General features: G+C 49.4%; 8 protein-coding genes and 2 long non-coding RNA genes across 47 annotated transcripts in view; 6 read left to right on the plus strand and 4 right to left on the minus strand.

The window, feature by feature from the left end:
• Positions 1–10,789: 10,789 nt before the first annotated feature.
• Dmc1 (DNA meiotic recombinase 1) lies at positions 10,790–48,613 on the plus strand. Of its 2 annotated transcripts, none has more exons than XM_087213876.1 (14): positions 10,790–11,009; positions 12,694–12,777; positions 13,415–13,459; positions 14,963–15,109; positions 17,162–17,244; positions 24,119–24,171; positions 25,480–25,521; positions 26,636–26,708; positions 31,660–31,751; positions 32,291–32,364; positions 32,490–32,604; positions 33,021–33,081; positions 41,527–41,643; positions 47,550–48,612. In XM_087213876.1, exons 2-14 carry the CDS (start codon positions 12,727–12,729, stop codon positions 47,617–47,619), a joined length of 1,023 nt encoding a protein of 340 aa, XP_087070002.1. In that variant the 5' UTR covers positions 10,790–11,009; positions 12,694–12,726; the 3' UTR covers positions 47,620–48,612. The 2 variants fall into 2 exon arrangements, with proteins under 2 accessions (XP_087070002.1, XP_087070003.1); XM_087213877.1 differs by having other exon boundaries at positions 10,998–11,174; positions 47,550–48,613.
• LOC110349382 (uncharacterized) lies at positions 35,360–53,287 on the minus strand. Its single transcript, XR_002395290.2, has 5 exons — positions 53,029–53,287; positions 45,604–45,655; positions 42,956–43,149; positions 37,053–37,218; positions 35,360–35,649 (listed from the first exon to the last, which is right to left on the minus strand). It is a non-coding gene; the product is annotated as an uncharacterized LOC110349382 (long non-coding RNA).
• An 11,422-nt stretch (positions 53,288–64,709) lies between these two features.
• Ddx17 (DEAD-box helicase 17) lies at positions 64,710–83,144 on the plus strand. 2 transcript variants are annotated; one of them, XM_004845605.4, is made up of 13 exons: positions 64,710–65,095; positions 69,015–69,165; positions 70,037–70,136; positions 71,174–71,307; positions 71,562–71,627; positions 72,874–73,015; positions 73,366–73,526; positions 73,608–73,780; positions 74,058–74,168; positions 74,544–74,605; positions 75,208–75,267; positions 79,083–79,325; positions 80,141–83,144. In XM_004845605.4, the coding sequence occupies exons 1-13, from the start codon at positions 65,046–65,048 to the stop codon at positions 80,644–80,646; spliced, it is 1,959 nt and encodes a 652-aa protein (XP_004845662.1). In that variant the 5' UTR covers positions 64,710–65,045; the 3' UTR covers positions 80,647–83,144. The 2 variants fall into 2 exon arrangements, with proteins under 2 accessions (XP_004845662.1, XP_004845663.1); XM_004845606.4 differs by having other exon boundaries at positions 64,711–65,095; positions 79,083–79,319.
• Positions 83,145–83,146: 2 nt separating this feature from the next.
• On the minus strand, positions 83,147–91,586 carry Kdelr3 (KDEL endoplasmic reticulum protein retention receptor 3). The gene is made up of 5 exons (XM_004845604.4): positions 91,348–91,586; positions 86,985–87,085; positions 85,963–86,121; positions 84,909–85,161; positions 83,147–83,981 (listed from the first exon to the last, which is right to left on the minus strand). Exons 1-5 carry the CDS (start codon positions 91,436–91,438, stop codon positions 83,941–83,943), a joined length of 645 nt encoding a protein of 214 aa, XP_004845661.2. The 5' UTR covers positions 91,439–91,586; the 3' UTR covers positions 83,147–83,940.
• A 487-nt stretch (positions 91,587–92,073) lies between these two features.
• On the minus strand, positions 92,074–103,034 carry LOC147827470 (uncharacterized). Its single transcript, XR_015452294.1, has 4 exons — positions 101,664–103,034; positions 101,283–101,350; positions 95,542–99,448; positions 92,074–92,172 (listed from the first exon to the last, which is right to left on the minus strand). It is a non-coding gene; the product is annotated as an uncharacterized LOC147827470 (long non-coding RNA).
• Positions 96,179–121,911, plus strand: Kcnj4 (potassium inwardly rectifying channel subfamily J member 4). 4 transcript variants are annotated; one of them, XM_087213882.1, is made up of 3 exons: positions 101,078–101,228; positions 118,987–119,203; positions 119,825–121,911. In XM_087213882.1, the coding sequence occupies exon 3, from the start codon at positions 119,863–119,865 to the stop codon at positions 121,195–121,197; it is 1,335 nt and encodes a 444-aa protein (XP_087070008.1). In that variant the 5' UTR covers positions 101,078–101,228; positions 118,987–119,203; positions 119,825–119,862; the 3' UTR covers positions 121,198–121,911. The 4 variants fall into 4 exon arrangements, with proteins under 4 accessions (XP_004845664.1, XP_004845665.1, XP_087070008.1 ...); XM_013072462.3 differs by having other exon boundaries at positions 119,008–119,203; XM_004845607.2 differs by lacking the exons at positions 101,078–101,228; positions 118,987–119,203 and adding an exon at positions 96,179–96,353.
• A 17,929-nt stretch (positions 121,912–139,840) lies between these two features.
• Positions 139,841–171,099, plus strand: Csnk1e (casein kinase 1 epsilon). 7 transcript variants are annotated; one of them, XM_021258995.2, is made up of 12 exons: positions 139,841–139,940; positions 152,111–152,198; positions 160,927–161,037; positions 161,185–161,333; positions 162,699–162,927; positions 163,608–163,778; positions 164,248–164,396; positions 167,216–167,276; positions 168,031–168,223; positions 168,339–168,478; positions 169,004–169,068; positions 169,915–171,099. In XM_021258995.2, the coding sequence occupies exons 2-11, from the start codon at positions 152,123–152,125 to the stop codon at positions 169,018–169,020; spliced, it is 1,296 nt and encodes a 431-aa protein (XP_021114654.2). In that variant the 5' UTR covers positions 139,841–139,940; positions 152,111–152,122; the 3' UTR covers positions 169,021–169,068; positions 169,915–171,099. The 7 variants fall into 7 exon arrangements, with proteins under 7 accessions (XP_021114654.2, XP_087070016.1, XP_004845670.1 ...); XM_013072565.3 differs by lacking the exon at positions 139,841–139,940 and adding an exon at positions 148,705–148,923; XM_087213890.1 differs by lacking the exon at positions 167,216–167,276 and having other exon boundaries at positions 139,843–139,940.
• Positions 171,100–183,157: 12,058 nt separating this feature from the next.
• On the plus strand, positions 183,158–232,090 carry Tmem184b (transmembrane protein 184B). 9 transcript variants are annotated; one of them, XM_004845615.3, is made up of 11 exons: positions 184,623–184,714; positions 189,781–189,977; positions 212,157–212,402; positions 213,659–213,824; positions 222,598–222,688; positions 223,145–223,220; positions 225,914–226,005; positions 226,730–226,899; positions 227,341–227,535; positions 229,130–229,150; positions 229,863–232,090. In XM_004845615.3, the coding sequence occupies exons 2-11, from the start codon at positions 189,975–189,977 to the stop codon at positions 230,102–230,104; spliced, it is 1,302 nt and encodes a 433-aa protein (XP_004845672.1). In that variant the 5' UTR covers positions 184,623–184,714; positions 189,781–189,974; the 3' UTR covers positions 230,105–232,090. The 9 variants fall into 9 exon arrangements, with proteins under 9 accessions (XP_087070011.1, XP_087070012.1, XP_087070010.1 ...); XM_087213885.1 differs by lacking the exons at positions 184,623–184,714; positions 189,781–189,977 and adding an exon at positions 183,158–183,223 and having other exon boundaries at positions 226,730–227,053; XM_087213883.1 differs by lacking the exons at positions 184,623–184,714; positions 189,781–189,977 and adding an exon at positions 183,203–183,223.
• A 1,293-nt stretch (positions 232,091–233,383) lies between these two features.
• On the minus strand, positions 233,384–243,709 carry Maff (MAF bZIP transcription factor F). 10 transcript variants are annotated; one of them, XM_087213893.1, is made up of 4 exons: positions 243,041–243,709; positions 241,112–241,120; positions 235,514–235,571; positions 233,384–235,095 (listed from the first exon to the last, which is right to left on the minus strand). In XM_087213893.1, exons 1-4 carry the CDS (start codon positions 243,283–243,285, stop codon positions 234,655–234,657), a joined length of 753 nt encoding a protein of 250 aa, XP_087070019.1. In that variant the 5' UTR covers positions 243,286–243,709; the 3' UTR covers positions 233,384–234,654. The 10 variants fall into 10 exon arrangements, with proteins under 10 accessions (XP_087070019.1, XP_021114665.1, XP_004845675.1 ...); XM_021259006.2 differs by lacking the exons at positions 241,112–241,120; positions 243,041–243,709 and adding exons at positions 235,349–235,439; positions 242,347–243,034 and having other exon boundaries at positions 235,514–235,579; XM_004845618.4 differs by lacking the exon at positions 241,112–241,120 and having other exon boundaries at positions 235,514–235,579; positions 243,041–243,220.
• An 11,144-nt stretch (positions 243,710–254,853) lies between these two features.
• Positions 254,854–280,470, plus strand: part of Pla2g6 (phospholipase A2 group VI) — a 49,034-nt gene continuing 23,417 nt past the window's right edge. For 3 of the 10 annotated variants that reach the window (XM_087213894.1, XM_087213899.1, XM_087213898.1), the window contains exons 1-9: positions 254,855–254,937; positions 264,977–265,010; positions 265,110–265,363; positions 273,958–274,173; positions 275,014–275,197; positions 277,694–277,804; positions 278,086–278,273; positions 278,690–278,786; positions 279,604–279,786. In XM_087213894.1, the coding sequence (XP_087070020.1) occupies positions 265,155–265,363; positions 273,958–274,173; positions 275,014–275,197; positions 277,694–277,804; positions 278,086–278,273; positions 278,690–278,786; positions 279,604–279,786 (1,188 nt within the window). In that variant the 5' untranslated portion in view covers positions 254,855–254,937; positions 264,977–265,010; positions 265,110–265,154. Of the gene's footprint in view, positions 254,938–259,835; positions 261,539–264,976; positions 265,011–265,109; positions 265,364–273,957; positions 274,232–275,013; positions 275,198–277,693; positions 277,805–278,085; positions 278,274–278,689; positions 278,787–279,603; positions 279,787–280,470 lie in introns of those variants that run through there. The other 7 variants (XM_004845619.4, XM_013072562.3, XM_087213902.1 and 4 more) reach the window with 5 other exon arrangements.

Here is a 280,470-nt window from a genome sequence, read left to right on the forward strand (position 1 = left end):
GTCACAGTTGTCACTGGTGCTACAAAGTATACTTTTCTCCTGAAATCAGGGCACGGTTAGCACCTGCCAGGTATGAGGCACCAAGTGGTGTAGATAATCAGAGCATCCCTGGCCTTTCCTTTGCTGCCCCAGCTACTGAACACTGTACCTGGGGTTCGTCTGAGGATCCACACTATCTCCTCTTTCTGGACCATTTGCTTCTTGCTGCTTCTGTACCTGTAAATTCCTCCCACCCTATTCCTCCTTCAGAACCTGCTTAGACATCTTGGCCTCTAGGAAGTCTTCCCTGATATAACAGCAAGCTTGGTGCAAGTGTTCTCCAGTAGCCTTTCACGCACCACCATTATGGGTTGGTTGGTTTGTTTGCTTTGAGATTGTCTTGCTGTGTATTCCAGGCTGGCCTTGAACTCATGGCCATTCTCTTGCCAAGGCCTCCGTGTGCTAGGATTACAGGCATGTGCCCCCACACCAGTTTAGTGCACCCATTATGGTAGCAGTTATGATTGTGGGTCACAAGCACCAGTTTACCCAGCCACTGCTACAATTAGCCCCACCCAAAGGAGGACCCCAGGCTCTTTGAGCCCAGGAGAAACTGCACTGCAGTGTCCAGGATGATCCTTGTACAGCTGGGGTCTAGGATCACCCCTGCACAGACCCCTTCCAGAAACCACCCAGGACTCATAACCATAGGCCTCTTGGGAAGTTAAAAGTGAAAAGATTCATCTCTGCTTTTTGCAAGTATTAGGAGGGAAAATTACAGGGCTTAGGCTGGGCTTATGGGCTCAGCGTGGGGAACACTGGTGAAGGACTGAGAGCCTGGCCTGTCACTGAGCTTCAGACTACTCGTGTGGAAATGACAGTGATAATAGCTCTACCTTCTGGGTCTTTGCTTTAACCTGCAGAAAGCCCTCAGAACAGTGTCTGACACCTGGCAAGGTTGTTGTCATCGTCACTAGATGCCCCCAAATGCGTGCCCCCTGGCCTCTCCCCTTTGACTCTGAAAGCTGCTTTCTGCTCAAGGAACTTGCTCTGCAGCAGAACCACTTGCAGGTCCAGGAATAAGTTTCTGCCTTTCTCACCTGCAGACAAACCCTCACTGAGCTTCCCACCTCAGTTGAAGGCCCTCTACCCTTCTGGAAAGCAGCTCCAATGCCACAGCTTGCATGGCTGAAGGGTTCACGGAGTGAGAAACAATGGTGGGAGATTAAGAAAGACAGACAAAGGGCTGGGGATTTAGCTCAGTGGTGCCACTGCCTGCCTGGCAGGCACAAGGTCCTGAGTTTGATCCCCTGTACCAAAAAGATGTCCTCTTGTTGCCTGTTCTCCTTCCTCGAGGCCCTGCCTCATTTACAGGAGGGAGTGAACCAGAGGCATGTTCCATTCCACGCAGGGCCCTGCCTCATCCGCAAGGAGAGGCAAGTTAGGTCTGGCCATAGCGATCTATATCACAGGGTTCCCAGCACCCCAACATGAGCTTTGCTTGGTTCCCAGGGGCCTGTTGATCCCTGTTACCTATCCTGCCTGCACTGATTACTATTCTATCTCCGGCTCCCACTGGCCTCTGGCTGTGGGAGGTCAGCTGTCTGGTTTTGTTTTGTTTTTTTGAAACAAGGCCTCTTTATGTAGTTCAGACTGGCCTTGAACTCACTGTGTAGCACAGGTGAGGTCTGCTATCTTTATCTCCGCGTTCAGTAAGATAATCAGAGCACTGAGCAGGCTATCATAAATGTTGGTAGAGCCAGGCATGGTGGCACACACTCGTAATCCCAGCACTTCGGAGGCTGAGGGAGGAATTGTTGTGAGTTGGAGGCCAGCCTGGACTACATAGTGAGTTCAAGTCCAGCCAGATCTACATAATGAGTTCTGGTCTCAAAAACACAATGGAAAAAATGTTGGTGTAACAACTAACAGTCATGATCATGCCCTCTGGCTGCCATGTAGGGAGGTTGTAAGTTTTTCTAATTTGGGTGTAAGTCTGAATCAATGAGAAAGTCCAAAATATACTGTATATGTTATTTATATTATATATAAACATATAATAATATACATAAAATATTCGTATGCAACATGTTGGATAAAACATATTTACACATATAATAATTATTTTGGACTTTCTAGTCTATTATCTATATTAAATTATATATTATGGACTATATTATATATTAATGTATATCAAACATTTATTTATAAAAGTTTAAGCTAAGCCAGAAATGCATCTGTGCCTAGATATTTGTACTCTATTTCTTTAAGTCCTGTTCCAAGTAACATGTTCCTTTAAAAATTATATGCAAAACCCAATGAGAAATGTAATTGTGTTGTATACCTACAATGTACCAATAAAAGAATTTAATACAAAAAAATTATATCCAAATTAAAATATTTACTATTTAATTTCTGTGTGTAAAGTTAAGATATAAAATGGAAAGCTTTGTTTATTTAATTACTGTTAAGCACCAATGGGGAGCAATGCCACAGCCCATCAGGTGCTGTTGTGCTCATTGCTGTTTCTGTATAAGTCGTGTCTGCACTCTGACATTTAACTAGAAGTTACATGGAGTTTGAATTTTTCTTTTTTTTGGTACCAGGGATTGAACTCGGGTCTTTGCTCTTGAGGGGCAGGCGGTGGCACCACTGAGCTAAATCCCCGGCCCCTAAATTTGAATTTTTCTTAGAACACCAAAATAAGTGAGTGGAAATTAGTATTATGTGAGCAAAACCAGTATCTAGCAACCTAGCTATGGGGCATTGGGTAAGGTTAAAAATAAAATATTTCTGAAATTAAAAAGGTATAACGCCAGGCATGGTGGTGTACGCCTGTAATCCCAGCACTCTGAGAGGCTGAGGCAGGAGAATCACAAGCTCAAGCCCAGCCTGGGCAATTTAGCAGCTTGGTGAGATCCTGTCTCAAAATAAAAAATAAAAACAAGGGGCTGGGGATTTAGCTCAGTGGTTCCGCCCCCTGCCTTGCAAGCGCAAGGACCTGAGTTCAATCCCAGGTACCAAAAAAGTAAATAAATAAATAAAATAAAAAATAAAAACTGGCTGGGGATGTAGCTCAGTGAAAAGGCCCTGGGTTGAATCCCCAGTACTGGGGAAGGGGAGAGCGTGAAAAATAAATGCAGACAAAAACTGAAGGGAGTCACAAATGTTAATCATGTCACTTGGGTTAGAATGACCTGGTGATGGGCTTCCTCTCCCAAGGACTGCAGCTTTCCATGGCACAGACTTGCCTTGGTCACCTTTCCGTCTGTGAGCTTACCAGAGACCACACTACTTTTCCTTCCATTCACTTTTCCCAGTTCTGTTTATTGTAGTTCTTTGTATAATTCTTTGCAGAAAGTGTTTTCTCTGCTGGGCCCTAGCCTCTCTGAGAGCCATGAAATAACTAACTCCTTATTTTCCTAGGCACAGAAATTGATACAACCAAACATTTGGATGACCCTTCAAATTTGATCAAGATCCTGAGGCCAGCGTGGTGGTACACGCCTGTGATCCCAGCACTTTGGGAGGCTAAGGCAGGAGGGTCACTATGAGTGTGAGGCTGGTCTGGGCTACATAGTGAGTTCAAGGCCAGTCTGGGTTACATAGTGAGTTCAGGGCTAGCCTGAACTACATAGGGAGATCCTGTCTCAAAAAACAAAACAAAACAAAAACTTGCTGAAGATCCACAAGCATTGCATGAGTTATTACATGTCTAGAAATCTACTCAAAGAAAAGTAATTCTTTTTTTAAAGCAAAACATAAGAAAAGTAATTCTAAATAGGAAATAAACTATGTAAAAAGTTGCTTATGTTAATTTGTAATGTGTGATAATAAATAAATAAATAAGTTAATAATAATATAGACATTCTATGAAATATTGTACAGCTCTTTAAAGCTATGTTTTAGCAGCTACAGAGCTAGTTAAAGCTGCTATCTGCCCATCTTGTCCAACCCAGCCATGTCTGTGAGCGAGCCCAGGCTCATTGTGACTGTTGCAGAGTGGCCCGTAGCAGGGGACTTCCAGTATATTGGGCTGAATGGGATTGTCCCTTCCCACAGAGTGCTAAGCAGGAGAGGTGAGGAGGGGTGAGGGAGCCATGCTGCTGAATTCTGTTGGCATTCCCCCCCTTATGTAAAATGGGATGTCTGGGGGGTGGAGCAACCCCTGGTTAGAGTTGGTTATAAGATATACCTGGAGGAGAAGCAGTTGTCCCATTCAATTATTTGAGCAAACAGCTACTGTAAATAACTTGTTTTGTCTTTTGTCAAATAAAGTTGTTTTGTTTTTATTTAAAAAAATAAATAAAGCTATGTTTAAGAAGTCACAGGAAAATGATTATAAGTAAAAAAGTAGGGATTATTATGAACTTACATACACGTACAAAATATAACTTGATTTTTAATTTTTGTTAATCAATGCTTTAAATAAATATTTATGGTTTTGGTTTTGGTTTTTTGGTTTGCAAATTTATGAATGATTTTCTTTCTTCTTTTGTTTTTTTTGAAAAATGTAACTCTGTAGGAAGCGCCTTTAGGTTAATACAAATGCATACACACATATCACAGAATAATTAGTACCTTTGAGAATATCTCCCTGCCTGAGGCAATGAGCAAAATTTTTGTAATTTTTATATAAATTAGACAAATAAGAAAAAAGTGCAAAATAAGATGAATGGAACAAGAATACTGAGGGAAAGAAAGAGACTTAGAGTTAGAGAATGTAAGAGGTTTTACTGGTCATCTTTCATTCTCTAAATGAGCACTGAGTTTCAGCTAAGTACCCTTCCTAAGTCAGTACTTGTTCCCTCTTACTACCTGTCTAACCAACCACTTGTGGGTCTCAGACTAACTGCCATGTCCCCAGTTATGGTTTATTTCTATGTCCCCCAAGAGAGATCCTACTCAGGGCTTTTGGAAGGTGATTGGATTACGGGGCTGATAGCTGACTTACTTTAGGAGACCAGGTCTGGTCACCAGAGTAGAGGCACTGGGGGCATGCCTAGAAGAGTTTGTCCCCCTCTCCAGCTCCTCCTTTTGCTCTCTGCCTCCTGTCCGCCATGCTGGGAGCAGCTTTTCCCTTCTGCAATACCTTTCTGACTCTTAGCCAGCGTATTACAGACTGAAACATGAGCCAAAATAAATCTCTCCTTCCTTCAGTTGTCGGTGTTGGGTGTTTTGTCCCAGCAAGGTGAGAAGTAACTAAGACATCCGCTACCCACCAAAACTAGATAAGGTGGCTCTGCCATGTGTTCCCATAGCACTGTATTTATTTATTTTGAGTTTTTTTGAGACAGGGTCTGTAGTTTAGGCTGGCCTTGAAGTCACTATGTAGCCCAGGCTATCCTTGAACTCATGTCCTGCCTCATCGTCCCCAGTGCTGAGATACAGGCATGCACCACACCTGGGTCTGATTTATTTTTGCAATTAAAGGATAATAAGTAAGACCTTAAGATAAAGATTTAGTCAACTCTTTAAAAATCAATCATTTTAAACTTTCTTCATGTAGCCAGGAGAGCAGCCACTCAGAGGCATAGGGCTTAGCATAAGCAACAGTACATTATTGTTGTTTTCCTTCTTTGGTGCTAGGGATCAAACCAGAGTCTCAGGCATGCAGGATTTCACTATGTAGTTCAGGCTGGTCTTCAACTCACTGTGTAGACCCGGCTGGCCTCGAACTTCTGATAGTCTTTCTGTCTCAGCCTCCTGAGTGCTAAGATTACACCATACCTTGTGTCAAGTTTCTTATTCTTAAAGGGACATGATTTGAAGCGGAGTGAAATTCATTGAATGTGGTTCTTTGTAACCTTGTGAAGTACTGATTTCACTGCATGAGACAGGGCCATGAAGCAAAGAGGAAATGAGAAAAACATTTTTTCAAATGGATTTGGACCAAGAAGTAATGCCTGCCTTCAGGAGACCTGGGGATGGCTGTGGGGTATGACTTCTGCCTATACTCAAAGCCTGGGTATCTGACGGCATCTGAGGACACTTAAAGTTACAACTCCATTCTCAGGGACATGTAAATAGTGAGCCACAGTTATCTAAGAACGACTTAACATACTTAACCACTCATGCACAGCATGGCCAAGGTCATGGAGCAGGTGTTTTGTCTCTCCATGTCTTAATAAACTGGTAAGACACTGTAACTCCTGTGAACTAGAGAACACTGTAACCTTTCGTGTGCTGTGATGCTGAAGGAATAAAGACACACAGCTCTTGAGCTCTGGAGCTGCAGCTCCAGCTCTGCTCTGCTCTGACGCTGCCCTGATGCTGATAAATGTCTCATCTCTTTGTTGTTCTTTACTGGGGAATTAATTAACTCACTCATGAAACAAAGGACTATATGGACTAAACAGATCCCTCTCCAGGTGCCTCCAGGGGAGGCTCGGCCCTGCCTTGGCTCACAATGGCCCAACATTTCTTGTTGGATGTTTGGTGGAAAATATTTCACAGTGGTGAAAGATCTCAGAGGGGAATGAACCTGGTGAGCCCCAGTTTCCCTGGACCAGATCGAGAATTAGAGCAAGAGCAGCACCTCTGGCTCCCCCAGGCTACTGAGATCCCGGGAGCAGCAGTGAGCATCCTGCTGAGGCTCCCGGGAGCTCAGCCCTGGAACAGTAACTGGTGCAAAGTAGGAGCTCAATAAATATCTGCTGCATTATTGTTGGAAAAGAACTTTTGCTTTAGGTAGAATTACTAAGGGCTGCATAGAACACAGTGTCATGCAGAAGACTGTATCCTGGGGTTAGACCAACCTCATTTTCAGCATGACAAGGAGTGATTCACCTAGCAGAGAAAGAAAACATTTTTTTCATGAAGAAAGATCATGAGAGCAGATCCAGGTTAACAGCTAGAATGTCTCCATTTGAAACTAGCATTTGAGCCTGGTGTGGTGGTACACACCTGTAATCCCAGCATTCCAGAGGCTGAGGCAGGAGAATCACTGTGAGTACTAGGCCAGCCTGGGCTACATAGTGAGTCCAAGGCCAGCCTGAACTACTTTTAGGTGAGACCCTGCCTTAAAAAAAAAAAAAAGAAAGTAAAGAAAAGAAAAAAGGAACTACCCCATGAAGAATTTAATTTTTTAAAAGAATTTCCCCCTTGGATTATGGGGAAATTTACTTTTGGTAAACAATTTAAAATTCAAGCATACTCATAAAGTCATCCTGAACATATTTAGCCAAAGATTTCACATCTAACCCATTCTGGTCCTTTTGGATGGTAGATACACTTGTTTGGAAGTAGTAATTTGAATATGTAAGCCAGTTTCCTAGAGGCAAATGTGAAAGTTCAGAATTTAAGACTGAGATATTGCCAGTTAGGAATAATCTGTATGTTTGTATTCCAAGTGATCATATTGGTGAAGAGAATTTGTTACATTTGAGGAAGAACATCAGTCTCATTATTCCCAATTAAAATATATAGTTCTCTAATTGACTTTCATTTTAGTTGAAAGATATACGATAATTTTACAAAATTATGGAATCTTTCTGAGAACTTGAAAGTGAGTATAAATTAAATTAGACTTCAAAAAAGTAGTTTAAGTGCTTTGAAAGGTTAACTGGTCAGGTCAGGCCATAAGAGAAATTCAAATATACTAAATTAATAGTATTCAATTTTTTGATATAATTTAATTCATTGTAAATGGGACCATTTGTTTAAAGGAGTGTGGTCTATTGAATTTGAGTTGGTGAAAAAAAAAATCAAAGTTCCTCTTAACAGTAATTCTTAAAATACATTAGCCAGACATGGTGGAACATCCCTGTAATCCCTGTTACTCTGGAGGCTGAAGTCAGAGGCCAGCCCAGGGAACCTAGTGAGACCTTTCTAAAAGCAAATTTTAAAAGAGGGGAGGGCCCCATGGTAGAGTGCTTGCCTGGCATATGTGAGGTCCTGGGCTCAATCCCCAGTAATGCAATTTTTAAAAAGTATTAGATTTATAAATACAATATTATTACTGAAGACTTAAGGGACAATAAATTTAAAGTATGTTATTACTTTTAAATTGAGCATGTTTTTCTTTTGCTGTACCGAGAATTGAATCCAGGGGTGCTGTAGGGAACCCAGAGAAGGCTAACAGAATGTCATTACAGAATATCTTAGCACTTAGAATATCTTCCCCATACCCTAATTCCTCACAGGGTGATATAATAAAGGACAACTGTTTACCTGTGCATGCAACAGGGTTTGTATCACAGAAAATAACTCCCAAAAGAGGAGATTTGGAGTTTAAACAGGGCACCTGGTATATCTGTTTCTTCTCCCCTCTGGAGAGAAAGAAGGGGGATGAGAACAGGACCTTTTCTCTTATTCTCTAATGTAAACAAATCATCTCCTGGGAGGAGAGTTTTATAACCCTGGAATATAAACAAAGGAGAAGGAAAGTTGTTCTATTACTTGTAGAATGTGAGCAAATGGCTCCACGGAAGATATGTTTCTAAATCTCTCTCCAGAACAATTCTCTATCTCTGACTACCAAAATATATATGTTATTCAGTCATAAAGCCCACAGTATGTAAAAAGAGAAAACTATTTACAGAGAATTAATTATCATTCAACAGGGAAAAAGACTAAGATTATACCCTTATGATAGCACTAACTATAATCAGCTAAGAAGTTATCTACAGTCCTCACTAGGGTTGGTATCTTGTTATTGAATTCCTAGCACCCGACACATAGTGCCTGGCATAGTGGGGAATTAATACAGGTTTTCGGAATGAATCAAATATGTTTAAGGGAAGATCCACACAGTGAAATGCTTTTTTGTCTGGATGAGCCTTCCTTCTCTAATTTCCTACCAAAGCATTTCTTAAATTTGAGCTCTTGAAATTCCAAGAATATATATCCACAGGCAATGGTGTGAGGAAGCCCAACTATACAGATAGGAATCTTGTGGCTGTCTCTGGTTATAAGGTGGCTGTCCACAGAGGGGCAGTACAGTGTAATGGTTTAAAATGCGGGTCTTGCTAGTAATCCCACTGCCCATGTTCTTATTTCTTACAATAAAAAAATTGACACAAAATTTCAGAATTTGATAGGGAAATTGTGGACTTCCTGAAGGATTTTTTTTAAATGGGCAAGCTACACAAAAGTTCAACCTTAGTCAACTTTAGTTGACACAAAAGTTCCTGCTTGCTTGCCATTTTCTTCCATATAGGAGAATATAATTTGCCATGCAGGATTTAAAAAAATAAAAAAATGTATATTCTATTTAGCAGCCTTTTATGGGTTCTAAATTTTCTTTAAAAGATTTTTCTTGTAATTCAATCAGATTTTTTATTATGAAATAATAAATTGTCTCATGTTTTCTTCTAGTGCTTTTATTATTACATTGTTCAGATTTAATTTTTGACCCATCTGGAATTTATTTTGATACAAGGTGTGAAATATGATTCCAATTTTATTTTTCTCCTAGATGGCTACCTAGTCATATGAAATGTCACCTTCATTGCATTCAGAATTTTTATATGCTACAAAGGACTAATACTTTTTGCTCTACTTTGACTGGGAAGATCTTTATATGCATTTTTTAACTCTCCCAGTTAAAAAGTTGTTGTTTTAAAACATTTAAAAAGTTGTATCTACCCTTCAGTATGATATCCCAACAAGATTTTGTCTTCACTTCATGAATTTGTCATTACAGTACCAAGCTCGTTTCAGTTTCTTTAAAGTGTACTGCATACAGCGTTCAAATATTATGAACATTTCTCTCTCCCAGCTGTCACTACACCAAACTACATATGCTAGATTTTCCTAAATCATCTCGCTGTGCTCTTTGCCGCTCTGCACACTGTCGATGTCTTTATCTAACAAGTTGCTCAAAAGTTACTATAATTACTTCAGGTGAGGACTCAGAGTGAAAGCCTAGCGTCCCCATTCTGTTCCTTGCCAAATGGGCATTACCTTCCATTTAACAAGAAGGACAGGCTGTGTTTCTGGGAAATAACAGATTTTGGAGAGCTATGACAGTTATTATTTTTTGACCCTGTAATCCACCTGGAAGGGGGGAGGGAGCAGTCCTACAAGATGCCAGCTGCGATTGTGGAAAGTTTTTGCTATTTATTCCATCAAAATGATTCAGAAGGAAAAGGCTTACCCTGTACTAGGTCTTGAACCCAAAGAACTGTTTGCACGGATGTTCAGCCAAGATGCGTCGCAGCCTCCACCTCAACAGATGCTCTTTGAAAACATTTCACGGCTCTCAGCAGTCAGTCCCACTGAAGGGGAGGGGGAGGCCGCCAGAGACAGCTCTGTTGGCAAAGGCGGGCCTAAAATTCCTATTTAGGAGTAGAACCAAAATATGTTTGGCTTCTGTTGTCTAAAACCTCAAGTGAGGACCAAAAAAAAAATTTTTTTTACTCTCCCTCTTGAATGGGCGGGCCTTTGGTGTCTCAATCACAGACAAGAGACAGCAAATGGGAAGAAAGTCACCGAGAACAGAGGAAATCAGGAATACGGAGGTAGGAAGCCAGACATGGAAAGCCTGGAGTGGGGGGGGGGGGATGCTGGGGGGTCGGCATATTGGATCTCTTAACCTTGACTAGGGTAAGTATCTTCAAGGTCAGCTCTAGTCCGGGTCAGCCGCCTCCGCTCAGTACCTCCGAGCTCCGCCTCAGAGTCCTCTCCCTGACATCAGTACCTCCCTCAGCTCACGGGCGCCCTAGCGCTCTTCGATTCTAGACCCCAGTCCTCAGCATCCTTCTTCCTTAGCGCCCCTCGTTCCTCCCCCTGCCACGCCTTCGGACCCGCCCACCGCGGACCCGCGCGCCCCGCCTCGCGGTCCTCACCCCGCCCACTTGAGAGGCGCGCGCCGGATCGGCTCTCTTTAGCGCCAAACCCGTCGGTCCGCGACGCGGGGGTAGCCGGCCTCGGCGTTCCGGCCAGAGTTAGAATCCTGAGGACCTAAAAGCTCTCGCGGGGAGTGGGGGGGGGGGTGTGGGAGAAGGGACGTAAGGGGCTTACCTTGAAAATCTTGGGAAGAGTTGGGTTCCAGGGAAGGCACAAAGGGAGCAGGTGAAGAACCTGAGGTGAGACAGGCGTGGAGACCATGCGCTCCATTTTGCCGCTTTCGCGGTGGTCGTCGCCTGCCCGGGCTGGGGACTTCGTGCGTTCCGCCCCCTCCCCCGCCGGAATCTCGGAATCTTGAGGGGTTTCCGGCCTCGTTGAAATGAACTGGGACCTCAGTGTTGAAGGTCTCCGCATTGCACTCGGGGTCGGTTGGGGTGGGCGGGTGCGGCTGGCCTCGGGGCCTGAGCGACAGAAGCGCGGAAGGCCGCTCACAGGGTCTCCTCGCTTGCCCCGACTCTGCTTCCTTAGTACCTGTTCCTCTGGACTGGCTCCAACCCCTGACTTTAGTATTAAATGAGAAAATGGAATTGACCGAGAAGAATGATTGTGTGGGCCACATTTTATTATAATGAATGTGGTTTCCTGAGATTTAAAAATTTTTTTTCTACAATGTTAAAGACTCTTTAACTGCCTACCAGCCCTAATCTTATATTTTGGGTATCCACCATTTTTTTTTTCTTTTTTTTTTGTACTGGGGATCGAACTCGGGTTCTTGGGCTTGTGAGGCAGGCGGCAGAACCACTGAGCTAAATCCCGGCCCAAAGAATGGATTTTTTATTTATTTATTTATTTTTGGTACCGGGGATCAAACTCGGGTCCTTGAGCTTGCAAGGCAGGCAGCGGAGCCACTGAGCTAAATCCCCAGCCCTCCACCATATTTTTACAAAAGCATGAAACTAGTAAATATATGGAACAAAGTATAACTACTGTTTAATGAAACAAAGATATTGCCATGTTACCAGAGCACCCATTCACAATCAGCAAGCAGGAAAGCATTTGTCATATGTGAGAAAAATAAAATCTATTTATTGAGGGTGAACTAAGTTTCAGATGCCCTGCAGGATACAGGAAGAATAACACAGTGCCAGGATTCTTAGGGTGTTAAACAAACATAATGGCAATTTTTTTTTTAATTCTTTTATTGGTACATTTTAGGTATACAATACGTTTACATTTATCATTGGGTGCTTGTACCTGTGCATGATGTATCTTAGTTCTTATTTTTCCCCCATTACCTGTGCGCCCTTCATTCCCTCTACTCTTCCCTATTTACATAGACTTCGTTTCCATTTTTTTTTTCTTTTATCATAATTTTTTCCTTTCCCTTCTTCCCTTTCCCCTTCCCCTCCCACCACTACTACACCTTTGGACCTTTTCCTATTTCAAATTATCAATTATTCATTTTAATCATTTTAATCCTCATTTACACTTTCAGTTTCTCACACTAGAGAAACTGCTCAGTATTTACACGTGTGTGTCCTATTTATTTCACTTAAGAGTATGGCCTCAATATGCATCCACATAATGGCAATATTTAATAGCAATGGGTAATTCTAAGTAACATTACAATGAAAGAAAGATATTATAGTCATGATTAACTGCAATAGGATATCAGAAGATGATAAAAGTGAGGGAAGAGAAGAAACTAAACAAACTTCCCAGCCTCCCACTCTACACACACACACACACACACACACACACACATGTCACAAACCCAGCAGAGAGATGGATCAGCCCAATCTTTTTCAACAGTGTTCCTCTTATTGTCCTCTGGTCTTTGGTGACTTTGAAATGAGGCCTCTAGGCAAAAAAGTTTTACTATATGAAGGATGACTGCTTCTTAAATATTTCTTATTTTCCCAGAATTGGTTATTTTTCTACTGCTCCCCTTTCAGTATGAAGGAGGATCAAGTTGTGCAGGAAGAATCAGGATTCCAAGATGAAGAGGTAAGACTAGAATGTTGAAAGATATGTAGACATTCAGTCATTCCATAAAAATCAAGTTCCTTGTCTGTTAACTATTATTTTTAGAAGCTGGAAGTAGAAATAAGGCATAATTTACAGATATGTAACAATTTCTTTGGCAAGGGATGCTAAGATTAGCTACATAGCAAGTGCTATAAAAATTTTTTGGAGGGCTTCATGAATGCTAGCCAAGGACTCCAGCACTGAGCTACACCCAGGCCTGGTAGAAAAGTATTTTAATAACATAACTGGTATGGCTATATTGGTACCTATGCACACTAGTACTGAACAATAGCTTGGTGTTGTGCAGATCAAGATTTGGAGGGTAGGAAAATTAAGAAAACATTTTAAATAGTTCAAGTGTTGTTCTACTGTTTTGGATAAAGGTTTTAAAGATTTAAGGAACCCAAGGGAAAGATAATTGGCTTCCCAGACCTTTGAATGTTGGTGCTTCTTATATGTAACAATGTGAAGAAAAAAAAAATTGCTCCCACCTCAGTCTGCCTAGAGAGGTAGAGTTTGAGGGATGACTTGTAGTACTGAATTAACTCTTTAAATATAATGCAACATTTGAATATGAAGAAACAAAAACTGCATTTTTCTGTTTCATCTCCTTTAGGAATCTCTGTTTCAAGACATTGACCTATTACAGAAACATGGAATTGTAAGTAGTTTTTCAATATGTGCTAAGTTGTTCAATTCCCAAGTTTCTCAGTATCAGCCTTCCTCAAACCTAGATAATTCTTTGTTTGGGGGCCTGTCATGAGCATTGTAGGGTGGTTAACAATATCCTTGGTGTTCCAGAAAAACCTTGTCCCATTGTGTGAGATTTGGCTCCACTGGGGCCTGAGACTGAAGAAAAGAAGCAGACACGTTCAGGATTGCACAGAGCACAAACTGTTGGGGAACTTGCTGATCAAAGTGTGGTCCTGGTGGCAGCAAAACCAAGTGGATCCCCTCAGTTTGGGTCAGAGGGAGGGTCATATATACTGGTTAGGACAAAAGAGACTTCAAGGCAGAATATACCTGCTTTATCATTCATTAATTCATTAATTTATTCATTTAGAGACAGAGTGTTGCTATGTAGTCCAGGCTGGCCTCAAACTCATGGCGATCCTCCTACCTCAGCCTCCCAAATTCTGGGATTACAGGTGTGCACTACCACACCTGGCTATACCTGCTTTATCTTACCCTAATACCAAAGAGTCAGCACATTGTGTGCTCCATGGGTAAAGCTCCACATAACATTGTAATGGTGTGTTCTACTTACAGTCTTCAGGGACACTATGCAGGAAAAATATTACTATTACTCTAGGACAGTATATGACTCAAGATGGCTGTAGTCATGTCAAGCTGTATTCATGCAACTGGCTTCTACTCATTTGTTATATGCGAGTAGCACCCTTCCAGCTGAGACAATAAAAAATGTCTCCAGACACTGTCAAATGTACCTGGGGTTAAATTTGTCCCTGATAAGAACCACCGATCTATTGGAGTTGTTTGGTGCTACCTATGATCTCATTCCCCATCTTCTTATCTCTCTAGATCTACTGTCTTCATTAACATAAAATCAGTTATATTTGTTGGTAGCTACAGCAAAGGATGGCAGAAATTCAGACTTAAATAACAAACTACATGGATTTCAATTGCAACCATTGATAGTAAGACTCCTCTGACATCTTTTGAAGCCCTCATAAACTCTACTGGCTTTAGAAAATAGAAGCAAGAGAAAAATCCCAGTCTTTTGGTGATTAGTTCCTTGGATCTTCCGGGGCAGAAGAATAAAAACAGTTTTAAAATTTTAGAACTACTGGTAATGAAGTTCTGTATGTAGAAGGAAGAAGCTGAACTGAGGGGGTGGATGTGTGATAAATGTGTTAACTTTTCCACCAACCAACTTTTCTGATGAATTCCTTGTTACACTGCCACGGTCTCACTAACATTCTTGGGAAATCAGGGCACAGCCAGAACATTTGGCAACCTGCTGGGTATGTTCTACGCAGATATTTCCAGAACATTTGGCTCCATGGTGGGTGGGTTCCACCTGGTTGTTTGTATAAAATTGGCATCATGATGAATGGAGATGGACAGGAAAGCACATGACATAGAATGGGAGCCTTTCAGGATGGCATTTTATCAATCTGCTGTGCCCATTCTTGTATTACAGAACATGGCCGACATTAAGAAACTGAAGTCAGTAGGAATCTGTACCATCAAAGGGATACAGATGACAACAAGAAGAGCCCTATGCAATGTCAAAGGGCTCTCAGAAGCCAAAGTGGACAAGATTAAAGAGGCAGCCAACAAACTTATTGTAAGCAGAATCTATTCTTTGCTGTTTTAGTTTAGAAGGGCTTCTATGAGTTTCCATAGCCTTTCTCATTATGAACATTAGAAACTATTGTGGAAACTCTGTTCTTATAGATCACGATATATTGTACTCCTCTTAACTTTTTATCACTTCAGCTTCAAAGTAACCACAATCAGCTTTTGGAAGATTGAGGTAGGCGTTAAGAGACCTAGAAGAAAGCTGGGGATTTAGCTCAGTGGTTCCGCCATGTGCCTCAAAAGCGCAAGGTCCCAAGTTTGATCCCTGGTACGAAAAAAAAAGAGAGAGAGAGACCTGGAAGACTAATTAAAGTACTTATTTGTTTTACTAAAATTTTTATTTTTATTTCCTTTTATATTACTCCATCTAGCTTTCTGTTTCTTTGCCTTTTCTTCTGTTTGTTTGTTTTACCTTCCTCCTCCTTATTTTTGTCTTATGCCCTCCAATATACCTATGGTTGCTGTAAAAGCACTTGGTATCAAATAAGTTGTTCTCTCCTGGAAGAAGCCAATTGATGAGGAGCATTGGGTTAGAAAAAGGCTAGCCAGGTTGGTTCCACATGTGTGCAGTTGACATAGATACGACTTCAAATTTGTTCACTGAGGCACTTGAGTGAAAGTAACCCCTAACTGGGCCTACAAACAGCAGCCCATGCAGCTGTCAGGCTGCTAGGCAGAAGCATATGTGCTTTAGATCCAAGCTTTTAGGGACTCTAGAGATATCAGCTCTGGAAATAGCAATGTAAAGAAAAGGGTCACCAAGTCCCCCTGTTTGCAGATCAGGCCTCTTCACTTCTCCATTTGTATGTGTAGGTCTCATTCCCAGTGAGTCTGGAAGCTCTTTTTACCTTTAGTTTCCTTCTTCAGAAGTGGCTGGAGAGTGTGGCAAGTGGCAGTGTGGTCCTGAACTCGGAGAGGATCTAGCTGAAATACTCTGACCTCAGTCCAGTTGCTTTAGCTTATATGTGGGTCAAGTCTGCAACTGCCAGGCTGACCAAGGAAGTCCTGGAGCACAACCCAGGGCTTGGGAGACTGCTTTGTTTTATCTCCTAGGCATTATCATTTTCTTTTGGAAAGTACATCTTTTTTTTTTTTTAACCAGGGATCGAACTCAGGACCTTATGCTTGTGAGGCAGGCAGTGGAACCAGAGCTAAATCCCAAGCACAGCTTATTATTATTATTATTTTATTTATTTTTTTTTTGGCATTGGGGATTGAACTCAGGTCCTTGCACTTGCGCAGCAGGCGGTGAAACCACTGAGCTAAATCCCCAGCCCTGCACATCTTATTATTAAAGAAAAGACTTCTCTTTTTTTTTACAAGCACCCTTTACTGCACTCAAGAGTCTTACCCTCTCTTAGCTATAGTTGGGCCTGAGCTTGCTCCTTCTTCTCCCAAGTTCTACAAAGTTTGAGAACCACTGTCATAATATGAAACAACAAAGAGGAAAACACATTCAACTATATCAGGATCCATTTGAATTCATTTTGTCACTGCATCAGCTGTAGCTTATTAATTCACCAAATAAAGAATATATCAGTCATGTGAAAATTTGCCACATGAATAATGAAAACTGAAATTTCTGTGCTCCTTAAAACTTCTACAGCTGGAAAATAATGATGCTGTTGAATGGAATCAACTGAAATATGTGCCATAAATAATATATTTCATTTAATCTTCTCGGCTACCCTATAAAAGAAACACTATTATAATCCCCATTTAACCCAAAAGAGGAAACTGAAGTATAGCAAGATTTAGTAGTTTACTCCACATCATACAATTAACAATTATTAGAGGTACAATTTGAACTTACGTAATGTGACTCCGGAGTCTCAGTTTTTTAACCATCATCTGGAACTGCCTTCAAAGACAAAGGTGCTCACTTCGGCAGCACATATACTAAAAAAAAAAAGACAAAGGTACTGTAGCTTATGCTAAATGATGACTTTGATAATGGAGAATATAGTTTTTGGCAGCACTTGAAATTCCAATTATCATAGTATCCCCCTTTTGAACATGTCCTTTTATCTTTCTGTAGGAACCAGGATTCTTGACTGCTTTTGAATACAGTGAAAAGAGGAAGATGGTTTTTCATATCACCACTGGGAGCCAGGAATTTGAGTGTGTATCTCACATTTTTTTTTAATAACCACTCAGCACAATTTTGGAATCCCGTATATTCCTTTATCTGGTTGTTATTTCTACTATAATAGGTAGAAATAGCACCTTCTTTAGAAATAGTTTGTGTTTTTTTTTCCCTGTAAAATGCAAACTGAAGCAGATTCCATACTGCTTGCAGAAACTGGATTAAATTTCTTCCAAGAAATTCTAACCCAAAATATGTGATTTCTGAATTAGCCTGTATTAACCTACAAACTATTTTTTTTTTTTTTGAGAAAGGGTCTCGCTATGTGGCTCAGGCTGGCCTTGAGCTCACTATGTACCCCAAGCTGACCTCAAACTCGCAGCAATCCTCCTGCCTCAGCCTCCTGAGTGCTGGGATTATAGGGATGTGCCACCACACTTGGCTCTACAAACTATTTTTAAAAATCAGTTTAACTTTTCATTTCTTTTCTTTCTCCAGTAATGAAGAAATTTTTATTTTCCCTTTTGGCTTTACTTTAAAATCAGTTGTTAGACTGAATATTTTAGAAGAAATAATCCACTACTAGTTTTGTTCTTCAGCAAGGACAGGTTTTATTTATTTACTCGCTTATGATTCCTGAAACATCCTCTTCCCCATGGAAATTAAACAGAATGCATTTTTCCCCCTTACTAGGCAGGATTAGTCTCTAAGTTAGAATGATGGCCAAGAAATATTAGAACAAAAGCCGTATTTTCTCAGAAAAAAGGATTTCATTCACTTCTCAGCTTTTTGGCTAAGATCAAGTGAAAAAAGGATTTCATAGTCATATATGCCTTCCATTTGGATTTCTAATGGGCAGGTCAGTCTTCATAGGTCCAAAATGAAACCTGATCTTTCCCCCAAGTCTGCTTCTCTTGGAGGTCCCTCGTGTCAGAACTTTTTCCTGATCTTCAGACATAAAACCCTGATGTCATCCTTAGCACCTTTCCTCCACCCCACCTTTCCTCCACCCCACCTTTATTCTAATCCATTAACAAATCCTACCTGATCTACCTTCAAACTATATTTAATCAGAGCAAACCACCCAGTTTTTTAAGAAATAAATTACAATGCCAAACTCTGCAGGGGAAAATAAAGGATGGAGTCAGGGAGAAGACCTATAGATTCAAAGAGATTTAAAAGATGTCAATTATACATGATGCCCTAGGTCCAACCCCCAATTCTGAAAAAAAAAAAAGAAAGAAAATCACAATGAATGGATTTTATGTGGATCTTGATTCAAAAACACTGTTAAAAAAAGCTGGCATGGTGGCTAATACCTGTAGATACAGCCACTTGGGAGGCTCATGCAGGAGATGAGAGAGTTGAAAAATTAAACATTTACTGGTTGATATTAAGGAATGACTGATTTTTAGGTGTAAGAGTGTAAGAGTAGTGATATTGTACTAAAAATGAGAACCCTTGTCTTTTGGAGCTATATACTGAAATTTTAGGAGTAAATATGTTGTCATATACTTAAAATAATAAGAAAAGGGAGAGAGGTGGTTAGGGTGGTTAGAAGTTAATATGAAAAGATTGATCCTGTGTTGATAGTTGATAATTGTTTAAGCTAAAAGATAGGTATGATGGCTCATTTTACTTTTTTTTTTTTTTGGTACCGGGGATTGAACTCCAGTCCTTGAGCTTGCTAGGCAGGTGGCAAAACTACTGAGCTAAATCCCCAGCCCATCATTTTACTTTTTGACTATTTTTATTTTGATATTTTCCATAGTAAATTTACAAATTATATATATGTATGTCTTTTTTTCTGAGGCAGAGTCTTAATATGTAGCCCAGGCTGTCCTCAAATTCACCATCCCCCTCCTTCAGCATCCCCACTGCTGGGATTACAGGCGTGTGTTACCACATTTGGAAATATATATTCTTGGGTAGATATGCGTGCATCTACAGAGAGTGGAAATATCAATTCAATCATATCTTACCACCTCTACTATTATTTCCTCACTGGTTCTAAACACAACCTGTTTATATCTCTCCTGGAGAGATATAGCTTCTAGCTAACCTCTTTATAACTCTTTATAACCTCTTTATAACTTCTATCTAACCTCTTTCCTCCAAACCTGGTGCTACTGTTTATGCTTTACACAAGAGCCCATATGATCCTCTTAAACATCACTTAGAATATGACACTCCTCTGCTCAAAACACCCTCATGACTCCCCGTGTCATTCACAACAAAAGTCAGTCTTCTCCAATGTCTAATCTCCTCTTTTACTCTGTGCACGTTTACTATGTACCTGCCACACTGGCCTCTTTGCCCAGTTAGAGACACTCCTGTCCTGCATCAGGGCCTTTGCAATTGGTGTTCCTTCTGCCTAGAATACTCTGTCCTTGCATAGCTCCATATCTTGTCATCTCTTACAGGCCTTTGCTAAAATGTCCACCTCTCAAGAAGGATTTCTTTGATCACTTTATTTGAAAATGTAAACTCCCCACCTTCAAACTCCAATCTTATCTTTATTCATAGCCTTTAATAACATCTGACACACCGCATTTTGTGTGTGTGTGTGTGTGTGTGTGTTGCTGTGGATTGAACCCAGGGCTTTGTGCATACCAGGCAAGTCCCCTAACAGTGAGATATACATCCAGCCCTTTATTTATTTATGTTTATTTTCAGATCTTCTACTAGAATGTTAGCTCCCTTAGGTAAAGGATTTCTGTCTCTTTTGTTCTTTGCTTTATCCCAAAAAGATAAAGTGGTGCTCGCTCAATAAATATTTGTTGAGGGCCCGGGATTTATCTCACTGGTTCCGCTGCCTGCCTCGCAAGTGCAAGGAACTGAGTTTGATCCCAGGTACCAAAAAATAAATAAATAAATAAATAAATAAATAAATATTTGTTGAATGACTAAATGAATAAACATATACTGAATACAATAGATTTGGGGAGGACAGTATACTATGTTTTGGGAGAGTCACAATATACACTGGCCTAGTAAGGTTCTGTAAAATTCTGCAGTAAGAAAAAAAAAAAATCTGCTGAACCCAGTATTTCCCCAAACATTTTTTTTTTTTTTGGTACTGGTGATTGAACTCAGGACCTTGCACTTGCAAGGCAGGCAGCGGAACCACTGAGCTAAATCACTGGCCCTCCCCAAACTCTTTAAATCACAGAACTTTTTTTTTTTGCCATGGAAAATCCTACCCCAGAGCAAATTGGTCAAAATCAAGCTGGTCAACAAAATATTTGATTCCAACATTTGATATTCATTTGATAACTTATGGTACCTTAAGAAGCTTTGGGCTAGAAAATTTATTACTGTCATTGTTGAGATTTCTGGTGTACTTGATGTTTGCTTTTGGGCACAAAAAAAGTAAGGAGCTAGGTTTTTAAAAATTAATAACTGATTTATTAAAATGTTATTCATTTTTCCTTAGGCTTTAAGTCCATTTATAAATCTAGCAAAATTTAAGAGGGACTTTATAATACAGTTAACTAAATTCCCTTAAGCATTCTAAATTATACATTTAGTGTGTATTGTTATCTTATCAACATAAAAAGAAACTGTCTTGAGTTTCTCTCTGTTTCAGGTGCTCCAGAATAAATGAATTTATTTGGGAATAACAGAATTGCGTTTCAGGATATACTCAATATGGCCACAGACATATCCAGGGGGCTGGGGATAAAGGGAAATCTTTTATAGATAAAGAAGATAGGAAGTCTGTGTTGAAACCAGAGATTATAGGGGTCTTTTTTTTCGTTGTTTTTTTTTGGTACCAGGGATTGAACTTGGGACCTTACGCTTGCGAGGCAGGCACCGGAACCACTGAGCTAAATCCCCAGCCCCTGTAGGGGTCTTTTTTAGGAGCAATGTGACTTATTGGCTGAGACAGCCATTGCTAGGCATGTGTCTTTGTTCAAACACCTTATCTGGAATATTGCAATCTTGAGAACTCCTTGCAGTAGGTCATATTACTTTCTAGTTTATGTGAAGGATCATCTGTTGATAGTCTTATTACAGGCATGTATGTGCAAAGGGTTTTTTTCATGGACTCCCCTGGCTCCATTATGTAAGAGTTTGACATAAGTGACTCCATTTTGATACTGGAAACTTTCAAAATTTCCTTTAAAACCTCTATTTGTCTTTTTTTTTTAAGACAGGGTCTCCCTATGTAGACTGGCCTTGAACTATGTGGCCCACACTGGGCTCGAACTGACAGCAAATCTCCTGCCTCAGCCTCCCAAATGCTGGGATTACAGATGTGCACTACCACACCTGGCATTTTTGTCTATTAACACTCAAATGTTTACAGTTATCTAAATATCTTCTGTAAATCTAATAAACTTAAAAGTATAGTGATGGGGCCAGGGATTTAGCTCAGTGGTGCCACGCCTGCCTCACAAGCGCAAGGTCCTGAGTTCAATCCCTGGTACCAAAAAAAAAAAAATATATAGTGAGATTTAGGCACTCATAAATGTTCAGTTACTGTTGATAAATTTAGTTATCAATATAAAAATGACAGATCTTACTGAGTATGGTGGTGCACACTTATAATCCCAGCTACTTGGGAAATGCCCCTGAGTTTGAAAAAAATATAAATATAAATATATACATTTTGTGTATATTTCATATAAATATATGATTTAATCATCCAGAGGTTATTTTGTTATGATAAAGAGGCCAAGTACTCTTACACTTTAAATAATTTCAAATGTCAAGTATACACAGATTATTACCAGATTTACTGTGATATTATAATCTGGGTTTGATTTGTATCACCATTTTTAAATCGCTCTAGATTTGAAAACATTATTTCTATATCTAATTGTAAATTTTCCTGAGTTTTACAAAGGAGACTATATTATCCCAAGTAATTTTTTGGTACCCTTAGAGGCGAATTTGCGGGTTACCTTTTCCAGATTATTGACATTACATATCAGACATGAATTTTGTCTGATATTTCCCAGAGCTATTGCCTTTCAGGGTAAATTTTCTCAAGATGGGAAGGGACAAGTAAAGCTCTCTGTCTTTTTTTTAATGTTTGTTGTTGTTTACTTTGGATACTGATGCTAAACTTCCAACTTCCATAATTAAAAAAGCAATTTTATGCCTTCCTTATTTATTTCTAGGACAAGTGGAGGATAACATTTTTCCTTTCTTACGGGATTGTCTTGACATTTCTGAAAAATAACATTTTTACACTTCAAGGGAAACCAAAGTCAAGTCAAGCCCACATGTTGGGCTTGCTCCCTCGGCTGGGCAGGCAACAGCCCTATGGGAGCAGCAGGCCAGGCTGAGGGCTCCAGGCCCTCAGGCACAGGCAGAAGGCAGCCCCTCTTCCCGCTGCCCACAGCTGCCACTCAAGGCCAGGGTGGCTGCTTTCCTGGTGAGCCACAACTGTCATCTAGCCAGTGCCGCTGCCTCCCACGCAAACAAACCCCTAAAATGTCCAGGGCCAGGACTGGCTACTGAATGTGAGGATACTTGGCTGCTTCAGCCATCGCACCAGGAGGCCCGCGCCACCTCTCTTGGCAGGCAGCAGGCTCTTCTGCAGGAACTGGCTGGACCACTGGGGTGTGTTGGTCTCATCCTTTAGGGGTGTCTCTTGGTCTTCCTCTTTTTGGGTGACTTTGTGGCCACCCACTGCATCATCTTTTGGCTGCTGCCACTTACCTTGGGCTCTTTTTTGACCACCAAGTGGAGGGGAGTCAGACACTCAGGGGTGTTGTTCCTCGAGTTGTCGACCACTAAATCTCTCTTTAATAGTTGGTTAGCCTATTAGAGTCTCCAAGGGCCTGACCTCCAGATGGGCTGATCTCTCAGCTCAAGTTTTTTAGATTCAAGTTAGCAGGACAGTATCAAGATTTTTCCTTCTTCATTGTAGTCTCCAGGCTTCATTAAGTTTGTGGGTAACTTCCAACTTTTCTTCAATTTACATTTAAATGGCTCTCTTAAACTATGTAAATGTAAATCAACTGGATCATCTTATCTCTATCTCTGTCCAAAAAAGACATGCTAATAGATGTTTTTAAAGCCCTCCTAAGGTGTTTTTTTTTTTTTTGTACCAGGGATCGAACTCGGGACCTTGCACTTGGGAGGCAGGCAGCGGAACCACTGCTCCTAAGATTTTTAAAGTGCTCCTACTGGGTCTTAGCACAGTTAACATAATATTTATTACATTTAATGAATAAAAGATCATAACTTAAATTTAGTTCTTTTCATATCAAGAACATTAAATGCACTAAAACACTGGGTTAGCAATTAAATGTATGCTGTCAAAACCTAGCAGTTATTCTCCTAACTGTAACATCTTTGAACATTGTCAGTTCTGATATGTTATCCATAAAATTTTATTTTTGTGAGATAAACTAAACATGGTGATGATCACTGGATTCTTCTGACATCTCTTTCATATTTTTCAGTATATTAAAAATTTAATATTCAATCGACTCTTAGAAACATTATTCTTGCACAATTTGAAACACCCAATAACAACTATGACCACTTGGCTGAGGGGATAGCTCAGTGGTAGAGCACTTCCCCAGCACGTACAAGGCTCTGGTTCAACCCCCAGCACTACAAAACAACAAAAAACCCAAGACCATGTATTCTAATTCCAATTCAGTTCAGAATAATAGTGAACAGAAGGTCTTACTAACACCTGCACTGTTGATACCCAGAAGTAAAAAGACCAGAGCTTCTTAATTGCTTTACTGATCTACCTGCTCATACACAGGAGAACCTATGATCTGAACAGGGTGAGTGTCAATTGTTCAGCTAAGAATTCCTGTTCATATTGTAGAGATAGATTGATAAATAGATGATAGGTTGCTAATTTTATGAATTTTTTCTCATTTCTTGATATCTCTATTTCTATCCCTGTTACTAATGCTTTCTTTCTATTTCCAGTAAGTTGCTAGGAGGTGGAATTGAAAGCATGGCAATCACAGAAGCTTTTGGAGGTAGGTAGAACCTTAATATTTTGTTATATGAAATTTTATACACACGTATAGTTAAATAATGAACAAATAAGTTCCTATTTTGAAAGTTATGATGAAATCTCAATTATGTCATGCAGAATCATTCTGGTATGCAGTGAAAATAAATAATAACTACAGATGGGTCATACTGACATTTTTATCTTTGTATCTGTGATTACTATAGAAGGGAATAAAGGTGTCTTATTCCTCCAAAAGGTAACTGAATAATGAGGTTGATCTTATGTCTAAGCAATGCAAATTCCATGGATACAGAGATGAGATTCTCTCTTTACTGATTATAGCCTCTATATTTTTTACCAATTCATGTACAGATATATATCTATATATAGATATATATAGATATATATAGATGTATATATATATTTTTTTGGTACCAGACTCAGGGGCTTGCACTTGCCAGGGAAGTGCTGTGCTGCTGAGCTACACTGCCCCGCCCTGCCATTTTTTTCTTGTTTTGCATGTATAGCTATATTATGCACCACATCTAACAATTTTGTATTTGAAGTCCTCGGGAACTAAATGTTTTATTGTTTCTGTTGACTTGGGGATTTAAATCTGGATTTCATCTTTTTATTTATGTGTGGCTTTGGGGGTCAGGGAACTAAATGTTTTATTGTTTCTATTGACTTGGGGATTTAAATCTGGATTTCATCTTTTTATTTATGTGTGGCTTTGGGGATCAAACCCAGGGCCTCACATATGCTGGCAAGTACTGCAGCACTGAGCTATACTCCTAGCTCTGGAGTGTGGTGTAGAGCTTCATTATTTCTGTTGACTCAGTCCTAGTGACTTACTTTGTTTCATTAATTTTTTTATATTTGTGAGCTTATTGCTTAATTTTAATCTATGAGAGTACAGTGGACCTAACTGGTAAGTAGAGAAGTTTTTCTATAGAAGGAATTTGCCTCTGGTAACAAGGCAGTGCCACCAATTTGAGATTACTTCAGCTCCCCCTTGAGGATCTCAGTTCAGTGGTGGATCCCTAGGCTTTCTTTCCTGTGGTGAGGATCCTTAATTTTCATTTATATGAGTGTTTCTAGGGAAAACTTGCTTAAATTTTTATCTAAAAGACAGATCTGTGCAAGAATACCTTATTTTTATTATTGGTATCAATATATACAGAATCTATCTGTAGATCTACAAGAGCCACTTTAAGGGTGAGATTTGACAGTTGGAAAAGAAATAGTAATATTCTGAGGTCATGTTTTATTTTTATAAAAATATCTAAAAAGTATGCATTTTTAAAATTACCTTTTCTGTATTTCACAGAATTTCGTACGGGGAAAACTCAGCTCTCCCATACCCTCTGTGGTAAGGACACATGACAACAACATAGTAATAACAGTGATCATAGCTTTCACTTACCATCTATGTACTCTGTGCCTGACATTTTACATAATCTCATGTAATCTCAACAAATTTAGAAGGAAGCACAAAACTCAAGAGAGGTTAAGTAACCCGTCCATGGTCGCACAGATTCAAGAGCTGGTCTTTGAATGAGTGGTGTTTGAGGTGCTGTTTGTTGTATGTACTACATGATGAACACTGAATGAAAACAAGGAGAAGGTAAGTGGGTGTGTGAGTGTTGGCAGGAGAGGTGTCCACCATCTCAGTTTTTCTTATTCCATCTGTTCTGTCTTTTTTTTACAAGAATGACACATCTATTGAGGCCTAGAATCCTTTACTTTCCATGAAGTAAGGTAGACCCTAAGAGAGACTTAAAAACAAATTTTTCTAAAACAAACTAAGCAAAGATAGCTCCTTTTTCACAAGGACACTACTTTGCATTTGTTTGACTTAAGTAGAAGGAACATGCCAATGTGCTTTAGAAGAGGGTTCTGGAATCAGGATGCCTGACTCCACTCTTCTTTCCCCTTTAGCTGTGTGACCTTGGGGAAGTTGCTTTACCTCTAATTTGTTTCATCTGTAAAAAGAAACAATGAATGTGCCAAATCTTAGGGTGGTTTTGGAAAGCAAAGTAATGCAGATATCTGGTTTGAAGTACAGTACTAACTACTACCACATAAAAACATAAAAAATAAATGCACTTAAATAACCTACATTATTTAAAGGTAACTTAAATGAGTTATATAGCACAAATTATATTTGTGATTTTTTTCTTATAAAAGACAATTAGTAATATTTAAATTCTACTTCCATTTTTGGAGGGAGAATTAACTTCTGTGAATATCTCCCATTGAGAGAGATACTGAAATTCTTTGTTGAATTACTACTGTCTTGGCAAAATATTTACTATTTCACCACTGGTTAATAAGATTAAACTGCAGCATGCTGTTTAGAAATTAAAGGATCATTATGCTTTGCTACATGTACTAAAGAGTTGGAACCAGCGTAAATTCAATGTTGATTTATATATTCCTTTGTACACAGTTCACTCACTCTTATTTTTTTCATTGCTTCCTAGTAACAGCTCAACTTCCAGGAGCAGGTGGCTACTCAGGAGGAAAGATTATCTTCATTGATACAGAAAATACGTTGTAACCTTTTTATTTGTTTTTCTTTTTTTTTGGTACCGGGGATCGAACTCCCGTCCTTGCGCTTGCGCAACAGGCGGTAAAACAACTGAGCAAAATCCCCGGCCAAGAGTTTGCTTAAAATACATCATTTTTGTGGTAACTCCATAAAACAGCAATAATGAGAAAAGGCAAGGGGGAAAATAATTACTGGTCAAATTCTCAAATCACATTTTACTTAATGTTTTACTTCCCATGGGTTTGGTGTAAAACTGACAAAACAAATACACAAGAGGAAATTATACCTTTTTGTTTTGTTTGTTTGTTTGTTTGTTTGTGACAAGGTTTTGCTCTGTAGTCCAAGTTGGCTTGAATTCATTGTGTAGCCAAGGGTGACCTCAAACACAGGATTCTCCTGCCTCAGCCTCCCAAGTGCTGGGATTTCAGGCATACACCACCATGCTCAGCTCTTATTCATTTTTAGTATTCCTGCTTCTCCAAAGATTTTGCTTTTGTAATAGAAAGAAGATTATTGACTCAGACTCATGGTCTCAAATAAAGGGAAAATTATGAAGAGAGCAAAAGCACAGAAAGAAAAGGGAAGAGGCTGTTGGATCACAGGAAGAAATGTGGTTTGATTGAAGTCAAGGTATTCCAGAATACAAGGCTAGAAAGGTGATTTAAGTCTTAGCTATGAAGGGCTTTGACATGAGAGTGGGTGTTAGTGGATGGTGTTGCAATATTGTAGGCAAGTAATGAGAACTTGATCTTGGTTGGAAGCAGCAAGAATAAAAAGAAAAAGACAAGAAATATTAGGAAAATTGATAGGACTTAGTGACTATATTTGTAGATAAACGAATGAGAGGTTTGAGAAACCACTGTCAGGGTTTTTGCATAGATACTAGGAGAATAATGATGGTAATGATAGAATTGGGAACATCATGCTTCAGAGAAAAGCAGGGTTTCCTTTTTGTATGTTGAATGTGAGACCCAGGAGACTATAAAGATGACAGTTGGAAATGTTGGACTCAGCTTGAGAAAAGGGTAGGGGCAGAGATATGGATGAATTAAGCACAGGAGAAAGAGCTTAAAAGAGAGAAGAGAACTGACAGCATAACTGTGAGATGTGCTATATTTAAGAAGAGGAACTTACACAGACAAAAGAAGTAGGAGGAAATCTGGTTGTGGAAGCCAACCTAAAGGAAAAGTTCTTTGGGTGGGGGTTTTTTAAAAATAACCTTAATTCTTATGAAGTTAAAATGTGTGTTACAGAAAACAAAAACACAAGAACCAAAGAAAAGGCATTTTCCATCAAATGCAGCTTAGTTGGTGTGTCCTTTTAGATCCTTTGTGTATATATACAATATGCTAAAGGAGAGTTTTTAGGAGAAAAGAATAGTTGGTAATGTTCCACTGAGAGAACTTTGGAAGGTGTAGACTGAGAAACATCACTGAAATTAGAAATTAGGTATTCAAGGGCCAGGGATTTAGCTCAGTGGCACTGTGCCTGCCTCGCAAGCGCAAGGTCCTGAGTTCAATCCCTGGTACCAAAAAAAAAAAAGAAAGAAAAAGAAATTAGATATTCAAGGGAACATTTGCAGTAGGTAAAGTGATGGAAGGTTTTTCTTTTTTGCAAACATACAGTAAGAGAGTAAAGCATTGTAGAATTGGCCAGGGGATGAAAGAAAAAACACCTGTACAAGTTTGTAAAGCCATTCACAATGAAGTCCCAGCTTCTCTAGGCTTATTTCTCACTGTTGTTACTACTAGAGGAAAAGAGATAAATATATTCTAAAATAATCTCATTGCCCTAAGTATAGTCTTATTAAAATTTGAAAACATCATATATCAGCAGTTAAATTAATTTTCATTTTCTTTATACATTAAAAAATCTTCTTTCCTGTATTTTTGTTTTGCCAGAGTACCTACTTAAGAACTTCTTTCAGAAAAGTAATTCAGATTGAATGGGCCTGGTGGCATCTACCTGTAATATAGCATTCTGAGAATTTGAGACAGGATGATCCCAAGTTCAATACCAGCCTGACCCTATCTCGAAAAAATTTTTACATACCCAGCCTGGGGATGTAGCTCAGTATGAAGACCCTGAGTTCAGTACTGAGAGAGGGGTGGAGGGAGATATGAGATATCCAGGCAGTAAAACTTTAAACCCTGATATGTCTGAAAATGCCTTTATTTCTCTCCATTCTTGAATGCTAATTTGGCTAGTCCTAGAGAAATTTGCATGGTGTTTCTATCCTGTTGGGTTTTTGTTCCTTTTATCCCCCTCTTGCAGCCTTTCTGAATTATACATATCATTTAAACCTCTCATTTCTAATTTTCTGTTTTTTGAGGCAGGGTCTCCCTTTGTAGTTCAGGCTGGCCCTGAACTCACTATGTAGCCCAGATTGTCCTCAAACTCGTAGCAATCCTCCTGCCTCAGCCTCCTGAAGGCTGGGATTACAAACATGCGCCACGATGCCCAGCTCTCCAATTTTCTCTTAATTACCCAATTCAGAAAAACTTTTCCTTCTTGATCTATTATAGAAATTACTCTCTAAAATATTCATCAGAAGCCAGGCTCAGTGGCCATAATCCTAGCACTGAGGGATGCTGAGGTAGGAGAATCATAAATTCCAGTCCTGTTGGGCAACTTAGTTACTGTACTTAGCAAGATCCTGTCTCAAAATTTAAAAATGGGCTGGGGATGTAGCTCAGTGGGAGAGTGCCCCTAGATTTGATCCCCAATACTGAAAAAACAAACAACAACAGCAAAACTCATGTAAAAGAAAACCAAAAAACTATTTGCAGGAGACCATTGGGAAGTGCAAGGCATGAGTAGACTCTGAATGAGGCTTGTGACTGTGGCAGGAGGTTGGAACATGTAGAGCTTTTAGCAAGAGGGACTTGAATGGAATTAAGCCACCTTCAGAAAGAGTTAAAGATGATCCTCAGAGAGAGGAATTGTTCTTGCAGTTTAATAGCCAATGTTTGGGAAATTTGGATTTTATCAAGAAAGAAAAAGAAAAAGGAAGCTAAGTTACATGCAAAATGCTGGAACTGTGACAAGGGCCACAGTGAAATGTTCTCATTCTTTTCAATATCTCTCACATATATACTTATGTCTTTTCATATTTCTTTTTTTTTTTTTCACCTTTCAACTAACAGCCTTTATTCTTGGGCCCACAGTCATGCCTTCCTAAAAGCACAGGGTCATAAATCAACTTTGATCATTTAACCAAAGTTTCTGAAAAAGAACCACTGGGAAATAACATCGATTTCACAGACATCAAGTAGGTCCTCAGCTACCATTCCAAATCTTTGTCCTGCTGCCATCTGGGTCAAGTGACCGAAGGGCAGTCTCTTCGTATTTATCTTATGTGTTTATATTTTGTCTCTTTATGTTTTAAGTTTGTCCAGGGAATAGATAGTCTTATTACTCTTTATATCCTCCACAGAGTTTTGCACTGGTAATTGGGTAATATGGTAATTAGTACCACATGGTAATCAGTTAGTAAATATTTACAGATTTGAACTTTCCTTCAGTGTAAATCCAACTTCCACACTCCTGCTCACATAGTATCTAGGTTTTGTAGAAACTGACATGGTGAAAACATTTTTATTACTTCTTCTGATTCTTATTTTCTTTAACTTGTCCACCAAAGCACCTTCAATAGAAATGGAAAATTTTAGTGGCTACCACTGAAGCTCGAAACACAAAAACATATATAGTGTATTAAGACATACATGGCTGGAAAACAAATGTGAAATGTACCACAGATATACATTTATATTTTGTCATTTCACTTTGGGCATACTGTTAGGATCATCAAAAACCTAATAAACCGGGCATGGTGGCACACACCTGTAATCCCAGCACTCAGGAGACTGGGGCAGGAGGATCGCCATGAGTTCAAGGCCACCCTGGGCTACATAAGTGAGTTCAAGGCCAGCCTAAACTACACAGCAAGACCTTGTCTCAAAAACATAAAACAAAAAAGAAAAACAAAAAAACCCACCTAAGAATAAAATATTTACTATTTTGTAGTTCATAGATACTAGTCATTATTAGCATATTTTAAAGTATCTTTGCAGATATACAGAATTTGCCTCCTTATGAATTTACTAATTTCAGACAGCTGATAACTCCTTTAGAAGAGGGTTGGTTTAAAACCATATTTAAGCCAAAAACCGTGGGCTGATCATTTCCTTCTGGACCCTCAAGGTTACTTTTTTCACGTTTTGGTTCACCTTTTTGTTGGCAACACATGATTAATTGTATAGTATTTAACTGTTTCTTTTCTTTTGTTTGTTTTGAGATAGGGACTCTCTATGTAGTTCAGGCTAGCCTTGAACTCACTGTGTAGCCCAGACTAGCCTCAAACTCGAAGCAATCCTGCCTCAGCCTCCCAAGTGCTGAGTTTACAGGCATGTGCCACCATGTCTGGCTCTTTACTGTTTCATTTTTAATAGATGAAGAGTATGAAGAGTGAACTCATTTTGAAGTGACCTGAATTATAATTCAGTGATATTATCTTTCTAGACTAGATCTATTTTTATAGAACTGTGAACAAGATTCACAAACCTTAGCTTCTACTTTTTTTTTCTACTTTTTTCTTTTAACTATTTTATTTCATAATCCTGAATCATTTGCATAATATGATTGTCAATGTCCTCTTCTATAAAATGTAATACAGATCATATCAACTGGCTTCTAAGGTTATTTTAAAGATTTGATAATTTAATATTTAAATTCATTACTCTGACCATTTCTATGACCCTAAGGTAAACTGAAGCACTTACAAAAAATAAAATCTGGTACAAACTTTAAGTGATTACTGTCATCTTTCAGAGTACCTTTGCAGATACAGTTTTGCCTCACTGTTACTTTGTATACTTAAGGTATTACATTTTGTAGTTATTATGTAAACTTTTTTTGGAATGGATGTATTGGATCCTTAATCTTGGCACTTTCCAGCCGTCCAGATCGCCTTCGGGACATTGCTGATCGTTTCAATGTGGACCATGATGCAGTACTGGACAATGTACTTTATGCACGTGCATATACTAGTAAGAGCTCCAAGCAAATGGATGCTTCAGCAGCACTGATTTACTCTGACTGATACAATACTTTCAACTGTTTTTTTTTTTTTCATTTTATTTCGCTTCTCTCCAAATTAGTCCACAAATTTTATCATTTGTTAAATCCTTAGATGCCAAAATACTATACTCTCAAATTATTTTGTCTTTGAAATGCTGAGTAACATTCTTCTCTGTGTGTGTGTGTGTGTGTGTGTGTGTGTGTGTGTGTGTGTGTGTGTAGTGTGTGGTGCTGGAGATTAGACCCAGGGCCCCATGCACACTAGTCGCGTGCTTTACCACTGAGCTACACCCCCACTACCCAGCACAGCATTCTTTATGGGTAGCAGGCATTTCCTGTGTATGCTTGGCATGAGGCAGAAGGTGCAGTCATGTTTATGTAGTAAAGCCATGAAAAATTAAGAGAGCCCTTCAAGGACTCCCTTTCCCCTGACTCCCAAGGAAATGAATGATCTTAGCCTTTGCTTATGTTGGCTTTCATAACATTTCCTCATTGTATTTCCCACAAGGTGAACATCAGATGGAGCTACTTGATTATGTAGCAGCAAAGTTCCATGAAGAAGCTGGTATCTTCAAGCTGCTGGTACAGGTTTTTAAATACAGCCCATTTAAGAGCTACTTAGTAGATTATTCTATTGATTTCTATTTAAATGGACTTCTTCCTTCCATTTCCAAATGCATCTTTATTTTTACATTAATCCTGTGCAGATCATTGATTCAATAATGGCGCTTTTCCGAGTGGATTTCAGTGGTCGTGGGGAGTTGGCTGAACGGCAACAAAAACTGGCCCAGATGTTGTCAAGACTCCAAAAAATCTCAGAAGGTATTTTTGGTTTTTTTGGTACCAGGGATCAAACTCAGGACCTCATGCTTGCAAGGCAAGTGGTGGAACCACTGAGCTAAATCCCTGGCCCAGAAGGTAGATTTTTTAAATGACACTATCAGAACAGCATCTGTGACTATGTTTGGGTTGCAGAGAAGCTTACAATAATGTCAGAAGGTAATGGTTTTTAAAGTTACCTTCATGGGAATACAACTCTTTTTTAAAAAAATAAAAATAGATTCTGTCCTAAATAATAATGATAATAACTTTTAATAAATTAATTTGTTATCAAAAAATAGGAATATGATCTTGTTTGTAAAATCATGTTATAATATTCCTAAATTCTGAAATCTAAACAATGAATGTTTATATTTTTATTGCCCATATCTTAATTTCTTAATTTTATTTCTTGACAGAATATAATGTGGCTGTTTTTGTGACCAATCAAATGACTGCTGATCCAGGAGCAACTATGACGTAAGCCCCAATATTTGCCTTTTCACAGAGGTTAATCTTTATTTCACAGAGGTTATTATCAACAGGGTTAGAGTGTAGAATAAAATAATTTCAAAATAATCAGCCTTGCTGGGGGCATATCTGTATTACAAATCACTATTGCACAGAGCGTATGACTTCATAATTGCAAGTATCACACATTTGTTATCCAGAATCTATTTTTCTGTAGTTCTTTGTAGAATAAAGCAGTAGTTTAATCCTTTTCAGCAGTACTGTGGGCTATACTTTGCTCTGAGACTCATAAGATATTGGAGGACAGTGAGAAAAATCCCCTTGGAAAATAAAAATTTATATTCTAGATACACAAGTGGTTTCTATTGCACTGATAAGCAGTAGCTTGAAAACAAAAAAGCAGATTTTCTACAGTTTATTCGTGTGATAGCCTTAAAAGAGGTACTAGAGAGAAATCTCCTGCTGAGAGAAACAATTTCAGTCTACATGAGGCATATTCAGAATTTGCTGCAGTATGTATGCACACACTAGAACTATTGACGACTCTATTTAAAAAGTGATAGGAAATATAAAGACAAGGAAAACTAAGATAGGGTATTAAAAACAGAAAATTCAAGGAGACTTTAGTTGTCACCATCCAAAATTTTGAGCATTGTGAGTCTGAATAAGCAATCAAAATAACCCTGAGCTAACGCTGCTTTTTAAAACATTTTTAAAAGTAACTTTTTACTTAGAAAAAATTTTAATCAGAGAAAAGCTGCAAGATTAGGACAATGAATACACATATATCATTTACTTAGATTTATCAGTGAACATATTATCACATTTACTCTTGTGTGTATCTATAAAATCTTTTTGTTTATCCATACACACACATACTATATATATGTATACATGCACACACATATATTATTGTTTATGTGAGCTGTTTGGGAGTTACTTTTTCCCCTAACCACTGAGAATTATTTCCAGTTACCATGACACTTTTACCTCTTAATAGTTCAGCATATCTCTTCTAAGAACAAGAATAGTCTCCTGCATAACCACAATATGATTGTCACGTTCAGGGAATTTAACATTGGCATAATATGTAGTGTTATCTAATCTGCAGTTCTATCCATGTGTCTCCAGTTGTCCCCAAAAGGTCCTTTATAGTTGTTGGGATTTTTTAATTTTGCTCTCTATTTAGGAGTGATTGAGGAGTATGCATTGCATATAATTGTTGTATCTCTTTAGTCTCCTTTAATCAGAACATTCCTGAACCTTTGTTAGAGTTTTATGACACTGACATTTTAAAGAACAAGCCAGCTATTTTACAATGTCCCTCAATCTCAATTTGGAATCAATGTTTTTCTCATTATTTGAAACTTTTTCTTTTTCTTTTTCTTTTTGGGACAGATGATCTTCTTGCCTCGGTCTCCCTAGTCCTAGGATTTCAGGGATGTGCCATGACACCCACCTCACTATTTGAAATCTTAAACATTTTTGACAGAAAAACTACATAAATGATATTATGGTCTCTTTATATCATGTCAGGAGGCACATGATTGCAGTTTGTCCCATTATTAAGATAACTATGGTCATGTGATTAAGATACTATTCATGAAAAAAAGATAGTATTCATGAAATTTCATTGTAGAAGACACAAAAATTCCTTTGGGAAATTAGTAATTTGTGGGGTGATACTTTGAGACTATGAATACCTTGTTCTGCAGTAAGCTTTCACCATTAATTTCAGTATCCATTGAAGATTCTTACCTAAATCAATTATTGCTCTGAGGTTGCAACACAAAGTGACATTAAAAGCAAGACATACCATCATGTGGTGGCAGATTAAATGAGTCACAGAGATATGTATTAGAAGACATTTGACACACTAATGTAAATTCTATAAATCGTGCTGAAATGAATGTGCCTCTCTTTAGGCATTTTCTAAACTTGCCCTCACAGTATTGCTGTATCTTCTGCAGTATTTTCTACTTCATTATAAAAGATCCCAATGTGAAAATGTTAACTACATAAATGGCATTTAAAATGTTAAAAAGATTGAGGAGGACCACCAAGGCTGTAGCTCAGTGATATATGCTTAGCATGCTCTGTGTGCCAAGTCCTGGGTTCAGTCCCCAGCACCAAAAAAAAAGATTGAGGAGGAGAAAATCAATCATATCAATCATTTATTAATTCAACAAATACTTATTACAAACCTACTATGTCACTGGGTGGCCATACCTGTAATCCCAGCACTGGGGAGGCTGAGGCAAGAGAATGGCCATGAATTCAAGGCCAGCCTGGACCACATAGTGAGTCTCAACCAAACAGAACAAAACAAAACCCTACTATGTAACAAGATTCTGGAAATTCACTAGTGAACAAGAGATAAGAACCCTTGCCTCCATAAAGAAAAGTAAATGGTGTCCATTTAACTCAACATTTTATTTTTTTACACAGAAAAAATTTTAAGTCAAGGTATGTTGCACATATTAGTGTAGTCCTTGAGTGCTGAAGGTAGTCTTCGGTCTTGTGGGGTGTCTTTCATACACAGGACATGAAGTACTTCACAAAAAGAATAATTTTAAACTGAAGAGAAATGAAAGATTTTTAAGGCTCACTTTAAAAAGAGAAAATGACTCATTGGCTCAGAGGGAGGAAGTGGGTTGCATTAAAATAAAACAGTACAAGTTAAAGAGCAATGTTCTCTCTTCAGGTGTTGGGAGAGAACATTGATGAGGCCAAAACTGTCACTCTGGAGTTAGAAGGCAAGGAAATCAGTGAAAATTAGGTCAGATAGGGGTTCTTTTTTCTTATATTTGTAGAAAGTTTCAAAGAGTAAAATCATTTAAAATTAACTCCCATAAGACAATGAAGAAAAATGGAGAGGAGGGCAGGGGATTTTAGCTCAGTGGTGCCGCCACCTGCCCTGCAAGCACAAGGACCTGAGTTCAATCCCTGGTACCAAAAAAAAAAAAAAATGGAGAGGTGACAGAAAGGAAATAATTGAAGAGGGTGTCAGAAAGGGGAGGAGATGTGTAATGAAGAGAGCTAAGGAGAAAGCCAGAGACATGACAAAGGGTAGTGTTTGGTGCCTGAGTCTGCTGTGAAACTTCTGCTCCACCTAGCCAAGTTGTAAGGAAACGAGGTTCACTATAATTAGTATGTTCTAAAGTATATTAAATTATAACAGTACAGATTGAATACATGTCTTCATGTAAAGCACAGAAATTACCACATCTAAATGAAAAAAATTCAGGACAGTTTTAAACTGAAGGATTTCAAGTGCTACTAGAAAACCTCCCATAAAGAAAATATCTTTGTTTCTCAGTATTGAGGAACTCCAAGCTGCAGCTCGCCTGGGGCCTGTCAGAGAAATATCACTATAATTGGTACGAGTCCCCAAGTACACTGACAATAATTGAGGCTTATATCCCATGCATTATACTTGATGGCACATTGTATTAAAAAGGAACAAAATTATAGAGGCGAGGAGCTGCAGTACCATACAGCAGAACAGCAGCTCCTAGATGAGCCTTACAGAGACAGATTTTAGAACTGGAATGATCCAGCTGAAGAAGGCCTGGAGATAACAAGTCAAAGTAGCAGACTGGGAAGCTGCACACCAAGAGCACCAAATAAGACATTATGTTGTCACCTTCTTCCTTGCATATGTTTTTCTAAAACAAAATTCATCTTAGAATATTTGCAGTCTTATAAATGTATGGTAGGATGTCACCTGCTGATTCACCATCATTAGCATGAATTAAAATGTCATATGGGGGCTGGGGATTTAGCTCAGTGGTTCCACCACCTGCCTCACAAGCACAAGGACCCGAGTTCGATCCCCGGTACCAAAAAAAGAACATGTCATATGTGTAGAGAAAAAATATTAAACTGGGGTCAATATGGGACCCTGTTCAAGGCATCTAACTATTTAAACTTTGGTCTCGCCTCCCCCAAATTAAGAGACAACTCCATTGATTACTTACCATGTTCCAGGTGCTGTCATGCATTATCTTATACAATTCTCAAATGGCCCTGATGTAACTCAGCCTCCTTGGGCTTCTCTGTACTTTCTATGAAGCCAATCTCAGTATACAGATGCATCACTTCCCACCCCAGCTCCAAAAACCCCAGAATTCCATCTTCAAAACACTGAAAAAAAAAACATAGATTTTTTTTCTCATATTTTGGGAGCAGACAGAAGGGAAGTATCACTTAACAAAACTTCTTCTTTTTTTTTTGGTACCAGGGATTGAACTCGGGTCCTTGTGCTTGTGAGGCAGGTGGTGGAACCACTGAGCTAAATCCCCGGCCCAACAAAACTTCTTAAACATATTCTTTTTAAAAAAAACCATCTCTTCTCTCACCTAAAAATTCTTCTTTCTTAGCAGTGCTCCTTTCTCCCCACATTTCCCTAGTCCTAAGGCCTCCTCCTCATTCTTGGGTTAGTTTATTCAGTCTTTCTCTCCTCATTGGACCCCTTCTCAAAAATCCCATCTGTAGTCAAAGGCACCAGGAATGCCTGCTGTCCCTCTGGCTTGGCCTAGCCTGTGCCTAGCCTGTGCCCCTCAGGACCCTGACCGAAAGTTGAGGTAGGTATTATAAGTATTCCTGATTTATAAAGGTGGGAATGAAGGCTCAGAGTACTTACTGGTTGCCCAATCATACAATTCAAAAACAAAGAAAGCCAGGACTTGAACCTAGGTAGCTTTGACTTCAAAGTTGATGCTCTTTTATTCTCCTTGTGCTATCCTCCCATCTCACCTCATCCTATAACCTTATACCTTATAACCCCAGCATTCTAATTTGAAATTAGGAACCCGGGCTGTGCTGGTCCCTACCTTTGATGATATAATATGCCACTCTGTTTAACCAGAGTAGGAAAAATGATTAATCTCTTTTAGTACCTCTTTACTCCTAATACCTACCCCACCCCCATCTCCTCCTCCTCCTCACTGTACTCCCCAGTCTCCTGAGGAAGGAGGAATGGAGAGAAGAAAACATTTAAAAAGGGAAAATAAGAGAATAGGCTAACAGAGGGATGTGGGTGGCTTTCTGATGCTGTTTTAACTCGGTCAGAAATAGAAGTAAATTAAAGCCCTCTAAAAGAATGTGGAGTGCTATTATACCTTCTTGTATTTCACCTCAAGACTTAGCGAAGTCTTTGAGAATAGTCGGAAAGTTTGAAGACCAAGAAAAGAAAACTTGAATAAAAGTTTTTTGGTCTACATGTCATTGAAAGAGTGGCTGTTTAAACTAAAGCACTTAGTTTAATAATGATAGTTACCATCTATTGAAGAGCTCTTACGTGCCAAGATTTTGATGAAAGTAAAGCTAATGTATATAAGTGACCAGATATGGATCCTGACACATAGTAGGCTCCCAATGAGTTGTATTAAGTATATCTTGATTCCTCACAACATCCCTAAAAGGTGAGGTCTCTTTATTCCCATTTTACTCCAAAACAACAACAACAAAAAACAACTGGAGGGGGACGGGGATTTAGCTCAGTGGTTTCACCGCTTGCTGAGCAAGCGAAAGGACCCGAGTTCGATCCCCGGTACCAAAAAAAACCAAACAAACAACTGGAGTTCATAAAAGTAAGTAGCCCAGGACCAGGGATTTAGCTCAGTGGTTCCACTGTCTGCCTCACAGATGCAAAGTCCTGAGGTCAATCCTGGGTACCTAAAAAAAAAAAAAAAAGTAAGTAACCCACAGTCAATAGATAATAAGTGTTTGAGTCAGGATTAAGAAAGCAGATAAATAATAATTGTAGTCACTGGGCTAATGCTTTACTTGAATTATTTCATCTTATTCTCACAACCATCCTATCAGGTAGAGTTGTAATTCCCCATTTAAAATGAAGAATGTTGGGGCCTGGGATTTAGCTCAGTGGCTTCGCACCGCCTGCTACATAAGCGCAAGGACCCGAGTTCGATCCCCAGTACCAAAAAATAAAAAATTTAAAAAATTTAAAAATAAAAAAAATAAAATGAAGAATGTTAAAACAACCCACCAGTCAGAAATTGAACTCAAGTCTAGGTCTAAAGCTCATGCACCACAGTACATCTGGCTGGCATGCTGTCCCCTGGAAAGTGCAGGCATATTTCCATTACTCTAATGAAATGACCACAACTGAGGGTCTCGCCTCAAAGGCAGAGTTTTGATTTGGCCAGCCTACTGAAAACCAGTCCATGTCTTAGAGACAGAATTACAGTAATCAAGTTCACAAGGATGCATAAAAGACCAGAGGGCCAGTCTATTGATAAGGAAAAAAATGTAACCACATTTGGATTCATATTACCCATAAGCACAGTCTCTCCCTGTAAGTAGACCTCTACCAGGATCCAAATTTTAAACTATAACTAAGTATGGAATCTAAACAAAGGGAAATAATTAAATGACTTAAAATAATTTCTGCCACGTAGTGAGGACTCAGTAAATCTTAGTTACTACTATTAGTATTATTTATGTACATAGGTTTATATGTATGCATATGTGCATTTTGCTGGAGGAGAGTCTATCTTTTATTAAATTATCAAAATGTTAAGGCCCTGCAAGGAACATTAAGAGCCATATTAAAATTCTACACAGATTCCTGAGCACTTTGATGGAATAAACAAAATATGAATTAGCTTGAAATTCTCTCAGCCTAAGGCTATGTGCTATGTCACTATTCTGATTAAATATAACCTCTTAGTTTATGAGTCACTGTTGATAACTTTTTTGATCCTATAATGTCTTTCCCACATGTTTTCTTAGCCTTTTTGCAAATTCTATCATTTATTTGTCCATATAGTTCATCTCCTTTTAAATATAACATTCTTCTTTTTTTTGTACTGGGGATCGAACTCAGGACCTTGCACTTTTGAGGCAGGCACAATGCCACTGAGCTAAATCCCCAGCCTTGAAGATAACATTCTTGACCTTCAGGCTCTTCACCCAAAGCAATCAGTGACAAGCATGGGATATCACATTGGTAACAGCAAACCATGACATTCAGGAGAATCACTGGGAAGTATTGAGAGACACCCTGTGACAGGCAGTAACACAGCTGCTAGAACTTCTCTCTGTCCCTTTAATGAACCCTGAATGTCCTTTCTTATCTCTTCTCGAAGAAATTTCTAACTGGTCTCAATTTTATTTGTACTTAATTTCTGTGAAGGCACTCATCTTTCTGCAATCCAATATTCTCCTTAAAATTTTTGTAGATTCCATGTTTTAATCTCAGGAAACATGTTTGAACACTAACTGTATGACTGGTTGCTACAGTACTAAATTCAGTGTCATCCACTCTTAAGGAGCTTAGTGATGGGGAATAGGAGATGGATTGAGGAGGACTATAAGACTATAAGGGGGTGAGTGAGTAATGGTACCAAAGGCAGAACATGAAAAGTACATTTGAAAAGCATAAATCATTGTTTGCAGGCTCAGAGTTCACAGCCCCATTGCAAAGACCATCAGGGCTTCAAGCAGCCTATTGCTACAGGACGTAATGTCCTTTTAACACCCACAATAGAGTGACCTTGAAAGTTCAGAGCCACTCTGTTAAAGAGTGACATTGATCTGTGGACATTATTGAGACAACTTACCTCTCTAGCTATTTTATCCAACTTAGGTGGCTTTATTGCTTCATATACCTTCAATTGCCCAATAAAGTGACCCACCCTTCTTGTTTGTCTTGCTATGTGGTTCAGGCTGGCCTTGAGCTCACTATGTAGCCCAAGATGGGCTCAAACTTGGGGCAATCCTGCTGCTTCAATTTACAAAGATCTGGGATTACAAGTGTGCCCATCATGCCTGGCTTCCATCGGCTTTTCACTTACATAGCATCAAGAAGAATGGCTGGGTTTCTTATTCATTAGACTAAAATAGTACCTAACGCATAATAGACCATTAAAAATATTTCTGGTGAATGAATGAATTTTCTGTATTTTGTAAAGAAGAACATTTTTGGGCCGGAGATTTAGCTCAGTGCTTCTGCCACCTGCCTTGCAAGCACAAGGTCCTGAGTTCAATCCCGGGTACCAAAAAAAAGAAAACATTTTTTAACTCCAAGCATTATCCTGAGACAGCACATGATGTTTTCTTTGTGGTTTTCAATAATAATTTCTGTTTTTAAAGTCAAATAAAACATTCACTATTTATCATAAGAATCTTAGAAGGGCCTAGGATTTAGCTCAGTGGTTCCGCCGCCTGCCTTGCAAGCGCAAGGTCCCGAGTTTGATCCCCGGTACCAAAAAAAAAAGAATCTTAGAAGTCTAAACTAAGTGGCAGTGGGATATACAGTAGCTCCAAGCCCTGGCCCCACTCCAGAGCTCATGAAAAAGCCTCTACTTGCTCAGAATACACACCTACTCCAAGCCCTGCCATCCTCTACCGAAATTTTGCCTTGTCATTACTAATCTTGCCATATATAGTCTGTATCATGGACCCTGAAAAGGTGTTTTATTAATTCAGCTTTCAGGCAGACCCCAAAAAACCCATTGGGGGACACATTCTGGCTCATGCTTCAACAACAAGAATAAGCTTGCGAAAGGGAAGAGGAGAACTGAGAATTGCCAAGATTTATGACAGGTAAATATTTTCTTATTCTTCACCACATACTCATGCATATGGTTTTAAACAGAATCACTGCTTTTGAAAGGCTATAATTCTTCCACTGGCAGATGCTACATGTTTGAATTTCCTTCTCAAAAATCATTCAGGGCTGGGCATTTAGCTCAGTGTTTCTGGCACCTGCCTCATAAGCACAAGGTCCTGAGTTTGATCCCCGGTACTAAAAAAAAAATCATTCAGTAATTGGGAAGGCCCTACTGAGTACTAGGGGATTCAGGGGTTCTGTTGACACACATACGTCCTCCCTGACCTCTGAAAGCCCACAATGAAGCTAGATAATGACATCACATCAATTCTAGTTAAAGGGTGGCAGGTTCTGAGGAAGTGCAGAGTATGAGAATATATTCTCTTTTCTCTTTACCAGGTTAATGCCATGTGCTTTTCAGATTTCAGGGGTTTTTGTTTGTTTGGTTAGTTTTGGTTTTTAAGACAGGGCTGTACTACATTGTCAGGCCAGCCTTGAACTTGTATGTAGCCCAGACTGGCCTCAAATTGATGATCCTCCTGCCTTATCCTTCCGAGTACTAGGATTACCCACCTATGCCACCATGCCCAAGTTTCAGTTTAAACATCACTTTCTCAGGGAACCTTTTTCAACCCTTTTTAACAGTAAATTATCATGGAGTTTAGTTATGTTGAATTTCCATAAACTTGACTCAATATAGCAAAACTGGACCAGAGCTTAAAATATCAAAACTTAGTTTGACATGAACAATGTACTCATTTCCTGCTGCTCCCTAATGATTTCTTACAAAGACTTCTCCTTGACTTGAGAAAAAAGGGATTTTATTTATTTTTTTGTGGTGCTGGAGATGGAACCCAGGGCCTCACACAAGCTAGGCAAGGACTCTACCACTGAGCCATACCCCCAGCTCTATTTATTTTTTTATTTTGAGACAGGTCTTGCTAAATTGCCTAGGCTGGCCTTGGACTTTTGATCTTCTTGCTTTGGTCTCTTGAATAGCTGGGATTACATTTGTACACCACCATGCTCAGCTTGAGAAAAACCCTTTTTAGTGGAAAATGTGGTAATGCTAATAACTATAGCTAACATTGAGTCACTGCTCTGTACTAGGCCTTTCTCCAAGTGCTTTATATGTTGCATTTCATTACCTATTACAACTCTAAGAAGTAAAGGTTATTAGCTCCACTTTATAGAGGAGGCAACCAAGGCCCCGAGCAGTTAGGTAAACAGTGTCTATGTCCACTTTAAACACAGAAGCCAAAGCAAACCTTTGTAAAAGTAAGATCACATCTGTTCTATGCTTACCCTCTGCCAGTGGCTTCCCATCTTAACTCAGAATGAAAGGTGCAAGTCTCTAGTTTACACAGGACTCCATGCAAGGTCCTATCACGTGTGTCATGTTGTAGACCCTCCTCACACATAGGCTTCAGGCACCTTGGTGTTGGGTAAACAGGCCGGGATGCTCCTGCTTGAGCATTTGCACGTGTCGTTCCTTCTGCCTGCAATAATTACCTGGTTAGCTCCTGCTTCAAGTCTGATCAAATGTTACCTTCTCAACAATGCCTGTCTCGACATAGCACTGATTTTCTAACATAACACATGATATATTTATTATATACATTATTTATTGTCTGTATTTCCTCTCCCCAAATATAAGTTCCTCAAGGGCAGGGATCTTTGTCTATTTTTTATTTTTTCACATACAGATCTTAAGTGCCTACAATAGGTCTATAGAATGTATTTGATGAATATTTTCATAATGAATAAATGAATGCATTATGCTACGTATACTACTTCATACAACAAATGGAAGATGGAACTAGAATTAGAATCTGAATCTAAAAACCTATGCATTTTAAATCATTACGCTATTTCCTAGTTTACCGAGAATGCTCTACTTAGAGTAGTCATTACTAGTCTACTAGAGTTACTCTCGTGGCTGCAGTGACATCTTTAAATAAATATAAATGAAAGAGATTTGTTGCTAACAGAAAGCAAAAAAAAATCCCCAAGAATTGAGCAGAAAAGAGTTCTCAGAAGAATTTTCAGGTATGTAGGAGTAACTATAAGAATTAATCCAAATAAATTTGAGATAAGGAAAAAATGGAAACAAAATCTTTATAAATAGGGAGGGGGGAGGGGTTGAAGGGAGTGCAGGGAAATGGGGGAAAAAAAATAAGAACCAAGATATATCATGTAAAGGTACAAATTCCCAATGATGAATATTATCATATTGTATACCTAAAATGTACCAATAAACTTAATGAATAATAATAAAAAAAAAAAACCAGTCCAAGCCAGTATAGTAGTACATTTCTGTAATCCCAGCACTCAGGAGGCTGAGGCAAAAGGTTTGCCATGAGGCCAGCCTGGGCTACACAGTGAGTTCAAGGCCAGCCTGAACTATATAGCAAATCCCTGTCTCAAAACAAAACAAAACAAATTAACCCAGTCCAGACTGGGATGTAGCTCAGTGGTAGAGTATTTGCCTACCATGCGTGAGGCCCTGGGTTCACCAGTCTCTGCCACTACATTAAAAAATAGAATTAACCCAACCCTTTTCTTTATATCATTGCTGCTCAAGTGTACATTTTTTTCTTTTAAACTTTTAAGTGAACAAATTAAAACCCCACTTATTTTAATCCACTTAGCATATCTAAACTCAACAGACACTACAAAGAATTCAAAGGAAGAATAAATTTTAAGTAACTATCAGCAAATGAAGAGCTATAAAAATAGTTAAGTTTCTGAAGTAATTGCTTCTGAGTCTGAGTTAAGGAAAAACAGAAAACTAACCTTCATTCAACTTTACAACTACTTTCCTAACTTCTCCTTTTTAGCTCCTGTCTACCTCTAGAGAGAGCTTTCATTCTACTTTCTGCCATCTGAAGTACCTGAATGAGTAGTTTCCAACAAGGCCAAAAATTATTTTGTATTTCCACTTAAACCTTCTTACTCTAGTTTTAGCCCAGCAAGACCTAACTATGTACAGGCCATTTGCTATCCTCCGGACAGACCTCTATGCTGTTTTTAAGGGAAATAACCTTACCCACTGTACACTCAAAGGCACACCACCTAATCTCCACCCTACAAACAAAACAACCAACCAAACAAAATAAAAAAACAATAGCCAGCCTGGCATGGTGGTGCATGCCTATAATCACAGCTTTTCAAATGGCTGAGGCAGGAGGATAAAGTTCAAGGTCAGCCTGGACAATTTAACAAAATTTTGTCTAAAAATAATAAACAAACAAATAAATAAATGAAAAGGACTGGGGATATGGCTCAGTGCTTCCTGGGTTCAATCCCCAGCGCTGCAAAACAAACAAAAACCTTGAGAAACAATATGATTAATAACACGAACTGTGGAATCAGATACCTTGGTCTCTAGATGTGGTCAATTCATTACTATATGAAATACCTAAAGCTGGGTATTTATAAAGAAAAGAGGTTTAGGGCCAGGGATTTAGCTCAGTGGTTTTGCTGCCTGCTGAGCAAGTGCCAGGACCCGAGTTTGATCCCAGGTACCAAAAAAAAAAAAAGAAAAGAAAAGAGGTTTATTCAGCTCACAGTTTTGAAAGTCAAGGCCCTGGCACCAGCATCAACTGGGCCAAGCATGCTAAAAGCCTCACAGTGACTAATGCCCTCCCCCGGGTGGGGGTGTGCGTGAAGGAAAAATCACTTCACCAGACCAGAAGCCAGAGAGCAACTCAGGGGTCGGGTTAGTCTCAGGCTTCCATGACAGCTCACTCCCTCAGGAACTAACCTAGAATTCCCAACTGTGCTGGTCCCTTCTGCAGCCACACCCCAAGTGGCCTGAAAGCCTCCCAGGAGGCCCCTCCTCCTAAAGGTTCCAGCACCTCTCTTGTTTCCAACACTAGTGACCAAACTTCTGACACATGAACCCTTAAGGACAACTACATCGAACTATAGCACCTGGCATCTTCACTCACCAGTGGTGTAGTCATAGGCAAATTGATTCTCCCTGAATTCCAATCTTCTCATCTGTAAAATACGGGCAATAATACATACCTGGTATGGTTGTCATAAAGTTCAAATGAAATAATATAAGGGAATCTGCTTCCTAAAAATTAGAATTTTTTTTAAATGGCAGCTACCAGTCATCATAACCTGGATTTAATAGGAGCACAAAGTAGCAGTTGGATCTTTCTCTCATGGACAGTGGCCTTCACATTTAAATTTCTAGTCTCACCTTTATTCAGGTTTTGAATATTCATTTCAAATACTTGTAGAATTCCTTTATATGAATATCCCACAGGTACCTCCAATGCAACACACCTAAACATAACTTCTTCTTTGTCTCCCTTCTTGTACACAAAATAGATTTTTCTATTCTTGTATTTTGTTCATGTTATTACTTCTACCTGGAATAGTCCCATTTCTGCCTCTTCAAAGGCGTCTTCAGTTATTATCTCTGAAGCTTTTCCTAATTGACCTAGCCAAGCATAATGTTTCCCTTCTTCAACGTTCTGTAATACTTAGACTGACTTCATAAAACATAGCTTACTTTGAATTACAGCATAGAATTTGGCATATTTGCATTGTCATAGCTCTCATATGGACTTATTGAGACTTAAGAACCTTGTCTCATTTTTATATAATCCACAGGGTCTAGTATATGCTAAGTATGATTTTCAAAAAGTTAATAACTTGCCTTGCTTGCAAATAAATATAAAATGAAAATGTACCAAAGATTTTATTTACTTCTTAGTTAATGAGGAAACCACTGATTCAAAGGATAATTTGAGGAACAGAAATTTATATAGTCAGTCAAAGGCATGGTGAAATAAATCTGCTACGTGCAAAACTGGTTAATACCCTACCAGGCAATAAATTGTAACTTTCCTTTCTGTTGAAGGGAAATCAATTGCTTCTCTGCACAATGAAATCCACTTCTATCGCTGTAGTATGGAATCATTTGCCTTGCCCTTAGGCAAGAATCATCTGTGTTGCTATAAGTTTTCTACAAATTAACCTTCACTTGTGCTGGGGATTTAGCTCAGTGGCACTGCTTAGTGGCAAGCACAAGGTCCTGAGTTCAATCCCCAGTACCAAAAGAAAAAAAATTCACTCCACAGTGTTGTAGAATAAATATTAAAATGTATATATAACTAATACTCGAGTATAAATATAAACTGTCAAAGATTTTAACTTATTCATTAATGAAGAAACCAATAAGATTCTATAACCAAATCAAAAAATAAAAGTATATACATTTGATATGTATGGTCAAATAATTAATGCTGAAATGAATTGTAAATTGATTAAAAATGAGCCAATGTCCATGGAACAATAACCAATGCGTTCCATCTCACACAATTTACATTTCTGTGGACAAGATTAATTTGCATTACACTTAAATAGCTACAATTGACAGAGTTAGGAAATCAACCAAAGACCACAGATGGCTCAGAGCCCTCCTAGAACTGGTGAACTGGAAGGTCGCGCTAGACAACCTGTCTTTCCATTGCAAGTTCTCAGTAATCTTTTCTTTCATTTCAAAGTCTTTTACAGTTACCCCTACATTAGTGTGGTTGGAGAAAGGTGCACAGCCTTACAGAATCAGATAAGCCCCCCAGGGTTTTGCTTGCTGCCTGACACCTCACTGAAAGAATATCTGCTTGTCCCTTGTGCCTGTTTCCAAGTTTGGGGTAATGTTCCTTCACATTCAGAACCTTATACAGGGAACTTGTTAAACAACTGTTTGTGGGGGTTAATAATACTTTTAAGTAAACTCTGCAGTTCGAATTTAGCTGTACCAAATCTAAGATATCTCTGGAGACTCACAGACTGATGGGAGCATGATGCCTGTGACATGAATGCAGTATTTATAGAAATGGAGCTTTTTATAAACTTCTGTTCCTTTGTATTCTGTTAGTCCTGAGATGCCTGAAAATGAAGCCACCTTCGCAATAACTGCTGGAGGAATCGGGGATGCCAAGGAGTAGGTGGCGAATTGATGCAAATTGCTTCTCAGTGCTTATTAGGAGCTGAAGAAATGGAAAAGCAGTCTTGACTTTCAGATCTTGGAATAAGAGGAGTTGTTTTTCATATTATTAAAGGAAAGTCAGCAAAGAAGAGTTAAACTTTACACTTATAATAATAAAGATCCCTGATATAAAACTACATATTGCACGTTGGTTCAGGAATCTACACACATGCTCCTGAACTGTTTCTGATGAGTGTGCATATATATATATATATGTGTGTGTGTATATATATATATGTATATATATACATATATATACATATATATATACACCTGTTGGGAGCTGGTTAGGGAAGGGGTCCCTGATTCCCTCACTTCCTCAACAAACAAACAGTCTAGGAGCTCAGAAATGTACTATCCTACAGGCTTCCCCCCAGCATCTGTGTAGGGCACAGAACCACTCACTACTGAGCTTGACGCTCTTCCCAGCAGAGAAATGTTTAAGGTGGGAATGTTTCTAGGACACCAAAAAAGCTCTTTGCATTCAGACTATCCCTTATTCACCTTCATAGCAACTGAAATGAAACACTATGCCAAAGTTTAATCATTTGACTTTTTGACAAGTTGAAATTACTTTTTAAAAATGTATTTGTGATACATAGATATCCTCTTGGAAAGATAAAGAGGAGAGTAACTAGAAAATGTACAATTTTGGGTTGAGGACATAGCTCAGTGGTAGAGCACTTGCCTGGCATGCCTAAAGCCCAGGCTCAATCCCCAGCACTACAGAAAGAGAAAGAGAGACAGGGAGAAAGAAAGAAAAGAAAATTTATAATTTTTTGGTTTTGGTTTTGGGTTTTGGTACTGGGGATCAAACTCAGGACCTTGCGCTTGCAAGCAGGTGGTGGAACCACTGAGCAAAATCCCCGGCCCTGAAAATTTATAATTTTGCATAAGGGTGGCATGATTTTATATTTTAAGTTTGGGATAAGTAATTCAAAATATTTTTAAATATAAAGTTAAATCAATGTAAAATTTCTGAATACTAATTTTAGAAATGTTTAAAATAATGTTTTTTTCTGATTGTTAAAAATAAAATCTAGTTTTCAAAATGTCATGATGGACGTATTTTTAAATTAAAATATTAATGATATAAACAATGATAATCTGTGTAGCCTTCAAAAAGATCTAATGTTGTATTAACTTACATGAAGATTCAAATTTTTTTTTTTTTTTGATACCGAGGATCGAACTTGGGACCTTGTGCTTGTGAGGCAGGCGGCAGAACCACTGAGCTAAATTCCCGGCCCAAAGATTCAAATATTAAAAGCACCATTTGCTACAAAAGATATTTGGTGACGCTTCTGCTCACTATTTGTTATTGAATGCTACATGCTGAAGAATAGACAAAGAGTACGGTTCCTGCCTCAGAGATTTGAGAAAAAGAGAACAAATGATTATATAATTAATTTGTCAGTAGTGTGGTCTTGGATTGACCCCTAAAGGAAAAGCAGGAGTCCAAAACTGGGAAAGGGGAGTTATGCAGAGGCCACATATGCAGCAGTATGGAAGCTGCAGCGGAAGACAAAGGAGACCACGCAGATAGCAGAAACTGTTCACAATGCAGGGTCCTGGGAGAGCTGAGGTTTTTCCTTCCTTTTACTTTTTTTAAACCACAGACACTGCTTCTCCTAATAAAGCAGAGATAAAACCCGAGCAGATTTTCTGTATTCTGCAAAATCTCATAAATGAATTATTTTAGTGTGCAAATATTTTTTTTATTTTGGTACCAGGGATCGAACTCGGGTCCTTGTGCTTGCGCAGCAGGTGGTGAAACCACTGAGCTAAATCCCTGGCCCTCGTGTGCAAATATTAAGGCATACTTTTGTCCTGGAGAAGGAAAGGATTTATTAATGAATTGTGTTTTTTTTTTCCTACATATTATGATATTTATGACATCTTAAAAAATCTAGCTGGGGGCACCAGGGATCTAGCTCAGTGGTTCCAATGCCTGCCTCACAAGCGCAATGTCCTGAGTTTGATCCCAGGTACCAAAAAAAAAAGCACAAAAAATCTAGATGGAGAGAGAATGCCCCTCCTGGGCCTGTCCTAGGCCTTCCAGTTCTTAGAGACTTACAATGACAAAGGGCCGACCAGTGCATGCTTTTCATATGCAAACTAACCAGTCTGCCACCAGACCACTACAGCCCCTATACGTTGCCCAAAGCACCATTCCCCCACCTTAATCCTCCCAGGGCCCACTACAGCAGACTATGACCTACCTTCTGCCTGGAAATTATCCCAGTGGCCAATCCTAAACTGGTTACCCCGCCTGTCCTGCCCTGTCTCGCCTCTCCCTCAGAAACTTCAATAAAGGTGAAGGCCCAAGTGCTCCCCCCATTCTAGACTGCTGACTCCTGACCACCCTCATGTTGTCCTGTGGGACCTTCATGGCACGTGGTGTCCTCCTGTCTAGGATCTAGAAGTATACTAAATTTTCTTCTTCAAGCCTGTCCTGTGTTCCCTCCTATGGCCACACCTGACCAAGCACCCTATGTACACAGAACTTGATACAGCATTGCAGTTTTCACAACCCTTGATAAAAACTGAGCATCTCCTAGAGATGCCCTGGGGCTGGGGATTTAGCCCAGTGGTGCCACCACTGCCTGCCTCACAAGCACAAGGTCCCGAGTTGGACCCCTGGTACCAAAAAACAAATGTTCCTAGAGATCCCCTGGTACTGTCACCTGATGGAATCTGAGGAGGTCCTCCCAGAGGAGTGGGGACCTCAGCTTGTCCCCACTCCCACCTGTGGAGTAGGTCATTGACTCCCATCACAGAAAAGCATTTCAGCATGCGTCCGTGTGAGGCATTGGTAGATTTATTAAACGAAATCAAAGAAGTATACACCCAGAAAGCTGCCTATTCTTGGGGGGAGGCACACTGTGGTCTAGGTTTGGGGTATTTATGAGGTCTTGAGGTGTCTTCAAAATGGATGATCCAGGAAATGTATTCAAGTTATTTATTGTTTACCTAGTGTCCATCACGTTACCCATTAGTGGACTAGGTTAAAATGCAAACTGTTCACATGTTTTTGAAGTTTAAAGATATGGTACCGAGTGAATAGAGCTGTTCCCTTCAGAGTAGAAGTGTATGGAATTTGTCGATTTATAGGCTCAGAAGAAAAACACAGGCCCAATTTGCAGACTTAATGTATCTTTAAAACTCCGGAATTTACGAGTGAGGACCCTAGGAAAACAGGCCTATGGGTGAAAAAGGACATTGTAACCTTGGGTAACTTTGTGTCTTAAAGCTGCAGTTTTCTTAAAAGAACATTTCATTTTATATTTTATTTTACTTTATTTATTTAGTATTTTGGTGGTGCTAGTACTGGGGATTGAACCCAGGGCTTTCTCACTACATTCCAAGTTCTTTTTTATGTTTTTGAGACAGATTCTTGAAAAGTTGCTAAGTTGCCCAGGCTAGGCTCAAACTTGTGATCCTCTGGCCTCAGCTTTCACAGTTCTGGGATTATAGGTGTGCACCACCATGCCCAGCTGAAAAGTACAATTTAAAAATTATAATTTCCTTATCTCCTTTCTACTTATCTTTATTTCTTCTATCCTACCTCAGTACCCTAAGCCCTGGAAAGGGATAGACCAGAATGGCCAGAACCCCAGAGCCCTTTTGTAGGGAAGGAAATAAAACTCCCAAGATCTGAAAACCAGAAAGTATTTCTGGGATAAGCTGAGTCCTAGGCAAATTTATCAAGAGGCAGGTGGCAAGGTTGCAAACCAGGGCTGAACACAAAGGAAGGCAGTTCTGTGGGTATGACTGGAAACCTGTCTGGTCTGGGTGCTCAGATGTGCCCTGCTTTGCAGAATGGCATCTAACAAATGGGAACAACAAAGCTTTGGGAGAACACTGCAAACTGTGTGGGTGTCTGCACCAGCAAGAGCATCACCCAGTGCCCACAGAGCTCCTCCAGGCCAGGGACCATTTTGTCATCTGTGGCCAAAGCATCATGGCTTCCAGGCCTCCCCAACCTTATCCTATGGGGTAGGAGGAAGGGTGTGCCCTGGGAGGGGGCTCAAAAACGAGAGTTTAAAATCTCAGTCACAGGTGGAGCCAGGACCTCTGAGGACATCATCAAAATGTGCTGTCCCCACCTGTGGCCCAAATGCCACCCACAGCTCGAGGCTGCCCCCACCAAGCTATGAACCCACTGGGGAAAGTACAAATCATTCATTCTGTGGAAATAAACAGAGACCATCCAAGTGAGAACAGACAGAGCTTTCATTCAGAGCTTGCTAGAGCAGAGGAGTACATGATCACCATTTGCTTTTGGTAGATGCAAAGCAGACAGGAATGGTAAAGCTTCACAGTGTAAAAAGGGAAGATTTCAAGTATTCTCTGATTGGAGTCTGTGGACAGAGAGCAGCTGGTACAGACACGGAAAACAGGTAAAGGAAAGTCCACTGGCATAGGGGTGACAACGTAGGGTGATTATAATTGAGAAGATAAAGGAATGGACATTCCAAAGCAAGACTGAAGACTTGGTGTGAGGTAGACTCCGAAGACAGTCTGAAGACAGTACAGTCAGAGGCAACTGGTGATGACATTCTCTAACCTGGGAGGCAGATTAAGATCAGATCAAGAACACAAATGTAGAGGCATCAAAGATCAGAGCTTTACCCAGACAGAGGTATTGTATGAGATTGCTAAGGTTGCCATACCAAAGACCATCAATTGGAAGGTTAAACGACAGAAAGCCTCGTCTCACAGAAATCCAAAATCAAAGTTGATTCCTTCTGAGGACCAAGCAGAATCAGCTTTATGCATTCCCTTAGCTTCTCGTGTGCTCCTTGGCTTGCAGAAGAAGCACCTTGATCTCCACCTTTACCTCCATGTGGTGTCCTCCCTGTGCATGTCGGTGTCCAAATGTCCCCTCCTTACAAGATAGGGCCCAACCTACACCAAGAAGACCTCATCTTAACTAACTGCATCAGCAAGGACACAATTTCTGAGTTTGGGGGATACACAAACCCAAAACAGGAAGAATCAGGTAAGATCAAGGGGCAAACGTCAGGCTGTACAAGACACAAACTGAACTCAGTACTGCTGGAGTCTAAAGCAAAAGTCAAGATCCAGGGAAACAGTGCCTTTATTTAGAAAATGAGGTTCAAATAGATAATTTCTACCATTTCCTTTCTAATTTGCGTGCTTAGTCACTGTTTCGGAAAAAAAAAAAGAAAAAGCAGAAAGCTGAAAGATCAGAATTAAAAAAACAGAAGACTACAGAATAGACTCAGAGATTAAACACAGGGGAGGGCTGGAAATGTACCTCAGCGGCACTCGCCAGCCTGGAAAGCAGAAGGTCCTGAGTTCGATCCCTGGTACTGAAAAAATAAATAAACTCAGGGGATACCTTTCATGGAGAGAAGGATTGGACCCTAGACACCATGCTGGGGGCAGGTAAGTCTCCTTCAGCTGACCTTGGCTTCTTAGATAATGTGAGCACTGCTTTTTCTTTTTGCTGTCTTAGTCACTCTCCTCCAGCAACTTGGAGAGGTTTATTTTGGTCATATTTTAGAAGTTTCAGTCCACATTCTCCAGGGTCAAACACAGAAACTGTACGGTGGAAGAGTCAGGTGGAAGCAACAGGCTCACCTCAGGGCAGCCAGTTGGGAGGGAGACGCACCCCCGGCCACGCCCCCAGCGACCCCCCCCCCCCCGCCACTTCTGACCCACCAGCCCCGCCTCCTAACCGCGTGTTCAGCTCTAAACTCCTCAGTGGACTAATCTACCCATGAGTATCACACCCGCATGATCCAATCACCTCCCTAAGCCCTGCCCATGGGTAGTAAGGCTTTGGGGGACATCTTGTTATAAACTGTATCAGTTAAACAGCTTGCATTTATCCTAACGACACTGGTTTTCCACGTCACTTCTTGTAGCCAGACACAGTGGTATATCCCTGTAGTCCCAACTACTCAGAAGGCTGAGGCAGAAGTCTATTCTAGGTCTCTTCTGATTCCAAAGTTATTTTAGGATTGTTTTTCTCTAATTCTGTGAGATATGCTGTTGGAATTTTGATCAAGATTGCATTAAATCTGTATAGCAGTTTTGGAAGTATGACCATTTTCACTATATTGGTTCTGCCTGCCCAAGAACAAGGGATATCTTCCCATATTTTGATATCCTCTTCAATCTCTTTTTTCAGAGAACTGTAGTTTTCAATTTAGAAGTCTTTTACTTCCTTCATTAGATTGATTCCTAGGTATTTCTTTTCTTTTCTTTTTTTTTTTTATTTTATGCTATTGTGAAAGGTGTTGTTTCCCTAATTTCTCTCTCACTTTCTCTCTGTTTATCATTTGTGTACAGGAAAGCTATTGATTTTTGAGTGTTGACTTTGTATCCAGCTATGCTACTGAATTTGGTTATTAAGTCTAGAAGTCTTTTGGTGGAGTTTTTGGGGTCTTCTACGTAGAATATCACATTATCCACAAATAATGATAATTTAACTTCTTCCTTTCCTATCCGTATTCCTTTTATTTCTTTCTCTTGTCTAATTGCTCTGGCTAATGTTTCCAGAACTATATTGAGTAAGAGAGGGGACAGTGGACATCCTTGTCTTGTTCCTGATTTTAGTGTGAAAGGTTTCAGTTTTTGTCCATTTAGTACAATGTTGGCTGTTGGTTTGTCATACTTGGCTTTTATCAGATTGAGATAAAGACCATCTATTCCAATTTTCTGTAGAATTTTTTTTTATCATGAATGGGTGTTAGACTTTGTCAAATGCTTTTTCTGCATCTATTAAGATGATCATATGGTTTTTGTCCTTGGCTTTGTTAATATAGGGTATTACATTTATTGAATTGCTTATGTTGAACCATCCATGCATCCCTGGGATGAATTCTGCTTGGTCAGGGTGTATAATCTTCTTGATGATTTGCTGCATTCTGTTTGCCAGTATCTTTTTTTTTTTTTTTTTTTGGTTCCGGGGATTGAACTCGGGTCCTTGCGCTTGCACAGCAGGCGGCGAAACCACTGAGCTAAATCCCTGGCCCATGTTTGCTAGTATCTTATAGAGGATTTTTGTGTCTGTGTTCTTTAGGGAGATAGGCTTGTAGTTCTTTTTGGTTGAATCTTTCTCTGGTTTGGGAGTCACGGTAATGCTTGCTTCCAGGAATGAATTTGGGAGTATTGCTTCTCTTTGAATTTCATTATAGAGTTTGAGAAGTAGCAGCATTATGTCTTCTCTAAATTTCTGGTAGAATTCAGCAGTGAATCCACTGGGGCCTGGGGTTTTCTTTGTTGGTTGGTTTTTAATTATATCTTCAATTTCGTTGATATTGGTTTATTTAGAATTTTTATATCTTCTTGATTCAGCTTTGGTAATTCATATCTAGGAATCTGTCAATTTCTTCTGTGTTTTCCATCTTATTAGAATATAGGTTTCCAGAGTAAGTATTGATGATCTTCCAGATTTCTGCAGGATCCATTGTGATTGCATCCTTTTCATTACTAATTGCATGGATTTGAGTCTTTTCTTTTTTTGATGAGGTTGGCTAAGGGCTTGTCAATTTTATTTAATCTTTCGAAGAACCAACTCTTTGCTTCATTGATTCTTTGTATTATTTTCTTAGTCTCCATTGCATTAATTTCTGCTCTGATCTTTATAATTTCCTCCCTTAAATGAGCTTTGGGTTTTATTTGTTCTTTTCTTTCTTGAACCTTGAGGTTGAACTTTAGGTTGTTTATTTGAGCTCACTCTGTTGTCCTTATATGGGTATTCACTACTATAAATTTCCCTCATAGAACTGCTTTCATTGTGTCCCATAAATTCTGGTATGTTGTATTGGCATTATCATTTAATTGTAGAAACTGTCTAATTTCTTCTTCTTCTTTTTTTTTTTGGTACTGGGGATGGAACTCGGATCCTTGCGCTTTCAAGGCAGGCAGCAGAACCACTGAGCCAAATCCTCGGCATGTCTAATTTCTTCTTTAATTTTATCTGGGACCCTTTGGTTGTTCAGGAGGGTGTTATTTAATTTCCATGTGTTTATGAAGTTCTTGTGGTTTATTTTGCTATTGATTTCCAGTTTCATTGCATTGTGGTCTGATAATATGCATGGGATAATTTCAATTCCTTTGCATTTACTTAAGCATGTTCTATGAGCTAATATGTGATCTGTTTTGGAAAACATCCCATGTGCAGCTGAGAATGTGTATTCTGATGTTATAGGGCAGAACACTCTGTAGACATCTATTAAGTCCATTTGTTCAAAAGTTTGGTTCAATTTTAATATTTCATTGTTTTGGGGGTTTTTTGGCTAGTTGATGTGTCTACAGTGGGATATTGAGGACCCCATTACAATTGTATTAGTGCTTATTTGATTTTTCATGTCTTTTCATATTTGTTTTATGTAGTTGGGTACACTAATATTTGGTACATATATGATTGTTGTCTCTTCCTTTTGTTTTCTTTACAAGGATGTAGTGACCTTCTTTGTCACTCTTTTTTTTTTTTTTGGTACCGGGGATTGAACTCGGGTCCTTGCGCTTGCCCAGCAGGCGGCAAAACCACTGAGCTAAATCCCTGGCCCTGTTGCTCTTAATGAGTCTTGGCTTGAAATCCACTTTGTTTTTTGGGGGTTTTTTGATACCAGAAATCGAACTCAGAACCTTGCACTTACAAGGCAGGCGTTGGAACCACTGAGCTAAATCCCTGGCCCTGAAATCCACTTTGTTTGGAAATAGAATAGCTATCCCTGTTTTTTTCTGGGTCCCTGTCTCATGGAGTATTGTTTTCCATCCTTTGACTTTCAGTCTATGAATTTTTGGGGGGGGGAGGTACCAGGGATCAAACTCGGGACCTTCCACTTGTGAGGCAGGCGGCAGGACCACTGAGCTAAATCCCCAGCCCCTATGAATTTCTTTTTTAATCAAATGGAAACAAACTCTTGAAAGGTCAAAGAGAAACAAGATTTCAAGACTTGAGTAACATTTTGATCCCTATGTAAGTTTGAAGGCAGGCAAAGAGGGCTGTCCCCCTGGCCAGGCTGGGTGAATTTCTCCCAAGAGGCCTCACAGGGCAGGGAACTTTTTACGCTCCAGGGTCAGGCCTTTGGTGCTAATCTTCCATCTGCCGAGTGGTCTAAAACTAAGTGATCTTTACAGAGCTGCTGCCCTCTGACGGAGCTCAAGTGGGCTGCCAAGGAGTGAGTAGCCGGCAGAATGCCTGTGACAATGAAGAACAGAACCCAAGGTCAGGCAGACCAGAGGTGAAGGTTGACCCATGGCCTCGGGGAGGGAGCTCACATTGAGCTGTAGAGTTGCTTGTGAACAAAGCTGTGCTGAACATGGAATTGGAGTGGAGCTGCTTGGCTGTAAACCTTAAATTATTAATGGGCTCTGATGGCCCACTACATATTGATTGATTGATTGACTGATTGATCAACTGTAGTAATGAAGACTGAACCTAGAGCTACATCTCTAGCCCTTTATTTATTTATTTATTATCTTGAGACAGAGTCTTACTAAGTTGCTAAGTTGCCCAGGCTGGGTTCAAACTTGGGATCCTTCTGCTTCAGTCTCCCAAGGTGCTGGGATTACAGGTGTGCTCCTGTATATATTTTAAATGTATTATGAAGAATTTAAGGCAAAAAGATATAAAATAATGCAATCAACACTTGTGAAATAAAACATTACCAATGCAATTGAAGATCTCTAAATATCATCTAGGATTAAATCTCTTTTTCCCTCACAGAATTGTTCACTTCTCTGAATTTGTTATCAAAAGTCTCCATGCCCATTTTCATTGTTACACTTTATATAAAAGTAATAAAGCTTACTGCATTGTATTCAGCCAATATCAAGACACTGGGTACAGTGGACATGGCAGTGACTAATCCTGACAGTGGCTGGGACATGGAGCCATAGAAATGATCACCCACACAACCAATGACAACAGTGGTCTGCCACCATATCACACTGAATGCCCCCAATCTCGGAAGCTAAGCTAGGTCAGGCCTCGTTAGTACTTGGATCAGAGACAAGTGAGGTGAAGAGCTACAAAGTAAAAGCATTGGTAGTCCAGGGAGCCCCCAGAGGTCTGGGGTGCACCTGCCAGCGCCCTTGACATTCCCACTGTCCTGATGCAGCACCCTCCACCAGGTCATTCTTGGGTGGCTGTGGTATCAACCTCTTCACCAACTGGCCTCACCCCTGCTTGGCAGAGGCTAAAGAGCCTGCCCCAAACACCAAAATCCTAATTCGGTTTACAAGTACAGTACTGCTGAAGGAGTCAGCTCCCTCACTTGCCCATCTAAGAGCCCACTTTGCAGCACTCCCAACAACCACAGAAGGCAAAGGGAGGAGAAACTGCTTGGTGTTAACTGAATTATCAGAAGAAGCTGCATCTGTGGTTTTTTCAAGAGCCTGCAGAGTGCTTGACCCCAGCCCACTTCTTATCCTGATGGTGGAGAAGTGGAGCATCGTGCATTGAGATCCAGAACCATCTCCGGCTATCTTAGGCGCTTAACTTTTGCATCTGACCTAACATTCTTCAAAGGGGTCTTCCAGCCCCCACCATCCCTAATGCTAAGAATGCTATAAGATAACATCTGGCTCCTACAGAAGAGATTTCTCTGTCTTGCTGTGGCCTGCCTATCTGATGCTTCTACCAAAGTCACTGGTAAATGTATCCATTTATGACTTGCTTATGCTCTGTGATTATAAAAAATCATGTAGCCTCTTCCGCAGTAGAACATGTCATTCAGGGTAACCTAAATCCATATTCCCATGTTCCCAAGTCATGGTCATTTGTATTTGGCTCAAGATAAACTATTTTTTATTTTCTTTAAGGCAGAATCCTTATTTTAGATCAGTAACATTCAGTTTCTCTGAGCACTAGCCACTTCCAAGGGAACCCACAGACCTGTAGTACTCCCCACATTAATTCTCAGACATGCATGCCCTCAATTACACATTATACAAACAAAAAGTCCTTCTGTTTGACGCTACATCATTTTCACCAGTACCAAGCTAAACTGCCACCAGCTCAGAGGTGTGTGTGTGTGTGTGCAGGGTGGTATATTTGTTCGGCACATTCCTTCCTTGGAGATAACCCTAATGCTAGTTGGTTGTCTTCCAAGTGTGTATAAACTATATTTTGCCAGTGACCAAAATTACATAAATATTTATTTCTCATTATATAATATTTTACAGACACTAGTTGGTGTTTAGCTGACATATCCATTTTCACTGTGTCTTTGTGTTCAGATTGTGGGTCCAAAAGTATTCTGTCCACATTACAGTAGTCCCTCTATGTATGGGGACACCTTTGAGACTCCCAGTGGGTACCAGAAACTAGAGAGAGTATCAAACCCTGCATTTACTGTTTTCTCTGAATATGTATATATATGATAAAGCATAATCTTTAGATTAAATACAGTAAGAGATTAACAACACTAATAAAAGAACAATTATAGCCGGGGATTTAGCTCAGTGGTTTCGCTGCCTGCTGTGCAAGCACAAGGACCTGAGTTCGATCCCCGGTACCAAAAAAAAAAAAAAAAAAATCAAAGAACAATTATAGAAGTATCTGTGCACTGTAAACAATTGCCAATACCACTAGTGTTTTTCTTTTTTGAAACAGGGACTCACTATGTAGTTCAGGCTGGCCTTGAATTCACTATGTAGCCCATGCTGGCCTTGAACTCATGGTGATCCTCCTGCCTCAGCCTCCCAAATACTGGGATTGCAGATGTGCTCCATCATGCTCAGGTGTCAGCACCACTACTCTTGTGCATTGGGGTTATTACTAAGTAAAATAAGAGTATTTTAATGCAAGCACTGTGATCTATGACAGATGATCTAGTGACTGCACTGGCTACTAAAGTGAGTAACAGGCAAGTAGAGTATACAGGGTAGATGCGCGGGACAAAGGGATAATTCTCTTCTGGGGTAGGGAGAAAGGAGCAAGACAGTGTAATATTTCACCACACTACCCATAATATTGCAATTTAAAACTTGTGAATTATTTATTTCTGGAATTTTCCATTTAATATTTTTGAGCTGCAATTGACAATGAGTAATTGTACCATAGAGAGCAAGACCTGGGATGAGCAGGGACTATTGCATTAAGTCTATGGTTTCCTAGGTTCAAGTGACTGTCACATAATTATATACTTTATGCTCAGTTCTCCTCCTTGCCATTCTATTCCTCAGCTGCCAACCTTCCAACTTTCTCTACCATGTCTGATCAGCACCTCTCTATCTACCTGGAGAACACAAAGGAATCGATCAAAAAACATGATCCTGCCTTCCAACTCCTGCTCAGCTACAAGAATTTGGTCTCAGTGTCAGCACATACCTAATCCCTCCTCTCTAACCAGTGCAGGCAGACTTTTCTTCTTCCTGTTTGCCAAAAGCAGAACAAGAATCCCAGTCACTTGTTCTTCAGGAAAGAGGAAGATTTGTTTGTGTTCCACAGGAAAGACCAAGCCTTGCTGCAATCAGGAAGTGGCTGAGCCTCCACCCAGGCCTAGCAGTCCTGGCAGGTGTGATCTTTAACCTGGATCCCCATCCAAGATCTTAGAGACAGGAGCCCTGCAGGTGACGAGCAGATGGCCCCAGCCAGTGATCCAGTAGTTTGGGTAGGCAGTTTTATGGCTTTTCCAGCTCTAAAAAGCTGCTACTGAAATTGCCATGGCCACTGCCTTTGATCAGTCTAAGCCTGTGGACAGTTGTTTCTCTCCTATTAGCGACCAAGGTCCCCCCACGGCATGTGGGCTCCAACTGCCAGGTCTGGCTGCAGTCTGAGCAGCAATGGGTGTGGGGCCAGGAGTGCAGGGGTGAGGGAGAACAGGGAAACTGGGCACAAGGAATCTAATGAAAACTTCATCCCTGACTTTTCCTCCTTGGACTGAAAACCAGCTGCAGCCCACTGAGTCTGTGCTCCCAAATGGAACCCATGTTGAAGTGGAACTCAGTACCCCAGAGCATCTTAGTGGCATCTCCATTAAGCAAACACGCTCTCCTAAGCACTAGTGAGGGATACTGCCTTTAATGAAGATAAAATTATTGCCTCAGCGGGCATGGTTGTGAAGCTGAGGCAGGAGGATCATCGTAAGTTCGAGGGCAGCCTGAGCTACGTAGCAAGTTCAGGACCAGCCTGAAATACATACTAAAATATTGTCTCAGAAAGCAAGCAAGCAAGCAAGAAAGAAGTGGGGGGGGGCGGGGGAAGGAAGCCATCATTGAACAGTATCTTTACATTTATTTTTAACAGGCCACAGGGCCTAGGGCAACTAGGATCTGCATGACTTAGAAAGCTGCAGCGCCGTTATATCAATTTTTTCTGTCACCAAACGGTTTTTCATCCCAACCTAATTTAAAAGGTCCATTTGTTAAGGCAAAGGACAAAGTGAATGTATCAGCTTGTGCATTCTGAACAATAAATGTCAAGCATTCATGTGTGCAAGTACAGGATCTGTCACACCTTGCTAACTAAAATTCCCCCTCTGACGCAGTCTGTACGATGTACTAGTCCTGCTCATCTCCAGGCCTGGGTCACTGTCTTTTGCTTCAGACTCCTAGTGAGCTGTGGAGCTGACTCTCTTTTTCCTCAGTTTGGTTGTGTGGTGCCTGCACACTGTGGCCCAGTTATCTGTACCAGAACAGATAGGGGCCAGGGATTTAGCTCAGTAGTTCAGCCGCCTGCCTCGCAAGCGCAAGGTCCCCAGTTTGAGCCCCAGTACCAAAATAAATAAATAAATAAATAAATAAATAAATAAATAAACAAACAAACAAACCACACCTCAGATGATATTGTTGGCAGGTAGAGTTTGCAGATGGCATACTACGCCTGCAGAAAAATATGACAAGTGAAAGAACAACATTAATTCTGTGCTCCCATAGGGAGGGAGGATAGCACAGTGGTCCCCAGGTAGAGTGGGTCTCAGTGCCCCCTTGGTGACACTGGTCAATGTCTGGAGACATTTTTGCTGTTGTGGCTTGGAGAGGAGAGTGATTCTAGTGGTATCTAGTTGGTAGAGGCCAAGGATACTGCTAATCCCTTACAAGGCATAGGATGGTCCCCACAAGAAATTATACACCCCCAAACCCAACAGTGCCAGGGCATCTGCATTTGAGTCGTTGTTGTGCACTGTGTGACCCCAATTTAGCCATTTAACCTTCCTGAGCCTTGGCTTGCTTATCTGTATAGCAAGCCGATGACAATCGCTCACACTGCTGCATATCAGTACCAGATGCCACTCTACACGGTATTTCATTCCCTCCTTCTAGCATCCCTGTGAGGTCCGCTTATTTCATTTATAGATGAACTAAATAATGAAGAGGAAACAGCACATGCTATGGACCCGGCGAGCATAAGCATTCCACTGTCACTTAGGGTTGTTTTTTTTTTTTTAATAAAAAGATAAATTGAGTTCGATCCCCAGTTTAAAAAAAAAAAAAAGATAAATTTAGCTAAGCATATTTTCTCTTCATTTCTTTGAGGCAGGATCTTACTATGTAGCCCAGAGTGGCCTCAAACTCCAGGCAACCCTCCTTCATCAGCTTCCCCAGGGCTAGAATTACAGGTGTGGCCACTACACCCCACTGGATATTTTCACCGATACCAACATTTTTGGCAGTTATGAATAAGAGACTTGGCGCTGGGTGTGGTGGTGGTGTACACCTGTGATCCCAGCACTCTGGGAGGCTGAGCCAGGAGGATTGAAAGTTTGCCCTCAGCCTAGGCAATCTGGCAATCTCCTGTACCACTAAAATCTTAAAAAAAAGGATTTATGGTGGCATAGAAACCTTCACAATGTGGTCCTCTCCTGTCTCTAGCTCTACTGCAGTCACACTCTGCCTCAGGACCTTTGCACTTGCTCTTTTCTCTATGTAGCCAAAGGTAGGTATTTCCTCTGTTTAGGTCTCAGCTCAAATGTCACTTGATCTGGGAGACCTTCCCAGAACATCCAGTGCAATACTATGCACTCCACTTCTTCACACTATGTATACACTCTTTTCCTTTTTAATTTTAGTTAGCAATTGCCTGACATAATCATTTAATACCTGTCTCCAGCCAGGCATGGTGGCACATGCCTGTAATCCCAGAACTCAGGAGGCTGAGGCAGAAGGATTGGCTCAAGTTTAAGGCCAGCCTGGGCTACACAGATTTCAAGGCCAGCCTGAACTATACAGCAAGACCCTGCTCAATGCTCCCCGCCAAAAAAACCCCAAAACACTATCTCCCCAACTAGAAGAAAAACGCTGTAAGCACAGAACTTGATTGTTCACCGTGTGGCCCCAGCACCTAGCATGGAGCTGGCCCTCTAGCCATTTGCCATGTGTTCAGAGAGTCCGTAACTATCTATGTCTCCGGCCCAAATGAAACTGAAGTAAAAGAAATAAACATAAGTAAAATGGAGACAAAGGAAACTTATAACTAAAAAATTGTACTTAAAAAATAAAAGACTAACTATGACAAAGTTACCTCAGGGTATCCATATACGTTTCCTTGATTAATTTATGCTCCTTTCCTTCCAGACCCATTACACCCAAAATTCCTGAAGCATATCGTAAGCCCATAAATTGGCTAAAAGAAGAACAGGAACCTGATCCTCAGATAAAGGAACAGGTTGCAGGAATTAAAAGAATGCTTAAATTATCCATCTTAAAACAAAAAACTGGGCCCACACCTGTAAAATGGGCCAGGACCCTACTGCGGAGGGGCACACCTTCTGGGATTTCCACCCTGACCAAAGAAGCATAAATGTTCCCAGGTCCGGGAAATCACGCACCTCTCCTTTCTTGAGAGCCTGCACTCTGAGTGCATACTGCTACAATTCTAATAAATTCTTGTATGCCTCGTTCATGCCTGAAAATTCTTTTTCCACGATAGCTGTCACAGAACCCTCGAAACATAACCTGCGGGTTTAGGTCCTCGTTTCTGCTTTGGTGACAACATCTGCTGGCCTAGCACGAAATTCTTTTCCTTGGGTTACTTTTCCCATAATTTGGCAGAGACAGAGTTGGAGACACGGCTCAGCCGCCACCGAGGGGCCTCACATCCCCCTTCATCTCCTATGTGAAGGAACCAAGAGCCTAGAGGAGCGGGGAAGGGCCCCAGCTCCGCCACCCTGTGATGCCATGGGCCACGCTTAGGACACTCAAGCCCAGTTTGAGAGGCGAACAAAGAGCGCTGGGAGTCATCCTGAAAGGGAACTGAGTGGATAACGCGACCCAGTTGGGGTAAAAGCACTCGCTGAAGCCTTGGCCCAGGCGTCTGGAGACGCCGCCGCGAAGGCTGCTGGCGCGGACCCCGAGTGGCACTGCTGAATGGAGCCAAAGGGACTGAGCCCGGCCCTTAAGAGGGGCTCTTGGCAGCTTTGCTTTTGAGTTGGCACAACTGTGCCCCACCAGGGACTGAAAATGCACATCAGTGTGAACCAAGAGCAGCAGAGAGTCCTTTAACCCAGCCGGGACGTCGCCAACTGGACAACTCGCTAAAGAAAAGGACACGGGGCATTCATCATGGCTGCCGGCGACGGCACAGCTAGAGGTAACCTAAAGGAAATGGCGCCGGGCGCGCGGCCAGTCTCGGCGGCCCTCTTGCCTCGCCGCCAGGAGCCGCCGAGGTCACCAGGGGGGCCAGCCGAGGAATACTTTCCTGGCTTTTGGCACCTGGCAAACTCCGAAACTATAACATGGAGGACAGGTATTGTCTCGGCAGTGACTCGCACCCGCAGGCCCCAAGTTCCGTCCCGCGGCGGAATCCGGCAAAATCCTCTATTCTCTAAACCAAATGTACTACGCTTACTGCGCATCTCTGCAATAGCAAGCCGGCTAACGACGCAAAGAATGTTACGTCGCAACGGAGGCTCCCCCCCCCCGCCCCACCCCACGTTCTAGTTCGGGCGGCGAGAGAACTTCACGCCCGCTCCGTAGTTTGGTTTTTTTGTACGAACTGCAAAATGCGCCCGTCTCCGCAACTGACGTAAAACGCTTCCAAGAATATTCGTAACGCCCCGAGAAGGCCTCGGGCGATTCCTAGACCCTGCTTACGTATCGTCTCCGCCGTACGTAGCGTTAAGTTGGAGCAGTCTCAGAGGCGGCCGCCATTTTGTGCAGTCGCTGGGAAGGAAGGAGACGCCTAGACCGCGGCGCTGCCGGGTTTGAGCGTAGCCAAACCTACCCATCGCTTTTATAACCCCGATTCTCTGTGTTTTGCTCCCGTCTCCGACGAGAGAGGCGGCGACGGTGGCGTCTGCGACGGGAGACAGCGCGTCGGAGCGAGAAAGCGCCGCGCCTGCCGCCGCCCCAACAGCGGAGGCGCCGCCGCCATCGGTCGTCACCAGACCGGAGCCGCAGGCCCTCCCGAGCCCGGCCATCCGTGCCCCGCTCCCAGATCTCTACCCATTTGGGACCATGCGCGGAGGCGGCTTTGGGGACCGGGACCGGGACCGGGACCGTGGCGGGTAAGGGGGGAGGCTGCTGGGCACGAGGCCGACGATGCCGCTCGTGGACTGGGGGAGGGGGCTGTTTCCCGAGGGCGGCGCGGGCTCCGCGGTACAATGGCGGCCTCGGGCTCGGGCTGCTGGGGGCCCGGCGGGGAGGGGCCCCGTCTCGGGGAGCGAGAGGGGGCCCCTGGCCGCTGTGGGCCGGTCATTTGATCGTCCCGCGCCGCAGCGACCGTCGAGAAAAAACGCAGACGCCCTTGTGCAGTCTCGGGATATCCAGCGCGAAATGGCTTCCTTTACGTGACGTCCCCAGCGATCGCTGTCAGGGGAATCTAAAAAACCGGCTGCTGCTTTCGGTTTTATTTCTGCCTCTGTGGATTGAAACCTGAACTTGAACTCTTGCTGGGCAGTCGTTGTACCATTACTGCACTTGTGATTTTAAAAAACAGATTTTTTAAATCCCCTTTAGTTATATTTTGTATAATTCAAAGGAAGCACATGTAAAAATGTAATGTAGTGGGCCGGGGTGGGGGGGAGTAGCTCAGTGGCGCCGTGCCTCCCTGGCAAGCACAAAATAATAATAATAATAATAATAATAATAATAATGTAGTGGAGTCGCTTGCTATCTGTAGTGTTGGGGAAGGGAGGGTTTGGATAGTTGGGGAGTGTCGTAATTTTTAACAACTTTATATTTTTACCCTTATGTGTTGCAGCGTTCGGCTTAGCCAGGAAGGTTTTGATGTTGTAATGCCACGGTTGCACCATCAGGGATGGAAAGTTAACAGGATTAAACCTGAAGCTCCCAAACTGAGATTTAGGGCCTTTTCATGTCAGCTGAGTGACTGCCTTGATTAAGAGATACATTTACGCGTTCTACCAGTGTTTAAATTATAAAAGTGGTATCTGGATAAAGAGCACCTTTATACCACTTTTGTTTTCTTTTTTTGAGATGAGGCCTCACTGCCTCAGCCTTCCTAGTGAAGTGTTGGGATTACAGGCGTGTGCTACTACGCCTATCGGTTACACTGCTTTTAAAGTACTAATTGGGCACATCCTTAATTTTTGTAATCTCATTTTTTTTTTCAGCTGAAGGAGAGTATATTGCTGTGTTCTTGGGAATGACAAGAAAATGTGTGCAATTGTCCCACTGTAGTCAGTGTTCAAAATACTCTTCCCAAACATTTAAGTTTCAAATGGACAAGTAGTAGACTTACTAGTCACAAGTGCTTCAATTGTCACTTAATTTACAAAATAAGAACTATTTCCAGTTTCCAGTTAGGAAGAGAGAGCTCTGCTCTTTTGTGAGATTTAGAGAGGGGCGCTAAAAGTGGAATGTTCATTTAGCATTTCACAGTTGAGCAAAGTTTATTGTACTTACGTACTTTTTTTTTTTTTTTTTTTTTTGACACAAGGTCTTGGTGTGTAATTCAGGCTGGCCTTGAAACTCAGTATGTAGCCCAGGCTGCCCTGCAGCTCAGGGTGATCCTCCTGCCTCAGCCTCCTGATTACAGGCATGCGCCACCATACCCAGCTAGTTGAGCAAATTTTAGAAGTAAATTTCAACACAGCCACCTAGAAAATACCTAGTAAACTTGAAAGTGACCCAGTAACTCTCAGTTTTATACCCTAGTCCAGGCTTTAAAGATGTGTGCCCCAGGAGCCATGTATAAAAATATTTATGCCAACATTGTTGGTGAGAATAGCATATTCAGAACAACTCTGTGTCCCAATGAATTGTGGGTATTTATATATTTGCATATAATACAACAGTGAAAAAGGAAAAAAACTTGGATCCTCTTAGATGGCTGTCATACATGTTGAGTTTTTAAAGTAGGTTGACCTAGTTAAGGGGATAGGCAAATAGGACAGAACTATAAAAACTGGAGGAATGGTTAACAGAATTCAAGGTGGTTGTTAATGGTGGGGGTGTGAACTTGGAAGAGGCACTTGGAGGCTCCCAATGTACTGATAGTGATGTTCCATTTACTGTAGGTAATATTTAACCATAAATGATTTAATAATTACTACTTGAAAAGAGAAATGGTGAATTTTGACCCATATCCCATGTTGAGTATCAGATGACATGTAAAAAAACAGTTTTTTTAAAGCCCCAGACAAAATTGCACTCTTTGATAAGGTCTGTTCCTTATCTACCTTCACTTGCATTTTCCTTCTTGATTTGAATTTCTTTTGTTTCACTCTTAAAGTTACAAAGCTGTATTAGTTGGAAATAGAATGGGTGTGGTCAGCATATACATCCAGTCCATTGGATGTGCATTACACACTTAAACTAGTATGGTTTTGCATGTTAATACATGGATTTTCAAGTCTTGAAAGCTGAATTTATTGTATAGCCAAATTTAACTGCTACTCACTTGATAACATTAATGAACAGCAAAGTGTACCAGGAAGTAGGCTATATTAACAGTGGCATGGATAACTACAGGGGTAAAAAGGCTCCCTGAAATTTTGATGTCAGTATTATAAACAAGTAAGGCAGCATATTTTCTAAAAGCCTCGTATTTTTACTTGAACCTTTAGAACAGCACAATAGTACCCAGTATTTCTTGAAGAGGACCTACTTAGAGTTCTTTCACCTGGGAGGAATGGTCAGTTCAGATGGCCTTTGGTTTATGTACTGTTCACTGGAAGCCTGAGAAAATGTTACTGATGTATGTACTTTGATGCTTTTCCTGTTTTTTCCTTTCTCTAACTGGTTCAGCAGCAGTATAGGTGGTGTCTGTTTATTGAGTGTAGATAACCAGAATGCCCACAAAATCTCCTGCCATATATCTGTGCAATTAGAGAAATAACTAACTGGTATTTTAAGTTCAAGAGTTCTAATGGCTTGAATTACAGGAAATTGAAGCTCTTTAAGATAGCTACTGCTCTTTAAGATAGGTACCATAGCAGATGCCTATAATCAGCACTTTGCAGGGCTGAGGCAGGAGGATCGCAAGTTGGAGCCCACCCTTGAGAACTTAGCAAGACCCTGTCTCAAAAGGGCTGGAGATGTAGCTCTGTGCATAGGCCCTGAATTTAGTCCTCAGGCTGAGAAAAATAAACACTTTCTACAAGGTGTTATGAGTCAGAGTAGGAAAAGCAAATTCAATATTTTACAAGGAGTAAGGAAGTAGGATGAAAAAAATACCCTTAGAGTTTATATGTCAAACAAAGCCTTCCCCTTTACATAGAGTGATATAGGGAAATCTTAGTGTTAGAGGCCATCTTAGTGTTAGAATTCTTCTAACATTTCAGGTTTGGCTAGTGGCCACATTGGTATTTCCATTTAGCTTGCTTGTTGTAAAGGATATATTTTAAAAATCCAGATTTGGGTTTTTAAAACCTTAAATATGGTTTATTTAGGTAGGTGGGTGTTTTTTTTTTTTTTTTGGTACCAGGGATCAAACTCGTTAAATATGGTTTATTGATGGTTCCTCCTATAAATTAATTCTCCTGCAAGTTAAAGTTGTTCTGGCTTCCTTGTTACTATAGATTAAAGGTAAAGACCCCCACTAGACTTTGATAGGTCCCAGTAGTTTCCCTTTGCACATTAGTAGAGCAGAAGTGTTCTTATGGTCTAAGAGGAGAGGGGATATGAGAAGTTGTTCAAAATTTGGGGAACTTCCTTGAAATGTATTTTTCTCCCATCCACGACAGTCCCCTTAATTTAAGCTTTAATTTTCTCCTCTCTTACACAAGAGATTGATGTTTTATTCTCTTTAGTATCTCTAGCACCACATAAACAGTATGTTTGTTGAATGAATAGATGCAGTTGAGTGTTAGCTGCATCAGATACTGTTTGAAACACACATTCATAAGATGGGAGGAACATGCTGTAGTATCCTAAGAGTCCATTTATTTGCACTTTTTTGGGGCACAAAAGATAACACTGCTTTAAAAATACTAACGAACTAAAAATTCTTGCTGTTTCTAGATTTGGAGCAAGAGGCAGTGGTGGCCTTCCCCCGAAGAAATTTGGTAATCCTGGGGAGCGTTTACGGAAAAAGAAGTGGGATTTGAGTGAGCTCCCCAAGTTTGAGAAGAATTTTTATGTTGAACATCCAGAAGTGGCAAGGCTGACTCCAGTAAGTTTTTGTGTGTGTTTTACTTTTTTTATACAAATAAATGAAACAAGTAGAACTATTGGCCAGAATTTACTTGTTGCTGTTTTATTCTTTATTATAGCATAGAGTACTTAGATTCTTATAGCTGAGCTCCAACCCTGGAGCTTTTTTTTCCTTTTTGTATAATGCTGGGGATGGAACCTAGGGTCTTGCGCATGTTAGGCAAGAGCTCTACTGCTGAACTATACTCCTACTCATGGGTACTTAGATTGTTAAGAAGACCACTTGATACTCATAAGAGGGACCAGTTTAAGTACACATATAAAATGTATTTATTGCTTGGTGTTTGCTTTTTGATTATTTTAAAATGTATTTCTTATACATGGTTTTAGCTGCGTATTAGGTCATGTCTTCATTTTTGAGGTAAATTTTAATAGTAAACTAACATTGTGTACCTCTAACTTCATGATTATTTTGGACTCTATGAAGTGGTTGCTTATTTAGAAAAAAAAATAATTTAAAAGCACACCTGGCCCCACTTACCAAATACTCTCGCCCACTTCCTAGTTCTAACCTTAAATGGAAATTACTTGTTCGCGTGCTCGTGTGTGTGTGTGTGTGTGTGTGTGTGTGTGTGTGTGTGTGTGTGTGTGTGTGTGTGTGTGTGTGTGTGTGTGTGTGTTGTTTGCATAGAACGGAACCTGCAGCCCCTGTATTAACTCACAAGGTTAGGAGAATTGTCACAAAGTTGAAGTGGTATACTACACGTGAAAGCATTATATAGACTTAGCATTGTTACTATGGGTTGGGTAATAATTAGTTTGATTGGCTAATAAAACTTTTGGATATGGGCAGTAACTTTTACTAATTCATCTTCCATTTTTTCTGCTAGTATGAGGTTGATGAGCTACGCCGAAAGAAAGAGATTACAGTTCGAGGGGGAGATGTTTGTCCTAAACCTGTCTTTGCCTTCCATCATGCTAACTTCCCACGTAAGTGTTTTTCAAGAAGTGTTCTTCAGATTCTTGATTATTAAATTTTGTTGAGTGGTAAACATAAGTAATAGGTTATTTAAGGGTTTTAGAGCTGGGTGTGATGGTGTACACCTGTGCACTTGGGAGGCTGAGGCAGAAAGATCTATCAGTTCAAGGTTCAGTCTGGACTACATAACAAGACCTTGACCCCGCCTTAGGATTTTGTTGAAAAGACAAGTAGAGGGCCGGGGATTTAACTCAGTGGTTTCGCCGCCTGCTGCTCAAGCGCAAGGACTGGAGTTGGATCCCCAGTACCTCCCCCCCAAAAAAAGATATTTGTCAAAAAAAAATGGAAATGAAATATATGTAAATAGGGAAGGGCAGAGGGGGTGAAGGGTGCACAGGTAACGGGGGGGGGGGGAATAAGAACCAAGATGTATCATGTACAGGTACACCCAATGATAAATGTAAACAAATTATATACCTAAAATGTGCCAATAGAAGAACTAAAAGAAAGAAAAGACAAGTAGAAACCTTTCGAAAAGGTAGTAACTTATTTTATATAATGGTTTCAAAAAATTTTTAAGCTGCTTAAGGTTAGTGGTAAATATGTTGGTTCATAAGAATTTTTTATGCTTGGGCCAGGGATTTAGCTCAGTGGTTCCAGCACCGGCCTCAAGCACAAGGTCCCGAGTTGGATCCCCATTACCAAAAAAAAAAAGTCTAAGAATTTTTTATGCTTATCTGCTATCAAGATTAAGGAGTCTTTTTTGTTTGTTCACTTATCTATGGTTGCCCCTCCCTTGTACAAAACAGCGGAATGAAACTACTTTCCAGCTGAATATAAGAAGAATATGCCAAACAGTGTGACTGTTGTATGCCTGTGCCATTAGATGTAAGATAAGGGCCTGGGATTTAGCTCAAAGTACAAGGTCCCGAGTTCAATCGCCAATACCAAAAAAAAGATGTGGTAGGATAGCGGTTTTGAAAGGTAGTGATGAGCTGGATGTAGATTCCATTTTTTTAAAAAGACGGTAATGTTTATTTTCTTACAGAATACGTAATGGATGTGTTGATGGATCAGCACTTTACAGAACCAACTCCAATTCAGTGCCAGGGATTTCCATTAGCTCTTAGTGGCCGGGACATGGTGGGCATTGCTCAGACAGGCTCTGGGAAGACATTGGCGGTGAGTACCAGCAAGTGGAAATCTTTGACATTATTTTACTATCCTAACTGTCACAAAAGTATAATTCAGTAGTGTAATATGTTCGCTATCCAATATATGCGCATACTTTATGTTCAAATGTGTATTGCACAAGAGATGAGAGTAGTGGATTCTGTTTTTCATACTGATGTTTTGGCATTATTACTGTTTTTAAGTTAGGATATTAAGATGATGACTTGGTTTTGGTGTAAGATTTTGTTCTCTTTCCTCCCCAGTATTTGCTACCTGCAATTGTTCATATTAACCACCAGCCATACTTGGAAAGGGGAGATGGCCCAATTGTAAGTGTTTTATTCTGTTTATAATTTTTAAGAATAACTACAGCTGAATGATTACTGTATTTTAGGCACTGCTTTACTCACATTGTTCAATTTGATTTTTAAGCCCACCTACCGTCTATATCTACACAGGGTACAGTGGACCCTTGACTTAAAAACTCAATTCATTCCCAAGGGCTGGTTGTAACTCGAGTTGGTCATTTGAAAGTAGAGACATTGGCCCAGGATTTCTCAATTAACCCCACACAGGAAAAGATGTGGTAATGTTCCTTCCAGAACTCTTTAAATCAATATATGAGACCATCTGGAAGCACAAGTGGCTGGCATTTGGGTTGTAACTCAGGACTTTGTTTGTAAGTTAAAACTACTGGCCGTAACCCAAGTTCATATGTCAGGCTGGTCATAATTTCAGGTGTAACCCCATTTTGGGATTAAATGACTTGCCCAGTCACATAGAGCATCAGATGGCTTATCTTGGGTCTGAACCATCCTTACCCTTAAGTGGTAATTTAGCAACATACTGCATTCATTTGTCGGGGGAGCATGGCAGGATCTCACTGTGCAGTTTAACTCACTGTGTAGTCCAGACTGGCCTCAAGCTCACAGCTATCCTCAGACTTCAGAGTGCTATAGGCATGCACCACCACACCCAGCACCTTCATTATTTTGAGATAGGGTCTCATGAACTTGCCAGCCTCAGCCCCAGAGGGCTAGGATTATAGGTTTGTAGTGCCACACTCAGTTTGCTCTGCCATATTTCTTATTTGTGCCAGTATTTAAACCATGGTTTTATTGCAGGACTATTTTGAACCCACTTGTGCATTTTGTGAGTTGTGTAGTTATGCTAGGTCAGGGATAGTGAACCTTTTAGAGCTTTCAGTGATAACAAATAGGCCATTGTTGCATGCGTTCTATAGGTTCACCACCACTACACTAGGTAATGCAATCTAGAAATCAATTTACATGGTACGTGTAGACTAATGAGCGATATGCCTAAAAAGTCAAGGGATGCAGCCAGCAGTAGCTATATACTAAAGAACAAATGGTCATCACTTTTTACCTACACTCCAGTGTAGTTGTATTTAAGCCTCCTGACCTCCCAATCTCCCACCCTATCACATACCTTAAAAAGTATTAGTAGGGGAAGAGTTAATTACCTTTTTGTACTTTAATGTTTCTGGGGTTTGTTTGTTTTAACTTGGCCTGGGTGTCTCAAGTGGATTTTTTTTTTTTGTTTGGCCTGTTTTAGTGTCTAGTTCTGGCTCCTACCAGAGAGCTTGCTCAGCAAGTACAGCAGGTAGCTGATGACTATGGCAAGTGTTCAAGATTGAAGAGTACTTGCATTTATGGAGGTGCTCCTAAAGGCCCCCAGATTCGAGACTTGGAAAGAGGTAATTTGATAAAAATACTTTTGTGAATAAGAATGGTTTATCTTGTAGCAATTTGTGTATGAAATTGAAAAAGTAATAGGCTCTTGTGAGGGGAAAAAATCAGTATTACAGAAGCTTAGAAATTCTCAGATACGGTTGTTAGCTAGTTAGGGAGAGGACATTCACCTTAGCCTGGAGACTTTGTAAGATTGATGGTTGTGGTTGAGTTTTTCTAACATTATATTTTTGGAGCTGCTGCTCTGTAGTATGTGTGCAAGATCACCAGAGCTCGTGTTCTGGTTTGTGTTCAGGTTTAGATAGTGGATAAAGAAAGAATTCCTAATGAGCCAGATCTTTATTATGCTTTACAGGTGTTGAGATCTGCATAGCTACTCCTGGACGCCTGATAGATTTCCTGGAGTCAGGAAAGACAAACCTTCGCCGCTGTACTTACCTTGTTCTGGATGAAGCTGATAGAATGCTTGATATGGGCTTTGAACCTCAGATCCGTAAAATTGTTGACCAAATCAGGGTGTGTGAGGTGTATCATGCCTTTATACCTTTTGACTGTTAATACATAGTTCCTTAGCCTAAAAGACTCCTTTCCTGATAGCCCGACAGGCAGACATTGATGTGGAGTGCAACCTGGCCAAAAGAAGTAAGACAGCTTGCAGAGGATTTCTTGCGTGATTATACTCAGATCAACGTGGGGAATCTGGAGTTGAGTGCCAACCACAACATCCTTCAGATTGTGGATGTCTGCATGGAAAGTGAAAAAGACCACAAGTATGAAAGATTTCACTCTGTTAGGATAATACTGATAAATCATTCCCGATAATTCTCCAAAATTAGAGTGTTAGAGAAGCCGGTATTTTTTGAGGCCTAAAAAAATTAAAAACACTGCTGGCTTTCTAATAATCCATTCTTTGTGTCAGAAATAGGAGTGTCTTGGATTTGAATCCTGGTTATAAGTAGTGTAGCTTAGGGAGTTAGTATTGAAATGGTCTACTTAATATATGGGGAGATCTTTCTGTATGATGACTGTATTGTTGGTCTTGTTCAGATTGATCCAACTGATGGAGGAAATAATGGCTGAAAAAGAAAATAAGACCATAATATTTGTGGAGACAAAAAGACGCTGTGATGACCTCACTCGAAGGATGCGCAGAGATGGGTGAGTATAGCACTAGAATAGTTGGTCTGGGGTTTTATAGTAATGGTGATTTCTAAATTGGTATTGCACATTCTGTGTAGAATTTTAATCATGACTTATACAGTGTTTTAATACAGCCCTTCTTTCAGTTTGTACCTTTGAGACGGGGTCTTGCTAAGTTGTCCAGGCTTGGCTCAAACTTGATTTGATTCTCTGGCCTCCACCTCCCAGAGTGCTAGAATTACAAATGTGTGCCACCATGCTTGTCTTTAAGTGAATACAGTTGTCTGTTTATGTACCCTAGCCTTAGCAAAACAATGTAATAACTTTAAGAAACTTAATTTTCCTCTTTAAATTTTAAAAATTTCTAAAATGTTTGTTGTTTTCTTCTGATAGTTGGCCAGCTATGTGTATCCATGGAGATAAGAGTCAACCAGAAAGAGATTGGGTACTTAATGGTAAGTTTAAAACTAAATGTTGTCAATGGATTTTTGCCTAAAAATCTATAAAAGCCAAATAGTAAATATTTTGGCTTTGTAGACTTAATAGTGGTCTCTGTTGCTGGCCATATAAAAGTTATGACCTGAGTGAGTTCAAGCAAAGCTTTATTTGCAAAAATAGGTGATACGCTGGATTTGTCCTGCCCTAGTTAATTGAACACTTTAATTGAATACTTTTAATTGAATACTTTTGACATGGCTCCAAGGCCCTTTAAAGTTCATATGCTGGCTCTTAATACTTTCATACAACGTAAGATCTTCCCCTTATTTTTTGTAAGTTCTTGCCTTTATCCTTTGGGAAAAGTTTGGCAGTTAAATGTTTTAAAGAAAAATCTTTAATCAGTCATATTTTAGCGTATTTCTTTTGAGTCCTCTTGTTTTTCACACCCACTGTGTTATGAGAAGGCCTATTGAGTAAGTCAGAGAGACAATATTTAGAAATAATATACAAGCCTTTTGGGGGAGAGGTGTTTTCTCCTTTCATTCCACATCTTAATGCTGTCACTAAGCTTTGGCTTGATTTTATATATATATAACTTGGCTTTTTTTTTTTCCTTCAGAGTTCCGTTCCGGAAAGGCTCCCATCCTCATTGCCACAGATGTAGCCTCCCGTGGGCTAGGTTTGTATAGATAGGTGTCTCTCTCAATGTTTTGTGTATCTTTTGGTTTAAAGATTTGTTTGAAATTAGAGTTGTATATACATCTGTTTAGTAAAAAAGAGGAAAATATATAGTGGGGTTTTGTCCCCTCCCCCACTATTTTTTTAATCTTTAGTTTTGGGGGGCGGTGTTTTGGTTTTTTTCTTCCCCTTTTATTTTCAAAGTCTCTTCCTGCTCCTAACAAACAGGCTTTGGTCTGCAGTAAGGCCTAGGCATGACTATTCAGTTAGAGGGAGAAGAGACACTCAGTTGAACATTTAGTTTAATTTCTTCCTGGTTAAGTCTTATTTTCTGGCTGGATAGAAGAAGCCTGATGGAACCTAGCTATCATGAGATACTTCATCATTTTATCTGTTATATATAGAGAGGCCAGATTCTATGAATGTTTAATTATTAAATGAGGTTTAATAAGTCCATAATGTTTCATTCAATTAAATCTGCATTGCCCAGTATTATTTGCTGAAGTAAATTAATGTGTGCTCTCAGTTACCCCTTCCCACCCATACTTGTATCCGAGATGTGTTGATTCTGAGAGCTTAATCAGAAGGTGTTCTGAAGGTTTTGACCCATTATAATCAATACTGTGGTACTTTAGCCCGTCATTCTGAGTTAAACAGGTCTGACTCAGAACTTTTATATTTAAAAAAAGATGATTTGTATCACTAGGAAATCTTCAAACTGTTGACAGTAATTTCTTGTCCAGTAAGTTGAGAAGCGCCATATTCCCATATACCAGTTAGAGAAAACAAGTATTTAGACTGGACTAAAAAGTGGTGGAGCCTTTTTATCCATTGGACTTATCATTCCCTCCTTCAGAGGTGGTGACCTGCAGCCATGACAGAGTTGTCTCTGCCCTCTGAGGTCATGTCTGGAGCTGTGCCGTTAGAACTTGGGCCTGTTGGGAGAGGAGGCGGAGGCCTGAAAGCAGTTCACACAAAAGCTTTCAGTGATGGTGGTTTTTAAACAGGCTTGCTATGTGCTGGTAGCTTCTTTGTGCATCTTGCCTAGACAATTAAAAATATTTGCTCCATGTTCCCCTGTATTTCTAAACCAAATCAATTGGCTACCATTAGAATAACTTAGACTCTTCATCCTGCCCCCCTCTCATCCAAGTGAGGGGAGAGGGAAGGTACCTGAGTCTGTTTCTTGTTACTCAACATCAGTGTTTACTTTGGGCCCCTTTATTTGCTGCCTTGTAAAAATCAAAGGAGGGAGAAAACCCACCAAAATGGCAGAATTCTGACCAAGGTCCTACAAGATCCTGGAAAGTGAAGGCTTCTACCTCATAGACAGGGGTGCGATTTTCAGCTGAGTCACCAGGCCTTTTTTCCCTTCCTGTCAAGCGATGGTCTCTTAAATGTTCCCTTCAGGTAAGTTCTTTGATTCCCCTAATTTTATAATAGTCATCCTCAGGCAACCATGATGCCCTTTCCACTGGGATCTTTTTAATTTCTCCTTTTTTGTTTAAGCTACACACTGTTAAAATAAAAGTATTGAATTTAATTTGTTTTGTTTTTTAACAGAAGCTTTGCTATCAGCTGCAGATCACCCAATACATGGCCGAGGCAAATCTACATTGGCCCGAAGCAGCTCTAGATGAGCCTGTTTGGCTAGTCTGAGACCCTCCCAGTTAGTGATTGGAGATACAGGCCATGTTGTAGGGCTTTCCAGACCAAAGGTTCTTATTGCTGGCCAGAACGTTCACTTTTCTATTTCTTACCCTGCTACAGCATCTCCTATAAAGGCAGCAAGATAATACTGTGGCAGTTGATAAATAACTACAGGGCAGGCCTGCCTGGAGAAAACCAAAGCCTGCTCTTGCCCTCACCTGCCCCTGGCTAGCCATGTACACGCACAGGACAGTCTTCTAGTGTGAAGAATTTGCATCATGTCCACCCCTTTGAGTCCTGCCAGAAGTGCCCTCAAGCATTAGTATCTGAACTGTTGACTGCAGCCCCAGTGCCTTCTAGGAAATACTGTGCATCCAGTACAGTAGCTCTGCTTCCCACAGTCACATTCCGTACAAGTGACTTGGAAGCATTAACCTAGCTCAGAAGATTACGGTCATGGAATATAATACCCTGTACTCCCACCCCGCCCTTAACATCCTTGCTGGTCTTGTAGTTCTTTTTTCTTTGTAGCATCAACGACCCTAGCCTGAGACTCACGCTGCCCCCTGTGATAAGTGCCTTCTCGTCTTTCTGGTGTGATTCAGGACTTTAGGGGTCAGTAACGACCGAGGAGCCTTTATTGTAATAAGAAACAGACATAATGCCCTTTCTTCACAAGCCCTACAACAACGGCTGAATTTTTTTTTTTTTTTTTTTTTTTTCAATCATCTCCCCTTTCCCCTGAAATTATTCCAGTCTGGGCAATAGATGCAGTCTGACCCTTTGGATGTAACTTACATTTTTTTATTAATCATTTTTTTCTACAATCACCCCAATTACCTTGGGGGAGGCGTTGGAGGACCTGAAATTTTTACCCGAACCCAGGTTCTCCGGCGCTTGGCAACCAAATGGGGCTACAGAGAAGCATCTAAGCCAGTTCACAGAGCGAGCGTGTGTGGGGACTTCTCACTGCCATGGACCCTTGATGCATGCTCCCCGCGCTCCAGTGGTCCCGTGTCAGAAGGCGGAGTTTTCGAAAGGAGGCCGCCAAAAATAAAAGGCAAAGAGACGGGATCGGCTGCAGCGGTTTCCCAAAGGAGGAGGGAGTGTGCATCGGTCTGGTAACAAACAGAGAATGTTTTTTAATTACTTATATCACAAAAATCTGTGTTTTATCTAGGATATTTTCTGAATATTCTTTGTAAAATGCAGATTTTTTTCCACAAAACATTAGGATTCTGTTTATTAAACTTGTTTGTTTTAAGTAGGTAAAAAGAAAAAGTACATTTAGCTGAAAGCATTACACTAACATTTACATGATTTAAGTATTAGGTTATTCAGCCCAATTCCCAGCAGTGGACAGAATATCAAACTTATGTCTCAAGGTTTCATGGTTTTCCCACATTCTTTGGCTATTAATTTCCCAGGTTACAGAGACTATCTTGATCATTGAAACAAGTACAAAGTCTGAGATAACCTTGAGTTGAGCAAAATTTTGTTTGATAGAAGCTGGGCTTGGTAGTATAGTCAAATATTAGTGTAATGTGTTCTTTGGTAATTGAAAAGGGAGAAGTAATCTGGATGTTTCTGCAAAGGGAAATAGGTGTGTGCTTTGATCGGGTTTTTAATACAAAAGCGAAGAAATTAAATGTTAAGTCTCCTTGGAAATGTAGTAATAAAGTATATGAAGCTCCTTTTTTCATTTTGCTCTGTGACTGGTTTAAAGGTAAGTTTGTATGTTTTTGGTAGATTTTGCCAGGCTTCTCCCAACAGAGTAGAAGTGATTTGGCCCTGCAACTTAGTTAACTGCATTCCAGTTTTGAAAAGGATGGCCCTGGAATTTGCCAATCTGAAGACCAATCTTGGCACAACTCCTGTGTTGGTTAAATACAGAAGAGGCAGGAGTTCAGATGCTTGGATGAGATTCCCTTAGGATTTTACAGCCAGTACAGATGCAATGACCCATACATATCTCAAGAAACACTAATCCTCTTTTACTCTGTTGGGATGAGTCTTTTTTGTTCCTTCTCAGAGCGGTTACTAACTTCATCTTCTCTCCTCTTGCTGTCATCTGCATTCGTGCTTCCCACCTGTTGTTGGCATGTCCTTTACCTTCTCTTTCCGTGCCACATCAACCTACACACTGATTCATCATTGACTGCAAAGATGTGGAAGATGTCAAGTTTGTCATCAACTATGACTATCCAAACAGCTCAGAGGATTATGTGCACCGTATTGGCCGAACAGCCCGAAGCACGAACAAGGGCACTGCTTATACCTTCTTCACCCCAGGGAACCTAAAGCAGGCCAGAGAACTGATCAAAGTGCTTGAAGAGGCCAATCAGGCTATCAATCCAAAACTGATGCAGCTGGTGGACCACAGAGGAGGCGGCGGAGGAGGGGGTAAGGGTAAGTCCTGGAGTTTTCCAGGTACTGCCAAGGTATCTCTTTTTTGTGTATATTGTACCTTGTTTTTTAATCTTGTGAAGGTTCTAAGTATGTTGCTTAATAACAAAGGTGAATACTTTGTAGTTTTCATGACTTGTAAGAGAAAGCAATTGTCTTTTGTACTGCACTGCTTCTGAACATTAAGATCTAAAAATGATCTTTGAATTTTGAAGTACATGGTGCATGCTCAAAATTAAGCTAGTCTATAGTTGCTTTATATCTTCAAAATACTTAGTATATTAGGTTTTCAGTTTTCCATATGAACAGATCTTTAATTGTATGCCATTTTAGTAGAAATTGAGACATTACAGTTGATTCTACACAGTTGGAAAATTTACTGAGATCTGGACCTCCTAATTCCCAGTTTAATATGGTGAATTGTATTTCCAGGTTATTACTAGGAAAAAGGCTAGCTGGGTGTGGTATAGTCCAGATTCTCAGGAGGCAGGGGCAAGAAAATAACAAGTTTGAGGCCAGCCTTAATTCTGTTGACCCTGTTGAGAAATAAAAAGGGTTAGAGATATAGCTCAGTGGTAGAGCACTTCCATAGCATGACAAAGCCCTGGGTTCAGCTCCTAATACCACAAAAAAGAAAGGGCCTAAAAGGGTAAAAAGTTGGGTTAAGTACTGACTTAGAGTCGCTGTAGACTGGCTGAAGATCAAAAAGATCAGGGGAACGGTGTGGAATATGTCTGCCCCTTTTTAGTTTTTGATGTTTGGTTAAAATGTTTGGCCTGGGTACCTGACATTAAAAAACACCTATGTCCTTCCATCAGGAGGTCGCTCTCGGTACCGGACCACTTCTTCAGCCAACAATCCCAATCTGATGTATCAGGATGAGTGTGATCGGAGACTTCGAGGAGTCAAGGATGGAGGCCGGAGAGACTCTACAAGCTATCGGGATCGTAGTGAGACCGATAGAGCTGGTTATGCTAATGGCAGTGGCTATGGAAGTCCAAATTCCGCCTTTGGAACACAAGCAGGCCAATACACCTATGGTCAAGGCACCTACGGGGCAGCTGCTTATGGCACCAGTGGCTATACGGCCCAGGAATATGGTGCTGGCACTTACGGAGCTAGCAGCACCACCTCAACTGGGAGAAGTTCACAGAGCTCTAGCCAGCAGTTTAGTGGGATAGGCCGGTCTGGGCAGCAGCCACAGCCACTGATGTCACAACAGTTTGCACAGCCTCCGGGAGCTACCAATATGATAGGTTACATGGGGCAGACAGCCTACCAGTATCCCCCTCCTCCCCCTCCTCCTCCACCTTCACGCAAATGAGGCCACTTGAGGTGGGGCAACTTGTGCAGACTTACATTTAAAGGAACATTGTCTTTCCTTTTTTTCTTCTTCCCCTTTATTTTTTTATTTTTATTTTTTTTCTCCCAACCATTGTGATTTGCCCTTTCATGCAGATTAGTTAGAATTCACTGCCAGGTTTCTTCTCTCTGCCAAAATGGTCCAGTCTGTAATAACAGATTTTATATTAAAAAAAAAAAAGCATATATATATAACTGACTGGAAGAGATTAATTTCTTCCCCCAACTTTGCATGTTGAGGATATTTGAGCTATTTTTCATCTTAAAAGAAAAAGTAAGGTATTAGGCCCTCTCGTAGGAGCCAGTTTTTCCTTGTCCTGAGTTGGTGGGGAGGGAAGAGGGGAAGGGCTGAATTGTTCTGCAGAAGAAAATGCCATCTGTGTCGTAAATGTTCTCATCCCTGGGTTAAAAAACGGGTTTTGCTGCGCATTGCCCATAATGGTTTTTAACATCTCTCAAGTTGGGTTCGGTTCCTTGGTTTTTAAGACAGTGCTTTACCATTGTCATTTTGGCTCATGATGGCTTAAGTGCATTTGAAAATTAAAATTTCCAAATTGGTTTTGTATCCCTTATACTCTGCTTTCCCTCTCTCCCCTCCCACTTACTTGAAAAATAGCCAGTTTAGTGTCCATTTAGAAACTGAATTGCTAAGTCTACCTGTATCTTTTAAATGAACTGCAAGCATTTCTCACACTGGTTAAATTGTAGCATCTCAGCATCTGGGTGGAAGCTACCTAATTTTCTTCCCCATATAACCTGGGGAAAATATGAAATTCATTTTCTAGCCAGACAGCTGCTGTGAGCAAACAAACATACGTAAATGCTCACTGGAAATTTACTTTATTAAAACAGTTGAGTCTACGTTCACCTGCAATATAAGAAGCACCTTTATTGTGTATTCGAAATGGGCAGATTTTTGTTTTAAACTCAGTATTTTGTAGAGGTAGAGTAAGAGCAGCTCTTTGCCAGCCTCTCTACCCTTTTGGCCAAATTTTCTTGAGCAAAGACTACAGCCCTCTAGTCTCCCTTTTGTCCTCTGCAGTGCTGTATAACTGCTTCTGGGTGCACACTGTCCTCTGCATATTTCTGCACTCAGCTCTTCACAGGTAGGTAGTACTTAGGAAATGGTCTGGAGGACTAGAACCTAAGTTTGTTTTTTTTAACTTTTCCTCCAAATGAAGGTAGGTGAATTCATCCCCTTAGTAATACTAACTTGTGGAGACTTCATACCAGGTGGACCTGGAAAGGATTTTCTGCTCTTCGTTTACCGGAAACAGGACAGGGCAGTCAGTCCCAGAATCCTTTTCGAGATCCAGTGTGATGGGACTGTTAAAGTTTTTGCACTGGTACCAGTATTGTTTGCACGCATTGCAATTAAAGGGGGAATGGATCCACTGTGTTCTTTGGCTGTGGCCTGAGAGTGCTTGCTGGTTTGTAAAGTCTAAATATTGAAAAACTTCAGGTTTGTTTTTGTCTTCCCTTTAAAATCCTTCAGGGAGAGAGAAGGGATGGTTTCTGAGGGGTTGTGACAGTATGGTTCAGTGTGCAACATACAGGTAGGTTATCAGCATAAGCTGAAATGTTTGCATGTTAAAACCTTTGACATCCTTTTTTGTTTTTCACTTCCTTCTTCCTTTTCTTTTTGTTCCCCCATCTTGAAGTTGAGGCCGAGGAAAGATGGTAGGAATAGAAGAAATGTGGCAAAACTGCTCTGTGCTTTCAAATTCCAAGCCAAAGTGCTGTTGCTGCCCCCCCCCCCCCAAAGGTGTCTTAGGTACTGACCAATCTGTTGTGGACATTTGTTTCTACCACTGATTTCTGATATATTTTTTGTTAAATCTAGAGATTCTACCATAAGAGATGTTCTGCTCTATTGCAGCTCCTACAAACATCCATTTCAGGGCATAGTCTTGGTACGCAAGCAGCATCTGGAATGCTTGCTTCCCCTTTCCTTCAGGGACATTTAATTATCAAAATAACAGCAAATTCCAAATTTCAGCATACTTTTTTGTGATCTGAATACAGCTGAAGTCTAGCAAAATTTTTCCTGTTGACTCTAAGGTAACTTTTACCTCCTTGTCTGTCATAAGTCAAGTTCTGCTCTTGCTTCAAAACGAGCAGATAAGTCCTCATTTGGTGCAGTCATGGTTGAAATTTACTTAGCAGAGGGTTTCAGTATTAAGCTATGGGCTGCTTCTCCCCAGTCTCCCTTGCAATTCGTTGTGCTGGACGTCTTTCATCTAAAAGGTTAGTGGCTTTTGCTTGGGATCAGTGTGCTCTACTTATGTCCTTGCTGGTCTCTGAACACATTCCTTTTGTGTTAAGACTTGAAAGATTTGTAGATGTGTGATGTTCAGGTGCAGGATGTTAAGAGCTATGTTACTATTCTTAGTTTGTAAATTCTTTTGATACCATCTTGTTTTCTTTTGTAGGTATAAATAAAAACACTGTTGACAATAAGGTGTGAACTTTTTTTTTTATTCCTCAAAACTTTTGCTACTTCATTAGCACCTAAAACTGAAAGGAAGTGGGGATCATTGGTTTTAGTGCAAGCATTTAATAGGGCTGGGTACCTGGTAGGTAAATGGTTGGTATCTTCAGCTCATCAGTAAAATGGTGATAATGGCAATGGTGCCATCTAAGCTGGGTTCTGGCATAAAGGTACTAAGGACAGGGCTCATGTGAGCCACAATGAGGACTCAAGCCAGTTTTAAAGGTGAGGCACAAATTATGTCATTTCCTGCCAAAGCTAGTAAATTTGGTTTGCTTGTGGCTTGAAAGCAGTGCAGAAGTAAAATAATCATTTCATTCTTATTAACACCTTTGTATCCTGACTACCTCAATTTGGTCTACCTGACAAGTGAAAATTAGCCTAAAAATTGGCCCCTAATGTTTCAGCCAATCTTCAGTTGGGGCATTCTTGTGCACACGGGGACATTTCTAGGTTGGGCCTTGACATGAGTCTTACTGTTCCATTGATGGGTTAGTGGGTTAGTTAGGCACCCTAAGGTTTCTCCTTCCAGTTGATGTTTAGGCCTCAGACTTGTGTAGTTGGCCTCCACTTTTCGTCACCTCTGTTGATTTAAGGGAAGTCCTCCTGATGAGGTGTAGGTGGAATAACAGGTTCTTTGCTGAAATCCACACCAAGTGTTTTTCTGGCTTTATCATGTGATCTCAAGTCGTGGGTAAGTTCACCAAAGAATCAAAATGATTCTTTCACTGTCCTTGTTAAGGTATAGACCATCTTTGAAGGCCTTCAAATTGGCATTGGAAGACTTAATTTCTTTCCTTTAAGAACTGGAAGAAAGTGAAAATTAGATTTAACTGAACCAATCAAAGGACTGCTTTCTTTGTGCTGATTTTAGTATCGCTTAACATCCAGCTCACAGTGTTAATATTAAAGCCAAGGGGGAAATGGTCTCAGGTTAGCCAGAGACTGACTAACTCCTTTAGGGTGTAAACTTGGCATTTGGCCTCAATTCCTTTATTCCATGCTGGATATCACAGTCTACCAGTTCCTCACCTTGGTTCCCACCACCTTTTTCCTCTTCGCTGGCTTAATAGTTGAAGCTGTCCCACAATAGTCTCCCTATTTTGACTGCCTTTTCATATCCACAAAAGCTGGGTGGTGGTGTTTAGTTTGGTTTTTTTTTGGTACCGGGGATCGAACTCAGGACCTTGTGCTTGGCACAGCAGGCGCCAGAACCACTGAGCTAAATCCTCAGCCCATGATGGTGGTTTTTTTAACGAGCCCTCTGGTCACTACCCTTGGCAAAATATAAATCCATTACCCTGGTTTTCAAGACCCTGTGCGCTGACCTGGATAGCTCTGGTTTGTGGATTTGACCCCCACCAGCCTTTGTTCCTCAGTCACACCAAACTGGCTTCTTAGGAATGTTTTTCTGTTTTCCCAACTGGTACATCAGATAACACCTCCCACCTCTCTTGCCTATGCACGATTTGGACAGTACATGTAATACCTTTTTGGGTTTGTTTTTTTTTTAAATGGCATCTTTCCACATTACCACAAAAGGGAAGAGCTGTGGCACTGTTGCTATTCTCAAGCATTTATAGAAGAGATGAACAACTTGGCCGGGGATTTAGCTCAGTGGTTCCAGCACCTTCCTCGAAAGCACAAGGTCCCGAGTTTGATCCCCGGTACCAAAAAAATAGATGAACAACTCAAGCCACTACTGAGAACACTGCTGTCCGGCCAACACCTACCTTTGGTCACATACAAGTAGAAGAAGTCACAGTAGAAGATGGTTTGCACTACCCCAGATACCACTGCAATCTGGTCATAGAAGTTCTCAGTCTGGTAGCGCCTGATCCAGTTGGCCAGGTAGAGTGCCCTGTACACCCCCAGGAAGAATAGGTAGTGTGTGGTGATGGTCTCAGCCTCTCCAGTCTTGCTGATCATGAAGAGCTGGGGCAGGATGGCCACTGACTCCAGGTAGATGGAAAAGGTCCAGAGGATCTGGCAAAGCAGAGCCACAGAGGAGGATGAGCAAGGCTAAGCAGGGTCTGTCCTGTCTACCGGAACCCAAATATTAGACATTACTACAGACCACACAAATGAGCAAAAAAGTTTTCAAGTTCTCAAGTGTTTTGGCAGGGGAAGGGGTATGCTGGGCATGCAACCCCGCAGTCTTGTGTATTCCACCAAGTGCTCAACCATTGAGCAACACCTCAGCATTCGGGAGGTTAAGTGTTTTAATTTGCTTTTTTTGTGTGTGGTGTTGAGGATTGATCTGAGGTCTCGTGCATGCTAGGCAACCACTACTATTAAGCTATACTCCCGGCCCCAAATTATTATGTCATAATACTCCATCACTATGCAAATACAAATTGGATTTTTTTTTTTTAAAGATTCATATATAGTACATACTGCTTGTTTCAGAACACAGCATGATGTTTCTGTGGAACGATTTTTTTTTAAGGTTGCAGTTCTGTTGAATAAACTTGCATAATTGAAGGCAGTTTCTTAAAATACAGTCCATAAGTAGCAGCAGCAGGATCTCCAGGAATGCTTGTTGCCCACATTTTTGCAGGCCTACGTGCTGAGTTATCATCTCAGCCTGAACTGTGCTCCTAGGGTCTGTTAATATGCTGGACTAAAGTCTCCACTGCCAGGACTGGTTGGGGGGGGGGGGCTTGTGGACTCCTTGGCTATTAGAGATGTAGAGCAGCAGACACAGTTGTGACACAGGCCCAGACTCTTTTGTGGGCCACAGGGAGGGATGCTGGGAGACCCAGCCGCCCTCGGATCAGCACTCACTTCCAGTGGTGTGAAACTGTAATTCTCCAGGAAGGAAAGGCCAATGACTGGGACCAGAAGAAACTCCAGGCGGAATGTGTCATTCTCAATGTCAAACGTTTTACGAAATTTCCCATAGATCATGTACACTGTGACATAGGAACAGAGGAGAAAAACTACCTAAAAAGGGAGAGAGACAGGAATCTGAAGTCATTTCCCAGGCTTTAACAAACCCACAGGCCAGAGCCCTTGATAACATGCCCAAGTGAAGTGTTCTGCAATACCTTTTGGGCCCGTGGCCTACAGTTCCAACTTACACTTGTGAAGTAATTCCATGCTTCTAACGGACTGGCAATGTTACTAGAGTCAGTGGTATCCTAGTTGTCCCCTTCATATACAGTGTATTGGAGAAAAAACAGGACCAGCAGGGCAGTGGTGCATGCCTGTAATCCTATCACTCAAGAAGCTGAGGCAGGAGGATCACAAATTCAAGCCTATTCTGCCATTTTCTTTCTTTCTTTTTTTTTTTTTTTTGGTACCAGGGTTCAAACTCTGGACCTTGCACTTGTGAGGCAGGCAGCAGAACCACTGAGCTAAATCCCTGGCCCTCAACCCTATTCTGTACTACAGAGGGAGACCCTGACTCAAAACACCAAAAATAATGAAACAAAAAGCACGATCTGTCTTTCTCAGAATTTAGCAGTGGCGGTCTAGGCTCCAAACCCCTCCCCCAACACCCTGGATGTGGACGAATGGCTTGTAAGCATTCTTCACAAAGGCTGATGCCCCATAGATTACTTGGCTATGGTTCCTTCCGAAAAGCTCTGTGCAGGGGCCAGGGATTTAGCACCTCACCTGCCTCACAAGCGCAAGGTCCCGAGTTTGATCCCCAGTACCGCAAAAAAAAAAAAAAAAAAAGCTCTGTGCAGTAGCTGTCCCTTGGTGGGTAGTGGTCCCCAACAAGAGGCACCAAAATCACACAGATGGCTGTCCTCACGGTGGCTCAGTTGCCCCCCCCCCCGAACTGCTTCTTGAAGCCTCACCTTCATTACTGTATTGTAGACGGAAATGAAGTTGGTGAAGAGGTCCAGGTACCTGGTGGTGAAGACAAGGGCAAAAAGGATCTGGCTCTTCCCAGAGATGCCTGTGCCAGAGAGGATAGAAGACAGTGAGAAGAGAGCCCCAGGCCACCCGCCCACCAGAGCCTGGAGCCAGGACAGCCTGGAGACACCCTGTCTCATCCGGAGGGTCAGGCAACTCAGCTCTCCCTTCAGCTCTCTGGAGTGCAGCTCCTCCTATTCATCTACAATCTGTCTCCCAAATAAAGACACGAACACCAATTTCTTGGTGTCTCTCCATGTACCCACCAAAGTTCTTGCTCTGAGGAGGATGTTGGCGGTGTGACCCAGCTGGGCTGGGGTGTCAAGGCTTCTCTGAGCTCCACCCCCAGGGCTCCAGTGGCAATCTCCAGAGCTCTGTCCCTCCCAGGAGAACCAACACTGACATCACAGTGTGCACTCACCAGTGAGATGGAAGCCAGCAGAGTAAGGCACTGGCCAGGGGCCCACTCCATTTAATTTTCCAAAATGCAAAGATTTAGCAAGCCTATGTCTTAGTTATAAAAGTTATGCCTACTTTTACTCTTTATAAAACAAAAATCAGGTTTGGGGCTGGGGATTTAGCTCAGTGGTTCCGCTGCCTGCCCCGAAAGCAAAAGGACCCAAGTTCGATTCCCAGTACCAAAAAAAAAAAGTCCCTGGGTTTCATCCCCAGTACTGCAAAGAAACAGAGACAGAGAGAGGAGAGAGAGAGAGACAGACAGAGAGAGAGACAGAGAGAGAGACAGAGAGAGACGGAGGGAAGGAAGGAAGAAAGGAAGGAAGGAAGAAAAAAGGTATAAAAATTTTAAAAACCCTCACGTCTTTCGGATCACTGTGCACGTGTACATGACGCATGCACATAGGTAGCATGGGTGTGTGTGTTGTGTTCCCTCTGCCTTTCCTTGGGTCCTTTGTCCTCTCTTTTCATTTGTTATCAAAGAACTTCAGGTTTCAAACATCCAGAAAGAGTCTCCCTCACCCCCACATCCCTTCACCCAGCCTCCACGAATGTGGACCTTGCCTCTGACAACCCGTTTGCCTCACACTTCATCCAGTCAAAGGCCAGAGCAGAGCTGGTGCTTCTGAACAACTGCAGACCTCGCCTGTCCCACCAGTTTCCCACCGGGCCCTCCTCCCGCTCCAGGGTCCAAACCTGGAGTCCCTGCTGCTCTTCTTCCCACGCTCCCTGGGTTCCTCTGACCAACAATGGCAAATCATGGAGGCGGTTCCAGGGCCAGGCATGGATATACCTCCATCACCGCTGTGGACCTGGCCCGTCCTTGATCTGTCAGTGTCCTGAGCACTCTCCCCTGGCTCCGAGGCCCCCACACTGCTGGCTGCTCCCTCCTGTGGGTGCACCCTCCACACCACCTAATCCTTGGCTGCCAGGTCCCCTCCTGCCATCTGAGCCACCCCTGCAGCGGGTCACCCCCACTCCCTACCTCCAAGCTCTCCTCTGAGTTTTTTGGTTTTTGTTTTTTTTTGGTACCGGGGATCGAACTCAGGTCCTTGTGCTTACGCAGCAGGCAGCGAAACCACTGAACTAAATCCCCGGCCCCTCTCCTCTGAGTTTCGACCTGTGTTTTCACCTGTGTGGGGGTGCCCACCACCCCCCAACTCACCACAGCCCACCCCAACCGCATTTCCCTTAAATTTCCTCCTCTTCCCTTGCTCAAAAATGCCCCCCACCTCATCCTCAAGTCAGCAAACTCAGGGCCACCCTGGAGTCTCCCTCCCCTGCCTTCCTCACATCCACTCAGTCACCAAACCCCACCAGCCCCCACATTTCTTGGCTCTTCTTCCTGACTGCAGTGCCCCCAGATGGCCCAGCTACCCTCCCCTAGTGACTCACAGCCTGGTCTCCCCAGATCCTTCATTGCTGTTCACCTGCCCCCCAGTTCCATTCTCCATCCAGCAATCCAGGGCTTTTTTGTTTGTTTTTTGAGACAGGGTCTCACTATGTAGCCCAGCCTGGCCGCAAATGCATGGCAGTCCTGCCTCAGCCTCCTGAGTGCCCAGATTACAGCAGTGCACCACCACACCCAGCAAGGACTATTTTTAAAATAAAATTTTGCTTAAGTCACTTAAGTGGCTTCCAAATGTACTTAAAGACTCAAAGCCTTATCTAGCCCTGAGGTCCTTCCTGGACTGTTCTCTCCCAGGTCCCCCTTGGTCTTGCCCTCCTGCAGCCGAAGCCACAATTCTGGGTTTCATTGAAACTGGAGTGTCTCAGAGCACGGCACTGACACAGGAGATGGACCTCCTCAGGGTCAGCTCCCCTTCATCCCTGGATGGTGCCTCCTCTCACCCTCCATGGCCAGGCATTTTGGGGGTGAGGGAATATTTTTACTGACCAAAGAAGGACATGCTTGCCTATCACATTCTGGACAGTGTGAGGTCCACACCTTACCTGTAAAATGGGTGCCCACCTCTCACACATGGGCAGCACTGATGTGAGAAAGAAGGGGTCCCATTAGAGTCCCCAGGGGGCCTGGGATCATTTGCTTTGGGGAGAGGGCACAGTGGGCTGGGTGCAGGCAAAGGAGTGTAGCCGGGATGGGGTCCAGACCCAGCGCATCTTTGGGCTTGTAGATGTGAAGCCGCCTCACCAAGCCCCGAGAGCCTTCCAGAGGGCCCGTGCCCTATGTAGGATGTCTCTGTCCCAGAGGCAGCCTGCCGTCTCCTGCCCTGGGCCTTACATTTCCCTTGCCTCTTTGGGGGCCCTGGTGACCTTGAGCACAGTAGTGTTCCCACTTTTGAAAACGTGATTCTCACTGAAGCCAGGCCCATGACAGAGCAGAGAACCTGAGCCGGGGCCAGCCCAGGTCCTGAGAGGCCCAGCGAGCACACATGGGACCCACTGATCAAGATAGACAGGAAACAGAGGCCCAGGGTCCCACAGGGAGTCGGTGAAAGGTGAGAATAAGGCCCACATCTCCAGCCTCAGGGCTGGGCCAGCTGGGGTCCTGCTGGGCCCTGTCCCTCGGGCGGATGGGCCAGTGCAGATCTGTCTGCACACACAGGCCCATCCAGGCCAGCGCGCTGCCCTTTTTCTTTCCCTGCAGCGCTTAACATCCCTGAAAAACTGGTCACTCTGACTGTCCCTTGTTGGTGGTTTCCTGCCCTGGGTCTGCTCTGCCAGGCAGGCGCCCTGGTGGGGCTCTGTTCCGGGTGCCCAGCACGGTGCCAGGGAGACCAGGCAGACAACAGTGCCCCTCCAGTCGGTGCATGGAGCTCAGCGACCAGTTCCAACCCATTCTCCCACCTCCACCTGAGTCTCTGCCCCACTTCCTGGGTCAGAAAGACAAAGGTCCAGAGTGGCTCTCTCTGAAGCGACCTCACGTCTACACCCACATCTGCTGCCACAGAGCCTCGCCTCACAGGTGGCAGCTCCACCCTGCTCCCTCCACATCCCTCCAGATTCCAGACAGTCCTGCTTCAGGGCCTCTTCTGAGCTTCCTCCCAAGCTTTCCATGGCTCCCCAGTCCCAAATTCCGGGACCCATCTCCCTCCAGACCCTTCCTGGAACATGCCCTATGCTGTGACTTCTTTCTGTGTCTCTGCACCTCCTTCTTGGACCTACACACACACACAGACACACACCCAGGGCCAGCACAGAGCTGCCCTTCCATGAAGCCTTCAGCTGCTCTCTGCCTCTCCAGCCCGCATGGAGCCTGGGGTCACCCCTGTGCCAACCACAGGCGGCATCCGGACCACACGAGGGGAACAAAGACGGCTGCAGGAGGCTCAGGCAGCCCCTGCCTGTGCTGGGTCTCTGTCCACCACCGGCACCAGCCCATCCTCGAACTTCTCCCAGCCCCAAGGCTGCTGGTCAGCTCATGCCACATCACAGGCAGGGGAAGGAAGGGGGCCCAGCCCGGGAAGAAGGCTGGGAGGGGCAAAGGGAGCAGAGGGAGAAGGAAGAGAAGACCCGAGTTTGGGGGCCACTTCCTGAGTGCGCACCCTCTCTTCCCCCGCTCCCCCGGGAGGGCGGAGGAGCAGAGAGTGACCTCTGGGATCCAGAGGGTGGCACCTCCTTCTTATCTCGCTAACCGTGGTAACGAGGCCAGCTCCGAGGAGGCCAGGGTGAGGTGTAAGTGGAGGCACAAGCCCACCCTTGACCCCAATTTCCGTGGCCCTCCTTCTGTGACACTGTACAACCTAATCTCTTTTTTCTTTTTTGGAAGCTGAGCTCCTTTAGAGCCAAAGTCCCCACCCTACACAGCCATTCTACAGCGCCCCTCCGGCACACAGGCCGGGCTGGGGCCGGCCGCGAGGTGCCCCTCCCTCCGGGGGGACGCCTCACCCTTGCAGCACTTGGACCTCCAGATCTTCCCCAGGAGCAAGATCATGGCCAGGAGGTGGCTCAGATCGCCGAGGATTCGGAACACGTTCATTGCCCAGCCCGCCGGTCCTGTGCGTGCCCAGCAGCGAACTTTCAGGGAACTTTCTGATGCGTAGGGCGGCTGCCACGTCCCCGGCCGCGGCCTCGCAGCCCCCCAGGCCCAGCCCGCGCCTACCGGCTCCGCGCGCTCCCGGCCGCCGGGCGGTGACGTGGCGTGGCCGGCCGGGCACAGGGTGGAGAGCCAGGAAGCAGCGCCGCCGGGAGATCCCGCCTCCCGCCTTCCCGCCCTGCGCCGGGCGGAGCTGCCACAAGGGTCCCCGCCTTACCTCCTGGGAACCGGAATCATCTGAGGGAACCCTAGGCAGGTCACCGACTCCCAGTCTCTCAATTTCACTCTCTGTTCAGTCCCACTCCCCCTCCTTTTATTTTTTCTGAGACAGAGTCTTGTAACCCAAGCTGACCTCAAAGTCGCAGCGATCCTCCTGCCTCAGCTTCCCGAGTCCTGGGATTACAGGCCCTCAACTCTTGACCCACCTGAAGACACTGGTGCCTGAGTGAAATGGGGTCCTGTCTGCCAGTGCCACCCACTGCTGTTGTCCTGCCCTGGAATCGGAACTCCTCATGGGAGTGCAGGAACTGGGTCCCTCCCTTACGAGGATGAGAATTTGGATATCCAAGCTGATGCTACCTGACCTCACAGGGTGGGTGACAGTAATGACAGCTTCACGGGTGGAGTCCGGCTGACCTCTGTTCCCGCCTCCTTGCTGTGGGCCTCAGTTTTTCCATCTGTAAAAAAGGTTGCTGCATGAAAGAGATGATTGTCAGGAGTATCCAGGGCTTTCTTCTTCTCAGTATGATGTTAAACAGCGGTGCACAGGCCAGGGGAGATCCCAGAGGATTGAGCAACAGGAAGGGTAGAGAATCTCTGGTGAGCAGGGGTCCTCCCAGTGCTGTGTGGCCTGAGCAGGTCGACCACCCTCTCTGGGCATCAGTCTCTGCAAGTGTTAAGAGTGGAAGGGATGAGCCAAGGGCCCTCACTGTCCTCTTCTTGAGCCCTATTACCCCTTCCTGACTCAGGACCCTCATCCTTCTCCAAAGAATTGGCCTTGTCCCACACTCTCCACCTGCCACAGATGGCCAGAGGGGCCTTCTCCTGTCAGTCCCTTCCATGGTCCCCAAGCCATGGCCATGACTCCAGTGCCAGGCATCCTCAGAGGCTCAAAGTGTGGCCCAAGGACTCAGAGTTGCTACAGGCTGCTGGGAGCAGGTCAGCCCCTCCCCAGACCTCTTGCTGGGGGAGGTCAGACTCTGTAGTCTCCCCACTCCCCAGACAATTGGATTCATGTGCACATGTGAGTGAGAGGCGCCATCTAAGCAGCAGGACAAGGGAGGCACTGCAATTCCCATTTGCACAAGGGGATGGGCACAGATTTGCTCCCGGCCACAGAGCCATTGAGGTGCCCCAGAGCCTGGATCCCAGCACTGCCTGACTGCAGGGCTCATGCAGTTGCATCATCCATTACACTGTGGTCTTCGGGACAGGTGACAGCTCCCTTTCGTGAGAGGTGGGTAGCAGGGGTGGACCCCATTTGTCAGGGAGGACCAGGCCAGGGTCAGGCATGCCAGACCCACCTCCATTCCTTCCACAGGTGATGGAGCCAGAGAGGGGAGCTGCAGGGACTGAGGCACCCTGGGAGGAGGAGCCAGCACCATCCCTGAGCAGTGCCACAGAATGGGCCCTCTGGTCCCTGATCCCCCTCAAAACTCTCCCTGGATGCCCCCTCCAGCAGGTGCCCAGAGGAGGCGGTGGCTATTTAAATCCCTCAGGTGTGGCTGCATTCTCTCTGCCCAGCCAGCTGGCATCTCCCGCTCAGCGCCCACCTCCTCCTCAAGCCAGGGAAGAGCACGTGCATTTGCCATTTGGTGAAACATCTGTCCTCCTGGGAGGCAGCCCCAAGTGCCCAGGGAGGGGGCCAGGCGCAGTTGGCATCCTCTACTTCCCTTTTGTCCCAGGACACCTCCAGGGACCTGGCCAAGACTAGGAGGCAGCAGGGGAGAGAACTCTGCTGGGTGAGTCTTGTTCAGGGCCTACAGTACGGGCAGAAGCTGCTGTGCCCTCACTCAGGGCCTCAGCTTTCCTAGCTGTTCAATGGGGATGCAGAGGACAGAATGGCTGCTTGTTTGTGCTCTTTGCATCCCATCTTTCCAGCCTCCCTCCATGAAATTGATGCTCAGTCCTCATTTTACACAGGAGGAAACTGAGGCTCAACTTCCTCTCCCCCACCCCACCACATCGATCTCATTTCCACAAAGCTCTAGCACTTGGTTCGAGTCCTTAGCCCTGCCTCTTTCCTACCCATCCTGTATCCCAGGTGGGGTGTTTCTCAAAGCTTCCTATGGAGGAAAGAGGAACCCTTACTTTTTGTTTGTTTTCAGTGTTGGACTTTAAACCCAGGGCCTTCATACTGCGCTATATCCCCAGCCCCTTTTTTACTTCTTATTTTGAGACGGGTTCTCACTAGGTCACTAAATTGCCCAGGCTGGGCTTGAGTTTACGATCCTCCTACCTCAGCCTTTCAGAGTGCTGGGATTACAGGCCTGTGTCACCATGCCCAGCTTCCTTACCCACTTAAAACACTGCACCGTAGTCCATGCCAGCCCTCCAGCCATCTGAGACATTGTTCACTCTCTGTCTCTGCTGAAAAGTAGACCCCAGAGAGCCCCTCACTCCTCTGAGCCTCAATTTTCTGACACCTATAAATGAGCCTGTGTAGGGATGTAATGGAGGGGAAGCCAAGAGGGACATTTCATTCAGCTCCAAAGGCAAAGACCATTTTTCTTTTTATTAACAAAAAGCAAATTGTGTGTTCAAGGTCAGAGTGGGGAAGTTGATCTCTTAGAAAAAAATCTGTCTACATAATCTTTTTCTCCGTGCTGGCCCTAGCTGGCACTACTGTGTTAACTATCCTGAATGGAAGGAAATGGATGTGGATGGTAAAATCACATCCTTGGGACACCCCACCTCTGATCCTCCTCTGGGGCAAGGGGAAGGAAGGAGGATCTATGGCCCAGGCTCCTGGGACTCCCCGGCAGCCCCAGAGGCCACCAATGTGTTGCAGGCCCCAGGCAAGTGCTTGCTCCTCGCTTGAGTGGGAAGGAATAAGCTCTTTCCAGCAGCCCAGAGGTCTGGGCCAGGCGCCTCGCCTCGGAGGAGTCCATTTCCTAACCCGGCAGGGGTGGGCTGCTCTCCAGGTGTTCCCAGAGCTCTTTCCTGGCTCAGTATCTTTTGAGTGCTGTCCAGCAGAGCCAGAGCCACTGCATTTACAGAGCTAGAAGTGGAGGTCCTCATAGCTTTCTTCCACTTTTAGTCCCAAGTGGGTTTATTGAAGACCAGCTGTGTGCCATGTGCCTTGGGGCTGAATGTGGATGCGGCCATGGCCATTGGGAGCTTTTGGGCATCCTCACTTAGGGTAGTCTCCGGGTGGGGAGGAGATTGTGGTGAAGGAAGAAGTCGGGGAAAGTGATGAGCTACATGAGCTTTGAAGGGTGAGTGGGTGCTTGTCCTAAGTCAAAATCTGGAAGAAGAAAGGAGTCCTAAGAAGTAATAAATGATAAAAAGACAAGAGACATGATATGGCCTACTCTCCCAAAATATTGTATTTGTACTGCTCTTTAAAAGAAACCAGGGAGGAGAAGACCATAGAAAAATCATAGCAAATTCAAGTCTGAAGCTCCACCGACTGGAGCTCCCCCAAGTCTAGATTATTCAAATGCGTGGAATCAGTTTTTACCGCGATAACCTTAAGCACTGACCTCGTATGGTAGGGCCGAAGTTGGCTAAGTACTAAAGCATTTTGCAAGGGGTAAACTGAGCCCCAGAGAGCGACTGTAAAAGCAAAGCTGGAGGAAAACACGGAAATCGCACTTCCTTAAAAGGGGACCTCTCCCTCGCCGCTCTTTCCCCCAGGTGTAACAATTCTGGGCGCTGGAAGGTTCTGTATCTTTATCCGGGGGGTAGTGACACAGGTTTATACATCTGCAAACATTCATGTAACTGTACTACTGTTTCTAAGTTATATCTTATTAAAAGGGGGAAAAAGACACGATAACCCCGGCCACGCCGCCGCCCCCCCCCCCCCCCCCCCGCGTCCTCACTGCTGGGGACAGGTGTCTTTCTTTCGGAGGGAGACCCGGAGCGCCGCTGTCTCCGCGCCGGCAGGGCGCCCGGAGTCGTGTGCGGCGTCTGGGCCTGGCCAGGTTCCCACGGCAACCGCAAGCTGGCTCTCAGCGTCTCCAGAGTGACGAGGCGCGAGCCAAGACCCGGAGCCTGGATAATAGAACCGGAGGCCCAGAGCACGGCTGGAGGGAGATCGCGACTGGCCAGTGAGAGGCCGCCCTTGGTCTAGCGCTAGGCTTTCCGAGGGCACCCTGCAAACACCACTCCCCAGCCCTGACTGTGGCCACGGAGCTGCTGCTTCACGCACCCCTGGGGATTCCTTCTCAGCTTTGCAGGTGGGGAGAGGAGGGTTTGGCTCATCCCCAACATCACCAGCGAATGGGGCAGAGAAAGGCCCTGACCCCAGTGGCCTGCTTCTCTCCCCGGGAAGTGCACCAAGTGGAAGCCACGCGGGCCTGGGGCGCTGGAAACTCCTTGGGTTCTGGTTCTGGATCTGCTAGTAACTTGACTTGTGGTCTTGAAGTCCTCTCTCCTCTCTGGGTCTCAGAGATGAGACACCATCACCAGTATCTCAGAGTAGCTGTCAGCAAGTGTGTGAAAAGATCGAGTGTAAAAGCAGCTTGTAAACTGTAAAGTGCCTTGCACATCTCAAGGATCATCACCGTCGCCTCTCTATTGTCGTCTTGTCCTCTCCGTCACCCCAGCCCCAAGGGCAGCCTCAGTGACATCCAGCTGCACAGTGAGCCTGGTCCCAGAACTCTCTCCATGCCCAGAGATTTCCAGCCTGCAGGTGAGTCTGCTCCACGTTCCCCTCCCCACGGAATGGGCCCGGGGCAGCTCTCCAGAGGTCAGGAACGCTCTGGTCCCCAGACTTAGAGGGAACCACAAAGGCAGCACCCTCCACCCGTGCACCCGCACATGTCTCCCACCCTCTGCCCTGTGGCTGAGTTGTAGAAGTTCCCCAGTAAGTGAGGCTGTCTGGGATCCCAGGACCTGGCCCCTGAGACACAGGCTATTGGGTAACGAATGTCCTTTGGATCCCACGTGCTGGGCATATGCTTGGACAGTTGTGTGTCTCTGTGAATGTGTGTCACGTGTTGTGATGGTTGTGACTGGCATGTATGCCTGGTGTGCATCCAACAGTGTCTGTGTGCACTTGGGATGTGTACTTGAGCGTGTGTATGTAAATGTGTGTTTATGGCTGTGTGGCCTGTGCGTGCAGGTGTGTGTTGTGCACTTGTGGCATATGTGTTTACCATGCATCTATTTGTGTCTTTGCTGGTGTGTGCGCAGATCTAAGTGGGCATGTGTTGCGCTGCGCTCGTGGATGTGAGCCACTGTGAACAATGCCGTGGGGGGGGGTGACAGTGCACCGAGGGCAGTGCTTCTGTCTCTCCCCTCCACCTGGGTGACCTTCCCCTGAAGACTGCATACAGGAGGCCACAGACACGCCCAGGGCAGCTCCTGTCTCTTCTACACATCTTTGGCCGCGGCCACAAGGGTAGGTGGGTGAGCCTGGGGCCAGGGCTCATGTGACCCCCCTTGGTGCCTGCCCTCCTCCCCTCCCCACAGCAGGAGCAGCAGCGGGAAAGGTTGGCGGAGGGGGGCTATTTTGGGAGCGTCTCCTTAGCAACAGCTGCCACGGCCGTCTGTGGCGGTTTTTCTATAGGTGCTAAAATATTCCACCCTGGTGACTACTGAGTGCTGGGGGGGTGGGGGGTGGGGGCGGAGGGCAGGAGAGACCCCAACAGTCCTCAGTCCCCAGGACATGGCCTGTGGGGATGGCTCCTGGCCCTCTGGACCCCCAATATCCCTTTCTCTGCCTCTGGACCTTGCCCTTTGGAGCTGCCAGGACTTTGGTGTCCTAAGGCAGCCAGCTGTGTCCTGATCGATTTCTCATCTATGCAGCTGGGTGGCCTCAGTTTGCCTCATCTGCAGAACAGGCTGGCTGGCTGTTAAGGAACTCTCTCTAGTCTAAAACTCTGGACTCCAACTCTGGCACTTCCAAGTGGCCCTTTCTCCCTCCTACCCAGCTGTGTCACCTGCCTGGTTCCAGTCCCCCTGGCCTTGTCCTCCTAGCCCTTTGCACAGCCTCTCAGGGACCCTGTGGACCACAACCCCTGAGCAGGCTCCCAGAGCTGCCTGGGTATTGAGTGCTGAGGTGGCCTGGAATGACCTTCCTCCAGAACCTTGGAGTTGAAACCAAGTTCAAATCCTTGCTCAGACATTTGCTCACTCCCTAGGCAAGCCACATCCTTTCTGTGTATAGTTCCTGAGAAGTTGTAGCCTCTGCCTCATGGATTTGTAGGGGTCAAACAGGAGAGGAGAACTGGGCAGGGAGCTTTGGTAAAATGGATGGATGGATGGATGGATGGATGAAGGATTGCCCATCATTCCCTCTCAAACTTCAGCGTGATTGTTATTCTTTTCCAGAGAGTTCTCTAACCACCCAGGTCACTCATTCAAAATGTTCCCATGGCTCGGTTTTCCCATTGATAACAGGGCCTACATCATAGAGTTCTTGCAGGGATCAAGTGAGACGGGGGACTGCAGTGGCCTGGACTAGTGCTTGGCTAGTGGCACAAGCTCCATGGGGCCTCACTCTCCTTGCCCATTGAGAGGGTGCTTACCAGGGCCACTTGCCTTTATGGAGCCAGCCCAGACAGGTCCCACGACAGAGGAGGCCTCTGAGGCCCAGAGAAGACAAGCAAAGGTTCTGACACTCAAACCTTCCTCCCAGTGCCCTTACACACACACACGTGCACACACACATATGTGCCCACACACATGCACACACACTGGTCTCTCCACACCTGTCTCACATCGTTCCTTCCCACCCTCTACTTCAAACAGGGACAGAAACTACTCAAACCTGGGCTGGCCCAGGGCAGAGTCCTCCTTTCATCTTTAATCATCCTCAAGACAGCTGCCCAGAGCAGGTTTTCTCCTTCCCACTTGCCGTATGAGGAGACCAAGGTACAGAGTAGAGAAGGTGAGTGGCCCAGGGTCACGTTTTCAGTGGTGGAATAAGGACTGTCTTTCCTGTCCCAAACCTCTGCCCACCTGGAGCTGCCCTCCCTGCTTCTCCTTACTTCCTCTCAGACCACCCTATTTGCAAGGGTGGAGCAGCTATCCCCAGGGTGCAGCCCAGGCCCAGCCAGGTGATCCCATTCCTACCACAAATGTGAGCCCAGTTAACTGGTGCTGGAGGACCAATCTTGCTGGAGTAGACACTTTGCATCTAGATATCCCTGTCCCCACATCCCTCTTCTCTGCTCTCTCCTTGCCCTGTACCCACACTCCCAGGGCAGCCACCAGGCCAGGACTCTGGCCAAGGATGAGACTGGTGGTCCTTTGCTGCACTTGCGTCCTGCCGCTTCCCACCTTTGCAAGGGCACCAGGCATACACTCCTGCTACCTAGGCACTTGCCCTGCTGGTCCCCCCATCCACCCACATGTGGAAGATTCACGCCAGGGGCCATCAGTCCTGCTGCCTGCCTGAGGGCGAAGCAGGGTCATGGGGGAGACAGAGTTGTGTTAGGGTCCCCACCTCACACACAAGTTAAATAAAGAACTCAGCCAAGGTCATATAGCTCCTCAGTGCTTTTGAGCCCGGTTGACCTAACTCGCAGGCTCATTGAGTACATACAGAACCCTGCTCACACCCAGTCCAGGAGCTGACACAGGGTGACCAGGGGAGTGAATGAGTGGGGGTGAATGATTTGTGCTGGTGGCATGAGAAGGCCTTCTTGGGGACATGGTACAGAGGCCAGGCTTGGAGAACAGCTGGAAATCTCTGGGCAAAAAAGGCAGAAGGGCATCTCAGGCAGGAGAAACAGCACTCACAGGGAGAGAGGTGTGGAGGCATCTGGTGTGTTCTGGTACCTGTGGGAACCGGGGTGTACATGTGGGTATGTGGCATGCAGGATAAGGTGGGGCTGAGGAGTTGGCCTGGGCCCCTTGGGGTGGGGAGAGTGCACCAGGAAGGCAATAGTCACAGCGGACCTGTCCTTGGGGATCAGCTGGGAGGAAGAGGGGAGGGACTTCAAATTCACCCAGCTCTCCACCTGTCTCCCTCTGAACCAGAGATGGCCAGGCTCCCAGGAAAGTTCTAGGGCTGTCTGTCTAGCTGCAAGCGTTTTCTGCGCCTGCCCCTGGGAGAGAGAAGCACCGTCTCTCCAGCCTCTTCGGAGAGTGAAGTGGTAGAATAGCCACGATGTAGCCGGCTCCCCAGGGACCGTGGGGTGCTGGGGTTGCTTGCATGCGGGGCCCAGACTCTGGGGCACACTGGCGCTGCCAGGGGGAGAAGGGCCTATCCTCCCTTATGAAGACAGCTTAATGAGACCCAGAAATGGGGGCTGGCAGAGAACACGAGACTGGGGTTTAGTCTGGCTCTGCCACCTCCAGGTGACCTTGGACAGACCCTCTGGTGCTCTCAGTCTGCGGATCTGTAAAGCAGACCGGGGCTGACAGGTGAGCACTAGGCTCCTTCAGGTAGGGCCACCTCGGTTTCCTGCAGCAGGTGCTTAAGGTCCCGAATCCTGGCCCGTCGGAAGGGAAGGAGAACCCCCAAATAGAGGAACAGGAGCCCTGCGACCCCAGGCCGCCTACCGCTCGCTCCCACCCAACCCTCCTAGGTCCCGAGCAGCCCTCGCCACCAGCCCCCCGGGGGGCTGGAAAAGCCCGGAGCGGATACGCGGAACGGATTCTAGGAGGCGCGCTCGTGGGGCGCAGAGGAAAACCCGGCCAGGATCTGGGGCAGGAGCGGAGCCGGGCAGCCCCCAGCCCAGACCCCTGACCCACGCCACGCGCCCTGCGGGAGCAGGTTTGACGCCCGGGTCGACGCAAGGGACCCAGCAGGGTCTGGCCCCGCTGGCGGCCGAGGGCTCCCGGCTGGGGGCGCGCGCGGCTTCGCTGCGGGGCGCGGGTCACGTGTGAGGAGGGGCGAAAGTGTCGCGGCGCGGGGCGGCGTTCGGGAGTTGGGAGTTCTCGGCGCGCCGCGGGCGGCGGGAGCTCGGGCTCCCGGGCGAGCCGGGGACGGGCGGAGGCGGGGGCTGGGGTTCCAGACAGAGGGGGCGCCCCAAGAGCGGGAGGGAGGACAGGGAAGGACAGAGACTTCCAGGGAGACAGGCCGGGACGCGCAGGGGACAGAGGCAGCACAGAGACCTGGGAGAGGCGACAGGGACCCCGCTGGACGACAGCGACAGAGCCAGGGGAGGCTAGGCCCACCGGAGAGGGACTGAGCCCGGGTGGCGGGTAGGAGCGGGCAGCGAGGGCGCAGGTGGCGGGAGCGAGGAGGCGACCCCAGGCCAAGTGGCTACGAGGGTTGCGGGCTGGGCAGCAGCGCAGCGGGGCTCGAGGAGAGCTAACAGAGAGGGACAGCGGGGGCCGCGAGCGCGGGCGGCGGGGCGCCCCGGGCCCCGGACCCCGCGCTCCGAGCCCGGCCCGGGCCGACGATGCTGACGCCCCGGCAGCGCCCAGGGCGCAGCGCGGGGCGGCGCTGAAAGTTGGGCGCGCGGGGAGCGGCGCGGGACGGCGCGGAGACCTCGGACAGGCGCGGACTGACCCGCGCGGCGAGGGGCGCCAGCTCCCCGCTCCCGCCCAGACGCCGGGGGATGTAGCCGCCCGCGCCTCCGGACACTCGTGGAACCCTCTCTGCCCCGCGGTAAGCGTCCGTCCCCGCGCTCCTGTCTGTGCGTCCCGGCCGCCCGCTCCGCACCTGATACCCGACCCGGGTCCGGCTGTCCCGCGCGCGTTTGGTCTCATGACTCCCAGAGCTGGTGTGCGCTGTCCGGGTGTCCGTCGGTGGTCGATGGGTTTGGAGGAGAGAAGAGGCAGAAAAGACATCTTAACCTCCTGCCCTGGCCATGACCCTCAGCTGCTTCCACCCACCCCCGTTGTCATGCCCCAGAGCTTCAAGGCAGCTGACTTGTAGCAAGGTGTAGGGGGCTTGGGGGTGTCTCTCTTTCCCATCTCCCAACCTGCAGCTTTTTTGCAAATGGCCTTTTGATTTGACAAAAATCCCTCTTCTTGTATTTTGAGCATATCTACTTTGTGCCAGGCAACCCCAGAGAGAGTGGTCAGAGATCCAGCACCTCACCTGTAACAGGGATGGAAACTGAGGCTGGGGAGTGAGGAAGAGACTGCTTTTTCTTTCCCAAGGAAGAGCCATGTGATGAGTCCCTGATCAGGGAGAACTTGCCCTGCCACCTGCAGAATGTCCCCCACCCACACTCTGCCCACTGTGTCTAGACGACCGGAAGGGACAGGAAGGCCGCAGTGTGGCAGAGGCCAGGGGAGGCAGGTGGCTGGGCTCTGGTGATGAACAGAGGCCTTAGGGAGAGTAGCAGGGCATCAGCAGGTTGAAGGCCACAGGGACAGAGGGAAGGGTGTGACATCTGTGCTCCTCCCCTTCAGTCCTGTGACCTCCCCAGCTCCAGCCCTTTGGGGGCTGTTAGGCCCCAGGCGTCATGCCGTGGCCCTGGCTTGCCCTCTGGTTCGGGGAGCAATGGAAGAATAGGGGAGCAGGGATAAGGGATAGGGACAAGGGCTGCTGGCCATTGAGCCAAGCTGGAGCCCGGAGGCGTCTGCCTAGAACATTCGACTGTAGTCTCCACTGGAAGGAAGGACTCTTTCTGGGGTTTTCCATACTGGGCAGCCAGCCTCACGAATCCTCCATACAGGCGCTCAGAAATTAGCTCAGCCAAGAAGACAATGCTGGGCAGGTCACCCTCCTCCTTCAGCCTCAACTTCCACATCGGGGGAATGGGAACGTCCCCGCTGCCCCACTGACCTCCAATGGGTTCCGTGAGCAGGAGGCTGTTCCCAGACTCGGGGAAGGGCTGGGAGATGGGGTGAGGACTCATTTATCTTAAAGAAGATGAATAGCAAAATGGGGGGGGGGTAAGAGAAATATGGCTGGAAACAGGGGGCTGATAAAGGCAGGAGGATCCAGGAGTCAGAGCAGGGATCTGGGGTTTGGGAGTTATTCCTCATGACCCCTTGGGCTCCTCTTGAAAAGAGATCTCCTTTCCCAGAAAAAAACCTTTGAGGTGACTGTGACCAGACAGAACTGGCCATGGGTTTCTGCCGGAGTGACCTTGGACAGCTGGCTTGACTTCTCTGAACCTCAGTTTCTTCAACTGGAGAATGGGGTGATGGCCCTGACTTTGCCGAGGTGCTGAGTCGTCGTGTTGAGCCGTCCGTCCTTTTGGGAGCCAGGAGCACAGTAGGAACGAAGTAGCGTAGGGTGCTATGGAAAGATTCCCAAGCCTTGGATCTGAAGGAAGGAGGAGGAACTGAGCTGGTTTACAGGGCAAGCTGGTTCTTAATGTGGATCTGGGGGAGGCGGGGGTGAGTGCTGAGGGGGGTGTGAGGAGGAGGGGCCCCTCTGCGGGGACCACTGAGTCACGAGGACATGGAAGCGGCATGACAACCAGCAGCATGGTAACCAGGAAACTAGCGGCGGTGGGAAACGGAGCTGGAGCGGTGTGTTGGGGTGGGGGTGGGAGGGCAGGACTGGCAGCCGAGTCGAGCTGAGCCGAGCGGGGGGGGGGGGTATCGGGGAGCAGCTGCACTGGGCCTGGGGAGAGAACAGGGGAGACTCCGGCCAGGCTGACCCAGAAGCAGCTGGGGGGCCTGCTTCGAAGGAGGGTGGCACCCTGGGGTCTGCAGGGGAGGGGCTTCTTCAGCACCTCCACAAGCTCCTCTCTTCTCCTCCACATCTCTACTTTTCGTGCCTCTCCCCCTAGGATGCCAAATTTGGCTCACGCAATCTGTCGTCTCTCTTCTGAGATTGGCACTGGGACGCAAGCCGAGCGCATTACATCACCGCTCCCCCTGGCGAGGGGAGAGGGAGGGACAGGGGCTGAGGCAGCTGGGGCCAGCCCGCAACTTTCTTTCCTGTCTTCGCCTCACCCTTCCCACCTCAGTCGCAGGCCCAGGGGCTTCTGTGGGCAGCCACATAAGGTCTAGAAGCAGGACAAGGTCCCAGTCCTGAGAGATTTTAGGACCCAGGTCCAAAGTCAGGCCACGCTACTGTCTCCTGGGCTAAGTGAGGCTTGGGAGGCTGAAGACCTTGATTTGTCATTGCCGTGCTCTGTGACCTTGGCCAGGCCCCTCCTCCTCCCGTGCCGAGTTCACATCTGTCTAGAGAACACTGGTCACTCAAGGTCTTGCTGACTCCCGAAAAAAGAGGCCTTAAGTGCTCCAGCTCTTCTGCATCCAGAGGGGCCCCTGCATTTGGAGTGGCTCCCTGTGACCTTGAGAAAGTGCTGTCACCTCCTTCTGCCCGTCTCCTCACCTGCAAAATGGGGATGATAGGACCCTCAAGGCCGCCTCCTAGCAGAGGGCCCAGGGAAGGAGACACCTGGGGGCCTGTGCCTCCCAGCACACTGGCCGGAGATGGGAGACACCCCAGCCAAGGCCGGAGACAGGAAGTTGGAGTGGGAAGGTGGCTTCATTCACAGAAGGCTTGGGGCTCACCTCACTGGTCTGATGCCTTCATCTTACAAAAGTGGAGACAGGTCGAGGGGGAAGTGGCCCCCCCCAGGTCACAGTGATAGTTGAGGGATGGAGAAAGCAGAGCCAAGGCCCGAACCTAGGGTGCCTGGCTCCCAGCCCTCCCTGGGCACAGACCTGAGAATATGCCCACCCCGTGGAACACTGTGGCAAGCCCAGGCAGGACCCAGAGCTCCAAGGAACCAGCTCAGGCTTCCTCCCCAGGCCCTCCCTGCCCCCGGTCGCCTTTCCCCACCACCCAGGGCATTAGCACCTCCCCCAACCTTCATCTGTTTGAGGAATTCTTTTGAGGTTCCTTTGAGACCCCCTTTCAGGAAGTCCCAGGCTGGGACTGGCTGGACTTGGGGTTAAACTGGAAGGTTATGGCCCATGCTAGAAAATTTCCAGAGCTGGAGGCAGAGAAAGATGGGGCATAGCTGTGGATATTTGGTGAAATTGTGAGCTCCTCATTCCCAGGGCTATTCAAACAGAACCAGGAAACCCTAACCCTAACTCTAACTAGTGACTCCTACTTTGTAGGTGAGGCTGAATGGCATCCCCCTATCCTAAATCCCAGCGCCTTTGATATTTCCCAAGGAGGCACTGGGAAGCAGTGCCTACCCTAACCTACCCGCTTTCCAGCTAGGAAATGTGGTTTGCCTTACCACGCACTGGGCTGAAAGCTTAACAGTTAGCAATGGAGACGCCAGGGCCCAGAGAGTCTGTGTGATGATTTGCCCAGGGTCACACAGTGAGGAAAAGTGGAGGAGCTTGGGTTTGAGTTTAGACCCCTCTGACTCTCAGGGGCTGTCTTTGGGGCTTCCCTGGGAAAAGTGGAAAATATTTCTCCCCTAGGCTGGGGCTTGGCAGGAGAAGGTCTAGCTGCCTTCACAGCATGACACCCCCTCAGGGATCCTCTGGGGGCTGTGTTCTGAAGACAGACCAGACGAGCACAGAAGGGGAGGACTCGTGTTACAGATGGGGAGACTGAGGCTGGGAGACAGGGAGAGACCTGCCCAAAAGTGTTCAGAGGCTCCAATTCCAGCCAGGCTGCTTCAGCCCAGGGCTGTGTCCCCTGTACCTTTGGCCAGGGAGGAGCCTGTGGGCCGATGGTGGCCTGAGATGTGGCAGTGGGGGTACAGAAGGCTGGGAGAGTGAGGGCTGCAGGGAGGGCTCTCGGGGGGAGAGCCTGGCTCGGGGAACAGGGAGGGAAACCACCGGGGAGCGCAGGCCACTTCGGTCTTTGCCCTGCCTGGGGACCTCCCGCCGGGGTCAGTGTCACACGGGGAACAGTGGGACCTGCCTGGAAGAGGCCACCTTGGGCCTGGCTCTGTGACCCCAGACAGTCACCCTCTCTGAGCGTGGTCTCCCCATCCAAAGAATCTGGACGGACATGTTCCCGCCATTGGGCTGTCATGGAAAAAAGCTCCTCCCATCCTCACCGGGACCCTGAGCCCTGGCAGGGGGCGGGCAGGAATCCTGGGGGTTGGCATAACCTTTAAGCCTCCTGCGCGGCCTCGGCCTTCCTTGGGGTGTGGGGGATCTCCAGACTCAGCCCTTCTTCTCCTTTTCATCTTTATTTTTCTCCTGCTCTCTCTTCCCTTCGCTACGTGGGCTGATCGCTGCTCAAACTTTTAATTCAGATGGTAATTGAAATAATAATATGGGCTGAGGCCCCTCTGCTTGTGACGCTGCAGCTGGTAGAGCTCAGCTATGAATAGCGCTTGAGTCACACACGCGAGCTCCTGCGGGCGCACGCGCACTGGGCGCAGGGGGCGGTGGGTGGGGTGCGGCGTGGGGGCAGGGGGTTCACGCTGCGCTGAAATCTGGGTCTTGACCCCCACTTCTCCCCGAGACCCGAGTCTCACTGCCCATGCGGCTCCCGGAAGCGGGTCCTAGAGGGTCCTGGAAGACTAGGGGTATGGGTGGTTCTCATTTACAGAAGGGGAAACTGAGGCTTGGCAAAGGGGAGTGGCTGCTGACAACAGGTGAGCACGTGTCTGGGACTAGATTTGAGCAGCTGGGGTTTGCCTAAGTTTAGATCATGGTTCTTTTTCAGGACATCCAGACCAGGGAAATGGGGGGAAGGCGCTGGGGCTTGGCCACCTCCGCCCCCATTCCTGGCCTCCTCCCGGTGCATGAGCACGCATGCTCCCCACAGACCCACGGGGTTGCCGGTGCTATTGCTTAGCGCCTGGGGTGAGGAAGAGGCTTACTTGGGAGCGTTGCCACGGGAGGGGGGGGGAGACTAGTTCCTCTTGTGGGCTCAGTGCTGGGTTTTAGATTTATGGTTTTTCTTAATCTTCTCCACTGACCCTGGGAGAACACCACCCCCATTTTTCAGATGAGAAGACTGAGCCTCAGTGAGAAACCAGGGTTTTCCTGAGGCCCCACAGGTGGAGAAGCCACGTATCTTTTGTCCCATCTGTGTCCTCATTTTCAGTCCCCCCCCACCCCCGCACCCTCGGTGTGGCCTCCGAAGAAGGAAGGGCACTGTGACAACTCACCCGCTCCTCCCCATGGAGACCTGGCCAGTCCTTGACTGGACTCAGCAGCCAAGGGAGTGGAGGTGAGCGTGAGAGGCATTGTCAGGCCATGGAGCGGCTCCCTAGGGGCCACCAGGAAGGTGGTTCTTGGCGTTCCCTTCCTGAGCAGGGGCTGCGCAGAGAGGCGGCAGCATTGCCATGGTGACCCACAGCTGGGAGCTTTGGTCTAGGCATGGAGAGGGTAGCAGGGCCCCCAGCAGGGCAGAGCAGAGCTGGGTGTTGGGGTGCAGTGGGCATAGGAGCTGCCTGGCACTGGAATGAGGGAGAAAACTCTCCCCAGTGTTCCCAGGCAGCCCCGGCCCTCTCCTGTGTCTCTCTTTTCTCCATCACCTCTTATAGGAGATGAAGAAACTGAGCCCAGAGACCACAAGGGGTTTGCCCAAGGTCACACAGCAGTAGAGGTAGGGCTGAAACTGAACCTGAGCTACTCCTGACTCTGCCTCCTGATGGCCACCAGGGCTGCTGACACCCTCCTCTCTCAAGGAGGAGGATCTAATTCCCCTCTCCTGGGAGAGTCTCTGGATTGGAGATCGGGGAGGAGGGGCAGCCCCTTGTCATGGCGGCGGGGAGGGTATTCAGGCACCCACCGACCCCGACCCCATATGACCTTGCCCAGGTCACTGTCCCCCGGGAAGCTCTGTGCAAGGTGAGCGGGGGCCAGTGCAGGGTGTGTGGATATGCTTGGCTTCTTCCCTCAGTTGTCCTCTCCACTGCCAGAGCCCAGCCCGGCTCCACCAGGCTGCAGGGACAGGCGGGGGCCTCAGATAGGACAGAGTGGAGGGGACGCATGTGCTGTGGGGAGCTGATCTTGTCTCCTGATAGGAGATTCCGGCGGAGGCCAGGGGTTTGCTCAGCCTCAAGTTGGTGGCAGAGTTGGCCCCAGGCTGCCCATCCTCACCCCAGACTGAGAAGGAGCCCAAGGCCTCTGCCCCTCGAGCGTTAAAGTCCCGTGGATCACCCTGGGGAAAAATGACCCCCTGATGGGGGTCAGGAGGGGAGCCCCATCTGTGCACACCCCTCCCTGGCTTTCTGGCCTCTGGAATCCTGGCTGAGGTCCATGATGGGAAAAGATCTAGGTTCCAGTCCAGCCACACCCCTGAGAGGCTTTTCCCTGAGCAGTCTTACCTCTCTGAATTTGCATCCCTTGACCCCTCATGTTGGCCTTGTGCCCCTGCGACAGGGTTGCCTGGAAGACCCGTAAGCCTGAGAGGCTGTGAATGTGTCCTGGCCAGTTTTTGATGTCATCTACTTTGGGACTGGACCACTCAGGGGGTGACAGCAGGTTTCCAGGCCCTGCTCCACCCAGCACCCATTACCTTCAGAGTCCACGTGGCACCCTACCCCCAGTCCTTCCCCAGGCCCCCCCCGGACTTGCTGGGTGGGGGTGGGGCTGGCTGAGCACAGGCACTGGGCTGTGCAGCTGCAGATCCTGATGGCACCTGACCTTGGAAGAACCTCTCTCTGGCTGGGCTCCCAGGACTGTCCCCCGACATGGGTCAGTGACTGGACAGTGAGCAGAGAGGGGACGAGGCAGCGCAGAGACAGGGCCGTGGTTGCATGCTGGAGCCATCCCGGGTCGCTGAGACCAGGGGCCGGTGCACAGAGAGGAGCATGGGCAGCCAGCCATGGGAGGAAGTTAGTTACTGCACACATCGATAGCACAAAAGTCTCACCCACCCAGCCAAAGGCGTTACTTACCTAGGAAGGGGTGAGCTCCCCGTCCTGGGAGTTGTGTGAGTAATGGGTGAATGAAACCTGCTGGGTGTCATTCAGAGCAGAGTTCTAACACAGGGCTGGGGGAAGGATTTGCACCCAGAACTCATGGAGTCTCTGGTCTCTGTTGTCTTAAGTGTGGAGGTGCTGGGAGCCAAGAGGTGGAACAAATTGCTGCAATATCCCTCGGCCTCAGCCAGTGAAGCCTACCGTCATGCTCCCAGAGCAGCTCCAAAACAAGCCCTAGGTCACCATTTCTACTGGTTCTCTCACTTGTGGGCTGGGACATTGATTGAGTTGCACTACTTTTTTCTTCTTGGTGATGCCAGGAAACAAACCTAGGCCCTCATGCATGCAAGGCAAGGGCTCTACTACTGAGCTACATCCTCAGCTCTGCACTAGTTGTCATTTAAAACTGAAATAAAAAAGAGCATTTCAAAAGTATGTATGTAGCGAGAGTAAATATTTTGTGACACATATGTCATAGTAAGTAGCAGTAACAAGCAATTGTTTGCTTTCACTCTTGGTCTTGGTTGAAGAGTTTGAAAGCTGCTGCCCTGGGTAGAAATCCTGTCGGTGGCTGGGTAGGTTCCTTTTTCCTGGACATTGGGTCCCTAAGAATATAAGAGCCGTGAACCCCAGAAAATGCTGTCTGCCCCCAAAGCTGTCCCCCTCTCCGGTAGTCTCAGGAGCCCACCCAGCCAGTGCCTCCCAGCTGTCCAGGTCAGCCAGCCCTCCTGGAGTCCTGGCCCTGCCTGGGCCAGATTTCCTACTCAGCCCAACCCAAGTTTGTCTTTGTTCTCTGGCTCACCTCACATCTTTTTGCAGACCTTCTCTCTGTACCCCTGGCTGTTTGGACCCTTTGACTTCTGTCCTTACACAGGACACTGAGCTCAGAAAAGCAGGGCTGTGTCCTATTCACTTCTCTTCCCCCAGGACATAGAAGGGGCTCAATAAATATTCATTCATTCAGGCGGGGATTTAGCTCAGTGGTTCCACCACCTGCCTCACAAGCGCAAGGTCCCAAGTTCGAGCCTTGGTACCAAAATAATAATAATAATAAATCAATATTCATTCATTCAATAGTTATTGGCAGAGCACCATCTCAGGCTCGGTGCTGTGCCATGCTGGAGACACAGCAGGCAGGGAGGCAGATGCTGTTCCAGCTCAGGACACATTTGGGATGGTGAATGGATGCATGGGTGGCTGGCTGGCTGGCTGGCTGGGTGCATGGATGGGTGGATGGATACATGGATGGATGGGTAGATGGATGGGTGGGTGGATGGATGGATCATGCATGAGTGGATGAGTGTGTAGATGGAAGGATGGATGGATGGCAGGATGGATGGCTGGATGGGTCGATGAGGGGGCTGACTGGAGTTAGAGACTCTATGGCCTTAGGAGCCAGCAGGGAGATGGTCAGAGAGGCAGAGGAAGCAGCAAGAACTTTGCCAGTGCTTGGCAAGTGTTCTGTTAGTGATAGACTTTTGGCTGTGAAGGAGCAGGAGAGTTGGGGCCAGAGCGGAACTTACCATTCCTGCCACTTTCTCTGCCACCTCCAAGGCCTTGGTCTCCTGTGCCCTCTCTCCTAGGCCCTTGCCCTCATCCCTGGAGCTTCTTCCAGGGGCCAAGACCTTAGGCCCAGGATGCCTGTCCACCTCAGGACACTGGAGGGCACCTGGGAAGAAACCAGTGTCCCATGGAAGGTGAGTCAGAGACAGGATGGACTCGGGTGTCCTGTCCGCTGTCCCTCTGTGCAGTGACACAGAAGGTCTCCTTCTGGTCTCCGCTCGGGGCCGCCTCCACTGAGAGGTGCTCCCTGACTGTGGTGTCAAAAATAGCTTCTCCTTGGTCACATTCTGTGACATCGCCCTGCTCAGGCCCTTCACCGGGATTATGACAGGCTGCAAGTGTCTCGTGTCCTTGGGAATCGTCAGATGTTCATGAAGCATCTACTATGCGCCAGGCTATGGGATTCAGGGTGAACAGAGTCAAGGTCCCGGCCCTCAGAACCTCACAGATGCCATCGGTTGGATCCACACGGCTTCGAGGAAGATCAGGACAGGACAGAGAGGGCCGGTAGGGAAGTGTGAGCTGTGGTGCCTTGGGGAAGGAAATTTGGCCGGAAGGAGCAGCCCACCTCAAGCACGGGGATAGGAATGAACTTGGACTGTTGCAGGGACAGGAGAAAGGCCTATGTGGCCATGTGTCGAGTGTGGGGTGGGAAGGAAGGGCTGAGGTCAGAGGGGACCAGACCCCACCAAGGGCTGGGCAGCCCCAGGCGCTGGGAGCTGAGGGGCATCACAAGTCTCAGGCCAGAAAGAGGCCAGGAGGAGGCTGGGGGCTTGTCTGGGCAGACTTGTGGCCCTGAGTGCGGGCTTCAGTGTGTGCGAGGTCAGCGTCCAGGGTCCGTCCCCAGGCTCGCGCTGAGGATCAGCTCCTGTGCCCTGTGGGATGGCAGTGTACCTTCCTGGCAGGCTCAAAGCTGTGCTTGCTCGAGATGTCACTATTATTGCTCCTGGGTGTGTGGGGGATCACAGACCGCGGTGGGAAGGGTGAGGATGGGGTGTCGTCGCGCTCTTAGCAGAGCGGCTTTGAGACGCCCCTTGGACAGGGAGGAGACCCGGGGCAGGAGCTCAGGGGATGTCGCCAGCCCGGAGGTATTTTAAACCACAGGACTGAATGACCTCACAGGGAGGCTCCGGGAAAAGAGAAAAGCAGCCCATGGCTGGTGGCCGAGCGTGAGCTCTGTAAGGCATGTGGCACACAGGTGGGACTGGGCAGGCCACCGAAGGGGCCTGGAGGATTCAAGGAGCAAGACAGGGACCAGGCCAAGATGGGAGGACAACAGGGGACTCAGAGAAGGCAGGGGGCAGCGGGGAGACTGGGCGGTGGGGGGGGCAGGTGGTAAGTCAGCCCCTTCAAGAAGGGCCTGGTGCTTTACAGTCTATAAGCCCCTGCTCTCTGCTGTCAGTCTCTGCAGCACACCTATCCCATGGTGCCATTCTTCCCTATTTTATGGGTGTGACTCAGAGAGGTTAAGACATTTCCCTAGAGCCACACAGCCCAAGGCGTTCTCCGACTTTCTGGGGTCGTAGAGCTTGCAGAGGACTTTATGAATGCTATGATTCTTCTCTGAAAAACACACATATGTACGCACTAATTTTAAAACTTTTCATGCATATTTTTTCCATAGGTAATACATTCATATGGTTCCCAAATTAAAAAGACACAACCAAAAAACAGTGAGAATTCTTCCTCCCACCCCATCCCCAGCCACCTGCTTCCCCTCCCTGGAGGCAGCCACTGTCACCCGTTTCCTGGGTCTCCATCCAGAGACAAGCAGCAACAAGCAAATATGCGTATCTATAAATTTCTCTCCTCTCCCTTTTCACGCAATTGGTAGCTTCTCTACTCACTTTCATCGCTGTTGCCTTTTTTCACTTAAAAATACATCCAGGCACCTTGCCTGCTTGTAAGCGCAAGGTCCTGAGTTCGACCCCTGGTATCAAAAAAAAAAAACCATCCAGGAGCCCCACACAGCCAAATCCACAAAGAGATCGCTCCTCTTTTTGAGGGCTGCATGGTGAGCCACTCATCTCTGGCTGGGGTCAGGTCTGGCCTGAGACGCTCACACTTCGGGTTTGCACCCTCACCCAGCCGCACCTGCCCCCATCCGGGTTCCTGCTCAGCCCCAAGCTCTGGGAGGCCCGGATGTGACACAGTGGCCCCTCTGGCCGGCTCTAGGAACTGTCGCTCCTGAAACCCGGTCCTCTCCCTCTTCCCTCCTTACCTGTCACTCTTGATGTCCCCACCCCAGCACCATCCAGTCAGCTGGCAAGCCTTGGGGCCTCTGCTCAGAATGGACCGGTACCTTTCCTTCCCTCCAGCTCTGCCTCCACCATTTCCTCCTTGCCCACCTCCCGCTTCTGCTGTGTCACAGAGCAGCCACAGAAACCAGCTTAACACATCTCGTCACACGTGACCCACGCTGTGGACGTGGCAGACCTTGGAGGCTGACGTGGCCAGGTGTCACTGGACCCTGTTAGGGGTGTTTGACTTCTTAAGCTTGGTGGCAGACACACATAGGTTTATCGTATTATTCCTATTTATCTTCAGGGTTTCACATGAAAACTTAAAAGACTAAACCAAGCAAAGTCCCACCTTCCCACCTACTTCCTATGGCCCTGAAGAGGGGACTCACAGCCCTCACTGCCTCTTGTCTCTGGCTCCTCATCCCAGGCAGATGACAGATCCCTCCTGCCAGCTTCACTGCTGTGACAGGGCCTTGTACAGATTCTCCACACACCAGACTCCTTCTGGAAAGTTCTACCCCCAATTTTCACGTAGATGCACAATTTTCCTGACCCCTACCTCTTTATCATGCAAGTCTTAGCTTCCCTGTGGAGACCCCCCCCCAAACTAGAGCCCCTCCCTTCTCTCTCACACACTTCATTCTTTTCCCTCAAACCACTTAGCTCAACTTATAGCTGCCCGCCTGTAAGCAGATGCTTACATATATGATCAAAATATGCAGTGAATATTTAAATTCTAAAAAATTTGTTACAATAAAAGACACACTGCCGGGCCGGGGATTTAGCTCAGTGGTTTCGCCACCTGCTGCACAAGCGCAAGGACCAGAGTTCGATCCCCGGTACCAAAAAAAAAAAAAAAGACACACTGCCATTAATCCCCCTCAGAATACTCCCCTCTCTTTGAACACACTAGTCCCATCATTCTTGCCACTTCCTGAAGCAGCTCTGGAAGTCCTCTTTCGTGAGTGTCTTTATGAGGTGTGATTAAAAGAATACAATGAATGCTGCTGCCGAGCACCATCCAACAAAAAGGCAGGCTCCTAAAAACATGACACAATGTCCTCATCCACTTGATTCACCCGATTCGGCACCATGTGACTTTCAGTACTTCTCCAAAGTCAAAATGACCACAAAAGGGAAACATTTTGGATTAATCCAGGACATCAAGGTAGCTGCAACAGTGCAACTAAAATCACTCAGGGAAGAGGATTTCCAGAACTGCTTCAGAAAAAAGCAAGAATGATGGGATAAGTGTATTCACAGTGAGAAGTATTTGAAGGGTGGATAAATGGCAATGTGTCTTTTACTGTAATAAATTTTTAAATGTAAACATTCACCATGTTTTTCAATCACATCTTGTATTATCTATAGAGCATCTGCCAGCTGATCCATGAGTTGAGTGAGCTCAAGGCCTGTGTCTGACCCCTAGCAGGTGTGCAGTTAATAGTAATGCAGAGCATGGTGGCGCATGCCTGCAGTCCTAGCTGCTTGGGAGCCTGAGGCAGGAGGATCATGAGTTCCAGCCCAGCCTGGGTTACTTAGCAACTTATCAAGACCTCGACTCAAAATAAAAAGTGCTGGGGATGTAGCTCAGGGGTACAGTGCTCTCAGGCTCAATCCCCAGTACCCCCCCAAAAGTAACTGAACAAGCAAGTGTGGAGGACTAGTGTACGGCAGAGCAGGACCCTAGAAGCCACGGGAGGCCAAGGGCTGAAGGCCACCACCATGCAGAGAGCTGAGGCTGCACTGGAAAAGAAGCCTTTGGAGTCTGGCTCTAGTTTCTCCTTGCCGGATAGGACTTGCTTCCTAGAACCTGGCACATAGTGGGACCAGACAGGGTTATCAAGTTGAAGCAAACGTGTGTGTAGTGTTCCTTTGAGGCAGGAGGGCAGAGCACTTCATCAGTGATGCTCTGGGGCTTACTGCCCGGGTCCAGAACCTGGATCTGCCACATAGAGGCTGTGTGGCCTTGAGCAAGTTCCTGAACCTCTCTGTGCCTTGGTTTTCTTACTTCTAAAATAGGAATAATAGCATCTTCCTCTGAGGTCACCACAAGGATGATAGGAATCGATCAGCCTAAAGCACTCTGTTCCTAGTGAGCAGCTCTGGTGGTGGAGAGGAAATGCTGAGCGCGGCTTCTGCAATGGCTCAGTGTTGGCCGCAGGGGAGGGCAGTGGGATTCCAAGGGCAGAGGAGGGAGGTGTGGGGGAGCGACAGTTCACTGAGCACACACTGTGTGGCATGCACTTTCGGGACCATCACATCTGACCCTCAGGACCACCTGCAGGTACGCATTGCTTTTTGCAACTGGACGACTGAGCCAGAGGAGTCTGTGAACCTGACAGAGCCTGGCAGGCCCCAGCCCAGCTCTGCGTGGCTCTGGGGCCACTGTGCTGGCCCACTTGTCCTCTGGTGCAGGGTTGGAGACAAAGGACAGGATGAGGCGGAGGTGGGGGTCCTGGAGGACATGGGGAGGACCACTGGGGCCTGGAGCCGGCCCACCCTTATCGGTTATTCAGTCTGCGCTGGGCACAGTGGGCAGGATCCCATTTATCCTCATCACACTCTAATGTGGTGAGCTCTGCTTTTAGCTTTACCTAGAGATGAGGCATGCAGGGACCACAGAGGTGAAGTAGCTTGCTGAAGGTCACACAGGAGGAAGGTGGCTCTGAAGTTGAAGCTATACACTCAGGGCGGGAGATGTGGGCACCCCGGATTCCCAGAGAGGAGGGAGCCAGGTCTCCCAGGGTCTGAGGAACAGGATGGACAGTTTCTCCTGTGGCCAGTTGGCCTCAGCTCCCCTTTCTCCTAGAGGGGCACAGCTCAGCTGCCTGGGCACTGGGTCCTTTCTCACCCTGCGGAGGACCAGGTGTGAGGAGTGGGGCCCGTGGGACTCCGGACATTTTCCTCTGCACCCTGGTAACAACCTTCCACGGTCAGCGCTGTTATCACCATGTGTGGATGGGGAAACTGAGGCCCAGAGAGGCTGTGCTTGAGCTGAGGCTGGATCAACTCTTGCTGCCCCAAGCACAAGGCTGTAACCAGTGCATTTTGTAGAATCCGCCAGAAGCTGAGTGGTGCAGGGACAGCGAGGGGCAGGGGGCTCAGACCAAGCCTGGCTGGCACCACAGTGTAGACGGAAGGCAGAGAACCCAGGGGCCTGGGTGGAGGGATGGGCAGGGCAGAGGGGACCAGGGTGAGCAGCACACAGGCTGGGGGCCAGGGTGAGCCAGCACCTGGAGCCAGCCAGACCTGAGTGGGAAGCCCACTTTGACCCTTTTTTTCTTTTCTTTTTTTTTTTGTACCGGGATTGAACTCTGGACCTTGCACTTTTGAGGCAGGCTGATCTAAATCCCTGGCCCTTGCCCCTTTTTTTCTTTTGCCATACCAGGTGTAGAACTCAGGGCCTCACATGTGCTAGGTAAGCAATCAGCCACTGAGCCACATCCACAGCCCCTTTTCAAAGTTTATTTTGAGTCAAGATCTCAGTAGCCCAGGCTGACCTCAAACTTGGGATCCTCCTGCCTCAGCCTCCTGAGTAGCTGGACTTACAGGTGTGTGTTACTGCATCTGCCACTGCTTTGTGACCTCTGTACTCACCACCCCTTGCTGCAGCCTGCAACCCCTCACCTGGGGAAGAGTAATATTAGCCCCATCTGTGGCTTTGCAGGGTGCTTAATCAATACTTACCATGCTTCGCGTGGCATGGAGCCTGCACTTCCAGAGAGCAGATGACTGTGTCTGCTGGGCCCAGGGCTGAGCTGTGTGATCTTGGGCAAGTCACGTCCCCTCCCCTGTCATCTCACCGGATCACAGTGACCTGGAAGGCTCCAGCAGGCTGGCGCCGGCTACCACTCCCCAAGTGTGGGCTCCCTTTCTGTCCTCCTGGGGAAGGCGCCTGCTTTCAGGGGTCCGCGCTGCACCTACATTGGTCGGGTCACCTCATGGTCACCTCATCGTGTGTCTGTGAGTGCAACAGCAGAGGGCGGGGCTGCTGCCAGGGTGCAGGCTTTTCTTTCACGATGTCAGAGTCCTCAGGAAAACCCAGGAGGTGACAGGAGCTGGGATCCTGCCTCCTCTGGACCCTCCCTTGTCCTCCCTAATGGGGGGGCAGGTCAGTGATGGTGCCCACATCGACAGCCCTGTGGATCACCTTCCTGTCCCCTCTGAGGCTGGAGATGGCTGCTGGGTCCCTGTGCCACCTTGGACACTGTGCATAGTTCTACTCTGAGTCTCCCTTTCTCTACTTGCCCAGGGAAGCCCTGACTTGGGGCTCCCACATTTCAAATGTTTGCAGTGTGGTAAAAGAGGAAAAAAATTAAGTTTGGCAGCCAGCTTGGCGTTGCTACTTCTTAATCTTGCATGGAAGGACATTCAGTTTACGAAGCACCCAGCACCTCCTGGCCCCTCACTTCCTAGAACCTTTGCCTTGAAAAAACCCCAGGATGCAGCCTTAAAATAAGGAAGGTCACTAGATACCCAGGTGTGGTAGCAACACTGTAATCCCAGCACCCTAGGAGGCTGAGGCAGAAGGATCGAAAGTTGCTAGCCAAGAAGGGGAGGGACTTGTGGGGGTTTGGGCAGCAGGGCAGTGTAGAGGCCCCGCCTCCCACCTCCCTGGCCTTGGGCTCTCCATTCCATTCCACGCTAGCAGACGAAGCTGGATTCTGCCTTCCAGAAAGTGTAATGATAGGAAGGACACGGCCACCTGCACAGCCAGGGCTTTTTTTTTTTTTTTTTTTTTTTTTTGCGGTGCTGAAGACAACCCAGGGCCTCGAACACACCAGGCAAGTGCTATACCACTGAGCTACACCCAGCCCAACACTGCGTTAAAAAATCAAGTCTCTGTATCCAGGGAAGGATGGCATTGAGCTAGTGCCTCGTGCCCCCTCCTGCTGTCTGTGCTCCTTCTTCTGGCACCTTCCCTTGGGCCCCTGTGCCTCCTCCGGGAAGCCCTGTGTGAGCCTCTCCTTTGGGACAGCAGGGCAGGGCGGGAATGGGAGCCATGTCAGTGTCTCTGTGGGCCGCACAGAGCCTCAGGCTGCTCCTGGCCTGGGGGAGCTGAGACTCTCCTTAACAGGAAGCAGTGGGCAGTGCTGGGGCTGGGCTCCTCAGCCCTCACCCCCAGAGCCCCCTGGAAGCCATGAAGAGCCTTCTGTGCTGTGCCAGCTGAGCTCTTGGTATCAGCTGGTCTCCTTGGGCAGAGGGTTGGGGCCCCAGCATCCTGGCCTTGCCTTTGGACCTGGTCCCTCTGTCCCCCTCTGTTGCAGACGTAAGGATGGCAGTCCAGGGCCCAGGGTCCCTCTTTCCTGGCCTCCCACCCCCTCCAGGGAGGACATGGATGAGCCCAAGGCTCCCTTCCAGAGTACGGGGCTCAAAGACAGGACTCACTCAAGTCCTTCTGTCCCCGGACATCAAGGACCTCTCATGTGGAACAGGAGTCTTGAACCTGGTGACCTTGCGTTCTTCCAGTTGTGGGTGGGACATGGAGGGGGATTAGTGACGGAAGATGTCCCTGGACACTCAGGTTTGACCAGAAGGCACACCAGGGCTCCAACCGCCTCAGGGCACCACTTGGAGCCCCAGCTGTGGGACTCAGGAGATAGCAGAGAGGGTGTAGGACCTTAGCAAAAGTTGGGACCTTCAGGGCCCGGGTGTAGCTCAGTGGCAGAACACTTGCCTAGTGTGCACAAAGCCCTAGGTTTTATCCCCAGCATACAAAACATAAACAGCTATGAGTTAGGACCTGCAAAGAGCCAGTACTGCATTAGGGCCACTTCCACAGGACCCACTGGGTCTCCAGGCTGCTGGCCCATCAGTTCCATTCTCCAGATGAGGAAACCGAGGCTTGCAGTGGTCAATGACTTGCCCAAGTCACAAGGCCGATCTGGGACTGTGGGGCCCAGAGAGCCCCTGATCCATCAGGACAAGGAAGGGAGGAGGAGCAGTGGTCGGGTGGGGGCCATGGGGGGCTGGGATTTGGAATCTCTGGGAAGAGGCAGGCCCCGGAGCTGTTGATCTCTAAATTATAGCGTTGGCGCGCACCGGTTGCTGCAGCAACTGACTTGTCCTGAACCCAGGAAGTGTATAAACATTGCCACAGATGCACAATTAGATCAGGAAGAAGAATAGAACAGAAAATAGAAACCTCCAGCCTTATATAATTTGGGGCCAAAATGTTATCAGGAGCCTAGGCCCAGTCCCAGCCCTACTGGCTCTGAGGGCCGAGGTGGCACAAAGTCTGTCCTGGGGCCCTGAGCACAGGGAGGGTGGAGACAGGGTCTGCCCTCTGCGGGCCAGCTGTGTGCCAGCACCCGGTGGGTGACAGGCCTCCTCCACCCCAGCATCTGGGACTCTGACAGACCGGGCCTGCTCCTCCTGGCTCCTGGACAGGAAAGGCGGAAAGGCAAAGGCAGGCGGAAGGCGACGCCCTTTATCTCTCTGGGTCTGGTGAGACGGAATTCTCATGCCCCTGTTGCAGTTGCAGAACATGTGACTCTGAGAGGAAACTGAATTGACTAGGTGGCCTAGCTACGCAGCAGGGGGCCACCTCGCCCTCTCCAGGCTCCACGCCATGAGCTCATCCATGCTGCCACTCTAAGCTCAGAGCCACTTACTGCCCGGCTGTGTGGCCTTGGGGGCCCACTTGCCCTCTCTGAGCCACCTGTGAATAGCTATGGGACCGACATCAGGGCTTTCCCTCCCTCCATGCGAACACCACACTGGATTCTTACTAGCCACTGCTCCCAACAAGTTTGGGGACAGAACAGGACTCTAGGGCTCAGTGGCTCAAAGGAATAAAGGCCCTGGGTTTTTTTGTTTGTTTTTTGGTACTGGGGATTGAATTCAGGACCTTGCGCTTGTGAGGCAGGTGGTGGAACCACTGAGCTAAATCCCCGGCCCTCAAAAGAACAAAGGAAGGGAAGCATCCAAGACAGGAACTCAGACCCTCATGGGGCTGCAGGCGTGGTGCAGTCCAAGGACTTTTCTGCATGATGGAAATATCCTGTATCTTCTCCATCCTATGCAATAGCCACCAGTGGTTCCTGAACACGTGAAATGCTAATGTAAGTAAAGACCGGAAAAGCCAGGTGTGGTGGTACATACCTGTGATCCCAGAATTCAGGAGGCTGAGGCAGGAGGATCTTGAGTTTGAGGCCAGCCTGGCTTACCTAGCAAGTTCAAGGCCAGCCTGGACTACATAGTGAGACCCCATGACAAAACAACAAAAACAAAAAGAGGAAGGGATGTTGAATTTTTGTTTAATTTTAACTAAATATAAAAAGCTATGGGTGGCCAGTGGCTTCTGCATGGGACAAAACAAGAGGATGTCCAGCCTCTGAGACACCCCAAAGTGCAGAGGCTGAACCCAGCAAGGAGAGTGGGGACAGAGCTCAGGACCAATGATGGAGGGCAGCATCAAGATGGGCATCAGGAAGCTTCTGGAACGGCAGACAAAAGGTAGTTGGAAGGGAAACTCTCAGGAGATCCCAGTCAAGTGGGTCCTGGTCAACTTCCTGGTCAGGTGGACACCAGTAGCAGAGGCGGACAGTGCACAGGCTTGGCCCTGTCGTCAGAGCCGCACTGCTGTCACATGCCGCCGCCAGGACAGGGGAGGTCTGGGCTTCCAGTTCCTCCTTCTGGTCCTCCCTGCCCAGGACCTCACCTGTCCGGCTTCTCCCCCACAGGCCCTGCATCTCCCAGGTGACCACGCCGGCCTCAGGACATGCACGGGCACAGCCGGAACGGGCAGGCCCACGTGCCCCGGCGGAAACGCCGCAACCGCTTCGTGAAGAAGAACGGCCAGTGCAACGTGTACTTCGCCAACCTGAGCAACAAGTCCCAGCGCTACATGGCGGACATCTTCACCACCTGCGTGGACACACGCTGGCGCTACATGCTCATGATATTCTCCGCGGCCTTCCTCATCTCCTGGCTCTTCTTTGGCCTCCTCTTCTGGTGCATCGCATTCTTCCACGGTGACCTAGAGGCCAGCGCGGTGGTAGCAGCCGCGGGGGGCCCAACAGGCAATGTTGGGGCGACCCCAGCGGCCCCCAAACCCTGCATTATGCACGTGAATGGCTTTCTGGGAGCCTTCCTCTTCTCCGTGGAGACGCAGACGACCATCGGCTACGGCTTCCGGTGTGTGACAGAGGAGTGCCCGCTGGCGGTCATCGCCGTGGTGGTCCAGTCCATCGTGGGCTGTGTCATCGACTCCTTCATGATCGGCACCATCATGGCCAAGATGGCACGGCCCAAGAAACGCGCACAGACTCTGCTGTTCAGCCACCACGCGGTCATCTCGGTGCGCGACGGCAAGCTCTGCCTGATGTGGCGCGTGGGCAACCTGCGCAAGAGCCACATCGTGGAGGCCCACGTGCGTGCACAACTCATTAAGCCTTACATGACACAGGAGGGCGAGTACCTGCCGCTGGACCAGCGGGACCTCAACGTGGGCTACGACATCGGCCTGGACCGCATCTTCCTGGTGTCGCCCATCATCATCGTCCACGAGATCGATGAGGACAGCCCACTCTACGGCATGGGCAAGGAGGAGCTGGAGTCAGAGGACTTCGAGATCGTGGTCATCCTGGAGGGCATGGTGGAGGCCACAGCCATGACCACCCAGGCCCGCAGCTCCTACTTGGCCAGCGAGATCCTGTGGGGCCACCGCTTCGAGCCCGTGGTCTTTGAGGAGAAGAGCCACTACAAGGTGGACTACTCGCGCTTCCACAAGACCTACGAGGTGGCCGGCACGCCCTGCTGCTCGGCCCGGGAGCTGCAGGAGAGCAAGATCACCGTGCTGCCCGCCCCGCCACCCCCGCCCAGTGCCTTTTGCTATGAGAACGAGCTGGCCCTCATGAGCCAGGAGGAGGAGGAGATGGAGGAGGAGGCGGCCGCTGCGGCTGCTGTGGCCGCAGGCCTGGGCCTGGAGGCGGGCTCCAAGGAGGAGGCGGGCATCATCCGGATGCTGGAGTTTGGCAGCCACCTGGATCTGGAGCGCATGCAGGCCACCCTCCCACTGGACAACATCTCCTACCGCAGGGAGTCTGCCATCTGACCTCGTCACCTCTGCAGGGTGGGAAGCCAGGACGCCTCTCCCACCCTCAGGACAGAGCTGCCCTAGCTCCGTGGACCTCCTGGAGGAAGGGGGGACAGCCAAGACTGGGGGGACCCTTCATGCTGACTGCAGCGCCCAGGTCTGGGAAGGGCCCAGGAACTCGGCCCAAGCTCCCACCCCTACCCGCCAGTGGCTGTGGCCCCCACAGCTCCCACCCTTCCCCCACTGACACTTCAAGGACGTGCCCCTGTGCCCTCAGAACTCGGGGAAGGCGGCTGGGCTGCTGGGGGGTGGGCATCTTGGGGTTCGGGAGGGCAAGGGGTGGGGCCGGGGAGGGGGCGGGGCGCGTTTCTCTTGCATGACTACAGCCTTGTGCTCTCATGACTTTCTTTTGTAAATATCTACAAATGGAGTGAGCTGGAGATGCCAGATCCACCTCTGCCATTTTTACCTGCAGGACAAGGGGATGTCATCCCTCTCTCTGCCCCCACCGTCATGCCCAGCCCCTTCCCCTGCCCAGCTGGCTGTCCCCAGAGCCCCTTCAAAGCCAAAGCGTGGCCCCTGGATGGTGTCGGGTTTGGGTGCAGAGGCGGAACCCCGAGAGGCAGGCTGAGGACCTGTCTCTCCCCGCCCTCCCTGCAGTCCTGCGGGCCCAGCTCAGACTGATAATGGAGTTTGTAACTATCTATTTTTAATAAAGTACATGGTCCGATAGCGCTGAGCTGGTTGAGAGGGAGGGTTAGACAGGAGAGTGAGGGCATGCATGTGCACAAGGGTGTCTGTGTGCATCCCCTCTGAGACTCTGGCTCTGCGGGGCCGCATCGCCTGCCGCTGTCCTCCGACGGGTAGTGGAAGGGTCCTGAGTGGGCTTCAAAGGACCTGGGCCCGAGTCAAACCTTTGGGGAAGTAGAAAGGACTCCCTGATTTACATGCTCAGGTATGCACACGCACACATGTGACAAGGCTGGCTGCAGGACATGGCGGCCAGAAGCTTGGTTAGTCCAGGCCTGGTCTTCACCTCCTGTGTCCCCCAGGCTGTGTAACAAGACCCCCGAAAACTCAGGTACCGATGATTCATTCTTTCTCACAGTCCCCGGGCCAGCTCCCAGTCCAGCTTCTCCTGCTGCACTCCAACAGCTGTACCCAGCTGCCAGGCCAGCAGGAGTAAGAACCAAGGAGACCTCACCCACACATGGGCGGGTGCCTGGCACCCGGCTGGGGCTGCGGTTCACCTCTGGGGACCTCTTCTCTTCCAATGGGTGGCATCAGATTCATTCACGCTGTCTCAGTGCAGTGACCTAAGATGGAAGCAGAAGCCACGAGGTCTCAGAGGCCTAGACTTGAACTTGTGTAATGTCATTTCCAGGGCATCCCACTGACCGTCCAGGTCGCCAAGCCAACCTACCCCACGTGCACAGGGTGGTAAATTAGACTCCTCCTCCTGGGAGAGAAGTCACTGTCACAAAGGGCATGGACAGGAGGGGAGGCCGGCCATGCTAGGTGGCCTGTTCCGGGTCCCTTGAGTCTCAGCTGCCTTCATCTCTTGCTCTGTTCCACCACCCGCATTGTACACAGTACTCGGATTACAGGGAAGCAGAAGGCATCCTCCCTGGCTCTGGGGAGCTTCTGTGCCAAGGTGCCAGCTAGCAGGATATCCAGAAAACCAGCCACCAGGCTCACCTACTATGAAGTGTTGTGGGCAGCCTTGTGAATGGCCACCTCCCACCGGCCGTGGCAATGAGGCCTCCACGGAGTAAACTACTGGGCATCTGTGTGTTTTAACAATTTAACAAGGGAGCCTGAGGCCTCTTGCCAGGGGAGAGAGGCTCCTTTGGGATTGAGGGTGACACCTTTCACATCCTTCAGTTCCATCTTCTTCCAGCCCTGAGAGCCCCATCTCCCCCTCCTGCCCATTTTGTGGGTGACAAGAAGTGCCCAGAGGGAGCTCAGGTGCCCACCTGGACCTGGGATGAATCTCACAGGACACACAGCTGTCCCCTCAAGGAGAGGCCAAGCCACAGGATGGAGAGGGCTACACAGAAGGCAGGTGCTAGGAGGAGCCACCAGGGACATGTCGGGGTCCCTCGCTCCCTGACATCTTCTGTCACCAGTTTGCCACTTGCTTGGACACTTGGGCAGTCCCTCCTCTACGGTGCCTGTCTCTCTGGTCACAGACAAGGTGACCCCCTAAAGCCAGAACTTTCTGGCTGGAGTGACACAGAGGAAAGACAGTATGGCCTGGGGTGGGGTGCAGGTGACGGGGTGGGGGGAGAGGCGCGCAGGCTGCAGGAGGCTCCGGGTGCAGGCTTCTGCAAACTTGTGCTCGCTCCCTCGAAGGCTCAGCCCCGCTGCGAGCTGACTCACTTTCCTCTCCCACCTGCTCCCCTGTCACCGCCTCCCACCTGCTCCCCACTCCACGCCGGCGGATGGCTGCCTCTGGGGGCGGCAGGAGCTCAGGTCCCCTGGCTCCCATCACGCACACGGGGCCTGCAGGGCCGGAGGTGCCGCCCTGTTCCTCTTCCCAGCCCAGCCCAGCTCCCCTCAGAGCCAGGAAAGGGGGACCCCACTCCATCTGCCATACCCAGCCTCCACCCTGCAGCCACAGCCCCGGGGGACAGGGGGGTGGCTGGAGGAGCAGGAAGGGAAAAGAGGGGTGGAGACAGGAGAGGAAGGGAGACAACGGAGGCTGGAACCTGCCCTCCAAGTCCTGCACCTGCCCTGGCTGCCTGAGCCCCCATTCCAGCTCATCACAGCCATTGCAGATTCACCCTGTGCTCCTTGGGCTGCGGTCCAGTGTCCTCCCTACTACTGCACAGGACCAGCTACATACTTTGAGGAGCCCACGGCTGGGGCTGGATGAAAACGTGGGTCCTTGTCCAAAAAAATCAGGAAGGCACTAAAAACCATCAAAGGCGCTAAAATATAAAATGTTTCCTTTTCTTGCAATTTCCTCCTCTGCTCGTGCACACGCATTGTATGAAGTTCACTTACAGACCAGAAGTTCAAAGATAAAACTAAGACGTTCAAGGCAGCTGGGTGTGGGGTGCCCACCTAGAATCCCAGCCTCTCAGGGGGGCTGAGGCAGGAGGATGGCAAGTTTGAGGCCAGCCTGGGGACCCTAGTGAGATGGCCTAGGATTGTGCTCCTCCTTTGCTTCTAGAAGAGCGCAGGAGGTCTTGGGGACAGGGTGGGGCAGGACAAACTGGCCCTTGGTAAAATCGGCTGAGTCCTTCTTTGCCCCTCCTCCTAAGCACCTGCCACCCCCAGGCCACCCTCTCTCCACTGACTGCCTGTCTCCACTGTCCTGGGTCCTGGTGGGCATCAGACATGAGCCCTACCCCCTCGGGTCTGCACTCTGCCCTGAAGTGACCCTCGAAGGTCCCAAAGACCTTCTTGTTCATCCCACAGGCGGGCCCTGCCCTGGGGAGGGGCTCCGTGCTCAAGCAGACAGAACTCTGGGAAAGGGCGCTGGGCCTGGAGACCTGAGCCCTGGCCCAGCCTGAGACCGCAGACTAATTGCTGGGATTGCAGACAGGGCTCGTCCATCACGGCTGTCCACCATGGCTTTGGGCATCATGGCAACAGCACAGGTAGCCAGGTCCCTGTGGGAGGGAGGCGGTCAGCAGCTCGCTCCATGGGAGGAAGGCAGAGAGGACCTCGCAGGCACCCCAGGGGAACTGCAGTGCCTCCTCCAGAGCCAGGCCCCTGGCCCCTGATGTTGTCACCGGGGTCCCCTCCCAGGATGTGGCCCAGCCCCTGCTGAGCCCCGAGGCTCCCTGCCAAGCAGAGGGAGGTCCATGCCTGCTCCTCCCCTGCCACCTCCTCGACCCATCCCAGGCCTGTCCTGCCCTCTCTTCTCCCTCCTGTTAACACCTGGCCCTAGGGGAAAGGGACTGCAGAGGGAGAGACAGCCACTGTGAGGGGAGAGCTGGTGACAGGGATGGAGACGCTATGACAGGAGGGGGAGAGAGCAGAGACATGGACAGAGGTGGAGAGGCCTCAGTGGAGCGGGGACTGTGGAGGGACAGAAGTCACAGCAGGGGCCAGGGCAGGATCCTGGGGCAGAGCAGAGGTTGGGAAGAGAATGGAGGTGGTGCGGTGGACACAGCAACAACTCCGACCCCTCTGTGAGGTGTCCTGGGGACCCCACCCCACTGTACACCATCTTCAGTCTCGGCAATGTGGGACATTAACCCACCACCCCTTAACAGTGAGACGCCTGCACTCTCTGGCTGTAAGGACCTTTTGCTTCTGCTTTTGGTTCAGGTCTTTGCTAAGTTGCCCAGACTGGCCTCAAACTCATGATCCTCCTGCCTCAGCCTCCCATGTGCTGGGATTCCAGGTGTGTGTTGCCACACCCGGATCCCCTGACACTTTGATTTCTCATCAGGCTCTTCAGGACTGAGCCACAGCAGAGTGTGGGTGATGGGAGAGAGGCCACGGAAGGGGGTGCAGATGGGGGGTGGGGACCAGGCCATCCTAGGGAGCTGGTCAGGTGAGCGGGTGAGGCTGTCAGATGAAGATCTGAGGCCTTTCCTGCAGCCCAAGGAACAGAGGGCTGACCGATGGAAGTGGGGTGCCTGTGGCTGGGAGGGGCCGGGCCCAGAGCAGCAGCCTGGATGTGGCCCAGGCTCCCTGCCGCCTTTGCCCATGTCTAGGCCTCAGGGCCCTGAAGGGTCTGGCAGGGACCGTGGTGGCAGGAGCAGTGGCCTTTGGGGCTCAGGAGTCAGGTGGTCAGAGGGGCCTCCGTGGGCAGAGGTGGGGGACAATTAGTGCTGGGAAGCTGGAAGGGACAGAATGGCATCATCTGTGAAAGCGCAATGACAACAACAGTCCCCCTTTCTCAAGGGGACAACATGCATCATGGCACTGCGTGCAGGGCTCGCTCCTGCCCTGCACAGAGACGTCCCGGCCGCAGGCTCAGGGCATGCGCATGCCTCCCCTCTCCCCTTCCCTTGGCACAGGGAGGGGCCCTTGGGGTGACCCCTCCCCTGCTGCCCCACCTGCCCAAGGGGGCTGCCACTTCCTCTAGGCCCATGGGGCAGTGGGGCTCGGACACCATGTCACAGTTCAGATCTCGATCGTCCCCTGTCCCCCAAGACTCACATGAAGCCTGGTGGCTGCCTGTGGCCCTGGTGGAAGATAGCAGGATCTTCAGGAGTGGGGAGCTAGAGGAAGGTCACTGGGGCCGGACCCTGAGAGGAGATGGGGACCCTGCCCTTCCTCTCTCTACTCCCAGCCGCCATGATATTTGGCTTCACCGAAGCCCAAAGGTGACGACCTCGAACTGAAACCTCTGGAACCCTGAGCCAGAGTTTCCTCCTGAAGGTGCTTTCCTCGGGTTCATTGTCACAGCGGCATAAGCCGAGCAGCACGGGGTGGGGGTGGCGGGTCTCCCCAACAGCTCCAGCCGAGTCACAGGCTTGGCCACACTCCCAGCTTGAGTCGCCGTGGCATGGCCAGAGCCCTGCTGCTACTGGGACACGGGGGCCTGGCTGGGGGTCTTGACTACCCAGGAGAGAACCGGGGGAGGCGGAGGGACTGAGAGCCCAGGAGGGGCAGGAAAAGTCCATCCCATGTGACCTTGGCCAGGGTCTGCTCAGAGCCAGCGGGGACCCTTTGGGCAGCGCAGGGGACCCGCTCTGCTGGCTGTGTGGCTGTATGGAGTCTCCAGGGCTCCGCCTGATGGCCTGCGAGGTGGCAGTAAGCAGGGGACACTCTCGGTGGTCCTTCATCCTGGCCCTGCAAAACACATCTCTCAGGGGAGGGCCTCTGCTGGCCCTGGCTGGCCCAGGAAGGCTGGCAAAGGCCTCGGCAACCGTCATTTGAGCACTGGGCCCCTGCCCCCAGGACACAGGGTCCCGCTGTACAGATGAGAACTCAGGCCAGGCACCCGAGTGTCCCTGTCCCTCGAAGGGCAGCGGCTGTTGGCTGCATTGCGGGGGGCTTCTCCTCAGTGTCCCCTCCTACTGCAGCGCTTCGAACATCCTGCTTGCTCCTCCTTGGGGAGCCCTAACCGGGTCCCAGGGTCACTGTGGTCCTGGGGCCTTTGTCCCACAGCGCCACCCCGTGGCGAGCTCAGGAGCTGCCCGCTGCCCATTTTACAGACGCACAGATAGAGGCTCTGACCGTGAAAGCACTTTTTTTCCACCCTTGATACTGATAGGACCCAAGGCCTTCGCACTGAGCTACATCCCCAGCCTTTTTTATTTTTTATTTTGAGACTGGGCCTCGGTAAATTGCTAAGTTGCCCAGGCTAGGCTTGAACTTGCCATTCTCCTGCCTCAGCCTCCCAGTGCTGGGATCACAGGTATGGGCCATCTTGCCTGGCTGTAAAAGGGCTTTCGAGGTCAAGCAGCCAGGAAGACAGAAGGGTGTTGGGGTGGAATTGGAGTTGGAGTTGGAAGTTGGGATCAGAACCTGGCTGTGCCTTTGTCCTGGTGTTTTGTCTGGGACACAGCCCATTTTGTCTTTTTTATATCACTCCTAGAAAACATAAATCAACACATAAGGATCATCTCTGTAGCTCATGTCTCTAAAGAACATTTCTGGACTATATTGACAACTGACAACTAGCTGGTCCTGGCCCCACCGGGGCCACAGGCCTGGGCTTAATAACTCTCTTCTGACTGGGTGTGGTGGCTCACACCTGAATCCCAGCACTCAAGAGGCTGAGACAGGAGCATCACCGAGAGTTTGAGGACAGCCTGGGCTACATAGCAAGACTTTGTCTCCAAAAAAAAAATTCTGACTGATGGATGTCTAGGTTTTGTTTTTTTTGGGTTTTTTTGAGACAGAGTCTTCCTGTGTAGCCCAGGCTGGCCTCAAACTTTTGGTAATCCTCCTGCCTCAGCCTCCTAAATGCTGCAATTACAGGTGTGCACCACCATGCCTGACTTAGGGGTTCATTTTATACTATTTTGTACTTTTGTATATGCTTAAAAGTTTCCACAATATCGATCCCCGGTACAAAAAAAAAGTTTCCACAATAAAAAATACTTTTTCAAAATATATATTCTTATTACTGCATATTCATTTCATAAAATATTGGGTTTCATTTTGGCCTTTATATACATGTACATAACATATTTTGATCATAACTATTCCCCTTCTTACCTTCCCTTATACCCCTCTCTCCATGCCCCTAATACAAATATTTTTGAAATAAGAAATTGAGTCACCTCTTACTAAAGCCAACTGGTAATTTGGAAGTGATTTGATTCAGAAACAGCGAGGGGGAGGAAATAAATTGTCCTTCTTTGTCTGGAAATAGATCAAAATCAAAAGATTTGCCATGATGTTAATGTCAAAAAAAACTAGGCTTCAAAGCAAAAGCATTATTCACAACAAAGAAAGAGTACAGAGTTCCCGGACTATATTACAATTCTAAACTCATACACACCTAATAACATTACCTCAAAATATATAAAGGAAAACAAGGAAAAATAAACAAGCCCACTGTTATGCTTAGAGGCTTTATCACAACCTTTCAGTGACTGACCCATCCAGAAGATGAAAGAATCTCTAAGAATATAGATGATATAAACAAAACAGATATTCAGTACCTTTAGTAATCAGGGAAATGCAAATCAAGGCCAAAAAGAGCTGGAATTCTACTCCCACCAGACTGGCAGAGATTCTGAAGTTGCACAGTGCCAGATTTGGTGGGGATGTGGCTCAGTGGGGGCTCTCATCCTCTTAGGGTGGGAGTGCAAGTCGGTTCAACCTCCCTGGAAAATAAAGTTGAACGTGTTGCACATGTGATAATTTAGCAATTCTCATCCTCAACTAATTATTTAGGGAGATCTATATGTGGCCAATCTGTAAGGAAAACCTGTGGAAGGGGGTGAAGGTGAATTCCTTTGGTGTTGGCAATCTTTATGGGCAGTGTGCACAAGGTTTCTCTATTGTTTTTCTTTAAATTTTGTATCTCAGGGCCAGGTATTTAGCTCAGTGGTTCTGCTGCCTGCCTCACAAGTGCAAGGACCTGAGTTTGAGCCCAGTACCTAAATAAATAAATAAATAAATAAATAAATAAATAAATTTTGTATCTCTATGCACTGCTGTAATCCCACCACTTGGGGGGACCAAGGCAGGAGAATCACCCCAAGTTTGAGGCCAGCCTGGGCTACACAGTGAGTTCAAGCCCACCTTGAACTACATAGCCAGACAAACACATTAAATAAATAATTACTGAAGTAAATAAATAATGCTATATCTTTTACACACGTATCTTACAATAAAAAGTTATATCAGCATATTCATGTGTATCACATGTGGGTCTAAATGTAAAAAGGCCTGGAAGGAGACTGTTCATAGTGGCTCTTCCTTGAGTGTGTCATTGGGAAAGCAGGTTGAAAAAGACTACTTCAAATACTTCTGGATTATTGGATTTCTGTGTGTGTGTGTGTGTGTGTACATGGGATAGAACCCAGGGGTGCTCTATCACTGAGCTATGTCCCCAGCCCTATTCATTTTTGTTTTGAGGTTTATTTTGAGATAGGGTCTTCTTATGTAATCCAGGCTGGCTTTGAACTCATGGTGATCCTCCTGCCTCAGCCTCCAAATTCTGGGATTACAGGCATGTGCCACCATACCTGGCTTATTTTTTATTTTGAGATAGGGTCTTGCTAAGTTGCCCAGGCTGGCCTTGAATTTTCAACCCTCCTGCCTCAGCCTCCTGAGTAGCTGGGGATAGAGGCATGCACCACCACACCTGGCTGGAATGTTTTTCCCTAAATGTGTATGACTTGGGTAATTTTAAAGACCTAATTAAAGCAAGCAAAGCAAAACAAAACCTAAATAACACTGACTTGAGATGAATGGAAATGCTAAAGATATTTTAGGAGCAGGCAGCAGGCTGGAAGCAGCAACCACTCTCTGGTGAGTCCTGTGACCTCCCTGAGCCCTCATCTCTGAGGTGAGGTCTGGGGGATCCCGGGGTACCCAGCAGGACGAGATGGGCAGGGCTGGGTGTGGGTGTGGGGGGGTGGGGGGATGCATGTGCAGGGGCCTTGGGGGACTAAGGGGTGTGGAGCCCAGCAAAGGGACCAGAGTTTGCCTGGGGCTGGGGAGTGGGCAGGTGGGGTCCACTGGGGCCAGCCAGGTCTAGGGGTTCCATGGGGGGAGCTTTGCTCAGGATTCTGCAAAAGAGAGGCTAAGGGCTAGCACAGACTTTATTTAGGACTAGAGGAGTCATGCAAACATATGCAAAAATCATGCAAATGATTCTGGCTGAGTGGCCCTGGGAAGAGGACCCAGCTGGTGATTTTGTTCCCCAAGTGTGGTCCAGGGCCACCTGCATGTGACAGAGTCACCTGGGAGCTCATCCTAGTCCCTGCCACCCCCAGACCTGCTGCTTCCATCCTGTAAGGCTCCTGTTTAGAGAGCTCCCAGGTGATTATTTACTTCCGCATTCATTTGTTGGGCACGCACGTGGGCACGCGTTATAATTATAGCGCACTTGAATCCACACACACCAGAGCACGAGTGTAAACAGGCAGACAGGAAGCAAGTTGCCTGTCTGCAGCCTCCACCCCGTGAGGAGGTTTCGGGTCCCGTGTGCCCTGCCGGAAGCCCGTTGCACACCCCACAGACTGGGGCTCTGATCTTGCAGACCCCAGCATCTTGGACTTTGGGTCCCCAAGCTCTCATTTCTTCTTGTCTTTGTTCTCTCACTGAGACTTCACTAGGAGCCCACTGAATGCCAGGCTTACGCCAGGTGTGAGGGAGACCGACCGCCGCCCCCAGCCCAGTCTTGGATTTGCTAAGGTCAGTGCTGCCTGGTGGTTAGAGCCATGGGGGCCAGCTCAGAGGCAGCCCTCTGTCTCCCTGTCTGTGTCAGGGGGTGGTAGCACCTGCTGCTCGGGACGCAATGCTATGGGCTGAGATCTCTCCCAGGAATGGGGGCTGAGTAGGAATTTCTTTTGTAAATGCTGGTCACTGGTCAGTATGGTGGCACATCCTAGTACTCAAGGAGGCTAAGGCAGGAGGATTACAAGTTCAAGCCTGACCTGGGTAATTCAGCAACTTTGCAAGACCCTGTGTCTCAAAAAAAGGCCTGGGGATGTAGCTCAGTGCAAAGGCCCTGGGTTCAACCCTCAGTGCCGCAATCAATCCCTCAATGGTTAAATAAGTCCCAGTTTCCTCCATCCTCCACCAAACTAACAGGGTACCTGCCTCAAGTCTGTCGCTTTCGTGCTTTGAAAGAGAATTTAATCCTCCCGATCCAGAGGCTGGGGCGTAGCTCAATGGTAGTACAGCTGCCTGTCCTGCACAAGGCCAGCTTCAAGCCCCAGCTCTGCAAGAAAATAAATAAAGGAGGGCATCGTGGTCCACACCTGTAATCTCAGCACTGGGGAGGCTGAGGCAGGAGGATCACTGGGGGCTCGAGGCCAGCCTAGGCTACATAGTGAATTCAAGGCCAGTCTGAACTATATAGCGAAATCTTGCCTTTAAAAATAATAATAATAATAAATAAACAAATGGCATCGGAATGAATCCTCACACCGCCTGTGTAGGGGCGGTGAGTGTGAGCGCCAATTTCCTGCTGAGCATGTGGCTGTGAGTGAGAGACCTGCCAGAGACCCACTGCTTCTAGGCGCCTCGATCCCCTCAGTCGGGACAAAGCTCCTGCCTTGGCCCAGGCCGCCAAGGCAGGGCACCCTCGCATCTCATGAGCACCTGCTGGAAGCGAGCCAGGCTTCACGCTTGCAGGTGAACAGGTCCGGACCGCCTCTGGAGAGCGAGCGGCCTGCGCGCTCAGATCCCCACACCCCACGTCCGCCCAAGGGGTCCCGCCGCGCTCTGCAGTGCCCGCGGTGGCCACACGGGGGCAGCAGACGAGCGTGCCCGAGGGAGGCGCCCGGCGGAAAGGGGACCAGGAACTGGGGACCCGGGCCAGGGAGTCCTCCCCCGGGAGCCTCAGTTTCTCCATCTGTCAAATGGATTAGGCTGCCTGCAAGGGGCCTCTTTCACTCTCGTCGGGGGGGGGGGAGTAGCAGATGAAGATACTGAGGGTCAGAGGGCCAGAGGCAGGGCCAGGACTCGAACCTGCATCTCTCAGGCTGTCTACACTGCTGGCCCCAGGGGAGGCTTGCTGAGTCCTGCCCTGGCTTGGCTCCAGCCTGAGTGCTTGTCTCTGGGTGCTCTAGCCACGACATCGGGCTTCCACTTTCCAAGAAGGAGCAGTTGCAGCCACATGGCAGGCAGTAGACTGGAGTTGGCTCTGAGTCTGCCCAGCCTCCGGTCCCACCCTTTCTTAGCTGCTTCCCTCCCAGAGGGGGTGCAGAGAGTGGGTTCCTGTGCCTCAGTTTCCCCAGCCCTCCCATCCACTGCACAAAAAGAGCAACAGGCCAGCCGGTTGTGGTGGTTCACACCTGTAATCCCAGTACTTGGAAGGCTGAGGCAGGAGGATTACCGTAAATTAAAGGCCAACCTGAGCTGCATAGTGAATTCAAGTCCAGCCTGGAATACGTAATGAGACCCTTCCTCATAAAATAAATAATAAAAAGTAGCAAAACAGAAGAGGGCTCTTGTGGCCCTCCTGAAGAGATATTGTGGGGCTGGTGCTGGGGATAGCCTGGGGTCACATGAGCAGGGCAGCTGGGGGAGTCCCAGCCCGCCTTCCAGGTGCCCCAGTTTGGGGAAGACAGAAGGTCTCAGACAGGGCCACCAGGCCCAGCGTCAAGGGCTGTGGAGGGGCAGAGGACAGAGCCCAGGGAGCCACGCTGACAACCTTCGCCCAAGCTGTGCCTGACCTTGGGCGAGGTGGGAAATGACCTGATCCTGGTCTCCAGATTCTGCCCCGGCAGAGACAGGCATGAGGCAGAGAGGCAGAGGTTCCTCCCGCCCTGCATCTTGGTCCCCATCCATCATCGTCATCATCATGGGCTTCGGAAAAATTCTGAGAATTTCCTGCCCAGCGCAGAGGCAGGAGAAGCCAATAGGGCCTAGGCTCTCTGGGCTGAGGTGGGAACACTCCAGGCCCAACCCTGTTCATGGTTCCCTGCCTGACTCCCAGAGGAGCCGCCCAATACCAGTGTGGCTCCCTGTGTGGGACACTGCTGGTGGCCAAAGTCGTCAAGACTTTGAATAGAATGGTGGCTGCTGGGGTGGGGTGGGATGGGGAGCTAGTGTTTTTTGGTATCAGATTTTCCCCAGCCCTTTTTATTTTTTATTCTGAGGCAGGGTCTCACTAAGTTACCGAGGCTGACCTTGAACCTGAGATCCTCCTGTCTCAGCCTCCCCAGAAGCTGGGATTACAGGTGTGCTTTACTGAACCAGGCAGGAGTGAGTCTGATGGACACAGGGCTTCAGTTTGGGGTGGAAAAGTTCCAGAGACAGTGGTGGTGAGGGCTGAGCACAACGTGAATGTCCCCAACATATCTGCCCCTCAGAAATGGTGACAATGGTAAGTTTCAATTGATCTGTACTTCACTACAATTTTAAGAATTATTTCCACTTAAACAATTAAAAAGAAATGAGTAACCCCAGCACTTGGGAGGCTGAGGTAGGAGGATCAAAGCAAGTTCAAGGCCAGCCTGGGCTACATAGTGAGTTGAAGTTCAGCCTATTGTATATAGCAAAGCCCCATCTCAAAAACCAAAAAATAAATAAGTAAATAAATAAATCTCCAGGTCCTAGGCAGTGCCAGTGCACAGTAGCGGCCAAGCCTGAGTCAGGCGCTCTGGGTTCCCACCCTGTCCCAAATTTGCTGCTGTGTGGCATCAGAGAAAAGACCCCTCTCTGGGCTTCAATTACAACCTTCAAGGAAACATGGCCTCGGGCGCAGCTGGTCCCTGGGGATGAGCTCCCCAGGGTGCAGCACGGGCGGGGCAGAGGGAGTCCTCAGGCCTGGGGGCGGGGCCTGGGCAGGCAACAAGGCCAGGTGACTGTCCCCACAGCAGGGTGCCGGGAGAGCTCACTCACCACCCCCACATGGAATGCTCTATCACCCGCTCTGGTCACGGCCTGTGTCACCTCAGGGCCTGTCAGCACCCAGGGTTTCAAGGAATTTCCCTCTCTGGAGGGCACCCCTGCCTGGGGCCATGCCGGCTCTGGACACGGTGACTGCACAGGAAGACCTCTGCTGACTCTATCCTCGGTCCGCACGCTGACTGCATGTCCCACATGTCTGAGGCCCAGTCACATCCTCCCAGCGCTGTGCTCTCACCTCCTAGGACTGTGGGATCCTCCACCCCACCCAGAGCCGGGGCCTGCAGTACCTACCTTCCTGTCCTCTGCCCAGCTGACCGTGAGCCTCCCTCAGCCCCAGGCCACTCAGCAGTAAAGAGCCCACCCTGGCATGTGTGCTCGGAGGACAAAAATAAACTGCGGTCCCAGGCTGGGAGCCCTAGCCCCAGCTTGGAGCCCCTGCTCAGGGTGGGCCTCTGCCGGACACTGGGACTCGGTGACCCTGTCCCCAAATATCTGGGACTCTCACCGCCCGGAGGCCCCCGGACCTGCCAGTGAGGAAGGGGTGGGGTGTGTCTTCGCCGGTCTCCCTGGAAAAGTCTAGAAAAGCTTCTGAGAGCAGAAAAAGTAAGGCTTGAAAGAGACTGCTGCAATTCAGTCAGAAACCCATCCGCTACCTGGCAAACAGCTCAGGGACTTCTCTCCAACGTAGGCCCATCAGAAAGGCAGGAGTCAGTCGGGGAGAAGGAAAGAGGTCCCTAACCCTGGGGACAGCCCCCACCAGCCTCTTCGGATGGCTCTTTCTATCAGTCTAGCTCTTATTTTCCCTCTTAATAAAGTGTAACTTAGGCCAACGATGGCCCCTCTGGTCAAATGACCTGAGGCTTTGGAGCTGAGAAAGCGGCACCAGTGAATGAGAAGTTGGCCGCGCCTTGCAGCTGGGGGTGAAGGGGCAGTGCCAGGGCCCCCGCCAGGCAATGGATGGGAGCTGCATGCTGGTGCCCACTGCTCTGGGGCTCAAAAGCCCAGGATGCCATCCTCTCCCCCTGAGCCTCAGTTTCCTCATCTGAAAAATGGGGAGGCAGCTATGAGGATTAATCCAGGAAAGCAACTAACACAGGCTACGACAGGTCCCACCTTCACCCTCCTGCCCTCCGAGGAGCCTGCCAACTCTGCTCGCAGGGCCTCCCTTGAGGTTAAATGGGCACAACCGCCAGGCGCAGTGCTGCACACCTGTGATCCCAGCACTCGGGAGGCTGAGGCAGGAGGATGGCAACCTCAAGGCCAACGTGGGCACCTTAGTGAGATCTTGTTTCAAAATTTAAAAAAAAATTAAAAGGGGGTTGGGGGGCCCCAGTCACTGAGCCACCACAAAGGACCAAGCAGCCTCTCCCTTGTCTCTCCATGCTCGGTCCCCCTATATCCCTTCTCCCACAGCTGTCCTTTTCTGGAGCGTTTCCACCGAGGACAAGGAATCAAATGGTGTGTCCACTATCCAGAACCTCCACTCTTTCCTTGTTTTTGCTTTTATTTTCATTTGAGGTTTTGTTTTTATTTTTCCTTTTTTTTTTTTTTGGTACCAGGGATCGAACTCGGGTCCTTGCGCTTGCAAGGCAGGTGGTGGAACCATTGAGCTAAATCCCCTGCCTATTTTTCCTTTTTGTGAGACAGTGCCTCACTATGTGATCCAGGCTTGGCCTTGAACTTGAAAGGATCGTCCTGCCTCAGCCTCCCAAGTGCTGGGATCACAGGCTTGTGCCCACCTAGACCCTCCAGTTTCCCTATCCATTTGCTGATGCAAGTAAGGGTGACACCTGCTTCCTGCTGGCCCTGAGGACTCTGCCCACACGAGAATTCAACAGAGAGCGGGCAGGAGGGCCCGAGCTCTCCGAGGACGATGCAGGCATTCGGGAAGCAGTCTGTCAACACGGTGCTGTCACTGAGCCCTGGAACTCAGGGGAGCGGTTGGGCTCATGCTGGCCAGCACAGTGGGTGGAAGGGCGGCGGGGTCCAGGGCTTGTGGCTCACTGAGGCCTAAGTAAGGGTTTCCTTGCAACAAGCAGTGTCCCCCTCCTTACTATGAGCTCCTGCACCTCCCAGCTGTGCACTGTGAGCCTCTGGGATCCACTCCCATGTGGGTCTTTGTGGCTCTGTCGTGCAGTTCACCAAGAAGGGACACGGGGTGCAGCTCCCAGCACAGCAAGAAAGAAAAGAAGACAGAGGGCCGGAGATGTAACTCAGTAGTTCCGTCATCTGCCTCGCAAGCCCAAGTTCCCAAGTTCGGTCCCTGGTACCAAAAAAAGATAGAAAACACTTGGGAAGCTGAGGCAGGAGGATCTCTGTGAATTCAAGGCCAGCCTCAGTTATAATAGTGAGTTTAAGGCCAGCCTGAACCTCTCAAGACCCTGCCTAAGAAAAAGAAAGAAAGAAAAAAAGGAAAAGACAGAAACCCTGGCCCCCACCGCGGCTTTTTCACACAAATAATCACTTTGTCCCGGGCAGGCTTTCTCCCTTAACGCCACTTCCTGTGGCTCTTTCTCTGTTTGTGCAGGAAGACATCCTGTCCTTTCCTTTTCTCGGCTCCATGGTATTGCTGGGCGAAGGTCCTGTCCTCACCTCTCCGTCCCGTCGCTGCCCAAAGAGGCTGCTTTGCTCCCTGGGACCCTTGGTACAGGCCATGCCCTCTGGTGTGCGGAGAATTTGAAATTTTGGGCCAAATGTAACTTGGTGTTGTCATCGTGATAGGTGTGGTGTTGTCCAACTGAGGGCTGTGCCTGTTTCAGCATTGCTGAACTATTTTACGAAGAGCTGGGCATGGTGTTACCCACCTGTGATCCCAGTATCCTGGGAGACTGAGGCAGGAGGATTACAAATGTGAGCCCAGCCTGGGCTACTTAGCAACTTACGGAGACCCTGTCTCAGAATTTTTTTAAAAAAAGTTTTAAATAGGCTTGGGGGTGGGGGTAGGCCAGGGATGAGGGCAGGCATGGTGCACACCTGTGACCCCACCACTCAGGAGGCTGAGGCAGGGGATCTCAGTGAGTTCGAGGCCAGCCTGGGCTGCATAGTGAGTTCAAGCCCATGCAGGACTCGCCTTCAGATTTCTAGTTGGTGCTCTGCATGCTTCTGTCTGTAATGAGGTCCTTGCATCTTAAGCAGGCAAAAGCCCAGCTGCTTCCTCTCCTGCCAGCCCCAGGGCAGTCGTCTCTGAGGTTGCCAGGGTGAGGAGCAGAGTCCTTGGCCACAACCCGATTACATTTCAGGCCTCCTCCGATGGTGGCCCATTCCTCTGCCTGTCCTCCCCAGGCTGAACTCCTACACATACATGGAAGCCCAGTTCAGTGCTGCCTCCTCCATGGAGACCTCATTCACTCCCACATTCTCTTAGGGCTCTGAGTGCCTTGTCTATATCCATAATTATCAAAATAAGAGCTGTGTCGTCCTTTTCCTGTCCCAAAGAATCTCCTGACATGAACCACCAAATAAATGACTCGTGAAAGCCAGGTCCCCACACATGTGGCTTTTTGGGGTTTTTGGACACAGGGTCTTGTTGTGTGGTTCAGGCTGGTCTCCAATTTTTAACCCTTCTGCCTTGGCCTCCTAAGCACTGGATTACAGGTGTGTGCCACCATGCCCAGCTTGCTTTGTCTTCAAGAGACAGAGTCTCAATATGTTGCACAGGCTGCCCTCCAATTTGTGGGCATAAGTAAGCCTCCTGCCTCAGCCTCCCCAGTAGCTGGGACTACAGACACATGCCATCACAACCAGCAAATTAGGGAAATTGAACATGGGTTGGAGATTAAATAATCTAAGGAGAGAAATAGTGTCACTTGGGCTGGGCGTGTTGGCACACCCTGTACTCCCAACACAGAGGGAGGCTGAGGCAGGAGGATGGCAAGTTCAAACTCACCTGGGCAATTTAGGGACTTAGAGAGACCCTATCTCAAAATAAGAAATGGAAAAGAGCACAAGATGTAGCTCAGAGCAAAAGCCAGAGTTCTATCCCCAGCACCACAAACAAGACAAAGCAATAAAGGAATTTCATAAAAGTGAAATAAGCCCATTAGACACTGAAAATGGGGGAAGAGGAAAGGGAGAAAAGCACCTCACAATGCCACCACCTGGAAATGTCACAGTGCACATTGTTTCCCCAAGCTTTTCCTCATACATAGTGTTTTGTTTGTAAGTACAACCGTAATCCTGCTGTCACTACCTATTTACATCCTGGTTTGATTCTCTTCATATTATAACAGATTCCCTCATATGATAAGCTGTTTGTAAACATACTTTCAGTGCTTGTATAATATTCTATTGTGTGTTTGTGCTAGGAACCAATCCCCTTTGTAAGACATTTTTTCTCTTCTTTTTATGGTACTGGGGATTGAACTGAGGGCATGCTGATCTACATTCTCAGCCCTTTTAAAAATATTTCATTTTATCTATTTATTTTGCAGTCCTGGGGTTGGAACCCAGGGCCTCACGCATGCCAGACAACTGCTGTACCACTAAACTGCATTCCCATCTTTTTACAACAAATTTTATTATTTATTTATTTATTTATTTATTTAGGGGTTTTTTTGAGACAGGTTCTCACTGTGTAGTTTAGGCTGGCCTTGAACCCACTATGTAGCCCAGGCTGGCCTGGAACTCAAAGCAATCCTCCTGCCTCAGCCTTCTGGGTGCTGGGATTACAGGTGCATGTCACCATGCCCAGCCTACATTTTTAGTCAGGGTTTTGCTAAGTGGCCTTAGACTCACGATCCTGCCTCAGCCTCCTAAGTAGCTGGGACTCCATGTGTGCACAATTTTAAAGATCTCCACGGCGAACCTGTATTCCAAGTGGCTTCCTTGTGACAGAAAGAGAATTGCCCATTCAAGGCAAAAAACATTTTTCCGAGGCCGGGCATGGTGGCACATGCCTGTAATTCCCAGCACTTGGGAGGCTGTGGCAGGAGGATTGCCATGAGTTCCAGGCCACCCTGGTCTACATAGCGACACCCTGTCTCAAAACACCAGAAGAGGGCCGGGGATTTAGCTCACTGGTTCTGCCGCCTGCCTCGCATGTGGAAAGTCCTGAGTTCGACCCCCAATAACAAAAAAATAAAATACCAGAAGAAAAAAAAGTCTGAGTCAGGAGTATCACTGCAAGTTCGAGGCCAGCCTGGACGATATAGAGAGGCCCTGTCCCAAAAAACATTTTTTGGGTGGCTGGAACCTTTCCGAAGATGTAGGCCTTTTACCTCTGCACTCATCAGCAGGCTGGGATTTTCAACAACAAAAAAAGTGCCAATCTCAGATAACACACAGAAGAGGAGGTCGCTGGGCAGAGCAGCAGATGCCTCTAACCCCAACATTCTGGGAGGCTGAGGCTAGAAGAGCACACGTTCGAGCTCAGCCTGGGCAATTTAGCAAGACCCTGTCCAAAAAACAAACCAAAAAAGGGTGGAAAGGGTTGGGGGCTGGGAGGGGGTAGAAGGGGAGGACACACTCGGTGAGCAGAGGTCCCGAGGACCCGGCTGAATAATCTGAGGGGAATTCAGCTCTGCCTGGGATTCAAGCTCCGGAAGGGCAGATGGGGACCAGCCCACGCGTGGCGTGCGGGCAGCGAGAGCTGTCCCGGCATCTCAGCCCGCAAGCACGAGAACCACGAACCCGCCGGGCCGGGACGCGGGGGCGGGGCCTAGAAGGGGCGGGGCCTGGTCGTGCAGTGACGTCACGACCCCACCCCTCGGCCGGCCGGGTCCTGGGTGCGCTGCTCACCCGCAGAGTCCTCACCTGGAGCGACAGGTGTCCGCGTCTGCATCTCAGAGGCGACCTCCGGGTGCCAGGTGAGCGCCCGCAGCTGCGTGAGTGGGAGCGGGGTGAGGAGAGGTCTCGGGGTCCTCGTGGGCGGGCGGAGAGGGGGTCTAGGAGAAGGGGCTGGTGAAGGGGAGCGGGGGAGGTGCTGCCATCGGCAGAGGCCGGTTGCTCCCAAACGCCTTCCTTGGTTCTGGGTTATGGTTGCCAAGTCCCGAAAACTTCTGTCTTTGGAGGATTGGAAGGAGAGGAAGTTGAAGAGGAGGCAGCAAATTTCCAAATACTTCAACCACAAATGTATTGTTACTGTTTTAATACGATGTTTTTTCCTCGTTGTGAAAGAAGTGTGCGCTGATTGACTGTTTGGTAAATGGAGAAAAGTGGAAAAAAATTCTCTATGGCATTAAGACACAGCAAAATCACTGTGGATATTTGGGTCCATTTCCATTCAGTCTCTTTTGTTTTCTCTGCATAATCAATTTAATATAATTTCATCAACTGTGTTTACAGTTTTTATGTTTTGCTTTTCCTCTCTGAACGTGGTCATAAGCATTTTCTTGTGTTGTGTTAGTCACCACCTGAGGATGTGTAGTCACTGTTAAATGGCTGCAACTTACATGTGAAGGCTGGGAACCATTCTTAACCTCGGCAGGAAGGAACTGAGTGGTGACGGCGAGGTGACCTCACCCTGGGGTCGAGAGAAAGCCCTTTGCTACCTCCAAGTGTCAGTTTCTCCATCTGGGAAATGGACAGATAGGGCAATTTCCCCAGGGGTTAGCGACCTCCAGCCCCCAGACGGGCGAGATCCTGGGCCTGAGCCTCCAGAAGAGGATCCGATTGAGGGGTGGGGCGCGGGGAGGTAGAATTTATTGATCAGCTCATTGTATAGATGAGGAAACAGGCTGAGAAGACAGGGCTTGTTCACAAGCCAGGTGGGGAGCAGTCAAGGAGTAGGTCTGGACTTGGGGCTCCTAAATTTCGTTGGGGTCTCTATGTGCAACTCCTGGATGGGGGCATAGGGAGGGGAGGTCGAGGCTAAGTCCTGGGCTGCACCAGAACCACTAAGGCTTGCTTAGGGAAAACAGAAGTCTGCTTTCCAACTTCCGTTTCTGCATGGGTGACATGGGGGTGACAGTTCTCCATCTACCTGCTTCCTGGGGCTGTCTGTGGACAGGTAGCCTGGCCTTCCTTCTACTCCCAGGCACCTGTTCCATCTGGCCATCTTTGGAGGGGGGCCTGGGTGCCTGTCAGCTGACTCAGGTAGACCTGTGGCCACCCCGAGTTAGGATGGGAGTGCACATTTCCCCAAGCGGTCTGTTTCCCACCCTGGGACTCACTCTAGGCTCCTCATTGGGATTTTCCTGGGATGGGCACCTTCTTATTACTCTCTTTTTCCCCTAGTACTCAGGTCCCCACACCCCGAAGCTACCCCTCCAGGACAATAATGGGGGCTTCAGGGCTCCCCAGTGGTTGGGGTCGGGGATCTCCGATGTTCTGAAACAGTCAGGGAAGTCACCTTGCCAGGCACAGAAAATTGGAGGTGGCTCACCGCATAGTCAGAACCTTAGTCATTCAGAGTGACAATTAGCCCCAGGACTGAGAGTCAAGTGCCTGCCATGCGTGGGCCGGAAATGATCGTGTCTGAAATACTCATGCTCTACCGCTGAGCGGGGCGGGAGACTGCCGCCGATGCTTAGGAAGACCTCGGCTCTGGTCCTGCCTGCCTTAGGGCAATCCTGTGCTTTTAGTATCAGTTTTATTTATGCATTTATTTATTTGTGTATGGTCCTGGGGATCAGAGCCAGGGCCTCACACACGCTAAGCAGAAGCTCTGCTACCCAGCTCACCCCAGCCCTCAGCACGATGCCACGAAACAGGTAGATTGTGACTCCCCAGAGAGGGAAACTGAGGCACAGAGAGGCTGGTGCGTCACCCCGGTGAAGCCAGGACCCAGGCTCAGGCTGTCTAATGACCCTGCCTGCTCTGTTACTGCTTATGCAGCTTCTTTCACCCAAGATGGTGTCTGGTGGGATGCCCTGCAGGTTCTCAAAGGCATTACCGTGCCGTCACCCTGGCCCCCATGAGCCCTGCCTCAGCCCTGTGCACACTGAGGTACAGTGACCTGTCCCTGGGTCTGGGCCACGTGGAGCAGGCAAGGGATTCCAGGCTGAGTCTCATGGACCCGTTGCCTCTGGACCCATAGAGGCCCAACCAGGCCCAGCTCTGCCCTGGTACCTGGATTAGTAACAGCTTCAGCCACCACTCACACTTTGGCCTCTGGGTGGTAGGCTTCAGGAGATGTATTAAACTATGAACTATGAGCTGAACTATGTACTTAGCAAGACCCTGTTCCCGAGACCCCCATCTCAAAAAAAAATTTAGAAGTATAAGACTAAAAACTAAATACAAATACAAATCAAAAAAGATTTTAGGATTTCTTTTTTTTTTTTTTTTTTTAGGCAGGGTCTCACTGTGTAGTTTAGGCTGGCCTTGAACTCACCTTGTAGCCCAGGGTGGCTTTGAACTCATAATGATCTTCCTGCCTCCGCTGCCACCTGGGTGCTGAGATCACAGATGTGTGCCACCACAGATTCCAGCCTCTTTTTTGCCACACCACACTGGTTACTCAGGGAGCCTGCTGGGGATGGGCATCTGCTCTGGAAACAGCTACCTGAGTGCTCAACAGAAGCCACTGGATACTTCCAGAGTCAGAGAGTGGTGTTTGTGGGCCAGGGGAGTCTGGTAGGGCCTCAGATGTCACAGGGAGGTTCCACTTGGCATGCGTGGAGGAGGGAGACAGGGCAGGGTGGGGCTCCAGGCTGAGTCTGGAGAGGTAAGTTGGGGACCTCCACAGCCTTGGTGAACATGAGCTCAGATTCTCTAACCTCCCCAGCTGGGTTTCTCCCTGTAGCACAGGCAAGGTGCTCTGCAGTGTGGTGGTGGTGAGGGCAGGGAGCCATGGAATTAGGTAAGACTCGGGGATCGGAGCCACTGTGGAGCCTGGCACACTGTCCATCCAGATAATGCTGATTTTCTTCCTGTCTTTCCATACATGGTGCTAAGCTACCCTGAGCAGCCTGCTGGGAAAACCCCACAATCAGCTGCCTGGGGTTGGGGACCCTCTGCGCCTCTATCTTCCTCTGGCCTCAGCCTCTGGGCCCCCATTTCTCCGTAGGCCGGAATTGGGAAGTAGTCAGGCTCTGAGGCCTCAGGACCTGTCGCAAAGCTGTATTTGTGTAGCCCATTACATAAAGGTTAGGAGAACAGAGCCAGGCACCATCGCACACCTGTAGTTGCAGTACTTGGGAGGCTGAGGCAGGAGGATGGCTTATTTGAGGCCAGCCTGGGCTACATAGAGACCTGAGGGCTGGGGTGCCTAGCATGCTTGAGGCCCTGGATTCCATCCCTAGCCCTTAGAGGGGAGGGATACAAGAAGGAAAACATTGTGGTCCACATCCTGGAGTCTTGGAGCAGAAGGTACTGTTTGTTTTTCTCCTTGGGTGTGGCCAGCTTCTACGTCACATTTGTTGTTTTGTTTCTGAAACAGGGTCTCACTATGTAGCCCAGGGCGACCTCAAACTTGAGGTGATCCCCCTGTCTCGGCCTCCCGAGTGCTGGGATTACAAGCGTGTGCCACCCCACCCGGCTGCAGTCATATCGTCAGCTCTGGGCAAGCGAGCACAGCAAGGGCGGACCTCTCAGGCCCTGCGAGGAGCTGGCATCGGGACGTGTTGTGGGCGGCTGTGTGACGTGGCCAGGGACGTGAGGGGTCACAGTGACTCCGAGAGCTGTGTGGGGACAGGATTGTGGTCCAGCTAATGAGGGGTTGTGCATCCCGGCTCAGGGATCTTTCCCATTGGGCGGAAGGGGCACAAGTCTGCCGCAAACAAAAAGGGTCAGAGGAGCAGTGGGGCAGGAGGCAGGGGCTGGGAGGGGGACTGAGCTGGGGCAGGGTGAGGGGCCTTGGGAAGTTCAGGGATGTTCAGTTCCCCCCTGTGGGACACGTGGGACACATGACAAGTGTTCCTGCTCCTCTGGGACTGGATTCTGGGACGGAAACAGTGGCATGAGGATGGCTGAGAGAGGGCTGGCCCCCTTGCAGCCCTGTGGGCAGGGGAAGACAGAGAGGCCACTGGTGGAAGGTGGAGGGGTGCAGAGGAGCACGGGACAGGGCCTGTCCCCAAGGAAAGGCTGTTGGGCACAGTGTGGCCCCAGCATGGAAAGTGTCAGGCCCCTCTCCACGCCTCAGCACACATACCCTCGCTCATTGCATGGCTATTTATGGGGCACCTTTAGGAGGGGATCTCTTTCTCTCTCTTTCAGAGTTTATATCAAGGTCATTAATATAAGTGAATATTCAGCCAGGCATGGTGGCACACACCTGTAATCCCAGCATTCAGGAGGCTGAGGCAGGAGAATCGCTGTGAGTTTGAGGCCAGCCTGTGCTACATAGTGAGACCCTTTTCAAAAAACAAGCAAACAAACAAAAAGGTTAAAAATAAGTTGGTATTTTCAGTGAGTCCTAAGGAACATAGAGAAAATAAAGCAGGCTATCACTGGGAGAAGGCAGAGGGGTTAGAAGCCCACTCATGACTGTGTGATCAAGGAAGACCTCTAAGAGGAGGTGACTTTTGAATTGTGACCTGGGCCAAGAGCAGGAGACAGCCACTGGCAATCTGGGCCAGATACTTCTAGACAGAAGGAGGAAGCAGCAAGTGCAAAGGTCCTGGGGTCTGAGGACATGAAAGAGAACAGTAAGTGAGGTATGAAATGAGTTTGGGAGCCAGTAGGGGCCAAGTCACTGCCGGCCCTGGGAAAGAATGTGGATTTCATCTATGGGTGTATTTTTAGTAGCCAAGAAATGCTCATGTTTTGAGTGTGGGAATGGTAAGGGGAGGAGCCCTTTCCTACTCACCCCAGACTGTGACCCCAGAGCCTTTCTCCACATGGTGGCTGGGATGTGGAGTCTAGAGGTGGCTCCCAGTCTGACCCAGCCCCTAGTTTCAAAGGGAGACACTGAAGACCTTTGAGGTCACCTTGCTCAGAGCCCCAGAAAGGGGCTGGGAGTCCCCCAAGGTCACCCTGAAATCCAGTGATTGGCCCTGCATTGAAATCCAGACCTCTGGAGCCACTGTGATGGTGCACGCCTGTATTCTCAGCATCCTGGAAGGCTAAGGCAGGAGGATCACAAGTTGGAGCCAAGTGTGAGCAACTCCGAGACCTTGTAACAAAGTACAAAGTAAAAAATCGAGCCCTCTTGCAGCCCTGCCTTCCTGTAGCTGGAGGAGGAGGAGGAGCCACTGGCAGTGATAAACTGACCAGACACGGCCACACACCAAGGTCACCAAGTAGAAGCGGAGAAAAGGAGAGGGTGGCCCAGGCACTACCCCAGGAGCACTGAGGTGGGTAGGACCTAGAGGACATCTAGGAACCGAAGCCACAGGAAGGTGGCATCTATGGGCTGGCTGGGGACCTCTCAGCACTTCAGAGGCCTGGGACAGCTGTGAGCAGGACCCAAGAAGGGAGAGACAGAGGGGCTACAGGGCCCTTGGAAGCGGAGACCGAGGTGGGCAAGGCTAGTTAGCACTGTGACCAAAGACCCAGCAAAAACAATTTAAAGGAGAAAAGATTTAGTTCACGGTTTCAGGCCATGGTCGGCTGGCTCCAAGGCAGAAACATGGCAGAAGGGAAGGGCATTGCAGAGGCTGAGGCAGGAGGATCACAGGTTCAAGCCCAGCCTGGACAACTTAGCAAGTCCCTGTCTGAAAATAAAAAATAAAAAGGTCTGGGGATGTAGCCCCATGCTTCACGAATGTATAAGGACCAATTCCCCATGATGCATGTATTTATTATATATTGCAAACAAATATATACTGATAAAAAAAATGGGAGGGAAATATTTTTCAAAGTTTTATCCTTCAAAGTCATGCCCAGTGACCCACTTCCAAATAGCCTATTACATGTGAACTCATCCCTGCGTTAATACAAGGATGAGGTTAGTGCCCTCACAATCCAACCGCCTGTCCTGGAATCTCCTAATCTGGTCCAGTTGACAGTAAGAGTGAGCCATTCAGCTGAGGCATCTCTAGAGGCCTGGCATGCAGCAGGGGACAGCGCCCCACATGGGTCAGAGAGGGAGGAACGCGTCTCTTTGCAGTCCATTCATTCCCTCCTTATTTGTTAAATGCCTGCGAGGTGCCAGACACTATTCTAAGTATTGGCGACATGGTGGTACCCAAAATAGCATTCACTCCTTGCCTTCATGCAATTTAGCTCCCTCAGAGGGGGATGCAGACCAAAAATAAATAAAAATAAAATAAGCACCATGTAGAGTATGTTAGGTAGTGCTGAGTGCTAGGAAAATGATAGGCCATGCCTCTCTGTGAAGGTGACTTGATTTTATTTTTTGAGACAATATCTCACTATGTAGTTCAGGGTGGCCTTGAACTTATTATGTAGCCCAGGCTGGCCTGGAACTCCTCCTGCGTTACCCTCCCAAGTGCTGGGATTACAGGCGTGCGCCCCCATACCCAGCTAGGGAGCCACTTTAAACTACATCCTGGGACTTTCAAACTGGGAGTCGATTCTGATTCCAGGAGAGAGAGGCCCTGGCTGCTGCAAGGAGGTAGGATTTCTCGTGCTTTGGAACAGTCTCCTCTTCTTGGCTGGCCTTTTCCTCATGTCTGTTTCTTCTCGGAGCTTAAATGGAAAACTCTTTAGGGTTAGAGCTTAGACTTATGGAGGAGTCAGAGGGAAGAGGACTGGGGCTCTCACAGTTGGCTTGTCAGGTGACAGGATCGGGGAGCATCCCTGCAAAGGAGAAAGTGGGTCGAGACAGTGAGGACAGACTGGGAAGGTTCAGGAGCGCGGGCCTCCTCAGCAGGCCTTGGGGGAACCAGAGGCTCGTAAGACCTGTGGTTTCCCTACTAGGGAGGCTGAGGCAGAATGATCGAAAGTTCTTGGTCAACCTGGACAGTTTAGCAAGACTCTGTCTCAAAAAGGGGTGGGGCCTGATGAGGAGAAGGGGATGAGGACATTTCTCCTCAAGGCTGGAGGTGGACTGGGTTAGAAGGGGCAGCAGCCTTGTTCCAGCCCCAGGTTCAGGCTCAAGAGTTGGTATGTGCCCTTCGGCAAGTGCTAGACCCTTGGAGTCCCCTTGGTGACCGTGGAAAGAATTCACATTCCATCTGTTGTCCTTGGAGATAATACCAAGGATGTGGGGTGCTTGGTAGGTGCTGAAGAAAAGGAGCCCCCGTGTTTGCAAAACAGGGCCCAGCTTGGAAAGTTGGGATGCTGACGACAGGAGGGTAGAGGGGTGCATTCAACTCTGCATAGGCCAGGCCCCCACTGCCTGGCCTTTCGGAGGACACAGAACCCTGCCTGTGGCCCCCGAGTTACCAGGGCTTCTGGAGAAGTCAGGAATCTGATCTGGAAGATGAACTCCACCAATTAGGAATTGACTAACAAAACAAAAACAAGAAGAAACACCACAGGCTGAGCCAAGTCCACTGCCTGGTTGGTCACACCCTGCCCTGGCAAGGCAACACCCAGGCCAGATCCCTGGTTGCCTGCCATGGGTGTCTCCTGGGGAGAAGGCAGTGGCTTGTCACTTTTCTGCTCTTGGAAACAGGCTTTCAGGCCCAGCACTCCGGGACCATTGGGAGGAAGGGCTGTCTTGCAGGGCTGTGTAGTCCCAGGCAACCCTGTGGCTTCTCTTGGGCTATAGTCTCCCAGCCTGTGAATGGACCCAGCCTGTAAGGTTCCTACCAGTTGGGACAGTGTGTGACTAAGTCCCTCAGGCTTGAGGGAAGATGCAGTTATTATGGAAGTGACTCTTCCTCAAAACGTGCTTCCAGAAGCCGTGTGCTCAGCCATTTTGGGTGTCCACAGTCACAACTGTGTTTGACAGTGTAGGTGTGTCATAACCTTCGAGCTTTACATGGGACAGTGTAAATATCATCATTTTAATAACCTTGTCCTGGAGGAAGCCTTCATTAATTCTCAGGGGGACCTGGAGGGCAGGGTCTTTCTTCCTCATCCCAGGGCTGGGGTGAATGGGCCCCTAATTTAGGTGCTGGTTCGATAGCGGTATGTGGGGTCCCAACCCCGAGGGGGTAAATTAGGATTTGAGGGTCTGCTCTGTGCCCCTTCAAGCTGAGCTGCAGGGGGGTTGGGATGGAGAAGAAAAGGGCCTTTGCCTTTGATATTTTTCTGGGAGGAGAGTGTAACAGCCAGGCTGGACCCTGGATCTTTTTTGGGGCATAGGCCCTCCGTCCTTCACCGCCCCTGAATCAACCTGGCCAGCGTTCTCTGCGGCACTCAGAGCCTGGGGGGGCCTGAGCCCCAACTCTGTGGCTCCTTTTGCAGTGTGGGGAACGTGCACAGGCCTTCCTTCTCAGAGGCCCGCTGATCTGGCCAGAGGCAGAGGATGCTTTGAGGGTGAAAAACCCCGGTTCTGCGTGCCCTCCTCTTCTTCCTGCCCCCCCACCGCACTTTCTCCACCTGCGCCCCGCCCGGGCTCGTCTCAGGGTGGCAGCGTCTGCGTGCGCTCCTCGGCTCCCACGCGCGACACTGCGCTCCTGCACGGTGCTGCTCGCGTGGCCCAGGGCACTGCGTTTTGGCTGCGGCCCCCGAGCGTCCTCCCCAGGCCCAGAGCGCGCGGGCCCTTTAAATCCTCCGGGGCGGCGGCGGAGGGCCGGGGATGACATCAGCGGGCGGGCCCGGGGCTCAATGGGAGCCGCGGGCGCGCGCGGAGCGGGCGCGCGCAGGCCGGCGGCGGGGGCGGGCGGGAGGCGGCCGGGCGGAGGGAGGCGGCGGCGGCGGAGCCCGGAGCAGAGTCGGCCGGGCCGAGCGGAGCGGATCGCGGTGCGGTGCGGTGCGGTGCGGCACGGCGGCTGGGCCGGGAGAGGCTGGCGCGCCCAGCGCCCCGAATCCTCCGGCATCCGCCCCGGCGGGCGGCCCCCGCCCGCGGCAGACCCCCGAGCAGCGGCCTGGCTCCGACACCTTCCCGGCGGGGTGAGTATCGGGGGTCCGCGGGCCCGCGGAGGGGCGCGAGCCGGAGGGAAACGGGGCTCCCTCCGCCTCTTTGTTTTTGCTGGGAGGAGGGCGGGGAGGGCGACACACGCGCGTTCGCGCCGCGCGGTGGGGGGCGCAGTCCGGGCGCCGCCCGCCCGGCCGGGCGAGGACAAAGGCGCGGCCGGGGACGCGGAGGAGGGGGAGTGTTATTTTGCACGCTTGCCCAGGGAGGGCCCCGCCAGTCCGGCGCGCCCCCCCCCCAGCTGACCCCCCTTTAGGCCCCAGCCGGGGGTGACCCCGGGCAGAGATTCAGGGAGGGCGAGGAAGGGGGCTTGGACCGGGGAGCTGAGGGCACCCGGTCCTGTGTCTTGGGGCTTCCTGGCCAAGCCCTGGGCTTCTGTAGGTTTCTGGGCGATCAGCAGCGCCCCCCTCCTCGCTGGCCCTGCTGCCCTGCACCCTGGGTCAGCAAGGCTGTCCCCGCCTGTTGGATCGGTGTCTTGAGATCCTGGGGTGCTGGAGTGTGTGGTCCCCCCAGGCCACCAGCTTTGTTTTCCTTTGTGGAGAGGAAGGGTGGGGTTATTTATCAGCTGGGATTCTCCCGTTCCTTCCCTGAGAGAAACCCTTGTTCTGCGGGCGACCATGGGACTGGTACCCCGACCTTAGAGAGGACCCCAGCTCCTCCTAACGTCCAACTCAGAGTGAGGCCAGCCCCTCCCCAACTTTGCCCTGAGTTTTCTTACCTATTTGCTCTTGGTGTAGCTTCCCCCAGGGAGAAGGATTTGGGGAGAGAGAAGGGGAAAGTGTCTTAAGTTGCTTCCAGAGAATGCGGGTGTTTTGGGCTCCTCGATCTTAGGGTCTAAGCTGTGCCTTCGGTTTTTATTTTCATGGTCCAGTGACAAAGGTCCTGGCTGTGGGAAAGGGGGGAGGTGTCGGGAAGTAAAAACCTTGTCCGTGTGTGCCGCGCTGGTTGGTAGTTGTCTAATTTTCCTAACCAGCTGAAACTCCTCAGTCTTCGTGTCTGCCTTTTTCCCCACCACTTTGTTTATCCCCCTCACCCCTACCCCACTCCACTGGGAGACGCAGCCAAAGAACTGGAAAGCTGCCCCCATTCCCGGATGAAGCACGTGTGTTTTCTTCTGGGGGGTCTTTGGGGGAGGTAGTGCTGGGACAGACTGCACTGACCTGGGGACCCTGGGCTCCCAGCACTGGGAGACCCTAACTCTGGGTGGCAAATAGGGCAGTTGTGGGGTCCTGCAGGTAATACAGCTCTCGAACCTCTCTCCTCTGCAGACAGACGCCTGGTGCGGGGAGGGTGCCGGGGGTCATGTGCATATATTTATGTAAGACCCAGACAGAGGGCACGGGTATTTATGTAACCCTGCGTGGGTATTTATGTAATATAGGATGCACGGATATTTGTGTTCCTTTTCCTAACCTGCTGCCTTTCCTGCTGCCTCCTGTCTGTGGTCTCTGAATTGGCGTTAGTGGAAAATGTGCTTGGCGGGTGTGTGTGTGTGTGTGTGTGATCCATGTGCCCCCCCCCAACCAGGGCTGACTGTTCAGGCTGGGTGCTTGCTCCCTTGGCAGAGACACACTTGGGAAGCTGGGCGGCATTCGGACGTGGGGCATGGGGTGTGTGGGTTTCCTGCAGATGTGCAGCATTTGCTGCTGGCAGCCGTGGCTCCTTAGCCGGGCCAGGTCAGGCATGTGGGCGAAGGCCCTGAGTTTGGCTGGCACGGGGTGCCAGCTACTTCCTTGTGGCTCTTGGAAGGCTGTGGCTGCTCCCGGGAGCTGGGGTGTCTGTCTCGGCCAGGAGCTGTTGGCTCCTTTCTGTCCCAGCAGGGAGGTCTCGCCTGACCATCCAGGGAGTAAATCTGTCCCGGCTCCTGTCCCAGGTGGCCTGGCTGCGGGGGGGGGGGGTGACCCTTGGCATGGCAAGGGACAGTTGACTGATACCCACATGGCTGCTTTCCCATCTTCCTGTTTTGCCTCCTGGGCCTGGCATAGAATAAGCTGCTCACATGTGTGTCTATCAGGTGGGGCAGCAGGCCCCCTTTTGGGTCCTAGGTGAGTCTGCCATTGACTTGCTGCTGGCTGGCGTGGGCACAGTGCCATGACCTCTCTGGGCCTGAGTCCCCTCCTGGTCACCCCACTGCTCTCTTGTAAACACAGGGAGATCTCAGGGACCCCTCTCCTTTCAGGACTTTGAGTTTCCTCATTTGCGTCCATGAACACAGGAGCCCAGGCCTCTGCTCAGGGCCAGCACAGAGGGTCCCTGCCAGGGTAGCCTGGCCCTCACTGCCTGTGGGCTTGAGGCACCAGCATGGGTCTCAGGAAGGAGGGAAGCTGCTCAAATCAGGATCCCTCCTGCCTCACCAGCAACTTAAACCCCAGCTTGTTAGAAGCCAGCCAGCCAGAACAGTCCTCCAAAGGGGTCAGGGAGAAGGGCCTGGGTGGTTTGCCAGCGCCATGAGTAGGGGGAGCTGGATTCCTACACTCTCGCTGAGTGGGGTCAGACCCCTCCTTTGGGGCACACAGGCCCCAGGCAGACCAGGCAAAGTGTGGAGGCCTGACCTCCAGTCTGGGGCTGGGGTTGGAGGTACAGGGACCCTCATTTCAGAGGCCTGGAAAGGCACTAAAGGGGTCCTTTGGGACCCCTCCCGCCAGGTTATCCTCCCATCCCTGGAGCTTGGGGCTTGCTGGTGATGCCCATGGCAGTGCCTCCAGGATGTCATCTCCTGTGTGTGTCCCCTCCCCGATACCCTCTTTGTCCTTGATTTTCCTTTCAGAGTCTTGGGCCAATTGTGGCCAGTCTTCCCCTTGAGAAGCTCCTACTAGAGGGTCCTTGACATTGTCTCCCAAAGGGGTGCTCTCTGTTGGCTGTTGTTTTCTCTTGGCCCTTGGCTTCCACTCCGCCCGCCTTTTGCCAGGCCAGGCTGAATGTTCTGAGCCTCCTCAGCTGTTCTCCAGCTGTGTGGGAGGGCTGGGTACTGGCTACCTGGCACCTGGTTGCCCTCAAGCAAAGTAAGGCCAGATTGCTTCCCGGATGGTGGGAGGGAGGATGCTGGGCCTTCCAGGTCCCTGGGGGCTTTGCCTGGCCTTTGTGGGGAGGGGTGGGGTCCATCCTGGGGGGCTCCTTTCCCAGCTCCCCGTTCTCTGACCCCACTATTTCTATTTCCCTCTGCAGCAAGAGTGAACCATGGAGCTGCGTGTGGGGAATAAGTACCGCCTGGGTCGAAAGATCGGGAGCGGGTCCTTTGGGGACATCTACCTGGGTAAGTGTCCTGAGGGTGTCACAGTCTGGAGCCAGAACTTTGTACCAGTGGTGGGCAGTGCCTCTAGGCCCACCCCAGCTGGGGAGGGAAGTCTTGGGTGGAGGGGAGGCAAGTAGGGAGGCTTCTGGATGGGTAGAGGAGGGTAGTTTGTTTTGGTTTGGTTTTTGAGACAGGATTTTACTTTGTAGTTCAGGCTGCCTTTGAACTTACTATGTAGCCCAGGCTGGCTTGGAATTCCTCCTGCCTCAGCCTCCCGGAGTGCTGGGATTACAGGTTTGGGCCACAGCACCCAGCTAAGGAGCATAATTTTAGCTCTGATTCCCAGCTGTGGCTGACCTGGATTTCCAGCTAGGCATGGGAAAGCCCACTCTGGGTTGTGTCTCTGTCTTTTGTGTCCTGGGAGAAGGATGTTGGGGACAGAGAGGAGCCCTGGGCCTCTGCGTGACCCCCAGCGAGGCCCCTCACGCAGTGATCTGGCCTCCTGGAATGCAGCCCAGGCTGGCTTTGGAATGACACAGGGGAGGGGTCTCCTAGGGATCCTTTCTCTCTCCGGGTGTGCTTCCTGGTGGAAGTCTGAGTTTGTCCGAGGGTATCTTTTTAAACAAATCCCTGACTTCTCAGTCCCCTCCTGCCCTGAAGAGGGGAGGCTCTCGCCTGTGGGTGATCCTGCCTGAGCCCTCCCTTTTGTTGGTCTGGAGGGAGCTATCTGGGTGGAGATTTCGATTGGAGAGGCTTGGAGTTGTGGGAGCAGGCAGCAAAGCCTCAGGGTGGGCTTTCTCCTGCCCTCTGAGGCAAGCCTGAACCACCTCTGCACCTTAGTTTCCCTCCTTGGACAATGAAAATAAATAGGTTCTGGCCTGGGCAGAGGAAACCGAGTCCGTGTGCCATGTGCCTCCATTCAGACCCCAGGGTCCCCTTCCCCAGTGGTCAGGGTCCCTGCCCTCTAGTGTATGACACTGCTGCTCAGGGAGCCTCAGGGCTGGGGATGGGGACAGGACAACACATTCTACTGAGGAGCCGGGGTGCCTTGTGGTCAAGTTGACCACCCAAGTTCACTCCAGAAAATCAGCAAAGGCGCCCTTCACACCCACAGCCTCTACTTGAGACAACTGAGAGACGTAGACAGGGCTGGTTCCTGCCCTTGCTTTGTCGGTCCTGTCTCTAGTCTATGTGTTGGTGCTGCCTGACTAACCAAGTGCCATCAGGAGGCCCCGGCAAAGTGGCGCCTGGGGAAGTCGTTTGTATACTGAAGTGCTAGCTGAAGTGCAGTCCCCAGCCAGGCGCACAGTAGTTCATGCTCCCTTGTAAACAGCCCCAGAGTTCACAGTGGAGGAAGCGGTAGTTGGAGCTAGTTGGAAGGTTTTGTGTAGCAGAGCACGGCACATGTCTATACTGCCAGCTACTTGGGAGGCTGAGGCAGGAGGATCACTTGAACCCAGGAGTTGGAGACCAGCCTGGGGAACACAGCAAGACCTCCTCCCTGGATTCATTAAGTTAAATGAAGGTCTGTGTTGGCTTTCCCTCCCTGGTGCACAGCGTGCGGCCTGCCCACATTCATGTCTGGGGAAGGCTGGTCAAAGGAATGAGGGAGAAATGGAGACTGTAGCATACAGAAGCCCCACTTGCGGCAGGATAGAAAAAGGTTAGGATTTTGGGACTGAGCCCAGTTCAGGTATCCCCAGTCTTTTTCTCATTTGCTGTGTAACTTGGGATAAGTCACTTTCTCTCTCTGCGCCTCAGTACTCAGTATTTTTGTTGATGCCACAGGGGTCCCCAACTTCTTCTGTTGGTGAAACTTGGATGGGTGTAAAGACCTCTCTTACTGCTGAGGCTCCTGGGCCAGTCCAGGCCCACTTGCTGCAGAAGGAACCCGGAAGCCCAAATGGGAGGAAGGGCAGCCCACAGTCACTCAGAAAAGCCAGTGTCCCTAGTTCATGTGGGGCACCTCCCTGGGGGCAGAACTTCCTGTTTAGCCACAGAGGCCTCTCATTTATCTTAAAAACTAGGCCAAGGTGTACTCCTTTTTGTATTGGCTCTAGAGTCACTTGAGTTTGTATTTGGATGATGGCTTCTTCCTTCTGTTTATTTACTTATTTATTTTTTGAACCAGAGTCTTGCTGTGTAGTTCAGGCTGGCCTTGAATTCACTATGTAGCCCAAGCTGGCCTCAAAGTCCAGGCGATCCTCCTGCCTCAGTCTCCCATGTGCTGGGATTACAGGCATGCACCACCACATTGGGCACTGGCTTTCTTTTTACTAGCTGTGTGCTATTGGGTAAGCCACGAGCTCTGTTGGCCTTGGCCTCCCTGTCTAGGATAGAATCGCGCAGGGTGAAGAGAGCCTGGTGTATAAAACATTTGTGCATGCCAGGCTCAGCTGTGTTGCATTCCTGCTGTGCCCCTACCCTCAGGATGGTTTGGGAGTTGCTGCTTTCAAAGGCTCTGGGGCCCCTTGGGCCTGGGAGGGGGCACAGTTCTCCCCGAGTCTGGACTTTACTGGGTATGAGGGTATTGGGGGCCTGTCCTGACATAGGCTCCTGCCAGCGCCATCCTTGGCCTCTGTCCTGCTGAGGCAGAGACAGTGGTGACCAGAGGCCTCCCCGGCTGGCTCCCTTTGTTCAGAGCTCTGGCCACATCCTCGGCAGTGCTCAGGCCAGGGCCCGACTCCAGATGGCCTCTGCAGGTGGAGCCAGGCTGGGCGTCCAAACCCTGCTTTCCAGGATCAGCTGTGGGCGCGTGTGCGGCTGCCAGCCCGTGGCTCCTCTCCAGGTCCCCACCCTGCATCTGAGGGGACAGTCAGGAAGGCAGGGCCCTGGTTCCAGAGGCAGCCGGGCCTGGGCCCCCTCGCTGGTTCTGTATCCTGGGGGACTCGACCTCTAAAGATTGCTGGTCCTCAGCTCTGAAAGAGGTAGGGAGCAGTGCTCCCCAGGCAGGTGATTCTGGGGTGAGTCGGTAGGGGGCACACTCTAGGCTTCTGATGGGGGTGGCAGAGTCGCTGCTGCTATTGCCACTGGGGTAGAGGCCGACATCCCCACCCTGCAGTCTCCAGGTCCCCAGTTGTGTCTGTGAGTGAGCCCCTGTTCAAGGCCTGTCACCCCATTCCCCACCTATAGCTTCCCAGGGTCCTGGCCCCACTGGGGTGGGCCAGGCCTAGGCCCTTCTCTGTTTAGGTTTTTGTTGTGGGTTCTGATCAGTCCCCCATGTTCTATGCCTGAAATGGGGCCATTTCTTGTGGCTACCAAGCCTTCGGCATGAGGCCACTCTGCGGCAGGCCCAGCTCACTCCTCTCCTGACACAGCCCCGCCCAGGGCTCCTCTGCCTTGGTCCCCTCTGCATCCCTGCCCTGCTCCTTCCATATGGCCAGTTGCCTTTGTTGCTACCCCAGCACACAAGCTGGACTCCTCCAGGGCAGGCCTGCCTCAGCTGGTCCAGCCCTGCCGCCAGCCAGTTGCATGAATGCCATGCTAGGGAACTGGAATGGAGAAAAACACAGGGCCTCTGGCGGCTACACTTCCAGTCCTGGCCAGCTACCAAACCTCTCTGAACCTTGGCTCAGTGATTACAAGAATTGTGGGGATCAGAAGAGAGGCAGGCAGCCTCCTGATGGGAATGAAGAACCAGGGGTCCTGGCAGTGGGGGAAGTATCTGAGACAGGTTTCCAGCACTGTGGGGTCAGAAGACTTTGCCCAATAGCTTGGGTCCCTGTCTTTAGGAAGGTGTGCAGCAAATGGGTCTGTGGTCTCTCAGTTTCTCCGTGTGTCAACGATCGATGCAGCATAGTCCTGGCAGGATAGTGTCAGGGCTCCAGGGATGAAGGACTCCATCTGCCTCTGCCTTCCTGCCGAGCCCAGTGCTGGAGGCCCTGCCTCAGGCTGTCCTTGGTCTCTGCTCCCTGCCCCTTCAAGACCCTTCCATCCTTTTCTAATGTATCTGTGAATCTCGGGGTGTGTGTGTGTGGGGGGTGTTGTCCCCCAGAGGATTTGACAAGATCTGGAGACCTCTTTGGTTATTATAACTAAGGGGTGACAGGAAGGGGTAGCTATTGGCACATTATGCGTAGAGATGAGGGGTCTGCTACATACCTCACAGTGCCCAGGACAGCCCCACAACAAGAAATTCTCTGGCCCCTGAATGTCAGTGCTGCCCAGTTTGAGCCTCCTGTGATCACACCCCCATCCTTGGCCCCACCACCCAGCCTGAAGGCCAGGATCTTGGCTGGCTACTGGAGACCCTTCAGATCTTGCCCTGTCCACCTCTTTCTCCATCTTCTTCGGCTACACCAAACCACTTAGATTTGGCAGCATCCTATTCCACCAGGCCTTTGCACGTGCCGTGGGTTAGGGTTAGGGCCACATGATCCTGTTTCTGTGCCAGGAGCCTGGAGAGAGGCTCCTTTTCCCCCGGGCTTGCTTATTCCTGCCTCCTTTGTGCCTACATGGGCAGCCACTGCCCCTCCCTCCCCTGTCCCTCCATTCCTCCCATCCGTTTGTCTCTGAAGCCCAGGCTGGTCCTCTCTCAACAGCTCTCCCATTGTGGAGCAGGTATCTCGTGCCAAGCACTCTGCTAGGCCACCTGTACTGTATTTTAAAAATTTTTATTAGTACATGTTTGCACTACATAATTGCTCATTAGATTTAGTCTCCTATTTATCTTTCCCTTTTATGTGGCTGAAAATTAAAATACGTAGACAAAACCAAAAATGAAAACACAAAAATGTGTTAATGTGAACAAAGCAGGTTACAAAAGATCACATATTGAATAGTTTCCTTTTGTTTTTGTTTTGTTTTGTTTTGTTGGTACTGGAGATTGAACTCAGGACCTTGCACTTGCTAAGCAGGCAAGGCACCACTGAGCCCCTGACTCGTATAGTTGTAATTCTGCAAGATGTCCAGAATAGGCAGATCCATGGACGGAAAGTACAGTGGTGGTTGTCATGAGTATAGGTGTTCGAGGGTGTTGGAAACATTCAAAAATCAATTGTGTGATGGTCACTCAGCTCCGTGAATGCATTGAGTGAGTTGTATGCTTGAAGTGAATAAATGCCAGAGTATGTAAATTTCATCTCCCTAAAGATAGTGGCGACTCAGAGTGAGGTATCTGAGGCGTCCCCAGCCCCACCCAGGCTTGGCTGGTCCCCCAGTATTCTTTGCGTAGACGCAGCTGAACACCACGACTTATTTCCCCACCTTGTTGTGAAACTAAGGAGAGCCCAGAATCCATGTTCTGTGCTTCGCTTTTACGCTTCCTGCATCTGGAGATCTTCCACTTCTGCCCAGTGAGTGTGTCCTTGTTCTTCCCCCTTTGTGTTCTGTATCATGGATGGGCTTTTCTTCCTTTAACCAGTCCCCGGATGATGGACATTTGGGTCCTTTCCAAGCTGCGGCTGCTACAAACAGCAGACAGTGCACGGCCTTGTCTGGGCCTCGTTTTGCATTGGGCAAGGACGGTGGCAGAAGTCCCAGCTGTGGCATTGCTGGTCAGAGCTGGGTGGTGGCAGTGACCCTCCTGTGGGGAGTACTGGTCACCTTCCAAGCCAGCTAGGTGCCAGCAGCCGCCTTCTGTCTCCTTGTGGGGCTTTGGATAGTCCTAGCTGACAAATGGTCTTCTGGGATCATTTTAATTTGCACTTCTCTTACAAGGAGGTAGCGCATCCGTTCCTCTGAGTGAGCCATTCATATTAATGATCTCTTTCTCCGGTTAGCATTGTTGACACCCTTTGCCCTGCTTGGTGTCATCTTCCTCCTGGTTGGGGAGCTGGTTATCTGTTAGCCCTTTGCCTGTCACCAGAATCATGCACATGGCTGCTTTCTGGAGCTTTGTCACACAGAAGGGGTTCTTCTGGCCAAGGGTCAGGCCAGGTACAGGTGTCTGATCATGGAGGTGAGGGCTTTTTCATTGTTGGTTTTAAATGGTTTCTGGGTATTGAAGGATGAAAACCCTTCCCCTAAGGTTGCATGGGACCTTTCCCTGGGCACCACTTAGCTGAAAGAGGATATATGCTTGTCTTCTGCCTTCTCCTTGCAGAGGTAACTTACCAGCTGATACGTGTGTGTGTGTGTGTGTGTGTGTGTGTTAAAGTCTTGCTATGTATTCCAGGCTGAACTCACTATGTACCCCAGGCTGGTATCGAACTTGCAGCGATCCTCCTACTTCAGCCTCCTGAGTGTTGGGATTACAGGTGTATGCTACCATGCCCGGCCCAGCTGACATCTTCAATTTTTTCCCCTTTTTGTTTGTTTTGTTTTAGGTTTTTGAGAAAGGATCTGGCTACAAAGCCCAAGCTGGCCTTGAACTCTCTGTAGTCCTCTTGTCTCGGCCCCCCTCCACCCAGGGCTGGGACTACAGGCCTGCCCAACACAAATCCTTCCTTTGGTTGAAGTTTTTATCATGCTCATACCCTAAACTATGTCGTTAGTATTGCGTGCTTAAGTCAAACCTGTCAGCTTCTTTCTCTCCCTTTTAAAAAAGATGAGGTGACGTTCCTGTAACAAAATGAAGCATTGGAAATTGCACTGTTGAGTGGCCTTTACTGCAGTGTTGTGCAACCATCACCCCATCTAGTTCCAAAACATTTCATCACCCCAGAAGCACGCTTCCACCCAATAAGCAGCCATTCCCCACTTCCCTGCCCCCAGCCCCTGACAACCACTCACGTACTTTCTGTCTCAGTGGATTTGCCTATGCGGGACATTTCCTGTACTGTTTGTCCTTTGGTGTCTGGCTTCTTTCACTGAACAGAACATTTCTAAAGGTCATCCATGTTGTAGCATGTATCAGCACTTCATTCCTTTTAATGGGTTAATAATATTCTACCCTGTGGATGGGCCACATTCTGTTCCTCCTTTCATCTGCTGGTGCCTGCTTGGGTTGCTTCTGCCGCAGGGCTCTTGTGAGGAGCGCTGCTGCCCAGAGTTGGGGAGCTGGGAGTAGCCCGGTTGCTGTGTGAAGCCATCATCTGTCCCTCTTCACTGCCCTCGGGTCGCTTGTGTGATCACATCACTGTTGGGCACTCTGCTGCTGCTGGGCCTTTAGGGTGTTGGTTCCTGTGTGCGTCTGTTGTGGCTGTGTCCAGATGTCCCCCAAAGCTTCATGCAGTCTTTTCCGGAGGTGACTGCATCTGGAATGTGTGATGTTGCCTGTGATTGCGAAACTACGTGTGAGTGGTTGGTTTGGCACCACCCTTATCTGGTAGTCTGGATGGGGTAAAAGGGGCAGAAAGACGCTGTTAAGGCCCTTTGTTGCATTGCTATCGTGAGGGTACCATGAACTGTTTCCCCTCTGCCACGTGCTGCCCTGCCTTGGAGCCAGCTGATTGTGGACTAAAGCCTCTGCATACTATGAGCTAAGTAAAGCTTCCCCCCTTAACCTTGGGTGTCAGGTATTTTGTCTCAGCAGCAAGGAAAGTAACTAACACAGCATCCTTGACCTTTCTCCCGGTGTACACTCGTCCCCAAGGCCTGAGCCTGGGAGTGGAGTTGCTTGGTGAAGGATTTGTGACTTTTATCAGATGCGTGAAAGAGGCTGTGCCCGGAGGCACTTTGCTTTCCTTCCATGTGAACTTTTCCGGCTCCACAGGGCATTTCTCCTGGTTGTGGTATGAGCCAGTTGTGCCAAGGACACTCCCTGGCTGGTCTCACCCTTGACCGGAGGTGCCAGCTTTATCCTCCCCGGGTTCTTCCTGTGCTGTGTCTGTTGCTGTTCTGTTTGGTTGCCTGTGTGATGCTTTGCTGGTTCACTCCTGGTGCTGGGAGGGAAACCCCTGCCCCTGAGTGTAGCCCCTTGGCCTCCAGGTCACCTCACCCATTGAAACTGGCCGTTTCTGAGGCGCTGTGCCATTTTCGCAGGTGCTCTTTCTTGTTTTCTTTTTTGCTTTTTGGTGCCAGGGATTGAACTCGGGTCCTTGCACTTGTGAGGCAGACAGCGGAACCCCTGAGCTAGATCCCCGGCCCCTCAGTTGCTCTTTCTTGTGACTTCCTGAGGCCTGCGGTGGGTCCAGGCTGAGCGGGGCCTTGGGGTGTGTGAGGGTGTTTTCCTAAGCACCACCTCTCGAGGCTGCAGTAAGAGCCCAGGAAGGGGTGGGGAGAGGTGGAGGTGCACGTGGGACCCTCACACCCCGACCTGGAAGCCAGCTGAGCTGAGGTCACTCTCCAGCCCACCATTACTAGCTGACCCCACCTGGTTCTGTTTTCTCACCTGTACAGCCCCCCAGTGAGAAGGGGACCCGGGGAAGATGCTGGGGCGGACTCTGAAGATGTCTGTGTTGACCTGGGCATGGTGGGACGTGGCCCTGGGCTGTCCCTCCAGAGCTTACCGGTACTCAGGCTTGTCAGGGTGCACTCCCTGGGCTTCTCTCCTGCACAGCCCCTTTAGCCCAGTGCACCCCTGTGCTTGCCCTCTCCAGGATTCAGTTCTGTCCCTTGCATGGTCTCTGAGCCTTTCTGTCCCCACCACGCCCAGGCATCAGGTTCTCTTGCTGTGTTGGATTAGGGTTCACTGGTCAGCCCAGGGCATCTCCCATCCTTCCCTGGACACCTGCTCCTGTTCCCTCCCCTCCGGAACCATTTGCTGCGCTCCCCCTGCCTCCCCTCTGTGTCCCACAGCATCCCCTCCTGCCATTCCAGCATCCCCCAGAGGCCCTGAGCACCTGACCCCAGGCCTGGGGAACAGCAGTCTGGGGACCACCCAACGAGCAGGGTGACTGTGGTGCTTTGCTTTCTCCGCCCCTGGCAGGTGCCAACATCGCCTCTGGCGAGGAAGTGGCCATCAAGCTAGAGTGTGTGAAGACAAAGCACCCACAGCTGCACATTGAGAGCAAGTTCTACAAGATGATGCAGGGGGGAGGTAAGGCGAGGAGGCGGGCAGGGCTGTGAATATGCCGATGTTTGGGGGAGATGTGGCAGGAGGGGCACGCAGGGGACAGGGCTGTGCCCATGCAGATGATGGGGTTGGAGGAGACGGGCCCTGACAGACCCTCTCTCCTGGCCCCAGTGGGGATCCCGTCCATCAAGTGGTGTGGGGCTGAAGGCGACTACAACGTGATGGTCATGGAGCTGCTGGGGCCCAGCCTGGAGGACCTCTTCAACTTCTGCTCCCGCAAGTTCAGCCTCAAGACGGTGCTGCTCCTGGCCGACCAGATGGTGAGTCCCCCACCTCCACATCCAGCCAGGTGCTCTGACCTGCTGGGCAGGCTGCTTCCCTCTCAGCCTCTGTTTCCCCAGCATGCCAGTGGGCACAGGATACCAGCCCTGCCTCTTGCCTTGAGGGTGCTGGAGGAGGAGGCAGAGACAAGGACATAGCAGTCTTCGGAGTGTTGGTTTACAATGCAGATTCCAGGCCTGGCTCCAGCCTGCCAAGTCAGGCTCCTGAGATAGGGCCTGGGACTCTGTCTTCCTGTGAGGGCTGGGTTACTAAGCCTCCCTGAAGTTCAGTCACCTGGGGTGAGTCCCCCCTTTGCCAGTCATAGGGATTATGAGGGATGCTAGGCAGTGCCTAGGCCAGAGCAGGTATTAGGGTGACTATAAGGAAAGCTTTTTAAAAATTTGTAACTAGGGCTGGGACAGTAGCTCAGAGGTGGAGTACTTGTCTAGCATATTTGAGGCCCTGGATTTGATCCCCAGCACTGCCAAAAAAGAAAAAGTGTGTATGCGTATAAATAAAATGATACATTTCTTATGTAAAATGATACAGTTTGGGGCCTGATGTGAAATGTGCCAATATCGCTATGATCTGGTCTGCAGCTGACCTGCGAAGTCTGCACACAGCTTGCAGGTTGAGGCCAGGTGTGCATTGTGCTTGGAGAGGGGTTGTCAGAGTCTGGTGGTGAAACTCACAAAAGCCCCCCTGGAGGTTCTCGGCCAGCCTGAAGCCCAGGCCCCAGAGCCTGCCTGACCTGCCTGAGGACTGCTTCATGTGCATAGATGTTAATTTGAGCTTCAAAAAATCCCTTAAAGAGAAAAGAAAGGTTTTTAAAACAAAACAAATCCCTTAAAGGGAAGAAAGGCAAAAAGGGTGACTTTAGTGTCCTTTAGAGCTAGGCAATGAGTTCTTTCATTTGTGCTCCTCCTGCCCCTACTGAATTTAGGCTCAGTGCTTCCTGCCCTCAGGCTCTCTGCCCTGCTCACTGTGCTCCTGGCACCCTGGGTTCTGTGGGGTAGAACCGCACCTCAGGTTTCTGCTGGGCTGTCTCGTTGCTGCATCCTCACTTCCGGGTCTGGTGTTAACTTCTCTCCTTCATCTCCTGCTCTGTCTCACAACATGTTTTGTAAACCTGTCCTTCAGAGCGCATCCTAACATCACTTCCTCCAGGAAGCCTTCCCTGACCTGTCCCTTGGAATCGTCATCCATGGTTGAGGACAGATCTTTCTCTCTGGCCAGGGCAGGGACCATGTGTCATTGGCCATCTCTGGAGCCACAGCCCTGTGCCCAGCTCACTGTGGTGAAGGCCCCTCTGTTGAGCCCTTGCTAAGAGACTTGCTAAGAGACTTGCTGTCCCCCACCCCCAGATCAGCCGCATTGAGTATATCCACTCCAAGAACTTCATCCACCGAGACGTCAAGCCCGACAACTTCCTCATGGGCCTGGGAAAGAAAGGCAACCTAGTATACATCATCGACTTTGGCCTGGCCAAGAAGTACCGGGACGCCCGCACCCACCAGCACATCCCCTACCGGGAAAACAAGAACCTGACCGGCACTGCCCGCTATGCCTCCATCAACACCCACCTGGGGATCGGTGAGTATGCTCTTGGGCTGCTGGCTGGACCCACCTCCAGCTTGGCTGGAGGCTCCTGGGGACTTGGCTTTTGGTTTCTGTTTTATTTATTTTGGTTTTTTGGGGACAGGGTCTCACTATGTCATTCAGGCTGGCATTGAACTCACTGTGTAGCCCAGGCTGGCTTCAAACTCAAGGGCGCTCCTTTTGCCTCAGCCTCCTCAGTGCTGGGATTTCAGGCATGTGCCACCATGCTGGGCTCCTGGGAACATTGTGGAGGGCCTCCATGAGACAGTTCCTATCTCCCCCTTCATCGAGCTGCGGATGCCAGCCCCCTTCATGGGCTCTGTTGAGTGGGTGACAGTTCCATTTTGTACCATCAGGAAATGCAGGTCCAGAGGTTTAACCCAGGCAGCTTAAGAACATGAACTTTGGCTAGTGCAGGAACCGGATTTGACCCTGGGTGCATCTCATGCCACAGCTTGTGCCCTTGCAGTGCGCTGGGCCAGGCGAGGGGGCAGCGGTGCCCACTCATAGTTATTGAATGATGTAGCGGCTGGGCTGGAGAAACGGGGCCCAGGTGGAGCTGAGAAAGCCCTGCCTCAGGCCCTCCTCTGTGGCAGGAGAGCTGGGTGGAACAGGGTTGCTGTGAACCAAGGGGCACGGGGGACCCTGCCGCTCACCTCCCCCCGCCTCTGCAGAGCAAAGCCGTCGTGACGACCTGGAGAGCCTGGGCTACGTGCTCATGTATTTCAACCTGGGCTCCCTGCCCTGGCAGGGCCTCAAAGCAGCCACCAAGCGCCAGAAGTATGAGCGGATTAGTGAGAAGAAGATGTCCACGCCCATCGAGGTCCTCTGCAAAGGCTACCCCTGTGAGTAGTGAGCGCTCAGGGAGGCTTCCTCCGACTGAGGGCAAGTCAGGGCCACCCAGTCCCAGAGAGCACTAGTCATCTCGCTCTGCTGCTGTGTAGCCTGGTGTACCCACCGTGTCCCCAGCCCATGCCCAACTCCCAAGGGCCCTTTCTAGGCCTGAGTGGGCGGAGGGGGGAAGGGAAGTCCTCTTCGTATTGCTGGGGTCATGTAGTGGTCACATTCACTGCTGGGCCCTTGAACACCTGTTGCTCCCGTCTCCATGACCCCAGAATGCTTGGTGGGGGCAGGCAAGGAGCCGTGACTTTGGGGTCCTGCTCTTAGGTGGGCTGCTGCTCTCTTCATTGTGCCCTTCTCGGGTTGAAAGTATCTATTGGGACAGTGGGTGGCCAGGGCAGTGATGGCTGCTGGGGCCCCTCAGAGCATGGCCCTCACTGTGGCTCTTCCGTCCCGTGTGACGCCCCCCACCAGCTGAGTTCTCAACATACCTCAACTTCTGCCGCTCCCTGCGGTTCGATGACAAGCCCGACTACTCCTACCTGCGCCAGCTCTTCCGCAACCTCTTCCACCGGCAGGGCTTCTCCTATGACTACGTCTTCGACTGGAACATGCTCAAATTTGTGAGTCACCTGAAGGCCGAGGCGGGCTTGGGGGACTGGAAGGGGCAGGCCCTGACTCACAGGGCAAGCGTGACCCAGTGGTGGGCGGGGCTCCCAGCCAATGGGAAGTATGAGCGGGACAGCGCAAGTGACCTCATTGGGGTCCCAGAGCGTCTGCTCTCCTGCCGCAGCAGGGCAGCCAGCAAGACATGGCTATCACTGGCAGGCCCACCCGCTGCCCTGCTGGCTGCCTGCACCATCCTCCTGCTCCTCTTGTCCTTCACGTCCCAGGTGGCTGCCTTCTCCTGCGAGTCCCCTGGGGCCAGCCTGGACCCATGCAGAGTGTTTTCTTTCCTCCTGGTCCTAGGACCCTGGGTCTTGCTAGGCAGTCGTTCTGTCTCCCTCTTTTAAGGATCCTGGGGGTGGGGTGGGGAGAAGCATTCGCCAGCCATACCTGGAGCTCTGGAGTCCGTGAAATCCTATGTCTTCTTTCACATCTCTTCTGGAAAAAGGGGGCTTCTTCGAGCCAGGCTCAGCCCCGAGACAGCGAAGCTATTGTACCACCCTGCCCCCATCCCTGGCCCTGTGCCGGGCCCTCGTGCTCACCCACATACTGGTAAGGACCCTCCAAGTCCTGGCCCTTCCAAGATTTGCCACTCGGCTAGTGAGTGCAAAGGCTGAACCTCAGCTGTACTCTCTGTCACTCCCAGGTGCCCGGCGCTCCTGGGCACCCAAGGTTCCCCAGATGGCCCTGTGGAGGAGGTGGAGGAGCTACCACCACAAAACTACTGGCCTGTGGTCTGGACTCCAGGCCCCCAGTTCTGACGTCATCTGATGTACCCGAGCCCACCCGGGCCAGGCCTGATAGGGCATCGTTTGTTTGGGATGGTGGGAGTGACAAGCTGTTCGAGAGAGGTAGCCGTGCACTGAAGAGGGTATGACAGAAGAGGCCCTGCGTGGGATTCTTAGGAATGAACCAGCTGCCCAAGGGCCAGAACAAGCCTGAAGAAGGGATAATGGCCCCTGCCAGGAAGGGCCTAGTGAGCGTGGACTGCAGGACCATCGGCAGCCTCTGTATTGAACTGATCTCATTAAATGTCCCCGCATCCCGTCCTGCTGTGCCTCCTTTCACAGCGTGGCCCTGACCTGCTCCTCCAGGCACTGAGGACCGAGCCTTTGTCCTCGGGTGTCCCAAGCACACACTGGTCTTGAGCTCCTCTTCTCTCTGGGTCCTGGACAGTGGCCTGGTCCTGTCCTCCAAGGTGGCAGACAGAGGTCAGGCGGGGAATGTGGTCTCACACACCAGGGGCCTTGGGGAGAGGCCTCTGTTTCCTTTCTCTCCAGACGTGAGGTGGGAGATTAGCAGTGGGCGTCTTCAGCGTCTCGTGTGGTCAAGGGCCTGGGAATCCGAGTCCAGTTCTGGGCAGGGTTTCCCACTTCAACCCATCACGGCTCCAGAGAGGGTTTGTGTTTGCTGAGACTTGTGCCTCCGCTATGATAGGCTAATTTTAATTAATAAAATTTAATCAAAATTAAAAATGTAGTTTTTCAGTCACTATCGCCTTGTTTCAAGTTCACAGTGGCTAGGCAGCCCGTTGGGCATGTTTCTGTCATCCCAGAGCCTCCGTTACAGCATCCCTCACAGGACTGTCCAGCCAACAAGATCTTTCAAGCCAGGCCAGGCACACCCTCCCCACTGTTGCTGGGGCTCCGATCCACTTCCTAGGGTCTCCTTGGAGCAAGCTCTGGAGTGAAGCTGAGCAGAGGCCCTCTACTAGCTGCTGACCCTGTCACCACCAAGGTGAGCCGGACCACTTCCAGGAGCCCCTTGACTGGAGTACATACAGAACACGCCATGGGGACTTTCTGCAGCCAGGCCCCCACTCACTCTGCAGGAAGCCACGCCAACAGACAGGACTTCATGCTGGGCTCTATGGGCCTGGACTCTCCCATGGGAAGGATCTTGCCTTTGACCTTGAAGTAGCTTCCCATGTTGTTCAGCATCACCATCAGGGCACCAGGATCCCCAGATACCTGACACTGGGATGCCACTCTGGTACACAGTACCCTGTGTTCTGAAGTCCGACCATCTGGCCAGGAGCAAATTGCATACAACCAAGGATGGAGTCCACACAACAAGGCTGAATGCTTGGATGACTTTGATGTTGATCTTTTGTGTTTTCTTATGGGCAAGTAAAGACCGAAAAAAAAAAAAACTCCCTGGTGTGCCTTTGTCGAGGCGTTGCTTAGGTGAATGGATACACAGAGGGTCACGGTGTTCCTCCTGTCCTGGGGGCTGGCATCAGCCCGAGCCTGCTGGGATAGCCAGGGGCCAGCTTTCAGCCACCCATACAGCTACTGGCTTCTTATCACTGCACTTCTGAGGGGATCACATAGCCTCACCAAGCCTTAGTTTTTCCAACCAGGGGATGGCGTTGGCCCTGCCCTGCAGAATGAGTATTGTCACTCTTTGTTTCTCGAGTTGGACTGTTGCTCTGGCTGAGTCTCTGTAGCCAGCAACTGAGTAGTGGAGCCCAGGGTGAGGGCTGGAGGCTGCAGACTCCAGGCCGCCTTAGGATGCCTCAGGAAGGGGGTCAGAGGGTCAGCAGTGCCAGCAGATTGCCCGTGGGAATGTGACTGACCTGGGTTGGTTCCTCACAAGGCATCAGGGATCGTTGTGATACTAGCTACTTCCCCCAGGAGTTCAGGCCCACTCTGTTTCCCTAGGCGAAAGAGCCTTCTCAGCCAGGTCCCTGGGAAAGATGGGGTGCCAGGTAGGTGCCCGTGCCCTATGCCCATGAGTGGGCCTCCAACTCAGCCCACAGCTCTCTCCTCCACAGATGCGGCCCCCCTCATGCCAGCCCCCTGCCCTTCCCTGTGGACGGCCCCAGGACCGACTAGGTAACCACCAGGCACTGCTCCCAGCCATGTTCCTCTGGGCTTCTCACTTCTTCCTGCAGGGGGCGGCAGCAGCTAGAGGGCAGGGCCTGGGGCACAGGACTCTGGTCTCCAGCCTTTCCTTCTGGGCCTCTTTTCTCTATGGAGCATCCAGTCCAGCTCCTTCCCTGGCCCCCAGAGCTACTGTCTCACGACGGGCAGCATCTCTGTGGGTCCCCTGGGCCTCCTGGCTGTGGCCCCATGGCACCTGCCAGGAGTTGTGGACAGGTCTGGGAGCAGGGCATGGATGGCCCTCTGGTGAAAAGAGCCCCTGGCTGAACACCAGGGGACCTGGGTCCTGGCCCTGCCTTCACCTAGTGTTGTCGCCTGGGGCCTGTCCTTTCCTTTCTGGGCATCCCTTGCCTTTGTGCTAGGTGGACATCTGACTGCCTTCCCTGCCTGGTTTGGAAGCCTCAGGCGCCTGAGGGCTATTGGTACATAGAGGAGGCTGGGTTGGGAGGGCCAAGGTTCCTTTGGTCATCGTAGCAACCTTATCACCCCTGTCCAGCTCTGTAGGAAGCCTGAACTCCTGCCACTCCTCAGACACTGCCTTCTCTCCCTCTGGGTATCGTGTGGTTTCATCTGGTTCCACTTTGTGATCGAGCGTTACTTCTGGCCCCTCTTGGGTCATGGATTCCTGCTCTGTCCTGTGAGGGGGCCAAGGGGCAGCACACCGTGGCCTCTGAGCTGACCAGTGCCACCTCTCCTGTCCCTACAGGGTGCAGCCCGGAACCCCGAGGATGTGGACCGGGAGCGACGGGAGCACGAGCGAGAGGAGAGGATGGGGCAGCTTCGAGGATCCGCCACTCGAGCCCTGCCCCCAGGCCCACCCACGGGGGCCACGGCCAACCGGCTCCGCAGTGCTGCCGAGCCTGTGGCTTCTACCCCAGCCTCCCGAATCCAGCAAGCTGGTTAGTAGCAGCCAGGGGCTCTGGGCTGTTCCCAAGGGGAAATTACAACATGTAAGTGAGGCATAGAATCAGAGGGTACCCATCTGAGGGTGCTCCCGCCTTGCCCTCCCTCCAGGCAATACTTCTCCCAGAGCGATCTCTCGGGTCGACCGGGAGAGGAAGGTGAGCATGAGGCTGCACAGGGGTGCACCCGCCAACGTCTCATCCTCGGACCTCACTGGGCGGCAAGAGGTCTCCCGAATCTCAGCCTCACAGGTGAGCAGCACAACACACGGAGCCCCCAGCCCAGGACCCAGCCTCATTTAATCCCCTGGGGTCTCTGAGCCCATTTCACCAAGCACAGGCAGAAACTGAGGCTCAGAGATGAAACTTGCCCTGGTGAGTGGTAGAGCTGGGGTCCAGCCCCTACCGCCAGGAAGTTCCCCATTGTCCCCAGGCCCTGTCAGCAAGCAAGGGATTGGTGAGGGCCAATCTGGTGGCCCTGCCTACAAGGAGGGCCCTTTTGGTCCAGGGGATTGGGAAGGGGGACCTGTGGTTGCCTGGTCAAGCCAGAGACCTGCCCCCTTCCTGCCTCTGAGGGAGCTGCCTTTGGCAGCACGTCTCTCTGGACGATGCTGTCTCCAGAGCAGGGACATCCTAGGGTCTCTGGGATCCCATGCCCCTTCTCTCAGCTTGAGGGACTTGGCAGGGTGGGAGAGACCTACCAACCCATGGTTGCCAGCAGTATAGGGACTTGCCCTGAGGTTTACTGTACCCCATCTCTCCGCCTGCTCTCCAAAGACAAGCGTGCCATTTGACCACCTCGGAAAGTGAGAAGAGCCACCATCGGACCAGTGTTTGCTTAGGTGAGTGCTGGACACAGCCATGGCCCCAGAGGAGACCAGTGTGTGGTGGAAGAGGTGGCAGGTGACACCATGTATCCCCAAAACTAAGGGTCCTCAGGAACATAAAACCTTGGAGCCTTCCCAGTTTGGGGCTGAAGCTTCCTGGGCTCAATCCTGGCCCCAATCCTGGCCCCAATCCTGGCCCCGCAGAGGTTAATTTCTGCTGGAAGAACCTGTTCCTGCCCTTGGGTCTGTCCCTTGTGCCCCTTTCCTTAATGTTCTGGGAAGTTAGTCCTAGCAGGGACATGAGCTGTGCTGCAGCCCCTGGAAAACACATTAGTTCATACAGATCCTTGGGAAGGGAGCCACACTTACTGGAAGGGGCAAGACGGCCCCTGCAAGCCCTGGAGAGCTAGTGTGTGTAGCAGCTCCCTCTGGAGGATGGCAGTGGATGGCATCTTTGGGTGTGGGTGGATGCGGGAGGCTGAGCTCCCTGGGAATGTGTGTCTCACCAGGCAGTAGTTTACCCTTCAAGGGACTCGGCCTCACCTCAGGACACCATAAGCATGACGCTTTGCAGAAATTCATCCACAGACAGAGCTAGGTTACAGAGCAGTGCTTAGCTGCTTCAGACCTCAGACCCAGCAACCGGACTAATGCAGGGCCGGCCCCTGCATGACTTAGTGGCCATTCCACAGGATGGAGGTAGATTTGCAGGAAAGTGGAGCACCTACTGGACCCTCAGCCAGGTGCAGCCCTGAGAATGATGGTTTCAGGGACAGGAAAGTAGGAGCTGGAGAGGGCTCAGCAGATGTGTAGACACAGGCAGCTGGGCACCTAACCTGTCTTCTTTCTTCCCCCTTCTAGTGTCTTCACTGTATTTTCTTTTTTAAAAACAAACAAAAAATGATAGAAAAAAAACCACTCAAATGAACAAAGAGAAAAAACCCAGCACAAAACCAACGATGGATTTTATTTCTTCGATTTATTTTGCCAATGGCAAAAAGATGGGATGCCCTTAGCACTGAAGATTCTGGTCCCCTTTGCCATGCCCACTGCCCCCCACCTTCAGGCTGCCAAATGCTCCCCCGACAACACCAGGTCACAGGAGCTGGATGGCATGGCCCCATCCCAGCCACCGAGTCCTGCGTTATACACCACCTGCAGGAGGGGACCCTCTCGGCATTGGAGATGCAGCTGTTGGAGGTGGTCCAAGGAGCTCATGTTAGGGAGTGGCTTGGTCACAGAAGGCAGGTCTCCTGCACCTTGGATTTCATGCATCTTGGAATCAACCAGACAGACACGCACAGCCCCAGCCTCTGAGATGCCAGCAGTCAACTTTCTGTGTTGGGCTTTCCCAGTGTCCCCTGGAGCATCCAGGTCCCTCGTCCACCTCTCCGTGAAGACCCCAAGTGGGTGGAGAGGCGAGGGCCATGATGCCTCGCGCCCATGTGTGACCTGTGCTCCCAGAACAGTGGGTGCCCACCTCACCTGCCGGGCCAAGCTTCTGTTCTCCTCCCCCTAACAAGCATGGGGGACAGCGTCCACATCCCTCAGGGCACGGAGGGTCCTGCCACCACCACTACCCAATGCCAGCCAGTGGCGGCCCCATCTTCCACTCCTGGTCCTAGGCTACATCCGTGGAGGTTGCTCCCAGGCAGCATCGGGCCATGTGTCATCAGTTCCAGTCTCGACCGTCACCCGAGGTCCCCCCTCTCCGGGTCCTGCCTTCCCAGGAGGAGCCTGGGGTCAGGGCTGAGTGTTGGATTTCTCCATCCTTCCTGGTTCATGTCTTTTTGTTTTTTTATTTTATTTTTGTTTGTTTTCTCCATGTGTGTATTTCCTAATTTATTTACCTCTGTTTCTCCTTTCTTTTTTTTTTTTTAATTAAAGAGAAAAGCTTTTTATTACTTTGTAATTTAAAAAACTGAAAAAAAATACTGAAGAACTCTGGGGGGAATTTTGTACTTTTTTCCTGTGTAAATATTGGACTTTTTTGAGCTTTATTGTGGTTGTTAATTTGAAGTAATAAAGTAGAAAAGGATAAAGTGACACAGGAGTCCTTTGTCACCTCTTTTTTTTTGGTACTGGGAATCGAACTTGGGACCTTGTGCTTGTGAGGCAGGTGGTGGAACCACTGAGCTAAATCCCTGGCCCCCTTTGTCACCTCTTTGCCCTGGAGTTTTTCCCCAGCAGACAAGAAGTGGGCTTTGCCTGAATAGCACAGGTCACTGAGAACAAGACCTTGTCCCTGGAGGTGGAGTGGCCGAGGTCATTGTCCCCACATGTCCCTCGGGGAGCGGCACGTGTCCAGGGGGGCTTCAAGAACTTGTGTGTAGACACGTGGCATCCGGGAGTCTTGTTAAAGTGCAACCTCTGACTGAAGAGCGCTGGGGTGGGGCTGAGGGTGTGCACCCCGACACCCTCAGCCATAGGTTCTCAGGCTCCTCACTAAGTTGACATCCACACAAGCATTCCAAGTTATAGCCAGGCGTGATGCCACATGCCTGTGAACCCAGCACTTGGGAGGCTGAGGCAGGAAGATCACCATGAGTTTGAGGCCAGCCTGGGCTACATAGTGAGATCCTATCACCACTAAAAAAAATTCTGAGTCTTCCAAAGAGAAACAGTCCAGGGTTCAAATGACTTCAGGAGTAGATGCTCTGGTGACAGCCTGGGAGCAGAGAAGGGCTCTGGGATGGTCCCCTGGGCATTGTGCAGTTCTGAACTTACCCCAAAGCCCTTTCCAGTGCTGCCATTGGAAGACCCAGTGAGGCTGAAGCCTGGCTCGTGAGCCAGGAAGAGGTGCTCCTACTGGTGCCGCCTTGTGAGGCTTATACAAAGATGGGTCTCTATTATAGATGCCAGGGATCCAGGTGTGTTATCCAAAGCCAGGGAACGATGGGGGCCCCTGGGATTGTAGTGATCCCCAAGACCTGCCCAGGGCTGGGTGACACTGGGAATCAGTGGTCAACCCATGAAATGTCATTTCATCCACCCCCACCGGGCTGAATGTGGGGCTGGGGCTGCCCCTCCCCTGCCCTGGGGACCTTCAGGGCTGAACATGTGGCCACACAGTCTGTGCTACCAACTGTGGCCCCAAGGGAAACTACAAGAAACTGATTTTTTTTTTTAAGACGGGGTCTCACTTTGAAGTGTAGATTGGTCTTAAACTCAATATTGTAGCCCAGAGTGATGTTGAACTTGTGGCAACCCACCTGCCTCAGCCTCCCAAGTAGTGGGGTTATAGTCATGTACCACTATGCCTGGCTAAAGGGGCTAATCTTTTTTTTTTTTTTTTTTGGTACCAGGGATTGAACTCGGGTCCTTGCGCTTGTGCAGCAGGCGGCGAAACCACTGAGCTAAATCCCAGCCTAAGGGGCTAATCTTAAAAAAAAACCAAATTTAGGGACCGGGGATTTAGCTCAGTGGTTCCGCCTGGCTTGCAAGGGGAAGGATCCCAGTTCAATCCCTGGTACCAAAACAAACAAACTTTATATGTCTTTTACTGGTGTGTTTACTCGCTATGTCCTACAATACTTGTAAGCTTCAAAATAACAATTTTAATATTGGGTGCATTCTGGATGTATTGTCAGAGTACAGTGTCTGGAAGTAACTTGAAGTAATTCTCTACTCCGTGGTTATTTCATCAATTTTAATAAGGAATGAATGCTCTCTCTCCCCAGTTTGGCTTACTTTTGTTTTTTGGATGTGAGATGTTCACATTTATGAAAGTTACAGTGTACAAAAAGTAAAACTGCTGGGTCCACCCTATTCTCATCTACCAATTTCTGGTTTATTCTTCAAGTGGCTTTTGTTTTTATTTCTTCTTTTTTGTGTGTTTTTTCTTCTTTTTTTGTTTTTTGGGGGTTTTTTTGAGACAAGGACTTGCTATGTACTTCAGGCTGCCTTAACTCACAGTGGTCCTCCTGCCTCAGCCTCCCAAGTGCTGGGATTACAGGTATGCGCCACCACACCAAGGTAGGTGTTTCTGATTCAGGAAGTGAATGTATGTGGGTGGGGTGGGTGATATTAAGGAAATGACGTTAAGCTGAGGGGTGACCAGGATGCATCAGCCTTACAGTTTATATGTGTGCCAAACAATCACCAGGAAATTGGGCTCAAACCAGAGAGGGCAAACGTGCTGCCCTGAGTCATTTTCACGAATGCAGGACACACGCTGCCTGGCTTGGGCTGGCTGAAGTGCTAGGTGGAGGTGCGATGGGATGCAGGCTGAGGGTGGGGCACACAGGGCTGCCAGATGGACAATCTAGGGTGCTTCCTGTATTATGATCCCCAGTTTATTGATGAGGATGCTGAAGCACAGAAAAGACTTCCTGGCAGTAATGGTAACCGAACATTTCAACCCTGGCATGAATCGTGGCTTCTGGGGTCCACAGCTCTTCAATGGAAAGACAGGATAGAAGATGGCTTGTCCCCATCTGGAAGTCACTGGGAGATACCCAGTGTCATCTAGGGACAAAGGAGAACAGGACGGTTTCTGGTGTCAAGGAAGGTGTTTCAGACACTTGACCTGAGCTTGGAGATGTGAGTAGGAGTCACTGGACTGAGGTAGAGAAAGTCAAGCCCAGCAGAGGCAGTGGTGTGTGCAAAGGCCTAGAGGTTTGATGTAGTAAAATATGATCAGGGAGTTCCTAGTGTGGTGGAGGGAAGAGGCAAGAGCCAGATTCTGCAGAGATGCCTGTGAATCCATTGGGCTGTCCTGCTTCCTTCTTATAACCAGCTCATGACCTGGTTTCCACATCAGTAAAGTGGGAAGCCCCATGCTCTAAAGGTACTGTTACCCCGCCTTCACCTGGACCCTTACCTGGCTTCACCAGCCAGCACCTGCAGGGTGGAGAGAAGCCCCATGGACTTTAACCTGGAGAATGTGGACCTGGCCACAGGGGACAGGGAGACTGGAGGAAGAGAAAGGAAGCAGGGAGAAGGATTTGTGGTTGTACCCAGGCAGGAGGCAGGGAGGAATGAGGAGGCTCCGGTGTTACCTGCCTGGAGGTCTGGGAGAGCAGACAGCAAGATAGACTGTGGGTAGGGAAGAAGTTTATTCTCAGTCCCAAACCAGGGAGGACAGCCATCGGGTGAGCTGCTCAGCTGGGAGGGGTGGAGCATCCAGGAAGGAGGGGGGCGTCAGCCTGGATGGTGGTCAGCCTGCTCAGAGTACCAAGGTAGTGGAAAAGGTGAGGCTCAACAAAAAAAGAGGTTGTTGGGCCGGGGATCTAGCTCAGTGGTTCTGCCACCTGCCTTGCAAGCGGAAGGACCTGAGTTCGATCCCCGGTACCAAAAAAAAAAAAAAAAAAAGAGGTTGTCCTGACCACCCCCCCACACACACACCAGGTCCTTTTTTAAAAATATTGAGTTAAGCTGGACACAGTCTATAATCCCAGCACTCAGAAGTCTGAGGCAGGAGGATCGTGAGTTCAAGGCCAGCCTGGATTCAGAATTATAATTTATGTACCAAAAACTCTGCACATCCTAAGTATGTAGCTCATTTGCTTTTTACCTGCACCTGTGTGATCACCCAAGGGGAAGATGTAGGCGTTGCCAATTCCCTCTGGCTCAGTCCCATTTGGATTTCTCTTCCTTGCCCAGCCCCTCCCCAGTGCACACATTCTGCTCTTCTGAGCTCAGTCACAGGTTTTGTCAGGAGAAGAGTGGGACCAGGAGAGGAGGAGGCCTGAGCTCAGGGAGAGACTGGAAGAGAAATGCCTGGCAGGACCCTCATGGGGTCCACCGCTTGGGGGCCAGTTGTGGGGACCCAAAGGCTGCAGGTGTTTTGCAGCCAAACAAGCATTGAGGGGCCAAAGACTGGGCAGCTCCTTGTGCATCTCACTCCTGCAAACACAACTGACCTCGAAGTCACTGGCCTGCTCCGCCGGGCTGTGGCATCCCGTCTCCATTCACTGCCTGTCCCCTTCCTGCCCTCTGACACCCCCACCCCAGGGCCCCCAGGGAGAACAAATATCAGGAATATCAGGCAGACCCCCAAACCCAGCTCCAACAGGAGCCCCTGGAGCAGAGCTTTAGCAGAGGAAAAGCTTTCCACTACCCTCCTCTGCACCCCTTCTCTCTCTCCTGCCTCCCATCTGTGCTGGATTTCAGGAACAAGTTCGGGAATACCTAAGGCTGAGTGCTGAGCCCCACGCCCTCTCCCCAGACCCGCCACACAGGCACCCCAGGAGAACCCTGAGTCTGAAGAGTGAACACGTTTCAAGCTCCAACCTCACACTGCTCACCCTGGACTTCTGTGACTGTCACCCAAAGCACCCTTCTCTGGAACCAACCCTTTCCCTGCTCCAGGCCGGCTGGGAAGGGAAAAGGGGCCTGGGCCTGCAACACTGTCATGGAGACACCCAGCCACTTTTTGCTCCTCCTCCTTCCTCTGGCCTCCTCTTCACTCCAGCCTGGAGGCGTCACCAGCATCTGGCTGCTCTCAGGACTGTCTGGGAGGCTTCACTCCCCCAGGCTGGTCTGCTGTGCAGGAGAGGATCATGGGATGGGAGGGCAGCCAGGCTGCTGCTGGGTGAGGAGCTGAGGAACAGGGGCTGGGCTGGCCCTGAGGCTGGCAGGAGGAGCAGAGCCCCTTTAAGGACCCTCCCTGGAGCTCCCCCCTGCTGCAGGCAGCAGACCGCAGCCTGGGCTCCTGGGCCTTTGTAGGCGGCTTCTCAGGTAATTATTCCTTCCAAGGCCTTTCATCCTCACATCTTCAAAGCACCTGTGATTGAGCTTTGCCCACCCCTCCCTTTGAAGTCACCCCACCCAGGTTCACCCAGGGCAGGCTGAAGTCCCTGCAACTCTAGCAGTGGCACAGCCAGACCTCTGGCTTCCTCCTTCTCTCCTCCCCATCCCCTCATTAAGTCCTCCTGGAGAAACCTAGGACTAGCCCCCAGCTCCCCTAACCCAATCCACAAGGGACCTCCCTTTCCTGGCCATGGGCTTCGGGCTGGGATTTTTTTTTTTTTTTTTTTTGAGACAGGGTCTCACTATGTAGTTCAGGATGGCTATGAACTAACTGTGTAGCCCAGGCAGGCCTCAAACTTGCCACAATCCTCTGGCCTCAGGCTCCAGAGTGCTGGGATTACAGGCACGCGCCACCTTGCCTGGGTCACCCTGAGATTTTGTAGAGAATCCCAACCTCACCTCGTTGCAGGTGATTCCAGGGGAGCCAGTTGGAAGACGGGAAGTCCTTCTCTTAGCCCTGCTGTTGTTTGCATGGCTGTGCATTGGCCAGGTAAGATTGAGGTGGGACTCACCTGGCTGGCTCAGAGGTACAAGTGGGTGTGGAGCTGACAGGGAGGGGGCCTTTCCTCTCCTGTGCCTCCAGCTCAGGCTCTTCTCGAAGCAAACCATACACTACATCATCCCCAATTCACTCGTGTGCCCCAGTGGTGTCCCCTGGAATGGCCTTGTTCTGCTTTCTGGTGGCCACTGATGTCCTGAATGTCACCCTCCGGATGGGAACAGCTGTGTGATATCAGAAGCATTTTCTCTGGCTAATTCCCACTGGTGAGGGTGGGAGTGGGCCAGGGTTTATTTCTCAAACATCCACGGGGCTCTCTTGTGCCAAGCAGTTCAGGGTGGCCTTGGCCCAGTAACATTGCCTCCCTGTGCCTCAGTTTCCTCCTCTGTCACTGCTGCTTGCTAACAGCCAGCTTTGTACATTGCTTTCCACATAGTAAATGCTCAATGAACAGTAGTTTTGATGAAGATGAAGAGACCACTAATGCCAGCCCTTGTGTGCCAGGTTCTGGAGATACAAAAAGGGGTAAGATCTAGTTCTTTTCACATTCCCTTTGTGTGAGTGGCTATTCTCCTGACTTCTAGAAATTTCCTACACATTTAAAATCACACACACACACACAAAATGTGCACATATTTGCATAAACGAGGTATCCACTCACTGTGTGTTATTCTGTATATTTCCCCTTCCCACTTAATCACACCCAGGGGGAACTGAGGTTTTATGAGGGATGTCAAAGAGGGGCAGGAATTTAGGAAATGAAGATTGGAGGTAGGAATGAGGAAGAGTATGTCCACATGGAGTAGGTTTGTTCCAAAACACCTCATGGGACCTGTTTATGTTTTTTACTCTTAAACAGCCATTTCAGAAAGGGGCTTCTTACCTGGCTTACTATTATAAGTGGAGTTCCAGTGCTGGAGAATTGAACCCAGGGCCTCAGGCATGCTAGAGAAATGTTCTACCACTGAGCTGCCAGGCCCTGTACTAACAGCCTTACCTGTGTTATTTCATTTAATCCAATCTGTACCCCAGCCCCCAAAGGATGGTTTTGGTATTAGCCTCATTTTACAGATGAGGAAGTTAAGGCTTGAGAGACTGACCCAAGGTCTCACAGAGGTGGAGTTGGGATTTGAACCAGCTGTGGGGCTAGTTTGACCCTAGCACAGGCTACAGGCCTCCAAAGAGCCATCGCATACTGATAGCTCTATCTTTGTTCCCTCCATCTCTCCCCGGGTGAGGTCACACCTCAGCCCTGTCCCTGATCTCCCTTTCTGGGTGACCCTGGTAAAATCACTTAAACTCCCTGAGCTGCAGAATGTGTCAAATTCTTTCCTCCCCAGCACTCTTTTTTTTGAGACAGGGTCTTGCTATGCAGTCCAGGATGGTCTTGAGCTCACTATGTAGCCAAGGCTGGCCTCAAACTCATGGTCCTCCTGCTTCAGCTGCCCATGTGATGGGATTACAGGCATGTGCCACCACACCTGGTTCCTCTCCAGCACTCTTAGTTCTTCTCTCTGGTCATGAACACCTCAATTTTTCCTTCAGGGACTCATCCCTTCCTAAGAACTTTTAGTAGGAAGGGGCTGACTCCACCCACTGTCTCTAGGAATGGGGCTTGTGATCCAAGCCTGGCCAACTGATACTCTACATTTCCTCTATAATGACTGGCTATGACTCAAGCTGGGCCAATCAGAGGCAGTCCTGGGAGAGGCAATCCTGGGACATACTTTGGAATTCTTGGGAAAGAGGTATAATTTCTGCCCCGGGGTGAAAGGGTGAAAGGCCACCTGGGAATTCAGCCAACACACACACACACACACACACACACACACACACACGGACAGAAATGGCATCCCAACAATCCTGTGTAAATCCTCAAATTTGGTTCTGCCTTAACCTCCTAATTAAGTGAGCACATAAATGCTCTTCCTTTGTTTAACATAGGTTGAATTGAGTTTTCATCTATTGCAACCAAAAAGATCTAACTCCGGCAGGACAGTTGTTGGGGCTTCAATAGTCTGGTAGACAGCAGCATGACTGTCTGCCCAAATACTGTGCCTCTTTAAATATATATTTATCATTCAATCTTGCTATGTGATTCCTTTTTTTTTTTTCCTTTGGTGCCAGGGATCAAACTTGGGACCTTGTGCTTTCAAGGCAGGCGGCAGAACCACTGAGCTAAATCACTGTCCCTATGTGATTCCTTCTTACAACCCACTTACTTGTTGATGGAAAAACTGAGCCACAGTCAGATTCTCCTTCCATAACTGATACCCTGCAGTGGGGCAGCCTTTTCTGTTTTTTGCCTGTAGATATTTACTGTACTGGACATGGGAGGATGTAGAAATAAACTCAACTTGAGTCCCTACCCTGGAGACAGCCTCAGTCTGGAAGGGGTACCAGATGGATTCAGATGAATTATGATACACAGAATGGAACCGTACCAAATTTATTTCAATAACTTCTTTTTATCTTAATTTGAAAATATTAAGCCATGCATGGTGGTTTACACCTGTAATCTCAGAATTTGGGAGGCTGAGTCAAGACTGCAAGTTTGAGCCCAGCCTGGGCAACTTGAGGACTCAGTGAGACCCTGTTTCAAAATAAAAATATAAAAAAGGGCTGGGGATATAGGTCAGCATGAAGGCCCGGGTTCAATCCTCTCTTTCTCTCTCTCTCTCTGTCTCCCTACCCCGCCTCACTCCTTCCCTCCCTTTGCTCCCCCGCAAAGGAAAATATCACATGTTTTTCCAAACACATTTTGGAAAATACAGAGGAGCAAAAAAAAAGAATAATCTATGTCCATAACTCTGGCATTTAGGAAGATCCATTGATAGACCATTTGTTATCTATCTTTCCCATCTTTCCTCTTAGCATCTGTTCTTTTTACAGAGTTTAGACCAGGCTGTCATACAGAAATATTATTACCTTTTCCACCCAATATTCGTCCCAATTATTTCCTCTGTGGACATGATCAGGCATGCGTAAAGAGACTATTTTAATATCTACATAAGCTGCTATTGTGTGGATCTACCATAATTTACTCAACCATTCTTCAGTGACTTTCAGGTTATTTCCAACTTCTTGCTGGGGAGTAAGTGACAAGAAGTGGGGCGTGTAGCTCATGGTAGAGACATGCTTTGCATGTGCGAGGCCCTGCATTCAATCCCCAGCACCAAAAAAAGGAACCAACAGGTGATATCTGCCTTCGTCCCTGAAGGAAGCTAGCTGTTCCATGAGTAGAAAGGGGTGGCACTGGAAGAGGGGAAAGGCGTTCTTTCTTCATTAGCCAGTGCTAGGTGTAAAGGACACCAGAGGGCTGGGAAACACAGTTAAAATTGTCTAGAAGCTAAAGTGGCCTGAGCAAGGGTGGTGGCCATAGGCCTGGAAAGGAGCTAGGACAGTAGTTGTGCACATCAGTTTGGGAGTATATGTTTATCTCCACCTGGGAAAGCCTGGGCTTTCCTCCCAACAAGGAACAACCAAATAGGGCTCTCGGTGCCACCTGCTGCCCTGCCCTGCCACCAGGCCAGGTGACTTTCAGTGTTTGAGCTCCTTTCTGGCAACCCATGCCTAAAAATACCCACCACTTCCCTTTGCCCCTGCCAGGCCGGGGCCTCTTTAAGTTGAAACCATGAATGTCCTTGAAGATCAGGGACTAAGATCCTGAATTTGGGTACAGTTGGCCTGACAGCTCTGGAGGGAACAGAGAGTATCAGACGCTGTCTGGTTTGTAAGCATTATAGATATGGTGATAGTTGTGACAAGGACTTTACTCTGGATGGATTGGTATAGGGACAGAGAAATGCGAGGTCATAAGCAAATGATGACACTGCAATTGATAAGCCTGGTCCCCACCCTAAAGACTTCAGACCTAGCCTAGAAAGAAAGTTTTCTATAGGATTTTGCTATTGTAGGATTTATGTTCCTGCTACAAATATGTTTTGCATATGTTCACCATGCCAGCCCCTGTGCTAAGTACTGGGGTTACATCAGGAAACAAAAGGACAGTATCTTTTTCTTTCTTCTTCTTCTTTTTTTTTTTTTCTTGGGTACCAGGGATCAAACTTGGGTCCTTGCACTTCTGAGGCAGGCAACGGAACCACTGAGCTAAATCCCCAGACCTTCTTTCTTCAGTATTGCAATTTGAACCCAGGACTTCACGTATGCTAGGCAAGTGCTCTACTGCCGAGCCACCTGACTAGCCTGGGACAAAGTCTTTGCCATCAGGGAAGTTATGTTCTGCTACAAGAAGACAAACAGTAAAGCAGGTAGATTGTGTGATTTGATAGAAATGAAATGTTATTGGGAAAATAGAACAGGGTGAAGGGAGATGGAATACATGTGAGGGGTTTGGCAGTTCTACTAGGGTGAATATTTGAACAAACCCTTGGAGAAGGCAAGCGAGAGGCTATTCTGGAATCTGGGGGAACAGCAGTCCCAGCAGAGGGAACAGCAGAGGGAACAAAGGGGTTGAGGCTAAATGTGTTTGACTTGTTCTAGGAACACCAAGGGGTTAATGTGGAGGCAAAGAAGGGTAGGAGATAAGGTCAGACTTGTCCGGGCAGGAAGTATGTCTGATCCAGACTTTGTGTGGACTTGTAAGGACTTTGGCTTTTATTTAGAATGAAATGAAGAGTAGTTGGAAGGTTTTGAGCAAAGCATTTGTTATGGCTTGTGTTTAGACGTCCCCCCAAAGCCTCAAGCAAATCAGGTGGGGCTATTTTGGGGGTGGCTGGATCTAGAGTGTGTGACTGATTCATGGTGGGGCTAGGCCAGAGGGCACTAGGATTAAGGGGATGAATGTTATCCTCCCTAAGTAGTCTGAATAAGATAAAAGGGGCAAAGAGACCCCCTAAGGTCCCTTGTTGCTTTTGCTACTGTGTGGGTGCCATGAACTGTTTCTTTTCTGCAACATCCCTCTGCCATGTGCCACTCTGAAGCCTACGGATTATGCACTGAAACCTCTACAAACTGTGAGTTAAATAAATCCTTTCCCCTTTAACTTGGGGTGTCGGGTATTTTGTCTCAGCAATGACAGAAAAGTAACTAACACAGAATTTGGTACCAGGAGTGGAGGTGTTGCTATTACATTACCTGGCCATGTGGCCATGTGGCTTAAGAGCCTTTGGAACTGGGTTGTAGGAAGGGGAAGAGTTAAAGATTCAGAGATGCTGGCTGGAAAAAGTATAGCTGGAACCCCTTAGGCTCTACTGTATGGGAGATTCTGGTCAGAGCTCAGCACATCAGGAAGTCGGTAAAGACTAGGCTCAGGTTTCTGCTAGGAAGTAGGACTGCATTGGTTGTTGAACTCCAGATGATGTGCGTTATTGCTTAGCAGAAACTTTGCCTGCATTTTGCTCGTGTTCAGAGACTTTGCCTGAGACTGAGATTAAGGGTGGTGGACTAATCTCACAGAGGAAATTTCAAGCCAGGCTAATATTGAAGCTGTGGCATGGCTGCTGTTGAGGGCTTTCAGCCAGATCCATGTTGAGAGTCAAGAGCAAAGAGCCCTGCAGGATGATTCAAAACATTTTGAGTTTGGCCAGAAAGGAAGTTTTAATAAAGTTGCAGCCAGCAAAGATAGAGGAGAGGAGATCTTGGTTGCTGAGAAGGAACTGGAGACTAGAAAAGATGGCCTGAGGGCACCGTGGGAAGCAGCAACAGGACTCCATTTGGTGCAGCCTCAGAGTTGCAAAGGTGAAAGAATTTGCTTTGAGAAGAGAGCCCCAGAGCATTATGTTCCAGAATGGTGGCAGCCTAGAGAATTTGCTCCTTGGAATTGGATTCATAGTGCTCAGCAATCCAGGCACTCGACCCCTACAGCTAAGAGAGAGGGAAGACTGGCTACTCCTGCTCCAGCTGGCAGCAGATCTTGGCATCATCTATGTGGTGCAGAATGCAAGAGTTGTGGGATCAGGAAGACTTCCACCCAGATTTCAGAAGAAGACCTAGGTGGCCAAGCAGTGTGCTGCTGAGAGGGCAGTGTGTGAAGCTGTGAGTGTGAAGCCGAAGGTACAGTGGAGACTCCAGAAGTTTGGAGAGACCAGGAGTGTGGATAGTCTGAGGAAAGCTGCAAGGAGGGAGCAGAGCTGGCCCAAGAGAGAAGCCTTGGGAGCTACAACCATCTGCAGTGCCGTAGGGGCAGAGCCACCTAAGCCCTTTGGAGTTCACATCTTGCCACAGATTGCCTCCAATGTTGTACCTAGAACTACTTGACTTAATGTTTGCCCTGCTGGCTTTTGGCCCTCCTTTGTATCCCCCATTTGTATATTTTGTAATGGTAATGTCTGTCTTGTGCCACTGAATCTTGGAAGTGTTTAACTTTCTTTTCATTTGTACAGAGACTGGCAGTTAAGAGTTTGCCTTAGATCTCAAAAGAGGCTTTGGACTTGGAATTTTCAGCAGTGCTGAAACTGTTAGGACTTAGGCAACTTTTACAGATGGACTAAATGCCTTTTCAATAAAAGGATGTGCATGAATCTTCGGGGGCCAGGGGCAGAATGTTATGGGGTGTGTTTAGATGTCCCCCCAAAGCCTCATGTGAATGAGGTGGGGCTAGTTTGGAGGTGGCTAAATCTAGAGAGTGTGATTGATTTGTGGTAGGGATAGGCCTGAGGGCACTAGGATTAAGGGCCCGGAGAGCTACCCAGCCTAAGTAGTCTGAATAAGATAAGAGGGACAGAAAGACTCTCTTTTTTTTTTGATACCGGGGATCAAACTGGGGTCCTCACGCTTGCACAGCAGTCGCTGAAACCACTGAGCTAAATCCCTGGGCCCAGAAAGACTCTCTTAAGGTCCTTTGTTGCTTTTGCTACTGTGAGGGCACCATGAACTGTTTTTCCTCTGCAGCGCCCCTGTGCCATGTGCTACCCTGCCTTGGAGCAAGCTGATTATGGACTGAAACCTCTGCAAACTGTGAGTTAAATAAGCCCTTTCCCCTTTAACTTTGGGTGTCAGGTATACTGTCTCAGCAAGGACAGAAAAGTAATGAACATAGCATTGTTTTGTTTTTGTTTTTTTGGTACGGGGGATCGAACTGGGGTCCTTGAACTTGCTCAGCAGGCGGTGAAACCACTGAGCTAAATCCCAGCCCTCTCTAGCATTGTTTTGACTTAGAGTTATATATTTATTTTGCAGTGCTGGGGACTGAACCCAGGACCTTGTCCATGCTAGGCAAGCATTCTAATGTTGATTTAGATTTTTAAACAATCCCTCTGATTCCTGCATTAACGTAGAACAAACCAGAAGGCAAGCTTAGGAAAAGGGAGATGAGTTGGGAGAACCTTGCAATCATCCTGGGGAGTGGGTGGTGACAGGGGTGGGTGGTTGAAAGAGGTCAGAGTCTGGACGTTTTGGAGGTAGGGTCAATAGGATTTCCAGGTAAGATTCAAGGATGTGTGGAGTTGTGGCCTGGGGACAGGAGCTGGAGTTGCCCACAGCTGACAGGGAAAGGCTGGGGGAGCAGGTTTGCTTGCGTGTTGAGAGGAAGGTGGGCTTGGACCAACAGGTGTTAGTAGACAGCCCAGGAGTATAAGCTGGAGATACAAATAAACTTGTGGATCTTGAGCACATCAACTCAGAACCTGATTGTATTTTATGCTCTTCAGTTAACTGGATAAGACGTGGGCCTGGCCAAAAAAAAAAAAAAAGAAAGAAAGAAAGAAAGAAAGAAAAGGGCCAGGGATTTAGCTTAGTGGTTTCACCGCCTGCTGCACAAGCACAAAGACCCGAGTTCGATCCCTGGTACCCGGTACCAAAAAAAAAAAGATGTGGGCCTGGCAAACGGAAATGGACCAGGCAGCTGTACCTGTACCTGCAGAATTTGGCTAGTAAGGCCCCACAGGGAGGTGAGGCAGAAAGGAGGCACTAAGTGGGGTGGGAAGGAAAAAGCCTCATGTGCTTTATCACCTCAGTACTGTACATGTCCATCCACAATTCCACACGCAAACTTCACTCAAGTAACAGCTGTATTTTGTACCTTCAAAACAGACTTACGTGGAGGAAATCAGGGTTAAGAGGGTGAAGCGTTAGCCAGCCATCACGCGTCAGGGACAGAGTTTGTATCCCGGGGCTTCTGTTCTTGCGCCCCAGGAAGGTCCGTGGTAACGGGGCTTAAAGGGGGGTCTTGGCCAGTGGATTTGCAAGCTGCTGGAGACTGGCGTCGCTCACTCCCCTGGAACAGCGCGCGGGGATTCGCGGCGCGGCCCCTTTAAGGCCGGGCGGGTGATCTCAGCCGTGCTCTCGCCGTCCCGCCCTTCCCGGCAGCGTCCCTACTGCGCCTGCGCCGGCGATCTCCGCGGCTAGCCGGCGGCGGTCAGACCTGGGCTGAGGCGTCGCCCGCCCGCCCCGCCCGCAGAGCCGGTCTCCGCGCGTAGCCTGCACGCGCCACCGCCATGGGCTCCTGAGGTACCCTCCCAGCTAGCCTCGCGCCAGGGCCCCGGGGGAGGGGGCGGCTGCGGACTCCGTGGGGCGGGGGGCTGCTCCTTGTGGGAAAGGCCCACGAGGGGGTCGCGGCGGCCGCAGGTACCCGGGCACTGGGGCGACGAGACGCCCGGCCTGGCCACGTATGGAGGGGGCGTCCGTGGCCTCTCCGAACGGGTTTGTGTTCTCTCCCCGCCCTGTGGGGTCTCGGGGCGGCCCGTGGGTGTGCCCGCTCCCCCTACACGCCAACGTGGCGGGGCCCGCGCGGGGAATGTAATCGGACCTGCCCATGGGGGGGGGGCGGGGACGGAGCGGAGGATGGACAGGCCCCTTGTGCGTGCGGCCGGGAGGGTGTGCTGGCGGCTGGGCGAGAGGGAGGCATCCATGCCCTGCGCCGCGGCGGCGACCCGGGACGGTGGTTGACCAATGCTGCGTGTTTGGAGAGGACGGACAGCAGCCTAGGGCTCCAGGGATATTTGCCTCCAAGGGACCGCAGAAGCTCGTTTAGGTGCCTGTGTCTTGTGGCTTGTTCTGCTTTCTTTCCTAGGCACGCCCTTGGGCTCCTTGCTTGCTCTACTTGCATCAGTGCTAGGTGGCTCCAGGCCATGCCCAGGCAGGGCAGCTGGGGAATGGGCATGGATTCCCAGGCCACATTCTCTCTCAGGTTTGTCAGAGGCTAGACATTTCTCCCCTCCCTCCGTTCCAGGGCATCATGGGGCAAAGCAGGTGTTTGCCTGCCTGATACCTGCGTGTGAGGTGAAGGCCATGTATTATTTATCTGAGTGCTGGGTGTTTTATGTAAGGCAAGAAGTAGCAATCTGTGCCCTGGAGGCTGGTGTGCTGCCGACAACCTGGCACACAAGCTCACCTATACCTGCAGAGACCAAGGTCTCAGAGGTGTGACCTTGGCAGATTGTGTTTGCATCGCCCCTTCCCGAGCTCCTTGTCCACATACTGGGTGGGTTCTTGGGCTCTGCTCCTGAGTGTCTTGTCCAGGGTGCTGTGGGTGTCAGGGTTTTGACCAGGGGGTAGGAGAGCACTAGCAGCCGGGTTTGTGTACCCAAATTGGACACAGACACACAGCGGATGTCCCAGGCATCTGAGGGCTCTCAGGTGGGTGGAGGAATCAGACTTGGAAACAAGTGATGTGAAAAACACAAAACAAAGGAACCGGAGTGCAGAGGTGGGTTCATTGCTGGGCCAGGGGGAGCGAGGCCATCGGAAAAAGCCTCCAGCACAAAGGGACAACTGAGCTGAAGCCGGAAGGGTGGCTGACATTCCTCTGAGGCTTTTGTGCTTTCCTTGAATACTTTCCCAGTTCATTCTACATCAGCTATGTGAGAACTGTTGTTGTTACCCCTGTTTGTGGAAGAGGGAAACTGAGGCTTTGAGGAAATTCCTGACTTTCTTGACCATGATATGGGCAGGCCCAGGTGGGGTCATCCTTGACTTGGTCTCTCCCTTGCCGCCATATCTTGTTGGTTGTAACTTACTGAGCATCTACTACATGCCAAGCACCATGCTAGGGTTGAAGAGGTATGAAGATGAATGGGACCTGTGTCTGCCTTCTGGGGTCTCCCAGGGACATAGTGGCCCCAGTCCAGACTGGAGTTCCGAGTGGCTGTTGTAGGTTGGGCAGGCACTATAACAACCCCCAAGAGGCTTAGGCAATCTACGGTGCTCTTTTTTGGGGGAGGGTTGAAACAGTGTCTCACTGTGTAGTCCAGGTGTCCTTGAACTCACTATGTAGCCCAGGCTGCCCTCGAACTTGCAGTGATCCTCCTGGCTCAGCCTCCTGAGTGCTGGGATTACAGGCATGTACCACCAGGCCTGGCTTTTGTAAGGTGCCCTTGTGGTGGTGGTAGGTTGTACAAAGAGACCTTCTAAATCCTTCCATCCAGGTGGAAGAACAGCTTCCCTACAGGATAATAGGGGAGACCCGCTTGTCCTGGTTCACTCATGCTGGCTGTTCTGTGGGCTCCAGCTTCTGTCCAGAGGCTTCTGTTTTCCCACTTGCTCTGTCTTAGGTTTTGCACCTGGTCGCTGGCTGGCCTGCCCAGCCCTGTCCCTGAGAGGGGCTCAGTGCTATTTCCAGTCCCTCCTGTGCTCATTTCTCTCCATACATTCCCTGGAGTAGAAACGGCCTCTGCAAGGCAGGGTACAGCCTTTATTGTTTTGAAAACGAGCAGCAGCCAGAGTGAGACTGGGGATTTGGAGGGTAAGTTCTGGGAGGCCTGCAGCTGGGCCCTGGGAGGTGAGGGTGGGATCTGCACCAGGACCTCAGCCAAGGCCTGCAGGTGGCCAGCGCTTGCTGGACACCTAGTGCACACTCTGCCCTTGTGGGGTCTCAGGAAGAGAGGCTAGACAAGTGGGTCAGTCTCTTGAAAAGGCTCTGGTTGGCTGAGGGATCCAGTGTGTAACAAACACCACAGGACAGTGTGCTACTTGTGGTAGAGACAGAGGGCCCTAAATGGGCCCCAAGGACATTAGAAACAACAGCTCATTTATTGAGCACTTACTGTGTGCCAGACACAGTTCAGAGTGTTCTTTTTTTGTTGTTTTGTTTTATTTTTGTTTTTTGTTTTTTTAGACACGATCTTGATATTAGTTTACGGTGGCCTTGAACTCACAGCTTCAGCCTCCTAAGTGCTGGGATTACAGGCATGTGCCACTATGCCTGGCCTCAAAGTGCTTTCATGAATTACTTTTTCATTTTCCTACCACCCAAAAGGTGGGGCCATCACCTTATCCATAGAAAGCTGAGCTGGTCTGACCTCAGCCAGGCTCTTCTCTCACTGACCTGGGGTGTGTCAGATGTCTTCTTGGACTTGAAGGATGGGGGTACTAGATCCGTGGGGGAAAAGAAGGGGTTTCTGGTAAGAGGGAACTCCGGGCAGATAGATGTAGAGGCCTGACAAGCCTCATGGCTCAGATGTGGCTGCCATGGCCCAAGTCGTGAGACCTCTGAAGGTCTTGCTGGGGATTTTCAACTTGATCTCAATGTGGTCAACAAGGAGCCTTTGAAAGTTTCCAGAAGGAAGCAACAGGCTCAGCTGTGTGTCATGAAGCAGTGTCATCATCCTGTGTCTTTCTTCCTTCATTCCTGCCGTAACTCCAAGAAAACCTGCCTCCCTCCTCTTTGCTTTCCCTCTGGTCCCTGGTGTCCTCTTAATCTGCTGCCTTTTCTCTTCTTCCAGCAGCTTCTGGTCTGAGGGTCCATGAGCCGCAGGCCAGGCTTCTGGAGCTGCCATTGTCAGGGTGTCTGCTTTACACCTGGTTTCTTGTCTGCCATGAGTTGGCTCCACTGAGCTGTAACTTATTTTATTAGACTGAAGTTCTCCTGGTTCTCCCAGGTTGTGGGGGTCCCACTGACTTCTTGTGCCATCTGAAGCCTTTGGGAGCTGTGGTTAATGGTCTCCACCCCCAGCCATTGGCTCTGCAGTATGGGCAGAGGGGAGGGGCAGAGCCAGGATTGGAGGCAAGAAAGCTGGGTCTAAATTACTGGGTCTCACCTGTAAGCTTACCAAAGGTCCTGCACTGTGAAGATGCAGCCACATGCTAGTCCCACCTTGTTCCCTGCAGGGCTGCAGGCTATGGGGTAGGACAGGTACCCCTGGGGACTTAGTGTGAGTGCTGTCAAAGTGCAGCTGAGGGAGGGTTGTGGGAACTGATGGGAAGAGGATGTGAGGGTGGAAATTGGAACTGGGTGTGGGATAGGAGCTAGAGAATTTAGGAAGGGTCAAAATGATCACTGGGGCCCTGGCAGCAGGAGGGAGAGGAGATAATGAGCCAAGCACTTCTTATGACCTGGAGAGAGAATTAGGAGATGCAGTTCAAATCCTTGCTTTTATTAGCCTTGTATCCTTGGACAAGTTACTTACCAGGTTCTAGTTCTTTTTTATTTTTATTTATTTATTTATTTGAGGCAGGGTCTCCCTTTGTAGTTCAGGCTGGCCCTGATCTATGTAGCCCAGGCTGGCCTCAAACTCATGGTGATCCTCCTGCCTCAGCCTCCCGAGTGCTGGGATTACAAGCATGCACCACCACACACAGCTTCTTTTCTGTGTTTTTTTTTTTTTTTTTTTTTTTTGGTACCAGGCATTGAACTCAGGACCTTGTACTTTTGAGCCAGGCGGCAGAACCACTGAGCTAAATCCCCAGCCCTTCACACCCAGCTTCTAATTCTTGTCTTTTAAAACTAGGAGCAGGGATGATATGGTTTTCTTAATCTCTAAAGTGAGAGTACTGATGCAGAGCTAACTCTACTTGGGACTTGGCGCATGGGACATCCTCAGTACACCAGCTTTTACTATGACCTTATTTTACTATGATGCTTACTTTATTTAGGAGAGTCTCATAGTCCTGTGAGCCAGTAGTGTGTGGGGAGTTGAGTTTGGCTGGGGAAAGAGACATCAAACACAGGACAGTTACAGTTGTCATGGTGCTTTCTTTGAGGGAACATTAAGTCATTCTTAACTGGGCAGACACTTTTTTGGTGAGGTAATAGTTAAGTTGTCACCATGTGAGCTAGTTACAGTAATCCCAGCACTCTGGGGGCTGAGGCAGGAGGATTGCAAGTTCAGGACCAGCCTGGGCAATTTAGCAACTTACTGATGCTGTCTTTAAAAAGGGGGCTGAGGGGGCGCGGGATTTAGCTCAGTGGCATCACACCTGCCTCGAAAGTGCAAGGTCCTGAGTTCAATCTCCAGCACCAAAAAAGAGCTGAGAACATAGCTCAGTACAAAGGCTCTGGGTTGAGGCCATATTATTGGGGGTGGGGGGGGTGGGGGGGGGAAGTTCACCATGTAGAAAGGATGGTCAGGTAGGTTCCAGGCAAAGGGAACATCATGTGCAAAGACCTGAGTTCCTATTTGAAAAATTGTGTGCCTTGGACCCAGCACCTAGCAGGTCCAAAATAAATCTTCATTGACTGTGATCCCAGACTCAGAGAGGCCAGAAAAGGCAGAAGGAGGCCATGGTGAGAACTGGATGGACACCCCAAGTTTCATATTTTCTTATTCCCTCCCATCATCTCCACCTCTGCCACGTAGGTGCAATCTGGTTACCAGGTGGTGAAGACTGCTGCATTGTTAACAGGCACATTTCTTCCAACTCTGCTTCTCCAAAGAGCTGATGAGAAGAAAAACCACATACAGAGGGAGCAGAGGAGCTGGCATCGGGCATTATCTCTTCCCATGGCCATTTGCTGCCTGCTGATGTGGCTGAACCCCAACTTGGGCAAAACATGGTAAAGTGGTTCATGACTTCCACTGGTGACTTTTCCAGTCTTCAGTTAACAGTGGCTCTATGTCTGCAATGAAGCCTGGTGCAGAGTAGGTGCTGAAATAGTTTTCAACTGAACAAATGAACACTTAGATGGGTTAATGGCCTTGCATTAATATCCTTGGATCTGGATATAGCTGTAATTATTCTTGAAAAGTGACAAATGTTAAGGATGATCAGAAGAGGATTGTTTGTTTGGACTGAGGTATCATCCAGAGCGGCTGGAGCTTGAGTCTCGCTGGGGCAGGCGCCTGCAGAGAGACAGGAAGCCTGTCAAACACCCCCTTTTCCTTCTTCTGGGAGCGGAAACCAGAGGGGGAAGATCCCACCCAGAAAATCTTTGTGCCTAACCTGCGTCACTTCCAGCTCTACATTGTTTTTAAAAAGTCACACATCACAAAGTGCATATTGACTCAGGGAGAATTTGGTGGTGTAGATCACAGTTTTGCAGGCTGCTCTGCTGTTAAACATGGTATTTGTTGATTACAGTAAATTTGGAACACAGAAAAGGTTGGGATAAGAATACATATCACCCCGATTTCACAGTCAAGAAATAGTCACTGTTGAAGCTTGGGAACATGTTCTTTCTAGGTATGAATTTGTGTTATGTCATTGTTCACTTAACGCCCCAGGTCATAAGCATTTACTCATGAAATTAAAAAATCAGCTACAGATAGAAAAAAGTAATCCTAATCAGAGCCCTGGGGACTTGTTTCAAGTTCTCTGCAGGAAAGATGAGGTCCCCAACCTTTTTCCAGGATGGCACCATGGCTGAGTAGTACACAGGGCTCTGGCCTAGCCAGAAATCCAGGTGAAGGAAGACCTGTGGAAATCACTTGTCCTCTGTGAGCTTCATCCCCTCAGTGGGGGCTCCTCATACCCCTCTGCCAACATCTTCATGTTGTAAGGCTCAGGTGAGGTCCTGGGATAGCCAACCTTGAGCCCCTACTGCTAGGAGCTGCTTTGGAGAGTGAGCATGTCACATGACTGACTGCAGAGGGAAGAGATCAGGTACGTGTCCACACAGAGTACACTTGTAAGTCTTCTTTTCTAACCCACGGTCCCCTTGAGGCTGGTCTCCTCACTGGGAAGCCCTGATCTGTGGACCTTTCACCTGGCCATCAGAGTGGGTTCCAGGATGGCTGCCTCCTGCCCCAAAAAAGTGGTGGAGTGAGAACTCTGCAAGTTACTGCATCTGTCACCCTGAACAGATTTTCAGGTCAGACAGCCTTTCCACCCTGAGGGACATATGGTACCTTTATTTTCCTCCTGCTGCAATCCCCATGGACAGCCTGCACCAAGGGAGGCCCTGCCCTGCTGGCAAGTGGGTGAGAACTCCTTCTCTGCTGGGCGAGGCTGTTCCTGAAGCCCTGTGGGTCATCATTTACAGAAAAATAACTAGCGAACCACTAACCCTGAATCTACATCAGATCCTCTTGCTCTCTGCCTCCTGCAGCTGTGGATTTTATTTTATCTAGAATGAGCGATGAGTCTGAGATCTCATCAGCAATCATTTTGGATACCTGCAAGGCACAATGATAGGTGTTGACAAAGGGTGTGTGCAAGGCTATTCAATTAATATTAGCAACTAATTACCTTAATTTTGTCTTCACTGGAATTTGTGTAGGGCTTTGAAACTGATATTTCACGTGTGTCCTTTCATTTTATCCTCCCACTGGTCTGGGGGACCTTGGAATTGTTATTACTACTTTGTAGGTGGAGAGCCTGAGGCTCAGAAGGGAAAATTGCCGACCACCTGGGAAAGAAAGCAACAGACTTTCTGGCCTTCCCTGTCCTGAGTGGCCACCCCAAAGAGTCCCCTGTCCACTGGAAAGTCCAGCATATTCTGGTCAAAACTGTGAGCGCCCCAGAAGGCAGCAGTCTGCTCTCTTTGAGGTGGTCTGGATGGCACTTGAGCTGGGGCTGTGTGGACAGCAGAGGTTGGTGGGGGAGAGGTGGGGAGGGTTTCCAGGTAGTGGGACCACCTGGTGTGCACACAGTGGACTGAGGCACAGGCACTGGTTAGAGCCTCACCTCCAGGAGGAGGAGATGCAGCTTTGCAGGTTTCTCAGTGGGATTTAAACAGATGGACATAGGAAAATCTAGATTTACCAAAACAATGTGTCTTTGCTTTGTGAAGAACTATTAATGCACTGTGCATGAGTTAGAAGGATTTTTGTATCATAACCTCCATAGTTAAGCATGCTTTGCTGTTCTGAGTTCCTAGCTGCCCCAAGCAGTGGGCTCAGAGCTTGGGCGGAGATGGGAAGGTTGACAGGGTTCCTTCTTTAAAAGGTGTCTCCCACTCGGGTGGGGGCAGAAGCCCTTTTTTTTCATCCACAGTTGTCAGTAGCTGGGCCTGATTTAGGGAGGCAGAAGGGAGTTGCACCTTACATGCTGCACCTCCTGAGCTGTCCTCACTCAAGGGACACTCACATTCCTTCTGGGGATTGCCTCCGTCCCTCACACACCACTGGCTGGAAGGGCAATGCTTAGGTGGTGATGGCTGTCATATGAATTATGTAACAGGACCAGGAACAGGCAACAGAATGTCACAGAACTAGAGTGTCTTGCATGGCTGGGATGTCCCTGCAGCTTTTGCACAGGATGTAGCAAGAGTTGCTTTTCTGTCACCTGGGATGACTAGAGGGAACCTGGTGGCCTTCAGGCTCTTTGTCCCATCCCTCCCTGCCAGGCCTGCCCATGTCTCCTTGGCACACTGGTGCCTTCACCTAGGGAGGCCAATTAGAGGTGGTGTTGTGGTGACTCGGTCTCTGTCCGCCTTCCCCTGCCCTGGGACCAGAAAGAACTTCAGAGCCAGAGCTGAGAAGGGCTGAGGGGCCTAGTGGGTGTAGCCTTTAAAAAATTTTTTCTGGGACAGTGCTAGGGACTAAATTCAGGGTCTTTTGCATGGTAGGCAAGTGCTGTACTACTGAGCTATGGTCTAGCCCTTTTTATTTTTTAATTTTGATCCAGGATTGTGCTAAGTTACCTGGGCTGGTCTTGAACTTGTGATCCTCCCGGTTGTTGTGGGGTTCCCAGGCTCCTGCTTTTTATCAGTTGGTTCTGCCTCCTCACCCAGATCACACTGCCATGCTGGGCATGAGGTTCATCTTTTGGATGAACACCTCAAGTGTGTTCTATCTCTCTAACAATATTTCTTGGGGTTACATTAACACCCAGCAGCTGCACTTGTAGGGGTTTTCCCTACAGGTGTGTTAACAAGTATGCAAAATTACTTATTTCCAGCGTTAGTCATGGCTGCTTATTTGGAATAGCAGATGGACTTGGTGCACGCCTGTAATCACAGCAGTCTGGGAGGCTGAAGCAGGAGGATTGCAAGTTCCAGCTCAGCTTGAGCAAGTTAGCAATTTAGCAAGATTCTGTCTCAGAATTTTAAAAAGGGGTCTGGAGGGGGCTGCGGATTTAGCTCAGTGGTTCTGCCGCCTGCCCCGCAAGCACAAGGACCAGAGTTCGATCCCCGGTACCAAACAAACAAACAAATAAACATAATCCTTTAAAAAGGGGGGGGGGTCTGGAGATGTGGCTCAGTACAAAAGCCCTGGATTTAGTCCTCATTAAAAAAAAAGTGTCCATTCACAGAGAGCCACAAACAAATTATGACAGAATACTATACAGCCATAAAAAATAAGATAGAAAAAGAAAAAAAAATAAGATAGAGACTCATGCGCTGAGACTGAACACTCATCAAAATAAATTGCTGGGTTGGGGATGTAGCTCAGTGACACCTCGCTTGCCTGGCAAGCACAAGGTCCTGAGTTGGATCCCTGGTACTTGGGAGAAAAAAAGAGATTGCTGGGTGAAAGAATCAGGTATCCCCCCAAGCATGACCCAGGTCCAGTGGACCCATCCCTTACTTTTCTACTGTAAATTTGTACTTTGGTGTAATAGTAGCTGACTGTGTATCTCAGTACCTTTCCCTGAGGGATACAGGAAGCAATCTATGTGTTTACCCACTTGGTATGACAGATGGCAAGGTGTGTGCAAGTGTGTGCAAAAGTGGCAAAACAGGATTTTTACCCACGTTATGGTCTAACTGGTTTTGTGTATATGTTTATCAATGAGCTTCACAGAGGGTCCAATTAGACTCACACCACTCCAGGATTTGTTTTTAAAAAAGTTTTCTTTCAATTTTTCTGGTAGAAGTAGCCCAATTCATTACGATGGCACATGAAAAACCAGATTTGCAAGTTTTGGAGAAGGTCAGAATTGAATCATCAAGTTACTCATGCATGGATGATGAAGATGATCCATTATGGTAAAATACGTGTTTTCATAACAAGAGTGGTGTGTGTGTGATGATGACAACGATGATGATGACGACGACGACTTTGACACATGAGCCAAAGTTCCTGTGACAGTGAAATGGAACAAGAATCGACTGATACAAACACAGAGAATCCAGACCTCCTTGATGAAAAAAACAGCAATGTGAAGGGCTGGGGATTTAGCTCTGGTTCTGCTGTCTTCCCCGTAAGCACAAGGACCCAAGTTCGATCCCCAGTACCAAAAAAATCCCCAGCAAAGTGAGTACGTATTTGACTAGTTGAAATGATGGCCACACAACAAAATGGAATAATCCAATGTTAGAACTAGGTCCAAAAATATAGTGAGGGTCTTGGCAGAGGTGAAACATATTGGACAGAAAGCCAGCCCTGCCATTCAGCTTGGAAATTGTAACAAAATGCTACAAGATGCTGTGAAATACACAAAGGCGGAAATGCAGGTAAAATGTTCTGTATGCAGCAATAGCCATATTAAAAAATATATTATGACACCTCACTAGCTGAACTGAAAGCATTCATATGTCTGCCGTACTTAGCAGGGATTTCTCAGGGTAATTGCAGGAAGTAAAAGACTTAATGGAAAAGTGATGGGTCAAAATATGGCATAAAAATTTATGCCCTTGTAGATGCAAAGCCTTACTATGCTTTCAATTTAGACATTTATACTGGAACTCAGCCATCAAATCCTTAGTCTTATAGTAATAAACCAGATGATGTTGTAAATAGACCTGTTGCTCCCATCTCCCAAACTAATCAGAACATGACATTTGACAATTTGTTTACCAGTTTCTAGTTGATGTTACATTTACTAACAGGGCACAAGTTGACCAGCACAGACTATTTCCAAATGAAATATTACAATTTCTAAACAGAGAACTGTATAGTACAATCTTTGGATTTCAGAAAGATTTACACTGGCCTTGTGAATGACAAAGAAAAACAAACTGGTACTGCTGATATCGACATTGCACCATAATGGAAATATTGATAGGGAAACCTCAACAAAATGGAAGCCTGAGATGGAAACTTTCTACAACAGAACCAGAGGTGGAATGTTATGAGTTATACTGCAACTCTGATGTCACACAAAACACAAAGCATTGGCCAATGGTTGTGTTTTACTTGATTCTAAACATGCAAGGGATAAATAGTTTGATAGTTCAGAAAGAAAATTAACAAGTACAAAATATCACAAAGAAATTTTCTTAGAGAATTGGGACTGGAACTCATATCATTTACAGTAGAGGAAAAACAAAATGTTTCTGCCCAGGGAACTAGGCAAAAAAATTGTGGAGCACACTGGCGAGCTGACAGGTGAACAGGCAGGCACAGCATCACAAAGACCTACTACGACAACAAGAAAACCAAAAAGATGTCAACAGTGCCCTACAAGAAAGGACAGGATAAGTGTCCTGTTATCAGTGTAAGTGACACTTGTGTATGGAACATACAGTTGTCATTGTGAAGACTGCCTTGGGTGTGACAGTTGAAGAAAAGATTGTATAGTACAATCTTTGGATTTTAGAAAGATTTACATTGGCCTCATGTATGGCAAAGAAAAACAAACTGGTACTGCTGATGTCAACATTGCACCATGATGGAAATGTTGATAGGGAAACCTCGACAAAACAGAAGCCTGAGATGGAAATTTTCTACAACAAAACCAGAGGTGGAGGGCCAGGGATTTAGCTTAGTGGTTCTGCTGCCTGCCTTACAAGTGCAAGGACCCGAGTTTGATCCCCGGTACCAAAAACAAAAACCAAAACCAGAGGTGGAGTAGACATTGATGAGTAATGCAGCAACTCTGATGTCACTCAAAACACAAAGCACTCAAAGCATCAACACAAATGTTGATGTCTGTTCTAAACACACAGTACATATTGAGAATTTAATACTTTATTTTACTGATATTTTACATTCCTTTTAACTACACACTGTATAATATAATAAGAAACTCCTGACAAAACAGCAAGACCAGTGAGATATCTGTAGTAGACTTTTGTTTGTGTTTACATTGTTGTTCACATAGGTTTTCATTTCTGATGTTATCTCTTAGGTTTTGTTCGCAAGTAAGCAGCTGATGTGAAAATGTTAATGTCTGTTCTCAATATACAATACATATTAAGAATTTACTCATTCCTGTGATCCCAGCACTCGAGAGGTGAAATACAGGAGGAGTTTTGCTGCAAATTCAGGGCCAACCTGGGCTACATAGTGAGCGCAAGGTTAGCCTGAACTGCGTAGCCTGTCCCACCCCCCCCCAAAGAATTTAATACTTTATTTTATTATCAATATTTATGTTCCTGTTAACTACACACTGTAGAATATAATAAGAAGCTCCTGACAGAACAGCAAGACTATTGAGATGTCAAGTATGTCCTACAAAAAGGCTAGGAAAGCAAAACACATGTGCTGTCAGTGTAAGGAATACGTGTGTATGGAATGTGCTGTTGTCGGGTGCGCAGACTGCCTTAGGTGTGATAATTGAAGTAAAGATTTATTTTTTGTAAAGTGCTATTCGTATTTTCATTGTAGTTCATGTAAGGATTTGTTAGAGTTTGTGTACCCAAAAAGTCGATGTTGAAAATTTTTTTTTTTTGGTACCAGGGATCGAACTTGGGTCCTTGCTCTTGCGCAGCAGGCAGCGAAACCACTGAGCTAAATCCCTAGCCCAATGTTGAAAATTTTAATGCGTTTTTATAAACAAATAGTAAGAACTCCTTTTTTTTTTTTTGGTTTTTTGAGACGAGGTCTCACTATGTAGTGCAGGCTGTCCTTGAATTCATGGCAATCCTCTTGCCTCAGCCTTCTGAGTACTGGGGTTATAGGTGTGTGCCACCATACCCAGCCCTTAAAAATTCAATACGCTATTTTTGTGATTTTTTTTCCTGTTAAGTATTCATTGTTTAATATAAAACTCATCAAATTACAATTAGTTCATCAATAGAAATATTCTAAAGAATAAATGTGGGTCTGATAGATGCACCTTTATGACAACATTAGTATTATGCTCTGGAGGGTATAGAGCACTGCGTCTTGAAGCCATCCTCTATGTATAAGTGAAGAACCATAGAGGGGCATGGTGGTACATGCCTGTAATCCCAGGACTCAAAGCTGAGGCAGGAGAGATTGAGTTCAAGGCCAGCCTGAACTACATACTGAGACCTTGTCTCAAAAACACACGCACACAAAAAACAAATGACTGTGACAATTGCCCTTGGTTAAGTACATGTACTGACCCTGACAGCAAAATCCAGTCTTCCTAGCCTGGGCTTTCCAGACCCTCTGTAGTGGCCTCACCTGGCGCCACACTTGATGAATTGCCCTGCCCTGTGCCTGCCCTGACCTCTCTCCTTCACCCAGTCACACAGCCCACTGTTCCTGCCCACCTCGCTGTCCACAGCAGGCTCCAGTGCCCAGCTCAGGGTCTACCTCTGCACCACCCTTGCACCTTCGCACTTGCAAAGTTCTTCTCTGCTGGCACTTGGGGCTTTTTATATTGTGTCCTAGGTGTCTGATTCTCCACTGGACTGCAGGGTTCTCCAGCAGAGCCCCTGTGCCACACACCGCCCCTGATTTGCGGAGTGAGTGACTGAGCAGCTGCCCTTGTCATGGTGGGAGATAAGTGGTGGGGGCTCCCTGGCTCCTCCCCCAAATCACAGATAACACTGATACCCTTGACCTGTTCTCGTTGCCTGTCCCTCTGGGCAGGCACAGCCTGGTGTGGTTGTTTGAGTACATTTTCTTTCCCCCTTGGAAGTTCTTACAGGGTCAGAATCTTGGGTGAGATACCCTTAGGACCTGGCACACAGAAGGTGCTCAGAAGTATAGATTTATATTTTTAAACTTTTTATGAGATCTAACTTGCTACATTAAAGTACACAAAGCTTAGCTGTACAATGTGTGGATTTTTACACCTGTAAATAGCTGTGTATAAACCATTGTCCTGACGAGATGGAACAACATTCCAGGCACCCCGGAGAGGCTCCCAAGTGACTCACACCTCCACAGTTGTGGTTGGTTTTGCCTACTTTGGAGCCTCCTGTGAATGGCAGTACAGGAAATACTCTTTGGTGCCTACCTTCCTCTCTGCTACATCGCAGGTATGATATCCAGGTTCTGTTTAAAAGCCTTTGTTCTTTTTCAGTGCTGTGGAGGTGTCCAGGGTGAGAATGTCACTCTTCCTGTGTCCATTCTGTGGGTGGCCATTAGGGCTGTGTTCTCTTCTGCTGTGAAATGTCTTGCTCTTGTCTCTAGGTCATGCATCTACTCATTACTGTGGGGTGCGCACCAGGGTAGGGTGCTGGTCACCCCACTCAATATGTGTTTGCATGCATGAAGTTCAGGCTGGCATTCTGGGCTGGAGCTGGGCTGGCCCTGCTGACAGGGTCTCGGGATGTGGTGGATGCAGGGGTCTTGGCTAGCCCATTCCCACAGGGCAGTAGGAATGTTGGGCTTCAGGATTCTGTACAAATTTGTGAGTGCTGGAGTGGTGGTTACATTTAGTGGGGCTCAGAAGTCCAATTAAAGCAGCTGAGCATTGGCCCATTTGTTTTCAATTTGGGAGAAAACTGGGGTGATTAAAATTCAGGCTGGTATGTATTTTTTTTCCTTTTTTTTTTTTTGGTACTGAGGCTCGAACTCTGGTCCTTGTGCTTGTGAGGCATGCAGCAGAACCACTGAGCTAAATCCCTGGCCCTGTATTTTTTTTTCAAAGACTAATTTCTAAGGCTGAATTAATGCCCCCTTGGAGAGTTTTTGGATGCCTCTGTTGTTCCCCTTTATTTCAGCACCCCTTCCCCCAAGTGATGGATAGGTACATGGTTGGCCGATTTCTCCTTCCAGGTTGGGAGGCTGTGGGAATGTGGCTGGCCTGGGAGCAGGGGGAAGAGGTGGTGCCTGGAGTTGCCTGGGCTGGTTTGTGCTGACTGAGGTGAGTGGAAGAGGTGGGGACCCTTGCTGTGGCTGGCTGGACAGAACTGCCAGCCCCTGGCCGCTCTAATCTCCTCTGACAGAGGGCCAGTTGTGGGCTGTGAGCTGCTATGGTGTGGATCAGCCCCTCAGAAGGCTGCTCCTACTCCCAGAGCTGAGGGAACAGGAATAGCCCCGGGGCAGAGGGCTCCTCACCCTTCCCAGGCACCCCAAGTAGTGAGGTGAGCTCAGATTAGTACAGCTTGGGTCAGGTTGGACCTAGAGTGATGTGAAGATGGAAGTCCTGCCATGGGGAAGAAGGGAAAGAACAAAACACCCTCCCAGGGTGCATTAACATTCCAGAGACAGTTGTGTCACCCTGCTGCTGGGTCACCTCCGCCTCTGGTGGCAGCAGCTGCCTGAACAAGGGTCATATCTGAAACTAATGGATGATCTGTTTTTGTTTTTGTTTTTTGGTCCTTGCCGCTTGCGCAGCAGGCGGGGAAACCACTGAGCTAAATCCCCAGCCCCCTAATGGATGATCTGACTTCAGAAGGTCTGGCCTGGGTCTCAGAGAGTATCAAGACGGGAAACTCCCAGCTGGACCAGAGGGTGTGATGGCAGTGAGACAGGAGAGCAGTAGCAGTAATGGTAGGCAGCATCACACAGCGCTTTCCTGTGAACTGCACCATGCGTCCTGTGCCCTTTGATGTAGGCTGGCTGCATGACCATTTTACAGATGAGGAAGCCAACAAGGACAGGCTGTGTGACTTGCCCACAATACACAGCTGCTAAGTGACAGAGCTAAGAGTCAGATCGCTCCAGGACCCAAGACTTGCACAGCCCTTAGAAATCTGGGGACCTCTGATAGTGCAAAGAGGGCAATGTGAGGAGCTGTTAGCAGGTGACAGAAAACTGCCTCTGGCCTCATCTGCAGGTCCTTTGCTCTTGTGTGGTACAGATCACTAGAAAGTCGGTGACTCAGGACACACATTTATTATCATACAGCTTTGGTGCTACCAGGCTGCCTTCTGTCTGGAGGCTCTGAGGGGGTATCCTCTTCTTGGCCTGTCCTTACTTCCTGAGGCTACTCACAGTCCTTGGCTTGTAGCCCCCTCCTTTGCCTTCTGAGGCAGTACCAGAGTGGTCCCTACTGGCTTTCTGAGCTTCCATTGTCACCCTACCTTCCTCCCACACTTGCCCTCTGCCTCCTTTACTCCAGGATGGCCTCTCTGTCTCCAGATCCCCAAACACATCTGCAAAGCCCCTTTTACCATGTCAGGGGACAGGGTCACAGATGTGGGGGCTAGGACATAGATATCTTTGGGAGGTTATTAGTCATCTCCCCCCCCCCCCCGGCTATAATAACATCCACAGAGGAGCACCCATAAGGTGTCTCACAAATCTAAAGTTATAGGACTGGGGATTTAGCTCAGTGGTTCCGCCATCTGCCTTGAAAGCACAAGGTCCCAAGTTCGATCCCTGGTACCAAAAAAACCCCCTAAAGTTAGAGTAATGCACAATAAAGTCAAGGTGTGATGGTGTGAGTACTCTCTGGGATGCTTCAGTGCTGGGGTGGGTGGCCACTAAACATGGCTGGTCTGAGAACAGGATATCTTTCCTGAAGAAGGAGACAAGTGGAGCTTGTGTTGGGCAAAGTGGGAGCTCATGCCACTCTGAGCTCTTTTCTGGGCTTGGCATGGTTCAGCAGGTCTCACCAGAGCCTGGTGGAATTTGAACCCATTCCCTGGCTTCCCGGTCCCCTGATTCTGTGCTCTCAGGCATCTTTTGTCAGCCAGTTCAGGCCTCTTGGTCCTCTGATATGAGTTAGAGGGGACATTGGTAAACTGGTCACCCCTGGCTTGTTTTGTGAGCTGAATTTGCCCAAGCCGCTTTCCCAAATTCCCGTCAGCTGCTGGCCATGGAGCCTGGGCCGTGATCCGGGTTGGTTCTGTGATAGGTAGGACAAGACCTCTATCACACAGCTGTCAGAGGGCTTAGTGACTGGAGAGCCGTTGGCCGCTTTCACACTGTGGGGCTGATGCTCAGGGCCTGATGCAGGCACCCTAATCTGCCCACGGCTGCCTGAGCATCAGAAGGGGTACATTTGTATCCATGTGTTTGTGCATGCCATGTCCTGTCTCCCCAGTACAGCTGTTCAGCACATACTTGTTTAGCACCTACTGTCAGCCATCCCTGGGGCCAGAGGCACTGTCCACTAAGAAGGGCCTGTCCCTGCTCTGACTCTAGGAAGACAGGTGTCATGTTACCAGATATCATCATAGTAGTGGAGAGCACCATGAAAAGACAGGCAGGGAGAAAACAAGGGAAAGTTCTAGACCCCAGGGCTGGAGTTTCAGAGTTGGAAAGAACTGCAAAGTGCGAATTTAGTTGTTCCCTTGTTCAGCCAAAACTTTGAGTACTGTGTCCAGGCCCTGAGACAAGCACACCTAAGACATGACCTCTGACCTTGGGCGGGCCACAATCAGCTGGGGAGAAGATGGTAGGGGTGAGACCTTAAGCACAGACCACCCTACAGGGGGAGAAGGTGGGAAGGCTGGAGTACCCTGTGCTTTTCCTCAGTATCACTGCCCTAGTGACCTTCTAGCCCTGTTTCAGTGTGAGCGTCCTTAATCCAGAAGCAAGCAGGACTTTGCTGGAATGGACTGGTTGGTGAAAATGTCACTATCTTGGCAGACCCGCCTTCCTGTCCTGATGGAGCCTGTGACAGCTACCTTTCCCCTCCATGGTGTGGTCTCTCCCTACTGGAGGGCAGCGAGCATGACTCAGCTCCATCCCCTGCCCTCCCTGGTCCTGCATTCTCCCAGGGCCAGCCAGCAGAGCCCCCAGAGTGTGGGGGTGCTCCAGGACAGGCGCTCCATGGCTCAGTTGATTGCATGATTCTCTTCTCTTCCTTATCTCTATCTACTGTGTGCCTGACATCATGCTAGGCTAGGAGAGGTGACAAAGGTGTGTGAGACAAAGATGCTGGCAGCTGGCTGACCTCAGCACAGCCAGGCCCCTGGGAGAGGTCGTGATGTTCTGGGGATGAGCTGAGGATGAGGGGCTGCAGGACTAGGAAGACTCGAACAGGGGGAAGGACATGTGGGCACACGGATGTAGCTTGTATGTACAGGGTCTCCATGAGCTGCCGGTGCTCAATTTGGAGGCTGAGAAGGGAGGCCAAGGGTCCTGACTCCCTGTCGAGGAGCCAGGACTGCATCCTTTGGCCCTGTCTTGCCGTGTGCATAGTGGATTTCAGGAGTTGGGGCAACATCGCCCTTGAAAACAAGTATAGGAGTCAGCCATTCTGGGGCCCCTTCCACCAGCACTGGCTTCCCTGCAGCTTTGGAGGGCCACCCGGCTGTGTCCCTTCTTTGCTATTCAGGAACCAGAACACTCAGAAATCCCAAAGGTTTCTCCTAAGTCTGCAGCAGACTAATTTTGTGGCAGAAATATGACCTGAATTGATGCAAGGCTAATTACTATCTTTAAAAATATCTTACCTGGGGCTTTTCTCTATGGGATTACTATGCATTTGATTTTGGGGGGCTGCCCAGACCCCTCTGGAAGTGTCACACCATATCCAGCTTCAAAACCCTTTCTAACATCTGGGAAGTTCTGCTTTCCTAAACTCACTGGGCCCTAAGGCCGTGGCACAAGAAATGCACACCTGTGCTCTTCTCCCTGAGCAGTCAGAGGCCAGTCACTGCCCAGCCCAGCTCAGGTGATGGTGGTGAGATTCCAGCTCAGCTCCCTGATGCAGAGCCGGGGACAGAGTGCCAGCTGTGTGGCCCAGCCTCTTCATAGCCTCTGGGTGACTGCGCTGTCAGGTAGGTCGCTGGAGGGAGTTGGGCGAGGGCTTGGCCAAGCTTGTCTGATGTCAGCCTGAAACAGGAGCTGGGGTACAGGTTTAGGGAAGAGTAAGGAACAGAGCCGGCCAGTTTGAGGCCAGGGCTGGGAATTTAGCCCAGTGGCTCTGTGCCTGCCTCGAGAGTACCAGGTTGTGAGTTCAATCCCCGCTACAGGAAAGAAAACAAAGCAAAACACAACAAAAGAAAATTTGAGGCCAGCCTGGGCAATTCATTGAGACCCTGCCTCAAAGTAAAAACATAAAGGACTGGGGATGTGGCTTAGCACTCTCAGGGGTCAATATCCAGTATTGCAAAAGAAAAAAGAACAAGGACGAAGAAGCAGAGAAACTGTTGGTAAAAGGGAGTGGTTTGGAGGCCTCAGGCTTTGCCCCTTTCCTCTGATCACACATTCCTGTAGGTAACAGACTTTGAGCATGGCCCCCAGAGTGTGTAGTTCTGTGTATTTGTGAATTACCTTACTGTTACACTAGGTACATAATAAACCCTGCTCCAAGAGTATAAGTCAGAAGGCAAGATATAATACTTTTTTAAAAACTTGTTTTGTTGATGATGCGAAAACCTCTGGCTTCCTGTGCTGCTTATCTCAGGCGAGCAAGCTTTGATCATCCAGGAGAGAGCACTCGGGCCTGGCTCTCTGTTCCATTTGTTCAAATGCTGGCTTTTAATGGCTGCCTTTGCTGAAAAGGATCCCTGCCCTGGACAGGTAGCTATGTGCAGAGGAAACACCTCATTGGCTTTCTTTTCAAATAGGGTTACTCATTTTTCCATCACATCCATGTAGTATGCAAAGGATTTGTGGAAATTTGCCTAGTACATTTCCATCCTTCCCAGGGCCAATCAGATGTTTTTGTGAACTAAATGGAAGGTGTTTATTTTAAAGTTCTTAACTCATGAGCCCAAAACTCACTCAATGCTTTGGAAGTGTTTTAACAGACTAGAACATTCTGTTACGTATTTTTTTGGGGAATTCAAATATGAGAGGTTTTCCTTTTTTTTTTTCAATCAGTGTCACACTTACTGTTTTTGGTAGCAAAATCCTGCAGCAGTAGAAACATTCCACATAGGCCTTTTCTCTAAAGCTCTACCCTAGCCTGGGTCTCACAAAGAGCAGCTCCGTTTGTTGGAACAACATTTCTGTGAGGGGACATCTTTGTACACAGTGCAAGGAAGCAAATCTCTTCAGACAGTTGTCACAGAAAAATGTGGCCAGATGTGGACCTTTCTTTTTTCTTCTGTGCTGGGGATGGAAGTCAAGATCTTGGGCATGCTAGGCAGGCACCTGCCCCCTTGTTAGGCTTGACCACTCTGATTACTTTCTACTAGATAACCAGTACATTTCTGATGCCAGCCCTTTCCTCAGTCACTCCTCAGCTCAGTAGATTTTAAAGATTGTGCTGTTCGGCCACCTGAGGTTGTTTTTTTTAAGGCAGGGTCTCACTATGCAGTTTGGGCTGAGTTTGAACTCACTGTGTAGCCCAGGCTGGCCTTGCACTCATTGACAATCTTCCTGCCTCAGCTTCCCAACTGCTGAGATTACAGGTGTGCACCACCACGCCCAGTTGAAGTGTTTTATTATGGAAAATTCACACACATACAAAGAGAGCACATGATGGGGTGACTTTCTCACTGCCCCACAAAAATAAAATCCCAAGGAGATGTGGTGGTCTGGGCCTCTAGAGACTGGGGTGGGAGGGTCTTATAAGCCCAGGAGTTTAAGACTAGCCTGGGCAACATAGGAAGACTTCATTTAAAAAAAAAAAAGCCAGGCGTAGTGGTGCACACCTGTCATCCCAGCACTCTGGGAGGCTGAGACCAGAAAATCACAAGTTCCATCCTAGCCTGGACAACTTAGTGCCTTAGTGAGACCTTGTCTCAACAGCAGCATCAAAATAGAACTGGAGATGGATATAGTTTACTTCATTTGGGTTTTTTTTTTCATTTTTAAAATTTTACTGGTACATTTTAGATATACACAGTGGTAACATTCATAATAGGGAATTTGTGCCTGTACATGATACATCTTGCTTCTTTTTTTCCCATTCCCCTCCCCTCCCTTCAACCCCTCTTCCCCTCCTTATGTACAAGTTTTGTTTCCATTTTGTTTGGATGGATATAGTTTAGTGCTAAGGCCCTGTGTTCAGTTCCTAGTACTGCAAAAAAAAATGAAAATCCCAAATGCCATGTTTTTGGTTTTTTTTCTGTTTTAAATATATTGCTATACATTTCTATATGATAAAGACTTTTTTTTAGACAGAGTCCTGTTATGCAGCCCAAGCTGGCCAGGAACTTGCAGTCTTCCTGCCTTAGCCTGCCAAGTGTTAGAGGCATGCACCACCGTGCACAGCTGATAAGACTTTTAAAGGTTTTTTTTTTTTGGTACTGGTGATCAAACTCAGGACCTTGTGCTTGCGAGGCAGGTGGCAGCAACACTGAGCTAAATCCCTGGCCCTCTTTTTTTTTTTTGTAACTCTCTGTGTGCCCTTCTGTAGCTATAGTAACATCAAAGCCAGGACACAGGCATGGGGGCAGTGCTATAAACTAGACCACAGACTGGTTCTCACTGATCTCCTGTGGGTGTGTCATTCTCTGCAGCTTTATCATATGTAGATTTGTGTAAACACCACAGCTCTGAAGATATAAGCTGTTCTGTGCCCTGGAAGGGCTCCCCTGTACAGTCTCCTCATTGCTCTGTCCTCTTCCAACCAATAATCTGGGGTCCATCTTTATGGCTTTGTTGTTTTTGAGAATGTTGTGTACATGGAATCATACAGTCTGTGGCCTTTGGATTGTCTGGTTTTCTAAACATAATGCCCTTGGGACCATCCAGAGGCTGCAGAAGTCAGTAGCTGGCGGTTTGCACTGCTGACTGGTAATCTGGTCTGGATGCATCCATCTGTGTAATCTACACCTACTGAAGGACATCTGGGTTGTTTCCAGGTGTGGTGATTATAAATACAGCTGCTGTATATATTTGTGTACAGAATTCACGGGATCTAGGCTTCCATTTCTCCAGGATGAGTATTTTAAGAGGGATTACTGGATTGTGTGGTGGTTGTTAGTTTTATAAGAAACTGCCAAATTGTTTTCCATGGTGGCCGAACTGTAATGTTTTGTCTTCCTGCCAGTAGCAGATGAGGTGTGGTTTCCCTATGTCCCCCCTTGCATTTGGTGTTGTGCATGTTTCTTAGGTTTGTAGGTGTGTGTTGATATCTCGCTGTGGTTTTTTTCTTTTTTTTTTTTTTCACTGTGGTTTTAATTCGATTCCTTAATGGCTAAAGATGTTGGCCATCTCCTCATCTGCATATCTGCTCATGTCTTTTGCCCACTTCCTAGTTATGTTGTCTGTTTTTCTGTGGCGGAGCTGTGGAGCATCCTGCTCTCCTGGAGCAGGATCCTGGTCCTGGCCGGGTCTGTGGTCTGCAGACACATCTGACACTGGCTCTACTTCAATGGGACTTTCCTTGTGTAGGTCTTGCTTCTGGGCGCTAAGAACACTGGCCTCGCACTAGGTTTCAGTGATCTCCTGTATCTTCTAAAAGTTTTAGAGTTTTACATTTAAATCCATGGTCCATTGTGAATTAATTTCTGTGGATGGTATAAAGGTTTAGGTAGTGCTCTTTTTCTTCTTTTTGCCTCTGAATGTCCAGTTGTTCAGCACTCTTTATTGAAAAGATTATTTTGGGCTGGGGATTTAGCTCAGTGGTTCCACCACCTGCCTCGCAAGCACAAGGTCCTGAGTTCGATCCCTGGTACCAAAAAACAAAAAAACAAAAAAATTATTTTCCCTTTATCGATAAGGAATTTTAGTTTTACATACCCACCACACCATTATCCTATCTAGCAAAATTGGTACGATTTTCTGTATGTTGGCTACTTCAAAAGTCTTTTAATCATTGGTTTGTTAGCATGGGGACCCAAACAAAGTCCACATACAGTATTTCCTTATGTCACTCACATCTCTTATTTTGTAGTAGCCCCTCCTTTTTTGTTGGTTTGTTTGTTTTCAGTACCAGGGATCGAACTCAGGTCCTTGGGCTTGGAAGACAGGCATGGTGCCACTGAGCTAAATCCCCAGCCCTGTTTGGTTGTTTTTAAGTCAGGGTCTTGTTAACTTGCTTAGACTGGCCTTGAACTTGTGATCTTCCTGCCTCAGCCTCCCAAGTGTTGGGATTACAGACATGTGCCAGTGTACCAGGCTTCCACCTTTGTTTTAAGCCATTAATTTATTGTGGAAGCTACTTGTTTTGTAGACTCTTGCACTGCCCAGTATGGTTGCTGTTTCTTCAGTGTCTCATATTCTTCTGTCCTCTCTGTCCTGAATACTGGTGTTTAGTTCTGGAGATGCAGCTGGATTCCAGGCCACACTTGGTCACAGGTTCTTCCCAGGTGGGGTGTGTGCTTCCTGTGCACCCTGGGGAGGCCCAGGTGAGTGGCTGCCCTGTGTTGGCATGGATGTTGGTTGTGGGTGGAAGAGCTCGATGCATCCATTACCAGATTTCTCTTCACCTTACCTACTGATTTAATCATCACGTCTACATCACTATTTGTGTTAGGAGTTACACATTGTCATTTTTCATTCTGCTATTCTGTCTCTGTTTATTAATGGGACTCTGAAAACCAGAACTTCGCCTTGTCAGTTATGTAGTTACCCTGAAGAATTACAGATGAGGAAACTGTGACCCCTTTGTTTTCTTTTCGCCATCCTGAGGATTGAACCCTGAACTATATCACCAGCCCTCTTTTAAAAATTGTATTTTTAGACAAGGTTTTACTAAGTTGCCCAGGCTGGGCTCATTTTATTTTAATTAATTAATCTATTTGAGCCAGGGTTTCATTATGAAGCCCAGGCTGGCCTTGAACTTGCAGCAACCCTCTTCCCTCAGGCTCCCAAGTGCTGGGATTACAGGTGTGCACCACCACCTACACCTGACAAATGTGAGGCTTCGAGTGAAGTCACTTACACAAACTCAGGCGTGGGAACCGTTTAAGGGAGGCCTGTCATGGTGCAGACAGGACCATGAGAACAGTTGGCAAACTCTGCCTACTGCTTTGGGTCCAGTGAGCAAGACCAGCTCCACCCTTTGAGGAAGTGCCTGCACCTGCCTCTCAGGATCAGGGACCACATGTCTGCAACTCAGGATTCCACTTTAAATGTTTGGGGGGGAAATACAGCACTGTAATCCCAGCACTCAGTAGGCTGAAGCAGGAGGATCCCTGGGAATTTGAGGCCAGCCTGAGCTGTATAATGAATTCAAGGCCATCCTAGACTACGTAGACCCTGTCTCACCAAAAAATATGGGTTTTTTTTGGGGGGGGATATTATAAAAACTCTTGAATCATTAGGTACCCCAAATCCCACATCTCCAAGATGTAGATAACATTACTTCAAAGTTGCTGTGAAAAAAAAAATCAGATAATGCTTGGAAAATGGTGAAGATTTAGGAGTATTTGTACTTCTCTGCCCCCACCCAATGTTTATTCATTTAATTTGGGAGAATAGACAAAATGATTTACAACCCAAATCTTTTTAAAGAAACATTTCTGGCTCTGGCTCTCCACTTTGAAGCCATGCTTACAAGAGCTATTCTTAGACCTGTCACTGTGTCTTTTTTTTCAGAGCTTGCCACTAGTTTTTATATAGACCACGTCTCCATTTTTGAGTTTCTTAATATAGACGTCTTCTCCATTTTTGAGTTTTTAATCTAGCTCCATCTCTTGCTTGGTCTGGTAGGGCTCACATATGCACAGGAAAATAGAAATGTAAAGGACTCCCCTTGGGTGGCAGCTTAGAGTAGACAGAGATGGGATGGAGGATGCTGGGGACGCTGAAGAGGGGCCGGCACAGAGGCAGGAACTGTGGCTGGACAGTGGGCCGGGGTGCTCAGGACCACAGGGTCAGGCCAGGCCACCTGCATGTGGGGAGGCCAGGGGAGAGGACCATGAGAGGTCAGTCCTATGGGCTGACTCGGGGTTCGGGCCAAGGTGGTCATACCCAGGCTTAGCAGACATGGTCAGGCACCAGAGACCCTGGGGTCCCCGTGAACCTTTGCCAGGGACACAGCTGTCGGAGAGTTGGAACCTGAGCTCCAGCCAGCCTCTGACAGTAGTGGCCACGCCCTGTTCCCCGTTTCTCCATTTTCTGAGCTGTCAACTGTCCTTTGGCTGCTTTGCAGGTTATTTCCAGAGACTGGGCTTGAGCAGAGTCATCTTTCAGGTTCTTTTTTTAAAAATTTTTATTTTATTGGTACATTTTAGGTATACAATATAATGACATTCATCATTGGAAATTTTCATTTTTACATAATCTTTCTTGGTTCTTACTTTTTTTCCCCTTCCCCTGCCCTCCCTTCAACCCCTCCATCCCTCCCTATTTACAAAGACTTTGTTTCCATTTTTTCATTTTCTCATATTAATTCCATTCCCTTCTTTCCTTTCCCCTACCCCTACCCCTCCCACTTCCCCTTCCCCTTTGCCCCTTTTCTTCCTATTTCACATTATCTTTTATACCTTTTAGTCCTTATTTACACTTTCAGTTTCTCACACTAGAGAAACTGTTCGGTATTTACACATGTGTGTCCTATTTATTTCACTTAAGAGTATCGCCTCAATGTGCATCCATTTAGCTATAAATGTATCTAATTTCTCATTTTTTATGGCTGAGTAGTACTCCATTTTATTATAAAACCACTTTTTTTTTTTTTTTTTGGTACTGGAGATCGAACTCGGGACCTTACGCTCGAGAGGCAGGCGGCGGAACCACTGAGCTAAATCCCCGGCCCAAAACCACATTTTCTTTATCCGGTCTATAGTTGATGGGCATTTGGGCTGTTTCCAAGTTTTAGCTGTTACAAACTGTGCTGCTGTGAACATGGGTGCACATAGATCACTGTGGTATGATTCTTTTAATTCTTTCATCTTTCAAGTTCTTGTCTGGGTTGTGTTGGCTGCCTGTCCACAGGTGGCAGCATCAAAAGGGATGAAGGGTGTAGGCTCTGATGGTCTGCAGTAAAGGGAAAAGCCTGTGCTCTTGGCTTCCTCCTTTCCAGCTGCTAAAACAAAATGCCATACCGTTCTAGAGGGAAGCCAGGGTCAAGGCATTGGCAGATTCTGTTCTGGTGAAGGCCCACTTCCGGTTCCTCCCACTGTGTCCTTGTGGAGAGAAGGGCGAGGAATCTCTCTGAACCTTTAATAAGGGCACTGATCCTGGCTGAAGGCTTCACCCTCATGATCTAATCATCTCCCAAAGGCCCTTCCTCCTGTGTCATCACCTTGGCAGTTAGGTTTAAACATGAGTTCAGTGGGGACATCACACTCCATGGGCACATTCCAGGTGGTCCTGATTTGCTCTTGGAAAGTGGTTCCAACCTCTGGCTCAGCCTTGGGCCCTGAGGGAAACCCAAGAGCTCTTCTGTGGGTCATATCTGGGTTAATGTTGCTCTTTTCTTCTTTCCTTTCCTTTCCTTTCCTTTCCTCTCCTCCCCTCCCCTCCCCTCCCCTTCCTTTCCTTTCCTTTCTTGTCACCCATTTATTTATTTTGTAATACCGGGGCTTGAACCCAGAGCCTTCACACTGAGGTGCCTCCCCCCTTTGGGTTTATTTTGAGACAGAGTCTGGCTAAGTCATTAAGTTCTCCAGGCTAGGCTTGAAATTACAGTCCTCCTGCCCCAGCCTCCCATAGTGCTAGGATTGCTTTTCATTGTGAAGTTATTCATTTGTTCCCGGGAATACTGAAGTCACCACTAGGAAACTCCACCTGGGACCCAATTTCCCTTTCGGGAGAGGCATTTCTTCCACAGAGATGCTTTCTGTGTCCCACATGCACTCAGCTTCACTTTCCCACCAGAATTTTCCCTGATGCCAGTTTTCTCAGCCTTTTATGTTACTGTTACTTCTCTGTGAGGCTCCTCAAATTTCTTTTGCAATAATGAGTGAAAATCAGTAAGTAATAAGGTTGAACATCATGAGTGGTCTGGATGCTGGGGATTCAGACAGAAATCGTGTCTTGTCTTAGAGTAGGTGGGGGGATAAGCACGAGGGAAGGGCATATGTGTGCCATGTAGAACAGGCGGCCATGGCATGGATGGAAGTTTGGTGGAGAGGTTCAGGAAGGGGTGGGACTCCTGAGCCAGTGAAAGGTGAGCAGCTCAGGGTCAGGGCATAGCTCGGTGATGCATTGCTTGCCTGTCTAGCACCATCACCACCACCAGAAAAAAGCAGTTTGAAGGTGCACAAATTGGAAAGGAGACAGAAAGTCTCCAACACAGCCCAGCTGGGTGGGGAGGAATGGGTGTCAGCCATTTGGGAGACTGGGGAGAAATGGCAGAGACCAGTGCCAGGCCTTTGGTGGAGCGATAAAGGGATTGTGCTGCTTTGGGCATACAGAGATGAGTGTATCCAGCCAGCATTTACTATTCAGTATATGCTTTGCTGTTCCAAGTGCCACGTCAGTAGTCAGCAGGACAGGCCTCTGCCTGGGGAGTTTGCGTTGTACTTGGGAATACAGGAGTGAATAGGTGGGTGGAGTGGAGCCTGGAGGAGAAAGCAGAGGGTCAGGAATACTGTGTGCACACGTGGGACGTGTCATGTTTGAGCAGGTGTTCAAGATGGAGACCTAAGGGCCGGGGATTTAGCTCAGTGGTGCCAAACCCGCCTGGCAAGCACGAGGTCCTGAGTTTGATCCCCGGTACAAAAAGAAAGACGGAGACCTAGAGGAAGTGTGCAGCGAGCCACGTGGCTGGGCAGGGAAGGGGGCAAAGTGGCAGGAGCAGGGTGGTGAGTTCAAGGAGCAGCAAAGGAGACAGCCAGAGGTAAGATCAGAGAGGTGAGCAGGGCCTGTGGGACAGTCAGGGCCCAGCTTGGTGTGTCAGCCTATTCCATCAGAGCTGGAAGCTGTCGAGCATTTGGCAGAGGAGGCCAAGTGTGGTCTGCTGAGGTCTCGGAAGGCTTGAATGGCAGAGAGAGATGACTGCATTGGTTGGTGGCTGGAAGGAGGATGTAGAAACCTGCAAGATTCTTTCCTGTCCGTGCTCACCTGGGGTCTCTTTTCTCTAGGTGCACCTGTCACTCCAAAGGATCCTCTCAGGGAGCCTCCTGTTGCCAGCCACCATGACTGTGAGGGGGGCTGCACTGGCTCCAGATCCAGCATCACCCACCACCGCAGCAGCATCACCCAGCGTCTCTGTGACCCCCGAGGGCAGCCCCATGGCCATGGAGCAGCCTGTGTTCCTGATGACCACCGCAGCTCAGGCCATCTCTGGCTTTTTTGTGTGGACAGCCCTGCTCATCACCTGCCACCAGGTACCCTGACTCCACAGAGGCCCTAAAGGAGAATCCTGCCTGGGTTCCAGACCCACAGAACTCAACTTAAGCTAGGCAGCCCAGGTGCAGTAGCCTTGTAACCCCAGGTTCTCAGAGGCCTCACCCAATAGACTTGATTTTTGGCTCACCTCCCAGCCCAGCCAAGAACAGGTCAGGCTTCGGCCTGTGGCTCTCACAGCATCCCACCGCTTCGAGGCTTCCTTCATCTGATAGTGGAGGGGATGGGAGTGTGAGGAAAACACCCTGGGTACTTGACTACCTCGGTCTGGAAATGATGCTTGTCACTTGTGCTCACATGCCATCAGCCAGAACTAGGCTCGTGTCTATCTAGGACCCCTTTGCAAAGGAGGAACTTGAGAGCCGGAGAGGGATGGGGGAAGGAGCTGACAGTGTGGCCTGACAGGTGGTCTGATGGCTGCTCCATGTAGAGGGCAGGGTGTGTCTGCCACGGCCCTGCCTCTGTCCCTTTTAGGCCCATTTTGGTCTAAGACATTGACTCAGCATGTGGGGGATATTTGTTCTTTCCTTACTAGCCAGGGCTTGCTGGGCCAAGAGTGACATCATGAGAGCCAGGACAGTCACACAGGGTCTGCTGGGCCTGCGGCTGGGCCTGGAGTAGCTCTTGGCAGCTGCAGGGAACTTTTACCTCCCTTGCATTTTCCCTGTTGCATTTTACTTCCCTCCTCCTGGGGACCTGCCAGAAAAAGCCTCGGGTGAGGACAGGACATAAAGTACTGTGAGTGCCTCTTCGGCCATGTCCCACACAAGTGAGGCTCCCATGTGTCCTGCCCCGTCCACCAGGTTGAACCACGGCCAAATGGCCTCAGCCCAGTGCTGTTGCTGGGAGACCCCAGGGGCCAGGCTTTTAGGGAGGACAGATGGAAAGGGAACACACCTTCTTGAGGGACTGGGAGCTGCATACTGTGTATTCCCTGCCTGTCCTCAATGGCACCGTGGCCTTCAGTGTGGTCTCACAGGCTCTTCTACCTGCAAGGCCAGCCTGTAACCCCTCCACATATACCCTTCGTGCCTTATGCAACCCCTTTGTTTGATTCCTACCATGGAAGTTTTATCATCCACATTGTACAGAGGACTCTGGGGTAGGGGTGGTCACTTGCATTTAGCCATAACAGTTAGGGGCAGAGCCAGAAGTCAGGCCATGGAGCAGGAGGAAGAGGGATTGGGCTGGGCAGAAAACAGGAAGCGTGATGTGTGACCCAACCCCTCTGCCCCAGATCTACATGCACCTGCGCTGCTACAGCTGCCCCAATGAGCAGCGCTACATCGTGCGCATCCTCTTCATCGTGCCCATCTACGCCTTTGACTCCTGGCTCAGCCTCCTCTTCTTCACCAACGACCAGTACTATGTGTACTTCGGCACTGTCCGCGACTGCTACGAGGGTAAGGGCAGTGTGCGGGCTGGGCTGGGGCTTGCCGGAGGGCCTGCGCAGCAGGCAGGATGGCTAGGGTGAGGGGTATGGATTCCACCTTTCTTCTTGGGGCCAGGGCCGCACACACCTTCTTCTGTTCCTCATTGAGGGGCCTTAAGACCTCATGGGGACTGGTCTCGACCATCCCTCACTTCCTTACCCACCTCAGGGTCTCCATCCATTGTAGATCTGTGGGTGGCTGAGTCTCCCCTCAGACACATTTGCCACTGGGGCTCCCAGAATACTTTCACAGATTCCAGGAGGCAGGGACCCCTCCTGGAGCTCAGTTCTGAGTTCTGGCGTCTCTGGTCGGGGTGGGCAGCATGCAAGTGACCCATCTGTGGAGAGAAACCCAGGTAGCCAGGTACCCATGGGTAGAGATTTATCCAGCCATCTGTGACAAGTTAATGGCAGAGGGAGCCTCCACCCACCCATGTCTTAATTCAGAGGGCTTTGTCCTATGAGGTGTTCTGCTGGGCCTTGGGAAAAGGACACACTTCCTCTGGTAGACCTTGGTCTGTGTGTGGAAAAGAAATATCATGCCTGCCAGAAATTTAGCTCAGTGGTTCTGCTGCCTGCCTCAAAAGCGATCCCTGGTACCAAAAAAAAAAAAAGAAAGAAATACCATGCCCTTCTGTCCTGCCTTTCAGCCACAGGGTGGGCTCTAGGTTGCAGGGAGGAAAGGATGGTCTTTTATTTTATTTTATTTTATTTTTGGTACTGGGGATCGACTCGGGACTTTGTGCTTGTGAGGCAGGCGCTGGAACCTCTGAGCTAAATCCCCAGCCAAGATGGTCTTTTAGCCAGGCATATGGTGGTACACTCCTATAATCTGAGTACTCTAGGAGACTGAGGCAGGAGGATTACAAGTTCAAGCTCAGCCTAGGCAATTTAGTGACTTAGTAAGACCTTGTCTCAAAAATAAAAACCAAACAAATAGGGCTGGGAATGTATGTCAGTGCAAAGGCCCTGTGTTCCATCCCTAATACTGCCAAAAAAAAATGTAGTCCTCACCCTTTCTGCCCTCTGATATCTGCAGCCTCTAAATAATTACTACAAAGAGATGAGGTCACTGGGGGGCTTCTGGAGGGGGCTATCCTCACAAGAGAGATCCATGGCTGGGATTGTACTGGGAGACAAAGACAGACATACTGAGCTTTGTAGGCTGTAGAGTTTAGATTTTCTTTTACTGTTGATGCACAAAAATGTAACAGCATTGGAAATTGCAGCTTTGAAAAATCTATGTGTGTGGGTTGGATGAAGAAGGAAAAACCAGAGGCCCAAGGATGCCCAGGACTGCCCCAAGCAGGCCCACAGGGAGGGAAGGAGGAATTCCTGAATCCAAGACTCTGCCCTAGTACCCACTGCCCACCCTCCCCAGGGCTCGGCAGTGCTTCCTTCCCCTGGGGCCACCGCGTACCTGCTCTGCTGACTTTGGGTAAAGTGACCAGATGTGGCTCCCTCATGCAGCTGCCGACCTCATGCCACACCTAGCAGTTGGTGCTTTGGTGACCCTGGAAGGCTTTGTCCTGCCCTAGGCTCCGTGGATGTTGGGGTGCAGCCTGTTCTCCTCTAAGCAGCTAGTCTCTCATCTTCTCACACTGAGCCTTGTGCATCCCAGGAACTCACAGGAAATATCTTTGGGTGCCTAACAGGAGCCCAAGGCACCCCCAGTCCCCACGCCACATTCCCCTCTCTCCCGCCACAGCCATACTCCTTCCTTGTCTGTTCAGTGTCCCCCCAAGAGAGGCCTCCCTGCCGCCATGCCTTGTCCTCCCCCAGCCATGCACGGGTTGTAGTTCCTTGGTACTTTCTGCCTCACTCAGTACTGTAGCCCTGTGAGAGGGGCTGTGCTGTGTGGCCCAGGCCTGGGCAGAGCAGGCCACGTAGGAAATGTTGCCATATATAGGTATGTATTTGGTCCTAGGTGTGGGACCCAGGGCCTTGTACATGCTTAGCATGCTCTCAGTTACCACCAAGCTGCTACCGTCAGCCAACTCCCAATTATGAACAAAGTAAGGAACTTGTTATTGCCTGCTGTGTGCCCTGAGTTCCCCTGGGAACTGCTGAACCTGGGCACCCTGTCCATGCTGGTGTTCCTGTCTAGCACCTCCAGGAGAGAATGCTGAGGTGGGTAAGGATCTGCTCAGGACTTGACTGGGCTCTAGTGCCTAATGTTAATGAAGCAGCTGGGTCCCAAAGAAGCCTGTGGGACTGGGGGTCCCTTTTCCCTGCAGGTGCCAGCTTTGCATGGGCTTCCAGTAGCAGCCTCTGTCCAGTGCCATGGAGGCCTCTTATGTGTGGCTTAGGGGAAAGTGTAGGCTCCCTGGCTAGCTGGGCCCTGAAGGTGGAGTGTACAACAGAAGGTGGGGGACATAGCCAGAGGAGGCCTCACTCTGTGCCGCAGAGGTGGCAGCAGATGGCCGGCTGGCATCCCCACTCTAGCAGCCTCTTTGTTCCTCCTGCCCAGACCTGCCTCCCAACCTCCCAGCCAGAGCAGAGGTCCCGGCAGGAAGTCTGCCGCTCTCTGAAGCCCATCTCCTAGCAACACCATTGTCCAGCTTGGCCGCTCCCAGGGAGTTTACAAACAACTTGCAGCTGCCCTGAAGTTCAGGCTGCCCTCCTGCTCCCCAGCCTCTGGTGTCTTGAGTCAACAGCCTGGCCCTCGCCTGGCCCATCCTGCACCTCGCTCAGGTCTTGGCTGCCCTAGTCCTCCTATCCATGCAGCTGTCCCTTAAAACTCAACTTGCCTCCAACTTGCTCCCCTTCCCCTCAGTGCCCCAGGATCCAGGAAGGGCCAGGAAAAGAGCCAGAGTAGCTTTGGCCTAAGAACTCTTGATTTCAGATCCAGCCAAGGCTGCTCAGATCTGGGCATTTCAGATAGGTACCTTTTTCTTTTCTTTTTTAGTTCCAGGGATCGAACTGAAGACCTTGCACTTTCGAGGCAGGCGGTGGCAACCTTTTTCTTTTTCTTATTTATTTTTTTATTTTTTTATTTTTTTGTTACCAGGGATCGAACTCAGGACCTTGCGCTTGCAAGGCAGGTGGTGGAACCACTGCGCTAAATCCCCAGCCCACCTTTTTCTTTTTTCAATGAAACTCTACATTGAAAACAAAACAAAAGAAAATTAGTAGATGCAGTGGCACACAGCTCTAATCCCAGCATTTGGGAAGCTGAAGCAGGAGGATCACCAGTCAGGTAACTTGTTAGTGCCTGCTGTGTGCCCTGAGTTCCCCTAGGAACCCCTGAACCTGGGCACCCTCTCCATGCTGGTGTTCCTGTCTAGCACCTCCAGGAGAGAATGCTGAGGTGGGTCAGGACCTGCTCAGGACTTGACTGGGCTCTAGTGCCTAATGTTAATGAAGCAGCTGGGTCCCAAAGAAGCCTGTGGGACTGGGGGTCCCTTTTCCCTGCAGGTGCCAGCTTTGCATGGGCTTCCAGTAGCAGCCTCTGTCCAGTGCCATGGAGGCCTCTTATGTGTGGCTTAGGGGAAAGTGTAGGCTCCCTGGCTAGCTCAAGGCCAGCTTGGGCTGCAGAGTGAGACTGTCTCAATGAACTTAAGAATGACACAACAAAAATACAACTAAAACTTTACTTTTATTTAAGTGATACCTGCACATGGTTGAAAAACTGTCTCAGCTCCTGCTCACCCCAAGTTCATAGCACTTTCAGCTGTGTTCTAGAGTACCCTAAAAATATGCTTTTATTATTTCTGTTTTTCAGTTTTATGTGGTTTGGATATCTTCCCCCTAGTCTGTTCATACACAGGCTCACACATACCCATGCATGCCTACACTTTGCTGGCCCTCACCGTTTCAGTGTGACAGTGTCACTGTTTCTACGTCTGCGTCAGGGACAACTTACTTTGCTTTTTACCTTGCTGGGTTTCCCATGTGCCTATTTTTCATTTACCGCTGAAGGCTTCCATTGAATTTTTAAGAATCAACAATGGGAGTCAGCATAGAATCAGATGGGTGTGAGGATCTGTTGGCGGTGGCTTGTTCCCCTGGCTGCATGGCTCCTGGAGTCCTTCCACTCCAGTGTGGCCTGTGCTTCCAAGTCCCTTCACTGCTCAGCTGTCACCTGGCTGTCATTCACTGTCATCCTGGGATGTGTTTGCTTCTCCTGTGCTGTGTCACCTGGTCCCTGGTTGTCACTTCACCTTTGCTCGTGATGTGCTGTCTGGTTGGAGTACATCCTCCAGGAGCTTTCTGAGAAAGAGGGTGCCTAATGGCTCTGTTGTTGAAATCTGGCCAAATCTTCATTATGTTGTTCTATTTGATGGCTGTTTCCTGGTGTTTTTAGAAAGTCTGCTGGACTCTGATCCTTTGTACCTGTAATGTGACTTTTTGGGTTTTTTTTCTTCCTTTAGCATCTTGTTTTCATCACCAGTATTTCATTCTTTTTTTTTTTTGGTACCGGGGACAGAACTCAGGTCCTTGCACTTTAAGGTCAGGCGGCAGAACCACTGAGCTAAATCCCCGGCCCCATCACCAGTATTTCAGAATCTCACAGGAGGTAGAATAGTTATAGTTGTTGTCCTTGGCAGCTTGGTGGGCTGAACCTGACCAGGTCCAGTGTCTGGGGTGCTTGTTGGCTCCTCCCTCTCCCAGGTCAGTGAGCTCAGTGCATCATCCAGAACTTCTGTTGACATTTCTTGTCAGTTGTCCCCATTTTACCACGCTCCTGTCTTTGAAAGGCCCCTCAATTTCGGTGGCATTATAGGGGAGTAGAAATAAATGTGTGTTTAGCCTGTGTACCTCTAATCAGTGGTAGAATTCCCATTCTTCATGGAGAGGGCTGAGGCTCACAGCAGTAAAGTAACTTGCCCAGGTTCCTGCTCAAGATCCATCTGGCAAGGACTTGATTTCCATGGCCCTGGGACATCCCTCTGGGAGGAAGCTGTGCAGGGGCAGACACAGAGGGGATGGGGTGCAGCTGCCTGCATACATTTGGGGTTGACCATGGTGGTGGTGGGGTAACGAGACTCTGAGACAGCTCTGGGGAGTTGATGATCAGAGGTGGTCACACAATCTGTTTTAAGTACATTTGTGTGATGTTCAGTGTTGCCCCATTTTTTCTTCACCTGAGCTTATTGACACCTCCCACTTAGCCAGTGGAGTATACATTGCCATCAGAATTGTACACATGTAAAAAGCAGCTTTCAAGTAGGCTGCAAAACAGCCAAGGTGGCCAGGGAACAGTGGCCAGAGGCCAGACTCACCCCTGGTTCCTGGAGCCGCGAGTTGCTCTGGGCCAGGCTTAGTGAAGGAGAGGAGAGGACCAGCTTCTCCCTGCAGGGCACATTTTACATGAGTGAGAGGAATGGGTGGAAAATGAGGCTTCCTTTACTCATTTTTGGATCTCAGATTTTAGACAGTCTGAGCCTCCTGGCATCTTCACAGGCAGGGAGAGTACAGCAGAATAAATAAACACCACAGAGGACGGCAGACTCAGGCCACACATGAACCACGGGCCACTCTGCTTCCAGGAGGACAACACTGGCTGGTAGTGGCACCACTGGCCACACCTCTGACACACACAGCTCAGTGGATTTGAGTAAAGGAAGATATTCTGAAGAACCAGTGGAGAGAGGTCAGAAACAACATTTGGGGACATGCGTGGTCAGTAAAGGACAAGAAGCCTTGAGGGTGGAAAGCGCTGCTGTTTGACCATGGGACATTTGCATAGGAGCAGGTCCCCTGCCCACCAGGAGGGTGACATATTGTACCTGTTATGAGAGAGGCTGCCAGTAATGAAAGGAAGGCTCAGGTCTTAGGGTATGAAAGGACCCCACCCTCCTCTCTGCTGGGAGGTGCCTGCCTCTCATAGGCTCCCACTGGCAGCAGGGTGTTCACCCCTCCTGCTCTGAGGGCTCTGCCCATTCTGGTCTCTGGCCTAGCACCATTGGGTTCTAGGACAGAACCTATGGACAGAACCTGTAGACAAGGTGTCTGTCACTTCTATGAAGAATGGCCCTGTGTCATCCTCCTCAGGCCTCAAGACTAGTCTAGTCTTTGGATTACTTGTCTTGGCCTTTCTCCCTGGATTGCATGTGTTGTCACTAGTTTAAGTTTTTTACCTAGAATGGAACAGAAAATTCCAGGTACCTGGCTGTCTGGGACAGGGAAGAGAGAGACCATTTCTTCCCTCTGGACTGGCAGGTCTGCCCTTCAGGTCCCCTGGTCTCTGAGATGTCCCAAGGGCCTGAACAGAGCCTGGTGCACAGGCTGTGGTGGAGACTCAGAGAGGCCCAGGTCATTTTGCATTCAGGGACCCAAACTTGAACCACAGTCAGACAATCAGAAGGATGCCGGGCAAGAAGCTGGTCCTGTCTCAGCTTCTCTGCTCTTGGGTCCAGAGGCTGCCAGGCCTTTGCGTTGTGGGATCCTATTTTAAACCATTGATGAGCCGCAGGAGGTGGCATTTTGTTCAGGTCTGTAATTTCCTAGGAAGGGGCGGAATTGGTCCAGGTGGTCAGTGGGCCTGGCTTGGGCTGGTTGTCATGTCTGAGGCACTTTGTCTTGTCTCCTTTCTCAAAGAATCAGTGAGTCTGTTATTGACTCATTAATGATTCTTTAAAGAAACTGTTAGCAAATTGGTATTTTACAGACTGGCTGGCCCCTAGAGCACCTTTAAAAGATCAAGGATCTTGAAATAGATGAGATGGATGAAAAAAATCAGGGGAAGAGACCTTTTCAGATGTCATAAAATATCACTCCCACTCTAGTCATCCAGGTCCACCCAGATGCAAAGGGAGGGAATGAGACCCTACTTCTCAGGGCAGGGGGATCACAGCATAATGTGTGGCTGCCTCTGAAAAATACCGTCTGTCACAACACAGCTGGACCTGGCATAGAAAGGACATGTCCATCCCCTTGGCCTTGTGTGATCTTGGACAAGGTTGTCAGCAGGCTGACTGTAGACTTGTCTGGTTGCCCACCCCTGATTCTTGTCAGTAAAGAGTGATCTAGAGATGGTAGAGAGCCCTGCTGTCACCAGACATCCTGGGCTGCCTCTGTTCTGGCCAGGCAGCGCACAGGGTCCTGAACCCTGTCACAGGGTATCCAGGCAGAGGAAGGCAGGCGGACTGCAGTAATGGCTGAGACAGCCAGTGCTCGACACCCTGGGCTGGTCCCTCTGTGAGTGCTTTGTGTGTTTACCTATACCTCACGACCAGCTGTCACAGCAAGTGCTCCTCTTATCCCCACTAGGAGATGAGACTGAGTCATAGCCTCACACAAAGCGTGACATGTGCCCAGGGCCGTGAAGATGGGAGACCTTAATAGATTTCAGCAATTGGGAGTGACACACAGTACCCCAAATATATTTCTTCCTAAATCACTGAAGGCCAACTTTCACCTAAAAATACATCTACAGGATTCTGCGTGCCTGGGTTCAAGTAGGTAGATGCTTGTGCCCTGCCCAGGTGCCAATTTTGGGCCCATGTTCTGAGGATGGGCTCCCATTCAGGGGTCATGTACCTGTGAGGCTAGTCGGTCATTGCTTTGTTTTACTTTGGTACATTATCTACTTTCCCCTATCAGTAGTCACGAATTGTCATGATTATGTGTGGCTTTTTTACATCTCAGGAAAACAGCATCTACCTTTTTTTTTCTTTATTTTTGTGGTGCTAGGGATAGAACCCAGGGCCTCAAGCATGCTAGACCCATACTCTCTACTGAACTGCACCCCACGTCCTGACATAGCACCTTTAAATGACTGCGGCTCCCTGTGAGAACAGCAGTCTGTGTCACAGCAGGCAGCATCCAGAGCTCCTGGTTCACAGCCCCAGGTTTCCCCTTTGAGGTGACTGGGGCCAGTGGGTAAATGTGAACCAAGGCAAGAAGTACTGGAAAGCGGCTGGCTGCCAGTCAGGATCCCTGAGCTGAGATCGTGAAACCCCAAGAGCAAATCTGGAGCTGGTGTTATGGGACTTGGGAGTACAGAGGCAGGGGAGCCAAGTACAAAAGCAGGATGAATACAGAACCTGCTCAGAAGGCAAGAGGCATCTGCTGCTGCTGGGAAGCAGTGTGGGATACTGGCACCATTGTGTGCTTCTGGCCCCCCACAGCTGGCCCAGCAGAAATCCTCCACCCTGCAGACCTGGCAGAGCTTTGGTGAATCATTGCCTCAGCATTCACAGCAGACTTCTGCTGTGCCATCACTTGCTGCTGTAAATTTGGGGTCTTTGTGATGTTGAGCTGAGTCCTGATTCAACGAGCTGACTGAGCCCCCTAAGACATTTTTACCAGGTTTTATGCACACCCTGCCCATGTTTTGTTAGAGCTTATGGTGCTCTGTGTATGCCAGATTCCACTGCAGGTTAGATGAAAGTTCTGTTCTCAGTCTTTCTTAGAATTTCTCTTGAGATTCCAGCATTGTTTTCTTGGTGTAAAATTATGATCTATAATATACAAATAGGGGAATAAAACTAATAAATACTTATCTAGCCAATATCATTTCACCCCAGAACTACACACTGCCAGCCCTGCCAGCACCATTCCCCCAATCTGTGGTGATCACTTCTGGGCCTTTCTTTGAGTGTCACTGCCATGTGGGTCTGTCTGCACGTGACTGAGCAGCACCTGACTTTGAACTTACAAATGGGACATTGACTTCATTTGGACAACCTGATGTCTGAGGCTTCTCCCTGTTGCTGCTGTGGCTGTGGCTGTTTAAGATTCCGCCTGCTCTTTGCCCATACTTCTGGCCTGAGTCTTGTCTCTGGGCCTCTCCACAGCATTGGTCATCTACAATTTCCTGAGCCTGTGCTATGAGTACCTTGGGGGAGAGAGCGCCATCATGTCGGAGATCAGAGGGAAGCCCATCGAGTGAGTATCATGTCTCCCCAGAGCACCACGTGACCTTATGTTCTTCAGTCTGTCCTGGCGTCAGCTGGATGCATGGACCTTCTGTCCCCACAACCTTGACCAGCTATGCCTCTCCCACACTTCCTGAGCAAGGCCGTTTATGTGGACTCCTGGGAGGGTGTCTGGCATTCGCCATCTGCGTCTTCCCATTGCTCTTGTCCTTTCCTGTAGTCTGTTTCTCCCTTCATGGTTTTACATTCAGTATGTTCTGAGTTGGTCTGTTACCATGTGGCCCGGGCCACCTTGTTCCCTCACAGCCTGCTATTCATACACACACTTTGCAGGACCTGCCTGAGCTTGGCCTCTGCTCTCAGGCCACGTCAGTTTGGTGTGAGTAAGGGTGCCTTCCCCAACCCACCTCTCCCAAGTCTTGGAGCTCAGCTCACCAGCCCTTCTCCTTCACTTTGCCTCTCCCAGGTCCAGCTGCATGTACGGGACGTGCTGCCTCTGGGGAAAGACTTATTCCATTGGATTTCTGCGGTTCTGCAAGCAGGTAAGTGTCACCACCGCTGCCTGGGTCAGGGAGCAGGCTAGGGACTGGAATCCACACCTGGGCCCGGAAGGAGGACTATGCTGCAGGCCGCCCTGGACACATTTGTGGAGTTCCCTCAGGCCCGCAGCGTACTCAGATGGACAGTGACCAGCATCCTGGGAATGTGTGCTGTAACTTGGGGCAGGAGGAGATGGCCCCAGAGTCTTACTCCTTTTGACCAAGTCTCCGTGTGTGAGTGAATCAGAGGATGGAATTCTAGAATTCTGGTTTGAGATGTTTCTGGCTGTGGCTGGGGCAGGCGGGCTTCAGCACTGAAGACCCAGGACAGACAGACCTGTGTGGTCTCTGCTTTCTTCCCACATTTGCAGGTGGCAGTGCAGAAGCTTAGTTCCCTCGGCCACCCTCCTGGGGTGCAGAGTGGCTGGCTAGAGGCAATATGCTGGTGTCCCACATTAAATGCCGAAGCCAGGGTGTCTGACCGTGACTTTAGCCTCTCCTCTGACATGTGACCTCAGATAATTTACTTAACCACTCTGAGTGTAGTTTGCTCTTCTGTAAAGCGGGTGTAATGATGCTTATCTGAAGGAGTGGTTGTAAGGAAAAGTGAGGTCAGGGAGGTAAAGCCTTTAATATGAGTGTTGGCTCATGAGGGTTCTCTGCCCAGTCTTGGGGACCTGGCATTGGTCTCCATGGGGCCTCTGTCAGCCCCTCCAGCATCAAGTAATCAGGGAGGAAATGAAACCTGCAGCCAAGTCTTGTTGGCCGCTAGAGGGCTGGCCTATCGCCGTACACCCTCAGGGCCTCTTCCTGGCCAAGTGTCTTGAGGGCTTCCTTCCCCCACTCTCTTCCTGGGGGCTCTCCTTGAGAGTCAATACTGGGGCTGCAGAGAAGGAGTTAAAACTCCCAGATGCAGGGTAGGGCATCAAGAGCCACTGTTTATAAGGGGTTCTGCCGCCCAGGTTCCAGGCTCAGCTGTGACTCACGGCCTCGTTGGATGATTAGATTGTCCACAAAGTTTTGATCTTATGATGGCAGTGAGCATCACCAAGTTGTAAATGATTCCCCAGCCTGTGGGCTTGGATGCTGGCGGTGGCAGGAGAGGTGGTAGAAGGAAGAAAGGCATGAGGGCTCTTGTCTCTTTCCCATGGTGAGGGAGTGCTCACAGCTTCATCTGAGCCCCAGAAGGCCCTGGGCAATCTCAGGCCGTGCTGTGTCATCTTCTCCCGGAGCACTTGTTAAGAGAAGATTCCCAGGCTGCCGTCCCACCCAGCTTGATAGAGAAGGTCTAGAATGGGACCCAGGATGGCATGTGTTGGAGGCTCCCCAGGTGACACAGACATCCAGCCTAGCTGACCCAGGGTGTAGTTGGCAATGGCTCTGGGCCTGGTGGCCCAGTGTTCCAGTGTTGCATCTGCCATTTGGGCTGCTCAGTTCCTTAGTTTCTTCTTCTGTGACAGAGGATAGCAGTAGTACTCACATCACAGCAAGCAGCTGGCCAGCTCCTCATGTGCATTCTGAGTGACCTGCTGCTCTTCCTTGTTCCCCACAGGGGCTGGTCCCATTTCCTCCAGGCAGTGTTTGGAGCTAAGGGACTTTTGTGGGGTTTTCTGGCAGTAGCACCACAGCCCTGCTTGTCAAGCACGCCTCTTCCTTGGCAGTCCCACAGTACAGGCTGCTCTCTGCTCCAGCCCCAGGACCTGGGAGCCTCTGCCCAGCACCACTGCTCGTCACTGGGGCCTCATGTGCAGGTGGACTTGCTTTGTGCGGTGTGTGGCTCCAGGGGTTCTGGGGCACATGGACGCCCCCAGAGTTCATAGGGCCTCTGCAGGAATTGTGGAAGCCTGGCCAAGGATATCTGTTGGCTGAGCAGGTTCACAGAGCCTGCATTGAGAGCCCATAGTGGGAGACCTCCAGGAGGACACCACTCTGTGGTACTCCTGTCCCTACATCAGTGAGCCTGTGCTGAGGGGCTGGTTATGTCTCTTTTATCACGGAGGCTGCTGCTCATGCCAGGCAACTACCTGAGGTACTTCAGTCTCAGCTTTGGGGACTCCAGACCCCACGTGTGGGCTGGGTCCTGTCCCTGCTTGCCGCTCCTATAGGCCATCTCCACCACCGGTCAGTAGCCTTGGGCTGGGGCCAGAGCATGGGGCAAGGATGGGCGAGGAGGGCAGAAGGACCCCTCATCTAGCTGTGGTCTTTGTGGCCAATCCTCAGCAGGGGCCAGCCTTACCCAGAGCACTGAGGCTTCCGGGACCTGCCTACCTATCTTCCCAGCCACTCTCTGCTGCTGTTCTCCCCAGTGCTTAGCCCTGCACATGTCCCCATTGTCCCTCTGGGTCTTTGTCTGAGCTGCATCCTCTACCTAGAAGGGGAGAGTGGCCCCTCTCATTTGTGCACCTTCTTGATGGTCCGTCCTCCCACTCTGAGCCTTCTCTGATGGTGTCTCCTGCCTCCTGCCCTGTGCCCTGCATTGCTAGTCCTTCCTTCCCCACCATCCTCCTGTCTCTTCCCATCCTCATACAGCTGCACTGCATTGTCACTGTCTCCCACTTTCTTGCCTCCCCTGCCAAAAGTGGTCCCCCCGGGGGCAAGTCATGGAGTCCTCCCCTCTGTCCCCCACATGCACCCTAGGCTAGCCCCTAGAGGAGGTGCTTTTTACATGCTTGTCCCTGTCCTTCTCTCCCTCACAGGCTACCCTGCAGTTCTGCGTGGTGAAGCCACTCATGGCCGTCAGCACTGTGGTCCTCCAAGCCTTCGGCAAGTACCGGGATGGGGACTTCGAGTAAGCCGTGGATCCTTTCTCAGGCACATGAGAGGAGCATTGGCTCTGCTGCAGTGCCCTGGCTCAGGGCCAGGGGCAGCCAGACAGGCCCCATGGCCGTGTGCTTGCTGAGCATCACAGTGCTTACATCTCCCTGCACCTTTAGCCTGAGCCTGGCAGTGGCCACCTTTGCACTTGGCCCCATACCAGCCCAGGAGCCAGCCCTGGCTTATAGTCACATTCATGCTCATGTCCAAGCGCACAGTGCTGCCAGGGTGAGCCAGGCAAGGGCAGTGGCCATTCCCAAGGCTGGCAGTCAGAGGCTGGCTGAGTCCACATATAAAGAGTCCCCACTGTAAATTGTCCATGTGCATTTCATGTGGGGGTCACTGAAATCAGTGGCTTGCTGGGCCTGTGCTTGCAACCACATCGTACCCACCACCTGTACCCTGTACCCTGTACCACCTGCCCAGGCAGGTGAGCAAACTGAGCCTGGGGAAGTAACTTGGCCACATGAAATGGTGGAGGAACAAGCTTTGACACTGGTTATTTGACCATCAGGCTGTGGCCTCTAGCACGGCCCCTGACTGGGACATGGTATGAGGCAGCAGAAATAGATCCATCACCCACCCGACCCTCCAGCACTCATTGCAGAGCCTGGGGCATCAGCTGTGGTCAGGGCTGAGGAGGGCGGGACCTGGCCCGCAGCAGACTTGGTCCCAGCCAGAGTGTGCCTGTTCCGCAGTGTCACCAGTGGCTACCTCTACGTGACAATCATCTACAACATCTCGGTCAGCCTGGCCCTCTACGCCCTCTTCCTCTTCTACTTTGCTACCCGGGAGCTGCTCAGCCCCTACAGCCCCGTCCTCAAGTTCTTCATGGTCAAGTCTGTCATCTTTCTCTCCTTCTGGCAAGGTCAGCCTCCTCCCAGCCTCCCGATGCCTGCATCACCCTGTCCCTTCTCTCCTGTTCATGTCTGTGGGGCTGTGGAGCCCAGGCCACAGGGATATCCGTCAGGAGCCCAGCCAGGGTCTCAGAGGGGCCTCAGCCCACTGTGCACCTCCTGGAGGTGAGGTCTAGGGCCTCTCACAGCCCCTTTGAGGAAACTTTGGGGGTGCCATTTCCTGGGTGGGGGAGACCCACATAATTGGTGACATTCCAGTTTGGGTGGCTGACAGGGAGATGGAACAGTGGGGTTTTTGGAGGCCTTGGCTTTGTGTCCCCGTCCCTGTTTTAAAGGAGCAACTGTGCCCCCTTCCAGCCTCCTTGGGGAGTGTGGGCATCTGGTGGGGCTGCGTGTAAGAGAGGGGCCTAGGAAGGGCTCCAGTCTGAGCCAGACAGTGCCTTCCTGCCCAGGCATGCTGCTGGCCATCCTGGAGAAGTGTGGGGCCATCCCCAAGATCCACTCGGCCCGTGTGTCAGTGGGCGAAGGCACTGTGGCTGCCGGCTACCAGGACTTCATCATCTGTGTGGAGATGTTCTTCGCGGCCCTGGCCCTGCGGCATGCCTTCACCTACAAAGTGTATGCGGACAAGAGGCTGGATGCACAAGGTGTGAGTGGGGTCCTGGGGACGGGGGAGGAGTGGGGAGTTCCAGAGAATTTCCCTGGGAAAGGTGTCACAGCAGGAGGGGCCCTGGCCCTGCTGCCAGCATTAGGGAGTTGTAACCCACCTGTCTCCTGCAGTAGACCTGAGTGTGGAGAGCCAGGGGGGACAGAGACTTTAACAAATAGATAGGTTTCTGAGGGCTCTTAACACCCAGCACTGTGTACAGTTACTTGTTTTGTCCTGTAATTCCATCCTTCTGAAGTTCTTGAAAAAACAAAACAAACAGCTTTGCTGACTTCTAAGAAGCAGAGTAGGTGGTAATAGCCTTTAATAGCTTCTTTACGCCCACTAATTATCCCGTTTGGAGTGGGGTTAGCAGCCCTGGCTGTACAGGAGAGTGCCCTGGAGTACTTTGAAGGGTGCTGTGGGGCCACTGTTGGAGACCCTGCTGCCCTTGGCCTGGTGGCAGCATGTGCTTAGGAGCTCTGGGGAGACTGGGTGCCTGGAGAAGCAGTGGGCCAGGTGAGCAGAGAAGGCTGGATCCAGGAGGAACAGCAGAGGTTGAGGAGAGGGAAGCCTGTCCAGTGTGTCCACCCAGGGGCCAGCTGTCTTCCTGAGTGGCCTGAGACAAGAAACCCACTTCCCCAGCATTGCTGCAGGCCCATGCACATGGCATGGAAGGTATCAGTGCTCCTTGGCCCACTCCCTCCCTGTTTCTGCCCTGGTTGCAAAGAGGCCTTAAAGTGCCTTTGCTGGACTTTGTCCCCTTACACACCTGTCAGTAGGCTGTGGTCACTGCCTTGGGCTCTGATTGCACAACTGCTCTGTGGCCGACCTCCTGCCCCACCTGCCTCCCACCAGGCCCCAACATGAAGGACCTGACACACATACCAGGTGTGGAAGGCCATGTCCCTTGGACCAGGTTTGGCAGAGCCTGTGCCTGTGGGAATGTCACCCTTGGGCCTGGAGTCCGGGGCCACCTCAAGAGGCAGGGAAAAAACCTATCCACACCTTGGGGCCTCTGCTGAGGCTCCCTGCTGCCAGCCTGGGCAGTCTTTCCACACACAATCCCCATACCCACTCACCAGCAAGAAATATCCCAGTTGGCGATGCAGCCTGGCCAGGCAAGCTGCTGCTGCTCCTGCCCCTGCCTGTCTCCTCCCTCTCTGTCTCCTCGCTGGTCCAACTCTAATTGAGGCTCACATTAGACCACGCATTAGGCCAGGGTGCACCACCAGCTCTGCTGAATGATCCCCACTTTGAGCCTCGATGTCCTCGTCTGGGAGGCGTCTCCAGGTCTGTGACATGTGGCTGTATGCAGGCAGATGCGGCCCAGCCAAGGCTGGGACACCTCGGGGTGGGGCATCCTGGTCCAGGCATGACAGGGGAACTCATACTATTAGTCAGGATGGCCCCTGTTGAACACCTGGGAGGAGTCTGCCCGAGGCAGGTGTCTCCCTAAGTCCAAAGGGGCAGCCTGTGGAGCCATGGGGACTGGGAGGGCCGGGTGAGTTCCTTCACTCAGCTGTCTCTTTATCTCTCTGGCTTCTCTCCCCACCCCCTTGCCCTGCACTTGCCCCGGGTTTGGCCTCGGGCAGTGCCAACATACGGCCCTTACGGTAGGTCCTGCTCTGTCTGCACGTCTGTCCTGCACGTCTGTACTGGTCACTATCACCAGCATGCCTCTCTGTAGCCCCTCTGTGTCCCCATCCCATCCTCACAGGCACCGTCTGGGGGAGCCCAGAGCACCAGCTGCTGAGGGTCCCTTCCTGCCTGCTTCTGTCCTGGCCTCTGGCTATTCTGGATTTCACCCTGCTCTGTTCCAGGAGCCCGGGCCAGTTAAGGAATAGCTGGGGCATTTAGCAGAGAACACAGAGGGCGGAGACTCAGGTCTGGGTCAGAAGTCTTGGGTCTAGGGTTGGATTTGGTCATTAGAGAATTAGGAGGAAGCTATGAGAGCAGGGAGCTCCTTTCCCCTCAGCAGGAGAGCCAGTAGACCAGCCCGCTGCTGATGGGCCACTGTGTACCCATCACTGCTCATAGTGGCAGAGCACTCGTGTGGGGCACAGGCCTGGCACTGGAGCCTGGAGCGCTCATTCAGGGCTCACAGCCGACAGGTTGCTGTTGTCCACCCGAGTCCCCTGTGCCTGCCTGCTCAGCTGCCAGTGCTGGGCTCCCTGCCCACTCCATCCTGCTCCCTGCCAGCAGCGGCACCTCTGTCCTGTCCCTGCTCAGGTCTGTTCCAGGAGGGGAGGGCTGAATGATAGCCTGGGGCTTGGGTCTGTCCCAGGACATGTGGCCCTCCCTCACCCCACCTGCTCCTGCCCACAGGCCGCTGCGCCCCCATGAAGAGCATCTCCAGCAGCCTCAAGGAGACCATGAACCCACATGACATTGTGCAGGACGCCATCCACAACTTCTCGCCTGCCTACCAGCAGTACACACAGCAGTCCACCCTGGAGCCTGGGCCCACCTGGCGGGGCGGCGCCCACGGCCTCTCGCGCTCCCACAGCCTCAGTGGCACTCGAGACACTGAGAAGACGCTCCTGCTCAGCTCTGACGACGAGTTCTAGGTGTGGGCGCCTTGGCCGGGGCAACGTGCCCTCCTCCAGCCTCCCAGCCAGGCCAGGAGGCAGCTGGCACAGCTTTGCCAGTGCCCTTTATTTATTGGACCAGAAACATATCGCTCCCAGAGGAGCAGCCCAGCCCTCTCTGCTGGGGACAGCCCAGGCTCACCCATGAGCCTTCAGGAATATTTATACACAGCCAGCCCTGCACTGCGCAGCCAGAGCAGAGGAGTCTGGGAGCAGCTCCCATGTCCCCGCTGCCTGGCCTGTGGTAGAGGCACAGCACACTGGGACCAGCCTTCCAGGCCCCTCCCCTGTCAGGCCCGCCCACCCCATACTGTGCAATACCCTGACCTGTTCTCTTCCCTGCCCGCTCCCTCCCTGCCCACCCTTGTCCAATGCTAGAGCCTAGATCCGCCGCACCCCAGGCTGGCAGGAGGAGGGGATATGGATGCCCTGGACACCCTCCCTCCCTGATCTAGGCCCACCTGGCATGCTGCAAGGATCAAAGCCAGATACCAGGAGCCACAGGCCCCACCTAGGAGTAGGGGGCTCTTGGCCCTGGCTGTCCTCATCTGTTAGGGCCACATCCTGCCCCTTCTTCCTGGCCTGCAGAGGGCGGTTGCACTGCCCTACCCGGGTCCTATTCTCGATGGGTTTGAGGAAAGCCCTTGCTTCCTGGCTGCCCCAGGGTTCAGGCGTTTCCTTCTCCTTCCAGGCCTCCCCATCCCCTTCAGGGTTTAGGTCTGAGCCTCCACATTTCAGACCAGCATCCAGGGAGGACAGGAGGGATGGCCATGCATCAGGGGCCCGGAGATGGGAAGAATGGTCCCAGACTCCTCTCCCAGCCCCTGTCCACACGGAGCCTGTTGTTCTGCCTTGTCTGGTCCCCTGCCCATCTCTTCTGTGCCTTAGTCACATATGAAAGTCCCTCTCAGCCCCCTCATCTGTCCAGATGCCCCCAGGGGGCTCCCTGGTAAGTTGCTGGCACTCAGGAGCCCACAGTGTTGGCCCAGACACCCGTGGACAGGTTGCAGCGGTGGCCAGGGCTGCCTGTTCCCCCTCCCTGACTGCCTCATGCCCATGTTCCCAGTGCTGGAGGCCCAGACAGGCCAGCCTTCTGCCAGTCACCACCTTGGGAAGACCCTTGGGAGGTGGCATGTTCATGCAGGCCTTGAGTCCGGGCATTGGAAACTCAGGGAGCACTTGGGTTTGGGCTACAGAAGTTGATGGGAGGGTGGGAGAAGGGTCCTTGCCTTGTGGCACACTGGAAGCTTGCTCTTTTGGTCACCCCTGGAATGAACAGGCTGCCTCCCTGGGGTCTGGGGGGAGGCTCTGGTGGTGCACCTGCCTGGCCTCGCTGTCCCCTCAGGCTCAGGGGCTGTGGGGGGGGTGCTGGTGGCCAGTTCTCCAGCCCATCTGGGTGGGCCTGGCCAGCTGGTCCCAGACCACCCTGGAAGGCAGCTGCAGGTGCAGGCTGTTCCGGAAGCAGCTCTGCCTCCTTCCCACGTTGTCTTTCACAGATCTGTTTCTCTGACACATCTTCCTTCTCCTTCCAGGCCAAAGCGTGTTGTTGCCGGTTCCTGGCCCTCTTGGTCTTTGCCCATCCTGGATCGTGCCCACTAGTGTGGGTGGGTGGGGCTAGGGGAGCTTGGTGGCAGGGAACAAGTGGTCTCTGGGGACACGGGGATGGAAACCCAGGCCCAACTGCTCTATCCCCTCCTTCCTGGGATGCATAACCTACCTTGTCTTTTTTTTTTTTTTTTTTTCCAGATAGAGTAGTTCTTTGTACATAAAAAATACTTGAAAAATTAATTGTATGATGTATGAGAAGACAGAGTCCCTTAGTTTTGTATCTCGTATGATTGCCATGAGTTCCACCAGAAAGCCACTCTATTTTGGTCTCTGACATTTTAAATGCGTGACAGAAGTGAGCAAATAAAGTGAGGAAGAGATATATATATGAGATAATATAGATTGTATTGAAATCTCTTCTGCCTGCGGTGAGGTTTGTTCCCGACCCCTTGGGTTTGGGGGTGTGTGGTGGAGTGGGCAGGGGTCTCCCCCCTTCCCCCATGTGACAGGTAGGTGATAGGGTTTGCACTAAGTACTAAAGTCAACATCTGGGTCCCCCAGCCAGCTGCTCACAGGGCTTTTCTTCCCCACCAGAGTAGGGCCCAGGTAGCTGGACCCACGCCGAGGCCCTGTCCACAGACATTTCCCAGGGAGTGAAGGATTCCCAGGGGTCCACTGGAATCCAGGCTCTCTCCTGCCCTCTGGAGCCATCCTCAACTGGCACCCAAGGAGTCCAGGGTCCTGGGCAGGGTGCTGGACCATGGGCACCTTGCCCCCCAGCCTTCATGCCTTTCAGGGGCCTGGCCTGGTGTTGACAAGAGCATTCAGGAATGTGGCGTGGGCAGGGGAGATTCCCAGCCAGCAGTGGTGGAGGTAAATAGCTGACTTATCCCTCCTGTTTCCTGCTGCCCGTGCCCATACCGCAGGCGTTCGCTCAGCATTTCAGAATGGAGCCCTTGGTAGGGTCCCAAACTGAGGGAGGAAGGCAGTGCACTGGCCCAGCCATGCAGTTTGGCCCGTTCCCACACTCAAATCCCCACCCAGCCACAAATGGTCCTCCCAGCCCTTCTGGGGGACATTGGTTCTGCTCTTAAAGCCTGCAGTCCTTCAGGCCGCACTGCTTTTCACACCTGTGATCTCAGCACCTGTTTCCACTTCTGGGTAAATTGAAACATCAAGAAGCCAGAACACCAGGAGTCTCACCACAGCACTAGGAAAAGACACACAGCTGTATACAAACCCTGATTCCCTGATGTGAAGACTACCATCTACCCTGTCTCCTCGGGGTGTTCCAGCAGGCCTGGCAGAGTGGGTTGATGTGAATTTGGAGCCTAGGACAAGACCCAGGACTGAGATGCAGGCCTGCAGGCTGGGACTGAGGAGGCCCCTTCTCTCTCTGCCTCCAGAACGTGGGGAAACGTTTCCAGCTTGGCTGTAGACCATCAGACCTCAGTGTGAAAGTGCTGGGAAGGTTTCTCTGAAATTCAGGGTTTTTCCTCTCTGGGTAGGACTGAGTACTCCCTGCAGGGAGCCCAGGGAATTTAACCCTACCCAAAGGAGGCTCCTAGGCACTCAGCAAGCTGATGAAGGACTCAAGTTTCAGTAGCGCCCCATCCAGCCACCCTGAGCTAGTGATGGATGGGGCGCACCTCCCCGAAGGCCTGCCACCATACCCCTTCCCCAGAACACTACCCAGAACACACACACCCCTGCGGAAAAGAACTTGACTTTATTCAGAAAGTCTACAAAATACAGAAGGCAGATAACTCGCTCACTGTAAGTCAGAAAATAAATAAATTCTGGGGGCCGGGCAATTTTTTTAAAAAAAACGTTGTTGTTGCCACCTGGCCTTCCCTAAATATAAGATAAAATGCGACTTGCATATATATAAAATATAAAGCCCAGCTCAGGCCCAAAACGCCACTTCCCAGGCAGCAGGAGCTGGGCTCTGGCTGGGGAGAATAACTTAGATTCATGCAATAAATAAACAGCAGAGGAGGCGGCTGTGTACAGCGCTAGGGGAGGGGCCAGGCTGGGCTTCTGCACAGCAGTGCCACTCCCATCCCACGGGGGACACTTATGGGTAAGGTGAGAGCCTTCCTTCCAGGGTCTCACTCCATGCTTCGGGACTGCAGACTGTCTCACTTTCCTACCTCTACCTCCACAATGGTCACCTCCAATGTCTCCTTCTTTGGCTGGCCAGCCTGTTTCCCATCAGCCATCTACATCACCTTCTCTTTCCCTCTGCTTCTCTTCCCCTTCCATCAGATAGCTGTGCTCCTGGCTCGGGAGGCCTCTCACCACCTTCATCACTCCCTGTCTGCTGTCCCCCATGAGAAACCATGGCTGGAACCCTGGGGTAGCAGTGAAAAGGCCTACGTTTTTGTTCCAGCTCAGTCACTAAGGGATATGCGGCCTTGAACACCGTCCTATACGCTGGGGGTGGGTCCGCATCTTAGCTGGGCCTCACTAGCTTTGACCCTCAGAGCTTTAGAAAGCCAGGCACCCCCAGACCCAAAGAGAAGTGGGAGTCTCTTCAGTGCATCGACTCAGCAGGGGAGCCCGTCACCCACAGTGCCAAACCTCGACCGAGTTCGAGTTGGGGTTCGGGTCCGGGCCAGAGGGTGGGAGGGCATACTGGCCCCATTAACCAGTTTCCCACACTCCCAAGGAGGCAGCATGGCCTCCTCCCCAATCGCGCTTCCCTGAGCGGGCTCCACATCCAGGCCCTCCTGATCTAGGAAAGGATGAGCTTCTAGCCACGGGAAACCCTTACCCGAGATGCCTGCCAACCAAGCGAAGGTGCCCCTCCCCAGGAATACTGGGTCCCAGTTTGGGGGACTGCAATAGTAAGACAGAGCCCAGGAAGGGAATGTGTTGGGCACATGGGACCTGGGAACAGAAACGCGCTCAGGCACTTTGGGAAGGGCGGGGTAGGGGGCGTGGTTAGCGTGGGGAGGTGGGCGGGGGCACAGCAGACACTAGGTGCAGGCGGCCGGCCCGGGGGCGGGGCCGGGCCCGGGGGCCGGCGCGGACTTGACAATGGTGATTACGCTGGCTGGCGCCACGAGTGAGGCCGGCCCGCGGGCCGCAGCCACCGAACGCGCGAAGCCCTGCAGCGCCTCGCACTTGCCGCGCAGCGCGTCGAGCTCCAGGCGCATGGCCGCGTTCTCGCGGGCCAGCTTGTCCACCTCGCGCTCCAGCTCCGACTTCTGCTTCTGCAGCTCCTCCTTCTGGCACACGCGCTTCACGCGGCAGCTGGCGGCGTAGCCGCGGTTCTTGAGCGTGCGGCGCCGCTGCTTGAGCCGCGTCACCTCCTCGGCCGAGAGCCCGCGCAGGTTCCGGTTCAACTCGCGCACTGACAGCCCCATCAGTGCCTCGTCAGACAGGTGCGGCGTGTTCTCGCTCAGCTCGCGCTTGACCTACAGCGCGGGGAGACTGAGGCCCCGGGTCTACTCCGCCACCCCCCACCGCGTGCGTCCCGGGCACGGCCTTGGCCACCGAGGCGGCGGCTGGACCTGATCCAAGACCTTAAACGGGGAGTAGGAGTCCCAAAAGGAGAAACCAGGCCAAGCCGGGATCCGAACACAAAAGGAGGCCACCCCAGGGCTCAGCTAAAATCTAACCAAGCGTCAAGTCCTTGACTCAGCCAGAGAAACCCAGCACGGAAAGCACCTTAGAACGGGGAAGCAGGCCCAGAGCGGGAAGTGGCCTGTCCCGGTGCCACCACAAACTCCTGCCGCCTGCCGAGCCACCCCTGGAGATTCTGGGAAGGAAAAGGGAAGTTGGGAACGTGGAGGCTGTGCATGGGCAGGGAGGGGGCAACAGCTGACTCCTCACCTTCAGGGCTTTGCTGGACAAGGGATCCACAGACATGCCTACAGCAAGTGCCCTCGGGCTGGAGACCTGGAGGAGAACGGGGGTCAAGGTCACTTTTTTCCCCACTTAAAGTAAAATCCAAATTCACTACCTTGGCATTCAAGCCCCCTGCTATCTTAGAACTAATACCTACCACCTTCGACCCCACTGGTTCAGCCACAGGGCCTTAAACGGATCGTTCCAACCTCAGGGACTTTGCACTTGCTGTTCTCTTTACTCTTCTGTCTCCCCATAGTGACTCCTTATCATTTAGGTCTTTGCCCAGTGCCACCTCGTAGAGAGGTCTTTCCTGACCATCCTGACTAAAACACCCTTGTGTCACATCATTAACCTCATTTATGAGCCCTCATAACAGTCACCTCTTCTGCAGTTTTTTTGAGACAGTGTCCCAATACATTGCCCAGGCTGGCCTTGACCCATGATCCTCTCATTTCAGCCCCTCAAGAAACTGGGATTATAGGTGCAGGCCACCGTGTCTGGCTTGTCTGGTTTATGATCTGTCTCCCTTCCACCCTCCTCCACCAAAATGTAAGCCCACGAGGGCACTGCCTGTCTGACCACTGCCTCAATGCCAAAGTCAGTGCCCAGCACATAGCAGGTGTTCATTAATAAAGATGCACTAAAGAACTGGCCACCACCAGCCATTCTTCCTCCACATGGAAGTTGTTGTTATTTTTGAAACAGTGTCTCGCTGTGTAGCCCAGGCTGGCCTCAAACTCGCAGTGATCCTCCTGCTTCGGCCTCTTGAATGCTGGGATTACAGGTGTGCGCCACCACGCCTCACTGAACTCTGCCACATCCTCAGTACTGGAGAGACAGGTGAATAAAAACTCACAGAAGGACATCCTAGGGGCCAGGGGTCAATGCTGTGAGCTGGAGAAGGGGACCGTCTCCCAGCCCCTTCGAAGCAGCGGGGCTTTCTGTCCCCAGGTGATCCGATCTTATCGCCTCTTCGGTGTGAGCCTCAGTTTCCCCATCTGCCAGTTCCCTTGGAGAGGTAATGTGGGAAGGAGCAAAGGAGACCATGAAGGAAGTTACTCTGTGAAGTGAGTTGTGTGCATTAGCAATGGCCAGACTGCTACAGATCAGGGGGCAAAAACCGGGTCCAGCCAGGCAGGATGGTGCACACCTGTAATCCCAGTGGCTCGGGAGCTGAGGCAGGAGGATCACAAGTTTGGGCCCGGGCTGGGCAACTTGGCAAGACCCTGTCTCAAAATAAAAAGGGCTGGGATGTAGCTCAGTGCAAAGGTCCTGGGTTTCCATCCCCAGTAGCACAAAAACAAACATAAAAAGCTGGGTCCAGCTGGCCCCACACCTGTAATACCAACAGCTCAGGAGGCTGAGGCAGGAGGACTGTAAATTCTGGGCTACATAGCAAGACCACCTGAAAAAACAAACAGGCCCAGGCCCTGGCTCCTTGCGCTGCCTTGTGGAGCCAATCGGGAGTAAGCCCCGCCTCCAACACATTGGGAAGACCTAGGTGACACCTGGGGACATAGTGGGAGATGAAAGATCCTGTCACCTCTGTCTCAGGACCCTTCCTTGGCTCTCATCCCACTGGCAGCAAAGCCAGGTCACCTCAGAGGCCCCAGGTGCTGGTGATGTGGCCTCTGCTCCTGCTCAGCCCTTCGGCCTCTTGCTGTACTCAGACACACAGTGAGTGCCCCCAGGGCCCTGGCACCAGCTGCTCCCTCCACCTGGTAGTCTTGTTCCCTAGACAGCCCCCAAGTCCGTTTCATCATCCTTCAGGTCTCTCTGTAAATGTTCAGCCAGGTATGTTGGCGCACACCTGTAATCCCAGCCCTGAGGAGGCTGAGGTGGGATTGCCATGAATTCGAGGTCAGCCTGGGCTATAGAGTAAGTTCAGGGCCAGCCTGAACTATATAATGAGACCCTGTCTCCAAACAAAACAAAACAAAACAAAACTCAGTTTAGAATTCCCAGCCTGGACACGCAAGACACAAGTGCTTCCCTACCTCTTTCTCCACTGAACTTCTCACCATGTAGACTCATTACTCATACATGTTACAGATTCGCTCAGTGTCTATCTCCCCCACAAGTGGTCTTGTGTCTCCAGGCAGAGGTATTGTCCCATTGACCAGGACCTAAACCTTGCTGGGCCACAGCACATGCCCAAATGTCTGAACTCTCAGTATGACTCAGGCTGAGGTGGGGACAGTCCAGCCTTCTTGGGAACCCCCAGCCCCTGCTGGCCCATGCAGTCAGGGGTCTGGCAGCTCAGAGGGACGGAAGGAGTGGGAGAGGAAAGGGAAGTTGACACTTCAAGAGATTCCCTGGCAGAGGCAGCTGCTGTGGCCCTGGAGCTGAGCGGGTCTTCAGAACTTCCAGGCTTCTTTTCTGGGGGGAGAGGGGTTGAGACAGGGTCTCCCGATGTAGTTCAGGTGGTCTCAAATTCACAGCTGGGATCACAGGTATGCACCACCACTCCCAGCTTCCGGCGCTGATCCCAGGTGCAAGCAGCAGGTAAGGCCTGTTTCACAGGGTGGATCCCCAAGCTGCCGAACCCACAGGCTCAGTGCGGGTCGGGCCTCAGTTTCCCTACCTGGCCCTGGCTGCTCCACCTCCCCAGCTCTCCTTGGGGGCCTCTGTGCCCCGCCCCATCCTGCCCGGGCAAATCACACAGAACCTACCCTGACTTTCCAGATGCCACTTAGAGACGTTCAAATGCCACTCTCAGCAACCCTTTCCTGCCACCAGAAGGGCCACCTGCCCACACCTGGGGAGGTCCCAGCACACTGCCCTGCCGGCCCCAGGTCCCCTCCCCCAGCGACTGCAGGGCTTTTCCACCCTGTGAATCTGTGAACCAGACCTGCTGCCTCCCAGATCAAAACCTTCCCTGGCTCCCGCTGTCCTGAGAACAGGCACCCCAGGCCCCATCCCACCACCCCGCCTCCTTCTGCATTCCAGCGGGAGGAATTTCTTCCATTTCCTCCCGCCCCGCACTTTCCTGCCGCTGGGCTGGGCCCCAGCCTCGTGACATAATGCTTTCCTCCTTTCCGTCCTCTGAGATGAGCCCTCTGAGATGAGCAGCCATCTCCTGCTCATCCCAGCCTGGGCACAGACCTCTCCTCCAGGAAGCCCTCCTTGTCCTCCTCCCGAGGTAAACTGTGTGTCCCCCTAGATGCAAGGCGGGGGGGGAGGGGGTTGCACACTGGGTGCTGGTGCGGGCACGGGTGGCGTCTCCCAGCTTCTTAGTGTCTACCAAGCTCACGCCAGTCTGAGAGAAGAGCCCCTGTCTCCAGCTCTTCTGGCTCTCCATCTGCCTCCTGGCTTCTGTGGTAGCGATGTCACAGGAGCACGAGAAGGAGCAGAAGGGATCCCATCCGTCTGCCCAAAGGAAACAGGGAGCCCTGGCTTGGGAGGCAAGCCCGAGTCCGAGTGTGAGTCCCATCCCTGTGTTCTCCAGGCTGCACAACCCTGGGTCTCCACTTTCCATCCACAGGGCGGAACATCCCCACCTTGCAGGGTTTCAATGGAAGCAAGTGTGTAGACTGTAGAGGGCATAAACATCCAGGAGGTTCTGAAACTGCTGCTCTGACTGGAAGCCAGCACTGGGGTCCCGCCCTGACTCCATATCAGCCTGCCCAAGAAAGGCTGACAGCCCACCTGGCTCCGCTTCCCTACTTAGCCCAAGGGGAGGCGGAGACCCAGAGAGCAGGGTCACTGGCTGGATGTCACACAGCAGGTGAGCAGCTGCCTCCCCGAAAATAGGGAGGATTCTGAATACCTCCAAAGCCCAAGACTGACTCTGGATCCCTCATAGTCACCTCCCTGGACCTCTTGGCAGCTCAGAAAGGCACATCCAGAGAGGGCAATGGAGTAGTCCAGGGTCACCCAGCACAGGGCCACGCCCAGGACGAGGGCATAGAGATCTATGTGCCTCCCCAACCCTGGCCTGCTCTCTTCCCCTGTAAAGTGGGATGATGATAACAGCATTAGTGTGTAAAGTCCAAGCAGCTTAGGTGAGATCAGGAGTTGCACATGGTGGCTTATCCCAAATCACCCCTCTCTGCTTTCAGCACTTATTCCCAATGAGTAGCCCAGCCCTGATCTTGCTCAACACGGCGCTGTTTCCCACCAACTTGGATGCAGCCTCAGAACCCTTCTGGACACAGCCTTCCAGGGTGGCCCTGAGATGAACTGGCCACCGCCTGTCTTCGTCAGAAGCCTGCAGTGGGCCTAAGGACTCGGGGCCAAGGAGGGCCTGGGTGTGTGCATGTGTGCTCGTGTGTGTTCTGGTTTTGTTTTGGTGTTTTGAGACAAGGTCTCACTATGTAGTCCAGGCTGGCCCTGCACTTGCGGTGATCCTGTCTCAGCCTCCCAAGTGCTGGGATTACAGGCATGTGCTACCACACTCAGCCCAAGGAAGGCTTTGATCCTGCTCTTCCTCTCCATCCCTTGCTCTGGCCTCAGCCCAACCTCCTCCTGGCATCAGCTGAGGCACCCACGTGTGCCCAGGAATGCCCTTGCTCAATAGTCACGCACAGAGGACAAGTCACATGGAGGGGGCTTTCTGTCACCCCAGGCTTTCAGCCTCCAGCCTGCTGCCAGGGCTTCTGGGGTGTAAGGCAAGGTGCCTGGGTCCCCCATCCCCATCAGCCTGGCTGACCCCAGGGACCTCACCCCTCCTGGCCTCTTCTCCTTTCCCCTGGGAACCCAGCCGAGCTGAGCCCCAGGGCTGTGGGTTCCAACACTGGAGGTGGGACCGCAATTGCTCTTGAGGGACTGGCGGCTGCCCACGCTGGCAGGAGCCCCTCTCTGCCTGTTGAGCTTGCTCTGTGAGGACAGAAGGAAAAAATGTGTTTTCCTGAGTCTAGGCAGCTGGCGCCATGGAGCCTCCTCACTGCTGGACGGCAGCAAGGCAGGAAGAACCAGCAGCAGCAGCCTGGGGTCCACCCCAGTTCTGCCACCCACTCACTCACTGTATCTTCAGGCATGTCACTCTCCCTCTCTGAGCCTCAGTTTCCCAACATGCCAAACCTCTTCCGAGCTTAAAGCACCTCCCAGCAAGGATAATCGCTGAGTCTAGATTGGGAAATTTTGGCCCCAGTGAGGGCCAAGACCATCAGTGGAGGGGAGGCCCTGGAGGAAGGGAAAGGAAATCAGGGCAGGCTTCCTGGAGGCGAGGGCATGAGAACACAAAACACAAACACAGGGACTGTCCCCCCTCCACAGGGCTGCTTCCTCTTCCAGCTGGACCAGGGCCACAGCACCTCCCCACTGGCTCTGGTCTCACCTGCTCCACCTCCAAACCCCAGAGCTCTCAGAGGGCTGGTGACTGACCAGACCTACACAGCTGTTTCTAAACCTCCCCTGCAGTCCACACAGGCGCTGCATCCTCTCCACCCTCCCAGGATCTCTGTTAAGAATGAATGAAGGAGCAGACAGTCGATTCCCCAGTTAGTGTGCATGATGGGGAACATCATCACCTGAGCCGTGAAGATCTGCTCACTTTTGAGAGCCAGCTTTGGGGGACTGTGCTCCTGCTTCCCTGGGCTTCCCAGGCCTTTTTCTCCCTGTGGCTTCAAGGATATGAACCCAGGGCTTCTTTATTCAATCAACAAACACCCAAGAAGAGACTACAGTGTGCCTGGCTCTGTGCGGGGCCTTCAAGACCCAAAGAAGAGTCTCTCCCCTGCCCTCAAGGACTTCACAGAGGATCGCCACTCCACCAGATCCTGCTCACTGGCCACCTCCCGACGGAAGCCTTCCCTGATTGCACTGGCTAAGGGAGGGCCCTGACATACTTTTAAACCAGAGTGACTTCCCCTCACACCACCCAGCTGTGCTCTCTGCATTAGTTCGGTGGCTCTTTTTTCCAATCCCAGAGGAGGTGAAGCCTTTCAGTGCTAACTTTCCATAGGTTACTGAGCCAAGCAGCCACTTCCCCTGATCCCCTGACCCCGTCCCTACACCAGGAGTTTCCCACCCGGCTCCTGTGCTCCTGGCTACAACCCCCTGACTTCAAGCCCCACACACTCTCTGTGGCCCAAGCTCTTGGCCAGCGGTGGGGGTTGCCTCTGCTTTCTCTCCCATAGTTCCCTGTATAACAGGTTGTACGTAGCGGCTGCCGTTCCACCTGCCACCCTGCTATGCCAGAGGTTACCTAGTTCTGACCCTCAGGGGCTCCGCTGTGGTAGCAGAGATCAGCAAGGCACAAAGGGTCAAAATTAATGGACCATTAGTTCCTCACCTTAGCAAACTCAACTCCCACCCCAACCCCAGCCCTGTGATTCTGTAACCCGGTGAAGAGGACCATGGAGAACATGGATTTGGACCAAGGGATCCCTCCCCAGTCCATCCTTCAGGCTGCAGGCTGAACAGGTGCTTCTGCAGGGCTGTGTTAACCCTCCAGGCAGGAGGATCACCCACCCCCACTGCTTGTTGACCCTGCCTGGCTCAAGGGACCTTAACTGGCTCTGGGGTCCTGCAGCCCATGGATGGGTCCAGCCTAACTAGTCCCTTCTGTGAGCTGAGATTCCCAGGAAGGCAGCCGCTAGCTCCACCCCATCCCTTCTAGATGACCCAGCAGGTACAGCCTGGGGACCCAAACTAGCCACACTGGCCACCAAGGAGGAACTTGGACCTTTGCCCTGAGTTTTCTGGCCCTTCTGCCTTGGGCTTTCTGGCCCTTTTTGATTTCTCCTGAGGTTGAGAGGCTGGACAAAATCCCAAGGGCCTCCCCTCTCTAGGGAGCTTGAAAACAAGGACTTGGGCTCCAACTCACTCTGTTACCGGATCCACAGGGATCAGGTGAAGGGTGGCTGGCTTACCTCACCCCCAGCTCAGTCGGGTGGGGACACTGGTACCTCCGCCCCACCCTGTTGCTGCAGGCGCCGGCTCTGGGCGGGGGACAAACAGTGGGGTCACATGGTTAGGGCCCTGGGAAACTCCAGGGACAGCAGAAACCGGACAGTCCAGGCTGGTGGGAAGGGGGCGGGCCAGGCGATAATTTCCAGACTCCGTGTGACCACCGCCTGGGTCGCTTCCCTAGCTCGGGTCTTCATTCCGCATTTACTGCTGTGGTCACCCTAGGAACGCCCTCCCCGGGTACACACAGGCTCCAAGGAGAGCGCGAGACACACGCACACGCACACGCAAGGCACACATGCACAAACGCGCGCGCGCGCACGCCCCCGCCCAGGCAGCGCTCCCAGGACACGCGCACACTGGCCGCCCGCGGACGTAAACAAACCGCGCACGGCCCCGGGCACCGGCCCAAGGCTGTTCCCACCGAGTCTCGTACGTGCACCCTCCCCACCGCGGGACTGTAGCCACGCTCGCTTCCTCCGGGTCCGCGTTCTGCCGCGTTTGGCTGGCTTCGGCCCCCGTCCCAGTCCCCCACACGCCAATGCTCGCGGTCCCGGCGACGGATGCGCCCGGACACCGACGGCGCCAACCCGGGCACAACGACCCTGCCTCCCGGGGTCAGGCCCTTCGTCCCCGTGCCCGACCCGCGTCCCGCACCTTCTTTCCGGGCCTCGAGGCCTGGCGCCCCTCGCCCGAACGCTTCCCGGTGCGGTCCCTTCGGCTGTCTCAGCCCGTGTCTTGAGCGGTCTCCTCTCCGGTCCGAACCGCCGGTCCCTCGGATCCGAGCTCCCGGTAGCGCCGCGCCAAAGTTTTGTTGTGGAGCGGGCAGCGCAGGGGGCCGGAGCAGCGCGCAGTTGTAAGGCGAGCTTCCCGGAATTACTCACGCACAAGATTCCTTTCATTCATAAAAACCCAGTCATGCGCTGACGTCACCGCCCGGCCGCTCCGCCCCTCCCTCCCCGGCCCTGCCCCTGGGGGCGTCACTGAGTCCGAGCCGGCAGGGTTCTCAGCCAGGTTCCTGCGCGCGCTGGCTGGGTCACGTGACACCTCGCGAGCGCCTCGTGGGTGGAGGTGGCCTTGGCTTCGTTTCCCTGTAGGCGGTACGGGGCGTCCTCTCCTTTCGCCCTACATCCTCTGCCTGGATGATCTCATCCGCCCCGTGGTTTCCAGTGCCATCTCTGTGCCTGTGAGCCCCCGGTTAATGGGCCGCTCCGCGCCTCCACGCGGGTGTCAGATGGGGTCTGCAAACACAGCCTGGCCCCTCGCGCGCCCCGGGCACGGCCGGCTCCGTGGGTTAAGCCTTCCTCCCTCCCTGCCTCCCTCCCTCCCTCTAGCTCCTTCTCCCATGGCCTCCTGCGTGGGGCCACACCTCTCCACCCCAAGCTGCCACCTGATCCAGGCCCCCCTGGACTTACCTGGACAATGGCAGCGGGCAAAAAAGAGGCTTTGTCATGCACCAGCCAAAATTTATCTCAAAACAGGTCAGAATGTTAAATCTGGCGTGTATGCCTGCTAATCCCTGCCACTGGGGAGGCTGAGGCAGGAGAATCCCTTGAGCCCCAGGGTTTGAAGGCAGCTTGGGCAGTATAGTCAGACTATTTCTTAAACAAATAAGCAAACCTAGATTATTTTACAGTCTCTCTGGCTTGGCATCCTCAGTGCTTTCGCTTTGTACCATGTCCCTATGTATAGTATATACAGTGTGCTCCTCAGGTTAGCCTACAGGGCCGGGCCATCTGGCCTCTACTCAGTCTGCAGCTCACTGGTGGCCCTGGCCCCTCACCTTCTACTCTCCAGCCACACCAAGCTCATCCCTGGGCAGGCCCTTAGCCTCTTCTGTCCACTTGCCTGGCTCTGCCTCTTCTTTCTAGTCAGCTCAGATGTCACCACCTGAGCTAGGCCGTTCTGACCACCACGGCCAAAGGAGTCTTTGCCTCTGACAGTCTTGTGGTCCCAACACGAGTCCTTATGCTGCCTTCTTATCTGCAGGGTGCTACACTAGGTATTTGTGTCTTTCCCAACAGGAATAGAAGCTTGATGAAGGCAGGACTATGTCTCATTCACCACCCCATGTGCGCCACCTGGTATGGTGTTTGGCACACAGTAGGACCGAAATAAATGCGTGCTGCAGGGAAAAAATATGGGTGGAGGTTCAGAAGGTAAAGCAACTATCCAGAGTCACCAGCTAGAATCCTGGTCTGACTGATTCTGGCCCAGATTGGAGGTGTACTGCAGCCAGGGAAGGAGGGCAGCATCATGGGGAGGCTGGGAGCCCCAGCCCAATGGAGATGGCTTTGGAGCCAGCATGGGGAGGAGTGAAGTTCCTTCTCCCTTTCCTGTGCTGTTGCTGTCCTGGCTGTCTGGGTGCCAATCCCATCATCCTTCTGCAAAGCTGGCATCACATCGACACTTCCTCTACCCCGTGGGTGTGGGACCTCAGGCTCCCTCCCTTGAGGTAGTATAATTGGATTTCGAAGTCCTCGAAGGGCCTCCCTGCCTCTGGGCCTTGGTCCGGAGACCTCCACCCCTTATCTCCCGAAGGCTTTTGGTCTCCTATGCTACTGGCTTCCCAAGTGACCAGATGTTGAGCCCGCTTTCTGCAGCCCTCGAACTCGCATGCCAACCACTCCCTGTCCTCCACTTGCACAGCTAAGAGCACTCAGGTTGCCTCTCGGGCACAAAAGTCCTCAGGTCTAGAAGCTACTCAAGTGTAAGCTGCCTTCTTCTCCACCTGTTTCCCATGAGCTTCTCATGTCGGGCACATAGTGGGTTCTCCACTAGTGAGCAGGCAGTGTGGACCTGCACCACACTTCCAGGTACCATGTGGCCTGGATGCACTGCTCAGCCTGGCGGAACAAGGGGTCAGTGCTTCATTACTCACCCTCCAGGGACTGCTTCCCACAGAGGTGGCCCCCTTTCTGGTCAAGGTCAACGGATATCATGAAATGTGTTTAAAAATGGGGGCAGAGTATAGTGGTGCACGCCTATAAGCCCAGCAGTTTGGGAGGCTGAGGCAGGAGGATTGTGAGTTCAAACCAAGCCTGGGCAGCTCAGTGATTTAGTGAGACACTGTCTCAAAATAAAAAATAACAATGGGCTGGGGATGTAGCTCAGTGTGAAGGCTCTGTGCTCAACACCCAGTATTAGAGAAAAAAAATTCCGTGGAATGGGCTGTGGGTATAGCTCAGTGGTCAAGCACTTGCCTAGCACAGCCAAACCCCTGGCTTCTATCCCCAAAGTAGTGAAGACAGATGCTTCCTGGCAAGCCTCAGATTTGACTTCCGGTTCCCCAGGGGCTCCTGTCTGGGGTCCCTTGGTGCCCCTAGCAGGGCAGCTGTCCAGTGTGAGCTGCATTCTACATTTCCGTACGTCCTTGGCCAGGTGGGAACAATGCCAAGGGACACCGTTTGGCACCTCTGGGCACCTAGTCTTGCTCAGAATGCTTCTGCCCACCTCGAGCCTCACACAGCTTCCTATTACTGGTAATTGATAATAATTAATATAACAATAATGAGTGTGCTGTTAATGAGACTCTTCCTTTGTGCCACACATTGTGCCAAGTACCCACAACATGTATTTTGCCAGCTTTTTCCTCACTGCCAAGAAACCAGGCCAAGCAAATCTGTACATTTATCACATTTCAATGTCTTTAAACCTCAACTTTCCCTCTGAGACACTAGGAATAGAGCCCAGGGCCTTGCAATGCCAAACAAGTGCTCCACCACTGAGCCACATGCCCAGCCCTTTTTAAATTTTATTTTGAGACGGGATCTTGCTAAATTGCTCAGGGTGCTTAAAATTGAGATCTTCCTGTCTCAGCTTCCGGAGAAGCTGGGATTACACATAGGCACCACTGTGCCTGGCTAGGCTATTTCTTCCTATACAGTGGACCCTCAAGTTATGACTGACCTGACATATGAACAACTTGGGTTACAACCAGAATTTTAGCTTTAATTTAGGACCAAAGTCTTGATTTATGACTCTGCCAGTGGCTTGTGCTTCCAAATGGTCTCAGATACAGATTTAACCCTTAAAGAGTTCTAGAAGGAACATTACAACATCCTCTCCTGTGTGGGATTAACTGAGAAATCCTGGGTCAGTGTCTCTCTAAGGACACTGAGATCTGTTTGTATACAGGAGAGAGACTTTGGAGGCTGGTAGAGGAGTCTGAGCCTTCAGTTGACTGACTTGAGTTACAACCAGCCCTCAAAAATGAATTGAGTTCATAAGTCAAGGCTCCACTGTACGATAAAAGTTTAAGATAGTCACAGTAAAAGGTAAACAATAATAATAAAACAGTTGTCACAATGTACTCCAGTAAGAGTCATGTAGACTTACGTGGTGGCATACATCTGTAATCCCAATACTCTGGGAGGCAGAGGCAGGAAGATCACAAGTTTGAGCCCAGCCTGGGCAACTTAATGCCTTAGCAAGACCCTGTTTCAAAATAAAATATAAGAAAAGGACTGGGGATATAGCTCAGATTGAAGGCCCTGGCTCCAATCCCCAGCAGCACCACAAAAATAAATGAAAACATAAGTTGAATACCCCTCATCTGAAATGCTTGGGACCTGAAGTGCTGCACTTTACTGGTTTTTCTAGTTTTGAAACATTTGCATATGCATAATGAGATTTACATCTGCATACTGATTTGGGGGCTATGACCCAAGTCTGAATACTACATTCATTTATATTTTGCACAGGCCTCACACACATGGCCTGCACTTAGCCTGTGGTTATCACAGGAGGTCAAGTGTGGAATTTTCCACTGGTAACATCTCATGAGGACTCAGAGTTTCTGAATTTAGAGTATTTCAGGTTTTGGAGCTTCTGATCAGGGGGCTCCGCCTGGGATGGGAAAGCTGTCGCACCTGCTCTGGTTCCTTCTGCACCAAAGCCTGGCAAACTGGGCCCTGGGTGGAGCCCTTTGTCTACCACCTTCCGCCACCGCAGCTGCTCTGGGCTCTGGAGGTGGCTGTTGTCACTGGCACTGCCACACCCACCGTAGCAGCCACACAGTAGCCACTGCGCGCCCCCCCCCCCGCCCTCAGGGGTGCTGAGGACCCTTCTTTCAGCACCAGTCACCTCACCTCTGCCTCCAGGAGGAAGCCTGGCCTCCACCCCTGCCCCTGCCCCCCCCCCACGCAAGGCCTTCTCCTCCTTCGTGGATGCTCACACTCGCAGCCCAGCCCCCAACCTCTTGCTCAGCCCTGAGATTTTCCCCAGTGGCTGTCATCTCTGATGACCGCCCCCAGCCCCTTGTGGTTCCCTTGCAACCCCCATCTCTGCTCTTTCTTCCCTTTTATGCCCAAACCCCAAGTCATCTCTGCCCGTCCTTCCTCATATGTCACAGTTGGTGCACCCACAGTCCGACTCTTGCTGACCTCCCTGGAAACCTCACTGTAGCTAAATCCAGGGACCAGTTTCAGTCCCAGCTCTCTTGTCCTTGACAGCTGTTACCTGTGTGCAACCTCAGCCAACCTCCCTTCCTGTTCAGTTCATGCCTTTCCCTTTTTTTTTTTTTTGAGACAGGGTCTCGCTATGTAGTTTAGGCTGGCCTTAAACAGGCCAGCCTCAAACTGTGGCAATCTTCCTGCCTCAGCCTCCATAGTGCTGGGATTGCAAATGTGTGCCACTATACCTGGCTTTCCCTCGTTTTTGAAACACTCTTTCCACTTGGCTTCTAAAGCTCCAGTTCCCCTACCTTTCCAGTCTATCCCTGGTCCCTCCCCACTGTTTTTAATTTTTTTGTGTGTGGTACCACAGGTGGGACCCAGGGCCTCTGGAAAGCTCTGAAAGCCACCCCTGCCCTGGCTGCTGTGGCTGTGAGTTTCTTAAATCATGGTGAGCCCAGTGCGGTGACTCCTCCTCTCCTCTCCCCAGGGCATCTGATTCCGGAGATTCAGGCACCACCTAAAACTAAAACGGGTCTCTGTCCCCTGGGTCCAATCCACTTGCCCCACCCCTCTCTGCCTGTGCGACTCAGCACTGTCACAGTGAGGGCGTCACCGTCCCCACCCACGCCCCCTCACGTCTCTTAACAGGCTGGTGACACCACCTTCTCCCCACTCAGGGAGAAACCAGGCTGTCACACTCAGCTCTTCCTCCCCTTCCTTCCCACAGCTCACCATTAGTCACCGAGTTTTGGGGCCCTCGCTGCCTCAGTTTCCCTCCCTCTGTCCTTTCCTTCGCTTCCTGATGCAGTGCCAGCCTCAGTTACAGCTGTAGCATCTCCGCCTGGGACAAGGACAGCAGCAACCTTCCCCAGCTCCCCCCTGACCCAGGTGGTTGCCTCAGGTAGACCTGCCTGTTCATCCCTTGGCCCTGGTGTTTTTCGGACTCTGTGATTTCGGGGCTGTCTGTTCTTAAACCACAGCTTGCCAGGGTGAGGTCCATCTTCCCACTGTGTCCCCAGGGTCTAGGCTGGGCCCTGGGGCACAGCAGAAACACCATGAGTGTTTACTGGAATGAGTGGCTAAGTTGGCCCCAGGCCCTTGACCTAAGTTCAACAGGGCAGGCCGGAGCCTGGTACCGTGGTGTATGCTTGTGATCCCAGCATTCTGGGAGGCTGAGGCAGGAGGACGGCAAGTTTGAGTCCAGCCTGGGCAGCTCAGTGACTTACTGAGCCCCTGCCTCAAAATAAAAGATGGGGGGACCGGGGATTTAGTGGTTTCACCGCCTGCTGCGCAAGTGAAAGGACCCGAGTTTGAACCCCGGTACCAAAAATTAAAAAATTTAAAAAATTTAAAAATAAAAGATGAGGACAAGGACTGCGGATGTATCTCAGTTCAGAGGCCCTGGGTTTGATCCCCACTGCTACAAAAAACAGTAACAAATCAAATAAAAACCAAAACTGTGAGCCAACTAATATCTCTCTCTCTCCCTCTCTCTCTCCCTCTCTCTCTCTCTCTCCCTCCCTCCCTCCCTCCCTTTCTCTCTTTCCCCTGTGTGTGTCTGTCTCTGTCTCTCTGCTGGGTTTGAACCTGGGGCCTCATGCATGCTAAGCAAGGGCTCTACAACTTTGTTTCATCCTCCTCTTTTCTGTTTGTTTATTTTGGTTTTTGAAACAGGTTCTCACTATGTGGCTCAGGCTGGCTGGCCTCGAACTCACAGCAATCCTCGTGCCTCAGCTTTCCAGAGTGCTGGGATTGCAGGTGTGTGCCACCACACCTAGGTTCCAAGCCTTTTCATCTTTTATTCTGATACAGAATCTCGACAAATTGCTCAGGCTGGCCTTGCTCAAATTTGCAACCCTCCTGCCTCAGCCTCCTAAGTAGCTAGAGTTGCAGGCATTCAGCACTCCAAAGACTCCTTTAGGGAGCCCCACCCTGAGCCCCAGACACAGCCACAGTGTCCTTGTCTGCCCTGCCCTCCGCCGGTCCTCAGGCTTCAGGGTCCAGCCCGCCCTTCTGTGAAGCTCCCTGGCCGGGCCTGAGCTCCATCCCTTTCACATGAAGCTGCCCCCTGGACCCTGGAGTGGGAAACCCTGCCTTTCCTGGCCGGCCGGAGCTGCTTCCCCCCTGACAGGAAGGCAGTGGCTGCTGCCTCACAGCTCGTGGTCACCTGTACTCGCTTCCTTCCTGAGCAGGGCACAGCCCCAGTGGGCCCTTGAAAGCCACATAATTAGTGTCACCACACACAGCTGCCCTGTGACCTCTGTGTCCCCACCCCCACCCCCTCTCCCATGGCAACAGAGAGCTTTTGTTTTGTTTCTTTTGAGACAGGGTCTCGCTATGCTATGTAGTCCAGGCTGCACTTGAACTCTGGGCGATCCTCCTGCCTCAGCCTCATGAGTGCTGGGATGATAAGTGTGTGCCGCCACACCTGGCTAGCAGAGAGTTTTTCTACATCACTTCCCTTCATCATAACCCTTCTGGAGCTCTCACTCCCGCAGGACAACCTGGCTCTCTGGATCCTGTCTTGCTGGCCTCCTTGACCTGCTCCCCTGCTTATACACTGGTTTCCAGGGTACTTAACAACCCCTAAACAATCCACACACCCTCATGCTGTTGACCAAAAGGTTCCTCCCACCTGGTGTACTTACTTTCCCAATCCACCCACACACTCCTATTCAACCTTCAAAACCCAATTTAAGAACAGGAGTTGGTAAAAAAAAGGTTTTTTTTTTTTAATGAGACTGATAGAAACATTTCAGCCTTTGCAGGCCACAAGGCTTCTGTCAAGGTTACTGAATCTGCCATCGCAGGAGCCTATATCATGGCTGTATCTCATTAAAACCCGTGTCAGACACAGGTGGCCGGCGGGGTGGTATGAGCAGTGGCTCACAAAGCTCCCCACAGGAGGAGTCAGTGTCTTCCAGCCAGGACTTCTGCACCTCGCACCCACATCAAGGTGGGTGAGCTGGCTGGCTGGGAGGGCGGTCGCCCTGCTGTCATCCAGATTTCTGCAGCAGCAGCAGCCTCACTGACTTCCTGGCCTCTGCTTCGCCCTGATAGTCCATGCTTACTGTACAGACATATCTGGTCAAATTCGGGTCCAATCAGGTCACCCCTTTGCTATACAACATTCCATGGCGGGCCGGGGATGTGGCTCAGTGGCACTGTGCCTGCCTGGCAAGTGCAAGGTCCTGAGTTCGATGGCCAGTACCAAAACAAAACAAAACAAAAACAGTCCATGGCTCCCTATTTCCCTGAGGGACAAAGTCAGTGTCTTAAAATAGTCAACAACATCCTAGGGATCTGACACCCACCCCACAGCCCTTTGCCCTCAGGGCTTACCACATTCCCTCTCGCTCTGTGCCAGGCACAGTGGCTTCCTTGCTTCTCCTGGGACAAGCCTGCTTCGGGGCCTGTCCCCTTGTGTTTTCTTCGTTCCATCCCCAGCACCACACACAAAACAAAACAAAAGAACTTCCACAACAAAACCCACAATCTTCCCCTGAATGTCTTGCTGGTTTTATTCCACAGCATTTATCACCTTGTAACACACTACGCATTTTTTTTTTTTGGTACTGGGGATTGAACTTGGGTCCTTCCACTTTCAAAGCAGGTGGTGGAACCACTGAGCTAAATCCCTGGCCCCCACACTACATACTGTCTCCAACTTTTTAATTACAGAAGTGTTCAAATACCAGCCAGCATGATGGTACACACCTCTAAACCCAGGGAAGCTGAGGCAGGAGGATCTCCAGTTTGAGTCCAGACCCAGAGAAACTTAAAACATAAATAAAAATTTTAAAAATTAAAAACAGGCTAGGGATGTAGCTCAGCGGGAAACCCCTGGTTCACTCCCCAGTGCTGGAAAGAACAAAAAGTTGAAATATAGAGAAAATGGAAGGATAAGGGAAGATAATGACATTCGTACTGTACATATGAGCCCACACTGCATACCTGAGGTGTTCTGAGGTAAGACGTGGACATCTTGCTCGTGTCTGTCTTTCCCTGCTAGGATGCAAGCAGAGATTTTTGTCTGTTTCATCCTCCTGCAGTCTCATCAGCACGGAAAACACTGCTGGCCACGTGCCAAGCACCATACTGGGGAAGGAAAAGCCAGCTCTGCCTCTGACAGACCAAAGCTCTGGGGATCATTTCTTCTTGTAGAGCCTCAGTTTCCCCATCTATAAAGTGGGACGATAGGACTACTTCTTTGGGTTGTCTTCGAGGCTCAAAACCGAACAGACGGGCCGGGGATTTAGCTCAGTGGTTTCGCTGCCTGCTATGCAGGCTCAAGGACCCGAGTTCAATCCCCGGCACCAAAAAAACAAAAAACAACAACAACAACAACAAAAAGCGAACAGACACAGAGTTGCACCATTAGCGTTTTAGCTGCATCTCCCTTCCCCTTTGTGGGCGGGGACTGGGCCTGATGTCTGCAGAGGAGCTCTTGGTCTGGCTCAGCCCAGGTTTCCAACACAAATTCCAGCAGAAACCCAGCACGAGTGCTGCTTGGGGCCCGTCTTCTCTTCCCTTTACAATGCTGGTGCTGGCGGCACCTCAGTGCTTGGCACCCTTCAATCCTGGAGGCGAGGCGGGTACCAAGGACAGTGTTTTGGTTGGAAAGGGCAGCGAGCCTAAGCCTAACACAGTCTGACTGACAAGTTCTAGCCTGAGTGTTGGCTCCAAACTATGAGTGCAGGGACAAAATGTTTGCATCAAAATGCTTCAAGTACCAAATTCCACCAATTTCAAAGCAATTGAGTAGCAAGGTATGACTATGATCCCCTCTCAAGGGGATTGATTTATCTAATCATCCAGCAGTATTTTTGTTTGTTTTGTTTAGTGTTGTGTTTTCGAGACAGGATCTCAATATATAATTAACTTAGCTGGGCATGGTGGTGCACTCCTATGACCCCAGCACTTGGGAGGCTGAGGCAGAAGGATCACTGTGAGTTTAAGGCCAGAATGGGCTACCTAGTGAGACCCTGTCTCAAAAAACAAAACAAAACAAAACATATATATGTATTATATATATATTATACATATATAGTTAACTCGAACTCAGGATGGCCTCAAACTTGAAGTGACCCTCCTGCCTCAGTCTCCCGAGTGCTGGGATCATGAGTGTGCGCCACTACGCCCAGATGACCTTCCTGGGCCTGTTCTGCACCTCAGATGCGGCTGTGGGCCAGGGTGCTGAGCTTGTGGTGCAGATCCAGCCTGAACACGGGGTGGGTGTCTCGTGAAGAATGGCACTCATCCTGTTAACCCTGGGACTTTCTCAGGTCACGCTGCATGGTAGCATGTGGAATGCCTGGCCTTTTGCAAGCTCTCTGATAACCATCACCCTAACTTCACTTGTTTAGGGTGTGGAGGGCCAGACATTTTCAACTGGGAATTCTGAGTTTCATCCCTTTCTCTCAGATCCAAGTTGAAATTCTTGAGCAAATTTTAAATCTAAGTTTAAGGGGGCAGTTTCTCCACCTGCAAAATGGGACAAGAACCAGGCATCGTGGTGGATGCCTGTAATTCCAGCACTTGGGAGGGTGAAGCATGAGGATTGCTGAGAGTTTGAGGCCAGCCTGGAATACAACCCAAAGATGATGAAAGTGAAGTTGCTTCGTGTCTGATGAAGGTCTGTATGTAAGTTACTGCGGTTAGTTTTATTAACCTATGTAGGTTCTTAACTAAGCCCTGCACTGCAAGTTGTAACGTTTTGCCTCCAGATTGGGCACTTGTAACTTTGGACAGGGGAAGATAATTCCAGCCATTCCTCTTTCCACCTGGATGGAGAACAGCCTGGCAGATTCACCCAGGCCTAGGGTTGGGCCATCAGCATGAGGCCAGGAGCTAGGGGAAAGTTAGGTAGATAGGGCACAGGTCCCGAACAGTTAAAGAAAGTAAACTAAAAGTTGGGCCTAAATAGCATACCAAAACAGACGATCAAGGCCTAATGAAAAGATGGAAAATAGGTCCTTAACCAAATGGGAGAGACCCTGGAGGAAGTGAAATGCAAATGAAGCAGCTTGCTCTCCAAACAGAAAATGCCTACCTCCCTGCTTTGTCACGTACACCCGTACCAAACTGGACCTAAGCGTCTATGGTATCCGCCTCACGGAATACCCCTCTCCGACTAGCAGAGAGATTTTTTCTTTCTTTCTTTTAGAGCTTTTCTTTTACTCTAATAAACACGCATTTGGCCACCCCCACCGCTTGCTGTTTGCTGTTTTGTTGGCTTCAATCCTCGTCGCTCCAAAACAAGGTACCTGAGAGCTAGGCGATCAGGTTACAATCGGGGAGTGGAAAGGTCCCATCCCTCGTGGAGCTCTGGAGGGGACCTGCTGAGTCAGAAGCCGAGAGGTAACTGAAATCCACTCAGGTGTCTCTCCAGTATACCTCCTCATCGCATTAGCAATCACTACAGCCCGTTCACTGCTCTCCAGAGTGCGCAGACAAAAGGGCTCATTTATCTCTAACCTCACAACAACCCTGCAGGGGTGCCCACTCTGCAGCTTCCCAAGCCATTTGCTCAAGTTCCAACTAAAAGTGCTTAGATATTGCCTGAGATCGGCCTGGGGTAGGGTTATTGGACAACGAATAGCTTTTAATGCTATACTCACACTGAAAATTTATTGGTTGTTTAGCTGAAATTCAAATTTAACTGGAGGTCCGTATTTTTATGGGAGTAACCGGCAACATCAAAGCTGGTTCCTCCCTGTTTTACTCTATGCCTTTGTTGACTTTATTTTTATCTTTATGAGCAGTCATTAGCAGTAAATTCAGACTCAGGGCGCCCGATAGTTTTGGGAGTGGCAGGGCAAGCCTGCTGTCCTGGACCAACATGTCTGCTAACGAGCCTCACGAGGACCTTCCGCCCGATACAGACAGGGCCGCGACCCGCCACCGAGGATTGGCTCCTGCTGAAAGCCCATCCTCCCGCGGTGACGAAAGCCCTTTTCATTGGACAGTTATCCAAAATGGCGGAGCCCCAGCTCCCTTTGGTCCTCGAGCTTGACTCGCGGCGGGGGGCGGGGCCGCAGCAGCGGCCCGGGACATGGGCTCTGGTGATTGGCGGAGAGCAGTGGCTGGGAGGTCACGTGGCCCCGGTCGCATTTGTTTGCGGAAGTAGGGCGAAGTAGAGGTGCTGAGTAAGCTGAGGTGAGTGAAGGCTCAGGAGAGGCCGGGCCCCCCAAATCTCGGCGCTCCAGACTGACTCTAGTCGGACTCTTCTTTGGATCTTCGTCATGGGCCCGGCTCTGAGGCCTGTCCTCCATTGACCCTTATGTTAGCCCCGAGTGCCCCGGCTTGCGTCCCCGGCGTCCCCAATTTCCATCCCGTGACCACTCTTGTCTCATCTCCAGCAGTGTTCCCGCAGAGACCCCCGTCTGTCTCCCTGGATCTTTCCCCAGCACCCTAGTCCCCTCCATTGTCTCCCTCAGTGTCCTTAACTTCCTGAATCAACCAGTCAATCAACTCCCATCTCTCAGTGTCCCCCCATTTTCACCTTGGAAACCGTTAGTTGTTCCCAACTTCCTTTCTGTGCCTTCTAAGTGTGCCTCAGTGTATTCCCGCTGGATCCCGCACTTCCTCCTTTTGTTACCCCTGTTCCCCACTCCTGATTCCCTTCTTATCCTCTCATATGGCTCTAGATTTCATCAGCCCCCACATGCTCCCTCCTTCCCCACAGCCTAGTCAGCCCCATCTATGAGCCCCCAGTCCTGTGTCCACCTTCTGCTCCCACAGAAGCTGGTGACAGAGCTTGTGACCCTGGTAATCATGTGGCGAAGTGTGGGCGTGGTTGTGTGACTGGAGGGAACAGGGATCTGTGCCCATTTTCTTAATGGGCTTTGCACATGACCCCAGACAAATACCTTCCCTTCCCCTAAGCTTCTGAGTCTTTCCCTCACCTGCCCTTTACCAGCCCAACAGGATGTTAGGCAGGTTTAGTTTGGCAACATCGAAACTCCACCCTTGGGCTGAATGCAGTGTTTTTGTTATTGTCTCTGCCTTAAAAAGTTCCTGGAGTTAGGAGACTATTCTCGGGCAAGTCTGTTTCCTCATCTGTTGCAGGGGGATTGTATTCCTGCCACATCGGACTGCTGTTGGGTTCAGCGTTTTAGTAAGAAAATGTAAAAGGCAAAACTTTTTCTTTTTGAGACAGGGTCTCACTGTAATTCAGACTGGCTTTAAACTCACTATGTAGCCCAGGCAGGCCTCCAGCTGGGGGTGATCCTCCTGCTTCCACCTCCCAAGTGCTGGGATTACAGGTGTGCACCACCATGCCTGGCATAACAGCTTTGTAACCAGGACGGCTCTGAACAAATGCATAGCTTTGCTGTTGTGACATAGGCAGGGTGGAATGAGAGAGAAAGAGGATAGGATAAGAAAAGAGAAAGGTGAATAGAAGATACATTTTCATTTATCATCTGGCAAAGCTTATTAGTCACTGCCCATGAATCAGGCTCTTTTATATGTTATCTTTAACATTCATTCATTGAGCAAATATGAATTGGCTCGCTAATGCTCATGGCTACTCTTGATGTAGCCAGTGTTAGTCCTGTCTAACGTGAGGAACAGGGCAGATAAGTTGCCTGAAATCACACCAATGAAGTTGAAGCTAGAATCTGAATACAGTGCAGTTCTGACCCAATTTACGGTGGTTTGACTTGATTTTTGGATTTGATGAAGGAGCGAAGGGGATATACATCAGTAGAAACCATACTGTGAAGTTTGAATTTGAGTCTTTTCAAGGAGTAGTGATGTGTGGTTTGAGCCTCTCAGTGCAGGGCAGGGGTGGTGAGCTGCTCCTGTCAGCCACAGGTTCACAAGGGGACCTGCAGTGCCTTGTGTTGTGAGGTTGTGATATTCTGTAGGTTAAAGGTATTAAATGCATTTTTTTTGTTTATGCTATCTTCAAATGATGATGGGTTTATCAGAGCACAACTCTGTCTTAAGTCAAGGACCACCTCACTGTGTGTGTTTTGGCCCCAGAGCTGTGTGATTGTCCCTCTGTGTAAGGGTTGCTACCATTGTCTTGGTGCTCAGGGGACTTTTCCTCTTTTGTGGGTTACTTTCTTGTTAGATGACAGTGTCCCTCCGAAAGGGAATTTCCTTTGAACTCAGCAGAATGACATCACCAAGAAATAGAGGAAGGAGGAATTTAAATGTTCAGTGTGTGTGTGTGTGTGTGTGTGTGTTTGTGTGTATGTGTGTCTGTACACCTGCCCTGGGTGTGCAGAGGGGAAGTGGGTAGGCAAGGACAGGTAGAGAAGGGAGTATTAGGAGCTTCACTTTGTGGTTTCCTGGGAGAACATGTTCAGTGTCTGTCATAGTGGAGTTTTTTTGTTTTTGGTTTTTTACACTTGATCTTAGCCAAAAAGGCTGAGAAGTGATTGTTTTGTTTTGTTTTGTTTGTTTTTGTAGTTCAGGTTGCCCTTGAACTCACTGGGTAACCCAAGCTGACCTCAAACTTGTGGCCATCCTCCTGCCTCAGCCTCCCAAATGCTGGAATCACAGGCATGGGCCACCATGCACAGCCTTGTCATAGTGGATTTTTGTAGGGTTGTTTCAGATCTCTCTTTCTCTCCCCTCTCTTTTCTTCCCCCCCTCTCCCCTCCCTTTCTCCTAGCCTTATTTTCTGGTGATCTCATCCAGTCTTAGGACTTTAAGTACTGTCCTTATTGGGGCAGTCCTCAAGTTTTTCTTTGTGTGTTTGCTGAGGGTCAAACCCAGGACCTTATGCATATCAGGCAAGTGCTGCACACTGCACTGCATGTCTGGCCCAGCAACCTTCAAATGTGTTTCTCCAGTTTGGTGCAGATCTTTCTGGTGAATGATAGACTCACATAGCTAGTTGTTCACTCAGCGCCTCCCTTAGCCATTTCACACTGAAAGTATTTAGGGCTGATCCCTTCCAACCCTTACCTCACCCTTCACCAAAACCTGTCCCTCCCACTCTTACTTATCTTAGGAAATGCAGTGTTATTCTTTTAGTTGTAGACGGTAAGGCCTAGGATAATCCTTGATGTTTCTTTGCCCCACCCCACCCCACCCCACATCCGGCCAGAGCAATCCATTAAAATGTCAAATGGCAGGACCAGCTCCGGGTGAGACCCCCACTTCCTCTCGGGGCTTCACTGTCCCCATGTGCTGGACAAATGTGATGATTGCACCCTCTGAGGGCGCTGGTAGAAGTGGACCCCTGTGCTGACTGAAGGGTGGTGGCCTGGTGAGAGGACGGGGCCTGCATGTGGCATCACACCCCTGTGCTGGGTTTGCGGTAGTAAGAGCTGCAGGCAGGAAGTTGGGGCAACAGCAGGCTTGGTGCGCTGGGCAGAACCGTGTCCTCAGCTCACTATCCTGATAGGGCAGGATTGGCCACTCAGGAGGAGGTCACTTTCCTGCTGTAGGGGCTGGCAGCCATTGTTCCAGTCATGGGACATCCTGTCACAAGCGGCAGGGCTGTGGGGCCCTGTTTCCACTATGGGCTGTGCTCTGCTTTAGGAACCTTGCATGACCCGGCCAGTGAGGTGAGCTCCTGGCTTCTTTCACTGCTCCCCAGGCAACTGTCCTGCCCTGAGGCATCAGTTGTCATCTTTGGAGGGGAGGGAGCACAGGGCCTACTGGAGCAGGAGCAAGCACAGCTGTCAGCACCTGGCAGGTCATGAGCAGAACTTTCCAGAGTGGAGCCTAGCAAGGGACTGGCCTGACACTTGGTGGCACTGCCAAGGCTCTGCAGGTGGCAGCGGTGTAGGAGGTTCTCTGTGGCCACTGAGCTCCCATAGTGGTTAGGTTAGCACGGGTTGCATTTGAGCCTGAACTTCAGTGGTGGCTGGGGACTGGCCTGGTGGCACTGCTGTCCCCTGCAGGGAAGTGAGTCTTGGGGTGCCAGGCCTGTGGAGTTCATTACAGAGGTTCATTCATTTGTTTTCATCCATAAAGTCCGTCAGTGTTTATCAGACATCACTGTGAGCCAGGCCCAGTGTGCTACGTGCTTTGGGAACAAAAGCCAGCAGGGGCAGCCTTGATACACCTCTGAGATGGGCGTGCTCTGGGTAGTGTGGGGGTGCTGAGAAGAGCTGAGGGGCAGAGCAGGGCAGGACAGGGCTTTTGGAGGAGGTGGCTGCTGAAGAGTGCCTTGAAAGTCAAGAAGGGATTTATTCATTGTTGAAAGGTCTCTTACTGAGTGTGTATTTTGGGACAGGTTAAGAAAGTGGGGAGGAGCCTGGCATAGTGGCACACACCTGTAATCCCAGCACTCTAGGAGGCTGAGGCAGGAGGATTGTGAAAAATGACTAAGACAGCACAACAATTGTTTCCATTTTGCCTATGTGCCAAAACTGTGGGAGGCTGAGTTTAAGTGCCAGTAGACTAATTGATCTTGGGAAAATACTTTAAGGCAGCCCAATGTTGAGGCTGTGGCATGGTTACTGGTGGTTGCTTTTTTTTTTTTTTTTCCCACAGTACTGGGGATTGAACTCAGGACCTTGTGCTTGGGGGCCCAGTGTGGCACCACTGAGCTAAATCCCCGGCCACACTGGTGGCTGCTTTTAACCAGATGTATATTGAGAATCAAGAACAAAAAGCAGAATATGAGTATTTGCAAGACTCAAATTTTGGCTCCAAAAGAACCACATGTAAAGTTGGGGCCAGAGGAGGTATGGTTGCTGAAGAGTTTAGTAAAATTAGAAAGACACCAAGTAATTTGAAGTGGGACAAGAAGAAAGATGCCTTGAGGAATCAGCAAGACTTCATCCATTACAGCCTCAAGGGTGGAAAAGTACAAACCTTTTCTTTGAGAAGACAGTCCCTGGGATTCTTGCTCTAGAAAGGCCATCTAGGGAATTGGTTCCCTGGGATTAATTTCACTGTGCTCAGCCATCTAGGCAGTCAGAGGCTGCTGAGGTCATGGTCCGAAGGACCCAGATACTGCTCTCACTGGCAGCAGGCTTTGGCATAGTGTGTGGCTAGGATGCTAGTTTTTCAGAAATGGCAGAATGCAAGAGTCATGGAGTCATGGAAATTTCCACCCATATTTCTTTCTTTTTTTTTTTTTTTTGGTACTGGGGATTGAACTCAGGTCCTTATGCTTGCGCAGCAGGTGGTGAAACTACTGAGCTAAATCCCCGTCCCTTCCACCCATATTTCAGTGGAAGGCCTGGGTGGCCAGCAATTTGCCCATGAGAGAGCAGTGTGTGAAGCTGTGGGAGTAAAACCAAAGGTGCATGTCCCAGGAAGTTGGAGATGTCAGGAACATGAGACAGCTGCCAAGGAAAGCCACAGGCAGTGAGTGAGCCAGCCCAAGAGAGAGGCCGAGAGCTGCAACCAACAGGCCCTTAGAGGCAGGGCTGCCCAAACCCTTTGGAACTCATGACTCACACCATGTGCCCTGGATCCCGGACGTGGAGCTATAGGACTTAATGTCCACCCCTCTGGCTTCCAGCCTTGCCTTGGTCCAATTCTTTTCTTTCCCATTATTCTTTCCTTTTGGAATGGGAATATTTACCCTGTACCATTGTATCTTGGTATAATATAACTTGCTTTTCAATTGCTATAGGGGTTCACAGCTAAGAGCTTGCCTTGAGACTCAGAGGAGACTTTGAACTTAGACTTTTGAGCAATGCCTAGACTGTTCAGGTTTTGCAGAAGGGATTGGTGCATTTTTGGTTGTATGCAGGGTGGTTACATCATTTTAAGTGGTTGTTTGACCTCGTTAACGTCTGTATTTAGAGATTAAATATGGTGTAAGGCAGTGTGTTTGGGTATTCAGTTGGCAATAAGTGGAATGTGGGGCTGGGGATTTAGCTCAGTGGTGCTGCCTCCTGCCTCACAAGTGCAAGGTCCTGAGTTCGATCCCCAGTAACAACAACAACAACAACAAAAGAAAGCCTATAAGTGGAATGTGATAGTTAAGCTTGATTGTCAACTTGAGTAGCTTTAGAGACACCTAGTGATTGGATTATGGGATGCTCTTTCCAATATGCTCTGCTTTTTTTTTTTTGGTACTGGGGATTGAATTTGGGACCTTGCGCTTGTGAGGCAGGCGGCAGGACCACTGAACTAAATCCCTGGCCCCTAATCTGCTCTGCTCTTTGACTATCATTAACTAAGCAGCTTTGCTGCACCATGCCCTTCTGCCATGCTGTCCCTGCCTTGGACCCATGAACTGAAACCTCTGAAACTGTGAGCCAAGTAAGCTCCTCTTTAAGTTGAGGATATCAGGTATGTTGTCCAGCCATGGCAACACGGACCAATACCAGCAGGTTGGGAGGCTGTGCTAGGAGGGTGTCCAATGGAGAAGACAGTAGTGGCCTGAGTGGCAGCCCACTTCTTATTCTGTGTCCTACTTTGCTGCTGGGCAGGAAGAACCTAGCTCTGGGCTCTGAGGTCAGGGGAACGGGAGAAATACGATCGGAACAGGAGAGTGGCACCCACTATCCCTTCCTCCTCTCTTGCCACCTTCCTGGATGTCCCTGCTGTGACTATTCTAGAATGTGGCCAGTGATTTTTGTTTTCTTTCTTCCCTTGAAGATAAAATGGCTGCTGTTTGTGTGGCACAGTGGGACAGCGTCCCGAGCTCTTTCCTCTCTTGCATCATTCTACACCCTCGCCAGCCCTGGGAGGCTGACTAGGAGCCAGTTCTGTCCTTCTGTGACCACTCTGCCGTGTCCCCAGCAGCTGGTGCTGGGCCGTGGGCAGGGACACAAGGAGGGTCCTCACAGGGAGCGGGGATCTTTCTTTGAGGCAGCTGAACCCTCTGGTGAGTTTCCTCCTTCAACTCAAGTGGGCTCCTGGGTGCCGGGTGCCCTAAATACCCCTCCCCAGAGCCACTCTGGGTTGCCTGGCTGATCTGTGAAGCTTTTCATTGCTCCTGAGCCAGGCTGACCCCATGGGCACCCAGGGCTCAGCCTGCACTCCTACTTTCCTTAGAAACTCTAGTCATTTTGCATATAATTTGGAAAATAGAGAAAAGCAAAAAAAAAAGAAGAAGAAAAGAAAAGAAAAATAGCCCATGTACCTAATCTACTCTCTTAGTATATACTGTTTTTTTTTTTGGTACTGGGAATCGAATTCAGGACCTTGTGCTTGTGCGGCAGGTGACGGAACCACTGAGCTAAATCCCTGGCCCTAGTATATACTTTTTATCAGACTATTTTTTTTCCCTGCATAATACTCACTCTGTTGAATTCTGTTTTGGCAAATGTTCCTTGAGCCATGCATTGTGCCATGGGGATGCCCGAGGTGAAAAGACTCAGCAGCTGCTGGCAAGTAGCTCAGACTCTGGGGCTGGCGCCTCTTGCCTCCTCCACCTATTCTCTGTGTGACTTTGGGAATGTCACTTTCCCTCCCTGTTGCTTGTGTTGCTTGTGTGTGAAGTGAGGAAAATGACAGTAAGCACTTTGTAGGGTGACTGTGTTGTATAGATGACATGATGAATACCTGCAAAGCTCTGAGGACAGTACCAGGGCACAGGGAGGAGCCAGGCGTGTTCATTGTGGTGATCATTACAAAGCTTGAGGTCTGGCAGGAGGGCACAAGGGAGAGATGGTTTCTGTTTTGTTTCTTGGTGCTAGAGATGGAGCTCCAGGCTCCTCACGGACTTGAAGAGCGGTCACAGCCGGTCCAGACAGACAGACAGGGGACAGCCCCTGTGTCAAGTGGCCATGTGGTCGTGAGCAGGCACAGAGGTGCTCGTTGGCTTGGCTTTCTGGACAGCTGTGGTCTGGAGCTGACAGCTGTGAAGCTGGAGCTGGGCTGGGAGGACAGTTGAGACCGCGGGGACAGCCTGCTGTCCTTGCCATTTGCAGAGCAGGTGCAGTGTGGTGTGGCCCCGAGCTCTTCCTGCATGGTTGCCGTCTTCACGTTGCAGCTTCTCGTGACCACAGTGTCTCTGGGTAATGGTGTCTGGTGCGCGAAAGCCTCTGTCCTCCTCCCACTGGGGACCAGTGCAGCGTGTGCCTGCCGTGTCTTCATTTTAGAGGACTTCCCTGGGGCCAGGTCCTGCCCGTGGGGTCCCTCCCTCCCCCCTCCAGCTTCTCTGTCCTCAGGGCCCCAAGTATGGGAGAAAACAGGAAACACATTCTCATTTTGTCCCTGCTATTCTCATTTCTCCTCCTTTAAGGAGAAGAAAACTGAGGCTCATGGTGTCCTCACACAGTACCTTACGACTGATCCCAAAAAGAGTGACGTCACAGTGCTTTTTAGAATGTTTTCAGAGCTCTAAGCCTCAGTGTCCTTATCTGTAAAAGGGGGTGATCAAAGTAAGCCCAGCTAGTGTTTACTGAACTTTTATTATCTGCCAGGTGCTATGATTAGGCACCCAGTCCTCAGATTACAGATGAGGAAACAGAGACAAAGAGAGGTTAAGTAACTCACCCACAGTAGCACAGTAGTAAGTGCTGAGGCTGGGATTTGAACCTGGCCTGGCTCCACATCTGTGCTGAGCTCTCAGCACATGGGCCTCACATGGTTTTGTAGGTAAATTAGGCTTAGCCCAGGGCATACTACATAGTAGGTGGTCGTCTTAGTCACCTTCCCGTTGCTGAGACATGATACCCGATGTCTGCACCTCAAAGGAGGAGAGGTTTGTTTTGGGGTCACGGTTTCAGTCCCTGGTCAGCCCGCGTTGGGCCAGAAACTGAATGGCGGAGGGCCACAGCAGAGGAAAAGGTGCTCAGCCCATGGCAGCCAGGAGGAGCCAGGAACAAGAACACAACCTCCCAGGTCACATCCCTGGTGACCCACTTCCTAACTGCTCATTCGGCCATGAACTTGTTCACTGCGGAATCCACTGTTGGGTAGAGCACCCTATGAGCCCATCACCTTCCACACACATGAGGCTTTGGGGGGACATTTTAGATTTTAGCCATAATGCTAGTCAGTAAATGTCTCCTGCTGTAATTACAGTGGTCTCCCCAGCAGACGCCTGGATGCATGGGTAGTACCTAAAACCATATATCCAGGTGCCGGGGATTTAGCTCAATGGTGCCACCTCCTGCCTCGTAAGCACAAGGTCCTGAGTTCAATCCCCGGTACTAAAAAATAAGAGATAAAACATAACCAGCACTTTAGGGTTTTGGGATGTCCAAATCACCAGCGTCACTGCCCTCGTGCTTTGAGGCTGTTGCTAACTCACTCAGACGTCAGCATTGCAGCACTGTGAAGGTGCCCTGGAAACTGAGCTGGGTTCAGGTGACTAACGGGCTGGTAGTATGTGCAGTAGACGGTTTCACAGAGAAATGGATTCACAGCCCCGGTGGGACACAGGCGTGGTGCAAGATTTCACCATGCTATCAGAAGAGTACAGTTTATATCTTCTGAGTCATTTATTTCTGGAATTTTCCACGTTATATTGTCAGACTGTAGTCACAGAAACCGCAGAAAGCAGTACCTTGGCTAAGGGGCTGTGTGGTGGGTTGACCCTTACTCGGTTAGGTGACGTGAGGCCTCTTGGTTTTTATCTCCCTCTGTCCCTGTGGCTCCTCATTGCCTGGGCCAGGGCAGGACAAGGCTGTGAACCAGTGTCCTCTCCAATGCCGCTGTCCTCCAGGGCACCCACACTGCCATACTCTGTCCTCACTGACCTCTGCTTTCAGCAGGTGACATTGTGGCACAGAGCAGGGATTATTGCCAAGATTTGATGCCAGTACCTTAGGAAGGCAGTGTGCTTTCTGGGGACCCAGGAATCTTAATTCTGTTACCCAAACCAGGCTCTTCCCCAGCAGAAACACTGACACTGAATCGCCAAACATCCCTGCAACCCGCATCCAAGTTTATGTGTCATGAGTCCTCGTGCTTACCCTCATTCCGTGGAGTGGCTTCTCTCAGGCTCCTTGGGAACCAGGACAGCAGGGAGCAGAGGAGATACTTGCTGTCCTTCCTGCTGATGGACTCTTAGGTCCTGGTTCCTTTTTGGTGCCTAGTAAAGAGGGGACACTGATTTGCTTGTGGACTTGAAACAACCTGTGCCCAGCTCTTTGGTTGCCAAGTATTGTTTCTAGGACTTTGGTGGCGAGAGCCCCCTACCTGCCCAGGGCCTTGCATGGTACCACCCGCCATAGAAGGGGAAACTGAGTCTCTGCCCAGGACACTGGGGAGTAAAGGGCGTCCTTCTCCTGGGTCCCCAGCCTGGCCAAGGGCTCTGGAGTTCCCCTGAGACCTACCTTCCTTGTTATCTCTCTCTTTCCCTCCTTTCCAGGTCCCTGCAGGCCCAGGATCCAGGGACAGCAGTGGTGAGGAGCAGCTGGGTGCCCATGCATGATGTGGCTGCATGTGGTAAGGTGGGCGTGGGAGACCAAGCCCACCTGACTGGAGACCCCTTTTTCTTCTAGACTGAGGGTTCGGGCAGCGGGGCCTCCTTGCCTGCTGTGCAGAGGATGCAGTTCTTCGGCCGCCTGGTCAACACCCTCAGTAATGTCACCACCTTGTTCTCCAATCCATTCCGAGTGAAGGCGGTGGCCCTGACTGACTATGCCTCAAGTAGCCGGGTCCTGGAGGAAGGGCAGCTGATCCTGTTCCAGAACACTTCCAGTCGCACCTGGGACTGCATCCTGGTCAACCCCAGGAACTCTCAGAGTGGCTTCCGGTGAGTGATAGCAGCTGCGTCTCTCTTTTGATTCCCCAAGCTGGAGGTGGGATGGTGGGGAAGCAGCTCCTTCAGGAATCTGTTGGAGGTCTGGGGAGTGAGGAGGGGGCACCACTCTGGAAGGTGGGATGTGAGGAGAGGCTGAGTTGTTCCCTGTGTAGACAGAGGAAGGAAGGTGGGGGACCGAGGAGGGCCAAGTCAGGTGAGGCCTGCTCTGGTGACCTTAGCCCGGGTCTTGGAAGGCATAAATGTCTTCCTGGGGCTGGCCAGGGTTTGTTGGGGACCTGTTAGGGCTGGCCAGGCCCAGACTCCCAGGGTGGGGTAGGGAGCCAGGACAGAGCCGAGGGCACTGGGCCAGCTGCAGGGCCAGCTGGGAAGAGACAGGCATGGCCAGGCCTGCAATGTGGGGTCTGCTGGGGCTCAGCAGGCCAGTGTTGAAGGGGGGAGGCACATACTGATGTCCCCTTTGCTTCTTGCTCATCCATCTGGCCATCCTGTTCTGTCATCCATCCATTCAGCATGTGCTGGGCACCTGCACTGCAGTATCTCCAGAGTCCCGGGGCAGGCCCAGCCGGCTTTGAGGTGACAGACATGATCTATGTCTTTAAGGAACATGTAAAGTGGTGAGGGAGGCCACCTACTCACGGGCTCCATAACCTCCCGTGAGGACCCCAGGGGCAGGGACACAGGAAGCCATCACTTCCTGGTGGGCTGCCCAGCGCTCTGGGAGCCACTGTGGAAGAATGACAAGGGGTTATCTGGCAGGACAACGCGGACAGGTTGTTCTAGACCTGTGGAGGTGCAGGGTGTGGGGTGCACAAGAAAACAGCTGGGGTCCTTCTGACCGGGACGTGTGATACCATGAGTCTCAGGAGGTGGCACTCTGAGGACCAGGGCCCAGATGCCAGAAGAAGAGGGCAGGCGTCTTGGGCCCAGTCAGTCAGGTGAGATCTCAGAACCTGGCTCCCCAAGGAAACTGAGGAAGAGGCTCCTGGAGCAGGCACTTGGGCTAAGAGAGGAACACAGTGGCCATTGCAAGATGCCAACTTTAGCACAGCAGGGCCAGCCAGATGCTGAGCAGTGGGGTGTACAGCTGCAGGCTGCTGGGGAGGCACAGCTGGCTAGAGTAGGGGTCTGCTTCCTGGAGGACACTCAGTGCTATTTTCTTTGTATGTGTGTGGAATAAATGAATGAATATGTTTCCATTCAGCATTCTCCCAGGGTGGTGGACGACTATTGGATTCAGGACAGTACAGGGTGAGCTGGGAAGCTGGAAAGCAGAGGTGGAAGGCAGAGGCTGGGCCACAGGAGCAGAAGTTGTGAAGAGCTGCAAAAATGGCAATGCCAAGGCCGAGAAGTGTGACCCAGAAGTGGGGGCTATGGGTGGCCACAGCCTCAGAGCAAGGGTCAGGCACGCACTGGGGCTCTGGCATTCTCATCCATGTGTGGTCAGTGATTTTTCTTTTGCTCTAACAAAATACCCGAAGTTGGGTACTTATAAAGAAAGGAGGTTTGTTTGGTTCACAGTTTTAGAGGCGAAAGTCTTAAGATTGGGCCGTCCCATTTATTGGCCCCTGGTAAGGTCCCCTTTGGTGGTGTCCAAGATGGTGGTGGTATCATGGTAGGAGTACATGGGGATGATCACAGGGTGAAACCGGAAGCCAGCAAGTAGGGAGAGATGCCTCTTACTCTTTTTATTTTATGTTTTGGTTTGTTGAGACAGACTGTATAGTCCAGGCTGGACTTGAACTCACTGTGTAGCCCAGGCTGGCGTCAGATTTGCAGTGATCCTTCTGCCTCAGCCTCCCGAGTGCAAGGATTACAGGCATGTACCACATGTTCGCTGATCTTTTCATTCCAACTTCTGGGGAGAATACCTGCAAGACCAGCATGGATCCCTTCCACTGGCAACACCCCCACTGGCTCCTTGCCTCCCACTTTCTCCTTTTGCTTTTTTGAGACAGGGTCTCACTATGTAGTCCAGGCTGGTCTTGAATTCACTGTGTAACCCAGGCTGGCCTTGAACTCACGGTGATCCTCCTGCCTCAGCCTCCAGAGTGCTGAGATTACAGGCATGTGCCACTACGCCCAACTTGCCTCCCACTCTTAAAGCTTGTACCACCCCTTAATACTGCCACACTGGGGACCCTACATGAACACTAGGGGATAAACCACGGAAGCTGGGGGGCCACTGCAGCATCCCCACCTCCTCTGAACACCCTGCAGTTTGTGAGGAGGGCCGGGTCTGCTAGGACTCCTCTTCCTGGGATCAGTTTACCTTTTAGATATCTCCAGCTCCTTGGGGGATGGAGTGAGGCCCTGCCAAGTCCTTGGGCTTTGTTACCTAAAGCCCGAAGCCCACATCGCCCCTTCTGGCTGGAGAGATTGGAGCCACCCGTGCAGATACAGATGGTGACACCGGCACATTCACAGTATCTATTTCATTAGTGCCCACTGTGTGCCAGGAACCATTACAATCATTGACTCACCATGCCCTCTTGCGGCCCTGGGAGGCGGGGTGTTGCCGATGGACCCCTCTTGCAGATGAGGGGACGCAGGCTGAAGTGGCTCGCCCAAAGTCACACAGCTATTCAGTAGCACAGTCACCCACACCCCAGCATCCTGGCTGTAGAAACACCCTGTTTTCTTACTCCAGGGCCCCCTTGCAGGGCGACAAGCCAGGTGGGGCACTGATCCCTGCCTGACGTATGGCACCAGCTCTGACTCTTCTTGTTTGAGCTCCTGGACAGCACTCGCCTTCCTGTGTACCTTAGAATGCCATCGGTACCTCTATTCCTTGTACAAATTAATCATTTACAATTGACATTTACTGTGACATATGATGTTTGATGAACCGGGCAGCCCCTCACTGGTATCTTGGCAGACGCGGGGCTGTGCACAGCAGAAAAGGTGACCCATGTGGGACGCCTGCCCTTTGCATCCCTAAAGGGGGCTGACTTGGGGCTCTCTGGCCAGGACTGTGCCATAGAACTGTTTTTTTTTTTCATTTTTAAAATAACTTTATTATCAAACACACATACATACAAAAAATTAAAACCATTCAAAGAAGAACAATGCAAGGGGAAAAAAAACTACAATAATATTCAAATACAGTAGAAGTTAACCACAACAAAACTGAAAAGCACTCAAACATTTTTCCATATAACTTACAGCATCTCAAGCACGAGCAAGACACCAGAGGATGTGATTTGTTTCTGAAAGGTCCCCAAAACCCAACATTGAACAAATAATGATCTGGAAAAAAACTCCAGTTGGTTAGCAGACTCCACATGAGCCAAACTTCTCCCTAATTTAAATTTCGGTACAGTCATATGACACGTGATGGAAACACAATCTGAGAAATATGTTATTAGGCCATTTCATCTGTGTGTATCCTTATTTACATTTTCAGTTTCTCACACTAGAGAAACTATTCGGTATTTATACATGTGTGTCCTATTTATTTTACTTAAGAGGATGGCCTCAATATGCATCCACTTGGCTATAAATGTCTCTAGTTTCTCATTCTTTATGGCTGAGTGGTACTCCATTTTATAAAAAAACCACATCTTTATCCAGTTTCCAGTTGATGGGCACTTGGGCTGTTTCCAAGCTTTAGCTGTTACAAACTGTGCCGCTAAAAACTTGGGTGCACATACATCGCTGTGGTATGATTCTTTTAATTCTTTTGGGAAGATACCCAGCAGGGGGATAGCTAGGTCGAATGGGACCTCTAGTCCTAGTTCTTTGAGGTATCTCCCTACTGATTTCCACAGTGGTTGTACCAATCTACACTCCCTCCAACAATGGAGAAGGGTTCCTTTCTCCCCACGCCCCCGCCAGCATTTGTTATTGGTTGATTTCTTGATAGCAGCCATTCTTTCTGGGGTGAGGTGGAATCTCAGTGTTGTTTTCATCTGCATCTCTGGAATAACCAGTGATGTTGAACATTTCTTCATATGTTTATTTGCTGCTTTTACTTCTTTGTCTGAGAAATGTCTGTTCATTTCAGATGCCCATTTTTGAATTGGGTCTTTGTTGGTGGTTTCTCTTGCAGCACAGAAGCTTTTTAATAAGATAAAATCTCAGTTGTTGATTCTTTGTGCAAGTTCCCATGCTACTGAGGTTTTGTTCATAAAGTCTTTTCCTATACCAATATCTTCAAGAGTTCTACCTAACTTATCTTCCAGGAAATTTAGTGTTTCTGTCCTAATATTTAAATCTTTAATCCACTTCAATCTTAATTTAGTGCATGGTGATAGCTATAGGTCTAGTTTTAATCTTTGGCAGATTGAAATCCAGTTTTTCCAACACCGTTTATTAAATAGGCTATCTTTCCTCCAAAAAGGATGGTTGGCTCCTTTGTCAAAGATGAGGTAGCTGAGCATATCTGTAGTTGTTTCTGCATCTTCTAATCTATTCCACTGATCCTCGGGTCTATTTCTTTGCCAATACCATCCTGTTTGCCTAAAATTTCTTTTGCTATTCTAGGTCTCTTCTGGTTCCAAATGAATTTTTGGATTGTTTTCTCTAGTTCTGTGAAATATATTGTTGGAATTTCAGTCGGCATTGCATTAAACCTATATAATAGCATAGAACTGTTTTTTAGGAAACCTCAGATGGCCTGTGTCTGGCCACAAGCCTGGGGACCACTCCTTCATCCAATCATCCACCCCAGCCCGTCTCCACCAAGCAGAGTGAACAGCAGCAGGTAGCCCGACAGTGGCAAAGGCCTGTCTGGACCCAGCATCCAGAGATGAATGTTGTCATGGGACCCTGTGAAACCCCCCTGTCACCATGTGTCTGTGTACACATGGCCTCCCTACAAGGGTCCAGGGCTCTGCCCCTCCTGTGTTCCCATGCCTGCATGGTGATAAGTCTGTGGTCCTCAAAGGTAACGTGCTTGACATGAAGGCCGGGGGCCGCTGGTCCTGCTAGGGTCTGGAGGACCTGACCAGGGGAAGGTGACAGGAAAGAGAAGTGCTCTGTGGTGTGGGGCATTAGACACCCCTCTAGCCTGGTGACTCAGGGCTATTTTTGATCCAAGACCCTCTTGAGAGTCCCAAGGGAACTTGTCCTGTGCCAAATGGCTTCCACCGTTTTGCCTGCAAGTTCAGGAGCTTTGCAAACACACTGAGTTCAGCCGCAGGCCTCTCCTCCACCCCTAGCAGGGAGAGTCCACTCAGAAGACTCCCAGCAGCTCTCACTGGGGCTGTGTCCTAGAAGAGAAGATGCCCCGCGCTCCAGTGCACCAGCCACCCCAGGCTCCGTCCACTCCCTCTGTGACCTTTCCAGGGTCCCCCTGGAGGACACTGTCCTCTGTAGCTACGGCCTTTCTCCCCTGGGTCTGGAGGGGGCACAGGGTCCCCTTCACCTCAGCCTTGACCCTCAAGTTGGCCTGTGATGCCACCCACTCTTGCTGGCCTGCTGTGTGCAGTATTCTGTCCACAGCCTCCACCGCAAAGGCGTTTCCCATTACCATGCAAATGTGTTCTTTGTTCTTAAAAACAAAAACGAAAAAACAGGAAAACCCCCCTGATGCCACTTTCCCTCCAGGCACTGGTTATATTCAGCTATCTTTATTCCTCTTCTCCTATTCTGTCTCTTTAAACTTGTCTAAGATGATGAACTATAACATACATACAGAAAAGCATGTACGGCTCTGATTTATCAGACACCTCTGTATCACCACCCATGTCAAGAAGCAACATCTTAGTCCCCCAGAAGCCTGCTTTTGTCCCCTTTCTCCTGCAGCAGGTAACTGGTAGCCTTTCATGTGGGTTGCTGCGTGTGTGTGTGTGCGTAGCTGCGGGAGTCATAGTCATCCCAGCCGCAGTCCATTGTAGGCTGGACCGTGTGTACACAGCGCGATGGTCCTTTAGGATTTTATGGCCCAGTGACTTCATCTCCATCCTTGTTCATATCAGTGACCTCTGTGAGGTGTGCACAGTGGCACATTTCTCAGAACATGGCCCTGTCATTCAGCAGCACATGACTGTATTATGTCATAATTTTATTATTTGTTCTACTGTTGATGTAACTTTAGATTATTTCTTGCTTTCTTGGTGCATGTAGTATGCATGCATATCTGCTCTGCATCAACCTTACCAACTTTCCTAGATAAAAGCCCATTTCTTTTCCTACCTGCAGTGAGTAAGTTTCTCTTACTTTGTATCCTCTGACACTGGGTGTTGTCTGCTTTAAAATTTGTAGTCATTCTTTGGGGCATCCAATGATAATGTTCTTTCAGTTTATTTTGCATTTGCCTCACTAACAATGAAGTTAATAACCATTTTGATAACCATTTCAGTATCTTCAGTGGTTTGTGTGTGTTCCAGATACACACCCTTTATTGTTCAGCCTTACACTCAGTGTTTGCCTTTTCATTCTTAATGGTGTCTATCGATAAACCAGAATTCTTGTTTTTTGTTTTTTGGGTTTTTTTCAGAATTCTTGGTTTTAATTAAGTCACATTTATTCCCCTTGTGCTACTGGTGTGTTTGTGTGTCCTATATAAGAAAGACCTCTATCTAAATACTTCACAAAAGTCCTTCTGTCTCCTATTTTCTGAAAATTAGTAATGCACATTATTTCTTTCATAAATATAGGAATCCATCGGAAGCTGGGGTGTTTATGGGAGGGTTATAGAAGATGGATTTGGTGTCTGACAGATGCAGTACTGTCAGGTTGTCTTCTCACATCAGCATTGGTGCTTTCAAGCAGTTTGTCCATTTTATCTAAGTTTTCAAATTGTTGGCGTAATTGTTCGTAAACTCTGTTATAATATATGAGGGAATCTAGGACCAGGGATTTAGTTCAGTGGTGCCGCTGCCTGCCTCGCAAACGCAAGGTCCCGAGTTCGATTCCCGGTATCAAAAAACAAAACAAACAAACAAAATATATGAGGGATCTAAAGGAATGGTACTTGATGTCTTCTGTGTGTCTTGTTTGGTTTTGCTAGAGGTTTGGCAATTTCTAAAACCTTTTCAAAGAACCAACTTCTGTCTTTTTCCCCCCAGTAATGGGCATTGAGCCTTGGACCTTCACACCGAGCTACATCCTCAGCCCTTTTTAATTTTTCTTCTGAGACAGGGTTTCACTGGGTCACTAAATTCCCCAAGCTGAACTCAAACTTTTGATTCTTTTGCCTCAGCCTCGCAGAATGCATGTGCCACCACACCTGTTTTTTAAAATTTGTCTACTTTATATTTCACTGATTCCTGTTTTTACTTTTAACCTACTTTTTTTTCTACCATGTTTGCTATTCTTTTTCTATCTTTTGGAGATGAAAGTTTAAGTGATTTTTAAAATTTTTTAGTTAAAAACTCCATAGCATCCATGCTATGCTGTATTTTTACCATTCAATTAAAAATATTTTCTAGCCAGGTATGGTGGTGCACACCTGTAATCCCGGCATTCTGGGAGACTCAGGCAGGAAGATTGCAAGTTTGAGTCCAGCCTGGGCAACTTTGCATTTTTGTGTGTTTCATTTTAGTTAGCTTTATTGAGATGTGATTTATGAAAGATAAAAGTGACCGATATTAGGTGAACCATTGCTGGGTTTGGTAAAGGTGTACACCATGTAACCACCACCATGGTGAAGATGCAGTCCGTCCCTGTTGCCCCTGGGATTGCCTCTGTGCTCTGTCAAAGTAAATCCCGTGCCTGCCTCAGCCCTGGCAGACACTGACTCTGTCTCTGCGGTGTTGCCTTTCATCATACAGAATGTGGTTTATGAGTCTCGCTCTTACACTTAGTATATTGCTTTTACCATTTATGACTATTTTCTATGTTTTCATTTCTTATTAGCTGGGGATTATTCACTCTGCTCTTATCTTTTATGGTTTGTTGTTGTTTTGTTTTGTTTTTTGGTAATACTGAGAATTGAACCCAGAGCCTTTTGGCATATTAGGTAAGCACCCTACCACTGAGCTGCATCCTCAGTCTGTTTTGTTTTTTTTCTACCACATTCTTACTTTGCCCAGGCTGGCATTGAATTTAAGATCCTCCTATCTTAGCCTCCCCAAAATCTGGGATTATAGGCATATGCTATCACACTTGGCTACGTCCTGCATTTTCATGTATTACAAAATAAATATTTCCCTGTTCTTTTCATCTCATTTCAGTCATGCAGTCTTACATCCATAGGTGTACCATCATTGACATGCCACTTTATTGCTGACAGTTAGGTAATAGTACTTACTTAAACCTCACCAGGTACAAGGCTAGAGATGTGAGACTGGGGCCCTCAAGTGTGGTCATCGAATTGGAAAGAGGATACAACAGGGCTTTGGTTAAAGAAAATATGAAAGCACCACATGCTGGAGGAAAGAAAGGAAGAGAAAAGGAAGTGAGGGAGGAAGAAAGGGAGAGAGAAGAAATGAGGAAGGGAGAGAGAGACAGACTAGGAAAACTTTTCAAATACAAAGAAGCCCAGCCTGAACTGCACTTGGGGGCCCATGTGTGTGGCGGGGGTGGCCAGCTCACAGCCTTGGGCAAGCAGCAGCCTGTTGGGGGCCCCAAGACTTCGGACCCCTCAGGGGCCAGGCCTTGGGCCCTGGCTTACCTCAAGCCCCTCTCTGTCCCCGCTGCAGACTCTTCCAGCTGGAGTCGGAGGCCGAGGCCCTGAGGAGCTTCCAGCTGTTCTCCTCCCAGCTGCCTCCCTTCTACGAGAGCTCCGCACAGGTCCTGCACGCCGAGGTCCTGCAGCACCTCAGCGACCTCATCCGCAACCACCCAAGCTGGTCCGTGGCGCACTTGGCCGTGGAGCTGGGCATCCTCGAGTGCTTTCATCACAGCCGGGTCATCAGGTGGGTGGGCTGGGACCTGGACCATGGGTGCTGCCAGTGTGGACAGGCATGGGGCATGGTGAGTCTCCCTGTTCAGCTTCAGTTCCCTTCCTATTTCTTTCTTTTTTTCCCCCAGTACTAGAGATTAAACCAGGGCCTTTGCACTGAGCTACATCCCCAGCCCTTTTCAACTTTTTTTTTTTGAGACAGGATCTCACTAAGTTTCGGCCCCTGGGGTAGAACACAAGACTTGACTAAAGTCAGGAGGAGAAGTGTACCATTTCCCAGTGCTTACAGGGGCCTAGCCCATGGGAGCTGCTTCCCGCCCACCGTGAGCTTGGATTCCCCCAACCCCATGAAGTGTCATCCTGAGACTGTGGGACCTGTGCTGGGTCACTCAGCTGCAGAGGGCTGAGCAGGGCTTGAGCTGGTGTCTCCTTTCGAAGATGGGCCCAGAGCTCGCAACCTTATCACGCTTCACAGTTCACAGGCACGATCCTGGACCCTGTGGTGACACTTCTGTCCCTTCTTAGCACAGGCACAGCGGGTATGGTAGATAAGGTCTTGAAGCCTGGAGAGATTGTGTTGCCAAGGTTGGTGAGATTCTTGTGTTCTGTGACCCTTTCCTGGGTCACCCCCTTTCTACCTCACATTGGTGTGGCCCGGGGGCACATGCCCCAGGGCAGGCAAAGTAAAGTAAACCTGAAGCAAAGCATATCAAACACAAATGAGTCGAGACAGGCCGGACTTTGAACCAGCCAGGCTTGGAGCGTGGCCTGAGTGCTTTTGAGAACGCCCCAGTTTCCTCACCCTGTTTCTGCACTTGGGTCCCCCGAGTGATCCCCTCCCTGCCCCCTGCAGCTGCGCCAATAGCACGGAGAATGAGGAGGGCTGCACCCCCCTGCACCTGGCCTGCCGAAAGGGCGACGGGGAGATCTTGGTGGAGCTGGTGCAGTACTGCCATGCCCAGATGGATGTCACTGACAGCAAAGGAGAGACTGCCTTCCACTATGCCGTGCAGGGTGACAGCTCCCAGGTGCTACAGGTGAGCCGGAGTGGGGCCGCAGTGCCTGGTCCTAAGCACACTTCCCTGTGGCAGTGCTGTCCTTGGGCCCTGGGTTCAGACTTCACTTTAGGCTTCTCCCTGTGCCCCACCGTTACCCATGAGGCCTGGGGTCTGTTGTGGAGGGTGCACAGCTCTCTGACTTTTCCTACCTGGTACTCAAACCAAACCTAACCAGACTGCCCTGCCCCTGTAGGCATTTGTGCTGGCAGCCGTCCCCCTGTTCCATTTTTCACTTGACAGATCTTTTTTTTAATCGTGGCCAAGTAGATGGAGTGATGTTATTAAAAAGCTGCTTTATATATTAGATTGAAAGGAAATGCAGAATACTGGGTGATTTTTTTTTTTTTTTTTTTTTTTTTTGGTACCGGGGATCAAACTCGGGTCCTAGCACTTGTGCAGCAGGCAGCGAAACCACTGAGCTAAATCCCCGGCCCTGGGTGATCTTTTATTGTCTAGAATGAGTGGGTCCTTTGGAAGCTTCTGTCTTCCTCTGCCTTGACATCAGGGTTATTCTAGGAGATAGAGATCCCTGTCCTGTGCTTGGTGCCCCCCAGGAAAGGGTGTTCCTCAGCCACCCCCGGGCAGGATGGGCCCCAGACTCTCCCTGAGGCAGGCTTGGGCTCCCTGGTTGCTGACTGTCCTGGGTCCAGCATCACTGTGTGCTTGGTCTGGCATAGACTGTTGGGAATGACTTGTGACCCAGTTAACCCAGCATGTGGCATGGGCTGGGTGCATGTCCTCTGCTCCTTATCAGGGAAACAGGTTCAGCCAAGGTAAGAAGTGGGCCCACAAAAATTTTTTAGCAGCTGTATCTCAGACAAAGGACTACTATCTAGAATATATAAAGAATTGAAAAAAATCAGACCCCCCAAATTCAAAGACCCAATTCAAAAATGGGCATCTGAAATGAACAGACATTTCTCAGACAAAGAAGTAAAAGCAGCAAATAAATATATGAAAAAAATATTTAACATCACTGGTCATTTGAGAGATGCGGATGAAAACAACGCTAAGATTCTACCTCAGCCCAGAAAGAATGGCTGCTATCAAGAAATCAACCAATAACAAATGCTGGCGGGGGTGTGGGGAGAAAGGAACCCTTCTCCACTGCTGGTGGGAGTGTAGACTGGTGCAACCACTGTGGAAATCAGTATGGAGATACCTCAAAGAACTAGGACTAGAGGTCCCATTTGACCCAGCTATTCCCCTGCTGGCTATCTTCCCAAAAGAATTAAAAGAATCATACCACAGTGATATATGTGCACCCATGTTTTTAGCGGCACAGTTTGTAATAGCTAAAGCTTGGAAACAACCCAGCTGCCTATCAACTGGAAAATGGATAAAGAAGATGTGTTTTTTTAATAAAATGGAGTACTACTCAGCCATAAAGAATGAGAAACTAGAGTCATTTATAGCTAAATGGATGCATATTGAGCCCATTTTACTCTTTAAGTAAAATAAATAAGACACACATGTGTAAATACCAAATAGTATCTCTGGTGTGAGAAACTGAAAGTATAAATAAGGATGAAAATGATTTAAATGAATAATTGATAATTTGAAATAGGAAAAGGTCCAAAGGTGTAGGGGTGGAGGAAGGGGAAAGGGAAGAAGAGAAAGAAAAAAAAAAAAAGGAAACAAAGTCTATGAAAATAGGGATGGGTGGAGGGGGTGAAGGGTGCACAGGGAATGGGGAAAAAAAGAAGAACCAAGATACATCGTGGACAGGCACAAGCACCCAATGATAAATGTAAATGAGTTGTATACCTAAAATGTACCAATAAAAGAATTTAAGGGAAAAAAAAAAGAAGTGGACCCACAGAGCCCTGCAAAGCTGGGGACAAGGCTGCCTCTAGCCTCCAAGCTGGGCAGCAGCCCCTCGCCCTCTTGCCGTGTCCTGGCCTCCTGAAGGTGAAGATCTTGCCTCCACAGGTACCCAGTGGTCACTGTTAACCTCAAGGCTCACCCCAACAGGAAAAGGCAACCCCCCCACTCTTCATAGTCCCTGTACAGGTGGGCTCCACACCCACGGGTTCAACCAACCCAGGACAGACAGTGCTTGAAAAAAGAGCACCTGCACTGAACACGCACAGATGTGTCATTATCTTGGAACAGCAGCGTGATGCGATTCAGAGAGCGTCCACACTCTAGTCAGGACTCTGAGTCATCTAGAGGTGAGGTGGGGTACACAGGAGTAGGTGTGGCGGCTGCATCTGCTGTCCCAGCTACTTGGGAGGTTGAGGCAGGAGGAACTTGAGTTCGAGGCTGGCCTGGGCAACTCATTGTGATTGTCTCACAGAGAGAGAGGGAAAAAGAAAGAAAGAACGAACGAACAAGTGAATGAACAAAGGGCAGGGTTATACAAGGGGCTTGAGCATTCGTGGATTTTGGTATCTGGGGTGGGAGGGTGTCCTGGAGCCAGGCTGCAGATACCAAGGGACAGCTGTGCTCTTTTTTTTTTTGGCTTTTTTGAAGCGGGATCTCACTGTGCAGTTCAGACTGGCCTTGAGTTCACTATGTAGCCCAGGCTGGCCTCAGACCTGTGGTGATCCTCCTGCCTCAGCCTCCCAAGTACTGGGATTACAGGTGTGTGCCACCATGCCTGGTATAAATTTCTTGACCAAGAAATTTTCATAGGAGCTACAGTCATGCCAGAATAGCACCCCTGTCCCCATCCACACTGGTGCCCTCAGTTCTTCCCTTCGTCCAAAGCCTCCTCGCCCTATCACTCTTAAGTTCTCACCAGTGTCACTGTGGCATCAGGCCCCCCTTCCCCTTTGGTCCCCAGAGAGAAGTGGCCTGTGGGTCAGGGAGGGGCATGCAGGGCTTCTCTATGGGGCTCCAGCCCAGCCACGTCCCGCTGTCAGCTTCTAGGGAAGAACACATCATCCGGCCTGAACCAAGCAAACCACCAAGGGCTGACCCCGCTGCACCTGGCCTGCCAGCTGGGCAAGGAGGAAATGGTGCGTGTGCTGCTGCTGTGCAATGCACGCTGCAATGTGGTGGGGCCTGGCGGCTACCCCATCCACACGGCCATGAAGTTCTCCCAGAAGGGGTAAGGCCCCGGTCCATCGCCACGTCGCCCCCGTCCTTTGCCCACTGTTGAATCAGATTGTATGTTTTTATTGAGTTGTATGAGTCCTTTAGAAATTTTGCATATTAGCCCTTTCTCTGACATGATTTGTAAATTTTCCCGTGATTAGGTTGCCTTTTCACCTTTTTTTATTATTTCCTTTAGTGTGCAGCAGCTGTTTAGTGTAGTTCCATTTGTCTTGTTTTTTTTGGTTCTGGGGATCGAAGTTGAGACCTTGTGCTTTTGAGGCAGGCACCAGAACCACTGAGCTAAATCCCCCGCCCATCCATTTGTTTATTTTGGCCTTTGTTTTGCAGTACTGGGAATTGAACCCTTACGCTCCCTTACTCAGTGGTGAAGTCCTGAGCTCCTCATTACCTTTGGCTCCCTCTCCCCAGGTGTGCTGAGATGATCATCAGCATGGACAGCAACCAGATCCACAGCAAAGACCCTCGCTATGGAGCCAGCCCCCTGCACTGGGCCAAGAACGCAGAGGTAGGCAGAGTCTGAGGGGGAGTGGGGCAGGGCGGGCCCAGGGGCCGTGTCCTTGGTGTGTGGAAAGGGGTCCTGGGAGACTGACGATGGCACCTGGGAGCTGCTCACATAGCGGGCCCTGGGCAGATAAGCATTGCTCTGCTGCTCGCCGCCTGGGTTACATCGTACCTCAGTCCCTTTATGCCTCAGTCCCTTCGTCCACGCACCAGGGTCCTATGGCCTGGCTTTGGAGGTACTGTGGAGTCAGCAAGGCAGTGAAAGAAATTCTGTGTGAATGGTAATGTCCCTCCCAGATGGAAGGGGGCATGATGTTGGCTATGACTGTGGTGGCTTTGGCTGTCCCCACAAGGTGCCTGCTGGGGCCTCCCCCCTGATCTGTGTCCCTAAACTGAGCTCTGTCCCCCTGGGAGGATGGGGGCCTCTGGGTGCTTATCATCAGGAAGCACAGCTCAGCAGTGCACCCAGTGCCCCCAAGATCCAGGTACCAGCCTTTGCTGGGTCCCAGGGAAGGTTGCAGGGCATGGGGCACTTCCGGGGCAGGGCTCAGGCTGCCTTTGCAAGAAGGAATGGAGCACTATTAGCTCCAGGAAAGGACCAGAAGCCTCCAGAGTCGGTCATACATCTTTGGCTTTTTGTGTCCCAGTTCCTGGAGTACTGTGAGGGAGCCGGGGTCTTGGGCACCTCCAGATCTGGGGTCTGTACCCAGAGGCCGGCACACTAAAGGCCACTAAGGGAGGAAGCGGCCGTGCCCAGGTGCCATGGGGCACAACTGCTCCCTGAGGGCCGGCACTGACTTGGCCCAGCTTGTCCCCCTCAGATGGCCCGAATGCTGCTGAAGCGGGGCTGTGACGTGGACAGCACCAGCACCTCGGGGAACACGGCCCTGCATGTGGCGGTGATGCGCAACCGTTGCGACTGTGTCATGGTGCTGCTGACCCATGGGGCCAACGCGGATGCACGTGGCGAGCACGGCAATACCCCATTGCACCTGGCCATGTTGGTGAGCCGCCCCCACCTTCCCTCCTGGCCCGCAGTGTGACACACAGGGACAGTGAGGGAAAATCCAACCCTGCCTGCTGACTGTGGCCCTGGGCATGACAGTGCCTGTCAGCCTTGATGTCCTTGTCCTGAGAGGATGAATAACAGGCATGTGATAGCTCCATGCAGGACATTACACGACATGTGCAGTACCTGGAGGGGAGTGGGTGGCTCCTTCCCTTCAGCCCAGGGAAGAGTGCTCACCTGCGGTGGCTCTCATCTCCCTGGCACACCGCAAGCCCCTGGACGGTGGAGCCACTCATTGAGCAGGGTGGCCATGGTGGGACAATTGCTGGCTTTCTCTAGTGTAGTTGCTGCCCTTCTAGCCGCTACTGTCTGCTCAGACACACAGTGTGAGCAGATTACCCCCAGGGGGCTGGCGTTGTGTGAGGGGCACATGTGTATGCAAGCTTGCTTTCCATGGTGACACCACATGGACAAATATCTATGCAGCAAGTCTGAGTCAGAGACCAGGAGGGACCCCTGGAACTCCAAAAGAAGTTAGAGTCAGGACAAATGGAGAGACACCCTGTTCTGTATCAAAGGTCAGAACTCTGGTGGAGACATTGCTGCCCCAGAGGCTGAAACTATAAATAGGTCCTGGACATTTTTAGCACTGAAGAGCCCTTGGAAGGCTCTGGTTCAG

The sequence above is a fragment of the Heterocephalus glaber genome, unplaced genomic scaffold (assembly GCF_053883595.1).
Source record: "Heterocephalus glaber isolate CG9 unplaced genomic scaffold, H.glaber_assembly_v1.0 deba00001444, whole genome shotgun sequence".
In the NCBI taxonomy this organism is placed as follows: domain Eukaryota; kingdom Metazoa; phylum Chordata; class Mammalia; order Rodentia; family Bathyergidae; genus Heterocephalus; species Heterocephalus glaber.

What these genes read in the sequence shown, in the direction of transcription:
- Ddx17 (XM_004845605.4), top strand. Translation starts at nt 65,046, where the DNA reads ATGCGCGGAGGCGGCTTTGGGGACCGGGACCGGGACCGGGACCGTGGC. An exon ending in GATTCGAGACTTGGAAAGAG is followed by an intron (nt 73,016 to 73,365) that starts GTAATTTGATAA and finishes TATGCTTTACAG; the next exon opens with GTGTTGAGATCTGCATAGCT. An exon ending in GAAAGTGAAAAAGACCACAA is followed by an intron (nt 73,781 to 74,057) that starts GTATGAAAGATT and finishes GGTCTTGTTCAG; the next exon opens with ATTGATCCAACTGATGGAGG.
- Dmc1 (XM_087213876.1), top strand. Translation starts at nt 12,727, where the DNA reads ATGAAGGAGGATCAAGTTGTGCAGGAAGAATCAGGATTCCAAGATGAA. An exon ending in TATTACAGAAACATGGAATT is followed by an intron (nt 13,460 to 14,962) that starts GTAAGTAGTTTT and finishes CTTGTATTACAG; the next exon opens with AACATGGCCGACATTAAGAA. An exon ending in ACTCCAAAAAATCTCAGAAG is followed by an intron (nt 32,605 to 33,020) that starts GTATTTTTGGTT and finishes ATTTCTTGACAG; the next exon opens with AATATAATGTGGCTGTTTTT.
- Csnk1e (XM_021258995.2), top strand. Translation starts at nt 152,123, where the DNA reads ATGGAGCTGCGTGTGGGGAATAAGTACCGCCTGGGTCGAAAGATCGGG. An exon ending in TGCTCCTGGCCGACCAGATG is followed by an intron (nt 161,334 to 162,698) that starts GTGAGTCCCCCA and finishes CCCCACCCCCAG; the next exon opens with ATCAGCCGCATTGAGTATAT. An exon ending in ACTGGAACATGCTCAAATTT is followed by an intron (nt 164,397 to 167,215) that starts GTGAGTCACCTG and finishes TCTCCTCCACAG; the next exon opens with ATGCGGCCCCCCTCATGCCA.
- Tmem184b (XM_087213885.1), top strand. Translation starts at nt 183,170, where the DNA reads ATGTGCTACCCTGCCTTGGAGCAAGCTGATTATGGACTGAAACCTCTG. An exon ending in ATCAGAGGGAAGCCCATCGA is followed by an intron (nt 222,689 to 223,144) that starts GTGAGTATCATG and finishes TGCCTCTCCCAG; the next exon opens with GTCCAGCTGCATGTACGGGA. An exon ending in CCACTGTGCACCTCCTGGAG is followed by an intron (nt 227,054 to 227,340) that starts GTGAGGTCTAGG and finishes CTTCCTGCCCAG; the next exon opens with GCATGCTGCTGGCCATCCTG.
- Maff (XM_087213893.1), bottom strand. Translation starts at nt 243,285, where the DNA reads ATGAAAGGAATCTTGTGCGTGAGTAATTCCGGGAAGCTCGCCTTACAA. An exon ending in TGTCCAGCAAAGCCCTGAAG is followed by an intron (nt 235,096 to 235,513) that starts GTGAGGAGTCAG and finishes CCCGCGCTGTAG; the next exon opens with GTCAAGCGCGAGCTGAGCGA.
- Kcnj4 (XM_004845607.2), top strand. Translation starts at nt 119,863, where the DNA reads ATGCACGGGCACAGCCGGAACGGGCAGGCCCACGTGCCCCGGCGGAAA.
- Kdelr3 (XM_004845604.4), bottom strand. Translation starts at nt 91,438, where the DNA reads ATGAACGTGTTCCGAATCCTCGGCGATCTGAGCCACCTCCTGGCCATG. An exon ending in TCTACAATACAGTAATGAAG is followed by an intron (nt 86,122 to 86,984) that starts GTGAGGCTTCAA and finishes CTCCCTTTTTAG; the next exon opens with GTAGTTTTTCTCCTCTGTTC. An exon ending in CTACTTGTATGTGACCAAAG is followed by an intron (nt 83,982 to 84,908) that starts GTAGGTGTTGGC and finishes ACTTTCTTCCAG; the next exon opens with TTCTTAAAGGAAAGAAATTA.